Source organism: Erpetoichthys calabaricus, chromosome 3 (assembly GCF_900747795.2).
Source record: "Erpetoichthys calabaricus chromosome 3, fErpCal1.3, whole genome shotgun sequence".
Classification (NCBI taxonomy): domain Eukaryota; kingdom Metazoa; phylum Chordata; class Cladistia; order Polypteriformes; family Polypteridae; genus Erpetoichthys; species Erpetoichthys calabaricus.
The window spans coordinates 289,707,625-289,995,982 of NC_041396.2; the positions used below are offsets into that span (position 1 = coordinate 289,707,625).

The 288,358-nt window shown below is 41.7% G+C and overlaps 3 protein-coding genes and 1 long non-coding RNA gene across 6 annotated transcripts in view; 1 reads left to right on the top strand and 3 right to left on the bottom strand.

Annotated features, from left to right (window-relative positions):
* The window catches only part of LOC114649077 (uncharacterized), a 19,910-nt gene extending 1,556 nt beyond the window's left edge, over positions 1-18,354 (bottom strand). Inside the window, exons 1-2 of one of the 2 annotated variants that reach the window (XR_007934368.1) lie at positions 18,215-18,354; positions 6,171-6,211 (exon numbers count right to left, since the gene is read on the bottom strand). This is a non-coding gene — a long non-coding RNA (uncharacterized LOC114649077). Of the gene's footprint in view, positions 1-6,170; positions 6,212-17,455; positions 17,481-18,214 lie in introns of those variants that run through there. The other variant, XR_007934369.1, reaches the window with a different exon arrangement.
* Positions 18,355-28,689: 10,335 nt separating this feature from the next.
* Positions 28,690-100,557, bottom strand: LOC114649574 (anti-Muellerian hormone type-2 receptor-like). Its single transcript, XM_051924358.1, has 9 exons — positions 100,258-100,557; positions 95,321-95,512; positions 82,684-82,814; positions 77,405-77,626; positions 77,168-77,282; positions 62,187-62,344; positions 53,313-53,472; positions 51,837-51,970; positions 28,690-29,288 (listed from the first exon to the last, which is right to left on the bottom strand). Exons 1-9 carry the CDS (start codon positions 100,265-100,267, stop codon positions 29,040-29,042), a joined length of 1,371 nt encoding a protein of 456 aa, XP_051780318.1. The 5' UTR covers positions 100,268-100,557; the 3' UTR covers positions 28,690-29,039.
* Positions 100,558-106,996: 6,439 nt separating this feature from the next.
* Positions 106,997-155,533, top strand: LOC114647625 (cell division cycle-associated protein 7-like). Its single transcript, XM_051924362.1, has 9 exons — positions 106,997-107,087; positions 113,579-113,704; positions 127,028-127,273; positions 131,685-131,765; positions 140,392-140,556; positions 153,905-154,048; positions 154,157-154,306; positions 154,395-154,531; positions 155,264-155,533. Exons 1-9 carry the CDS (start codon positions 107,067-107,069, stop codon positions 155,307-155,309), a joined length of 1,116 nt encoding a protein of 371 aa, XP_051780322.1. The 5' UTR covers positions 106,997-107,066; the 3' UTR covers positions 155,310-155,533.
* Positions 155,534-168,074: 12,541 nt separating this feature from the next.
* Positions 168,075-212,447, bottom strand: sp1 (sp1 transcription factor). Of its 2 annotated transcripts, none has more exons than XM_028798501.2 (6): positions 212,276-212,447; positions 211,570-211,649; positions 209,941-211,327; positions 183,601-183,757; positions 179,571-179,767; positions 168,075-170,727 (listed from the first exon to the last, which is right to left on the bottom strand). In XM_028798501.2, exons 1-6 carry the CDS (start codon positions 212,280-212,282, stop codon positions 170,408-170,410), a joined length of 2,148 nt encoding a protein of 715 aa, XP_028654334.1. In that variant the 5' UTR covers positions 212,283-212,447; the 3' UTR covers positions 168,075-170,407. The 2 variants fall into 2 exon arrangements, with proteins under 2 accessions (XP_028654334.1, XP_028654335.1); XM_028798502.2 differs by having other exon boundaries at positions 183,601-183,754; positions 212,276-212,446.
* Positions 212,448-288,358: the final 75,911 nt, after the last annotated feature.

The following is a 288,358-nucleotide window of genomic DNA, read 5'->3' on the forward strand; positions in this document are numbered from 1 at the left end:
AATCAAAAATGACACCAAGATTTTTTACAGTAGAGGCAGGTCTGATGAGATCACTGCCAAGATGGACTGGGAAGGAGCTCATTTTATTAAGTTGCATTTTAGTCCCAATTTGCAGGAGTTCAGTTTTATTGCAATTTAATTTTAAAGAGTTCTGCTCCATCCAGGTTTTAATTTCACTAAGGCAGGTTGTGAGCTGAGAAAGCTCTGATGGTTTGAGAGGACTATGCCTCTAGGAAAGAAACTATTGAGGTGTCCATTTTAGTTTCAGTTCCAATTGATGTGAAGCGTTTACCAAAGGGGATGTGTGGAACAAGTGATGAGCTGGGTGAAATGAGCCCATGGTAATCCTTATGACATGGTTAGTGACATGAGATGTATATAGGTCTGCAGCAGATGGTAAGAGCACAGCCTATTATTTTCTCAGCAGACCTCACAACACGCTGAAATTTACTTTTTGGAGTGTGCTGTTGCGGACCAAAACCAGACAACAATGGAGAATGTGATTACACTTTCAAAGATGGCTTTGTAAAACTGAACTAGGATTGGCTGGGATATATTTAATTTCTTTAGTTGGCATAAGAAGTACAATCGCTGCTGTGCCTTTTTAGTGATGGAAGTGGTGGTAATATCCCAGCTGAGTGTGTTAGTCATAGGATTTCACCATATTAACTGCAGAATCATTCATTTCTAGTGGGAGACGTACTGTAACTGCTATTTGTGAAAGTCACTAACATGGAGGACTAGGTTGCTGGAAGCACATCAAGGCATAAAATGAGACACTTCTTTACTATAAGCGGTTACGTTGCCATTAGTAATTAGACCAACAATGGTGTTATCAGCGAACTGAATGAATTTTATTGAATGATCATTGGACCTACAGTCATTGGGATACAGGCAATAAAGTAGATACACAGCCTTGGGGTGGGGCACCTGTGCTAATATAGAGAGTCTGAGAGGTGGGAGCCCACCCGAATGTATTGTTTCCAGTTTCTCAGAATATTTTAAATCCATTTACAGATGGAAGGATTCAGTTCAGTCTGTAGACATGTAGCTAATAACAGTTCAGGGGCAATAGTGCTAAAAGCATGAACTGAAGTCTGCAAACAGTATTCAGAAATGAGTTCCTTTACAGTCCAGATGCTCCAGCATAAAGTGAAGGCCCATGTTGATGGCATCGCAAACTGATCTATTTGTTCGATATGCAAACTGAACAGGGTGAAGATCAGTAGCAGTAACAGACTCCAGAAGGTTTAGAACAAGCCGTTCAAATATTTTCATTATTTATATTTTCATTTTCCCCCTTGGAAAGACAACTCATGTTCAAATAACGTAGCGTTTTCACGCATGGATGTGTGTGTGCATGCATGAGAGAGAGCGCGAGAGAGGCAGAGACAGATTTGATGTCATTCAAGTGGTTACTGGAGTATAAAATAAACACTTTCACAAAGATATAATGAAACAAGTGCTTTTATTCAAGAATAAAACTGAATAATAATAAAAAAAAAAAATAGTTCCAGTGACAACAAGATACCAAGCGGAAATGATTCACCTGAATGTGTGTGCCTGCTTTTATCCCTTCAGCACTAACTTTTACAAGTAACAAATTTACAAAGACTATTACAGACTTAAATCAAATGTATGTTATTATGTAATAATAATAATAATAATAATAATAATAATATTAACAATAGCTCACTACCCAAAGCATAAATGCAGGGAGGACCTGGAAATCGAACCAAGAAACTTCTTCACTGCAAAGTAGCAACTCTACCTCTGCACCACCTGAGCGAATCTGTGAGACATGCACGTTTTTTCACTGTGAAACACGCAAATGCACACACGCATTCAAATGTCTACCTATATAAAATTCCCTACAACTCATTGCCAGATAAAAAAATCCACACAGACTTGAGCAGTCAGAACTTTGCTGTATGGAGACTGAATAGAGGATGGGGTGAACACATTGTGTGTGCTGCTAATTGACACATTTGCCAAAAAAAAAAAAAAAGCACTTTGCAGGGTGGAACTGGTGCGGTGATAAGGAGCTATGAGGAAAAGTAATGTGCTCCAGGACAGGAAAAATTTTGCTGGTTTCAACGATTCTAGTGACCATGCTAGAAGTGTCAAAATTAAAACAAGCGAGTTGGAGTTGAATGTAGCAGAGGCATAATTATGAGGATATTATAGCAATAACAGAAACCTGGCTAAATAAAAATGACGGGGATGAGTAGAACATAGAGAGATACACATTTTTTAAGAATAACAGACAGAACAGAAAAGGAGATGGTGTTGCTGTTTGTGTCAGACAGAATTTAAAAGCAAGTCTTCTTCTGTGGCATGATAAGCCCGATCTTAGTGAGGACATCTGGAAAGCATTAGGGAAATAGGACTTGTTTTAGAATTGTGTTATAGACCATCCAATGCAGACAATTTCAATGCACATCTTTTTAGTAATATTAAAAAGGAAAGTTTACAGGGGGATATTCTAGTTATGGGGGACTTTACACAACCCACATGACCATCATCATCAAGTTCTTCCATGTGAACTCTGAATACCATGAGGACTGATGGAGGTCATTTATGTTAGGTAGAATTCCTAGAGGGGGCTGGGTGGTCTCATGGCCTCAGAACCCCTGCAGATTTTATTTTTTTCTCCAGCCATCTGGAGGTTTTTTTTTTGTTTTTTTCTGTCCTCACTGGCCATCGGCCCTTACTTTAATTCAATGTTGATTAGTATTGCCTAATTTTATTTTTTATACATTTTGTCTTTTTTCCTCTTTCTTCATCTTGTAAAGCACTCTGAGCTACATCATTTGTAGGAAAATGTGCTATAGAAATAATATTTGGATACAACAACAACATTTAACTGGTATAACCTTGCAAAAATTGGAATACAAGAGCAGCAGTTTTAGAAGTAATCAGTGACTGTTTTTTTAACACAGTATTTTAAAAGCACCAATGTGGGGTGAAGCCTGTCTAGATTTAGTGTTTTTGTAATCATCAGAAAAGAATGGAGGGTGAAGAGGTGATAGAACCACTAGGGTCAAGTGACCATAATATAGTTCTCAGTGTTTTTGAATAGTGCAGATGCAAAGATTAAAACTGTTAAGTTTAAGTTTAGTAAGGCACATATTTAGGAGATGTGGTGCAGGACAGATACATACCTAAATTTAGAATTACTAGGTAATCTGAAACTTCACAGCAGGTTATAAAAAAAAAAAAAAAAAAAAAAAAAAAAGTTGAAAAAGAAACTGCAAAGGAAAAAAACAGACTAATAAGGCTTATAAGACTAATAACTACAATGTCAATCGTTGGGTGTATGAGAACATGAGGGTAACCATAAAGAAGGATATTAGGGAGGCTAAAAGGCAGTTGGAGAGGAATATAGCAGATAAGTCAAAAGATGACCCAAAGAGATTCTTTTAGTATTTTAGTAGTAAAAGAACAGTCAAGGAGGAGGTCAAGTGCGTCAGGTATAGTAAAGTGGAATTCAAAAATACAATGAAATAGCAGATGCTTTAAACTCACATTTTTCTGAGATCTTCACATATGAGGAAGTGGATAACTTCCCAGTGGTAACAGGGATTACTAAGGATGGTACTGAGTGATTTGGAAATTGCAGAGGGAGAAGAGCTGCTCAGATTAAATAGGCTGAAATATAACAAATGTTCAGGACCAGATAATATTTACCCTTGAGTTCTTAAGGAGATTAGCGAGTACATATCTAAATCCCTCACACATATTTTTAGGAAGTTACTGAGCACTGGGAATATTCCAAAGGACTGAAAAATAGAAATATTATCCTGCTATATAAAAGGGGTGACTGGGCAGATCCAAGCAACTACAGGCCAGTAAAGCAAGCGTGCATCACAGGTAAATTAAAGGAAGGAATTATCAAGGAAAAGGTTGACCAATACCTGGCAAGAACAGGATTTTTACTGAACAGTCAGCATGAGTTCAGAAGAGGGAGGCCGTGTTTTAACCAACATGCTAGAATTCTACGAGGAGGCAACAAAAGGATATGGTCAAAGTGGACTTTCAGAAAGCATTTAAGGTGCCACATGAAAAGTTGGGCACCTTTCCCATGCTCAAGGCATTTCACAACATCTCAGAAAGAACAGCAGGGTATACATAACATTGGATACAAATATTTTCTGCATAGAACACTAAAACAGATAAATACAGGATATACAAAGCATTAAATAGAATAAAAGCTAATAAAGCAGAGTAAAATACTAAATTCAATACTAAAAAGAAAAGCCTGAACAAATAATTTGTGATATGACACACATACAAATTATCCTGAACATCTGGACAGAGAGGTAAACTGAAAGAATGGTAGAATGTTAAGTTAAGTTAAAAGCCTTACTGAACAGATGAGTTTTAAGTTGTTTTTTAAAAGAATGAATTGAGTCAGTTGATCTCATTAATTTTGGAAGTTTATTCCAAAGTCTGGGTGCTATGGAGCTGAAGCTGGAGCTGTGTCACCTACAGAGTGCACGTTAGTGTGGATCACAACAAGACTACCAGAATAACAGGACCTTAGCAGGCGAAAGGAGCATAGTGATGGAGAAGGTCACTGATGTAGTCGGTGCAAGGCGATTTAAAGCATTGTACGTTATTAATAGAATTTTATAGTCGGTCCTGTAAGACACAGGGAGCCAGTGAAGGTGCAGCAGGATGGGCGTTATGTTGGTGGTTCGTGTAAGGACTCTTGCAGCAGAGATTTGAATCAACTGAAGCTGAGATATATGATTAGAAGGGGCACCTGCCAGTAGGGAATTACAATAATGGATACAGGATGTAATAAAAGCATGGACAAGTTTATTAGCATTAGAAAAGGCAAGGAAAGAGCAAATATGAAATATGTTATGGGGGTGGAGGTAAGAAAGTTTCTTAATGTGGTTTATGTGGTCAGAATAAGAAAGGGAGAAATCAAAAATGACACCAAGATAACGTGAATTAGACGAAGGTCTGATGAGATCATCGTCAAGAGTGACTGAGAAGGAGCTCATTTTCTTAAGTAGTACTTTAGTGCCTATTCGAAGGACTTTTCAGTTTTGTTGCAATTTATTTTAAAAAGAGTTCTGCTCCATTCAGGTTTTAATTTTACTGAGGAAAGTTGTGCGAAAACTGGCTCAGACACAACAAGCAGAGGGTGATGGTATGAGGAACCCCTGTCTGAATTTTGCTAAGGCCATTATTTATTAAAATTAAATATTTATATACAGTATTTTTGATAGATAGATGTGAAAGGCATTATATACAATAGATAGATTCTATGATTTGGATAGGAATATAAATAACATGCTCATTAAGTTTGCAGATAATTGAGAATCTGTTGAATCATTACAGGGGGACTTGGACAGCATACAGGCTTGGGAAGAATTCTGGAAGATGATTTAAGGAAATTTAAGTAAATTTCAAGTATTACATGTAGGAAGTAAAAATGTGAGTTCTAAAAATCGAAAGTACACCTTATGACAAGAATTTAGGAGTCGTAGTGGACACTACATTATCAACTTTCATAAAGTTTTCAGAAGCTACTAAGAAGGCTAACAGAATGCCAGGTTATATAGCGCCTTGCTGTGTGGAGTACAAGTCACAGGAGGTTCTGCTTAACCTTTATAACACACTGGTAAGGCCTCCTCTGGAGTTCTGTGCACAGTTTTGGTCTCCAGGCTACAAAAAGGACATAGCAGCACTAAAAAAGGTCCACAGAAGAGCGACTAGGCTGGGGTTACAGGAGATGAATTATGAGGAAAAATAGAAAGAGCTGAGCCTTTACAGTTTAAGCTAAAGAAGATTAAGAGGAGGCCTGACTGAAGTTTATAAAAACATAAAGAGTATTAGTCCAGCAGATTGAGACTGGGACTGAGACACAGCTGGAGACTTGTTAAGGGTAACTTTCACACAAACATTAGGGAGTTTTTCTTTACACAGAGAACAATAGACACTTGGAATAAGAGACCAAGTAGCGGGGTAGACAGTAAGACTTTAGGGTCTTTTAACACTAGACTTGACGTTTTAAGAATTAAGTCAATAAGACTGGTGAGCTTTGTTGGCCTGAATGGCCTGTTCTCATCAAAAGATTGTTCTAATATTCTAATTAAAAAACAAACCGTGAAAAGAGTAAAAAAAAAAAAAAAAAAACAACACATACTACTCACCTTGATTTGGATTCCACATTTTGATTATTCAGGCGGTGTAACTAAAAAAAAAAAAAAAGTGAGATAAAAGACCAGTAAGTTTTTGTGAATAAAAGAAATTTGGAGATGAAAAATGTGTCAGTGAGCTATGTTAGATCATTCAGTAACTGTTCTACTTTTCCTTGAGTTTGCAGAAGGTTCCATAGCCATATGAAAACATCCTGTGTGGTCCCAGTGCCAAAGAAAGGGCATTCCAGTCACCCCAAGGACTTACTGGGTCTTAATTTATACATCGTGAAGACTTTTGAGATGCTGGTCCTGAAACAGCTTCTACCCCTGGTATCAGAACATAGCAAAATGACACCTTTAATTGGCTAAATGAATAAATTACAATATGCAAGCTTTCAAGGCAACTGAGGCCCCTTCTTCAGGCAGGTTATCTATACATATTAATAAAAGGCAAAGCCCTCACTGGCTCACTGACTGACTGACTGACTGACTCATCACTAATTCTCGAACTTCCCGTGTAGGTGGAAGGCTGAAATTTGGCAGGCTCATTCCTTACAGCTTACTTACAAAAGTTAGGCAGGTTTCATTTAGAAATTCTACGCATAATGGTCATAACTGGAACATGTTTTTTGTCCATATACTCTAATGGAGGAGGCAGAGTCACGTATCACGTCATCACGCCTCCTACGTAATCATGTGAACTAAAAACAAGGAAGAGATTTACAGCACGAGTCAAACGCGGGAACAAAGGTAAATGACGTTGTTCACTGTCTTTTAATACTGTGTAAGCATACATATTAACACATGTGCAATTAAACGTGTGCATTTATAGGGTGATTTCTCAGGCTTAAAAACTCGCCTTTTACTAAAAAGGTAAATACAAAACTATTTTCAATCATTCTATGATCTGCTTCTCACAACTGAAGGCACCGTGGCTGATGTTACGTCACTTGATGGCCAACCATAAGCGTTACCTGGTAGGTAATCAGCCACTCACTTCACTCCTTACGGGAATCGAACCTCTGAGGTTTTCTTTTGTTCTTAATTAAAATTTAAAAGCAATACTTCACCGCTGCTAAGCCCCTCTAGCGCTGACGTCCGAGGTTCGATTACCGTAAGCAAGTGCAGTGAGTGTGTACGCCTGATGAGCCAAGAATAAGGGGGAAAGACGTGTCGCGTACTCTTTGCATTATTTGACAGTAAACTATTTTCAACCATTCTATGATCTGCTTCTCACAACTGAAGGCACCCGTGGCTGATGTTACCTCACTTGCTGGCCAACCATAAGCGTTACCTGGTAGGTAACCAGCCACTCACTTCACTCCCTTACGGGAATCGAACCTCGGACGTCAGCGCTACAGGCAAAGCCCCTAAAATTGCGCCACGGCGTGTGGTTCGTTTATTTGACAACATGTAGATCGGGGTAATTACATTCCGCGCTACGGCGTGTGGTTCGTTTATTTGACAACATGTAGATCGGGGTAATTACATTCACGGCATTCGTAGTCTGATTCACAATCTGATTGTATGGGTGGTTACCTACCAGGTAACGCTTATAGTTGGCCACCAAGTCAGGTCGAAGTGATCACTCGAGTGAAGGCAGCTTCACAAAAAAACAGATCCTTAACAAACTGTTATTAGTATATTTTCCCTCAATTTAAAAAGGCTTTCTTTTCTTCTTAATAAAAATTTAAAAGCGGTACTTCGCCGGTGCGAAGCGCGTGGATTTGACCGACTGACACATACAGACATATTCATGAGTGCAGGTACTTCAGAAAGAAAGCACTGTGTAAACCTAAGGTTGCCATTCATTTGAGGCAAGATTGCTTTTCTTCTGTACAACTATACGTTGCATTCTCAAGAGTGTATTTGCACGGCTTCGGATATATATATATATGTATGTATGTCTATATATAAATATGTAAGTTTATAAGTACTGCCTTACTTCTCTTTAAGAAAGGAAGATGTAATGATACTTGATTTAAACGATTCCATGTCTTCCTGGGTTTGCTTAGCTTATTGTCAATACCTTTACACCTTTTTTTAAGACTTATTGACTGAAACGGGCTTTCACGAAAAAAGTTAGGGCTTTGCTACAGGATACACCCTCCACAAGTTAAGCAAGTAAAAATAAAAGTGTATATTTCTGTTTTATTTAAACCTTTTAAGTTCATATGCATAGCCCCATTTGGCTGTTTAATTTTTTTTTTCTTTCTTCAGTAATATTTAATCTCCTTAAAGAAAAAGAACATATCCATTTTACTTTTTTTGTATCTCTTTAGTAATATTTTAGTGTAAAAGGATAACCAGTATTTAAACCTTTTATGTTACTTTATAAATTTATTTTACACAATGTTGAAAAATTAATAAGAAGGTTACATATTTTGGCAGCTGCTGCTTTAATTTTCAATGAAATGAAAAACGCTCTCCAAGAGAAAACGTCAATGAAGAAGAAACAGTTTGCACTATCTAAAAAGGAGAAACCCTCATTTATAAAAGTTTGCTGCAGATGACTTAACTGAAAATAAATGAATAGTTCCTATGTGTATAATACATATTTATCTATTTTACTTATGCCTTTATTCCAGCAACTTGCAACATCTGAGGTACAATTTGTTACATTACTTTTGTTTTTTGCAGCACAGGCAGGTGAAGTGACTTCCTCAGGGTCACACAGTGGTGTCAGTACCAGGATTTGAACTGACAAGCTCCGGGTTTACTGAAATATTACTGAAGAAAGAAAAAAAACGAAATCGGGCAAATAGGGCTATGCATACAGATGTCCATCCATCCATTATCCAACCCGCTATATCCTAAATACAGGAGCCAATAAGTAGATATATATATATATATATATATATATATATATATATATATATATACACATACAGTAATCCCTCACTTATCGCGGGAGATAGGTTCCAAGGCCGACCGCGATAACTGAATTTCCGCGAAGTAGGGACACTATATTTATTTAATTATTTAACGTGTATTTGGACGTTTTTAAACCCTCCCTGTATTGTTTACAACCCACCATTTACTCTATTAAAAACAGGAACAACTGCTAAGCAATATGAAATCGGTAGATAAGTTTACACTTACTGTATAGCGAAGTACACGTAGCAGCTTTTAAGCGGTCATGACGTCGTCGACCTTGTTGCAAAGATTCCTAAAGCAGATTCCATCCAGACTACTGCCTTATCACGTCCACTTGCAACTCGTTTTGCACCCTGGTTAAAGGACACTGCGGCTGTAGATCTTATATGCTTTTCCTCCTTTTTAAATAAAGAGAATCGATGTCCTGCAGCGGTGTAGCTGCTCCCTTCCTTCAACATATCCAAAACGTTTACCTTTTCTGCAATCATTTGCATCTTCTGTTGGTGCTTGGACACGGCCCCTGAAGCATTAGCACGTTAATGATGAATGAGTGAGATGAGACTTCCTGGTTAATGCAACACTCGTCGCTGAGCCAATCAGCAGCACACAGGAACTTAACTGCGTGCTCTGATTGGGTAGCTTCTCAGCAATCCGCCAATAGCATCTCTTGTATGAAATCAACTGGGCAAACCAAGTGAGGAAGCAAGTAAACAGACCCATTGTCCACAGAAACCCGCGAAGCAGCGAAAAATCCGCGTTATGTATTTAGATATGCTTACATATAAAATCCGCGAAGTCGTGAATCCGCGAAAAGTGAACCGCGAAGTAGCGAGGGATTACTGTATATATACACACATATATATGTGAATGTATGTATGTATATATGTATGTCTATACAGTGATTCCTCGCTATATCGCGCTTCGCCTTTTTTAAATATTTAGCATATTTAAATATATATCGCAGATTTTTTGCTGGTTCACGGATTTCTGCGGACAATAGGTCTTTTAATTTCTGGTACATGCTTCCTCAGTTGGTTTGCCCAGTTGATTTCATACAAGGGACGCTATTGGCAGATGGCTGAGAAGCTACCCAACTTACTTTTCTCTATCTCTCTCTTGCGCTGACTATCTGTGATCCTGACGTAGGGGGTGTGAGCAGGGGGGCTGTTCGCACACCTAGACTATACGGACGCTCGTCTAAAAATGCTGAAAGATTATCTTCACGTTGCTACCTTCTGTGTGCAGCTTTTAAGTATGCTGCACGGTTCGCATACTTAAAAGCTCAAAGGGCACGTATTGATTTTTGACATTGTTTCTCTCTCTCTCTCTCCCTGCTCCTGACGGAGGAGGTGTGAGCTGCCGCCTTCAACAGCTTTGTACCGGCAGTGCTTCGCATACTTAAGAGCCAAACAGCCCTATTGATTTGTTTGCTTTCCTCTCTGTTTCCTTTGAAGAGGAAGATATGTTTGCATTCTTTTAATTGTGAGACAGAACTGTCATCTCTGTCTTGTCATGGAGCACAGTTTAAACTTTTGAAAAAGAGACAAATGTTTGTTTGCAGTGTTTGAATAACGTTCCTGTCTCTCTACAACCTCCTGTGTTTCTGCGCAAATCTGTGACCCAAGCATGACAATATAAAAATAACCATATAAACATATGGTTTCTACTTCGCATATTTTCTTATTTCGCAGGTGGCTCTGGAACGCAACCCCCGCGATGGAGGAGGGATTACTGTATTTATATCTATATGTATGTAGATATGTAAATTTGTATATGTATATATATATATGTATATGTAGATATGTGTATATGTAGATATGTGTATATATAGTTACATAACCTCTTTAACACACTACTTCTCCGCTGCGAAGCACGGGTATTTTGCTATATATATATATATATATATATATATATATATATATATATATATATACACACACATACACAGTGGAACCTCTAGATACGAGTTTAATTCGTTCCAGCACTGAGCTTGTATAGCGAATTTCTCGTATCTAGAACAAACTTCCCCATTGAAAATAATGGAAATCCAGTTAATCCGTTCCGCACCCCAAATATATTAACATAAAAATCAATTTTCCTAACAAATAACACTGATAAATTATATATACTGTAGTCTACCTTTAATAAATAACACTGGTAAATAATATAACTGATTATTAAATGAATCAAAACAGGTGTCCAAAGTGCAGTAGAGCATTCAATAAATCTTTAAATAAATAAAACAGTTGTGAAGTGGAGGTTTAAAATACACAAGAATAACAATCCTTTAACACGTGGTTAAAACGTCAAAAGGATGCAGTCTTTAAAAAACAGATGACAATCCCCGGTGCTTCTTCTCTGTTAGCGTCTCACCTGCGGGCTCTGCAACAGGCGAGACACTCTTAATGCAAGCTGACCTTCTCTACACCGTCCTGCTTCAGCTGTTTGGCTCGCCTGTTCAGCTCACTGTTCAGCTACACGCGAGCCTGCACTCGCTCGCTCGCTCTCCCGCACCGACTTCCTGCCTGCCTGCCTGCTCTCTCTCTCTCTCTCTTTTATTTTACTTCTTCTCCCCCTTAACCGGCTCGCGCTTCTCTATATATGCGGGGAGGACATGGCAGCTGCAGCCCATCAGCCACAGGAACAATCATGGATGTGGGCAGTCTCCCACCTGTGCACTTAAGTGAGAAACGCAGACACGGCAGATCGCGGCTCACAACTGCTACCACGCCCCCTCGCTAAGCCGCGAGCTATACCCACAGCCTGGCTCGTGGCTCGTTACGCAAGCCAATGCTCGCATTTAGATCTGAATTTTTCGCTCATACTTTCCTCGTATTTTGAATTTCTCGTATACAGAGGTGATCGTATCTCGAGGTTCCACTGTATGTATGTATGTATATATATATATATATATATATATATATATATATGACAGCAACACTCATAACAATGACAACACAATTATATATATATATATATATATATATAAGATGTGTGTGTGTGTGTGTGTATGTATATGTGTGTGTTTATGTATGTGTATATATATATATATGTATATATATGTGGATGTGTTGTGGAGGATTGCCGGCTTTCCAGTCCGGCCCTCAACCCCAGGCCGCTAGGAGGAGCCCTCCGGACAGCATGATGGTGCCCCGACTTCCAGCAGGGCCTCATGGACTCTGTAGTTTATACACACAGCCCTGCTGGATACCTTGGGGGCCACCGGGAGTCGCTGTAGCGGGGCTAGTGGGCTCTTGTGTGCCCTATAACCCGGGAGTACGTTACAGTCACGTGACTGGAGGAAGCGACGTGCTCCCGGGATGAAGAAGAGGACTGTTTGCCCTGACCCGGAAGGAAAACGGACTTGTGGGTTTGGCCAGGAACCATTTCCGGGTCAGGGTGTATAAAAGGACTATGGGAAGCCCAGAACACTGAGCTGAGCTAGGAGGTAGGGTGGCGACGTGTCTGGGCGAGGAGGATTGTTGGTTTATAGAGAATTGTAGTTATATGAGTAGTGTGGTGTGTGGAGTGCTTTGTGCACAGTGTAATAATAAAAAGAAGATTTATTATACTTTCACCTGGTCATCAGAGTGGTACCTGAAGGTTCAAGAGGTGGGCAAAAGCCGTAACTGCTACACTGGCGTAGTCGGCAGGATACTCTGGCCGTCTGGTGGCAGAGGATCTGCATTTCCTGTAAAATTCGTTGTGGCAGAGAACCCAGGGAAGGTCCCTCTAGTAACCGCGGAGGTGAAAACTCCACCCGCGAAGAAGAGCATTGCAATCGGGAGCCGTGAGACACAGCCAGCCGCAATGGGGAAAAAATCTGGCAAAAAGAAGGCAAACACCGACTGGGTGAAGACCGCGACCGACGCCGAGCTGACCTGGACTTACCTGACTGGGTGTGAGGAGGACCGGGAGCCGATAAAGGCTGAGCAAGCTCGAAGGGCACAACAGCAAGAAGGCTGTCAGCAATCGGCCGCACCGAAAGCCCTAATTGGACTAGGGACACCGCGGACAAATCTGGAGGTATGCGCCAGGGCAACGCCCGAAGGGCAGGGGATGTATCATTCCTATTTTGCAGAGGCCTGCCTCCGGAAAGTAACCGGTGAATCGGATGCCTGCCTCGTGCCGTGGCAAGATGGCCGCGATACCCAGAAGGCAAGTCGGGCTGGAAGTAGGCTGGAAGCAGTCAACCCATTCGTGGGATGTGCCCACATGACCTCACGCGACGGCAACCAGGAAGAAGGTCAGGTTAGAGCCATCGGTGAGGTAAATAATTCCCCAACGCGTCTGCGCTCCCTGAAGTGGAAGGGGGCGGCGAGCGAAGCAGCGCCAACTCTAAATAAAGGTAAAGAGGGGCGGGATGTGACTGAAGGATCTGCCATTAAAGCAAAAAAGGCAGACCTCAGTCGGCTTGTTGCAGCCACCCGTCCCTCAGAAGACTCCAAGTCCGCGAAGCCCAGCAGAGCACGTGCCAGGAGCGGACGTGCTCATTGGTTCCCGGTCGGCAGGTGATCATAACAAGGAAGTAACCTTGCCTCCAGCCAAGACAAATAACTTTATAAACTTGGGGGAGCTTGAGAAGTGTCTCGCGCCCCTTTACACTTTCTTCCAGGGGATCGAGGACCTGAGGAGACGTTTGGAGGAGCTGGGAGCCACAGCCGAAGCGCCGCTGAGGAGACTGCATGAATACCTGCGGCGATTAGGCCAAGAAGCCCTGGCCTCGATTGATTCGACGGTGCAGGTGAGTGAAATCTGCGCCGTATATAATAAGGGGACACAGTGTGATCCGGCACCGCGTTTAAAAAGTAGCGGCTGCCAAAGCACTGTGAACCCGACACTGGAGTGTGGTACCATGATTGATTGGCCGGGGTAGGAAGCGATCGTTCGGGGGCATGCATGTGACGTGGCCCGCCAGAGCGAGTCACCACTCCAGACCCCGACCAATAAAGTAAGCGGGTTGTTGTTGGTTACTGGAGGGGCGGAGGAAGTGCCAATCGAACCGGGGCGGCTGGATAGTGCTGTTACCCGGAGCGATGTGGTACTAATGACGCCGCCTCCAATAATACATAGGACAACGGGCGTGCAAACAGCAAAGAGGCTCTCTCTTTTCCATAGAGAGCCTCACGCTGTGCACAAGCCCCAGAGAAAGCAGGAGACCCCCAAGATAAAACGCGGGTCTCCTGACATGTTAAAGAAACGTGCTGAGAGCAGCAAAGCGGCCGTAATTCACTCCTTGGCGGAGGAAAGGGCAGAGCTAACCCTGACTTAATTCCCAAGGTGTTTTAGGTCCAGAGAAGAGAGGCGACCAGGAGGACGGCGGTGGTGTTACAACTGCCGTCAACCGGGCCACCTATGGCGAAGTTGTCCCCGGAGGACAGGGGAGCGGTGGGATAACAGATACACTGTTCCCCCAAGGTTCGCTGGGGGGCCTCGACATCGTCGCCAAGGTCCGGACGACGCATCCTCTTGGAGGAGAATGTCCCTCGCGGGGATCAACGCTCCGCCCCAGTTGGCTTCGCTGAGAGGGGGGAACTGTGGAGGATTGCCGGCTTTCCAGTCCGGCCCTCAACCCCAGGCCGCTAGGAGGAGCCCTCCGGACAGCATGATGGTGCCCCGACTTCCAGCAGGGCCTCATGGACTCTGTAGTTTATACACACAGCCCTGCTGGGTACCTTGGGGGCCACCGGGAGTCGCTGTAGGGGGGCTAGTGGGCTCTTGCGTGCCCTATAACCCGGGAGTGCGTCACAGTCACGTGACTGGAGGAAGCGACGTGCTCCCGGGATGAAGAAGAGGACTGTTTGCCCTGACCCGGAAGGAAAACGGACTTGTGGGTTTGGCCAGGAACCATTTCCGGGTCAGGGTGTATAAAAGGACTATGGGAAGCCCAGAACACTGAGCTGAGCTGGGAGGTAGGGTGGCGACGTGTCTGGGCGAGGAGGATTGTTGGTTTATAGAGAATTGTAGTTATATGAGTAGTGTGGTGTGTGGAGTGCTTTGTGCACAGTGTAATAATAAAAAGAAGATTTATTATACTTTCACCTGGTCATCAGAGTGGTACCTGAGGGTTCAAGAGGTGGACAAAAGCCTTAACTGCTACAGTGTATATGTATGTATGTATATATATATATATATATATATATATACTATATATATATATATATATATGTAGATATGTGTATATGTAGATATGTGTATATGTAGATATGTGTATATGTAGATATGTGTATATGTAGATACAGTGATCCCTCGCTATATCGCGCTTCGCCTTTCGCAGCTTCACTCTATCGCGGATTTTATATGTAAGCATATTTAAATATATATCGCGGATTTTTTGGTGGTTCGCGGATTTCTGAGGACAATGGGTCTTTTAATTTCTGGTACATGCTTCCTCAGTTGGTTTGCCCAGTTGATTTCATACAAGGGACACTATTGGCAGATGGCTGAGAAGCTACCCAACTTACTTTTCTTTCTCTCTCTCTTGCGCTGACTATCTGTGATCCTGACGTAGGGGGGTGTGAGCAGGGGGGCTGTTCGCACACCTAGACGATACGGACGCTCATCTAAAAATGCTGAAAGATTATCTTCACGTTGCTACCTTCTGTGTGCAGCTTTTAAGTATGCTGCACGGTGCTTCACATCCTTAAAAGCTCAAAGGGCACGTATTGATTTTTGACTTTGTTTTTCTCTCTCTCTGCTCCTGACGGAGGGGGTGTGAGCTGCCGACTTCAACAGCTTTGTACAGGCGGTGCTTCGCATACTTAAGCCAAACAGCCCTATTGATTTGTTTGCTTTACTCTCTGTTTCCTTTGAAGAGGAAGATATGTTTGCATTCTTTTAATTGTGAGACAGAACTGTCATCTCTGTCTTGTCATGGAGCACAGTTTAAACTTTTGAAAAAGAGACAAATGTTTGTTTGCAGTGTTTGAATAACGTTCCTGTCTCTCTACAACCTCCTGTGTTTCTGCGCAAATCTGTGACCCAAGCATGACAATATAAAAATAACCATATAAACATATGGTTTCTACTTCGCGGATTTTCTTATTTTGCGGGTGGCTCTGGAACGCAACCCCCGCGATGGAGGAGGGATTACTGTATGTATATATATATGTATATGTATATATATGTTTATGTGTGTTGTGTGTGTGTGTGTATATATATATATATAAGACAGCAACACTCATAACAATGACAACACAATTACATTGACAATCATGTTACGTTAATTTTTAAAATGTTTCCTTTTTTTTTCATAACCTCTTTAACACACTACTTCTCCGCTGCGAAGCACGGGTATTTTGCTAGTATTATATAATAACCATACCGAAGAAGGGGCTTCAATCGCCTTGAAAGCTGAAATAAAGGGCAGCTAATGTAATAAACAAACCAGCCTCCGTCAATGAAACAATCGCAGGAAAAACCATTAGCCAATGTGGCCCACAAGGACTAGAAACTGGAGTAATTGTTGATAAATTTCCTTTTGACACTAGTGATGTTAAACAAGTTGAAAAACATTTAACCAAGTCAACAAGAATTGTTCATGCTGGGCCTTTTTTCCCCATTTGTATTCATAGATAGATATCTGTCATGGAATTATACTGAAAATTGCTCATATATGGATCAGAACCCTATTTACCCATTTAATCTCACAAGATTATTTTTCTGGAACTGGAATAAATAATTCAGTTGCTGATAAGAATGCTCATGCAATGAGGTTATTTCAGGATATTAAATCTGAATACAACTGACACATAATCCTAACTGGTCTAAAACAGTTTGGCAGGAGATCTTTAAGAATTTTAACTTAAAGCTATACTTAAGTCTCTTCCTCCCCCATCTAAAGTGGGCATATGCCAATGACATGTCCTCCTGCTCTCCACAACATGAGATTCTCAATCCAGTATGAGTCAAACAGAGGCCAGAGCTTATCCTGGTCTGAGCGCTGAAACAGCCCTGAACACGGAACCAGTCCACTCACACACCAACTTGTTAGTTAATTTTAATTTAGCTAACTTGAATTTCTTTGGGATGCTTGGGATGCTTGGGAGGAACCCCCCCCCCTCCCCCTCCCCCTACAGACACTGGGTATCCACACCAGTATTACCTCCTAGATTAGTTTCTGCCTTTACCTTCTTTCTGCTATTATAAACTCCAGCTCCTCATAACTTGTCCAAAAAAAAAAAAAATTAGTTTAAAAATGTAACATTGAACATATGATTTGAAGGTCACTGCTGTCACATGCTTAAAGAGCTCAGCATGATTTCCTGACATTTGCGTTGCCACACCTTTGATTTGCATGCAGATTTGAAAAATCGGCTTCTGCAAAACAAACACATGTACACATCTGCCACCTTTGGCCAGATTAACACTTGGGTGTCAGCTCGGCCTTAACACTCGTGCTACGCCTTCAGATAACGGACCTTGCGTTGTAACCAGGCAGCCCTTACCTGCTAATCAATGAAAAGAGACTGCAATCAATTCAATCTGAAAAGCGAGCACTCAAGTGATAACTTTGCATGCAACTACCTTGGTTCTTGTTCACTGGTCACAAGAACAGGGTAAAGGCAAGATGATGACACAATGTTTTGTTTTATTCCCTTATATTGTGTGGCCAATTCGCATTATCTACCTTAAGAACTTAACCCGCGTACGTCACGTAAAGTATTTGTTACATGAGTGCACTGTGCTTGTACTGATTGACATGTTTTGCTTTATCTAAAAATCCACTTATTAAATAATAAGAAGAGCCTCTCAATTTTTCATCACAGGAAACCACAAGGGGACACACCTTGCTTGTCTTGTTTGTACCGATCATATCTGGCAAAAGCACGCGCATACCAGCCCCCTCCCCTGCCTTGGCTGTATAACCATCCATTTTCGAAACGACTTAAAGAACTGTTTTTTTCCCATAATTTTGAACGAGTGCTTACCTCCCATGATCTTCTAAATCATTTTAAAAGACTTCCGTTACAGAAACTACACTAATAGCATAGTAAAAAGTATATAACATGTTCGCTTCTTAACTGGGTCACTAAGTCCCGTGCTCACAGACCCAACATTCTAAAGCCTACATTATTCCTCACGCAAACTAAAAAATCAGTTTATTTTCCTTTTGGAATTCATTAGTTAATTATAATCCGTGACATAAATAAATAACCTAAAGCTAAAACAAAACTCACCTACTGCAGGGAATCCTAGGAGGTGAACACAGCACAAACAAAGTCGCATACAACTCACTGCAAACCACTATTTCCCTGTTGGATAATAGCCCGCCTTCCTTGTATCTATTGGACAGCTATCCAGTAAAATTTTGTCTTATTGGTTAGTATTCTATAAATCGACCCACGCTTCATGGACGTCACGTTCCCACTGAACCGGAAGCCTGGAGGAGAAACGGTTTTCCAGAAGGATAGAAGTGGGTGTGTCACAATGACGCAGTGGGCGTGCCTTTATGTTGTGAGCGTTACGTGACCAACGTCCTTGATGGTAGCGCATTGCATTCACCCTCTTCAGAGTGGAGTCTGCAACAGTAAACAAGACATGACGAACACAGATGTACCTTTTAAAGTATGGAACGTTATTCGTGCCAAAATGAAATGCAAACGTTAACTTCATTGCGGTGCATTTCATTTTGGCACGTTTTTATTGGGTCATAATTGAAGGTGTGCCAACGAGACGATCGATTGCTTTTCATTGCGGCGCACAATTTTCATGTCAGTTTAAAATGCAATACAGTACAACAATTTTGGATGATCCACTGTGGCAACCCCTAACGGGAGCAGCCGAAAGAAGAAGAAGACGATTGGTTTTTAATTCATTCCCATACATTGCATGTCATAACTAAAACCAAACTGCATTGCAATGTAGTTGACACTTTGGATCGGAGGGTGTGTTCCAACTACAGAGAGATCACACTCCTCAGCCTCCCTGGAAAAGTCTATTCGGGGGTCCTGGAGAGGAGGGTTCGTCAGGAGGAACAGTGTGGTTTTCGTCCTGGAAGCGGAACAGTGGACCAGCTCTACACCCTTAGCAGGGTCCTGGAGGGTGCATGGGAGTTTGCCCAACCAGTCTACATGTGTTTTGTGGACTTGGAAAAGGCATTCGACCGTGTCCCTCGAGGAATCCTGTGGGGGATACTCCGAGAGTATGGGGTACCAGACCCCCTGATAAGGGCTGTTCGGTCCCTGTACGATCGGTGCCAGAGCTTGGTCCGCATTGCCAGCAGTAAGTCGAACCCGTTTCCAGTGAGAGTTGGACTCCGCCAGGGCTGCCCTTTGTCAACGATTCTGTTCATAACTTTTATGGACAGAATTTCTAGGCGCAGCCAGGGCGTTGAGGGGGTCCGGTTTGGTGGGCTCAGGATTGGGTCATTGCTTTTCGCAGATGATGTTGTCCTGTTTGCTTCATCAGGCCGTGATCTTCAGCTCTCTCTGGATCGGTTCGCAGCCGATTGTGAAGCGGCTGGGATGGGAATCAGCACCTCCAAATCCGAGACCATGGTCCTCAGCCGGAAAAGGGTGGAGTGCCCTCTCAGGGTTGGTAGCGAGATCCTGCCCTAAGTGGAGGAGTTCAAGTATCTCGGGGTCTTGTTCACGAGTGAGGGAAGAATGGAGCGTGAGATCGACAGGCGGTTTGGTGCGGCGTCTGCAGTGATGTGGGCTCTGCATCGGTCTGTTGTGGTGAAAAAGGAGCTGAACCATAAGGCAAAGCTCTCAATTTACCAGTCGATCTATGTTCCTATCCTCACCTATGGTCATGAGCTATGGGTAGTAACCGAAAGAACGAGATTGCGAATACAAGCGGCTGAAATGAGTTTCCTCCGCAGGGTTTCTGGGCTTTCCCTTAAAGATAGGGTGAGAAGCTCAGTCATCCGGGAGGGGCTCAGAGTAGAGCCACTGCTCCTCCGCATCGAGAGGAGTCAGATTAGGTGGCTCGGGCATCTAATCAGGATGCCTCCTGGATGCCTCCCTGGTGAGGTGTTCCGGGCACGTCTAACTGAGAGGAGGCCCCGGGGAAGACCCAGGACACGCTGGAGTGACTATGTCTCTCGGCTGGCCTGGGAACACCTTGGGATTCTCCCGGAAGAGCTAGAAGAAGTGGCCGGGGAGAGGGAAGTCTGGGGATCTCTGCTCAAGCTGCTGCCCCCGCGACCCGACCTTGGATAAGCGGAAGAGGATGGATGGATGGACTTTGGATTGCATAGTAAAGCAGTTGAAATTCAAAATAGGTGTGAGTATTAAGTGTGCATTTGTAGAATTCAACAAGAAGCAATACGACATCTCTTTTGGCATTGTCAGTACACTAAAGAGCTATTGCAAACGCATTGAATTTCACATAGTGGCTACTCCCAGTGAATTGTATTTTGGTTCTAGACCATACATTTACTATGCCAAAACTGGGTGCAATCAGCCTAAGAAGAAATAGCAAGGTGGTCACCAGTGGCAATGAGACTTTGACTCCATGCTCAAAGTGGCACAGCCAAGCTCTTAAATAGGCCTGAGGTAGCAGTACCAGAAGGCCCTACCCTACTTGGCTCAACATAAAGAGGAACAAGAAAATCCCAATCTAGATTAACACAAAAAAGATAAAAGGAGAATTACAGAAAAGGTTAACCAAAAAGAGCTAGAAACAGTTAAATACAAAAAGAAGTAAGCAAAAATATTTTCATTATCAACAGTCAGTCATTGCCCAACCCACTATATCCTAACACAGGGTCACGGGGGTCTGCTGGAGCCAATCACAGCCAACACAGGGCGCAAGGCAGGATACAATCCCACTGCCAGCCCACTGCAGGGCACACACACACACACCAAGCACACACACTAGGGACAATTTAAGATTGCCAATGCAGCTAACCTGCATGTCTTTGGTCTGTGGGAGGAAACTGGAGCACCCGGAGGAAACCCACATAGACACAGGGAGAACATGCAAACTCCATGCAAGGAGGATGTGGGAAGCGAACCCAGGTCTCCTTACTGTGAGTCAGCAGCACTATAAATAAACAAAACAATTCACACCAAACTAAACTTAAGGCTAGAGCCCTTACAAAACCATGAGAATAAGTGTAAAAGCAGAGAAAACACAAAATAAGAAACTAAAAAAATACTTTGAATAAAAACAAGTAAAACAAGTCCTAGCCATATCTCTGCAGCCCTTTCTAAGTTGCAGCACACAAAGTGTCGCTTTTCACGGCCCCCTAGTGGCAAGCATACCCTGCTGAATTTGCTCTGCTTCTAGTGGAAAGTTAAAAAAATGTTGCTAAACTGTAACTAGTATTGAGTGATTATAATGGTTGGCAGTGGTCTTTTAAGTGTCCCTGAGGACCAGGGAAGCATCGTCCAAGTATGCTAGATGGATTATTGTGGCCAAAAATGTGACCTGAGCTGGAAAGCAGTAGTGCTAACCACTGTGCCACATTGCCTGCCTCAGACACAATTAATAGAATTAAACATCAGAACAGTTACATTTCTTGCAGTGGCACACAGGAGGCATGAATTCACTGAGGTTTGCCTACCGACAGACATAACAGCTACTCACCTCTCTTGTACCGAAAAGACCAGCTTGGTTTTTTAGCTCCCTCACTGCCACTACTACCATATAAAAGCAACATCAAAGCTTGTGGACTCATGCCTTTCCTGTTTGTATCAACTGCACAGGACTCTTTTAAAGGGTTTTAATGGACAACATGCATGGGCTGCTATCCCTGCTGTGACAGGTAACAATCCATTGCCTGGCCGAGACACCTGGGGAAGGAAAAAGCAGGAAGAAAGGAAGGGTGTTACCTGCCAAACAACTACTTATGCTGGTGGCCCTGCTGGGACAGGTTCAGGCTCCTTACCTGGCCAGAAGGCTTGTATATTGGTAGAATCAAGGAAGTTAACCTGCTCAGAATATTTGCTCCCTCGACATGCTAGATGGCAGCATCGCTGGGTTAGGATTCCCACACAGACACCTATAGGGCATGCTGAGACCTGTAGTCCTGTGAGGCAGCCCTGTTGTGAGCTTCCAGGATTAGTAATGTCTATTTTCAGGGACTTCCATTTGACTCCTGGGTCAAAGATAAAAGAAGCTACTTGATGTCATCCATATGAGTTGGAGTCAGGTGTGGAGAAAGGACACAGCTTGTCTAGGAGGAGTGGGAAAGAAAGAAAGAAAGAAAGAAAGAAAGAAAGAAAGAAAGAAAGAAAGAAAGAAAGAATTAGAATTGTGTTTATTAGGAAGTCTTTGTAAGGTATTATAATTATAATACACTTGACATTTGCATCTAGGACCTGTGACTGTGTGGTTGCGTCTGGGTTTTGGGGTGCTGTAATGCCTCCTATTGGTGACAAAGGGAAGGCTCACATATTATACACAAGTCACACAGAAATCCGTACAAAAGAAGTTAAGATATGAATAGGCCAAAACATTTGCAGTTTCCTTCTGCATGTGCATTTTCTTTTTAAATGTATTGCAAGTTTACTGCTAATTTTTTGCCCACTACTAGGAATAGTGTTATACACTGTGTGGCAGGCACATGGGGGTATGGCTGTATTGTCCACCTCTGATTGCTACATCTTTATGATTTCTGGACTCGCAAAGTATCATGGGGCACTGTTAAAAAAAGTTTATCTAAGTCGGCTACATGGCAAATGTTTAGGAAAATATTTGGTGAGCAAGGTCACTGGTGAACATAGCATATCTGATGTGAAAAATGCTATGGCAAATTTCACTAACCAACACCAATTGTGTCTCTGTGTTTTAGATTAACTCCTTTTAAAACAGCAGTCTCAATCCACTAGACTAATTCTCTTTATAATTTTAAACACTTCAATCATGTCTCCTCTTAATCTTCTTTTGCTTAAACTGAGAAGGCTCAGCTCCTTTAAACTTTCCTCATGACACATCCCCTGTAGCCCTGAATCAGCCCAGTTGCACTTTTCCAGCACTGCTATGTGCTATTTGTAGCCTTGACAACAAAACTGCACATAGAACTCCAGATGAGGCCTCACCAGTGTGTTATAAAGCTTGAGCAGAACCTCCTGTGACTTGTACTCCACATATCAAGGAGCTATATAACCTGACATTCTGTTAGTTTTCTTAATGGCTTCTGAACACTGTCTGGCCGTTGATAGTGGTGAGTCCACTACGACTCCCAACTCCTTCTCATGAGGTGTACTTTTGATCTTCAGAACTCCCATTGTGAATTCAAACCTCACATTTTTACTTCCTATGTGCAATATTTTACATTTACTGACATTATAATTCATCTGCCACAAATCTGTCCAAGCTTATGCTGTCCAAGTCCCTTTGTGATGATTTCACATTGTCTGCCAATCCACCTATTTTGGTATCATCTACAAACTTAGCCAGCTTGTTACTTATCTTCTTATTCATATAATTTATAAATATTAAAAATACCAGCAGCCTAGAACTGTCCCCCTGCTGAACACCAGTCTTCACATCAGACAATTCTGATGAGGTTCCTCGCACCATCACCCTCTGCTTCATGTGTCTAAGCCAATTCTTCACCCATCTACACCCCACACCCTGAACTCCCACTTCTTTTAGTTTGATGCCCAACCTCTCATGTGGCACCTTATCAAATGCTTTCTAAAAGTCCACATAAATAATATCATATACTCCACTTTAATTCTTAATAATAATAATTTTTTGCCTTTATATAGCGCTTTTCTCACTACTCAAAGCGCTTAGCAATTGCAGGTTAAGGGCCTTGCTTAAGGGCCCAACAGAGCAGAGTCCCTTTTGGCATTTACGAGATTTGAACTGGCAACCTTCCGATTGCCAGTGCAGATCCCTAGCCTCAGAGCCACCACTCCGCCCACTTTGATCGTCTCCTTTTGTTTCCTCCTCATAGAATTCCAGCATGTTAGTAAAACACAACCTCCCTCTTCTGAACCCATGCTGACTGTTCAGAATCACTCCTGTCCTTGCCAGGTGTTGCTCAATCTTATCCTTAATAATTCCTTCCATTAATTTTCCTGTGATGCATGTTAAGCTTACTGGCATGTAGTTGCTTGGATCTGCCCTGTCACCCTTTTTATATAATGGGATAATATTTGCCATTTTCCAGTCCTTCGGAATTTCCCCAGTGCGCAGTGACTTCCTAAAAATATGCATTAAGGGTTTATAGTTTTACTCACAAATCTCCTTAAGAACTCGAGGGTAAATATTTGATCCTGGAGATTTGTTTGATTTCAGCCTATTTAATCTGAGCAGCTCTTCTCCCCCTATAATTTCCAAATAACTCAGTACCTCCTTAGTAGTCCTCCTTTTACCTCTGGGAGGTTATCTACTTCCTGACATGTGAAGGCCTCAGACAAAATGCAACTTTAGAGCATCTGTCCTTTGATTCACTTTGTACTTATTAGTCTTATACATGTTATTCATCTGCTTTTTCCCTTTTTTCAACTCTTTATTAACACACTGAGATTTTTAAAAAATTTCCTACTAATTCCAAATTTAGGTATGTATCTGTCCAACATTACATGTAAAACATTTTTAAACCTGTTCCACTGCTACTACTACTGTCTCTACACTTTTCTACTATGGGCATGGCAGCGCACATGGTCGCAGCGGCTCACGGCTCTCCTTTTCAGTGCTCTTTTTTATTGTTTTTGTACTTTTTTCTTGCTTATTTGTGCACGATCAGTTCGGCGAACATCCGCTACACTCGTCAGAACCTTATAGACATCGGTGTGCAGTGCCAGACGTCAGTTTCGAGTGATTTTCATCACACACACAACATCCCAGACAACATAGCGAGACCAGCGGGCTCTCCATGGATTGTTGTCGGGTCTGGGAGACGGCGCAGACGGAGAAGGGAAAGGAAGCAGAAGTGGGGCCGCAGATCCGGCGTTATGCTAAGGCTAAAGAAACAACCGCACAAGCCACCTCTACCGAGCCTGTATCTTACCAATGCCAGATCCCTGGTGCATAAAACGGATGACTTGGAATTACAACTCACTGGAAATTGCTATGTTCGTGACTGCTGTGTTTTGATTATAACTGAAACCTGGCTTCACCCGGGGATACCTGATGCTTGCATGCAGCTAGCAGGTCGCACTCTGCTCCGTTGGGACAGGACAAAGGAATCCGGTAAGAGCAGGGGAGGGGGACTCTGTATTTACGTGAATGAGAATTGGTGCAACAACGGGACAATTATAGACAAACACTGTTCCCCTGACCTCGAGTACATGTCTGTAAGATGCCGGCCTTTTTTTCTACCGAGAGAGCTAACAGTAGTGATCGTCATGGCTGTGTACGTTCCACCTGACACCAATGTAAACACGGCACTCTCTCTCCTGCTGAATACTATTAACGAACAGCAGCGAGCCCACCCTGACGGTGCTCATATAATTGCAGGAGACTTTAACAAGGCCAACTTGAAGACTGTACTCCCAAAATTTTATCAACATGTTAAGTGTTCTACTAGAGGGGAGAACACTCTGGACCATGTTTACTCCAACATCAAGCACGTGTACAGAGCCATACCCCTCCCCGAACTCAGACAGTCCGACCATCTTTCTCTCCTGCTCTCTCCAGCCTACACCCCCCTCAGACGCAGTGCCAGGCCCACCATGAAGACTGTTACAACCTGGCCTGAAAATGCACTCTCCAAATTACAGGACTGCTTCGAACAGACGGACTGGGACATATTTGAACACCAAGAGCTGGAAACCTTCACAGGAACGGTACTGGATTATATCAGGTTCTGCATCGGGAATGTGACTGTGGACAAAAACATTTGGGTTTTCCCAAACCAGAAACCCTGGATGACCAGCCAGGTCCATACATTCCTCAGAGACCGTGACGCTGCCTTCAGCTCAGGTGACAGAGCTCTGTACAGGGCTGCCCGAGCCGCTCTGAAAAGAGGAATTAAAAAAGCCAAGACGGACCATAAAAGGAGCATAGAGTCCCACCTGTCCAGCCACGATACATGGGAGGTGTGGCAGGGAATACAAAACATCACAAACTACAGAGGCTGTGATGCAACAACAGGAGATCTGAGTGCATCGCTAACAGAGGAGCTAAACTGCTTCTTTGCTCGCTTTGAATCATCGCAACAGCAGCACTCACCTGCTCCAGCCCTGCCCCCACCCTCACCAGGTTCCTGCACTACTCCACTCACTGTAAAGGAGCACAATGTCAGACGGGTGCTCCTGGCAGTGAACCCCAAGAAGGCTGCTGGCCTAGATGGAGTGCCTGGTAGGGTGCTCAGAGCTTGTGCCCACCAGCTCACCTTTATCTTTACCAAAATCTTCAACCTCTCCCTAGCCCAGGCAGTCATTCCATCCTGCCTTAAATCAGCCACAATTATTCCAGTGCCGAAGAAGTCTCCCATCACCAGCCTAAATGATTATTGCCCTGTGGCCCTTACTCCGGTAATCATGAAGTGCTTCGAGAGACTGGTTCTCCAGCACATCAAGGACTTTCTCTCCCAAAACTTTGATCCCTACCAATTTGCATATCGCACAAACCGATCCAAAGAAGACGCCATTGCTGTAGCTCTCCACTCTGTGCTGAGCCATCTGGAGCAGCAGCAGAGCTATGTCCGGATGCTGTTTGTAGATTACAGCTCAGCTTTTAATACAATCATTCCTGACATTCTCATCACCAAACTAGTCACTCTTGGCCTCCCCCCTCTCACATGTGTCTGGATAAGAGACTTTCTTACCAACCGGCTCCAGACTGTGAGACTCGGCCCCCACCACTCCTCCACTCGCACACTAAACACCGGTACCCCACAAGGCTGTGTGCTGAGCCCCCCACGACTGCAGTCCGGCCCACAACAACCACCTCATCGTCAAGTTTGCTGATGACACCACAGTGGTCAGACTCATCTCAAAGGGAGACGAGGCAGCTTACAGAGAGGAGGTCCTGTAGTTGGCAGTCTGGTGTTCGAAGAATAATCTGGCTCTGAACACCAGAAAAACCAAGGAGATCATTGTCGACTTCAGGAGGCACAGCAACGACCTAGCCCCTCTCTACATCAACGGCGAGTGTGTGGAGAGGGTCCATACCTTCCGGTTTCTTGGTGTCCTTATCTCTGCTGACATCTCCTGGACAAACAACATCACAGCAGTCATCAAGAAGGCTCAGCAGCGGTTACACTTCCTGAGGGTCCTCAGAAAGCACAACTTGGACTTCAACCTGCTACTGACCTTCTACCGCTCGTCCATCGAGAGCCTGCTGACATACTGTATCACAGTATGGTATGGCAGCTGCATCATGGCAGACAGGGAGAGACTTCAGCGAGTAATAAAGGCAGCACAGAAGATCATCGGCTGCCCTCTCCCCTCCTTGATGGATATTTACATCTCCCGCTGCCTCAGCAGAGCAAAAAACATCATTAAGGACAGCTCCCTCCCTGGCTCTGATCTGTTTGACCTGCTGCCCTCAGGGAGGCGCAACAGGTGCATCACAACAAGGACAGACAGACTCAAAAACAGTTTTTTCCCCAAAAGCCATAACCATTCTAAATTCACACATGCACTGACTACACAGTCTAACCCCCCCAACCCCTGGACTTCCTTCTATCCATCAACTGTGCAATATCCAATATCTAAATGGTACTGATAATAACTGTGTAATATCTGCATACTGTACAATATCATTACTCTCAGGTCCAATATCTACTACTAACTGCACATGATCATCATTATTGTGCAATATTTAAATTATGTGCAATAACCCAATAGTGCAATAGTTATTTATTCTTTCCAGTATTTAAATAATGTGCAATAACTCGATTTAGTTATTATTCTTTCCATTTGTATAAAGCGTCACAGAACTTTTTTTCTTTTTTTGCAACTTTTTGCACCATTTGTTTATTTGTTTACTTACTTGTTGTGTTCTACATATATGTCTGCACTGAAGGAGCTGCTTTTAATCTCATTGTACATGTGTATAGTGACAATAAAAGGCATTCTATTCTATTCTATTCTTAACAGTTTATCTCAGTCTATCCTCCTTAGACTTTACCACAGTTTAACAGTTTTGGTCTTTGTATCGGAATTCTTCCAAAACAATGGAAACTGTATTATATTATGGTCACTTGACCCGAGTGGTTCAATCACCTCTACACCCTTAATTCTATCCTGATTATTACAAAAAACTAAATCTAGACAGGCTTCACCCCGTGTTGGTGCTTTAACAGACTGTCTTAAAAAATGGTCACTTATTACTTCCAAAATCTCCTGCTCTTGTGCTCCATTATTTGCAAGGTTATCCCAGTTAATATTTAGGTAGTTAAAGTCCCCGATGACTGTAATATCCCCTTGTAAGCTTGAGAAGTGCATTGAAATTACTGTGTGTATTGGGCGATCTATAACACAATGCTAAAACAAGAACTCTTTCCCTATTTCTTTCCATGCAAAGCCAGACGTCCTCACTAAGATGGGGCTCATCGTCCAACTGAAGAATACTTGCATTTAAATTCTGTTTAACACAAAGAGTGTCATGAAATAAAAGTAAAACATGACATAAAAGGTCCTAGCCTTGTTGTGTTGCAGTATCACAATCTCATTTCCATTCCGTCATACATATTACATTAAAAGCACTCCATAGATCTAGCTTAGTGCACAGAGTACATCCTGTGACGTGAATGAGTAAAATTGATTATTGTTCAGCATAGCACTGGAGAAAGGTGACGTGTTGCATGTTCGTTGGATGAACAAGAAAGAAATAACAAATGGCAGATGAAGGTATTTATTAAGAAATGACTACAGTTCAAGACACAAATAGGGTCTAACTATGACTACAGTGAAAATGAAAACCGACAGCAATTGTAGCTCTGAAAAAGAGGAACTGACAAGTTCCTGCTGTGTGCTAATGTGAGATCCACAATGACCTCTACTGTCATTCAGGTTCTTTCCTTTGGTGGACCCAGATGACATTTAAAACAAAATCCATTGTCTTTCTCTGATGCCACTCAATCTAGATTCCCCGGTGTCCTCTGTTATCACACTTGCTGGTGTTCTGTTGCCACTCAAGGTGAGTTTCTTAACAGGCTGAGTAATGGAGTTCTGTTGAGGTGCTGCTATGCCCCCAGGTGTTGCTTCTCTCGTGTTGACCTGCAGCACCAGCCTGTCTGGGAGCCTTCACAATGGTCAGCCTTATGCATATGCCTGAAGGTTTTGGATAGTTAGCTGTCAGTGCTCTCAATCTGTCCTCTACACAGTGGGCGGTCAGCCTAGCCTCGGGGTCGTGATCCCAGCAATCCTCTAGGACCTCCTTCAAGCTGGAAAATCCCTTAAATGGACAAGCAAATTACATGATCATCAGTTATCAGTTTTGTTTCAGCATCACCAGAATAATCCACCGATCTAGCTAGCGTATGCAGATAGCGATGATGAAAATCAAAATCTTCAGTTTATATAAAATCTTTCACAACAATCCCCTGGCTAAAGTAAAATAACATCAAAACAGAGATATAATTCAAATAAGAGGTTTGCATATTCATTATAAATCACAAACTGAAATCTCTCCTTCCTATGAGTATTCAACCCCTTTGATATGGCCCTCCATATTGTGCTCAGGTGCCTCCTGTTTGCTTTAATTCTCCTTGAGATGTTTCTAGAACATAATTGGAGTCCACCTGTGACAAACTGGACTGACTGGACATCATTTGGTGAGATACATGTCTACCTGTGTGCAGAAGGTCCACAATTCACACTACATGTAAGGACAAAAACCAAGCCATGAAGTCCAAGAAACTCTCAGTGAAGTTCCACTTTCAAATTGTGGGGAGGCACAGATCGGTATAAGGGTAGAAAAACATTTCTAAAGCTTTAAGTATTCCCAAGAGCACAGTGGCCTCAAGTGTTGGGATATTCAAGAAGTTTGGAACCACCAGGACTTTTCTTAGAGTAAGCAGTCAAGAACGGCCTTGCTCAGGAAGATGACCGAGAACCCAGTGGTTACTCCAACATAGCCTTCTGCTGAGATGGGAAAACCTGTCTGAAGTGTGACAGCAGCACTCCATCAATCAGGCGTTTATGGTACAGAGGTTAACTCTCGCAACGGCATTTAAATGATTCTTGGAGCACAAGGTAAAAAGATACTCTGGACTGCAGAACACTTTGGACAGAACCGCAAGCACCGTGTCGGGTGTCATCAGGCACTGCTTATCACCTGCCTAATACCATCCCTATGGTGAAGGATGGTGGTGGAGGCATCATGCTGTGGAGACAGGGACAGGGAGACTGGTTTGAATTGTGGGAATGGTGAATGCAGCCCAATAAAGAGAGTTCTTTAAAGAAAACCTGCCCCAGAACTGACACTTACTCAGGCTAGTGTGATGGTTCACCTTTCTTCACCACAATGACAGGAAACCAATGCTGGAGTGGCTTCACGACAAGTTGGACTGTCCAAGAGTGGCCCAGACTTAAATCCCATAGAACATGTATGGACAAACCTGAAGATGGCAGTTTACAGATGCTTCCCATCCAGTCTAACGGAGCTAGAGAGGATCTGATAGGTAAATGGGATAAACCGCCCCACTGTAGAGACTTATCATGAAGACTCAAAGCTGGAACTACTGGCAAAGGGGGCTTCTGCAAAGTACTAAATTAAGGGGCGAAATACTTCTATGAATGAGAGATTTCGCTTTTTGAGTTTTAATAAATTTACAAACTTTTCTGAAAAGATGTTTGTCATTTTGGTTTATTATATGTAGACTGTCGCAAATATATTCATTATAAACATGCAACAAAATAAAGTGTGCAGAAAGTGAAGGGGTCTGGATACCTTCTGAATCCACTGTTTGTAACAAATTGAACAAGACAGCAACTCTGTCTAAAGTGATTCTTGTTACTTCTCTGTTGGCGATGGATTACAAAAATGCACCCGACTTAGAGCTCCAGGAATTTGGAGTTAGAAGAGAAATTTGGTATTTTCAAGTGAAAATAGTTTCTTCACAGTCATGTCCTCCATAATATTTTGGACAAACACATTTTTCCTTGATGTACCCTTCCGCTCCACAGTTTCAAATTACAAATCGAACCATTCAGACATCGTGATTCATGTGCACATGGCCGACTTTCATTTAAGGGGATTTGCACACATTTCTGTCCCACCATGTAGAAATGACAAAACGTTTTATACACAGTCCCCCCCATTTCAAGGCACCATAATGTTTGGACACAGCAATGGCAGGTCTATTAAAGCCATCATATTTAGCACTTGGTTGCGTATCATTTACACGCAATGACTGCTTGAAGTCTGTGATTTATCGACATCAGCAGGTGCTGAGGGTCTTCTCTAGTGATGCTCTGCCAAGTCTCTAATGCAGCTGTCTTAAGCTCCTGCTTGTTTTGGGGGGCTTGTCCTCTTTAGTTTTCTCTTCATCATATGGAAGGCCTCCTCAGCTAGATTTAAATAAGGTGACTGGCTTGGCAATTCAAGAATTTTCCTTTTTTTTAGTTTTGATAAACTCCTGTGTAGCCACAGCACTGTGCTTGGTCTCATTACCTTGTTGGAGGATGACGTGCCGTCCAGTGAGTTAGGAGGCATTTACTGGCACTTGAGCAGATCAGATGTTACTACACACCTCCGAATTCACTGTGCCACTGCTGTCAGCAGTTCCATCATCAATGAAATGAAGTGTACCGGGACCTGTGGTAGCCATACATGCCCAAGCCATAACATCCCCCCACCACCATGTTTAACAGATGAGGTGGTCTGCTTTGGATTTTGGGCACCTCCTTTTGGTCTCTACACTTTGCTCTTTGCCATCATTCTGATCAGGGTTGTCTTTATCTCATCTGTCCACAAGGCCTTTTCCCAGAATTCTGTGGGCTCTTAAGTCGTTTTTCTCAAACTGTAATCTGGCCATCCTGTTTTTGAGGTGTACATCTTACAGTGTGGCCTCTGTATTTCTGCTCATTAAGTCTTCTGCAGATAGTCGTTTCTGACCCGTCCACATCTGCCCCCTGAAGACTGTTTCTGATCTGTCACTCAGGCATTGGGGGCTTTTTCTTGACCATAGAGAGGATTCTTCTATTATAAGCAGTGGTGGTCTTCCTTGGCCCACCAGTCCTTTTGTGATTACTGAGCTCACCAGTATGTTCTTTCTTCTTCATGATATTCCAGACAGTTGATTTTGCTCATCCTAAGGTTTGTCTCCAATGCTTTTATTCTTGTTTCTCAGCCTCATAATGGCTTCTTTGACTTTCATTGGCACAACTCTTGTCCTCATGTTGAACAATGGCGACTACAGACTCCAAAGGGTAGAAACAAGCTGAGGTATCTGATGAAGCAATGAAACCCAACTGAAGATCACAAATTCCTGTGACGCCAAATGTCCCAAACATTATGGTGCCTTGAAATGTGGGGACCATGTACAAAAAGTGTTGTCATTTCTACAAGCTGTGACAGAACTATATGCAAATCCCCTTAAATGAAAAGTCTGCAATGTGCACTTGAATCATGATCTCTGAATTGTCCATCCATCCATCCATTTTCCAACCCGCTGAATCCGAACACAGGGTCACGGGGGTCTGCTGGAGCCAATCCCAGCCAACACAGGTCACAAGGCAGGAACCAATCCTGGGCAGGGTGCCAACCCACCGCAGGACACACACAAACACACCCACACACCAAGCACACACTAGGGCCAATTTAGAATCGCCAATCCACCTAACCAGCATGTCTTTGGACTGTGGGAGGAAACCGGAGCGCCCAGAGGAAACCCACGCAGACACGGGGAGAACATGCAAACTCCACGCAGGGAGGACCTGGGAAGTGAACCCGGGTCCCCAGGTCTTCCAACTGCGAGGCAGCAGCGCTACCCACTGCGCCACCGTGCCGCCTCTCTGAATTGTTTGATTTTTAATTTTAAACTGTGGAGCTGAGGGGGAAATCGAGGAAAAATGGGTCTCTGTCACAAACATTATGGAGGGCGCTAATTTTCAAATGAAATGTTCTAAAGTGAAACATCCATCCATCCATTATCCAACCCACTATATCCTAACTACAGGGTCACGGGGGTCTGCTGGAGCCAATCCCAGCCAACACAGGGCACAAGGCAGGAACAAACCCCGGGCAGGGTGCCAGCCCACCGCAGGGCGCACACACACACACACACACACCAAGCACACACTAGGGACAATTTAGGATCGGCAATGCACCTAACCTGCATGTCTTTGGACTGTGGGAGGAAACATGCAAACTTCACGCAGGGAGGATCCGGGAAGCAAACTCAGGTCTCCTTACTGTCAGGCAGCAGCGCTTAAAGTGAAACATTTTTTATAAGATTTAAAAACTACCTAGCATGTTCTTGTACTGTAGAATGTTGGTGAAGGGTATTGGTGTCCAACATGAGAACACTGCTCTCCGATGGAGCTGCTTGTCCGTGACTGAGCTTACTGTGCAGTTGTGCATGCTGCCAGTTACAGTCATTGACACACAGGAATGAAAGCACAAAATGGCCGATAATGGTAACAAAGTCCGTAGTATGCAGTGCCATTCCTCACTGTTAGTGATGGCTGCATTGCACTCATCTGCGTCAAAGGTTGTTCTCTTAATTTATATGTAAAAAAGGAAGTTGCCAGATTGAAATTTCAGAGGTTTCATGTGCTCATTCATATCTGGGGAATTGCCATTCATGGTGACCTCTACATTCAGTATTCTACTATATGAAACTCATAGGCTCTTTAGAAAGTTCACAAACACCTTTGTCCATGATGGTAAGTTTATGCCTTCTGGATCCGTGTGTCCATGGAAGAAAGCAGGTTTTAGAGTTCCAGACATTCCTTTTGCAAAAAAATGAAGCAATGCAATAAGATGCTTGAATGTCCTTAAAGAAATAAACTTTACATTTCCAGATTAAAAAGTGGGTGCTCTTTGTCACCAGTGCTTGAGTAAGGTGCTCAAGATCAGTGACATCATATAGAGGTCGAACCGAACTGATGAACTAAGACAGAAACAGCTGTGTGGAGGAAAAAAAAACTGGGCACGGACCACCAGACTAAAAAGGGGGAGGCGAGGCAGATGTGGCGGATTAAGCTACAAATCTTACACCATGGCAAAAGTGAGCAAAGAAACAAAACATAAGGTGGTCATCTTGCATCACTGAGGTCTCTCCCAAGACAGACAGATGCTTCCAGATGTGCTACCCAAGCTCTTCTGCAGAAGCACAAAGACATGAGCAATGGAGTGCTACCCTGTCTAGGCACAGGTCAGAATGTGCTGCACCCGCAGCCTTCAATTGGTTAAGCAGAGTTTGAGAATGTCTAGACAGACCTACAGCGCCTTCAGGAAGTATTCAGACCCCTTCAGTCTTTTCACATTGCATTATGTAACAGCCTTACCAAACAACACTCAGTACCACAAAATAACAAAGCAAAAAAAGGATCTCAGGAATTGTTGTAAATGTATCTATGTATATAAAACAGAATGTCTGTCTGTCTGTTTCCAATGTAATCCTTTCACAGAAATGGACCAAATTTTGCATAGTTGTTCTGTAGGACCATACAGACAAGACAGAACACTTTGGAACCCAAAATTGTGAACCTGGGGGTCCCAGAGTTCTGTTTTGTTTTTTTTTTTTTCTCCTGTGTGCTACAGTTTACACACCAGTGCCACCTGCTGGCTCAGAGCGAGTATTACATTCCTACACCCATTTAACCGAACTGAACCAAATTTTGCATAGTTGTTCTCTAGGACCATACAGACAAGATACACTATTTTGAAACCCAAAAGTTTGAACAGAAATTTACACTATATGCAGATGATATGGTACTATAGTGATCCCTCGCTATATCGCGCTTCGCCTTTCGCGGCTTCACTCCATCGCGGATTTTATATGTAAGCATATTTAAATATATATCGCAGATTTTTCGCTGCTTCGCGGGTTTCTGCGGACAATGGGTCTTTTAATTTCTGGTACATGCTTCCTCAGTTGGTTTGCCCAGTTGATTTCATACAAGGGACGCTATTGGCAGATGGCTGAGAAGCTACCCAACTTACTTTCTCTCTCTCTCTCTCTCTCTCTCGCGCTGACGTAGGGGGTGTGAGCAGGGGGGCTGTTCGCACACCTAGACGATAGGGACGTTGCTACCTTCTGTGTGCAGCTGCTTCCTGAAGGACATGCTGCACGGTGCTTCGCATACTTAAAAGCTCAAAGGGCACGTATTGATTTTTGTTTGAAAAACAAACTCTGTCTCTCTCTCTCTCTCTCTGCTCCTGACGGAGGGGGTGTGAGCTGCCGCCTTCAACAGCTTTGTGCCGCGGTACTTTGCATACTTAAAAGCAAACAGCCCTATTGATTTGTTTCCTTTCCTCTGTCTTTCTGACATGCTCTGCTCCTGACGCGCACTCCTTTGAAGAGGAAAATATGTTTGCATTTTTTTAATTGTGAGACGGAGCTGTCATCTCTGTCTTGTCATGGAGCACAGTTTAAACTTTTGAAAAAGAGACAAATGTTTGTTTGCAGTGTTTGAATAAAGTTCCTGTCTCACTACAACCTCCTGTGTTTCTGCGCAAATCTGTGACCCAAGCATGACAATATAAAAATAACCATATAAACATATGGTTTCTACTTCGCGGATTTTCTTATTTCGCGGGTGGCTCTGGAACGCAACCCCCACGATGGAGGAGGGATTACTGTATATATATATATCAGATCCACAAAATACTGTGCTTGCAGTCCTAAGAGAACTAACAGAATTTCAAAAGAATTATTTTGAATAAAAGTGTGCTCTTTCCAGTGAACTCTCCAGCACACAATATTAGATTGGACACCTTCCCTTTTATCATCACAGATCAGTTTAAATACCTAGGGGTACACATCACAAGTAAATATAAAGCTCTTTATCAACAAAATGTTGCTGTCTGCGTGGAAAAAATTAAGCAAGACTTGCACAGATGGTCTACCATTCATCTCACTTTAGCTGGAGGAATTAACATTGTCAAGACGAATATCCATCCCAAGCTGCTTCTTCTATTTCAAGGCATTCCAATATACATCAATAAATCATTTTTAAAGAAGTTAGATTCAACCATAACCTCATTTATTTGGAATTCCAAACATCCACGTATCCAAAGGGCGACCCTACAAAGACCTAAGTCAGAAGGTGGCATGGCTGTACCTAACTTTCAATTTTATTGCTGGGTAGCAAATATACAAGCTATAAAAACCTGCACACAAATAGATGAACATACACAGGCTTGGTCTGCAATAGAAATAAAATCCTGCAGTACTTCTTTATATTCCTTGCTTTGTACACCAATAAGTACAAGTCATCGCCAATATACTAACAACCTACTTGTGCTTCACTCACTCAGAATATGGAACCAATGTAGGAAGTACTTGAAGATAGAGAAGCTTTTATCTGTGGCACCTCTGCACGATAACCACCTTTTTCCACCCTCTCAAACGTACGCAGTTTTTAATGATTGGAAACCATTCAGAATTAAATCACTTAGAGATCTGTATATAGACAATTGTTCAAATCCTATGAACAATTACACTCCAAATTTAACTTTCCAGCAACACATTTCTTTTACTACCATCTGTTAAACAGAACCTGACCAATTTTCCTCACCTCCCACATACCTCTACTCCGGAAAAAATATTGATCAGTCTTAAGTATCAGAAAGCATTTCTACAATATGTAAAAAGATCCCAGAGTACAGTGAGAAAAGGATCTCTCACTCAACATCTCAAGGAGTGGAAGGCAGCAATGCACAGAATCCACTCGAGCTCCATATGTGCAAAGCATACAATTATTCAACTTAAAATTATATATCGTGCACATTTGTCTTGTTTAAAATTGTCCAAAATGTTTCCAGGGCAAGAACGTTACAATCAAGTTCCAGCCTCACTGGGTCACATGTTTTGGGCCTGCACCAAATTAACATTATTTTGGACCAAAATTTTTAAATGCCTTTCAGACAGCCTTGGTGTCACAATCCCTTCTAATCCACTAACAGCTGTGATTGGTGGGCTCACAGAGGGGCTTAAAGTGGAGAAAGACAAACAAACTGTGATTGCCTTTACTACAGTATTGGCATGTAGACTTATCATGCTTAACTGGGAGAATCCTAACTCTCCTATTCTAAGTCAGCGGGTAACTGATGTTATATATTATTTGAAATTGGAAAAAAACAAATTCTCACTTTGAGGATCTGTGCAGAACTTCTTCTAAACCTGGCAAGATCTAACTGAATAACATTTTAGAATAATTATTTAAATTGAGGAAGCATATTCTCTTCTCTTTTTTGTAATTCTATTTATTTATTTTTCCCACTATTAAAGTTTTATTCAGTTGGCTTAGCTCTCTCTCTCTCAGGGATGGGGGTTGATTTGTTTTGAACCTAATTTTGTAAAACTTGACTTGCTTGTACGGAATGTTTGATTTTAATAAATTCAATAAAATGTAATAAAAAAAGAAACCCAAAAGTTTAACCCAGAATACTTTGAAACCCTAAATTGTGAACCTGGGGGTGCCAGTGTTATATTTGTTATTTTTCTCCTATGTGCTACAGTTTGCACACCACTGCCATCTGCTTGCTTAGAGTAAGTAATACAATCGTAGACCCATTTAACCAAACTAGATGAAATTTTGCATAATTGCTCTCTAGGACAATACAGTCAAGATAAAGTACTTCAGAAACCAAAATTTTGACCCAGTGGGTCCCAGTTTTGTTTCTTGTTTTTTTTTTTCCTAATCCCTGTTTGCTACAGTTTGTACACCAGTGCCACCTGATGGCTTAGACAAGTATTACAGGGGTGGGCAAAGTCTTTCCAAAGGGTTGTAGTTTCAACCCAATGGCCTAATAAGAGGCACTTATTGATCAAGTAACACTTCTGCTTTATTTTAATTGTCTCACTTGTTAAGATTTTGAACTCATATTGCTTGTTTAAGTCTTAAACAGCTGTACTCTCAGTTTTTAATTGCTCCTTATTAGCAGTACGACACAAATAATAAAGGAAAACAGCAGTTTTCCATTTAGCTTGTTACCATTTACACCTGTGTGTATTTATCGTGCACTATTTTGTTTTATTAAATAGAATATAGTTAAATAATTCATTAAATAGAAGAAAAGTGAAGATAAAAAATGTGAAGGACTGAGAATCACTCCTCCATTTCATCCATCCATCCATTGTCTCCCGCTTATCCGAGGTCGGGTCGCGGGGGCAGCAGCTTGAGGAGAGATGCCCTGACTTCCCTCTCCCCGGCCACTTCTTCTAGCTCTTCCGGGAGAATCCCAAGGCGTTCCCAGGCCAGCCAAGAGACATAGTCCCTCCAACGTGTCCTGGGTCTTCCCCGGGGCCTCCTCCCGGTTAGACGTGCCCGGAACACCTCTCCAGGTAGGCGTCCAGGAGGCATCCTGATCAGATGCCCGAGCCACCTCATCTGACTCCTCTCGATGTGGAGGAGCAGCGGCTCTACTCTGAGCCCCTCCCGGATGACTGAGCTTCTCACCCTATCTTTAAGGGACAGCCCAGACACCCTGCAGAGGAAACTCATTTCAGCCGCTTGTATTCGCGATCTCGTTCTTTCGGTCACTACCCATAGCTCATGACCATAGGTGAGGGTAGGAACATAGATCGACTGGTAAATTGAGAGCTTCGCCTTGCGGCTCAGCTCCTTTTTCACCACGACAGACCGATGCAACGCCCGCATTACTGCGGATGCCGCACCGATCCGCCTGTCGATCTCACGCTCCATTCTTCCCTCACTCGTGAACAAGACCCCGAGATACTTGAACTCCTCCACTTGGGGCAGGATCTCGCTACCAACCCTGAGAGGACACTCCACCCTTTTCCAGCTGAGGACCATGGTCTCGGATTTGGAGGTACCGATTCTCATCCCAGCTGCTTCACACTCGGCTGCGAACCGATCCAGAGAGAGCTGAAGATCACGGCCTGATGAAGCAAACAGGACAACATCATCTGCAAAAAGCAGTGACCCAATCCTGAGCCCAACAAACCGGACTCCCTCAACGCCTTGGCTGCGCCTAGAAATTCTGTCCATAAAAGTTATGAACAGAATCGGTGACAAAGGGCAGCCCTGGCGGAGTCCAACTCTCACTGGAAACGGGTTCAACTTACTGCCGGCAATGCGGACCAGGCTCTGGCAACGATCGTACAGGGACTGAACAGCCCTTATCAAGGGGGCCGGTACCCCATACTCTCGGAGTACCCCCCACAGGATTCCCCGAGGGACCCGGTCGAATGCCTTTTCCAAGTCCACAAAACACATGTAGACTGGTTGGGCAAACTCCCATGCACCCTCCAGGACCCTGCTAAGGGTATAGAGCTGGTCCACTGTTCTGCGACCAGGACGAAAACCACATTGTTCCTCCTGAATCTGAGGCTCGACTATCCAACGGACCCTCCTCTCCAGGACCCCTGAATAGACTTTTCCAGGGAGGCTGAGGAGTGTGATCCCTCTGTAGTTGGAACACACCCTCCGATCCCCCTTCTTAAAGAGAGGGACCACCACCCCGGTCTGCCAATCCAGAGGCACTGTCCCTGATGTCCATGTGATGTTGCAGAGGCGTGTCAACCAAGACAGTCCTACAACATCCAGAGCCTTGAGGAACTCCGGGCGTATCTCATCCACCCCCGGGGCCCTGCCACCAAGGAGTTTTTTGACCACCTCGGTGACCTCAGTCCCAGAGATGGGGGAGCCCACCTCCGAGTCCCCAGGCTCTGCTTCCTCATTGGGAGGCATGTTAATGGGATTAAGGAGGTCTTCAAAGTACTCCCCCCACTGAGTCCCGAGTCGAGGTCAGCAGGGCACCATCCCCACCATATACAGTGTTGACACTGCACTGCTTCCCCTTCCTGAGACGCCGGATGGTGGACCAGAATCTCCTTGAAGCTGTCCGAAAGTCATTCTCCATGGCCTCCCCGAACTCCTCCCACGCCCGAGTTTTTGCCTCAGCAACCACCAAAGCCGCATTACGCTTGGCCTGCCAGTACCTATCAGCTGCCTCCAGGGTCCCACAGGACAAAAGGGACCGGTAGGACTCCTTCTTCAGCTTGACGGCATCCTTCACCGGCGGTGTCCACCAACGGGTTCGGGGATTGCCGCCACGACAGGCACCGACCACCTTACGGCCACAGCTCCGGTCAGCTGCCTCAACAATAGAGGCACGGAACATGGCCCATTCGGACTCAATGTCCCCCACCTCCCTCGGGATGTGGTCGAAGTTCTGCCGGAGGTGGGAGTTGAAGCTACTTCTGACAGGGGGCTCTGCCAGACGTTCCCAGCAGACCCTCACAACACGTTTGGGCCTACCACGCCTGACCGGCATCCTCCCCCACCATCGAAGCCAACTCACCACCAGGTGGTGATCAGTTGACAGCTCCGCCCCTCTCTTCACCCGAGTGTCCAAGACATGTGGCCGCAAGTCCGACGACACGACCACAAAGTCGATCATCGCACTGAGGCCTAGGGTGTCCTGGTGCCAAGTGCACATATGAACACCCCTATGCTTGAACATGGTGTTCGTTATGGACAATCCGTGACGAGCACAGAAGTCCAATAACAAAACACCACTCGGGTTCAGATCGGGGGGGCCATTCCTCCCAATCACGCCCTTCCAGGTCTCACTGTCATTGCCCACGTGAGCATTGAAGTCTCCCAGCAGAACGAGGGAGTCCCCAGAAGGTATGCCCTCTAGCACTCCCTCCAGGGACTCCAAAAAGGGTGGGTACTCCGAACTGCTGTTCGGTGCATACGCACAAACAACAGTTAGGACCCGTCCCCCTACCCGAAGGCTAAGGGAGGCTACCCTCTCGTCCACCGGGGTAAACCCCAATGTACAGGCTCCAAGTCAGGGGGCAATACGTATACCCACACCCTCCTCCATTTTAGACTTTAAATTATTTGGATAATATCCTTAGAAAGGAAAAACAAAATCTAGGATAACAGAATGACCTGACATGGCAGAGTTAAAGCACTGACAAGCCATGAAATTGAATTATTGGCCAGGATTGTTTTCTAATTAAGCAACTGGGTTAGAACAAAAACCTGCAGCCACTGACTGACTTTGCCCACCCCTGAAGTATTACAGTCCTATACCCATTTAACCGAAGTGGACCAAATTTTGCATAGTTGTTCTCTAGGACCATATAGATAAGATAAACTACTTTGGATTCCAGAATTGTGACCTGGTGTGTCCCAGTTTTCTTTACTTTTTTTCCTGGGTGCCACACCTTTCACACCAGTGCCACCTGCTGACTAACAGCAAGTATTACAATCCCATACCCATTTAACCAAACTGGACCAAGTTTTGAATAGTTTCTCTCGAGGACCACGCAGATTAGACAGACTACTTTAGAAACCAAATTTATGACCCTGGAGGTCCCAGCTTCAAAAGACTTAACTGGGCAACACCACACTTTTCTTCTATCTACTGTAATATAAAAAGGCATACCATGAGCATTTGCAGGGGGGTATTGGGTGAAGTTTGATCGAGAGTGGAAATGCAAGGCAACGTAAAGGAGAACCAAAGAGTTTTTGTTTAACTCCTGCTTCGTCGGCTTTTCTTCATAGTTCAAGCACTACAAACTGTTCAGCTTGAACTAAGAAGACGAGTCGGACAGGACAGCTTTCATGGTTACAACCTAGCAAGGAGTGATCGCAATTCTGATATCCGAACAGAACCAAAATGAAAACATTTTTGACTGATGAGAGCAGAGACATTAATAGAGACAAGTGTGGACAACAGATAGGACAGCGAGCAATAACAATAGGGTCACCATTTAAAAAAATACATAAACCTTTGCTTTCATTCCTTAACCTATTCTATAAAGGGCGGAGTGGTGGCTCTGAGGCTAAGGATCTGAGTTGATATCCCGAAGGTTGCCGGTTCGAATCCCCGTCACTGCCAAAAGAGATCCTACTCTGCTGGGCCCTTGAGCAAGACCCTTAACCTTCAATTGCTCCAGGGGCGCTGTACAATAGCTGACCCTGCGCTCTGACCTCAAGGGGTATGCGAAAACTAACAAATTCTTAATACGAGAAATTGTATAAGGCGAAATAAAGAACAAAAAAAAATGTACTCATGGAATGCTGGGTATGGCTAGAAATTAATAAAAGAAATATCACATTGATAAAGTATTCAGACCCTTTGCTTTGATGCTTAACATTTGGCTCTGTTGATCACCGTTGAGATGTTCCTACACCTGTGGTCGATTCAGGATTAGGAAAGGCACACACTTGTCCATAGAAGGCCTAGCAGGCACGCATAAACCAGGCCAGAGTTTAGAGACAGGGCTTTGTTGAGGCACTGATATGGGAAAGGTGACAAAATAAGGGATTGTGTTCAAAAAATGCTTTAGTTGCCTCACATTTTTATGCAATCGTTTTGTTCACCCCACTGAATTAAAGCTGAAAGTCTGCAATTCAACAGCATCAGAGTTGTTTCATTTAAAATTCATTGTGGTAATGTACAGACCCAAAATTAGAAAAAAGTGGTCTCTGTCCAAATATTTATGGACCTAACTGTATGTCTGAAGCATGGAAAGTTCCCAAGAGTAGAGTGGCCTCCGTAATTTCTAAATGGAAGAAATTTGGAGCAACCACGTTTCCCAGTCAAACTTAACAATCGTAGAGAAGGTTCTTGGTAAGAGAAATGTCCAAAAACAACAACAACAACTTATTTCTTGAGTAGCCCAAAATCACACAAGGAATGCTTCGATGGGCTTTAATAGGCCATGTTTTTTTGACAAGAAAAAGCTAAAAAAAAAAACAAAAAAACAAAATAGGAAATGCAATTCTGAGAGAGAGAGAGAGCACGTGTGGAAGGGACATTGACCCGATGACTGTATTGTTGGTTTTTATTCTCATTTTAAGTCTTGATTTTAAATGCATGACTTGTCATTGTTTTAATGGATTATTGATTGATGAAGAGAGCACTGCACTACTTATTTGGACACTTTGATCAGTTTTTGGATTTTAAATGGAAGCCCTATGACTTTATGCACCTGCCCCTTGTCTGGGTGTATGTGTCCTCCTCTGCATGGCTCCTCTCTATGACATTATTGACAGTTGCAGGTTCAAGGGACTCCCAAATGGCAAGTGGGTGCATGGAGCCGAACCGCACCGTCACATGCAGTAGCCAGAATCTTAACTAGAAAAGGAAAATCTGAGCATATCTCACCAGTTTTAGTGTCATTACATTGGTTACTTGTGTCCTTTAGAATAGATTTTAAAATACTGCTAATGGTATATAAAGCTCTGAATACTCTTCTGAGCTCCCTCGTATATTTTAGATGGCCTGTTCACTTACATCCTCAGTCATGACCTCAGCTCATCTAACACTGGTTTGCTTATTATACTGAGAGCTAAGCATAAAAGATGTCATGAGGTGGCCTTTTGCTGTTATGCACCAAAAATTTGGAATACTTTACTGACAGAGATACACCAGGCTAATACTATGGATCAATTTAAAAACCTATTAAAAACCCACTTTTTCAATTTGGCCTTCTACTTTTGAATACACAATGGGCAGTTGGAAAATCGAGAGTACACCTTAAGAGAAGGATTTAGGAGTCGTAGTGGACTCTAAGCTATCGACTTCCCGACAGTGTTGAGAAGCCATTAAGAAGGCTAACAGAATGTCAGGTTATATAGCCTTGATGTGTGGAGTACAAGTTACAGGAGGTTCTGCTCAAGCTTTATAACACACTGGTGAGGCCTCATCTGGAGTCCTGTTTTGGTCTCCATGCTACAAAAAGGACAGAACAGCACTAGAAAAGGTCCAGAGAAGAGCGACGAGGCTGATTGAGGGCTACAGGGGATGAGTTATGAGGAAAGATTAAAAGAGCTGAGCCTTTACAGTTTAAGAAAAAGAAGATTAAGAGGAGACCTGACTGAAGTGTTTAAAATTATGAAGGGAATTAGTCCAGTGGATCGAGACGGGGACTTTAAAATGAGTTCATCAAGAACACGGGGACACAGTTGGAAACTTGTGAAGAGGAAATTTCACACAAACATTAGGAAGTTTTTCTTTACACAAAGAACCACAGACACATGGAATAAGCAACCAAGTAGTGTGGTAGACAGTAGGACTTTAAGGACTTTCAAAACTCGAATTGAACAAGAATTTTTTAGAAGAATTAAGTGAATAAGACTGGCGAGCTTTGTTGGGCTGAATGGCCTGTTCTTGTCCAGATTGTTCTATTGCTTTAATAGTCTACTTCTAATAGATTATATATGCATTGCAACGTAATGTACTTTAAAGATGTCCATCCATCCATCCTCTTGCGCTTATCCGAGATCAGGTAGCGGGGGCAGCAGCTTGAGCAGAGATGCCCAGACTTCCCTCTCCCCGGCCACTTCTTCTAGCTCTTCCGGGGGAATCCCAAGGCGCTCCCAGGCCAGCCGGGAGACATAGTCCCTCCAGCGTGTCCTGGGTCTTCCCCGGGGCCTCCTCCCGGTTAGACGTGCCCGGAACACCTCACCAGGGAGGCGCCCAGGAGGCATCCTGATCAGATGCCCGAGCCACCTCATCTAACTCCTCTCGATGCGGAGGAGCAGTGGCTCTACTCTGAGCTCCTCCAGGATGACTGAGCTTCTCACCCTATCTTTAAGGGAAAGCCCAGACACCCTGCGGAGGAAACTAATTTCAGCCGCTTGTATTCACGATCTTGTGAGTGTAGAAACATAGATCAACCGGTAAATTGAGAGCTTTGCCTAATGGCTCAGCTCCTTTTTCAACACAACAGACCGATGCAGAGCCCACATCACTGCGGACCACCTGTCAACCTCCCACTCCATTCTTCCATCACTCATGAACAAGATCCCGAGATACTTGAACTCCTCCACCTGGGGCAGGATCTCACTCCCATCCCTGACAGGGCACTCCACCCTTTTCCGGCTGAGGACCATGGTCTCGGATTTGGAGGTGCTGATTTACATCCCAGCCGCTTCACACTCGGCTGCGAACTGACTGAGAGAGAGCTGAAAATCATGGCCTGAAGAAGCAAACAGGACAACATCATCTGCAAAAAGCAGTGACCTAATCCTGAGCCCACCAAACCGGACCACCTCAATGCCCTGGCTGCGCCTAGAAATTCTGTCCATAAAAGTTATGAACAGAATCAGTGACAAAGGGCAGCCCTGGCAGAGTCCAACTCTCACCGGAAACAGGTTCAACTTACTGCCAGCAATGCGGACCAAGCTCTGACACTGGTTGTACAGGGACCGAACAGCCCTTATCAGGGGGTACCACTCTCGGAGCACCCCCCACAGGATTCCCCGAGGGACACGATCGAACGCCTTTTCCAAGTCCACAAAACACATGTAAACTGGTTGGGCAAACTCCCATGCACCATCCAAGACCCTGCCAAGGGTGTAGAGCTGGTCCACTGTTCCACGACTAAGATGAAAACCACACTGTTCCTTCTGAATCTGAGGTTCGACTATCTGACTGGCCCACCTCTCCAGGAACCCCCTCTCCTCCTCAAGCCGCCACCTTATTGTGGTGGAGGGGTTTGCGTGTTCCAGTGATTCTAGGAGCTCTGTTGTCGAGGGCTTTATGCCCCTGGTAGGGTCACCCAAGGCAAACTGGTCCTAGGTGAGGGACGAGACAAAGAGTGGTTCAGAAAACCTACTATGAAGAAAAAAACTTTGGACAGCGTTTTCCCTCGTCTGGACGCGGGTCACCGAGGCCCCCCTCCGGAGCCAGGCCTGGAGGTGGGGTTCGTTGGCGAGCACCTGGTGGCCGGGCCTGCACCCATGGGGCTCGGCCGGGCACAGCCCGAACAGGCAACGTGGGTCCCCCTTCCCATGGCCTCACCACCTGTAGGAGGGGCCAAGGAGGTTAGGTGCAGTGTGAGTTGGGTGGTGGCCAAAGACGGGGACCTTGGCGGTCTGATCCTCAGCTAAAAAGCTGGCTCTTGGGATGTGGAATGTCACTTTAAAGATGTGCCATCATTATTAATCCCTACTGTTTTCTTTTCTTTTCCGGTTTCTCTGTGGTGGCATTTTATGCCACCATCACTTGATTATAGTACTGTGGAGCTGCTTGTGATGATAGGGATATACTTGACGCTACGTGACTCATATACTTTCAGATGCGGTAATGCAGTACAGTAATCCCTCCTCCATCGCGGGGGTTGCGTTCCAGAGCCACCCGCGAAATAAGAAAATCCGCAAAGTAGAAACCATATGTTTATATGGTTATTTTTATATTGTCACGCTTGGGTCACAGATTTGCGCAGAAACACAGGAGGTTGTAGAGAGACAGGAACGTTATTCAAACACTGCAAACAAACATTTGTCTCTTTTTCAAAAGTTTAAACTGTGCTCCATGACAACACAGAGATGACAGTTCCGTCTCACAATTAAAAGAATGCAAACATATCTTCCTCTTCAAAGGAGTGCGGGTCAGGAGCAGATAATGTCAGAGAGATAGAGAAAAGCAAACAAATCAATAGGGCTGTTTGGCTTTTAAGTATGCAAAGCACCACCGCACAAAGCTGTTGAAGGCGGCAGCTCACACCCCCTCCGTCAGGAGCAGGGAGAGAGAGAGAGATAGAGAGAGAGAGAGAGAGAGATAGAGACAGAGTTTGTTTTTCAATCAAAAATCAATACGTGCCCTTCGAGCTTTTAAGTATGCGAAGCACCATGCAGCATGTCGCTTCAGGAAGCAGCTGCACAGAAGGTAGCAACGTGAAGATAATCTTTTAGCATTGTTAGACGAGCGTCCGTATCGTCTAGGTGTGCGAACAGCCCCCCTGCTCAATCCCCCTACGTCAGGATCAGAGAAAGTCAGCGGAAGAAAGAGAGAAAAGTAAGCTGGGTAGCTTCTCAGCCATCTGCCAATAGCGTCCCTTGTATGAAATCAACTGGGCAAACCAACTGAGGAAGCATGTACCAGAAATTAAAAGACCCATTGTCCGCAGAAATCCGCGAACCAGCAAAAAATCCACGATATATATTTAAATATGCTTACATATAAAATCCGCGATGGAGTGAAGCCGCGAAAGGCGAAGCACGATATAGCGAGGGATTACTGTATGCCAACTACAGTATACTTGTTTGCATACTTTATGTAATTCTGGAGGATTCCACCAGGTGGCAGTGCAAGAAAACATCACGGTGAGAAAACAATGTCCGGTTTTGCTGCCTTGTGAGTTGAGGGAAGAAAGATGTTGAAGATGAAAATTCTTTGCATTCTGATGCTGTTGTGAAGGTGCAGAAAAAGACAGCAACAGAGTGACAGAAGATGGTGTGTGAGGCCTTTAAATGTATTGAGTCATTACGATGGGGAATATGTGATGCTTGTATTGTCTGTGCAAGAAATGGATGAAGAACAGCACTACTAATACTTTTGTATGTGAGCATACAAGTTTGATGATTTGCTTCTCCGCATTGAACCATTCATCAAACATCGAAGCACACACATTGATCCTGTTGGACCTCAAAGCCTGCGGTCACACTGTGTTATTTTTCAATGGCCGAATCCTCACTTCTTTAATCAGACATTTTTTCAGCTTTACGGGTATATAATGTCTCAAAATTGCTTCCATCTCATCTTGCATTTCCACATCCAATTTCAAAGAGATGGAGATCTGGTGTCAGCTGTCTTGACAGGCATGTCTGTCACTATGGAGAGGAGTCATGTCACATTGTAATGATGCCGATAATTTCTAACCTGCTCTGTCAGTTCTTCCTTGAAGCGTTCAGCTATGTTGATAGTAACCAACGATGCTGATGTCACGTAGCAACACTTTTACGCACACCACCAAAATTTTTGCTGGTCCTGCAACTCGTGCATGCATCGTGTTAATTTCTGACAACGTGTCAAAAGAGCGCTGGGAGCACATGGCAGCCATGATGCATGCACGTGAGCATTCTGAGTGTCAAGTAAATCCAAGCCCTGACAGTCTATGCGACTGCATTGAATTGTCTAAAATGAAGATTAAAAAAATAAGAAGACTAACTTTAGGACCTTTATAGTAGGTAGAATGCCCATCTGGGGCTGGGTGGTTCTTTTGGCCTTGAACCCGTGTAGATTTAGATATTTTTCTCTGGAGTTTTTGCTTTTGTTTGTTTTTTCTGTCCTCCCTGGTCATCTGACCATAGGATTGGACTTATCTTAATGGACTTAATAAAATTATCTTCAAATTGGGATTCTACTACTTGTTTATCTGTGTTATGTAAGCACATATTGATTCTTTATATATTATTTATTTAGTTACATATAACTACCTGTTTCTAACTGGCGGTTTTGTTTTTCATTTCAATTCTTCTTTCGTACTGTGTGAAGCACTTTGAGCGACACTCCTTGTATGAAAATGTGCTATAGAAATAAACTAGGGGGCTCCGCCCCCTGCTCGCTTCGCTCGCCAACCCCTGGTGTTGGGAAATTACAAAGAGCGTGATGTATGAATGAGATATAGCATAGTGTGAAGGTGTAGATAGGAAGCAACAATAAAGTATTTGGCACAGTGTAAAGGTTTATTTGAAAATTTCTTTGTAAACAACATTAGTAGTAAAGATGGTGTCTTGTCCTTGAATGAGTTTTCCTTGGCATGGAGCATTTATGACCTTAACTTTAACGTCAGATGAACGTCGAAGTTGTGAGAAGGCCACATAAAGTTGTCCATGTACAAAAACGGGCTCAGATAGGTAGATGGCAACCTTGTGCATGGTTTGTCCTTGTGATTTGTTGATGGTCATGGCAAAGGCAGGTTTAATGGGGAATTGTTTCCGTTGAAGTGTAAAAGGTAATTCCAGGTAAGAACTTGTAAGGTCAATTCTAGGAATGAGAACAGTATTGTTAGCATGTGATCCTGTAAGAACTGTTGCTTGAATAACATTGTGTGTTATGGTGTAGATGACTAAACGTGTACCATTGCATAAACCCTGTTTAGTGTTAAGGTTTCTTAATAGCATGATTATTGTTCCGTTTTTAAGGCTAAGACTGTGTTGTGGTAATCCGGCTGGGTTAATAGTGTTCAAATATGCTAAGGGGAAATGAAGATGGTCATTGTCGTCATCAGAGTCAACTTTGTCAGAGCTTAGAAAGAGGTGTGACTCTCCAGGAAGTAATGAAATAACCTGGTTATTAATGTGATCAACAGTAATATTTTTTGGACATAATATACTTCGTTGTGTTAAAAGGGGCATTTGGTCTAATGAGACCACTGTTCCAAATATCTCCGTAAGTAAGTCGTCGCAGATGAAGGGTTGAGGAATTGTAATAATATCTGGGTGAAGTCCATCTGTATTGGTGAGTGTACAATGTTCTAGTTGTAATAACCAATTGTTATATTCGGGATCTGGAAATCGCATGTTTTGTACCAAGTGTATCTTACAAAGCAATGCCAATTGTTCGCGTAACATTTTTTGTTCCGCGGTTTTAGAAGCGCGTTCTTGGCGCCGACGTGAATGTTTTTTTTTGATGCAGGTTCGTGTTTGTGGTCCCGTTACTCGAGCCGTCTAGTTTTGTACCCGTGATCGTGAATTGATGACTTGTTTGATCTTTATCGTTAGGAATATGGATAAGTAATAAGTAGGATCAAACTTACTGTTAATATGCGGACTGTTCGTTTCTTCGTATTATCACCAATCAGGTCTCGCGCCTGTATATGTATTGTAGTTCGGTCTCGTGTTGTTTATATGACGTCGTCGCGTATTTTAAGGTGGACTGAATAATAGCTGAGCACATGGCATGTGGAGCAATAGGTAAGCACTGTCTAAAATCTACTCCTAATAAAAGTACCTTTCCTCCAAAGGGAATATTATTATTCATCAACGCAATGCCAATTGTCCGCGTATTTTAAGGTGGACTGAACAATAGCTGAGCGCATTGTAAGTGGAATAATAGTTAAGCACTGTCTAAAATCTCCTCCTAATAAAAGTACCTTTCCCGCAAAGGGAATATTATTATTCATCACCGTTTGTAGAAGTTTATCAATGGTGTTGAGTAAGTGACTGGATGCCATTGTACATTCATCTATATTTAACAGTGTGGCAAGACGGATGTCACGTGCATTGTTACTGTGCATTGTCATAGTGGATACCGATGTTTCTGTGACTGGGACCGGTATTTGGAATAAGGAGTGACATGTGTTTTTGGAGCCGAGACATTTTTTCTTCCGCGGTTTCAGAAGCGATTTGTAGGTGCCAACGTGATTTGTGCATATTTGCGTTCTTGATTTGTTTCAGGGTGCACTGTTCCAATGCGATGTAATATTTGTCCACATACGCGAAAGCAGTATGGGTCATTGCCTTTTGGTGACCTGATATTTACTCCGGTAGATGCAAAATCAAATGAACTATTGTAGGATCTAATGCAGTTCATAAAGTTTTTACTTTCAGGTACTTCGTTAGTTAGAAGCTTCTGTAGATATGCAAGATATGAATGTAAAGGAGGCAGTGTAATTTGACTTTTTTGACAACAACGTGTAAATTCATTACTTGAATTGTCATTTGTTTCTTCAGGGAAGTTAAGTGAATGACAATGATTGCAAATGACATTCATTAATCCCAATGAATTTTCATGAAAAGTGGACTTATTATTGAACGCGCTGTCAGCTAACTGGCACAATCATTAGTGTGGTCGTGGGTCTGAATCGTCCTTTTTGTGTACGTTTCGCGTGCTATGTCCGTAGTCTGTCCCGTTTCGTGTCCAATGGGCTTTGTGTGGCGCTCGCGGCTTGTTTTTTTTTGTGTGCTGGGGGCTTGTTGCCTGAGTTTTTATTTCTGTTAGTGGAGGGGGTGTTTGTGTGTCGTAGGGCTGAATCATCCTTTTTGTGTGCAAACCGTTTCGTGTGCTATGTGTGCCTGCGTGTGACTCCTTTGTTTTTGGTGTCCTAGGGGCGTGTGGCCTCATTTCTTATTTCAGTTACTGGAGGGGGGCTTTGGGTGTTGTGGGTCTCAATCCTCTTCTTTGTGTGTGTCCCGTTTCGTGTGCAATGGCTTCGTGCGTTTACGTTGCATTCCATCCGGCCAGTTTCCGTTGCTTACGGGGTGGGACGGGGTTGTGGGGCGCCTGTACAGTACGTCTTTTGTGGCCACGGCCCATGGCCGGATGTCCCTGCGTCCATCCGGTTTAGCATTCTCAGTTAGTAATATGGATGTTGTTGTTGTTGATGATAATGAAGCCAAGATTGGAAACTTTGGCCTTATTTTTAAGTGGCATGTCTGGAGGAAAACCAGGCACTGCTTACCAGCTGTGCAATACCCTTCCAATGGAGGAGGCCAGTGGTGACAACATCAGGGAGACAAGTCAGAGTTAAGTTAAACCTGAATGGACCAAAGTACAGAGATGTCCTTAATAAAGACCTGCTCCAGAGCACTCTGGGCCTCAGACTGGGCTGAAGGTTCAATGACCCTGAGCACAAAGCAAAGAAAACACAGGGGAGGCTGAGGGACAACTCTGGGAATGTCCTTGAGTGACCCGGCCAGGGCCCGGACTCAAACCTGATCAAAAATCTCTGGAGAGACCTGACGATAGCCATCCACTGATGGTTTCTATCCAACCTGATCGCTTGAGAAGATCTGTAGAGAAGAATGGTCGAAAATCCCCAATTCCAGGTGTGAAGCTTGTCGCGTCAAACCCAAGAAGGCCCCAGACTAGAATCACTGCCTCAGAACTGAGTAATGGTTCTGAACACTTGTGTCAATAGTTCTTTTTTTTTTTTTAAATAAATTTATCAAAATTTCTAAAATTTTATTTTTTATTTGTCATTTTGGGGGTATTGAGAGTTGCTTGATGTGAGAAAAAGGGGTTTATTAGGTGTTCCCAGACCATCCAGAACCCACCGCACCCCCCAACATATTTTGAACCGTTTCAAGCTTCCTGTGCTGATTTAAAATTTACCAGGAATGTCTCCTTCCAGACCACCGGCACAACAGGCCTCTCTCGGTCCAACACCAGTGAAATGAGCTCATCAAGGGAAGGGTTGGCGCCCAACTCTTTCTCGTACGCCATTCTGTATTCTGGCACCAAGCCATCTGAAAGAGAATCAATATGTGACTGAGATGTTACATAAAGAGAGAATGGCTATGTGAGATTTAATAACAATAAAGTCCTACCTTCAATACAATTCAATTCAGCAGCAAGCTGGGCATAGTAAAGTAGATTTTCAGTTTCTATCCACGGTATGGAGACCCCAACATTAAAGGAGCTGGCATGTGCCAAATATGAAGGGCTGGCAACATTAAGAAGTGGAGGAATGGCCAGGTGTAAGATATCAACCCCTAAGTGTGTCTCCTGCCATGGTGTCACATCTGGAACACCTCCTGCAGGAGGCACCTAGTTTTAGTGAACCACTTAAAGGTGCTTTAAGTGTTGAAATCATTACTGCTAAAATGTACTCTGATAGCTATGTTTCATTTTTGTGTGCACTTTCAGTTTTGGACACCTGCCAGTCTTGGTGTTACTTCTGACAGAACAGAAATTACCAATCCATTACAAATCCATCCTTATTTAGTATTCTTTATATCTGACTTCCTTGTAGGGTGAATTTTGAGCCCTCAGCTGAACTTTTGAGTTCCTGCTTCCTACTCACACATAGGCAAGAATGTAAATGCCCCCAAAAAAACAGAATTCATCAGAATGCCAGGAGACTTCCTGGTTGAACCCATCATAATTTCAAACATACATACACATGCACAGTATGGCCAAGGATTTGTGGGCACTTGACCATTACAAGTATATGGGCTTGTTGGGCATCCCATTCCAAAAGCATGGGCATGAATTTGAAGTTGGCCTCCATTCTTTTGTGAAGCCCTTCCACAAGATTTTGGAGTGTTTCCATGGGAATTTGTGCCCATTCAGTCAAAAAGAAGCAATTTGAATTTTAGGCAATTCCTTTGTGCCACCCTTTGAGCTTTTCCTTTGTAATATTAAGTATTCGGTGAAATAATCCTTGATTTATACAGTTTTTCTAGCTTCGTTTTTTAATTCAAGCCAAGGGTTTATGGTCATCCCTCCTCTTGTTGGGCGTTTGTTAAATTTTTGTGATATTTATAGATGTTGCCAGCCCCCCATATTTGGGCCTACTCTGGTTGAAGCCAGCCTGTAGTCTTTGTAGCCTAGCTGGACATATTACTGAAGATCCTGGCTTGCCTGAAGGGCAGCTTTTGGAGGTCTCACCCCATTTTGTGTATGTGGAAGATTCCATGACATAACAGATTCAAAAAAGTAAATCTAAGGAGACAGACCATTATCTAAAGTGTTCCTGACAGAACAAGGGAGAACGGAATGCAATATTTAATCACATTTTTCAAATGTACATTATTAAATAAAATAGATTACGTATAAAAGAAAAGACAGTTCAAGTGATCCTCCTACCTGAGTAAAGGTCAGTGCATCTCGTACTGATTTCCCAGAGTAGTAGAGCCAGAGAGTAGACGTCTGCCTGCTTCAGTGAAGACGAAGGATCCTGAAAGTTCAGCGTTCCATCCAGGATCTCCGGAGACATGTACCGTGGTGTTCCTACCTGTGTACACACCTGAAAATGGATATTTAGTATTACATAAAAAACTGCCAACTTCCATGCCCTCCTTCAACTCTAAAATAACAATAGCTACATTTTTCCTTTCTGGTGTCCTTCCCCAAAGTCATTGTGAACTTCATCATTTTCCTTTTTAAAGCTTTTTTCGAGATGTGTCCACAAGTCGCAGCAGACTGCGAATGGCACAACCTCTGTAAAGCTCTAAAGTCGCCCTATCATATTCATCTAGAAAACGTAATAAAGAGCACAGGCTCTCTGATTTCACGTGGTAACCTCAGGTTTTGCTCTACCCTCTGCCTGCACCATTTCTTATGCTCTGCTGTGTCGCCCTTCGGAAGCTTTCCCTGCTCTAAAGATTCTGCATCAGTCTGCTTCTGGACTGTTTGTCTTTGTCTTTGTCCATTTTCATGTTCTCTTGTTTCAATTAAAACTGTGGAAGAATAATTTTAGGATTACATAGCTTTCTTTTTAAAGAATTAGCATAAAGGGTTAATAAATGTCAGAAACCTTTGCAGGCCTATCAGGAAACCAGATAACGGTCAAGTGAACAACAAAATGTACTGAAAGATGACTAAGAAATCAGAAGATGTCCTGTAAAGAACCACAATGGACAATTGTTATATGCACAAAAAATTTCAAGGGTGGTGGTTCAACTCAAAAGGTATAAGAAGAATGAGAATATAATACTATCTATCTATATATATAATTCACTAAGCCAGAAGACAAGTAGCCGACCATGGAAAGCACGCTGGAAGGGGCGTGGATTCACTAAACCGCCGACAAGTAAGACGCCAATGGCGCACGCAGGAAGGAGCCACGCCCACCAACTCTTAGACCATTGGATACGACGAAAGAATCACAGAGCCACGCCCACCAACTCGGATGTGACGCCAAGGGAAACATGCCGTCATTTCTGTTTGTCTGTGCCACAGTACACTTGCAGCTCTGAGCCACGTTGACTTTTCATTAGTCAACCTCAGTGGAACCTTGGTTCACACAGAGGCAGCGCCAGAGAGACAGAGGGGCGCACACACACACACACACACACACACAGAGAGGCAACGCCAGAGAGAGACAGAGGCACACACAGGCAGCGCAAGAGAGAGCCGCGCAATCCTTTAAAACTGAAGTTAAAACACAATGAAGGAAGCAGTCTTTAAAAACCAATAAGCCCTGTGACTCTTTTTCATTAGCGTCTCACCTGCTTCAGGCCCTGCAACAGTCGAGATGCTTTCTCAGCAGCTGACCTTCTCTGTGCCTGACTCCACTACTGTCAGTCGCCTGATTAAAAATGGCCTTTTGAAGGGGAGCTATGGACCCGCTGTACCACAGGAACACATTGCCTTCGAGCCTGCTCTCGCTCACTGTAACGTACTGGCTTGCTCTCTCTCTCTCTCTCTCCTCACTCGCTCACACACTACACAGGGGAGAAATGCCCAAAGCAGAGAGACAGAGGGGGTGGGGGCTTGCGTGCTGCTGAGAGACAGAGGGGGAGGGGGCTCCCGTGCTGCTGAGAGAGAGAGGGGGGGGGGGCTGGGGAGGCTTGCGTGCTGCTGAGAGAGGGGGGGGTGGGGAGGCTCACGTGCTGCTGAGAGAGAGAGAGAGAGAGAGAGAGGGGGCTCGAGTGCTGCTGAGAGTGAGAGAGTGAGAGAGAGAGGGGGGGCTGGGGAGGCTCCCGTGCTGCTGAGAGAGAGAGGGGGGGGGGGCTGGGGAGGCTCACGTGCTGCTGAGAGAGAGAGGGGGGGGGGTGCTGGGGAGGCTCACGTGCTGCTGAGAGAGAGAGCCTGCGCATGCACTGCACATGCCATGCAGCTGAGCAGGGAGCCTGGGTGTTTATGTCAGTGTTATTCAATGTTTTTACTATTACACTGTGCATTCTATGGTGTAATAATTAACTATATTTGTGCTTAAAAATCTTTAAAAAAATATATTTACATACAGTTTGTATGGTCTGGAATGGATTAATTGTATTTACATGCAATCCTATGGGGGAAATTGCTTCGGTTCATGACCAAATCGGTTTACGACCAGAGGTTTGGAACGAATTATGGTTGTGAACTGAGGTTCCACGGTATATTGAGTCTAGAAAACATGATCAGCAAGTCTTTGATAGGCTGCAACAAAATGATGAAAGAACGGGCACATTTTTTTCTCACAAGCTGGGTGGGTGGGTGTTAGTTAGTTAATTAGTTACTCGAAGGATTTCAAGATTTAATATGCACAAGCGGTAACACTGCAAAAGCAGCCCAAACCAGAAAAGACTGCTGGCAAAAAGTGGCTGACAAATTAAACGTGTGTGCATTGTACTTACTGAAAGCAGCGTTACGGATTTTGCAAATGTTCATTTTTTCCCTCTGCTTAAAAAACATTAAAAAAGCGGCGTGATTATGTGGCGTATACTACGCCGCGGGTTGGTATGCAGCGTGTAAAACAGTTTGTCGCGGATAATTTGCCTTTTACTTTAACACGAAGACAATTTCCTGTTAGATTTGCCTTTGCGATGACAATTGATAAGGCACAGGGCCAAACTTTCAAAAAGATGTGCATGTATCTGCCAAAACCAGTTTTCAGTCATGGACAGTTGTATGTTGCTCTCTCCAGAGAGCCTTCTTTTCATTCACTTACTGGTATGCCTGCAGGAACACGTGCAGCGAGCGAGAGAGAGCGAGCGACACACACACGCATACAGGCGCGGGAGAGAGAGAGCGCTGGATGCATAATAATAATAATACTTCATTACATTGATATACCAGTGTTTTCAGTATTCAAAGCGCTATCCACACAGGGAGAAACCGGGAAGCGAACCCAAAATCTTCCACAGTCTCCTTACTGCAAAACAGCAGCACTACCATTGCGCTACAAGGCAGTTAAAGAATGCACCGGCCTCGATTTGTTTTCACTTCTGTTTACAGCGATCGGATCGTAGCATGCATTGTTGCAATGTTACTTTTCTTGGTGGCTTATTACATTACGGATGTTTCACATGTTAATTTTTTTCCCTGTGCTTAAAAGACATTAAAAAAGTCTCTCAACTGTGACTCCGGAACAACTCAGTACGCAAGCTATATTAAGCGTCAACAACGAAGACTCGCTACACCTTAATGAACAAGTGCTGAAACTTATCCCTACCGACGAAGTAACTTTCACCAGCGTGGCCTCCATCATCATAGACAATCCCGCTTTCAGTCACGGACAATTGTATGTTGCTCTCTCCAGAGGTCCATCTTTTCATTCACTCACAGTGGTATCCACAAACCCGCCCCATTTGGACAACTGTGTCGTTCAGCAAGTGTTCACCCATCAATGCATAATTATGTGGCGTATGTTACGCCGCGGGTTGGCTAGTATGCATATAATACAATGCTTGCATTGATTGATACTGTATTTAAATTCTCTCTCTCTCATATATATATATATATATATATATATATATATATATATATATATATATATATATATAAATATAAATATAATATACTGTATATACTGTATATACTGGCCGATTACCCAGTGGCTTCAGTCACTGAGTGCAAGGGAAAAAAAATAAAATGTAGTCTATAAGTTATTAAACAGTAAAACATTAACATTTTAAGAAGTAAAGATACATTGAGCACTACTGGAGTGGTTTCGAGTAAACTACATTTTAAAGGCGGTATAACACAACAGGTAAGTAGTACTAACAGCAGCTAAAATGTATTTGGATCATCTCTTGGTAGTAGATCCCTTTTGAAAGGTGCTGTACGACCGCTGTGGTATAGAAATTACATTTTCTATGTGAACGTCCAAATTTCTGCCTGTGGTAATGTGCCTTACTGGCATTACCAGCAATTAAAGAAAATTAGTTTTGTGTCCTCTGCACTGTTAAGAGAGAAAGGCTTTGGTTTGGGATAAAAGGAAAAAAGGTATAAAGAAAGGAAATTTGCCTTTTTCTTTTATATAGTGTAGAGAGACGTCTTCGCTGACGATATGAGCGCCTTTTGGGGAGCGTCGCGGCGGGTCTCGTGTAGACTGGAGAGACAGCCCTGCCATTAACCGGTTGGAATGGCACTGTCGGTCCTCCACTCCTGTGCATGAACCTGTGACCTCATAACCCTATATGTGCAAAAGAAATTGCGAAGCACCTTAATATTAGTTTGCCGCGGTCTAGAAAAGGGATCCCGTGCTTGCAGTTGTCTGGGCTATAGCTCAGGAGAAGGAGGAAAAAAATGAAAAGTGCTTACTTTCACTTAAGGCAGAAGCGCAGTCACCGTCTCAAAGGCCGGCACAGCTACATGCGTGCGCCGGCTGATCGACTTTTATAGTATTTTTACAGGGCAGGAGACGCCACTTTTTGCAGACACATTCACGTCATCGCGTGCCTACGGAGGGATGACGTGGAACAGGTTAATTGGTCAGCGCGAGGGCACCAAATACAAAAAGGAATTACAGCGCCTGACAACCTTGCACTATGTGCCTGTGATTCAAACGAAAAATAATTCTGATAAATGTGGACGCTGCCCTTCCGTGCTTAACGGGCAGAAGGTCCAAACAATTCCCAAGTCCAACACTTTACATGACGAAGTCTATACACCTTCTTAGATGTAAACTCTTCATCTTCTTAAAACAATTGATTACAAAAGCAACCTTGAATGTTGCGGGGTTTTAGTGACCAGAACTCACCTTAAGGGACAGTAAATAGTTGTGCTGGGCAGTTTACAAACAAAGTCCTGCTTCGATGGCGCCGATTACACTCATTCGCAAAGATTTCCACTCTCCCAGGAGCCAACAGGGGACTTGAAGTGTCACAAACAGTGCGAGAAGAGAGGACGCTGCCCAAAACTGCGAAGCTCTCGACCCGGCAGAGCAGCCAGACATTCAGTGCCTCCCAGCGTCCACTTTGTTCTCAACGTAATTTCCATATTGTGTGGTCATACGTCATTTCCATTTCAAACGCGAAAAGAATTTTATATATATATATATATATATATATATATATATATATATATATATATAAAATCCAACGTCTGTCTGTCAGTACTGTCTGTCTGCTTTTCACGAGAAAATTATTTAATGGATTTAGATCAGGTTTTGTTCTATAATTTGCTCGAACATTCCAGTTGATTTTGTGACTTCTCTCATTTCGGTATGTACCAAAGTTCGCTTGCAGTACCGATTTATTTGTGGGAATACGAGAGACACTCACACACCAGCCTCGGAGCATATCTTACATCCGCTTAGCTAGCGAACAAGAGAACTACTTAACAGACTTAGATCGGGTTTTTTTTTCTATAATTTCTTCGAATATTCCGATTGATTTTGCGACTTTTCTCATTGCGCTATGTATCATAGTTCGCTTGCGGTATCGATTTATTTGCGTGAATCCAAGAGACACGCAGTGGGCTGAGGGGAGGGGGACAGGGCCCTCCTCACTCTCATACCAGCCTCAGGGAGTTCCTTACCTCCACTTAGCTAGCGAACAAGAGAACTACTTAACGGATTTAGATCAGGTTTTTTTCTGTAATTTGCTTGAACATTCCGGTTGATTTTGCAACTTCTCTCATCTCGCTAAGAATCATAGTTCGCTTGCAGGAGTGATTATATTTGTGCTAATCTGAGACTGAGGCTGTGGGCCGAGTAGAGGGGGAAGTGTGACGTCAGGAGTGAGGAGCCGGGCAGGACCTTTCTCAATATCCTGTTTCACTACTACGCGGGCGAAGCCGTGGGGGGCGACTAGTAATTTATAAAATAAGTCTCTAATCTTTGCTTTCTCTGATCATTCTGACCAGGCTATAACAGACTTCTTTTGAAGAATGCTCTTTCTAAGGCATTTTGCTAAGGGGTAATTAAAAGATACCATGAACAGCTTTTCTCCTGCCTGATAACTGATTTGTCCTGTCAGACGATGTTTCTTTCTTAAACAAGATGTTAAATTTCTACCCCAAAACTCCACTGATGGTGCTTCTTCTATTTCAATGTAGAGCACAAATTCCAAAATTGGACACTAGTATTGGCTCAGCCTTTCAGAGAAGCCCCCTTTCAAACCTGACCCAGTTTGCACGCAAAGAGTGGACAGGTGAAGAAGTCTCACGGACAGCTCCAGGAATCTGTTGTTTGCAATAATTGTCTCTTAAGGTTATGCGACAAAATATTAGATTAAGGGTCCCATCATCGGTGTCCATGCCATTATTCATTTGCGTTATTATTATAAATATTCTTCTGAATCAAAACTCTAAAGCAAAGTCTGTTTTTTGTTAAATATGGAATAAACAATAATGGGGGACCAATTACTTTTGTCAGTTTTAAGAGACAATTGTAGGTTCTTCTTTTTCTATGGAGGGGTACCAACAAATTTCAATGCCTCATTTACTTCCTCCCTCCTTATTCTTGGTACTCGCCCTTCATTTGAGACTCCATCCCCAAATACGACCCTTGCATTTCCTTCGTTCATTCTTTAAGTACACGTAATGATGCTAAATTATCAGTGTTATATCTAAACTGGGACTCACCATTACATAAATACTAAAGAAAAAGGTGTCATCACTGTTTTTGACAAAATTAATAAATATTTAAAATGCCCCAAGTTTCAAACCTTTTAACTTATTATTTTTCAACAACTGAAAATCTATTTTCACATTGTCACTCAGCCTCACTATAGAGTAATATTTCAGAAAAAAAATTAAATAAAAGAAAAATAAATAATTCTATTATAAAATGTGACAATATATAAATAAAAACATGGTGTGTCATGAAATGTGTTTTTTATTGCTTATTTCTTTAATTATGTATTTAATTATTTCAGCATTTATTTATTACAGTGACACTTCATTGCCACATGAAATCTATCTATCTAATATATACAGTAGATATATATATATATATAAAATCCAATGTCTGTCTGTCTGTCCACTTTTCATGACAGAACTACTTAACGGATTTAGATCTTTTTGTTTTCTATAATTTGCTTGAACATTCTGGTTGACTTTGCAACTTCGCTCATTACGTTAAGTATCATATTTCGCTTGCGGTACCGATTTATTTGTGCGAATCCGAGAGAGGCTGCGGGCCAAGGGGAGGGGAAGTGTAATTTCAGGAGTAGGGAGCCCGGCAGGGCCTTCCTCACTCACGCACCAGCCTCCGTTTGAGTCACTCTACCTGTCACCACATGTTGGAGTGTACCTTTCCTCCGCTTAGCTAGCGATACCCGTTTGTTTATTGAGTTTTAAAGTTTGCCCTGTTTCACTACTACACGGGGCGTATACAATGAAATGAAAACTCTGATTTTTCAGCCGTCGAATGTCCTGACTCTGCAGGAACACAGAAAACTAATTTCTTGAGTTTAATGGGGAGATACATGCAAAAGGTAAAACCTAACAAAACTAAAATAAAACAAAGCAACCAAAATCCAGACCAGAGACAAAAATCACAGTCATAATTGAGGAAAAAAAAACCAGGCAAGACACGAATGTAAACCACAAAAACAATGCAATAAAGGTTTAGGAGGATTTATCTGCAGACTGGATAACCCTTAGTGCAACCATTGACCTTTGATCCCGTCTTCTGATGAACTTGAGGTTATGACCCCAGAGACCACACCCCCTAGAAATGCAGGACACAACCCTAGCAACGGTACACAAAAATGGTTTCCATTCAAGGAAAAGACTATAAGATCCCAAAATGTAGGCCCTGATCAGCCCTAGCGAGTGCTGCGTTTTAATTGGTTGGGTGGCGAAGACGTAAACAGTTATAACTTTGCATCTACCGGTGAGCCACCGGATTTCTGTTGCAAGCAAAACAGACAAATTTGTGACTATCCACATCAAACAGAAGTGCAAGAAAAAGTCGTCCTGAATTCATGCGCAAAGGGTTGGGACCATGTAATGATTACAGCGTGTCACCGCACCCACCACACGGCAAACCACCTGGATTGACATCCAAGTGCAGCCATGCAACGGGTGACACCTCAGCAACACACTAGAACAGTGTGAGGTTTATTATGGTGGCTGGAGTGCCAATCCTGCCAACAACCCCCAGGTTCTCCCTGTAAGTTGGAGGACCCGCTTGCAGAGCTGGGTGCAGATTAACGTCATACCCAGGACAGAGCAATTGCAGGTTAAGGGTCTTGCTCAAGGGCTCAATGGAGTTGAGTCACGTCTGGCGTGTATGGGGTTAGAACCGGCAACCTTCCGATTGCTGGCACAAATCCCCAGCCTCAGGGCCACCACTCCACCCTTTGTGAAGCTGCCCCTTTAATTCAAGAAACTCTGAATTCATCGACAGGAGTCTATGTCTGGAGTGTAGTGTCTCCATAGTACTTTATGGCTGTGGATTTATGTGTACACTACTGACAGTTCACCAATCAAAATGCAGGACTCACTAGAGCCCACCTTGTCAGCTTCGACAGGTTAGAGTGACAGGTTTTATTTCAAGTCATATTTCATGTTGCATGTGGTGTCCCTAATGAAGACTGAAGAAATAGTTCAATAAATACATAAAAGAAATAAGCAACAAAAATATATTTATGGCACATTAAAATATTTAGCCTGATGTGTCATTGTATTTTTTTGTTTATCTATTGTCATATTTCACAATATATTCATTTATTTGCGTATTTATCTACATTTCTCTGAAATATTCCTCCAAACCCTGCAGCCCGCTGACTTTGATGACCGACTCCTGCAGCCCAATTCACCATCAGCCCGACCTCCCAACCCTCAAACCGATGCTCCCGTCACCTCGTGCAGGTTTGTCACATTCAGTCCGTCCTTGGCTGCAGCACGAGGGTAGAGTATGGCTGCCGACTCAAAATCGGAGAGGGCGCAGGTTCGGTCAGCCTTGACCACCACATTTGTGCTGCTCAGATCCCGGTGGGCTATGGCCGGCTTGTACAAACCTGCAAGAGAAAAAACACAAAAATCACCAGTGGGCTTGCAGAGTGAGAGGGTCGTTGGCATTATAGAAAATAAACAGTAGTTGATTAAATAATCAAATGACAGAACCCCTGCTTTTGTCCATCCCATTATGTAATGGGCTAGAAATTGGTGTTTTAAAGAAAAGAACATATGTGTGTTGCTTTTAGAGAGAAACAAAACATGTTAATAATAAAAGGAAACGCCGACAGATGAAGGGACAATAGACACCCTTTGTTTGTGACTGGGATAAATGAAAAGGCAAGCTTTCTAAGTAATCCTGTTACAGGTTATTGTTGGTAGCTATCTACAGGACAAACGTAGACATTTACTTGTCTCACAAAAGACTCACCTGCTTTGAAGATCAGACTGCTTTGATTGGTATCTCATCATCATGCTGTACAGTATTGTGATAACAGAACTGCCTGCATCCTACAAAAATGTTTGTATTTACTTCTTTGAAAATTACCAAGTTCTGGTGACATTGGTCTCTAATCAGCATACAGTGCATCCGGAAAGTATTCACAGCGCATCACTTTTTCCACATTTTTTTATGTTACAGCCTTATTCCAAAATGGATTAAATTCATTTTTTCCCTCAGAATTCTACACACAACACCCCATAATGACAACGTGAAAAAAGTTTACTTGAGGTTTTTGCAAATTTATTAAAAATAAAAAAAACTGAGAAATCCCATGTACATAAGTATTCACAGCCTTTGCTCAATACCTTGTCGATGCACCTTTGGCCGCAATTACAGCCTCACGTCTTGTTGAATATGATGCCACAAGCTTGGCACACCTATCCTTGGCCAGTTTCGCCCATTCCTCTTTGTAGCTCCTCTCAAGCTCCATCAGGTTGGATGGGAAGCGTCGGTGCACAGCTATTTTAAGATCTCTCCAGAGATGTTCAATCGGATTCAAGTCTGGGCTCTGGCTGGGCCACTCAAGGACATTCACAGAGTTGTCCTGAAGCCACTCCTTTGATATCTTGGCTGTGTGCTTAGGGTCGTTGCCCTGCTGAAAGATGAACCGTCACCCCAGTCTGAGGTCAAGAGTGCTCTGGAGCAGGTTTTCATTCAGGATGTCTCTGTACATTGCTGCAGTCATCTTTCCCTTTATCCTGACTAGTCTCCCAGTTCCTGCTCCTGAAAAACATCCCCACAGCATGATGCTGCCACTACCATGCTTCACTGTAGGGATGGTATTGGCCTGGTGATGAGCGGTGCCTGGTTTCCTCCAAACGTGACGCCTGTCATTCACACCAAAGAGTTCAATCTTTGTCTCATTAGACCAGAGAATTTTCTTTCTCATGGTCTGAGAGTCTTTCAGGTGCCTTTTGGCAAACTCCAGGCGGGCTGCCATGTGCCTTTTACTAAGGAGTGGCTTCCGTCTGGCCACTCTACCATACAGGCCTGATTGGTGGATTGCTGCAGAGATGGTTGTCCTTCTGGAAGGTTCTCCTCTCTCCACAGAGGACCTCTGGAGCTCTGACAGTGACCATCGGGTTCTTGGTCACCTCCATGACTAAGGCCCTTCTCCCCCGATCGCTCAGTTTAGATGGCCGGCCAGCTCTAGGAAGAGTCCTGGTGGTTTCGAACTTCTTCCACTTACGGATGATGGAGGCCACTGTGCTCATTGGGACCTTCAAAGCAGCAGAAATTTTTCTGTAACCTTCCCCAGATTTGTGCCTCGAGACAATCCTGTCTCGGAGGTGTACAGACAATTCCTTTGACTTCATGCTTGGTTTGTGCTCTGACATGAACTGTCAGCTGTGGGACCTTATATAGACAGGTGTGTGCCTTTCTAAATCATGTCCAATCAACTGAATTGACCACAGGTGGACTCCAATGAAGCTGCAGAAACATCTCAAGGATGATCAGGGGAAACAGGATGCACCTGAGCTCAATTTTGAGCTTCATGGCAAAGGCTGTGAGTACTTATGTACATGTGATTTCTCAATTTTTTTATTTTTAATAAATTTGCAAAAATCTCAAGTAAACTTTTTTCGCATTGTCATTATGGGGTGTTGGGTGTAGAATTCTGAGGAAAAAAATGAATTTAATCCATTTTGGAATAAGGCTGTAACATAACAAAATGTGGAAAAAGTGATGCGCTGTGAATACTTTCCGGATGCACTGTATGTACATCTTGATAGTAAGCAACAATAACATTGTTTAATCAAAGAAAATTGGTGTGTTCGATTGTTTATCCAATCGTTATGTTGATATTGGAGCAGTTATATATCTCTGAGTAAATGAGAATAAAAAACAGAAGGTATGGTGAGAGATTCCAGACTGATGCCTGCTTATTTTATGCTTTTGACAGCATATTGCTTAGGCTACACGCTGTAGCAAAAGTGGACTGTACCTGGCCCAGGTTCCCCCAGGCCTGAGGCAGACAACAGTTACAATGTTACTCTTCCAATTAAGATATTTAGATTTTCTTTTTCAGTTCACTGTAATCCAGAATTTGGCTTTTCTTCAAAAGAAAACATAAAAAGGAATTGCAGAGAACCCGTACGTTTCGAGTTAACTGGCGACTCTAAAATGTCCTCGTGTGTAATTCGGTGCTCAGTGACTGACGCATCGCCACTCCAATATTGGAATCCCTGCAATTGTGATTGATGTTCTTTATTTTTTATTTATTTTTTTTACAACATTCTGAGGCGTTTTTAGCTCTCCGAGGATAAACAAGGTAATTAAACTGTTCATTTCGTTCTGGTTCGTTCCTGACGCAGTCGGAATTTTTTTCAGTATTGACTGGTGGCGCCGTTTTCTGAGTTTCGCGTCGGTCGTTGCCGGGACAACCTCTCAGAACAGAGTACGCACTCTTGTGACGTCATGGCGCGACCCGCGGCACCACAAATCAGTATCTCCGCTTGACAGCCAATTGAATTGCAGGCTTTTGTCACTTGGTTTACTTGACTTGAGTCAGATAACCCTCCCCCAGTCCTGATCTTAACCATAGTGTAACCAGGCGTTATCACTGACGTATAATATAAAGCGACAACCTCCTCAATGGCGTGGACCTCTGGAGGTGCGCAGTCTGCAGCTGGAGTGTATTGCAATTTTTCTCAGAGATCAGAGAGATCCAAAAAGCTGTATAATTTTTATCCTCTTTTTCTGAATTGTCTGGTCAGACGCTTAATATAAATAAATGCAAGTTATTTGCGCTTAAAAATTGTGAAACACAAACTATTTGTGAGATTCCCGTGAAATACACTATAATGTATCTGGGTGAGAAAATATGTAAAAATCAAAAAAGAACGGGCCATTCTAAATTTCCGTCCAATTTAAAAAAAAATGAGAAAAGGTTTAATACTTGGTTAATACTTGATTCTTCAATGAATGGACAAATTCCATTGTCTAAATCAGAAGGTTTATCGAGGTTGGTATGCACGTCACGCGCTTTGAGTGAACCTTTGTCTGTGATCAAAGCCATAGACACCAAATTATTTAATTTTATATGGAAAAACAAGCCTCACTATTTAAAGAAAGAGATAATATGTGGACCCAAAAATAAGGGTGGTTTAAATATTCTTAATCGTAAAACCTCTATTTTATTTTAAATTAAATGCTTACAACATTTTCTCAATAATAAAATACAAATTTCAGGTAGGGGGATTGGAATTTCTTCTTAAATTAAACTTTGAAAACGGTAAAATTCCCCTAAAACTGTCCAATTTTCATAAACAGGTTCTTTCAGTTTGAATACTAAGTTATAAACATAACTATTCGCCTCATAGATATACCGTGTGGAATAATAACGATATAAAATTCCAAAATAAATCTATTTTTTAAAAAACGTTTTTGAAAATAATATTTTAGTTGTGAAGCAGATAATTAACAAAGAAGGGAAACTGTTGAGCTATGAAGAATTTATTAAGTACAGTGTTACAATCTCTCGTTATGAACTTGGTATTATAAGAAAAGTTACTCCCCAAAAGGTTATTCAGATTTCACCCCATCCCTTCTTTTACATGGAATTGATATTAGAACTCCCAAATGTAATAATAAACATATTAGGAACATTATTTGCCAGTCCTACTCCTACTGTAGTTCTGAGATGGAATGCTGTGTTAGAAAGTATTGATTGGAATGAAATATGATTATTACCTAACAAATATTAAATCACAAATAAGGCGAAAGAGGTTTCTTTTAAAGCGACACATACTGTATGATTTACCCTGTTAAAGTTTGTATTGCACACAGATTTAAGATTGAAACCTATGACAAAGGTATATTTTGTGAGAAAGATCCAGAAACATTATCTTCTCTTTTCTGGGAATGTCAATACTCTAAAACAGGGGTGTCCAACTCTGGTCCTGGTGGGCCGCAGTGGCTGCAGGTTTTCATTCTAACCATCTTTTTAATCAGTGAGCCGTTTTTTCTGCCGATTAACTTGTTTTCCCTTCGTTTTAATTGACGCGACTCAGACCCTTAAATATTCTGGACAGAATTACAAAACTTGCTCAATTCCTCTATTGATCTGGTATTAAACTTAAATGACAGTGATATACAGGGTGGTCCATAAAATTGTGGCCCGCCTCCATGTCTATCCCATGACGCTGCAAAGAGTGTATGTGAACGTGCTGAAACGGGCAGAGCGATGCAGCGACGCACAAAGAGATCACTTTCAGCATCTTCTGTAAATGCGAGGACCAAATGTGACCATTTTTCTCTTCAACACGTAATTCAGTCGTCTCGGTGGAGGCGGGCCACTTTTTCGTGGACCAATATATTTAAAAAGGAATTATGTTAATCTCAAGATAAAATATCTGGTATATCTGTTAATAATTCTTGGACGATATCATATTCATAAAATGAAAGGAAAACCACATTGGAACATTTGTAAGATTGAACTTAATTATTACCTCCAATCAACAAATGGCTGCAAGAACACCAAAGCTTTGGGAACACAGGATATTGTGAAGGCACGGAAATGTAAAGCTGACATAACTGTATAATGTGCCTCTGTATAAATGTTTTTACTTTTTTTAAAGGGTGGCGCAGTGGTATCACTGCTGCCTCGCAATTAGGAGACCTGGGTTCGCTTGTCGAGTCCCGTGCAAGAACTTCCATTTATGAATGGAAATTACTTCATTAGTTTCTTTTTCCCCACTTCAATTTCGTTGTTCCTTTGTAAAAGTGACAATGACAATAAAGATCTATCTATCTATCTATCTATCTATCTATCTATCTATCTATCTATCTATCTATCTATCTATCTATCTATCTATCTATTTATCTGTTTAGTTCTGCCTCAAGGTATCGAATACTGTAGTAGAGAATGATAACGAGAAAATGTCGCCGCCTGCTGGGAAGTAAACGAACGAACGTTTGCAGTACTGTACTGTACTCGAAATAATTCAAAGCGGTATTCAGATCAGGAGAATTCAGGCTGGTGTGGCCGTGAAGAAGCGGTGTGGCTCTTTACAACGACACCAGTTGGCCTACAAACAAGCTGACCAATAAACAGACACATGCAAAACACGGGTTAAAAACGACAAATGTAATATGATTAATATTAAAAAATACATATTTTGTGGGAATTTCTGCCAAGTGCTAAAGTTTCAGTTTCACCGTCTGTCGCAAAGAGAAATCCAACGCATATTATTAGGATATTCATATATGCACATATACACAGTATCTAATATAGTGACCATCTTACCTTATATCTATCTTGTATACCACATTTCCTGCCTAAGTCATATACAGTGCCTTTTATATCAGTCTGTTCAAAATAGTGCATATAATATCCATCCACATACTTATTGTATAGTGCCTTACACATTTATCGGTTTATTTTATAAAGCACTTTCCTATCTAACCGTAGCATCTTTCATATCTTCTATATTATATAGTTCATTTACTATCTACAAGTCTGTTGTATAATGACTTTCAAATTCAATTCAGTTTGTTTTTGTATAGCGCTTTTCATTGAGCGCAGCTGCAGAGTGCTGTGACAGGTTCTCAGGTAAAATACTTTTAATTTGCACAATTTCCATATCTGTCTATCTATCAGTTATATAGTGCCTTTCATATCTATCTATCAGTTATATACTGCCTTTCATATCTATCAGTTATATAGTGCCTTTCATATCTATGTATCAGTTATATAGTGCCTTTCACATTTATCTACATATCTATTTAATATAGTGTCATTCCTATTTATATACAGTCGAGTTATAACGTATTCAGACCCCTCCACTTTCTGCACTTTTCTTGTGTTGTAGATTTATTATTAAATGGATAAAGTTGCAATGTTTTTCCCATCAATCTACATGCAATGACCCATAATGACAAAGTGAAAACATGTTTATGGAAAGGTTTACAAATTTACTAAAAAACAAAAACTGAAATCACAGAAGTATTCAGACCCTTAATTCAATAGTTTGTAGAAACTCCCTTATCAGCTGTGATTCTTCTTGGGATCAGTCTCTACAAACTTTCAAAACCTGGATTTGGGTATCCCCACGCCCAAGCCCGAACCCCCATTCTTCCTGGCAGATCCTCCCAAGCTCCACTATATTGGATAGGAAGCACCTCTAAGCTGCCATCTTCGGGTCTCTCCATAATTTGTTTGGCTGGGTATCTCAAGGACCCTCACAGACTTGTTCTAAAGCCACTCCATTGTTTTCTTAGTTGTATGCTTCAGGTTGTTGTCGTGTTGAAAGGTCACCCCAGTCTGAGGCGACGTGCACTCTGGATCAGGTTTATTTTAAGGACCTCCCTGTGTTTGGCTGCATTCATCGTTCTCTCAGTTCTGGCCAGTCTTCCTGTCCCTTCCACTGAGAAGCACCCCATGGTATGATGCCACCACCACCATGCTTCACCCCCAGAATGGTATATTAGGCAAGCAATGAGCAGTGCCTGGTCTTCACCACATATAGTGCTTGGAGTTCTGCCCAAAGAGTTCCGTTTGTGTCTCATCAAACCAGAGCATCTTGTTTCTCGTGGTCTCACAGTCCTTTAAAAATAAATCAGCCAACTCCAAATGGACTGTCATATGCACCTGATTGACAGACTGCAGCTGAGATGAGACCACCTGTCGGAAGGACATATCTCTTGTTAGAGTGACTACTGGGTTCTTAGACACTGCCCTGACTAGAGTCCTTCTTGTCCGGTTACTCCATTTAGTCAGATGGCCACCTCTTTGAAGAGTCCTGGTAGTTCCAGACCTTTCCCCATTTCCCGAGTTACAGAGGCCAATGTGCTCAATGGGGGAAAAAATTCAAAGCTTTAGAAATGGCTTCATCCCCTTTCTCTCATCTCTGCCTTGCCACAATTTAATGATGGAGGTCCAAAGATAGTCCCTTGGACTTCATTGCTTGCTTTTTGTCCTGACATGCAGTATGAATTGTGGACCTTCTGGTCCACATGTGCCTTTCTAAATGGTGTCCAGTCAGTTTAGTTTGCCACAGGCTGACATCAATCAAGTTCTAGAAACATCTCAAGGAGAATGAACTCTTTTAGGGCAATTTTTTTTTCACTTTTGTTCTAGGGCTGAATATTTTCCCAAAACAATTTCGGTACTTGTGTACTAAATGGACGACAAGGGCGGCAGGCGCCCCGGTTGCTTAGTTTTTGGAGTTTAAATTATTAGACTGACCTACCCCAACCACAAATACTAACCTTAAAGTTAGTTGCCTATAGATCCCTAATGTTAATGTCCCCTTTGGGTGCCTAATCTTAAAAAAAAAATCTGAATTGCATCACGATAACAGAAAAGGGTACTAGCCATTGTGGCAGGTGGCCGGGTGTGGTCATCAGCCGCCTGCCTATTTAAGGGGCCACATCCCTTCAATCAAGGCTAGAGTCGGGTGAGGAGGTGGACGAGGTCGGAGAGGAGGCGGCAAGGAGAGGCCTGAAGTGTGTGAGAAAAGAGAGAGAGACGGCTGGGGAAGAAGCCGGGACTAAGAGAGGTGGCTAAGTGAAGCCTGGACTTTGGGAGATTGTGGGGGTTTGGTGGCTGTGCACTTAGAGACTGTAAATAATATAGTGTAAATAAACGTGTGGTGATGGCTGTAAATGTGTCTGCCCGTCTGTGTTCGGGCCGTACTATTTCACAGTGGCGTAGTCGGCAGGATGCTCCACCTGGGTCAAGGTGGGGACCTGTATTAGTAAAAATGTCTGTGAAAGGCCCGGCACAACAGGGGAGCTCACCCACGTGCCGCAGGGGCGGCGTGCACCCAACCCCGCAGATACAGAGTGTGTTGCGGACCATTAGCGGTCCGCCGATGGACTATGTGTTTCAGGGGCGGCTCAAGGACGCGGCGGCAGCAAGAGGAGCTGCTGAGAAGGAAGGGCTGCCGCTACGACAGCCGCAGCAGCCACGGAGGTGCCCGGAGTCTCGTCTCCGTGTGAGGAAGGAGGACGAGATGCAGTGGCGTAGCGTAGTGGGGGCGGCAGGGGCGGCCCACCCCGGGCGGCACTTTTAGGGGGTGGTAAAATTTCACAATAAATAATATCTTGTAAAAATTTGAACCATACCTAAATAAGGGGATGGTGGAATTTTCCTCCGCCCCGGGCAGCTGACACCCACGCTACGCTACTGACGAGATGGCCGCCGACCGGAAGTCCCTCCTTGCGAAAGGCACGGGGTTGAATAGCGTGTCCTGTGTGCCCGCCAGTGATTGGATGGAGGCGGGACCAGGGAATGTCCATCCCGTGCCAGCCAGAAACCGGAATGGGCCGGAGGAAAGGGCCCATAAAAAGCAGTCGGCAAGTGGCGCTGCTTGTCAGATAAGCACACCGACGACTGACTTTCTCTCCCTGGCAGCGATTCTGCAGCAGTTGGAGAGATGCCTTCTGCTTGTCGGATTGCCGCCACCTGAGCGATGTGCCCTCCGGGCGGAGATGCAGGGGTCAGAGGGGACAGCCGTCGCGCCAGAACAAGTGCCGCTGGCGAGAGAGGAACGGCACGGCGCTGGAACTTCTGACCGGAGGAGCACAGCGGGGACGGTGAGTAGGACCGCCCCCGTAAAGCTGCGGACGCTGGCGGGGCAGGGTCTGTCCTTTTACTATAGGCAGACCCGAACTGCCGTGGCGTCCCAAAGTAAGAGGAGGAGTTGGAGGAAGAAAGCTGACTCCTCTGATATGGGAGGGCGTTTTGCTGGGTGCACACGTCCCACGAAGGGCCACCCTCTGCCGAGGCAGAGGGAAAACCCGCAGGCTGGGAGGCGAAACGTGAGTGTGCTCCAGTTGGCGGTCCCATGGCGGCGACCACGGAAATCTCGGATGAGGAGGTCGAAAAAGAGAGAATCAGGGTGCCGGACGGAGCAGAGAGTGTTGGCCCAAGCACGGAGGAAGTGCGCCGAGGCGCCGCATCAGGGCAACGTCTCCGCCCCTTGTTTTTCCTTTTATTTTATAGGTCCGGGCCCTAGGCTGGGAAGTATCGACCTGCCGTCGAGGAAAATCTGGCAGGTGGCTGGGTGTGGTCATCAGCCGCCTGCCTATTTAAGGGGCCTCCTCCCTTCAATCAAGGCTGGAGTCGGGTGAGGAGGTGGATGATGTCGGAGAGGAGGCGGCGAGGAGAGGCCTGAAGTGTGTGAGAAAAGAGAGCGAGAGAGAGAGAGACGGCTGGGGAAGAAGCCGGGACGAAGAGAGGTGGCTAAGTGAAGCCTGGACTTTGGGAGACTGTGAGGGTTTGGTGGCGGTGCACTTAGAGACTGTAAATAATATAGTGTAAATAAACGTGTGGTGATGGCTGTAAATATGTCTGTCTGTCTGTGTCCGGGCCGTACTATTTCACACCATCCATGCCATCTGTTTAGTACACAAGTACCACAATTTCTGAAAAGCACACAAACCAATGGTTTCACCCATAAATCAACATTAAAAAAAAAGTATTTATGACAAAGGTCGCTCTATTTTATGTTCCATGAGCCCCTACAGCAGTGGTCTCCAACTCCAGTCATGGAGAGCTACTATGGCTGCAGGTTTTCATTCTAACCCTTTTCTTAATTAGTGACCAGATTTTGCTGCTAATTAACTTTTTGCCTTAATTTTAATTGGATTCACAATTTAAGGATTAGGCCCCTTAATTCTTTTTCCTTAATTAGCAACCAACCAATATTAAGACACAAAATGAACCAACACATAAACAACAACCTGCATCCATCACACAATAACTGAAAATAAAGAAAGGTGAAGGCCTCAGTAATGCTGATCTGCTCAGGTCCACAAAACATTCTGACTGTGCTCTTAAAAAAAGGAAATCAACAGTTTTGGAAATGACTGCCATGGCAGAATGAGCGCCATGGAATTAAATAACGGGTTTAATTAGCAACGAGAATTGGCTTCAAAAGCAAAAAGTGAATGAAGTGAAGTTGGTTGGAGTTTGAGGCCCCAACTTAGTTGGTCGTCTGTTAGCTTATTTCACATCAAATTTATGTTTAAGTGCCATTTAAGGAAAAAAGAATCAATTCAGCAGTCAGAATCTCAAGGAAAGTCAATTAAAATAAAGGGAAATGGTTAATTAGCAGCAAAAAGTGGTCACTAATTAAGAAAAGAGTTAGAATGAAAACTTGCAGCCAGAGTAGCTCTCCAGGAATGGAGTTGGAGACCCCTGCCCTACAGTACGTACATTCACATACTTATTACATACCTGTTTGTCTCACCACTCCTAAGCTGAAAGGCACTTTCTGGAAAACAAACAAAAAACAGCTTGAAATAGTCCAGTGGCTGCTAATCCATAGTGTCCACTCGCACGCCGTGTTGTTTGATGAAGTCCAGTTCACGGATCCCATGGATCTCTGTCTGGGTGGCGCAGTGGGTAGCGCTGCTGCCTCGCAGTAAGGAGACCTGGGTTCGCTTCCTGGGTTCTCCCTGCGTGGAGTTTGCATGTTCTCCCCGTGTCTGCGTGGGTTTCCTCCCACAGTTCAAAGACATGCAGGTTAGGTGCACTGGCGGTTCTAAATCGACCCTAGCGTGTGTGTGTGTGCACCCTGCCCGGGTTTGTTTCCTGCCTTGCGCGCTGTGTTGGCTGGGATTGGCTCCAGGTGACCCTGTAGTTAGGATATAGCGGGTTGGATAATGGATGGATGGAGCTCTGTCTGTGTAGTCCTCCCAGGGCGAACGTAGGCGCATCAGCTACATGAGCGTCTTCAGTACCTCAATCAGCTGGGGAGTGATCATCTGAGGCAGGTACCTGTCTTTTGTTTCCGGTTCCCAGATCGTCTGCATCAAAATCAAAGCTTGCTAAGTGTCTGTGTAGTCCTCCAAGGTGAACGCTGCTGCAGGCGCGTCAGCTGCACGATCAGCTGGGGACTGATCAGCTGATGCAGGTACCCGACGTTCATTTTCAATCTCCAGATTTCTTGCCTCAGTCGAGCTCGTTCGTTTTGGAGCCGTGCCCGCTTTGCCCGCGACATTTCAGACGCGCGTTGTAGGCGCCAGCGTTCATTGATTTTATCCAGGCGGCCTCGTGTTTGTATATCCGTCAGTCGAGCTCGTTCGTTTTGAACCCGTGCCTGCTATGCATCCTCAGTTTCAGATGCGCGTTGTAGGCGTCTGCGTTCATTGATCTTATCCAGGTGGGCTCGTGTTTGTATCATTGAGCTGTATTGTGTTTGAATTTGGTGTAAAGTGTTCAGCGGTTTGTACAATCCCAAGCAGCACATTATTCCTAACTTCACTCTGCAGTAGTGCCACTCACAATATGGCGGTGATGCCTTCACTCCGCAGTAGTGCCACTCACAATATGGCGGTGACGCCTACGCCTTCACTCCGCAGTAGTGCCACTCACAATATGGCAGTGACACTTGTGCCTTCCGTACTATGTCGGGTTTCACTAAGCTGTGTAGGCGCCTTTGCCTTTCGTACTTTCCCGCGCCTTCCGTACCATCTTTGTGGACCTGTGGGGCCTCCGTAGCCTCTTCCGTTTGGGCTGCAGCGCAGAATCCTCTTTTTGGTGTGGCTGTGTTGGTAGTCATTAGCTATGGGCGCGTTGTTGCTTCATTTCTCATTCACGTCAGTTGAACTCTTTCGTTTTTGGGCCGTGACTCCTTCGTGCGCGGTGGATACGACTTCGCTTGCGGTTTATGAGACGTGCGCTGTACGCGCCTGCGCAGTACGTCTCATGGTCCCATCGCCGTGTACCTGCGTCCATGCCATCCGGTTTACCATTCTCGGTTAGTAATATATATATACTTGTCTCGGGTGAACAATGGGAAAGGGCGCCAAACTGAGGAAAAATGAAAATTAATAAATTGCAAAATAAAAGAAAAAAAAGTGAAATGTTGCAATGTTCATCAGATACCTTAAGCAAACTGACGATTTGCATCGGGCGCGCTCTCTTGATACACTCGCTTCCTTGTATGATATAAGGAGTAATAAATATTTTAATATCACAACTTAGATAGAAATATGAAAAACTATATGGGATTTCGTCGGATTTCGAATTCTTAACAGGTGAAAAAATTAAGTCGATGGATACAGAAAATTTTAAAAAGCAGCTTGTGATTTATCCCTTAAATATCCAAACGATATAAATTCTGTAGATTTCTTATTAGAAATTCAGTTTCAAAAATCAGGCAATGGCGTTAATTCCAGACCTTAAAGCAGCTACGAGTTTAGATGTTTTAAAAACGATTCATGAATATAGTTTAGTTCAGTCCTATTCAAATTTAGAAGTTGCATTGAGAATATTCCTAACACTACTTAAAATAATAGATTTTTGCTTGCAAAGACTGAGAGGAAGAGCGTTCCACATTTTAGTGTGATACTCCCTAAAATTTGGAATGCTCTTCCTCTCAGCCTTCACGAGCAAAAATCTATTATTCATTTCAAACTCCTGTTAAAAACACATCTTTTCAATGAGTATTACTCATTTTCTAGTATGTGATTTCTACTGTCTTGTTAATGTGTTTATTGAATTGTAAAGTGTCCTTGAGTGTATGAAAGGCGCTACATGAATAAAACATTATATTATTATTATTATTATTATTATTGTTGTTGTTGTTGTTACTGTAGCTTCTGGTGAAAGAAGCTTTAGTAAACTAAAAATGATCAAAACAAAACATATCACTTGCTCAGGAAAAATGTAAAATATGGCAATTTTAATTCATTTAACAAATTAATTTTGATAAAATAATATGAATTTGCTTCACCAAAGTAAAAAAAGTAAACATTTAAAAAAAGATTTTATATTGGGCATTTATTTAATTATTTATTCATTGTAATTCTATTACATTTTGTCTAAAGTATTATTGATATTATTTTGTCTGTATTATTAAATTTAATTACTTAAAAATTTGTAATATTCTTATTCATCTCATGTGTAATACTTTTGTTTTTCTTTTATTAAGGTTGGTGTGATTTTATTTTTAATATGTGCAAATTTAAGATCCTATTGCTATTGCACTATTACTGCGTTCTATGATTTTTTTTTATTTAACAATTAATACATTTATTTTGTTCTCAAAATCATTTATGTATTTTTATTATTATTTTTACCACACGTATACAGTATTAACTTCACCTGTTTGTTGTCTGGTACAAATCTTGAAATCGATATTTAACCCACTTATTATTGTCCAAATGACTTGAAATTTTGCACACTTACTCACTTCCGTTGACAATACATGAATCAATAATCAGTTTCACTAATTGATCAATTAATCCATGTTAAGAAATTAAATTTTCATATGAAGAATAGTTCAAGATTTCACCAATAGATGGCGCTAGTAACGGATAGAAATATTAAATGAAGTGTTAAAATATTGATTACAAAATTATACTAAAACAAACCCAAGACTAAAAAGTTGAAAGTAATATGTATATATATATAATACTTTTTAAAAAACACACTTATATTAAGTTAAATAGTGTACACTCCTAAAATAAAAGCGTGGGCGATTTTCATCAATCAACATTCAAAAAGCGCCCATGCTTTTATTTTTTTGTGAGTGATGTATGAGAGACTTATTTTTTACTTTTTAGTACACTTTTTAACTTAATATAAGCGTGGTTTTCATAAAGCATTTTTTATATATATATTTTACTTATTAGTAATAAAAAACTATATAGATAGGGGCGCCAATGTATCCTCCTGCCTCCGGTGAGCCCGGTTCTGCTGTTTACTCCACACTACTCACGCACCCGCAGCGATTCAATGGCAAGTCAATGAGTCTCACAGTCCTCCTAGCAAAGAGGGTCGCCTATAATGTAACTGCGAGTTTTATCGACATTTGCAGGTTTTTTTTTTTTTTCGCCCCCTGCCCTCAACCTGTTGAGTCGCCAAAAGTCGAGATCCACCCTAAAAGAGTGAAAGCAAACAGGAGCCACCTGAGTACAATTTAGAGGGCCAAAAGGGTCTGAATACTTCTAGGAATGAGAGATTTCAGTTTTTGATTTTTAATACATTTGCAGACCTTTCTGAAAACATGCATTCACTTTGTCATTATGGGGTACTGAGTGTAATTTAATGAACAGTCTACGATTCTGTTGTATAGCGCCTTTACTATTTATCTACCGTACAGCACCTTTCACCTTTGTCTATTTATTTGCTGTTCCGTCACGTTAGTCTGCCATGTTGTGCCACCCCACACTCTATTGTTGCTGACTGTTCTGCACCAGCGGGATGCACACCACCCGCTTTTCTTTTTACTGTAAGGTGTGGTGACAACGAATTAAGCTGAATTGAATGAGGTGTCTCGCACAACCCTCCTCTCTGGTTGAAAGGAGCCCAGCATTTTGATAATCACTAGACCAGTGGGACTTTCCTAACAGGGTCACCATTTTCAGTGCCACATTCAAAGCTCAAATCCCACTAAACTTCCCCCTCGTGCTTCGTTGTCCTCACCGTCTCGGTGGATCTCCGTGTGAAGGAAGGCCAGGCCTTGGCAAAGTGACAGGAGCATTTTCACTGTGTCAGCCCAATTGTTGCAGTTCTGTGACAGGAAGGACTTCATGGAGCCCTAAAAGCAGAAGATGGAATAAAAAACAGAAATCAGATGTGAAACCAGACAAAAATCCTGGTGGCAAGGCCCACTAAATAAGGCACTCGTCAGTTTGGTCTCACGTTGCCTCATTTGCTCACATTTTCCTCAAACTGCAGGGCCAGCAGCAGCTCTCCACTGTCCTGTCTCTGCGCCATCCCGAGGAACTTTGCCACATTGCTGTGTTCCCAAAGCAGCAGTTTGTAAACTTCTGTCTCATTGTTGTAGGGGCGCCAGGCACTTGATGGGTAAATCTTCAGCACCACAGCTGTGCTGTCCAGGGAGCCCTTCCACAAGGTGGCAAAGCGCCCATTGTTGATGACCTGCAATTCAACACGTGGGTATTACAGAGGGTCCTGGTCTTATTTATAAGCCCCACAATTCTAATCCCATGCCAAGGAATTTCCTCACATCGAAATGTAATGGGAACTTGACCATAAGAAAGCCATCTGTTAACTGTACCAATTTAAACACTAATACAAGTTAAATATGTGTCAGCTGGCATTGTCCAGAGTATTTTCTAATGGAGTAAAGGGGGCCTCAAATCCTCCTGTGACTGGCTGCAGCCATTGACCGTCTTCTAATGTGCTTTATAGCTTGTACTGAATTTTGGAGAGAGTTTATGGGCTCAAATAGATGCAGTTACCCACCGAAACCAGGGGTTGGCACTGCCCTCTAACTCTCTTTTTCTTCTCTCTTGGCAGAGCAACTGAAGAATCCACACAATAACATCACTTCTGGCACCATCCCTTGTTGCGGATGGCCAGGGCCCAAGCCTGGCCAGGATGGCCCTTCGATACTTGGTCCGGGGGAACAGCCATGGACTACACACTACTTCCCCCGGAACGAGTCGGGGAGAGGAGGACAACACTTGCTGGGAGGAGTGGTGGTGAAGAGAGTAGTGTGCCTTTTGTTTTGGTTTGGTTTGTGCTTGTGGGACTGTGCTGGGGCTGAGGGGCACGGGGAAGACGTGTCCCCCAGCTGAAGAAAAATACATTTTTGTTTTATTTTTATGCATGCCTCCCTGTCTCTTTGTGCACCTATATAGCGCCTTTTCACACCCTCAAGGTCCCACCTCCTCATGATGTCACACCTTCAAGATCTCACCTCGTCATGATGTCACTTCCGTTCCCAGCATGCCTTTCACCCTTGACATTACTTCCTTCAAATCTACTACATATACACTGCCTCCATTTCCTCTTTTGTCAGTTCCGATTTGACTTCTGATTGTGAAGACTTCATTTCCATTGCTTGGGCTACAGTATACGGGGGGATTCCCCCAGAACTTTTACGGTGTTTGCGTCCTTATTTCACAACTGTTAATACTCTACTGTTGTGTTGTATTTCTGGGGTGGCCATGAAAGACTGGCCTACCGAGCTCTGTGTAGATGGTTACTTGTGTTCTGTTTTGTGTGTTGTGTTTACCTCATTTTTTTGGCAGCCATTGTACACCCAACCTACCTGGAAGGGGGTCTCTTGCTCTCTCTGAATTGCCCTTCCTAAGACTGCTTCCATTCCCCCCTCACCCCCAAGGTTTTTTTTTTTTGGAGTTACTTCTTGTCTTCTTAGGGAGTCAAGGCTGGGGGTCTGTCAAAAAGCAGGACCTGTTAAACCCCATTGAGGCGTTCCAAGTCTGACTTTGGACTATACAAGAAATAAATTGTTATTGATGTTGTTGTAATTTGATTACGGGCCATTAGTTGGGCAGACTATGAGAGCCACGTCCTGCTCTTTTTAATACATTCGGTGCCCTCCATAATGTGTGTGGACAAAGACACATTCCTCCTCGATTTCCCCCTCTGCTCCACAGTTTAAAATAACAAATGAAACAATTCAGACATCGTGATTAAAGTGCACTTGGTAGACTTTCATTCAAGGGGATTTGCATACATTTTGGTCACAGCTTGTAGAAATGACAACACTTGTTCTAAACAGTCCCCCCCATTTCAGGGCACCATAATGTTTGGGACACTTGGCGTCACAGGTGCTTGTGATTCCTCAGGTGGTTTCATTGCTTCATCAGATACCTCAGCTTGCTTCTACCCTTCGGAGTTTGTAGTCACCATTGTTCAACATGAGGACAAGAGCTCTGCCAATGAAAGTCAAGGAAGCCATTTTGAGGCTGAAAAACAAGAATAAAACCATTGGAGACAAACATCTCTTTTATTACTGACTCAGGTGACGCAGCAGTCCTTCTCCTCCTTGAACTGTCTGCTGCCTTTGACGCTATTGACCATGAGATATTGCTGAAGCAGCTTGAACATCTTGTTGGGCTTAAAGGGGCTGCTCTTAACTGGTTCAGGTCATATCTAACTGGTAGACACTTTTCAGTGACTCTTAATTCCTCTTTTTCATCTACTACTCCTCTTAAATGTGGTATTCCTCACGGATCCATTTTGGGTCCTATTTTATTCTCTATATACCTTCACCCTATTGGAGCGATTTTTAGGAAATTTAACATTTCTTTTCACTGCTATGCTGATGATGCTCAGGTTTATATTCCTGTCTGCAACTCTGCAACAATTCAACTCCACAACTGTCTGTCTGAACTAAGATTCTGGCTAATAATTTTCTTGATCTGAATCAAAATAAAACGGAGGTGCTTATAGTGGGTCCATCAGCTAAAGCCCAAATTGGTCTTGGACTTCTCGGCTCTTTCTCTGTCTGTTGCAAACCTCAAGTCCGCAATCTTGGTGTTACCTTTGATAGTAACCTCTCTTTTGAGAAACAAGTAAATTCTGTAGTCAAGAGTCGTTTTTTCCAACTTCGTCTATTAGGTAAGATCAAGCCTTTTTTATCTTCTAGGGATCTTGAGAAAGATACTCATGTTTTTATCTTTTCTCGCCTTGATTACTGCAACTCGATGTATTCTGGAATTAACAAATCTCTGATGCACAGGTTACAGTTGGTCCAAAATGCTGCCGCTCGCTTTCTGGTTGGGGCAAAAAAGTATGACTCTGTTTCTCCAATATTAGCTTCTTTACACTGGCTGCTTGTCAGTTTTCGAATTGATTTTAAAATCTTGCTGCTAGTTTTTAAATCTTTACATGGGCTTGCTCCTACCTATTTATCTGAACTGTGTGTTTTACATCAGCCATCCAGAGTGCTTAGATCTTCTGGTCGGCTGTCTCTGGTTGTCCGTCGTACCAACTGTAAAACTAAGGGGGACAGGGCCTTTGCAGCTGCTGCTCCTCGCCTGTGGAACTCTTTACCTCATCATATAAAGGAGTCGTCTACAGTTGAACTGTTCAAAACAAGATTAAAGACTCATTTCTATTCACTTGCATTCTGTGACCTTCAGTAATACTAATGGTTTCCTCTTTGTGACTCTATAACATTACTTCTATTTATTATGTATCTTATTTTATGTTCATATATTTTATGTCTATTTATGTTTTATGTTAATTGTTTTGTTTTTCTTTTATTCTATTATTGTAAAGCACTTTGGCCACAGCATTACTATATTGTTTTAATTGTGCTATATAAATAAATTGACATTGACATTGACAAACCTTAGGATGAGCGAAATCAACTGTCTGGAATATCATGAAGAAGCAAGAACACACTGGTGAGCTCAGTAATCACAAAGGGACTGGTAGGCCAAGGAAGACCTCCACTGCTGATGACAGAAGAATCCTCACTACGGTCAAGAAAAAGCCCCCAACGCCTGTGTGACAGATCAGACAAAGTCTTCAGGGGGCCTACGTGTGTTTGTATTATAGACGACTATCAGCAGAAGACTTTGTGAACAGAAACTAGAGGCCACACTGCAAGATCCAGCCATCTATCCATTTTCTATCCCGCAGAATCCAAACACAGGGTCACGGGGGTCTGCTGGATCCAATCCCAGCCAACACAGGGCACAAGGCAGGAACCAATCCCGGGCAGGGTGCCAACCCACCGCAGACACTGCAAGATGTAAACCACAAATACAAGATGACCAGATTGCAGTTTGTGACAAAGGACTTCAAAGTGCCTTTAGAATTCTGGGAAAAGGCCTTATGGGTGGATGAGACAGAGATGAACCTGATCAGAGTGATGGCAAAGAGCAAAGTGTGGAGACCAAAGGGAGTTGCCCAAAATCCAAAGCAGGACACCTCATTTGTTAAACATGGTGGTGGGGGTGTTATGGATAGGGTATGTATGTCCTGGCACACTTCTCTTCATAGATGACGAAACTGCTGACAGCAGTGGCACAATGAATTCTTAGGTGTGCAGAAACATCTGATCTGCTCAGGTGCCAGTCAATGTTTCCAACCACACTGCTGATGCAACACAGGAGTTTATCAAAACTGAAAATGGAAGATTCTTGAACGGCCAAACCAGTCTCCTAACTTCAATCCAAAGGAGCAGGCTTTCCATATTCAAGCCCCTGAAACAAGCAGGAGCTGAAGGCTGCATTAGAGGTTTGGCAGAGCATCACCAGAGAAGATCCTCAGCACCTGCTGATATCGATAAATCACTGACTTCAAGCAGTCATTGCATGTAAAGGATATGCTTTAATAGACCTGCCATTGCGGTGTCCAAACATTATGATGGCCTGAAATGGGCGTAGTGTGTAGATAAAGTGTTGTGTAACCAAAATGTCTACAGATCCCCTTCAATGAAAATCTGCCATGTGTACTTTAATCATGCCTGAGGTGTTTGATATGTAATTTCAAACTGTGGAGCAGAAGGGTAAATCAAGAAAAAAACATGTCTTTGTCCCAAACATTATGGAGGGCACTGTATAAATCAGAGGTGGGCAATGTCAGTCCTGGAGGGCCACACAGGTTTTCATTCCATCCCAATTGCTTAATCAGAAACAAATCCTTGCCAGTCTCAGACCTTATTTAATTGTATGGCTTGTTAGTCTGCAATGTAAGGTTCTTATGCCGTAGATGTTTTCCTTTCCAAGGATATCATCCAAATGATTTGAAGCCTAAAACGGATCATTTTCAGTCTGTCATATTTTCTGCTATGCGTTTTATTAAATCAAATAGTGCATGATGAACACACACAGATGTAAATGGAAACAAGCTAGATGGAGAACTGCTGGTTGCTTTGTCATTTACTGTACATCTTACTGCTAATAAGGCGCCTTTAAAACTGAATGCAGCTGTTTAAGACTGACATTAGCAATTAAGGGTGGGGATGCTTAACAAACAAGACCACTAAAATGAAGCATCAAAATGTCACTTAAGCAATAAGGGCTTCATCAGCAATAATTGACTTCTCATTTTTGGAAGAAAAACCTGCAGCCACTACGGCTCTCCAGGACCGACATTGCCCACCCCTGTTACAAATGAAAGAACAAATGGAGCATTAGGAAGTGGAGAAAAGGTTTAAGAAATAGCAGGGCTGCCCTTAAGATCCTTGCCCCAGAACTCTGCCCTGTTACCTGATCCAGCTCCAGGCTGCTGAGGTCCAGGTGGTGTCTGTCCAGGGCTTCATCCTGCGATAATCCAGACAGCTGCATTGTGTCCACTTTTACCTGCTGAAGAGCTGGGAGCATCTGGGATGAGGATTCATCTAAAAAGATGGCAGAAATAAAATCACAACAGAAGGAATGGATCAATGGTAGAACATACTGTACAATACGCTCCGAGTATGTCATGAGCTGTTTTGGGAGGATAGAAATCAACATTTTGGAACGTTTAATTAAAAACAGCAAGCTGTTGCTGGCCTCGGTTTGAAGTTTTAAATTTTGATCAGACATAAAAATGACAATAACCATAAATGAATGCTTTGATACTCCTAAATGTAATTTGCAACTAGAAATGTATTGTCTAATCCCATCTGTGCATCCTTCCTTTACCAGCAATCTATGACCTAATTACATCTGAGTATCCTTCTGTGGCCAGAGGTTTGAAGTGTGCCACTCTGATCTATGAAGTTTTTTATATTTTATGTTATTATATAACTGCGGTGGGCTGGCATCCTGCCCGGGGTTTGTTTCCTGCCTTGCACCCTGTGTTGTCTGGGACTGGCTCCAGACCCCCGTAACCCTGTAGTTAGGATAAAGCGGGTTGGATAATGGATAGATGGATGTTATTAAACAATTGAAAAACTGTTGTTATTGTACTTTGAAATACAGACAACTATTGAACGTGGTATTAGCAACATGTCCACAGATAGAAGTTGGACAGCACTGTGTGATCGACTGATTTTATGAGACAAAAATAGACAGAAATGTTAATAAACAGTATGATACTACAGCTTTCACTTCTGTGGATGTGCAGTGCAGCCATCATGGATTTTGAGATAAAAATTAATGAGACACTCCCAACTTTTTGAGTAGGAAATCCAACACTTGGGAACTCTTAAATTCTGACATTGCAGGTCACATGGAATGCAGCATTACTCTGTCATATTCCCAGTAGGGCGACTCCCAGTTCACGACTTCCTTGATGTATTCCCATCGGGTTCTCACTACTACACTTTGTCAAAAGGCAGTCAAGGGGATTAACTAATGGAAAAGAGTTAAGTCAGAGGGTGACAAAGTGCACTAATATCTCTTCTCCCACCTCTGTAGATAACAGAAAGGAAAGAATGCCTAAAAACTAACCAGGTTCCACTTCTGCCTCCGGACCATGCCCTCCAACTGACCTCACTTCCGCCTAGTCCCCTAGGACCCTCCTCTTCCTGCCCCCTGCAAATAAAGCCAACCACTTGCCCTCCCACAGTCAGTCGCAATCTGGACTCAGTCTTTGTAGATTACTCTCTTGCCCGATTCTTGTTAAGAAGAGCCTATCCATATTACTAACCGAGAATGGAAGGCACGGACTCAGGTACACGGCGATGGGACCAGGAGACATAGTGTGCAGGCGCCTACAGCGCGCGTCTCATAAACCGCAAGCGCAGTCTAATCCACCGCAAATGAAGGAGTCACGGCTTAAAAACGAAAGAGCTCAACTAACGTAAATAAGACATGAAGCAACAACGTGCCCATAGCTAACGACTAACGACACAGCCACACAGAAAAGAGGATTCTGCACTGCACCCCAGAGTCAAACGGAAGACACTAAGGAGACCGCAAAGGTCCACAAAGGTAGTACGGAAGGCGCGAGAAAGTACGAAAGGCACATGCGCCTACAACGCGCTTCTGAACTAAACATCCTCACTACACAGCATGGTCCGGGTAATAAGAATAAACGAACTCTCCGTATTAGACGTACGGCATCCTCACACGTCCAAACCATATAGCATATGTGGATCACATTACAGTTATGCATTATTAACAGTACAACCACAGAAAACGCTCCGTATTAACAGTAAGTGCAATTATCCATATTACTAACGGTAGACAACGGATAACTAATGGAGTCACGGTCACGGCTCCAAAACGATCCAGCTCAATTAACGGAGCTACAACAACAAGCCCGCATGGATACGTAGGCACTTACAACGCGCGTCTGAAACCGCGGAAGCAAAACTGTCTCGGCTCCAAAACCAAACAGCTCGACTAACGGAGCTACAAAAGCGAGCCCGCATGGACAAATACAGTGAACATGGACGCCTACAACGCGCATCTGAAACTGCGGAAAAAAGCAGGCACGGGTTCAAAATGAAATACCACAACTGACGGAGGTACAAAAACGAGCCCGCCTAGATAAAATCAATGAACGCAGGCGCCTACAATGCGCGTCTGCAAAGCAGGAGTTATGGACTGCATTAGATCCTACAATAGTTTGCTTTTGCATCTACCGAGGTAAATATCTGGCCACCAGCTGGCAATGGCCCATACTGCTTTCACGTATGTGGACAAATATTACATCGGATTGGAACAGTGCACCCTGAGCCAAATCACGAACGCAAATATGCACAGATCTACAGTACATGTTAGATCAAGAGGACGCAATCTATCAACGAATGAACCTCTGACGGAGCTACAAAAACGAGCCCGCATGGATACGTAGGCGCCTACAACGCGCGTCTGAAACCGTGGAAGCAAAACTGTCTCGGCTCCAAAACCAAACAGCTCGACTAACGGAGCTACAAAAGCGAGCCAGCATGGACAAATACAATGAACATGGATGGCTACAACGCGCATCTGAAACTGCGGAAGCAAAGCAGGCACAGGTTCAAAACGAAAGACCACAACTGACGAAATACAACAACTGACGGAGATACAAAAACGAGCCTGCCTAGATAAAGATACTCCATACCAAGGAGAACTTATTCAAGGACAACACACCATCTTTACTACAAATGTTGTGTATAAAGAAATATTCCAATATATCTTTCTAATGTGCCATGCTATGGGTTCTTTACTTTCTTTGTTCATCATCTACACCTTTACACTCCAATATATCTCATACATACATCAATGTATTTCGGGTTACCCAACACCAGGGGTTGGCGAGCGAAGCGAGCAGGGGGAGGAGCCCCCCTAGTTGTTAATAAACGGGATGGAATCCCAAACGTTTCGTTTTTGTATCTTTGTGCTTTTTCCACAAATTCCATCGCTCTCGTGCTCTCGCAGCTCAAAGTTTGTTAAAATCCCCCAAGCTCATTAAAAGAATCTTAATTTCTTTCCTTCCTTTTGTGGGCCACACTTATCTTTTGTCTCAATCGCACCCGTCTTACTTTCTTACATATTGGATCTCTCCAACCACTGACCTTTCACAATTTGATCTCTCCAAAAACTAAACCCCTTCCCTGCACCTGCTACTGCACATAAATCCTTTTTCTTCCTCCCTTGCTGCTCCTCCTGGCCCCAGTTGTATTACATTTATTAACTGATCACCCATTCCCACCCCACGGTGATTAATTCGTAAAGTTCCTATATGAAAATAACAGACTACATAACAGCCAAGCTGGGTTTATGAGAGGATCTTGAAAAATCAATCTTTTAGATTTTTTTGAACAGGCAACGTCAATATTTGACAAAAACGAAGCATATGACATGATGTACTTGATATGGTCATCCCACACCAAAGATTGATTCCGAAACTAACAGCTATAGGCATTAGAGGTGACCTACAAAACTAGATCTTTAGTTTGTTAACTGATAGGAAACAAAAAGTACAGATAAGAGAAGAACAGAGTTACGTCAAAAGTGGGGTCCCTCAGGGGTCTGTCCATTACTGATTTATACTAATGCTATGGATTTAGATCCATTTGCTAAAGTTGTGAAATTTGCAGATAATGCTAAAACTGTAAGATTGGCAGACACTGAGGATGCAACAAAAAATTAAGAATGACTTGGACAATCTTCAGATTTGGGCAGACAGTTGGATACACTTGGACACTTGGAAAAGGTTCAGAGAAGAGCGACTAGGCTGATTCTAGGGCTACAGGGGTTGAATTATCAGGAAAGATTAACTCTTTCAGGGCGGATGTCAACTTTTGTCAACATTCAGAGGCAGAGGACAGTACTCAGCTGTGAGCTTTGACAAAACTCACCATTACGTTTTAGTTGGACTCTTTTTGTCAGAAGGAATGTTCTCTTTATTGCCTTGACCTCGATTCCCTGCGCGTGAAAAGAGTAGCAAAGAGCAAACAGCCTCTGTAACGACATCGACCAAAGTGTAATACTACGCTCTACTTATGATGCAAGTGATCCAGAGATGGATAATGAAAGGGGTCCCAGCATGAAGCTGATCGGTCCCCAGCTCATTGTGGTGCTGAACACCTTCATGTAGCTAATGCACCTTCAGGACAGCCGCTTACAATGACAGATTGCGTCTCACTGCGACTGCCACCATCGCCCACCATCCACGTAAAGACAGCAAGGCAGCCAGCCCACTGTGCATCCCTGCTGGCCATCGAGAGACACAGGCGTCTCATGCAGCAGCAGACATTTTATTCTGATTTATGTGTGACACCCTTGCTTTGCATGCTTTTCAGAAAACTTCAGAAAAAATATTCAGCCCTCAAAGGGTTAAAAGAGCTGAGCCTTTACAGTTTAAGCAAAAGAAAACGAAGAGGAGACCTGACTGAAGTGTTTAAAATTATGAAGGGAATTAGTACAGTGGGTCGAGACGGTGACTTTAAAATGAGTTCATCAAGAACACGGGGGCACAGTTGAAAACTTGTTAAGGGTAAATTTTGTACAAACATTAGGATGTTTTTCTTTACACAAAAAACGATAGACACTTGGAATAAGTGACCAAGTAGTGTGATAGACAGTAAGACCTTAGGGACTTTCAAGACTCGACTTGATGTTTTTTTGGAAGAAATAAGAGGATAGGACTGGCGAGCTTTGTTGGACTAAATGGCCTGTTCTCGTCTAGAGTGTTCTAATGTTCTAACAATGTTGCTTAATGTACAAATGTGCAAAGTGGTACAACTGAAAAAAAAGAACATCAACTATAAATACAACATGGGAGACACTGTACTGCAACCTCTGAAAAGGAATTAGGGCTTTACATTGCCCCAACATTTTCACCATCTAAGCAAAGCACAGAAGCAATTAGAAAAGAAAAGAAAATGTTAGGTTATATCATAAAAACAGTTGAATATTAAGCAAGGATTGCTATGCTCACACTATAGAATGCACTAGTGAGGCCGCATATGGAGTGTTGTGTGCAGTTCTTGTCACCAGGCTGCAAAAAAAAAAAAAAAAGCTGTGCAAATCCTGATAGATTCACACCCGTTCTGCACAGCACCAAAAGGGCCACCATACTCTACTTGTCCACAGTGATAAATCAAAGGGTATTCATCAGGAACTGCACTGTGGATGAATGGAGTGCAGTGGCCCATCAGTGCTGCAAAAAAAGGGCAGGGATCCATTGGCGTAGTCGTCAGGATTTGCACTGTATAGGGGTAAAGTGTAGTGGCCCATCAGTGCTGCACAAAAAAGGGTGGGGATCCATTGGCGTAGTCGTCAGGATTTGCACTGTAGGCGGGTTGAGTATAGTGGCCCATCAGTCCTGCACAAAAAGGGATGGGGATCCATTGGCGTAGTCGTCAGGATTTGCACTGTATAGGGGTAAAGTGTAGTGGCCCATCAGTGCTGCACAAAAAGGGATGGGGATCCATTGGCGTAGTCGTCAGGATTTGCACTGTATAGGGGTAAAGTGTAGTGGCCCATCAGTGCTGCACAAAAAAGGGTGGGGATCCATTGGCGTAGTCGTCAGGATTTGCACTGTAGGCGGGTTGAGTATAGTGGCCCATCAGTCCTGCACAAAAAGGGATGGGGATCCATTGGCGTAGTCGTCAGGATTTGCACTGTATAGGGGTAAAGTGTAGTGGCCCATCAGTGCTGCACAAAAGGGTGGGGATCCATTGGCGTAGTCGTCAGGATTTGCACTGTAGGCAGGTTGAGTATAGTGGCCCATCAGTGCTGCACAAAAAGGGATGGGGATCCATTGGCGTAGTCGTCAGGATTTGCACTGTATAGGGGTAAAGTGTAGTGGCCCATCAGTGCTGCACAAAAGGGTGGGGATCCATTGGCGTAGTCGTCAGGATTTGCACTGTAGGCAGGTTGAGTATAGTGGCCCATCAGTGCTGCACAAAAAGGGATGGGGATCCATTGGCATAGTCGTCAGGATTTGCACTGTATAGGGGTAAAGTGTAGTGGCCCATCAGTGCTGCACAAAAAAGGGTGGGGATCCATTGGCGTAGTCGTTAGGATTTGCACTGTAGACGGGTTGAGTATAGTGGCCCATCAGTCCTGCACAAAAAGGGATGGGGATCCATTGGCGTAGTCATCAGGATTTGCACTATGGAGGGGTGCAGTGTAATGGCCCATCAGTGCAGCACAAAAAAGAGTGGTGATCCATTGGCGTAATCATCAGGATTTGCACTGTATAGGGGTAGAGTGCAGTGGCCCATCAGTACTGCACAAAAAAGGCGACAGAGCACAGCTGACCTGACCAGTGACTGCTCCACTTGCAGTGTTTACATGCAGAGTGCAGGATCAGTGGGAGTTCTCCTATCGCTTATGGCTTAAAGGACCTCATCATCAGTTCTAAATACAGTAGAAAACACAACTAGAGAAGGGGTCCCAAAACCCTTACCACTGCAACTGAGTTTAGAATTATAGGTGGTTTAAGTTTGGGCCTCTTCTCGTAGGGACTTACGGGTCTCTGTACTTGTTCCCACAAGACCATTTCTGTGCACACTCAGATCTTACTCCCATGAAATAATTATTTGTTCTCACAAGACAGGAGCAGTTTTTATTCTGGACAATTCCTCTCACATCCTCTAAACCACGGGTGTCGAACTCCAGTCCTGGAGGGCCGCAGTGGCTGCAGGTTTTCATTCTAACCATCTTCTTAATTAGTGACCAGTTTTTGCTGCTAATTTACTTATTTTGCCTTAGTTTTAATTAACTTGACTCAGGCCTTTTTCCTTAATTAGTAGCTAAATAATAGACACAAAACAAGCCACCACATGACCAATTCACCTTTGCCACAATATCTGAAAATAAAGAAAGGTGAAGATCTCAGTAAGGCTGATCTCTCAGGTCACCAAAACATTTTGATGATGTTCTTAGAAAAAACAGAAAATCAACAGTTTTGGAAATGTCTGCTGTGGCAGCATGAGAGAAGCAACAAGCCATGGAATTAAATAACGGGTTTAAATAAAAGCAAGAAACGGCTTCTCATTAAGAAAGTGATTCAAGTGAAACTGGTTGGAGTTTGAAGCCTCAATTTAGCTTAACATCTGTTGGCTTGTTTCATGTCTCATTTCTGTTTGGCTGTCATTTAATGAAGAAAGAAATCAATTCAGAGCACTGAATCCTTAAAAACAGGGCTATTAAAATGAAGGGAAAAGAAGTTATTTAGTATTGAAACTGGGTCACTGATTAGGAAAAGGGTTAGAATAAAAACCTGCAGCTGCTGCGGCCCTCCAGGCCTGGAGTTCGACACCCCTGCTCTAAACACTCAATATGCTGGTATTAATTGCTGGTAGAAGATGATTAAGCTTGACATATTTTGATTTGGACACAAGAGGGGTGTAACCATAAGCTTTTCAAAAGCAGTGGATAAATCATATGACACAACACATCCAGCTAATGCCATTTTATCATCCATCCATTTTCCAACCCGCTGAATCCAAACACAGGGTCACGGGAGTCTGCTGGAGCCAATCCCAGCCAACACAGGGCACAAGGCAGGAACCAATCCTGGGCAGGGTGCCAACCCACCGCAGGACACACACAAACACACCCACACACCAAGCACACACTAGGGCCAATTTAGAATCGCCAATCCACCTAACCTGCATGTCTTTGGACTGTGGGAGGAAACCGGAGCGCCCGGAGGAAACCCACGCAGACACGGAGAGAACATGCAAACTCCACGCAGGGAGGACCCGGGAAGTGAACCCAGATCTCCTAACTGCGAGGCAGCAGCGCTACCCACTGCACCACTGTGCCGCGTCTTTGAAATCAGATGGGAGACAATGAATATCCCCTTGTGATATAATTATTCAGTTTCTGCTGTCTGAACATCTCAGCCAAGCTGTCCTATCCTGTACATTTTGGAGGTCAATGTTTAAGAAGCAGGATTTCATAAATAATAATAATAATAATAGGTTACATTTATTGAGCGCCTTTCACAAACCCAAGGTCACTTTACATACAGAGTAAAAAAAAAAAATTACACAGATGACAAAAGTTCGTAGAAGAGGAAAGTTTTCAGCTGCGATTTAAAAGTGCAGAAACAGGATCAAACTCGGAGAGACTGAGGAAGAGAGTTCCAGAATTGAGGTGCTATAGCACTGAATTACCTGGAGAGTCTGGGGTGTGGGAAGGTAAGGAGAGGACCTGAGAGAGCGAGAAAGAGTGTAAGGAGCTGAGTGAGGTAGAGGGGGGTGAGGTTATGGAGGGCTTTGAAGGTGAGAAGCAGAATCTTGAATTTACTCCTTGATTGGTAACCAGTGAAGCTGGGAGAGAACAGGAGAGATGTGAGCAAAATGCTTTCTGTGGAGTTCTGAATATAATGTAGCTTCTGTATAGATTTTGCAGGAATTACAGTAATCAATACGAGACATTATGAAACAATGAACCAGAGTTTGAGCATCAGACAAGGACAGAAATGGACGGAGGCGGGCAATGTTACGGAGATGATAGAATGAAATTTTGGAAAGAGACCTCATGTGTAGCTCAAAGTTAAGTGATGAATCAAACAAAACACCAAGATTTCTGACAACAGGAGCAGGTGTGACAAGCGGACCATCAACAGAAACAGAGAAATTGGAAGCCTTAGAAAGTTGGGATTTTGGACCTACCAGTAACACTTCAGTTTTACTGGCATTAAGTTTGAGAAAGTTTTTTTCCATTCATAGCTTAAGATCAGTGAATCATTCCGTGAGTGTGCTGGGAGGTGAATCTGTAGGGGAGTCTGTACTAAGATATAGCTGTATATCGTCTGCATAACATCTGCAAATAATCTGACCCAAAGGAAGAATATAAAGTAGAAAAAGTAATGGCCAAAGGACTAAACCCTGAGGGACACCACGCGACACAGGTGAGGTGGAGGATTTCTATCGGCCAAGTGTGACAAACTGTTAGAAAGATATGATGTGAGCCATTGGAGGGCTAAGCCAGAGATGCCTGCAGCAGAGAGACGTGACAGGAGGATTTCATAGTTAACAGTGTCAAATGCTGCACTTAAGTCAAGAAGAAGGAGAATATTAAGGTAACCGCAATCTGCGGACCGGAGAAGATCATTGACTACACAGAGAAGAGCTGTCTCAGTGCTGTGCTGTGTACGAAAGCCAGACTGAAAAGGCTCATAGAGTGTATTGTCTAGAAGAAAAGCATGGAGTTGTGTAGCAACCACGCGTTCCATCACCTTAGCCAAAAAAGGGAGATTAAAGATAGGCCTGTAACTGGAGAGAAAGGAAGGATCCAGGTCAGGTTTTTTAAGGATTGGGGTAACTGCAGCAGTTTTGAGGGCAGTAGGGACAGAACCTGAAATGAAACATGCATTTACCAATGAGGCAATAAGAATCCTAATTATGGATGAGCATGTCTTAAGCACTGCGGTGGGTTGGCACCCTGCCCGGGATTGGTTCCTGCCTTGTGCTCTGTGTTGGCTGGGATTGGCTCCAGCAGACCCCCGTGACCCTGTGTTCGGATTCAGCGGGTTGGAAAATGGATGGATGGATGGATGTCTTAAGCAGAGAAGTGGGGGTAGGATCAAGAAGACAGGAGGAGGCATTAGACTTATTAATAAGTTCAGAGATGGCAAGAGAGTCAACAGATGAGAAACAAGCGAGGCTTGATGATGGAGATGGCAGATCAGAATGAGTGAGTGACTGCGGTGTGGAGAGGAAACTGTGATAGATTTGATCAATTTTGGTATTAAAGAAATGTAAGAAAGCCTGACACTGTTCAGTTGTGTTGGGGCCTGCCAGAGGAGGGGGTTGGAGGAGTTTATTAACAGTTCTAAAAAGAGTTCTAGGCCTAGACTTAGCACCATTTATGATGGAGGAATAATAGTTGGAGCGAGCAGTGTTAAGGGCATCCCTATATTTAAGTAGGTGCTCAGTGTAAAGCTGTGAATGAACTACGAGGCCCGTGTTCTTATAAAGCCCTTCAAGACGCCGGCTAGTGGCTTTCATAGTTCTGAGCTCACCGGTGTACCAGGGACAAGAGTGGGAGGCTGGAACATACCCAGTCCTTAAGGGAGCAAAGTTATCTAACAGTTGGGAAACACAGCTGTTATAAAGGGAAACCATGTTTTCAGGAGAGGGAACACTATGCAATTCAGAAAGAGACGAAGACAGAAGGGAAGCAGCAAACAAATCAGAATTAACAGACCTAATGTTGCAATAGGAGACAGACTTTTTCTTAACAGATTTAGTGATAACAATGCTAAAGTTACATTCAATAATCTTATGATCAGAAATACCAGAGACTGAACCTGAGACAGAGACATTAGTCAAGCCATTTGAACAAAGCAAGTCAAGAATATGACCCTGAGTATGAGTGGGGAAATCCACATGCTGTGTTAAGTCAAAACAATCCAAAGTTGAGATGAATTCAGCTGTAAGAGAGCAGTTGATATCAACATGAATATTAAAATCACCAAGTAAAATTACAGCAGGGCAAAGAGATGAGATGACAGTGAGAAGTTCATTAAATTCAGACAGAAAGTTCACCACAGATTTGGGAGGGCGATAAACTAACAACAGCAGTACAGGAGGGGAGGAAACCATTTTAACAGCAATACAGAGTAATATGAAAAAGTTTGGGAACCCCTCTTAATTCTTTGGATTTTTGTTTATCATTGGCTGAGCTTTCAAAGTAGCAACTTCCTTTTCATATATGACATGCCTTATGGAAACAGTAGTATTTCAGTAGTGACATTAAGTTTATTGGATTAACAGAAAATATGCAATATGCATCATAACAAAATTAGACAATTGCATAAATTTGCGGACCCCAACAGAGATATGACATCAAAACTTAGTTGAGCCTCCTTTTGCAAATATAACAGCCTCTAGATGCTGTCCTCCTATAGCCTCTGATGAGTATCTGGATTCTGGATGGAGGTATTTTTGACCATTCTTCCATACAAAATCTCTCCAGTTCAGTTAAATTTGATGGATGCCGAGCATAGACAGCCTACTTCAAATCATCCCATAGATTTTCGATGATATTCAAGTCAGGGGACTGTGATGGCCATTCCAGAACATTGTATTTCTCCCTCTGCATGAATGCCTTTGTAGATTTCCAAATGTGTTTTGGGTCATTGTCTTGTTGGAATATCCAATCCCTGCATAACTTCAGTTTTGTGACTGATGCTTGAAGATTATCCTGAAGAATGTGTTGATATTGGGTTGAATTCATCCGACCCTCGACTTTAACAAAGGCCCCAGTCCCTGAACTAGCCACACAGCCCCACAGCATGATGGAACCTCCACCAAATTTGACAGTAGGTAGCAGGTGTTCTTCTTCCGCCATGCAAAGAGCTTTTTGTTATGACCAAATAACTCAACTTTGTCTCATCAGTCCAAAGCACTTTGTTCCAAAATTAATCTGGCTTGTCTAAATGAGCATTGGCATACAACAAGCGACTCTGTTTGTGGTGTGAGTGCAGAAAGGGCTTCTTTCTCATCACCCAGCCATACAGATGTTCTTTGTACAGATACACCATCAGCAGCAAGATGTTCTTGCAGGTCTTTGGAGGTGATCTGTGGGTTGTCTGTAACCATTCTCACAATCCTGCTCATATGCCGCTCCTGTATTTTTCTTGGCCTGCCAGACCTGCTGGGTTTAACAGCAACTGTGCCTGTGGCCTTCCATTTCCTGATTCCATTCCTTACAGTTGATTCCATTCCTTACAGTTGAAACTGACAGTTTAAACCTCTGAGGTAGCTTTTTGTAGCCTTCTCCTAAACCATGAGACTGAACAATCTTTGTTTTCAGATCTTTTGAGAGTTGCTTTGAGGATCCCATGCTGTCACTCTTCAGAGGAGAGTCAAAGGGAAGGCAGCACAACTTGCAATTGACCACCTTAAATCCCTTTATATCTCATGATTGGACACACCTGTCTATGAAGTTCAAGGCTTAACAAGCTCATCCAACCAATTTTGTGTTGCCAGTAATCAGCATTGAGCAGTGACAGGCATTCAAATCAGCAAAATGACAAGGGGACCCAAATTTTTGCACAGCCAGTTTTTCACATTTGATTTAATTTCATACAACTAAATACTGCGTCACTAAAAATCTTTGTTCGGGAAAACACCCCAGTACTCAGATGTTCCTAGGAAATGAAAGACATACTACTGTTATCTTTTTTGTTGAAAGGAGAGTCAATTATTATGCAGGCTGAGAGGGGTTCCCAGACTTTTTCATATGATTGTATTCAAAAGATGTGACTTCAAAAAAGGAGAGTTCCTTCATTGTCAATGTAGATCTATAAACCACAGCCAGGCCACCCCCATAGCTAATGGACCTTCCACCTTCTCTAGATAAGTGGCAGACAGCACTGCCCCAGGCGCACAGCGGCCACTGTGTCTCTCTTTTTTATCTGGTCATCTCAGCCACTAGATGGCCATCACTGCTCCTAACTTCACAAGCAAAATGATCAAACCTTAAGTGGACAAACAGGCCCCCCCACTTCCCCAATTACCTGCACTGGTAGTTCCTCCTGCAAGGACAAAATCTAAGAGGCACCGGAAGGGTCCAAAACAGAAAGGTGAAGGAGTGTTTCGCTTAACATGCAGCGTCCACAGAATTAGGGCAATCACAAGGATCATCAGCAGACACAGCAAACCTATGAGCACCTTCAGCCCATCTGTAACCTGCAACTCACTGGCGGAATCTGAAAAAAAGGTAAGAAGATGTAAGTTTAGGTAGAGATGAGGGTTTTAAAAAGCTGCAATGCTACGACCAAATGCTGACATGTACAGAATAATAAGAAAGAGCAGCAAAATCTGTTACTGAGATCTGAAATGGAATCAACTGCAGGTCAGTGTGGAGCTTTGTGAAAATGTGGAATCTACAGTGGATTCTGAAAATATTCAGACCCCTTCACTTTTTACATATTTTGTTATGTTGCAGCCTTTTGTTAAAATCATTTTAATTTCTTTTTCCCCACATGAAGAAACATGCAGTATGACAAATCAAACCTTTTAGAAATGTATGCAAATATATTGGAAATAAAAACTGAACTATTCCATTGAGGTTCGCTTCCTGGGTCCTCCCTTGCGTGAAGTTTGCATGTTCTCCCCGTGTCTGCGTTGGTTTCCTCTGGGTCCTCCGTTTTCCTCCCACAGTCCAAAGTCATGCAGGTTAGGTGCATTGTGTGTGCTTGGTGTGTGGGTGTGTGTGTATGTGGATGTGTGTGTGTGCCCTGCGGTGGCCTGGCGCCATGCCCAGGGCTTGTTCCTGCCTTGCTCCCTGTGTTGGCCTCTGATTGGCTCCAGCAGACCCATGTGACCCTGTGTTAGGATATAGCTGGTTGGACAATGACCGACTGACTGACTGACTATTCCATTGACACAAACAATTTAGACCCTTACCTTGGCATGTGAAATCTGCCTCAGTGCTACATCCATTTCTACTGATCATCACTGAGATGGTCCTATTTTATTTTCTACATATCATCATCCTATAGGAGCTATTTTCAGGAAATGTAAAATATTTTTTTTCACTGCTATGCCGATGATACACAGGTTTATATTTCTGTTTTGTAACTCTGCAATTAATCGACTGCACAATTGTCTTTATGTACTAAAGATTCTAGATGGTAGACAATTCTCTAAATCTCAATCAAAGTAAAACGGAATTTATTATCTATCTATCTATCTATCTATCTATCTATCTATCTATCTATCTATCTATCTATCTATCTATCTATCTATCTATCTATCTATCTATCTATCTATCTATCTATCTATCTATCTATCTGAATTTGCAAAAAAAGAACCTAAAGGACTCTCAGACTGTGAGAAACAACATTCTGTGGTTTGATGTAATCCACATCAGCATCAGAGGTGTGACCAGAACATCATGTGTGGGTGGGCATTTGGCTTGTCTGGGGGGGCAAAAAATATCCATCCATCCATCCCCATTTTTGTAGGGGAGTCAATTAATAATAACAACATAGTTTTATATAACATATAAAAGCAAAAATTGTGGCATAAATCATAACCTATTGTTCAATAAAATGAACAGAGGCAATGGAACTTGTATTATTATTTTTTGTGAACAAACATAGAACTACATCTACAAGGTAAATATCAATAAATATCAATAAAGTCAAATGTATACAACATATGAGAGCAAGAACAGAAACGTGGCTTATTGTAGTCATGGGAGGCCATAGGACATCAGTGTTTAACCTGGATATTATCTACAGGACCAGTCTGCGGTTACTCTTGGCAAATTCTGAAATAAATTCATTCATGTTTAGATTTTCTGTGATGTTTTTCTCATGTGCCAGAATGACTAAATTTCTCTTCCTTGAATGCAGCATTGTTCGGCGGAGTGGAGTGAGAATGCGGTTCAAAGTAGAGAAAGAGCTTTCTCATGCAGCTGAAGACACACCAATGAGTGCTGTGATGCAGACATGGCTCTGACGTGCGGGATACTAGACACTAGTGATGGGTCGTTCTTGAACGATTCGTTCATTTTGAACGAATCTTTAATGTGACTCGGGAAGAACGAGTCGTCTCGTGGGAGTGATTCGTTCAGTCGCGCATGCGCATTTGTGCAACTTTCTATAGTTTTTTTTGAGTCTTTGGGTTTTTCGAGTCGTTCGTTCATCACGTGACAGCCCCATAAGCTTAACCAACTCAGTCTGAGCCGGAAAGAGAATTGATTAGTTCATCTCTCGAGTCTTCGGTTTGAGTCGTTCGTTCATCACGTGACAGTCCCATAAACTTAACCTAAGCAGTCTGAGCCGGAAAGAGAATTGATTAGTTCATTCCTCGAGTCTTTCGAGTCGTTCGTTCTTTTGTCACGTGACCACTTACCGGCTCAGTAGTAGCGAATCATAGACTAAAGAACCAGGTAAACAATTAATTAATATTTTCTGTTACTTATACCATTATAGTTTTGTCTTGTTTGTAGTGTGATCAACATTTGTGTAAGCAGTAGATGTGTTAGGGAGCTAACAGGTAACATTTTAATTATATTTTGCTAAAATGAACGAAATTAATGAAATGACTCGAAAAAAGATTCGTTCATTTTGCTGAACGAGACTCAAAGGTCCGAGTCGGTAAAATGATCCGAACTTCCCATCACTAATTGGAAAAAAGCTCTTAAAAAAGACGGTGGCGGCTTCCACAAACACGTGTCTACTAGACACGTGTTTGTGGAAGCCGCCACCGTCTTTTTTAAGAGCTTTTTTCCAATTAGTGTAGCCGTGTTTGGTGAATATGTCCTCGCGGTCTGAATTGGAAACACTAAATTTGTAGCAGGCAAAGAAAAAGCTGGCATCACGGACAACAGAATATTCAAGCCATGGTCGAGACTGATACCAGCTTGCACTAAAACATCTGAGTGTCTTTCCGAATGCGCGCTTGGGATAATTAAAATGGGCTGGGATGTGCTATCCATATTTAAGTCAGGCAGACCGGACTGTATATTTTGTTGAAGGCAGAGGTTTGGAGTACCCGACACGGGCGCAGAGCTGGAGGATTGTGTAGGCTTATCTACATCTTTTGGGGTTTCAGTTCCCGATGTGGGTGCGCTGTGCTCCGTGTTGGTAGCAGTGGTGCCTGGCTCAACCGTGGAGCCAGCAGCTTGCAGAGGGTCAGAGGTTGAAGATGTCTGCTTTTTAATAAGTCACCTATGCATAGCCTTTGGTGTTACCAACCAGAAAATAAAAGAAGAATGGAACGTATACGCTGTTTTAATTAAAGAATGCGGTCAACAGTTCAAAACGTGCTGCAAAATGTGCGGTGAAGTGAACTGTGAGCAGCACGGTGCCTGTCTAGTGGAGGAGACACTGACGGATACGCCCCAAATTCAAACGGGCCGAACGGAAAGCAACTCAGTTTTGAAAATCAAATGTTATTCTTCTCCAGGGTTTTCATTGGACAGACAGAGCATTTCACAGGGGGGGCACGGCTTGTCTCTGGGGGGGCAGTGCCCACCCCAGCCCAAAGTGGTCACGCCTCTGATCAGCATCATGTCTGGAGTAAAGCAGGACCTGCCTCTGCGTTGCCATTCCAATGGTGAAGCATGGTGGTGGCAGCTTCATGCTGTTGGGTTGTTTTTCAATGTCAGGGTCTGCGAAACTAGTCATGTTTGAGGAAAAGCTGAACAGAGCAGAGTACAGAGATGTCCTTACAGTAATGAAGACCTGCTACAGAGCACTCGGGACCTCAGACTGGGCTGAAGGTTTAATGACCCTGAGCACAAATCAAAGACAATACACTAGTGGCTTCAGGACAACTCTGTGAATGTCCTTGAGTGGCCCAGCAAGAGCCTGGGCTTGAACCCAGTTGAACATTTCTGGAAAGACCTGACAATAGCCAACCACTGATGGTCTCCATTCAACCGGACGGAACTTGAGAGAATTTGCAGAGAAGAATGTCAGAAAATCCCCAAATCCAGGGGTGTGAAGCTTTTCTTGTCAAACCCAAGAAGACTTCAGGCTGGAATTTCTGCCAATGGTGCTTCAATTCAATTGAATGAAATCAATGGGATATCTCAGGTTTTTTTTTTAAGTTTTAATAAATTAGCAAACATTCCAAAAATCCTGTTTTCATTTTGTCATCCTGGGGTCCTGAGCATTACTCGATGAAGGAAAAAACGAATGTGAACAATTTCAGCAGAAGAGTGCAACATAACAAAATATGAAAAAAGTACAGATGTCTGAAGACTCTCTGAACGCACTGTAAGGCGCTATATGTAAAATGTTGAAAGTTGCCTGCCAATAACGATTAACAAATGTGATTCAGGATTTCATGGGAGACGCTACATGAGATGAAATATAATTGGGGATCTGATTTAAATAAAGGTCTAATAAACTGAATGGAGGGCCTGTAGTTTAGAAATTCACATACTCCAGCAGCAGCATACTGATATATAAAACCAATATTAAATTAAAGATTGATAACAATGTTGGTAAAAACAGACAATAACTTTGAATAATGTTAACATTTTAATGGGTGGAATTGAAGAGTCACATAGTTTGGGGGAGGAACGATCTCCTCAGTCTGTCAGTGTTTAGAAGTGTTTAGCAGGGTAGCAGGGTTTGGCTTGCTGGTGGTGGAGGAGGAGGAGGAAGGGGAGGAGATGCTGTGTGTTTTAAAGAAGGAGAAGAGCTGTGGAAAAATGTTCAAGGTCTCTAAGTGATGAGCAGCCGGGGGAGGTCACCCGCAGGTGGAGAATACAGATAAAGAGGAAAACGAAAATGTTTTTAATGAAGTCTCACTCTCACATCTGCTCATAAAAATGAGGCTCCTAACACGTCATTGGCACAACTATGAAGGCAGGTGCAGGGAACTTAATGAACAGAAAAACATCCCAACACGAGATTAACTGACTTTTACTTTATGAAATGTCTGGGGAAAAAAAAAATTAAAAAGGAAACGAAAAGATGAATAACCTCACCTGTCATCATCTTGGAAATGTTTGAGTTGCACAGATCTGAGTTGCAATAACAAATTGTGTAGTTGAGGGGTTTCAGACGGGTGAAGACGCATTGCGGCTCCCAACAGAAGTTATCAACTTCAGTGCAGGCTGGAGACAAAGTGAGAAATGGGCATCAGATCCACAGGTACCCATCATGGCTGGCGCAGCTCTGTCTGTCTCTGTAGTTTTGTATTTTGTATAATGCCTTTCATTTCTTTCTATTTATCACAGTGGTTCTCAACCTTTACTTCTCCTGGATCCCCCCAGCGTTCTACAAGAACACGTCAAGCCACCCTACACAGCTCATGATTTTAACCCTCTTGCTCTTTGGCTGTGGGTGCTCGTTTCTGAGCTCACATTTATTGTGGGACACCTTCAAGGCTCTTGAACACTAAACACTAAGAGTCGAGAGAGGGATGCTGTTTCTAACACCTTCCTCCATCCATCCACAGTTCTGAGGGGCAAATCTTGTGTCCTGCAACACTCCCCCTCCAAACCCAGAAGTTTCACCCCTTCCAGAGAACCCACTATACAGTATATACTGTTGTCACGTGTGACATTTGGGAGGCAGCTTAAGGGCTCAGTTGATGGTAATTACCCGTTGAACCAGAGGCTGGCGCTGTGTGCTAATGTCTTCTTTTTTTCTCTTTCTGCAGACCGGAAGATTGACGGCTCTACCATCCCTTCCGATGTCTGGCCTATCCTGGACCTGCCCCTTCCTGCTGGAAGCTCATAAGACTGGAAGTTTGGCCATCTTAGGGGCATCACTTTGGTGTTTTTTTTTTTGGGAAAGTCTGTTGTTTCTTGTTGTTTTTGGCTATATACGGGCACAGCTTGCCCAACCCATTTTTATTTGTACTTCCTCTTTCTTAAAGTGGTGTAGTCGGTAGGATCATGCCGGAAGAGAAAGAAGAGCAGGACCTCTTTTGTAACTGATGAGGGTACTGCAATCCTTAAAAATCCAGGCAGGAAGGGGCAGGTCCAGGAGACCGGGGCATTGAAAGTGACGTCAGAGATGGTAGGGCCGTCAATCGTCCAGTCTGCAGAGGGAGAAAAACAAAAGGCATTAGCACACAGCGCCAACCCTTGGTTCGGCAGGTAATTACCATCAACTGAGCCCATAAGCTGTCTCCCATTTGCACATGTGGGACAATATATAGCAGCCATCCACTTTGGTACCTGTGACTGAGGGAGTTGGAGCTCCCACTCGGCCGCATTAGGAGTCCTACCTTAAACCACAGCTCCATGACCTGGCAGGTACAACAACTCTCCATGCTGTCCTTCTCTCTGTCCATACAATTTACAAAAGCAAGTTTGCTACTAACGCTGCCATACCCACTGTGTTTTTTTGAATGCATAATGGAAAATTTGAAAATGCCCATTTCAAAAACTGTCTGTATATTTTATTAAATAAGCTATTTTTACAAGATTTTTAAATCATAACGTAAAATGATTACCAGTAATTATCAAAACACAGAATTTATCATGGCAGATATTTTTGATGACAAGAAAAGCTCCTCATCACTCACGCAGCTTAAGTATTACTTTTTAAATTAATTAAATTAAATAAATTAATTATGTATTTTTAAAATTAAAAAAATCAAAAGTCATTTTTATATTGCAGAATTAATTGCTGCAGTGGAGTGTTTCCATCAGTGACAGTCACATTTAATTATTTTCAATCAACTTTTGGCTGCCATTGAAATTTACTGGGGCCTCCTAGTGGGCTGTGACCCCCACCCCCAGGTTGAGAACCACTGATATTTTCTGTACTAAATAGTACTTACAGTATCGTATCTACTTATCAACACATTTACATCTATCTATCTATCTATCTATCTATCTATCTATCATATAGTGCCTTTCATATCTATCTATCTATCTATCATATAGTGCCTTTCATATCTATCTATCTATCTATCTATCTATCTATCTATCTATCTATCTATCAATCATATAGTGCCTTTCATATCTATCTATCATATAGTGCCTTTCATATCTATCTATCTATTATATAGTGCCTTTCATATCTATCTATCTATTATATAGTGCCTTTCATATCTATCTATCTATCATATAGTGCCTTTCATATCTATCTATCATATAGTGCCTTTCATATCTATCTATCTATCTATCTATCTATCTATCTATCTATCATATAGTGCCTTTCATATCTATCTATCTATCTTTTTTTCCCCTTCCGAGATGATACCTTGCATAACAGGTATGACATGGCCATCCAGCAGTTGAAATGCCCCATAGCAGCACTTTGTCCTCAGGCAGTGCTGGACAGAGCCAATGACATTTCCATTCTGAAGTGTTGAGAGCTCTGCTGGAGGTTCCAAATAGGCACACCTTCTACCTGCTATAAAAAAAAAAAAATGTCAAGCATAATCAGAGTCGGGCGGCACGGTGGCGCAGTGGTAGCACTGCTGCCTCGCAGTAAGGAGACCCAGGTTCGCTTCCCGGGTCCTCTCTGCATGGAGTTTGCATATTCTCTCCGTGTCTGCGTGGGTTTCCTCCGGGTACTCCGGTTTCCTCCCACAGTCCAAAGACATGCTGGTTATGGCCATTTGCAATCTTAAAATTGTCGTGGGTGTGTCTGCACTGTGGTGGGCTGGCGTCCTGCCCGGGGTTTGTTCCTGCCTTGCTCCCTGTGCTGGCTGGGATTGGCTCCAGCAGACCCCCGCAACCCTGTGTTAGGATATAGCGAGTTGGAAAATGACTGACTTACTGATAATCAGAGTCCAAAGAAACACACAATAGATAGACATTAATGTCCTGCTTTACTCCAGACATAATACTAATGAGGATTTATCAAATCAGAGAATGTTGTTACTCACAGTCTTTTAAGTTCCTTTTTGCAAATTCCGATAGATAGATAGATAGATAGATAGATAGATAGATAGATAGATAGATAGATAGATAGATAGATAGATAGATAGATAGATAGATAGATATGAAAGCGGCGCACTGGCAAAAGGGCTAGCGACATATCCAGGGATTCACTTGAACTAGTCCGAGACTCGCCCTGATGTACTCAGGCAGGTTTGATTGAGTCTTTACAGTAACCGCTGTCTATGTGTGTGTGTGTGAGAGAGAGAGAGAGAGAGAGAGAGAGAGAGAGAGAGAGAGAGAGAGAGAGAGATCAGCTAATGAGTGCACACGCGAGAATACACGGGAGGGGGCATTTAATTCAGACTATGATTATAATGAGAGAGCGCCGTTAACGCAAGTAAACCCGAGGGGGACAACGTCGATGAACTATGATGATACTGAGTGGACACCGTTACGCGCTGGGCGCCGTTTATTACAATAAAAGTGCGCATGCTCCGTACGCATGGGACGCGCGCTTCATTAAAGTCCGCTGTATGTACACTAAAGGGCGCCGTTTGTCCTATTAAAGGGGCGCGTGCTCCGGACACCGAGGGGCAACCACATGTAGTCGAAGTCTAATAATAGCGACTATCCGTTATGGACAACGAGGAGCGACGTACTCGTCCACCCCACCTATAGGACACCAAATTGGCTTCGAGCGGCACTGACTCCATCTAAGCAAACTTCATTGTATACTGTGTAGCGTCATTGTACGTCAAACCAAATCAAGTACACTTATTTAGACACATTTTAAAATTCAGAGCTAAGAAGTACTTGACATGGAAAAACAAGATAGTTATTATGTGTTAATTATATCTATATAAAGCTTTTTTCACTACTTAAAGCATTTTATATAAACAGAAGGTAACTGTTCAATCGCCACAAATGTGCAGTTGGTTGATGCGACGCTGCTTAAGTTGTTTCTGCATTTTAAGGCAAACAGTCGTAGACGGAAGCTAAACCTGCTGCTCTCCACCTGGTGGATTCACATCCTTCAAGATACATGCAATTAAGTCGCGAGGAACAGTCGGTTTTACACCTCTTACCGCCCGTGGAGGTTGCGTGAAGTGCCGGGACTGCATAACGTGAGTACAAAAAGAAGCCTCGGTACTCCAAACGACAACACCGACAAATGTGGACCGGGGCCGCTTCAAGGTCTGGAGCGCATTGACCTGCTTAGGGTCACAGTGTGGATCGAAAGCAACCTTGAAGTTTCCATGCAAGCTCCTCTAACCTCTGCTTTGTTCAATTTATTTGGTTTAGCAGGCGCCGCGATAGTAGCGAACACTTTAACCTCCACTTTGCTGCTTTTATTACACTTACAAATCTCTTTAGTTTCATATCATATATACATACGCAATATAAAGTATTGCTTTACCTTCATTTAAAAGAGCCGACTGCATCTCGTCCCCAGCTGGCCAGACAATCGTGCCGCTGGATTGCCGGAGGAGAGAGGCTCCCACGCTGCGCGCCCTTTGAGAAACCACAGCACAGAAGATAAGGCTGGAGCCCCGTCAACGGTAACAAGAAGGGCTATAATGATGTTTTCGACTTTTATTTTTAAACTGCCAAAAGGAAGGTCGTGAGATGAAACACTGAAACATTCCAGAAGTAGACGTGTTTGCTTTTAGAGGACGCTATTGCTCTGGGGCGATTTCGCCCTGGCGCTTTGGTATTGAGCTCATTTATAATCCGACCCGCTACTGTAAAGAAAGCTGTGCTTAGCAGGAGATGTGTGCTGTGAACAGCGCTACTTATTTCAATCAAAAAGCTAGCTGATCGCTTTGTAGATCTTTATAAAGTCATATGAAAAAGTTTCGGAACCCCTCTTAATTCTTTGGATTTTTGTTTATCATTGGCTGTAGCAACTTCCTTTTAATATATGGCATGCCTTATGGAAACAGTAGCATTTCAGCAGTGACATTAAGTTTATTAGATTAACAGAAAATATGCAATACGCATCATAACAAAATTGGACAGGTGCATAAATCTGGGCACCCCAACAGAGATATGACATCAATACTTAGTTGAGCCTCCTTTTACAAATATAACAGCCTCTAGACGCTGTCCTCCTATAGCCTCTGACGAGTGTCTGGATTCAGGATGAAGGTATTTATGACCATTCTTCCATACACAATCTCTCCAGTTCAGTTCAATTTGATGGCTGCCGAGCATGGACAGCCTGCTTCAAATCATCCCATAGATTTTCAATGATATTCAAGTCAGGGGACTGTGACGGCCATTCCAGAACATTGTACTTCTCCCTCTGCATGAATGCCTTTGTAGATTTCGAACTGTGTTTTGGGTCATTGCCTTGTTGGAATATCCAACCCCTGCATAACTTCAACTTTGTGACTGATGCTTGAACATTATCCTGAAGAATTTGTTGATATTAGGTTGAATTCATCTGACCCTCAACTTTAACAAGGGCCCCAGTCCCTGAACTAGCCACACAGCCCCACAGCATGATGGAACCTCCACCAAATTTGCAAAGCGCTGTTTGTTCTGACCAAATAACTCAATTTTTGTCTTATCAGTCCAAAGCACTTTGTTCCAAAATGAATCTGGCTTGTCTAAATGAGCATTTGCATACAACAAGCAACTGTTTGTGGTGTGAGTACAGAAAGGGCTTCTTACTCATCACCCTGCCATACAGATGTTCTTTGTGCAAATTGCGCTGAATTGTAGAACGATGTACAGATACACCATCTGCAGCAAGATGTTCTTGCAGGTCTTTGGAGGTGATCTGTCTGTTGTCTGTAACCATTCTCACAATCCTGCTCATATGCCACTCCTGTATTTTTCCTGGCCTGCCAGACCTGCTGGGTTTAACAGCAACTGTGCCTGTGGCCTTCCATTTCCTGATTCCATTCCTTACAGTTGAAACTGACAGTTTAAACCTCTGAGATAGCTTTTTGTAGCCTTCCCCTAAACCAGGAGACTGAACAATCTTTGTTTTCAGATCTTTTGAGAGTTGCTTTGAGGATCCCATGCTGTCACTCTTCAGAGGAGAGTCAAAGGGAAGCACAACTTGCAATTGACCACCTTAAATACCTTTATATCTCATGATTGGACACACCTGTCTATGAAGGTCAAGGCTTAACGAGCTAATGCAACCAATTTGGTGTTGTAAGTAATCAGCATTGAGCAGTGACAGGCATTCAAATCAGCAAAAATTTTTGTTACTTATCTATCTATCTATCTATCTATCTATCTATCTATCTATCTATCTATCTATCTATCTATCTATCATAAAAATGTCTTCAACACCTACGTATCCCTCTATCCTTATATCTGTCTTTTTCTTATAATGGTATAGCTAGACTGATCTGAAAAGCACAATAATGTAAAATATGATATGTTAAATATACGTTTTAAGCGCTGTTTATAGATAGAATTACAGAGACATATAAAAAGTAATATATAGGCTAGGTAAATGTGAAAGGCACTATATAAAAGGTAGGTCTATAGATAAATGTGAAAGGCACTTTAATATAAATACAAAATCGATGTGAAAGGCACTATATAATAAGTATAAAGATGCGAAAGACACTATATAATAGACAGTTAGTTGTGAAAGGCGCTATAATATACATTGATTATTAAAATTGATTAAAAGATGCGAAAAGAAAGAAAGAAAGAAAGAAAGAAAGAAAGAAAGGTATGCGACTCTGCTTTGGCAGGTTACCCAGGTGGACCTGTAGGGGTGTATGATGTCCCCATCCCTTTGTGAGGGACTTGCTTTTTCATTTCGGTTCCCAATCTACTCATCCTCTGGGCCTAGCAGTCTGCCCCACTGGGTGTTGAGTTTCGATGGCGGCCGCGTGACCACAGCGCGCGTGTCTCTTTAAATTCCACGATTGACCGGCGGCTGCAGGTGTGCTGGTGGGTTTTGCTCAGCAGTGGACGGAATGGCTGATCTTTCGAAAGAGGTACTGGGATTTTGCTTTATTTGTGAATTTTCATATTTACGACTGACCGAGTCGAGTACGTTATACATAAATATACAGGGGAAATGTTAATTTAGCAACATGTTTGCTTGGTTATCTTAAAGAGAGGCACTTTGCCTCGAACGTTTTATATTCAACAATTATTTAACTCTCGGGACGAAGCAGAGATTTCTAAAGTGAAGTCGAGCTGTGCTCCCGCAAGACCCCTACACCAGCAAAAAGCGGCCAATGCTTTTTATTTATTTATTTTTTCAGCTCCTCTGGCGTTGCATAGGTGTTCTTTATCGCGTAATATATCCAGATTTGCTGAATAAATTTACATTTCAGATTCTATATAGCATTCCAATTGACAAGATCTGCAAGTCTTTATACCCCCATCCCCTTTTTTTCTTAAATTTATTACTTTTTTTAAATCTCCAAGCTTTGCTCAGACTAAGTTTAGTTATGTTCTCATATTGAGCAGTTAAACTTTACTTGTCTGCTCCTGTTCTTCATTCTAGCTGTGGTTGTACAATTAGCTGATGCGCAGATATTGTTTTTCATTTATGTTAGTTCAATTCTACTTTGTTTTTGATTTATTTGAACAAATTTGCATCCTTCTTTATAACCGTTCTGTATTTAGTGAGTGGTGTTATCTGTTCTTGCATTGAGAGTTCGTATTGCTGTGCGAGAACAAAGTCGTTTGTATTGTTGTTTTGTAATTCTGAGGTGGCCATCTAGCTCTGTGAAGAGGGTTACGTGTGTTCTGTTTTGTGTGCTGTTGCATTTATCCCATTTTATGACACCCATTACTGCCTGTAAAAGGGTCTCGCTCTGAATTGCTTTACTCAACATTTCTTCAACTGTTTTCCCCACAAGTGTGGTGTGTTTTTCGTTCCTTGTGTGATTTTGAGCAATACAGGAAAAAACAATAATTTAACACCCGTTTAATGAAGTGGCAACTGCCAAAAATTCGTTTGGAGACTGCAGGTGAAATGCACCATGGGATAAATCGCATGAACCGGGGAGTATGAAAGAATCGCCTCAGTAAAGTGAATGGAAATGCCAACCGCTATCTCTCAGGGTTTGTTGTTAACACGTCACTCGGGAACCTGTCTCTCTCTCTCTCTCTCTCTCACTCTCTCATATAATTAGCCGTCCTCCACGACTTCACCGGAGTAGTAGTAAAACAGGACAAACTTTAAAAATCAATAAACAAAAAGGTATCGGTAGCTGAGCGGAGGCAAATTATGCTCCAAAACACCGAGGTAGACCAACTCAGGGGTAGGCAACGTCGGTCCTGGAGTGCCACAGTATGTGCAGGTTTTTGTTCCAACCCAGTTCCTTAACGAGAACTCAATTATTGCTGATGAAGCACATATTGCTTAAGTGACATTTTAATGCTTCATTTTAATGGTCTCGCTTGTTAAGGTTCTCCAACCTTAATTGCTTATTTCAATCTTAAACTGCTGCATTCAGTATTTTAATTGCTCCTTATTAGCAATAAGATGTAAAAGACAAAGCAGCCAGCAGTTCTCCAGCTAGCTTTTTTCCAATTACATCTGTGTGTGTTCATCATGCACGGTTTGATTTAATAAAACACTTAATAGAAAAATGTGACAGACTGAAAATGATCTGTTTTAGGCTTCAAATCATTTGGATGATATCCTTGGAAAGGAAAAAAATCTACGATATAAAAGCCTTACATTGCATAGACTAACAAGCCATAAAATTAAATAAGGTCTGAGATTGGCAATGATTGGTTTCTAATTAAGCAATTGGGTTGAATGAAAACCTGTAGCCACTGCGGCTCACCAGGACCGACATTGCCTACCCCTGTTTTACATCTTATTGCTAATAAGGAGCAATTAAAACACTGAATGCAGCAGTTTAAGATTGAAATAAGCAATTAAGGTTGGAGAACCTTAACAAGCGAGACCACTAAAATGAAACATTAAAATGTCACTTAAGCAATATGTGCTTCCTCAGCAATAATTGAGTTCTCGTTAAGGAACTGGGTTGGAACAAAAACCTGCACATACTGTGGCACTCCAGGACCGACGTTGCCTACCCCTGGCAACTAACCACTCCTGACGTCACGCTTTCCCCTCCCCTTGGCCCGCAGCCCCTGTCTTGTATTAGCATGAATATATCGCTCCTACAAGCCAACTATGATTCTTAGCGCGATGAGAGAAGTTGCAAAATCAACCGGAATGTTAAAGCAATTTCTAGGGGGAAAAAAACCCCAAACGGATCTAAACCCGTTAAGTAGTTCTCTCCTTCGCTTGCTAAGCGGAGGTAAGGAACACCCTGAGGATGAAGCGTGAGTGAGGAGGGCCCGCTGCGTGCGTGTTTCTCTGACTGAGCAAATAAATCCGCACCTCAAGTGAATTTTGATATACAGTACAGCGCAATGATCAAGCAAATTTATAGAAAGAAAAAAACGATTCTAAGTCCGCTAAGTACTTCCCTTGTGAAAAGCGGACAGACAAAGATTTTGGTGTATATTTATGTCTGTATGTGTATATAATCATATAGATCTAATTATGCAATTATTGCATTAAAAGTTGCATAGTTAAATCTGGAGATAGATATATATACAGTACTGTGCAAAAGTTTTAGGCAGGTGTGAAAGAATGCTTTCAAAAATGGAAGTGTTAATCGTTTATTTTCATCAATCAACAACATGCAGTGAATGAACAAAAGAGAAATCTAAATCAAATCAATATTTGGTGTGACCACCCTTTGCCTTCAAAACAGCATCAGTTCTTCTAGGTACACTTGCACACAGTTTTTGAAGGAACTCGGCTGGTAGGTTGTTCCAAACATCTTGGAGAACTAACCACAGATCTTCTGTGGATGTAGGCTTCCTCACATCCTTCTGTCTCTTCATGTAATCCCAGACACACTCGATGATGTTGAGATCAGGGCTCTGTGGGGGCCATACCATCACTTCCAGGACTTCTTGTTCTTCTTTACGCTGAAGATAGTTCTTAATGACTTTGGCTGTATGTTTGGGGTCGTTGTCCTGCTGCAGAATAAATTTGGGGCCAATCATACGCCTCCCTGATGGTATTGCATGAGGGATAAGTATCTGCCTGTATTTCTCAGCATTGAGAACACCATTAATCCTGACCAAATCTCCAACTCCATTTGCAGAAATGCAGTCCCAAACGTTCAAGGAACCTCCACCATGCTTCACTGTTGCCTGCAGACACTCATTATTGTACCGCTCTCCAGCCCTTCGACGAACAAACTGCCTTCTGCTACTGCCAAATATTTCAAATTTTGACTCATCAGTCCAGAGCACCTGCTGCCATTTTTCTGCACCCCAGTTCCTATGTTTTCGTGCATACTTGAGTCGCTTGGCCTTGTTTCCACGTCAGATGTATGGCTTTTTGGCTGCAACTCTTCCATGAAGACCACTTCTGGCCAGACTTCTCTGGACAGTAGATGGGTGTACCTGGGTCCCACTGGTTTCTGCCAGTTCTGAGCTGATGGCACTGCTGGACATCTTTCAGTTTCGAAGGGTAATAAGCTTGATGTGTCTTTCATCTGCTGCACTAAGTTTCCTTGGCCGACCACTGCATCTACGATCCTCAACGTTGCCCGTTTCTTTGTGCTTCTTCAAAAGAGCTTGAACAGCACATCTTGAAACCCCAGTCTGCTTTGAAATCTTTGTCTAGGAGAGACCTTGCTTTTGCAGTAGAACTAACTTGTGTCTTGTTGCTGTGCTCAATCGTGCCATGACATGAAACTGTCTTCCACAATCTCACCTTGGTAGCAGACTTTGGCTGTTCCTCACCCAGTTTGAAGCCTCCTACACAGCTGTTTCTGTTTCAGTTAATGACTGTGTTTCAGCCTACGTGTGACATTGATGATCATTAGCACCTGTTTGGTAGAATTGGTTGATCAGACGCCTGACTAGAATCCTACAAAATCCCTGACTTTGTGCAAGTGGACCTATAAGAATTGATGCTGGTTTGAAGGCAAAAGGTAGTAACACCAAATATTGATTTGATTTAGATTTTTCTTTTGTTCGCTCATTTTGCATTTTGTAAATTGATAACAATAAACAATCATTATTTATATTTCTGAAAGCATTCTTTGTTTACAGCATTTTTTTCACACCTGCCTAAAACTTTTGCACAGTACTGTGTGTGTAGTATGTTATATATACTCTATGACAGATGACTTTAAGCCATATTGTTTCTGATGGGATGTGACAGGGAGTCACTAAAGGATTACGTGTTTTAAGGTGATTGAGGCTTATAAAGGAACTCGGCGTGACACGTGAAATAAGTTTTTGTTGCGTGTATTGTTTTTGCCTTTCAAGAGTAAATTTCGAATATGAAATCTAAGCAAGGCTTTTATATATGGAGCCCTCATCCTGCTATTGTGGTAACTTTCAAGCAGTGCATGGTTTTAGCAATCCGTGCCTTGGAGCCTTTCTTTATTCGTTTATTTTGTGTGGGTGTGCACGTGCGCGCGCATATGTGTGTGTGCGCTATTTGGACAAAGTATTACACAAACAGGGACTTTAATGGGAGACTTTAGCTATGGAGAGCTAGCACAACTAGAGAACCTTAAATTCTGTTATTCCCGTCTTTATCGTTTTTTTACAATGTGTGCCCTAACAGGTGAAATGACTCATTTTTGACCCCAGTAGCTGAATCTTGTATCTCGTCTGAGTGCTGGTAATATTGCAGGCTTCGTTGCCACATCACAGATCTTAACAGTTTTTCTGGCTGGGCTGACATCTGTGTGAAGTTTCTCGTGTTCTCCCTGTGTTGGCATCTACAACCAAAAATACATGTTAGGTATATTGGTGGTGTAGTTAAGACTTCAAATCCTGAGATAGTGTTGGTAGCAAAATTTGGACCTACAATGTGACAGGGAGCAAATCACTTAGTAGCACTGGCTCCCATCAGCCCAGATAGTATACACCACTGGGCAGACTCGGAGGATGCAGGGGTTACCTAGAAAATGCATTACCTGGAAAGACATTCAAAAAAATGTGCAAGAGTGGCACGTCATTCAGGCTTGGTTCCTGCCTTTCTCCCGGTGACACTGAGAAGAGCTCCATTAAAATATTTGAAGCTGCTCTCTTATGCTATATGGTGTTTTTTAATGTACACTCTGGCCACTTTATTAGGTACACCTGGTCAACTGCTTGTTAATGCAAATATCTAATTGGCCAATCACAAGACTGCAACTCAATGCATTTCGGTCTGTAGACGTCAAGACGACCTGCTGAAGTTCAAACTGAGCATCAGAATGGGGAAGAAGAGAGGAGATAGAAGTGACTTTGAATGTGCCAGACAGGATGGTCTGAGTATTTCAGAAACTTCTGATCTACAGGGATTTCCATGCACAACATCTCTAGGGTATACAGACAGAAAAAAAAAAAGGGAAAATACCCAGCGAGTGGCGGTTCTCTGGGCGAAAATGCCTTGTTGATGTCAGAGGAGAATGGCTAGACTGGTTCGAGCTGGTAGAAAGGCAACAGTAACTCAAATAAGCACTCATTACAACTGAGGTGTGCAGAAGAGCATGTAGAACTTTGAAGCATATAGGCTACAGCAGCAGGAGACCACACAAGGTGCCACTCCTGTCAACTAAGAACAGACAACTGAGACTACAATTCACACAGGCTCACCAAAATTGGACAACAGAAGATTGGAGAAACGTTGCCTGGTCTACTGAGTCTCAATCTCTGCTGCCACATTCAGATATTAGGGTCAGAATTTGGCGTCAACAACAGGAAAGCAGGGATCCATCCTGCCTTGTATCAACAGTTCAGGCTGGTGATGGTGTAATGGTGTGGAGGATATTTTCCTGGCACACTTTTTGGCCCCCTTGGTACCAAATGAGCTTCGTTTAAATGTCCCAGTCTGAGTATTGTTGCCGACCATGTCCATCCCTTTATGACCAGTGTCCCCATCTATAGGATGACGTAACACGTCCCAAAGCTCAGATCGTCTCAAACTGGTTTCTTGAACGTGATAATGAGTTCACGAGACTCAAATGGTCTCTGCAGTCCCCAGATCTCAATCCAACACCTTTAGGATATGGTGGAGTGGGAGATTCACATCATGGATGTGCAGCTGACAAATCTGCCGCAACTGAGTGATGCTGGCATGTCCATATGGACCACAATCCATGAGGAATGCTTCCAGCACCTTGTTGAATCTATGCACTGAACAATTACAGCAGTTCTGAAGGTAAAAGGGGGTCCAACCTGCTACTAGCAAGATGTACCTAATAAAGTGGCCAGTGAGCGTATATTAAGGTTAACCAATTGTTGTTATATCATAACTGTAAATGTGTGAATATATTTTAATATTTTCTGAAGTGTGCTAAACAAAAATGAAATGAATATTCCAACAGTATATGAGATAAAGAGAATCTACACGAGGAAGGTTGTACTGTCCAGACAGATCATCATGGTGGTCCTTGCTTTAGCTGACCCTGGTTTGTTTTGGCCCTGACAGGTGGGGGATCATGGAATGCTCGCACTATCCAGACAGTTGGCCGATCTCTTCAACGATGACTCCTTTGAGGAGAATGATCGAACCTTTTATGGCTTTTCTGATGGGGAGCTGCAGTCTTTAGAGGAGGTAAGTCTGGTTGGTAGCAGAGAGGGGTTCATCAGCAGACCTGAGTGGGCAAGAAGAACCAGTACAGGACCTCACAAGTAGCATCACATGTATTGGCCCTGACCCACTGACTACTCTGTAAGCAAACATCAAGGGTTTAAACGTAACACCTGCTTCTACAGGGAGACAATGTAGTGATCTGAAAAGAGGAGTGATGTGTATAAACCTCATTTGGTTGAACACCAGATGTGCCACTACACTACATTTTGAATAATCTTGGTGACACATCACTAGTCTAGACTTGACAAGACTAAATCCTGGACCAGGAATTGTGCTGCATACTTGGTCAGATTCATTCTATTCAGCATCCGCAAGTTCAGACAGCATCCACAAGTTCAGACTGTATCCACAAGATGGAGAGACCCTTGCAGTATGGTCCAAGAAGGACAGCTAGCCATTGATCACCTCCCCAAGGTGGAGGAGATGGGACAAGGTGGATGAATTAGCAAATTAGCTGGGGTAACAAGAAGGTCACATCTTTGCCAGGTTGAGCTGGAGATGGCGCTCCTTCATCCAGGTTGCCATATCGGTGAGATATGCAGCGATTTCTAGCTGATACCATGTGGTCCTCTGAAGGGCTGGCTCAGCTGTGCATCACAGACATAGCATTTGTATGAGAAACCATAGGACTAGATGATAAGACCTAGTGAGGAGGTCTGTAGAGAGAAGAGGAAATGGTCCAGCAGAAATTCTTGGGACACCCTTGTGCTTACCTGGTACACCCTTGATATCTCTCCTCATCAGGACACATGGTACAATCTGCTCAAGAGGTAGGACTCGAACCATCTTGGGGGAAGTCCCAGCCAAGGTATTAGAGGGTTGCAAGGAATACCTGGAGGTTGACTGGGTCAAAAGTGGAGGAGAGAATCAAATGGGATGAGCACAGATGATCTGTTGGTAGCTCTAGCCAGTCATAATGTATCAATAACAATAAATAGAGCCATCATGGTGGAATGACCCCTCTTGAAGGCTGATTAATTAGGATAAAGTGTTGGGATGTCCATCAGTAGTTTACACTCACTCTTTTACTTCTACAAATATTTTTAATCATAACGCATTCAGCCAGAGAAGTTGCACAACTGCTTTCTTGAAATGGTAGGCCAGTCTTTTATGTAGTGCCTTTCACAGAGCACTCGGACTTCTTATTGCACCTTTTCATAAAGTTCAACTAAAAATGGAGTAGACAGATTCGGCCAACTGTGATAGGCTGGCCTCATTCGTCCAAAGTTGGTTCCCATCTTGTACCCGTTATAGTCCAGCCAGAGTTATTGCCCTGGCCTAAGTTTTTTTTGGGAGTTTTTGATTTTTTATTAAGTTTACATGTTTCATTATTTGTTTGTTTTCTTTTGTGTAAAAATGTTTTTCTTTTTAATTTATGTAATTTGTAAATTTTGTGTTTCCATGTGTTGTGCTTTGTCCCGCCTCTTGGGGTACCGCCCTGACATTACCACTCCTGAGACTCCCCCCTGGCTATTTTAACCCAGAAATAAAGAGAGCTGAGGAGTGGGGTCATTGTGAGTCTCGTTTTTCTTGTCACAGTTTGCTTTAAGAAATTTCCTTTTGAGGCTGATTCATAAAAGTGCTGCCTGCATGGGACAGCAGGTGTGGATGTTATAGTGGAGTCGGCAGGACTGAGTCTTGAAAAGTGAATTGTGTCACAAATTATATTTATCATTACTGTTCTTAAAGATGATAAAGCAAAGGTACATTGATAGCCCCCTGGTGCACATTAATAGCCCCCTCGTGCCCCCCCCCCCTCCATTTTCCATTACTTATCTGGGACCAGGTTGCAGAGGCAACAATCTTAGCAGTGAGGCCTACGCATCCCCTTCCCCAGCCACACTTGCTAACTCATACTGTCGGATCCCAAGGAATTCCCAGGCCATCTGGTAGATATAATTCTCCCAGTGACCCCTGGGTCTTCCCCGGGGTCTCCTCCCTGCTGGTTGTGCCTGTAAAATTTCCACAAGGGAGTCATCAAGGAGGCTTCCATATCAGATGCCCGAAAACGCCTCAGTTGGCTCCTCTTGATGCAGAGGGTCAGCGGCTCTATTCTGAGCCTCTTCCAGATGTCTACACTTCTCACCCTGTTTGTTGGAAAGAGCCCGGCCACCCTGCGGAGAAAGATCATTTCAGCCTCTTGTACCTGTGATTTCAATGTTTTCAGTCCTTACCCAAAGGTCATGACCATAGGTGAGGGCAGAACGTAGATCAACTGGTAAATCGAGATCTTGGCCTTCTGACTCCGCTCCTCCTTCATTACTACAGATCAGCATAGTCAACACCAAACTTCACTCGCTGCCCCAATTTGTGTGTTGATCCCTCCATCCCTTTTCTCATCACTTCTTAAACAAGACCCTGAGGTACTTCAACTCCTCCACTTATGGCAGTAACTCGCCTCCCACTTGGAGAGGATAGTCCACCTTTTTCCTACCAAGAACAATGGCCTCAGACTTGGAGGTGGTGATCCTTATTCATGCTGCTTTAACACAGGCCATGATGGTTTGCAATGGAGTGAGGAGTTCACAGACTGATGAAGTCAACAAGATCACACTGTCTGCAGAAAAGCAGTAATTCAATTCTAAGGCCAATAAACTGGACTTGGACCCTGGCCCAGTTGGGCTTTGATATCATGTCAGTGAAAATCACAAATGGGAGGAGACCAAGCATAACCCTGACAGAATCCAACACCCATGATAATGTTGAGAATGAGGACACAACTCTCACTGTGATTATACAGCGAATGAATAGCCCTTATTAGGGGTCCCAGAACCCTGTTCTCTCTTGGCACCCTCCATGGAACACCTCAAGGAACACGGTCATACACCTTTCCTCAAGTCCACAAAACAGGTGTAGACCGGTTGGGTGTTCCTCCATGCCCTTTTCAGGATCCTCATGAGAGTGAAGAGCTGCTCCATGGCCTGGATGGAGTCCACAGTGCTCCTCCTGATCTGGGGTTCCACACCTGGGTGAAGTCTCCTTTCTAGTACCCTGGCATAAGCTTTTCCACGGAGGCTGAGGAGTGTGATTTCCCTGATAGTTGGTGCACACCCTCTTGTTCCCCTTTTTAAAAATGGGGACCACCACCCTGGTCTGCAACTCGAGGTGTCAGCTCACGATGACCACACAACATTAAAAAGGCATGACGGCCAACAATGTCCAGAGCCTCCACCATTTCTGAGTGGATCTCCTCCACTCCCAGGGGCTGTGCTACTGTAGATTTTCTTAAATAACTACCTCGGTGACCTCCCCTCAGGGAAATAGGCATTGATCCTCCATCAGCTTCTGGCTATGCTTCCTCCACAGAGGACATGTCCATCAGGTTCAAGAACTCATCAAGGTGTTCCTTCCACTGCCAGACTACATCCTAAGTCCAGGCTGCCCTGCCTTACCCTTCTGGGTCGCTTGATGGTTTGCTATGACCTCTTTCAGCCCAATCAACCGTAGCTTTCCATGGCCTCTCTCTGAACTACTCCCACACCCAAGGTTTTTGCTTCCCTGTCTGCCAAGGCCACAGACCCTTTCAGTATCCCACTGCTGTGTCGGTTGTCTCAAAATGTTGATACACACGCAGAATAAGGCAAAAACAAAAAAACTTTCTTGTTTAAGCTTTTTTCTTAAGCTTCATTTGTTTTCTATACTTAAAGCAGAGTTATTTCACTACGCTTTCCTTAATACATTCAGTACGTTCAATACAACAGGGCCCAGTATGAAAGTGTGTGCCCTCCATTCCTTACCTACAGGAAGGCAGGTCACTAACTGAGACTAATCTGTAGTCAGAGAGACGAGAAATAGTTAGAATATTCCATTTCAGTTTAGTTTTCTATAGTAGAACCTCCCATAGACTATGCACTAATATATAAACGTAACTAAGAAAATACTTCGCTCAACTCCACTTAAATAACTAAGAAGTGGCTCTCGCATTCAGCCCCTAATTGTTTATGCTAAGGAAAAAATTAATTACTATTAGTAAGAGTCTCAACTTATTCAAGATTTACTGTATGAAAACTTAAATGTAAAAGCATAAACACAATGTAAGCATGCAAAATTTAAGATTAATCATTTCAATGAAATGCTGTTTCTTGGAGCAGGCACCGTTTGCTTATTCCCAGATCTGTCCACTGCTGGTTTTCTTTGCAGATTTGCTGCAAACTATAAAGAGCAACACGTGAACCTTCCTCGGCAAGCGAGTCATTCATTTGATCAGGTCTTTTCGGCTACTCCTATTCTGGGTCTTGAATCCAGCGCTTACTTCTGATGAAGCCTTCTATGGCCGATTTAGTTTGATGCCTAGTCTGCTGCATTTAGTGCTGATGTGACGTATCTCCATTGTGAGGGCTCCCTTATCACTGTCTCTTGGCAACAAAGGTTTCATAGCAAGCACTTTCATTTGTAATGTACCTTAACACAGTGGTGCCGTGGGTCCAAAAAGTGACTCGTGCAAGGGACTTTGCAGTTCATGTTCTAGCATCTTCTCGATTTTTGACTGCTACCACAGCTGCTGTTAGTTCTAACCATTGGTACAGTGACAGGTTTCAGTGGTGTCACTCTTGACTTCCTGTTAAAGATGAACAATGTCTCTTATGTCCTTTGTTAGGACATTTAAGGTCAAAATTGAATTTTTTTTTTTTTTTTTTTAATACACCACTCAATACTTTCAGGGCGGCGCAGTGGGTAGCGCTGCTGCCTCGCAGTAAGGAGACCCAGGTTCGCTTCCCGGGTCCTCCCTCCATGGAGTCTGCGTGGGTTTCCTCCAGGTGCTAAAGTTTCCTCCCACAGTCCAAAGACATGCAGGTTAGGTGGATTGGCGATCCTAAATTGGCCCTAGTGTGTGGGTGGGCAGATTCAGTTCTGGAGGGCCGCAGTGGTTTCAGTTTTTTGTTCCAACCCAGTTGCTTAATTAAAAACCAATTTAATTTTCCTTGTCAATTATTTAATTACATGGCTTGCTAATACTTTAACTCTGCCATGTCCGGTCATTCTCGTATCCTAGATTTTTTTTTTTTTTTTCCTTTCTAATGATATCATCCAAATGATTTGAAATCTAAAACAGATGAGTAATTCTCAGTGCTTCCCTTTCTTTCTCTTCACTTTCTTTCCAAGTATTTATTTAAACCAAATAGTGCATGATAAATACACACAGGTGTAAATGAAAACAAGCTAAATGGAGAAATGCTGGTCTCTTTTGTCATTTGCATGTTGTTGCTAATTAGGAGTAATTAAAAACCAAGAGTACAGCTGTTTAAGACTAAAATAAGCAATAACGGTTCAAAATCTTAATGAGCGAGACCACTAAAGTGAAGCATAAGTGTTACTTGAGCAATAAGTGTGTCTAATCAAGCAATTGGGTTGGAGCAAAAACCTGCAGCCACTGCAGCCCTCCAGGACTGAATCTGCCCACCCCTGCCCTAGTGTGTGCTTGGTGTGTGTGTGTCCTGCGGTGGGTTGGCACCCTGCCCGGGATTGGTTCCTGCCTTGCGCCCTGTGTTGGCTGGGATTGGCTCCAGCAGACCCCCGTGACCCTGTGTTCGGATTCAGCGGGTTGGAAAATGATGGATGGACTCAATACTTTCATTTTGTATTGAATGAGTATGAATTGTGGAATTGCAACGGTAAATTTAGAACACATGGCGGATGCAGAGCAAATGCGCGCTCTCTTGCCGCTATAAATGTAACGTTTCTTATCCAAATATGTACCTTTACCTATGCGTGTGTAAAGAATGCTGATGAGATATGAAACATATACCAGTAGTCAATGTGCATGCTGGCTGCCAATTGATTAGGGAATAAGTTACTTCTTCTGGGGTTCGTATATTTGTAAATGTCACTCTAATTAAGGAGTCCGTGCCTCACCAGCCATGAACCTCACCGCACGTCACTCAGGCCCGGTCTTGGGTATTATGGGGCCCTAGGCGAAAGGGGGGTCCAGGGGCCCCCTGAGGGGGGTGGAGCCCCCCTGGAAGCTCTGCGAAATGCGTGAAAATTAGATCAAGGAGACGATCCGGGGCCCCCCCCGGACGCCGGGGCCCTAGGCGGTCGCATACTTCGCCTATGCCTAAGGCCGGGCCTGCGTCACTGGTCGGTACCCATTTCTTTATTCATATGCAAAATGTCGGGGTGTGACCGAGAACATATTTGACATTTCATTTTTTCTATGCAGTCTTTACCAAGATGTCCTTTGTTTAAGACACTTAAAGCATAAACCATTATATTTCAAAAAGTCAATCCTGTATTTATGTTTTAGTCTCTGGAACTTACTGCATTCAACAAGAGCGTGTCTTTTATTGCAGAATTAAAACCGGGCTTACCGAGTGCACAGCGAGCCATTTCTGCCCTTTTGACCGAGGTGTCTTGAGATCCCCTTTCAGCAGCAGCTGTAAAGTCTGTATCAAAACTGTTTCTTCTCCTGTCACTTTTCAGGGGAGATTTCCCTTTGTCAGTCTTTTTCCTTCTTGAAAACAGGGGTTTGATGGACTCTGCCGTACACGCGATGCAAGGCTATTAAAGCCTCTTGTTCCACAAAGTCAGCTAGATCAGCGAGTCGTGTGGCTCTCTTCTTTACATTCGATCTCCCAAGCTGTCTATTTCCACTGTACTTGCACCTCGGAGGGGAGCTTTTGAGAATACAGTACAAAGGTTTGAGCTGATGTCAAATTCATGCCTGTTCTTCATGCAGGACATAATGTCCACACATTTAAGAGAGAGTGCGTTAACCCAGCAGACCTCCTCCATCGTCCGATTTTATTTGCGGCCACATTCTGACTTTCTCCAGGATTGCATCGGTTATCCGTAGCTGGTTTCCATAAAAGCTCTCGAGCTCCTTCCTGGCCTTTATGTAGCCTTCTGCCGGTGGCAGGTGTGCACAGGCTTTAACAATTTAATGGGGCAAGCCTTTGGTAAATTGTACTACACTGTAAAAAATGTTTTGTTGGATCAACCTAAATAAATTACTTCACAAGGTAACAAGCAATTTAATTGATTTTCTTTCAAATTTTAAAAAGTATTTGAGTAAACTTAATTCATTGGAGTTTGTTTTAACCTTTTCAAAATCTTGAATAAAAGCAAAAAATGTATTTAGCTCAAACCAAATTTCTTTAAAAACTCAAATTAACTGTGGTGGGCTGGCACCTTGCCTGGGGTTTGTTTCCTGCCTTGCGCCCTGTGTTGGCTGGGATTGGCTCCAGCAGACTACAGTCCCTGTAGTTAGGATATAGTGGGTTGGATAATGGATGGATGAACTCAAATTAAAATTTTGTCCATTATTGTATTCACTGTAATGCCAACTTAAATTATATATATATATATATATATAATATATATTCACAAGCTCGATGCAGTCATATAAAGGTTTGGGGCAGCCACCCCGTATAATTTGGTTTCCTGGCTGCAAAGTTGCTTTTCAAACTAATACAGCACTTATGTGCACAAAACCGAGTCCAAACAGAACTGAGGGAAAAGGTGGAGGCTTTTCAAAGGGGGAGACAGGAAGTGAAGTCAAAGGGGTCAGGCTCATGTAGGTCTTCTGCCATTGGTGTGAGCCCGGATGTGACATCACAGGGGTTGGAGCCGGCAATGTCTCCAAAGCGATTTTTTGCTTTAAACTAAATAGAAGAAGTTACATTAAGTGACAGCAAGGTTTTTCAATTTGAAGTAAAGCAAAAAATTGTTAGGTGAACAAACATATTAATATAGTTCATTACAACTACTAAAATTACCTTAAATCAAAAAGAGCCCTTTTTCTCTTTTTAGAGTGTAAGAAATCTAATTTATCTCCGGGGTTCTCACGCACTGCGTAGTAAAATGCTCTAATAAATCTCACATACTCTGTTGGGCCACCATTAAACACTGAGACCTTACACGTGCTTTATTTTGCTGTTGGTAATGTTGTTGGCGTGGTTCATATTTTCTTTTATTAGTATTCAAATAACGGATACCAGGACCATTCGGCTCTTCATTCCTCTTGTCTGAGTTTTCAGGAACATTAGAAGGATTTGAACGACTCGGTAATATTGTTTTGTTTAGGAGCATCGTACGGATTTGGTTGACTTGGAATGTGACTGTGTCCTTTATGAGCGCCCAATTTTTCATGGGATTCTGTGATGGCTGCCTCTAAAGCCTGCTGATCTCTTTTCGTTTTTCGCTGCGCTTCTTCGAACTGTAAAGCCTGCTGTCCTTTTAGAGCTTCAGAACTGGCAAGAAATACTCGATGCTCTGCGTCCTGCGCCCCGAGGACACTAACGGAGGTAACTGCTGAGCTTGCCCGACTTTTAGTTTTTACAGAAACTTGGCACTCGCTGTCTGCAGGAGGGATCCCGTCAGTGAATCTGCACTCATTGAAGTGATTTAAAGTTTTTTGGTTTGCAATATCGGAGGGTGGCTTGAAGAGATTTTTATTTTGACGTGTATCCCAAACCCAGCCAATTGTCTCTCCAAGAAACGCATTTAAAGTCTTCAGTTTAGCATCGAAACCTTTACTTAGCTTCTTTCGTTCGTCTTCATCACTTTGCAAAGAAAATAATTAATCCTTTAACTTTATATATTTTTCTGTCAATACCACAATTTCTCTTTCAATAGCTGTGCTATTTTTTTCACAATTAGATTCATCCCACTTTACGTCATTTATGTACTTCATCAAGTTGGATAACTGTCCGTATTTTTCGTCCATAGCTCTTTGTTGCATTGTTAATTGGTATATATTTTCGTCTATTTCCGGCTGATGATAAATACTTTATTGTAGACTTTTTAGAACAAACATGCATCCAGATATCACCTGAGCTGCGCTGGTACTGCGAGCTTTCTGCTGTTGTCCTGGAGACGCGCGCACGCTCGCTCACTCTCTGTTGCGTCACAGAGGACCGAATAACCAATCAAGCTTCTGTATGCAAATACGCATACGCATTTCACTCGTGCACCAGGAAAGGCACCCTTTGAGGTATTTTAAATTCCTCTCTCAGCTTTGACAGCCATACAAAAGAGCAAATTCAGTCTTTTCAAAGGCTTAACTCCGATCGGTTAAATGTGCCAAAGCATGCAAATATTAAGATACCTGATGAGTCTTCCAAATCGTCGCGAACCGACGTTGAGCTTAAACGGGCAGTTTCAAACTTCAAAGCGTAGCTGCCTCTTTTCCAGGATCTTGAAATCCAGCATCTACTGAGTTGGTAAGGCACCATCGGCATGAGCCAAACGTGTACAAAAGAAATTTCTTGGTCCAATAAAGTTCGTTTTTTGAAAAAGGTTTAGTGAAAATTCAAAGCAAACAGTTCACACAAGAATACCGTTGATACACACGCAGGATTAAATGCAAAAAAGGAAATAAGATGTTTCTTCTTTAAACTTCACTTTTTGTTGTTAGGCTTCAGTTATCTTCTATACTTAAGGATGCTATTTCTCCGTGCTTTACTTAACCACTCAGTGCGTTCTAGCCGTACAGTGCTGCACGTTCAGTGCAACTGGTCACGGTTTAAAACTGTGTGCCGTCCATGCCTGATTTACTGCAAGGCGGATCGCTAATTTTGACTAATCTGTAGTCCGAGGGGCTAGGAACAGTTAGAATATTCCATTTCAGTTTAGCTTGCAGGGGGGCTATAGTAGAACCTTACATTGACTATGCACTAATAGACAAACATTTTAAACATAACTAAGAAAATTATTTCTATCCGCTTAACCTAAAAAACTAACGAATGGCTCTTACACTTGCGTTTTTTTTAAAAGAGTTTTCTAGGTAAGAATGTAAAAGCAATGCTTTCATATGGTAGCACGTTTTGACTCTTTGATCTCCTGGATTGCTGTTGTGCGTTTCTTTTTCTCATTCCTGCATTGTGTATCCTGGACTTTGTCTTGCATGCCTGTGAGCCATCGTGTTTGTCTACTGCGCTGTTTATTCAGAACTGCTTCTTGCTTATGTGCGAGTTTCAGCTGCTTGTCTTATTCTCTTCATTCTTTGTTACTTAACCATTACACTGCAATGCCTGAAGGAGGAAGAAGGTGATTAAGGCTTTGGACATCAAACTCTGAGGTTATGGGTTCAAATCCGGCTACTGACACCAGTGTGTGACCCCCGTGCTCCAATTGGAAAGCCAAAAAACATGGAACCAAGTGTACAATTGGATAAAAGCATCAGTCAAATAAGACGATGTAAATGCTAAACGTCAAGCAAATTGCAGAAGTCATTGCTGCTCACTTCTTCTTTCTGCCATTATGGTGGTTATTACTTTTGTAATCACTTTGCATTAATAAACCCAGCAGCACAGGTCACTTTGCTGAGGTTCAGATCACCTCCTAACCCCTGTGCTCCCCCCCCCCCCCCCCTTTAGATGGTGGGCACAAAGGCAGGTTAATTGACTTGCTTAATCTCGGCCTAGTAAAGGGTTGCCCATATTTTTGTGCCTTTTGAACCTCAATATCTCCAAAATGCAACCTGATATCGATGTGATTTTACTTCAGAAGAATAAGAAATGATTGCATAGCAAAACGGTGCCAATGTCGGGTGTGTGTTTGGACCACAATGATTATCGAATTTTCAACACAATTAAATATAAGAATAAGATTTTAATGTCTGCCGATCACAAACTCTTTAACGGCTGAATGACAAAGGGTCCTATTCAGTATTTTGTACAGCACAAATTAATAAGTGCGCACCTGACCGATTTGTGTCGAGGGGCCTGATTAAGAAGCCCCTTGAAGCGTCGGTCATGAGGGGAGCTGACACTTCGCCATTCAGGATGGGCCAGGCCAACGTGTGTGCCACTTGTACCCTCATTTGTCTCAGTACATGACGACTGGCGTGTTCTTCACGTTCTACAACCTTTCAGTATTATTAATGAATTATTAACAGTTGTTCTTGCAATTCTAGGAAGTATTGTTTGCTGCAGAATTCTTTCTCTGAATCTTGCACTTGACAGTAACATTTTGCAAGGGCTTAATAAGCAAAGAAAACCCAAGATGTTAAATAAAATTTACAAAATACACTTCTTCTGCCATAACGAGACGTCCCCAAGCGTCAGAACTGCTTTGTATTTATTTTGCGCATGTATTGTACATATTATCACTCTTCTGGGCCAATCTGGATAAAAATGTTAAGTTGTTAAACAAAAATGAGGCCTAAAGCCTGCAAAGATTAAATGTAAGGTAACTACATTGTTATGCCAAAATATAATGCCATTGTAAGAAATTATATTTTATATGTACGCGGGATGTTCAAAAAGTTTCAGCATTTTTTTTTTTTAAACACTATTTATTAAAAATTTTGAAAACAAATGACACCACTTTTCTATATAGTCTCCTTCTTTTGCAATGCATTTTTTCCAGTGTTGTACCAACTTTTTAATGCCATCTTCTGTTTTCATGAATCCGTTCCAATGTTCTTTCTTAATTCCTCGTGGCTGTAGCTGGACATCCGCAGCGTTCTGCAATCGTCACACTAGTACGGCCATTTTTGAACGTTTCAATCCACTCATAAACGACTAACTTTATCCCCACACTGAGCACACATGTGGAGATGAATTGGTGCACCCGGCACACCACCTGCCCACAAAAAAAGCGTATGACAGAACGCTGTTCCTCTTTGGTGGAATCGCAGCCATCTTCACCACAGGGTGACAGCTCTTATAGTGAACTGCAACGGCCGCCGGCTTGCCAGACGGAGCTAGTCACGTGACACTGTGAGACACGCCCAATGACGACGACTCCCGCCTTCACCGTTTCCAACGAAAATATAAAAGTGCGGAAACATTTTGATGTCCCTTGTGGATTACTTTCATTTAATTACAGTCCCCCCCCCCCCCCCCCCCCACAATGCAATAGCTCATTTATAGATCTTTTATATATTTCTGTATTTTTTAGTGGTGGTGGTGCAGTGTTAACGCTGCTGCCTCGCAGTAAGGAGACCTGGGTCCTCCCTGCGTGGAGTTTGCATGTTCTCCCTGTGTCTGCGTGGGTTTCCTCCGGGTGCAGGGACATTCTTGGGCATATGCGAACTACGCATCTGCGTAGAGCCCCGACCGATAATTTTTTTTTTTTTTTTTTTTTTTGTCAGGCTGTGGGCCTGGAGCCCCTGTTGTGCCCCTGGCACTGCAGCCATCTGTGCCAGTCCCAGGAAATTCAGTTCAGTACATCTCTTAATCTTATTAACAATGGTAATTTTATTATCCAAATTGCAATCTTCACCTACTGTAAATCCCTAATAATATTGTCACGCCGTCGTAACTTTGCCAAATGCACTATAGCAAACGTTAATTTTAGAGATTCATTCCAGATTCATGATTTTATGGGGATCTCTCTGAATGAAATCTCCCTATATTCCCGGCCTTTACCAGATGCAGTACAAAATCAATATTTTACCACTCTGCATGCACACAAGCCTACTGCTCATCTAAGGCCTTTTCCGGACGTTTTATTAGAACACCTTCCTGAGCTCTGGGGATGCTCCGCCTGCCTGGACCGACCCCCTCTCACCCCCCCCACCACCACCCCCCCCCTTCCATCCGACGCCTGCACATTTCTGAACCGTGTAGGGCCCCCCAAACTGCTAAGAATGGCCCTGCCGGGTGCTCCAGTTTCCTCCCACAGTCCAAAGACTTGCAGGTTAGGTGCATTGCCAATCCTAAATTGTCCCTAGTGTGTGCTTGGTGTGTGTGTGTGTGTGCCCTGTTGTGGGCTGGCACCCTGCCCGGGATTTGTTCCTGCCTTGTGCCCTGTGTTGGCTGGGATTGGCTCCAGCAGACCCCAGTGACCCTGTGTTAGGATATAGCGGGTTGGACGATGACTGACTGACTGACTGACTGTATTTTGAATGTAATTATTTCTTTCATAATGAGCCGTTCTCACTCCTTCATTTTTCTTCCCCCTTTTCCAAAAGAGAATTCCTGCTGAACACACACAGAGGTGTAGGTGAGCCCAGGTTAGGTGGGGCCCTACTGGTTTCTTTGTCATTTTCTTCTCCTTGTTTTTTGGAAGCTGGTTAACCAAACAGCAAACAATTAAAAAAAAAAAAAATTGGATGAAGAAAGCACTTGGGATTTGGGAATTTCAACTAAAATGAAGCACAAAAATGGTCCTTGACCCATAGCCGCTTCAGGTTTTAATTAACAAAGTGGACCAGAACAACATAATCTGTTGCCCTCCCATGAATGACCTTCCAAACTCGGGCCTGGATGGCTTTGTAGATAGATAGATACTTTTATTAATCCCAAGGGTAAATTCACAATTGTACTCCACTAGCTGCCAACTGCACCCTCTTCTGCTGGATGTTATGCTAATTTTTTTTTTTTTTTTGGTCTCCAGATTAAGGATTCAGACATTTCCTCCTCATCCTCTTCATCAGAAACCTACGATGAAAGGCCACCACAACGTTTCACTCTGAAGGTGGTGCTACGTCGGCGAGCATCCAGCACAAGCAGTGATGAGGAGGAGATTTCCAAAGCTGACGAAGAGCTGCCCAACCAGAACACCAATTCTGGGTCGGAATCGGAGAAAGATGGCAACTTCCTTGAGAAAAGAGAACAGAATATTAAAAATAACCGTGCAATGGTAAGTCACCCAGGTTGTAGCATTGTGTGGTGTTGTGGTTAAGGCTTTGGACTTCAAACTTTACGTTTGTGGGTTCAAATCCCACTACTGACACCACTGTGTGATCTTGAGCAAGTCAGCTGAACTGCCTGTGCTCCGATTGGGGGGAAAAAACAAAAAGATATGGAACCAATCTTCTATATAAACGTCTATGCGTGGAAGTATGTGTGTCTGCCTATCTGTCCGGCCTGGAAGTGCGAGGCTAAAGCATGAAACTCTAAGAGCCGGCAAGGCGATCCCAAGTTAACGAGTCGGAAGAAGAAAGAAGTACGAGGCTACAGCATGAAGCTGAAAGAAAGCGACTCTGTCGCTAAAGTGAGACCACCAAGGAAAGAAAACTTGCTTGGCCGCTAATACACAAATGAAGCGAGCACCTTGGCAAAATGAAACCTCCGAGGAAAGAGAAAGTTGCTTAGCCGCTGATAGACAAGAGAGGCGAGCACGTCCGTAAAACGAAAGCGCTGACTCTGCATTTCAGTAGTTTCTAGTAGCCTGGGCTTTTTACCACACACTTACACAATTTATGATATAACTAGCTGTGTAAGTCCCCTTGGAGAAGGGAGTCGGCCAAATAAATAAACGTAAAATGGGTCCATAATGTAACTTGGGTAGCAGGAATGTGGCTACTTTGTGGTTGAACAAAGGCAATGGTGGGGAAAGGTGGTCTTGTGCCAAGAAGTCTGTCAAAGAGTTGCAGGGGAGCTGGCAATACAGCAAAATGTTAACTCCTGTCTGTCATGGCATGTGAAGGTCCATCCATCTTGCCAACACCAGTGAGGTTGTTGCTTTGGAGGAGACAAACCAGCAGCCTTTTCAGGCACTTGATGTATCTTCTGGTGTGATGGTAGCCATCAATGTAATTAAACCCAACCTGGTATGGCACCATATGCTGTCATTAAGGGGATATGTCGGATTCACAGCATATTCATCTGTGGAGTCACGTGTACAACTTGATGATATTTTTTTTGGTGAAAAGGATGGATGAGCTTGTTGGGCTTAAATGGCCTGTTCATGTCGCAGTCTTCTTTAAAATGTCCTAAATGTACAGAGCACAGTGCAATTCTTTTATATTAGCTGTGAGTTTTCTTAATGACGGGTTACGTTCCGACAGAAGGGGCACCGATGTGTTAGGCATATAAGTAGGTGACTCGAGAACTGGGGAGACGGGTTTAGAACTTCACATGAAGTGATGAACAGTCGAGGAATAACACAAATGCATAATAACTTAATTTCTAGCCCAAAGTAGTTTAGAATGCCAAAGTAAAATAAGTAATAGACTGTTGGTCAAAAGTTTGGGGTCACCAAGAATTTTTTTTTTTTTTTTTTTTATATCAAGATACCATTCAAATAAGTAAAAATATAGTCGGGACATTACTAGTGTTCTTATAATTGCAATAATCTGGATGAGAACTGGCCATTCAGCCCAGCAAAGCTCACCAGTCATATCCACTACCATTTTGAAATATCTGAACAATATCCATCCATCCATTTTCCAACCTGCTGAATCCGAACACAGGGTCACGGGGGTCTGCTGGAGACAATCCCAGCCAACACAGGGCACAAGGCAGGAACTAATCCTGGGCAGGGTGCCAACCCACCGCAGGGGGGGACACAAACACACCCACACACCAAGCACACACTAGGGCCAAGTTAGAATCGTCAATCCACCTAACCTTCATGTCTTTGGACTGTGGGAGGAAACCCACGCAGACACGGGGAGAACATGCAAACTCCACGCAAGGAGTACCCAGGAAGCGAACCTGGATCTCCTAACTGCGAGGCAGCAGCGCTACCCACTGTGCCACCGTGCTACCCCACTGAACAATATACATTTGTTTATTTTTATTTAGATATCCAATGATTGATTTGCTTTATTCTTCATCCTGTGAGTCTATCTTTCTTTTTATGTTCCTTTTGCTGTATGCATGTGGATTTCCCCCATGAGAGTTTAGATTAGATAAAGTCCTGCTGCCTTCCACACTACTTGGTCACTTATTCCATGTTCTATGTGAAGACAAATGTCCTAATGTTTGTGTAAAGTTTACCCTTCACATGTTTCCAACTGTGTCCCCGTGTTCTTGATGAACTCATTTAAAGTCACCATCTTGATCCACTGCACTAAATCCCTTCATAATTTTAAACACTTCAGTCAGATCTCCTCTTCATCATCTTCTTTTGCTTAAACCGTAAAGGCTCAGCTCTTTTAATCTTTCCTCATAACTCATCCCCTGTAGCCCTTAATCAGCCTAGTTGCTCTTCTCTGGACCTTTTCTAGTGCTGTTATGTCCTTTTTGTAGCACTGGAGACCAAAACTTCACCCAGGACTCCAGATGAGGCCTCACCAGTGTGTTATAAAGCTGGAGCAGAACCTCCTGTGACTTGTACTCCACACATCAAGGCGCTATATAACCTGACATTCTGTTAGCCTTCTTCATGGCTTCTGACCACTGTCTGGTAGTTGATCGTGTCAAGTCCAGGCAGTATGTTGCAGTGGTTAAGACTTTAGACATCAAACCCTGAGGTTGTGGGTTCAAATCTCACTACTGACACCACTGTGTGTCCCTGAACAAATCACTTGACCTTTCTGTGCTCCAATTGGAAAACCAAAAGTAACCAATTGTATCATAAATTTTGTAAGGCATCTTGAATAAAGGCGTTAAGTAAAATCGTAAATGTCCACTACGACTCCTAAATTCTCTCTCATGAGGTGGACTTTCAATTTTCAGACCGCCCATTGCGTATTCAAACCTCACATTTTTACTTCCTTTGTGTAGAATTTTACATATACTGACATTAAATTTAATCTATCGAAGACTTCTCGAGAAGAGCGACTAGGCTGATTGAGGGCTACAGGGGATGAGTTATGAGGAACGATGATAAGAGCTGAGCCTTTACAGTTTAAGCAAAAGAAGATTAAGAGGAGACCTGAGTGAAGTGTTTAAAATTATGAAGGGAGTTAGTCCAGTGGATCAAGACGGTGACTTTAAAATGAGTTCATCAAGAACACAGAAACATAGTTGGAAACAAAGTGAAGTTTAGGAGGTTTTTCTTTACACAGAGAACCACAGACACTTGGAATAAGTGACCAAGTGGTGTGACAGACAGTAGGACTTCAGAGACCTTCAAAACGTGATGTGTGTTGTAGTCAGGTAACCCATATTGGCAGGTTTTGTTGGGCTGAATGTTTGCTGGAGAGTCCATTCAAAATGTCATTCACCCGCTGCAGGGCCATCTTAACAGCATTATAGGCCTCACACCCGGGCAAAGCAGTGCACTGGGGTCCCTACCTACACAACCTATCAGCAAGTCACAACATACATAGATTAGTGTGGGGGCCCCCCCGGGCAACTGCCCAGCATGCCCATGTGTTAAGACTGCCCTGACCTGCTGTCCTGCCCCAGAAGGAAAAAGCAGAGAATTAATATTTAGCTTAAGGTCTAAGAGATGAAAGAGAATGCAAGGTCAAAAACAGAGTGGTGATTATGATGCCACCCCTTTGTCATGTGATTGGCAGTGAGCATAGTGACATTAAACAATTAGGCTGTGGATGTGCAACAACTGCCCAAATGATGGTGCCTGTGAGAATCGAGTAAAATAGTAATAACATTATAAACATCTATCTATTATCTAACCCGCTATATCCTAACTACAGGGTCATGGGGGTCTGCTGGAGTCCATCCCAGCCAACACCGGGCGCAAGGCAGGAAACAAACCCCGGGCAGGATGCCAGCCCACCGCAGGGCACACACCCAATACACACTAGGGACAATTTAGAATTGCCAATGCACCTAACATGCATGTCTTTGGACTGTGGGGGGGAAACCAGAGTACCCGGAGGAAACCCACACAGACACGGGGAGAACATGCAAACTCCACGCAAGGAGGACCCGGGAAGCGAACCCAGGTCTCCTAACTGCGAGGCATCAGCGCTACCACTGCGCCGCCCCATTATGAACATGATGATTAAAAATTAGTAATTATGAAACCAAAGAAAACCGTTCCAATTGTGAAACTCTTTCCAGTTGTACACAAATGCATACATTTTATATAGTGCCTTTCACAGACCTCCATGAAAGCTGGCTGGTACAGAGCACACTGGAATACTTGCACTCCTACCCCATTGGTGGTTACTGCATTGAAGAGAAACGGCACCCAAGGGAAAGATCGGCACAGTCTACTGAGGTTGGCGCTGCTGGTGCCCCCTGGCTGGCAGAGTTGCTCCTTTTGAGAACCCCCTTTTGTGGTAACTTGAAAGTCCAGATTGCAACCTCCCTAGAGAATGAGGGGATACGGCAAGATGGCCTCTAATTGCATGCAAAGTCTAACTCTCTCTGTCTCTCACATCTTTTTATATTTCTCTCTCTTAATACAGCTGGCCCAGCTTATGGCCGACCTGAAGATGATGCCAGAGCTCATGCGTTCAGCTACTCCTTCCATGAATCGGCCTGCCACTGTAAGAACTTGAATGGTTGTGTGGGCAGGGGGTTGTTTGGGTTGGGGTTTTCTGAAATCTTTTCTAAATTGGTAGATTTAGGAATGGAGGAGCCTGGGTCTAAAAATTGCAGTGGTGGGTGGGTTACAGGTGTTAGTTCTGGTAAGAGGTTTGTGGGTTTTGAATGTGACAATTGAGGAGATGCTGCTGTGATTTAGTGGGGAAGTGCATCCTGGGCTTTAATGACCTCTTGGGCAATGGCCAGTGTGTCCGTCTGCAGAGAGCGTGTTGACCTCATCGAGAGGTTTACTTACTGGGGCGGTGACATTCATGTCTCTGGTGACACTTCTTATGAAGGGAGGGGGTCATGAGGACATTGGTAAGAGGTGTGTGGAGCTCCTGATATCTTCTAACAAAGGATGAAGGTCCAAGTCTTTAGAGTCCTGGTTCTTCCTGTTTTGCTTTATGATTGTGAGACATGGACGCTATCCAGTGACCTGAGATGAAGACTGGACTCCTTCAGTGCTGTGTCTCTTCAGAGAATCCTTGGGTCCCGCTGGTTTGACTTTGTGTTGCTCATGGAGTCCCTAATGAGGCACATTACCTGCATTGTTTGGGAGTGTTGCATTTAACACCACTATGGCTATGTGGCGCGATTCCCCGAGGGTGACCCGACTAGCAGGATTCTCATTGTTGAGGACCTGAATGGCTGGACTAGGCCAAAGGGATGCTCACGTAACACCTGGCTGCAGCAGATAGATTGTGTGTCTGCCTCTGGGGGGTTGCCAACTGGTGCTCTGTGGTGGGAGTGGCAACACGCTGTACCAGTGTATGCTCCTCAACCTGACCTGACCTGGCATCCAGCACAGCCGTTCCAGAGATTTAAATGTCCTGCTGGCTTGTAGCAAAGGGAGCCTTTCAAGTAACTAGGACGGAAAAGGTTAAGTTGGAGATGAGGTCCATTACGTTTAATCCTGGGGTTTTTCCCCTGGCTTAAACACAATTGGTTCAATAAGTTTTCAGACCCCATCGCCTTCTGCACACTTTATTGCCGTTTTTTGCCCGTCAGTCTATACTCAAAAACCCCTGTTGACAAAGTGAAGACATGTTTTTCAAATAGGTTTGCAAGTTTGATAAAAGCCAAAACTGAAATCTCGCATCGACAGAGGTATTCACACCTTTGTAGAAGCTCCTTTTACCAGCAATTACAGCTTTTAAGTCTTCTTGGATAAGTCTCTACAAGCTTTGCACACTTGGATTTAGGCAGTTTATCCCTTTCTTCCTAGGAGATTGTCTTGAGCTCATCTCCTGAGCTCATTTGAACTAGATTGAAGGTGCCAGTAACTGCCATCTTCAGATATCGCAGATGTTTCATGGGGTTTAAGTCTGGGCTGTGGCTGGGCCACTCAAGGACACTCAGACTTGGCTTGAAGCCACTCCAGTGTTGTCTTGGCTGTTTCCTGTCAGGTGTGTGTTGTGCTGAAAGGCGAACTTTTGACCCAAGTCTGAGTTGGCACTCTGAAGCAGTGCCGCCCACACCCTCACCCCCGGACCTTTCAGGATAAAACTGCATTTATCCACCATGGCCTTGACGCTGCCACCACCATGCGTTACTGAAGGAATGGTATTATGCAGGTGATAAGCAGGGCCTGGTCTTTGGGCAGAACTCCAAGTACTGTCTGGCAACGAGTTCGACTTTTTGTCTCATCTTTCTCTTCATGCTGTCCGAGTCCTTTAAACTGTTGTATGCCTTCTACTTAAGGTTGGCTCCCACCTAGCTACTCATCCATCCTTCCATCCATTGTCTCCCGCTTATCCGAGGTCGGGTCGTGGGGGCAGCAGCTTGAGCAGAGATGCCCAGACTTCCCTCTCCCCGGCCACTTCTTCTAGCTCTTCCGGGAGAATCCCAAGGCGTTCCCAGGCCAGTCGAGAGACATAGTCCCTCCAACGTGTCCTGGGTCTTCCCCGGGGCCTCCTCCCGGTTAGACGTGCCCGGAACACCTCACCAGGGAGGCGTCCAGGAGTCTTCCTGATCAGATGCCCGAGCCACCTCATCTGACTCCTCTCGATGCGGAGGAGCAGCAGCTCTACTCTGAGACCCTCCCGGATGACTGAGCTTCTCACCCTATCTTTAAGGGAGAGCCCAGACACCCTGCGGAGTAAACTCATTTCAGCCGCTTGTATTCGCGATCTCGTTCTTTCGGTCACTACCCATAGCTCATGACCATAGGTGAGGGTAGGAACATAGATCGACTGGTAAATTGAGAGCTTCGCCTTGCGGCTCAGCTCCTTTTTCACCACGACAGACCGATGCAGCGCCTGCATTACTGCGGATGCTGCACCGCTACTCTACCATACATTCCTAATTGATGAAGTGCTACTGAGGCAGTCAATCCTTCTGACAGATTCTTCCATCTCCGCACAGGATTTCTGAAGCTCTTGTCACCTTTTGGATTTTTGGTCACCTCCCTGACCCAAGGCCCTTCTTGCTTCATTACTTAGTTTATCCAGATGACCAATGCTAGGACCTGAACCTGTTGGTTCCAAACTTCTTCCATTTCATAATTATTGTGGTCCCTGTACTCCACTCAAAGCTTTACAAATGGGTTTTATCCACTTTGTCCTGATCTGCGCCTCACCACAAGTTGATCACGGAGGTCTCCAGCCAGGTCCTTGGACTTCATGGCTTGGCTTTTGTCCTGACATGTACTGTGAATTGTGACCTTTTTATTACACACTTGTGCCTTTCTGAATGATGTCCAGTTAATTCAGTTTGCCATTGGTGGGCTCCAATGAAGTTCTAGAAACCTCCCCAGGAGAACTAAAGCAAACTGGAGGCACCCAAGCAGAAGTGGGAGGGCCACAGCAAAAGGTCTGAATACTTCTAGGAATGGAGATTTCAGTTTTTGATTTTTACTAAATACTAGCTGATTACCCAGTGGCTTCGCTCACTGAGTGCAAGGGAAAAAAATAAAATGTTGTCTATAAGTTATTAAACAGTAAAACATTAACATTTAAGAAGTAAAGATACATTGAGCACTACTGGAGTGGTTTGGGGTAAACTACATTTTAAAGGCGCTATAACACAACAGGTAAGTAGTACTAACAGCAGCTAAAATGTATTTGGATCATTTCTTGGTAGCAGATCCCTTTTGAAAGGCGCTACACGACCGCTGTGGTATAGAAATTACATTTTCTATGTGATCGTCCAAATTTCTGCCTGACAACCTTGCACTATGTGCCTGTGATTTACTTGTTAAAATAATTGATCACAAAAGCAACCTTGAATGTTGTGGGGTTTTAGTGACCTGAACTCACCTTAAGGGACAGTAAGTAGTTGTGCAGGGCAATTTACAAACAGAGTCCTACTTCCATGGCGCCGATTACACTCATTCGCAAAGATTTCCACTCTCCCAAGATCCAACGGGGGACTTGAAGTGTCACAAACAGTGCGAGAAGAGAGGACGCTGCCTGAAACTGTGAAGCTCTCGACCCGGCGGAGCAGCCCGACATTCCGTGCCTCCCAGCGTCCACTTTGTTCTCACGACCCCTCGCCGCTGAACGCGGTCTCATCTTCACATTGTTTACAGCTTGGCGGATTTAAAAAGTAGAAAGACACAAAACTGTTTTCCTTATCTCTTCTATCAAGTACTACCAACTAAAAAAAAAAAAGTTGCAATGTGGTAGTTTCCGCGACAGTCACGTGGACGAATAAATAAAACTTGTCTGTCAGAACGTGCCTGGCGGCAGACGGCTCGGCGCTGTAGTCCAGAGAGGAGGGAGAGGGCGACGCGGGACGCACTTCTATAGGATAGATCGGCGTGTTTGTGTTTTACTTAAAATAACTCGCACATATAATAACAATTCGTAAAGACGATATAAAAATGGCGTCCACAAATGAAGAGATTAGTTCCTGTATGATAATATGTTGTGTGGTCATACGTAATTTCCATATCGCGTGGTCATACGTAATTTCCGTTTCATACGTAATTTCCATATTGCGTGGTCATACGTAATTTCTGTTTCATATGTAATTTCCATATCGCGTGGTCATACGGAATTTCCATTTCATACGTAATTTCCATATCGCGTGGTCATACGGAATTTCCATTTCATACGTAATTTCCGTATTGCGTGGTCATACGTAATTTCCATATCGCGTGGTCATACGTAATTTCCATTTCATACGTAATTTCCATATCTCGTGGTCATACGCAATTTCCATTTCATACGTAATTTCCATATCGCGTGGTCATACGTAATTTCTGTTTCATACGTAATTTCCATATTGCGTGGTCATACGTAATTTCCATATCGCGTGGTCATACGTAATTTCCATTTCATACGTAATTTCCATATCGCGTGGTCATACGTAATTTCTGTTTCATACGTAATTTCCATATCGCGTGGTCATACGTAATTTCCATATCGCGTGGTCATACGTAATTTCCATTTCATACGTAATTTCCATATCGCGTGGTCATACGTAATTTCTGTTTCATACGTAATTTCCATATCGCGTGGTCATACGTAATTTAAATATCGCGTGGTCATACGTAATTTCCGTTTCAAATGCGAAAAGAATTTTATATATATACTGTAGATGCAAACTTTTTCACTTTGTCATTATGGGTCATTGAGTTTAGAATGATTTGCATAAAATGGCAAATTTAGCCATTTAAAATTAAATGTTCAAAAACAGTGTGCAAAAAGTGAGTACTATTTCTCAGTCCACTGAATATTGCATTTTTCATTTTGTAATTTGTACTGTTTTTTGTTCAAATGTTTTATATACATACTTTTTACTTTGACTGTATGTGAACCCCTAGGAATTATTTATATTTATGTCTAATTCCCATATAAAACATGGCATCTTCATGTCAGTCACAGTAATGAACAAACACAGTCTCCTATAACTAAAGATACAGATTTTCAGAGAATTTTTGACCATATTGAATAAATCATTCAAACTGTGAAACTGAAGGTTGGAAAAAGTAAGTGAACCCTAAGCTAAGGACTTTTTAAAAAGCTCATTGTAGTCTGAATTTAGCAGACCTGGAGTCCTTATAATGAAACGAGTTCAGAGGTGTGCCATAGAATGACTTTGATTGATAACAAAACACTATAAAGTTTGAGTTTGAGCTTTTGACAAGAAGCATATCCAGATGGGAATCATGCCTCGCACAAAAGAGCTGTCTGAAGAGCTACGATCGAGAATTGTTAATCTACATAAGGCTGGAAAGGGTTACAAAGTCATCGCAAAGATTTTTTGATATGCATCAGTCTAGTTAGGCAAGTTGTCTATAAATGGAGACAATTTGGTATTGTGGCTACGCTGCCTAGAAGTGGGCGCCCTTCCAAGATGACCCCAAGAGCACAACACAAAGTCAGCAATGAGGTAAAGAAGAACCCTAGAGTGACAGCAAAGGACTTGGAAAAAGTCATTAGAACTGGCTAACATCTCTGTTCATGAGTCAAGTATACGCAAAACATTGAACAAGAAAGGAGACCATGGCAGGATACCAAGAAGGAAGCCACTGCTATCAAGAAAGAACACTGCTGAATGCCTGATGTTTGTGAAAGAGCACTTGGACACTCCACAACGGTACTGGGGAAAATATTTTGTGGAATGATGAAACCAAAATTGAACTATGTGGGAGGAACAAGCAGAATTTCATTTGGTGTGAAAAGGGCACTGCATATCAACATCAAAACATCATCCCTACAGTAAAGTATGGTGGAGGGAACGTCATGATTTGGGCCTGCTTTGCTGCATCAGGGCCTGGACAGCTTGCCATCATTGAAGGGGAAAATGAATTCACAAGTTTATCAACAAATTCTCCAGGATAATGTGAGGGTGTCTGTCCATCAATTTAAGTTCAGAAGAGGCTGGGTGATGCAACAGGACCATGACCCCAAACATCTCAGCAAATCCACAGTACAATGGCTTCAGAAGAACAAGCTGCGCCTTTTGGAGTGGCCCAGTCAGAGCCCAGATCTGAATCCTATTTTGATGCTGTGGAATGACTTGAAGAGAGCCATACACAGAAGACAACCAAAGAATATGGAAGAGTTAAGGCAGTTCTGCAGGGAAGAATGGGCTCCAATTTCCCCCCCAGATGATGTGCAGGTCTGATCTGCAGTTACAGGAAGCGCCTGGTTGAGGTCATTGCTGCCAAAGGAGGGTCAACCAGTTATTAAATCCCAAGGTTCACTTACTTTTTCCACTACCACTGTGAACGTTGAATGCGTTTGTCAAATAAAGACATGAAAGAGTAGAATTTTTTTGTGTGCCATTGGCTTAAGCTCATTGTGTGTATCAGTACCTGTGACTTGGATGAAGATCAGATTCCTTTTTATGACCAATTCATACAGTAAACCAAGATCATTCCAAGGGGTTCACATACTTTTTACTTTTGACTGTAAATGCCAATTTCATTAATAGTTAATATTAATTGTGTTTTATGGGTGGAGCGCTAGGAGGCAGGGCCACTATGACATCACTACTGAGGCACCGCCCTCACCCTTTATGTTCAGGCGGAGGAGTCCGGCCCCTCAGAATGTCATTGTAGTGTTTGTGCACTCAAGATATATATATATATATTTTTATTTTGTAAGTGCTGTTCAGATTTTCTGTTTTTGAGATATTCTTGTCTCTGTTTTGCTTTGGGTTGCCATTTTAGGTATATTCATTTTGTCTAACATCCTCCCCTTTTGCCTTTTTTGTGTGTGTTTCGATTTATTAAGTTCATTTTTAAGAACCTTGTTTTTGTCTTTTAGCAGGGAGTTGATGCTTCTCTTCCTTGAAATATACAGGGTGAGCCAAAATGAAGTATCACATTTCTCAAGGTCATTGTGCCAGGTAGAGGCAGCTGAGTGGGTTGGGGTGGGGGGGTGGGGGTCCTTTGATAAGCGATCCCTTGTAGGTTTCAGTCTGCAACATGCCTTGGTCCGGTGCGCACTTCGCTTTAGCTGTCGAAGCGTTCTTCAAAAACAGCAAATCCATCGTCACTACGCAACAGGCCTTCCGAACGCACTTCAGCATTCCTCCGAACGGTGACGTCCCAAATTAGAAAACAGTTCTTCAGTAAGTGTCTAAATTTAGACAGACGGGTGCAACATTGAACAGAAAATCTCCAGGCCGTCCTCGGAGTGTACGAACACCTGAAAACCTCCAAGCTGTAAGGGCATCAATTTTGCAGTCTCCTAGACGTTCAGCGCGCAGACCTGCTTCTGCCTTAGGCATTTCTAACAAGACTTTGAGGAGGATTTTGCATGAGGACCTTTTAATTTCCATTGATACAAAATAATGGCAGTGCAGGAAGTCGCTGAGAGAGACTGGAAGGGCCGTAGAGAGTTGTGCGCACCAACATTCTGCAAACCATTCATCGAGATGCCATCGTCATGTGACATCAGCGACGAGACCCATTTCCATTTGAATGGTTGTGTTAATAAGCAGAACTTTCTCTACTGGGCTGAAACCAACCCTCGTGAACTTCATCAGAGACTCCCTGCACAGTGAACGTGTTAGTTTGGTGCACCGCTGCAGAATTTGGCACTGTAGGCCCTTACTTTTTTGAGGAGGGGAGAGCAACGGTCACCATCACTTCAGAACGTTACATTGAAATGCTAGAGAACTGCAAGAAATGGATGTGGTGGAGACCTGGTTTCAACAGGATGGAGCAACAGCTCATACGGCACAGAGATCCACGCAAGTTTTGTGGGGAAGCTGATCTCCCTGAGCGGTGATGTCGGGTGGCCTTCATGTTCGCCTCATCTCGCTCTGCGTGATATCTTCATGTGGGGCTTATCTCAAGTTGAAGGCATACACACACTGACCTCAATACCTTGAAGCCCTCAAGGATGCTATTCGCCACGAAATCGCCACTTTTCCCCTTGAAATGGCAGATCAAGTCATGTGAGCGTTCAGAAATCGTCTCGAAGAGTGTATCGCTAATGATAGCCACCACCTCGAAGACATCATTTTTAAAACCCAGTGAAAACAGTATCTTGTATACCCTTTCTTGTGTCATAAAATAAATTCCATTATCTTGTAGCGTTTTTGTAGAATAAAAGTTTTTTTTTTTTTTTGGCTCACCCTGTATTTTGAGTGTCTTTAAAATGTTAAAAACCTGAGTCTGTTTTCAAGCCTGTACGGACTTTGAAGTATGCCATTTAAGTATGGAGTCTGGCTGCCTGGGGTGAGGCCTGTTTCTGAGGAAGATGACATCCTAGTCTTGGTTTTTACTTATTTTGAGGCCTGTTCACCCCACTTTTGCCATTATGTGGGATCACAACAAAGTTATAATAGCAAGACGTCAAACCTGCAGTTTAAAAGGTTTTATAGTGGAAAGGCTGAAAGATTAGAGCCGATGCCAGAAGACAGAGACCACCTTTTTGTCCTTTCACTATCCACACTGTTAATAAAGGGAAATAAATCAAATTATTGTACATGAAGTACTGGCGAATAAGAAATGGCTCTGATTCTGAAATGGGACCCCGGCAAATGCTAGACGAATTTGTCCTACATATGATGTGGAGGAGCTCTGTGGGGTTAAACATTATCAAATTATTTGTGGGACAAATGGACAGGCTGTTCTCCGTAATGATTAGATTCTGTTTAAGCCGCATCTCATTCCTTCCACAGAAGGTGAGAGGTAAGCCACAAGCATCTTTCATAGAGCATGAAGGCCCGCGGCGAAATCCAGAGCGCTCGTCCCGCCTACACACCCGCTCCATGGGAAGTGTAGAATGTGACCTTATGGAGGAGACGCGAGATCTGCAGCAGAGCCTGGAGGATGAGCTTCTCGAGGTGAGTGTGAGGAGTCTTGAAACATTGCTATCATTATGATGGTGACGTTACGATGACGCCTTTTTTGAATCATTAGCATGGCTGTGTCCTTGCTGGTGTGCACGACACCATTTTACTGGCCACTTAATCACTGATGTGTGTGTGTGTGACTTTGTGTAATGAATACACAGAATGGCATAATTATCCAAGTATTAGATCCCTTCCCATTTATTGCACACGTATCAAAGAGAGGCATTTTCAAGAAGGTCTTTGAGCTTGGACCTTTCGGTGTGTTTCCTCATTGTGTTTCTGTTTTGGATTTTGATGGCAGATTTGTCCACAATTTCTGGTTTTTGAATCCATGCCTATACCCGACTATGGACTAGCTTGTTCATGCCTTTGTTCTGTCACCCTGGTCACATTCTTCTCACATTGGGCAGGAATAAAAGAAGGAAGATGTGAGCCGCTTGAAATTTCAGCCTCCACACCCCCATCTATCAATCTGTTAAATTTCCAAAGATCATAATATCCATAACTGCGTCTTCTCCAAGGCTCTCAAAAATGAGCAGCTACTCCGTTGGCAAGGCAGGATCCAGCAGGAGTCCAATGTGTAACAAAAGAAATTTCTCGGTTCAATAAGGTTTGTTTTTTAAAAACGTTTTAGTGAAGACTCAAAGCAAAACAGTTCATACAAAAACAGAGAAATTATTACACAAAAAGGAAAATAGGTTTCTTCTACAAACTTTGTTTAACAAGAACAAACTTCAGTTACCTTCTATACTTAAAGGTTGTGCTATTTCTCTCTGGCAGACTTCCATAGGCTTCACTTAATACATACATTCATTCATCCATCCATCCATTATCCAACCCACTATATCCTAACTACAGGGTCACGGGGGGGGGGGGGGGGGGGGGGGGGTGTGTGTCTACTGGAGCCAATCCCAGCCAACACAAGGCGCAAGGCAGGAAACACACGCATGCACGCACTCACACCCACACACTAAGCACACACTAGGGACAATTTAGAATCGCCATTGCACCTAACCTGCATGTCTTTTACAATGGGAGTAAACCGGAGCACCCGGAGGAAACCCACGCGGACACGGAGAGAACATGCAAACTCCACACAGGAAGGACCTGGGAGGCGAACCCGGGTCCCCGAATTGTGCGACAGCAGCGCTACCCATTGCGCTGCCCTTAATACATTCAGTACATTCTATATGTACAGCGCGGCACATTCAATATGGTCAGTACAACACATTATGGGATACGGTTTGAAAACTGTGTGCCCTCCATGCCTTCCCAACTGCAAGGCAGATAACTGAGACAAATCTGTAGTCTGAGGGACAAGAAATAATTAGAGTAATTCATTTCAATTTCGCTAGTGTGGGATAGGGCGGCACGGTGGCGCAGTGGGTAGCGCTGCTGCCTCGCAGTTGGGAGATCTGGGGACCTGGGTTCGCTTCCCGGGTCCGCCCTGCGTGGAGTTTGCATGTTCTCCCCGTGTCTGCGTGGGTTTCCTCCGGGCGCTCCGGTTTCCTCCCACAGTCCAAAGACATGCAGGTTAGGTGGATTGGCGATTCTAAATTGGCCCTAGTGTGTGCTTGGTGTGTGGGTGTGTTTGTGGGTGTGTCCTGCGGTGGGTTGGCACCCTGCCCAGGATTGGTTCCTGCCTTGTGCCCTGTGTTGGCTGGGATTGGCTCCAGCAGACCCCCGTGACCCTGTGTTCGGATTCAGCGGGTTGGAAAATGGATGGATGGATAGTGTGGGATATAATAGAATCTTCCATAGAATATGCACTAATATATAGGCAAACATTTTAACTTCTTCTTTCGGCTGCCACAGTGGATCATCTTCTTCCATATCTTCCTGTCCTCTCCATCTTGTTCTGTCACACCCATCACCTGCATGTCCTCTCTCACCACATCCATACACCTTCTCTTAGCTCTTCATCTGTTCCCCCTATCTGGCAGCTCTATCCTTGGCACCCTTCTCTCATTATACTCAGCATCTCTCCTCTGCACATGTCCAAACCAACGCAATCTCGCCTCTCTGACTTTGTCTCCCAACCATCCAACTTGAGCCGACCCTCCTAATGTCCTCATTTCTAATCCTGTCCATCCTCATCACACCCAGTGCAAATCTTAGCATCTTTAACTCTGCCACCTCCAGCTCTGTCTCTTGCTTTCTGGTCAGTGCCACCGTCTCCAACCCATATAACATAGCTGGTCTCACTACCGTCCTGTAGACCTTCCCTTTCACTCTTGCTGATATCCGTCTGTCACAAATTACTCCTGACACTCTTCTCCACCCATTCCACCCTGCCTGCACCCTCTTCTTCACCTCTCTTACACAATCCCTATTACTCTGTACTGTTAATCCCAAGTATTTAAACTCCTCCACCTTCGCCAGCTCTACTCCCCTCTTCCTTACCATTCCACTGACCTCCCTCTCATTCACACGCATGTATTCTGTCTTACTAGACAGAATCGCTTCGTTGTGGACAGAGTCGCTTCGCTCGCTAACCCCTGGCGTTGGGACATGACAAAGAGTGAGATGTATGAATTAGATATAGAATAGTGTGCAGCTTTGGATGATGCGCATAGAAATAACAAATAGAGTGTTTGGCATAGAGTAATGTTTTATTGGAATATTTCTTTGTATACAACATTAGTAGTAAAGATGGTGTCGTCCTTGAATGAGTCTTCCTTGGCATGGATCATTTATAATTTTAACTCTAACGTCAGATGAACGTCGAACACGTGAGAAGGCAACATAAAGTTGTCCATGTCCAAAAACGGGTTCAGAGAGGTAGATGCCAACCTTGTCCATGGTTTGTCCTTGTGATTTGTTGATGGTCATGGCAAATGCAGGTTTAATGGGGAAGTGTCGCCGTTTCAATGTAAAAGGTAAATCCAGGTCAGAACTCGTAAGGTCAATTCTAGGAATGAGAACAGTATTGTTAGCATGTGATCCTGTAAGAACTGTTGCTTGAATAACATTGCGTGTCATGGTGTTGACGACTAACCGTGTGCCATTGCATAAACCGTGTTTTGTGTTAAGGTTTCTTAATAGCATGATTATTGTTCCGTTTTTAAGGGCAAGGTTGTGTTGTGGTAATCCGGCTGGGTTAATAGTGTTCAAATATTCTAAGGGGAAATTTATATGTTCAATGTCGTCATCAGAGTCAACTTTGTCTGAGCTTAGAAAGATCTGTGTCTCTCCAGGAAGTAATGAAATGACTTGGTTATTAATGTGATTAACATTAATATTTTTTGGACATAATATAGTGCGTTGTGTTAAAAGGGGTATTTGGTCTAATGTGATTGCTGTTCCAAATATCTCTTTTACTAAGTCGTCTGAGATAAAGGATTGTGGAATTGAAATAATATCTGGGTGAAGTCCATCTGTATTTGTGAGTGTACCATTTCCCAGTTGTATTAGCCAACTGTTATATTCTGGATCTGGACATCGCATGTTTTGTACCAACTGTATTGTTTTAAAGCAATGCCAATTGTCTGCGTATTTTAAGGTGGAGAATGTAGGTGTGTTGTTTTTATCAGGACGTAAATGTAGAACAATATCTCTGTGAAATGGAGGCTCACCATCTTTACTTTGAAAGACAATTGCCACTTCATTAACGACGGGCAGATTGTATCGTCTCGGATCTTGTTCTTTGTCCTTTATCAAGACCAAAGCAATTGTAGTTGCCGCTATACCTTCTGCATTTGCTTTTGTATTTGCCTCCTTTTCAACCTCGTGTAGCATTTTTATAGACTTAGCTAACGGGTGATTGTTTATGACATGAGTGACGTTTCTCATTATAAGCTCTGTGCATTGTTTGTTTTCAGGAAGGTTCATGCGTTGATAGATTGCCTCATCTGGATCTAGGATGTAGATTTGTGCATATTTGCGTTGTTGATTTGTTTCAGGGTGCACTGTTCCAATGCGATGCAATATTTGTCCACATATGCGAAAGCAGTATGGGCCATTGCCTTTTGGTGGCCTGATATGTACTCCGGTAGATGCAAAAGCAAATGAACTATTGTAGGATCTAATGCAGTTCATAAAGTTTTTACTTTCAGGCACATCGTTAGTTAGAAGCTTCTTTAGATATTCAGGATATGAATGTAAAGGAGGCAGTCTAATCTGACCTTTTTGACAACAACGTGTAAATTCATTATTTGTATTGCCAGTTGTTTCTTCTGTGAAGTTAAGTGAATGACAATGATTGCAAATGACATTCATCAATCCCAATCAATTTTCCTCAATAGTGGATTCCTTATTGAAGGCGTTTTCAGCCATTTGGCGTAAGCGTTTAACAGGTGTGTGGCGTTGATGTCCGCGACGGGCATGTTTTGCTTTTTGCGTTTGATTGCCTTTTTGTTGCATGTCCATTATTTGTGATGCGCTATTTTTTTCTTTTTTTTTATTCGCCTCCGCTTTGCGCAAAGTCCGTTTCAGTCTACGCCGTGCATTGTTTGTATCGAGCCTTGTCCGTTTTTGTATGTCGGTCATTTGAGCTTTGTGCTTTTCGCGTCTTGCTTTTTTTTTTTTCTGTCAGTTCATTTGCGCGTTGCACACGTCTCCGTTCATTTATTCTGTCTCTTCGCTCCCTTTTTTGAATGTCTGATACGCGAGCTCTTTTGGTTTGAAATCGTGCTTCTTTCGATGCAGCACTTTGACACGCGCGCTGAATGCGTCTACGTTCATTGTGTCTGTCCATTTGGGCACGTCTCTGTAACGGTGTCACTTGTGCTTTGCGTTTTTTGATCCGAGACATTTTTTCTCCCGGTGTTTCAGAAGCGCGTTTTATGCTCCGCCGTCTATTTTCTTGTTTCTTTCGTGTTCGTGTGTTTGTTCCTGTTATCCTTTCCGAATCGTTTTGTACCCGTGACCGTGTATTCATGACTTGTTTCTTTCTCAGCATGCGAAATATGGATAAGTAATAAGGAGGATCGCACTCACTGTTAATATGTATCCTTTTCTGCAGTTGAACGGTTAATAGTGCTTTATTGTAAGGAGATCCACCTATGCTGACACCTATGCTGCCTAGTGTGAAGGTGTCGACGTTCACTTTAGAATATGTGGCTTTGGGTGTCACTTGTTATGGATGTGTGGGGGGGATTGTTGTTGCGCGAGCGTCTTCTTTCTTTTTGTGTTCCTGTGTCTTGTTTGAATCCCCCTCTTTGTGTGTGTCCCGTCCCTTGCTTGTAGGGTCTGTGGGGTGGTTTTGTGGTTTTTTTTTTTTTGTCTTCCATGGGCTTGTTGAATCCCCCTCTTGGTGTGTGTCCCGTCCCGTGCCTGTAGGGTGGGTGGGGGGGGGGGTGTGTGTGTGTGTGTGTGTGTGGTCGTGCCTTGCTGTTGTGCGCTCGTCTGTTCTTTTTTTTTGGGGGTGTTTAGTTTCGTGTGCAATGCGTTTCGTGCTTTGCCCGCGTTTGACTACTTTTTTATGTGCCTTTTCCTTTTTTCGGTGCTTGTTGCGCCTCATTTTTGTTACTCCTTTTTGTATGTGCTCACTCCTTTTTTCTGTGGTCTTGTCCGCCTCTCGCGGCCCCTCATCCGCCTTTGTCGCCCTCTTTTGTCCGCCTTTCTCTGACTCTCGTGGACTCTTTTTGCGCCTGCGCCTCTCGCGGACCCTCATCCGCCTCTCTCGCCCTCTTTTGTCCGCCTTTCTCGGCTCCTCAGCCGACTCTCGCGGACTCTTTTTGCGCCTGCGCAGTACGTCTTTTTGCAGCTACGGCCCATGGCCGGATGTCCCTGCATCCATCATCCGGTTTAGCATTCTCGGTTAGTAATATGGATTCCTACTGACCTTCATTCCTCTCCTCTCTAGAGCAGATCTCCACCTCTCCAGGGTTTCCTCAACCTCCTCCCTACTATCTCTACAGATCACAATGTCATCAGCAAACATCATAGTCCACGGGGACTCCTGTCTAATCTCGTCTGTCAACTAAGAAAATACTTCTATCAATTTAACATAACCTCAATAAATAAATAAAAAAAGCCTCTTACAATATCTATGATAATTTTTCATCCAGCTCCTAAAAGAATTTCTCATTAACTATGGAATATGGGGTTTTGATATTTCCGGAGAACCTGAATTGAATGTATGTCTTCATTAACATGTTCCAAATCCGTTTACATTTCATCGCAATGAACATAGCCATTTTAGGTTATCATTGTTATCATTGGCATGTGGTGATTTGTGATGTCATCCAGACAATAGGTTAAAGGTTACACTTGGCAGTTCCAGGGTATTTGAGCTTGATGGATTCCTCGAAGACTGTGACTGAAAATACACCTTTTTTTATATGGTGTTATTGGCATTGAAGAAAGTTCGCTTTGACTTCAGCCTGTCCCTTGACTACACGTCTCCTGGTCACTTGTCATTATTTTTTCAAAACACATTTTAACTCTTTTAGGGCGGATTCTTTTTCTTCCTTTTCTCCCAAGGATGAATATTTTTCCAAACAACTCCACTAAAAAGCACACAAAGCGATGGTTTCACACGTAAATCAACGTAATAACGACATTGTAGGTGTATCCGCTACACGAACGCCTTCAGCATCACGATCAGCTGGGTTGAGGTCAGCTGATGCCAGTACCTCACTTTCTTTTTTTGATCTTGATCTCCAGATCACTTGCAGCAGAATCAGAGTCTGAGAAGTCAGAGTCCAAATCAGTAATAACACGCAGAGGAACACTCGCCGAGTATTTTGCTTTGCGCATCTGCTTCACTCTCTTGCCAGATGGCAATGCTTTTTCTGCCATCGTTTTCTTGTCATTTCTCACCCGAGCACAGGGGATCTCGGTCAAACCAACAAAGCTAACTTTCCTTCTAGCAAAGAGAGTCAAACTAAAATGTAATGCCGAATTCTGTGACTGTTTATAGCTGATTACGACCCTTTACCCCTGGTGACATCTGCACTCAAACCTTTGTGTAACAAAAGTCGAGATCCGCCCTAAAAGAGTTAATATACAGTACTGTGCAAAAGTTTTACGCAGGTGTGAAAGAATGCTGTAAACAAAGCATGCTTTCAGAAATATAAATAATTATCAATTTACAAAATGCAAAGTGAGCGAATAAAAGTAAAATCTAAATCAAATCAATATGTGGTGTTCCTACCTTTTGCCTTCAAACCAGCATCAATTCTTATAGGTCCACTTGCACAAAGTCAGGGATTTTGTAGGATTCTAGTCAGGTGTCTGATCAACCAATTCTACCAAACAGGTGCTAATGATCATCAATGTCACACGTAGGTTGAAACACAGTCATTAACTGAAACAGAAACAGCTGTGTAGGAGGCTTCAAACTGGGTGAGGAACAGCCAAACTCTGCTACCAAGGTGAGGTTGTGGAAGACAGTTTCATGTCATGGCAAAATTGAGCACAGCAACAAGACACAGGGTAGTTCTACTGCATCAGCAAGGTCTCTCCCAGACAAAGATTTCAAAGCAGACTGGGGTTTCAAGATGTGCTGTTGAAGCTCTTTTGAAGAAGCACAAAGAAACGGGCAACGTTGAGGATCGTAGACGCAGTGGTCGGCCAAGGAAACTTAGTGCAGCAGATGAAAGACACATCAAGCTTATTACCCTTCGAAATTGGAAGATGTCCAGCAGTGCCATCAGCTCAGAACTGGCAGAAACCAGTGGGACCCAGGTACACCCATCTACTGTCCGGAGAAGTCTGGCCAGAAGTGGTCTTCATGGAAGAGTTGTAGCCAAAAAGCCATACCTCCGATGTGGAAACAAGGCCAAGCGACTCAAGTATGCACGAAAACATAGGAACTGGGGTGCAGAAAAATGGCAGCAGGTGCTCTGGACTGATGAGTCAAAATTTGAAATATTTGGCAGTAGCAGAAGGCAGTTTGTTTGTCGAAGGGCTGGAAAGCGGTACAATAATGAGTGTCTGCAGGCAACAGTGAAGCATGGTGGAGGTTCCTTGAACATTTGGGGCTGCATTTCTGCAAATGGAGTTGGAGATTTGGTCAGGATTAATGGTGTTCTCAATGCTGAGAAATACAGGCAGATACTTATCTATCATGCAATACCTTCAGGGAGGCGTATGATTGGCCCCAAATTTATTCTGCAGCAGGACAACAACCCCAAACATACAGCCAAAGTCATTAAGAACTATCTTAAGCGTAAAGAAGAACAAGAAGTCCTGGAAGTGATGGTATGGCCCCCACAGAGCCCTGATCTCAACATCATCAAGTGTATCTGGGATTACATGAAGAGACAGAAGGATGTGAGGAAGCCTACATCCACAGAAGATCTGTGGTTAGTTCTCCAAGATGTTTGGAACAACCTACCAGCCGAGTTCCTTCAAAAACTGTGTGCAAGTGTACCTAGAAGAATTGATGCTGTTTTGAAGGCAAAGGGTGGTCACACCAAATATTGATTTGATTTAGATTTCTCTTTTGTTCATTCACTGCATTTTGTTGATTGATGAAAATAAACGATTAACACTTCCATTTCTGAAAGCATTCTTTGTTTACAGCATTTTTTCACACCTGCCTAAAACTTTTGCACAGTACTGTATCTAACAAGTCAGTATAACAAATATCCCGAATTTTATTTTATTTTTAACAATTATTCTGAAATGGTTTTATTAAAGGTATACACTCAATTCCAGGTATATTTCTTCAAGGAGTTCAATGGGAACATTTTTATGTTGTTGCAGAAGGTCCCTGTAAAGCCCTGAAATTTTATTTGGTATCATTTTATCTCACCATTTTGTTTGGTCATGAATGCCATTTTATTCACTTCCACATTGGTGGTGGTTGCCATAGGAAGGCTTTCCCGAACAATCCAGTGATCACATAATTTTCTGAGACTGGATAAACGTTTTGTGCATACTTTGGTTGCAAATCTAGATTTAAAATATTTCTCCATTTTTATTTCTGGCTTAAAGACATAAAGATTTTTGGTTAGCGTTCAGGCTTCTTTGACAGCGAGATTAGACTTTTTTTGGTTATGCTTTACGCTGCTTGTTAGAAAAAATGTATCCCCCATAGGTTCTCTCTCCTTTAACACAGTACAAAATGGATATGAAAGGCACTATATACATGCTAGATACAGTGCCTTGCAAAAATATTTAGTCCTCCCCATTCTCTGAATTTTAACTCAAACATACATTTCCTTTAATTTGTCAAAAGTGTATTTCTAAGACTGCTGCTTGCGTTGGTATTGAACTCCTTTATGTACCAAAGCTTAGCCGTCCTAAATGACACATCTGCCTGTCATTTGGATCTCACTTGAGTTATTGGTTTCTGGTGGCAAGCGATTCATGAAAATATTTATATTGTGTAATATAAGAGAGAGAAAAATATGAATCAACATACATTTATTCATTAATCCCCTGCGTTTTTTTTTTTTTTTTTTTTAAACGGTCTGTGTTCCTAACTAACAAATCACTTGGCCACCAGTTCAGAAATGGTGTACTGAAAGGTGTTGCCATTTCTTCCATGCTGTATTCCTCCTGAGTGTTGTGGAGATGTCTCTGCAGATGTCCTCCAGATCTGATATGAGATCTGTGTGTTTTTCTATAGCACTTGTGCTCTGCTGTGAAGTTCCTGCTGCAATGAGACATTTGTTATGAATACCATCGAGCCTCTGACTAGGCTTTTTATATGTTCTTGTGACTGTTGGATTCATTTGGTTATTGGGAACAGCTGGATGTATAATTAATGACAAGTATCAACTCTTTCGTATTATCTATACAAATGGGAAATGAGTTATAGAGGGACCATTATGCTTCAGGTACAATTCTACTAATGTGTAGCTCTTGTCGTCGTCACTTTCCAAATGGGGATTTACAGGCCTTTTACAAGGTTTATGACGGTGGTGACACTCATTTCGATATAATGTAGCTCAACGATTGCAGTTTTGATTTAAAAAAAAAAAAAAAAAGTTTATACAAGGATGCCCGTATTCCTTCCCTTTTTAAAGTGAGAAGAATGTGAAATAATTGACAGATGGCGAAATGTTAATTTCTGGTGGGCCACTGTTTAACTGGCATTGAGATGGCCAGCTGAGCAAATCAAGAAGATATATGAGGCTGAAACAAGACTAGTTGTGTTTCATCAACATCATCATCATCAACAATTTATTTCTTGAACAGCCCATAATCACACAAGGAATGCCTCAATGGGCTTTAATAGGCAAAACTTTATGACAGCTCCCCAGCCTCAAGTCCCTAAGAAGACAAGGAAAAAAAAATTAAAAAGAAATGGAAGAAATCTTGGGAAGGACAATTCAGAGAAAGAGAGACCCCCTTCCAACTTTAAACTTGGGGTTGATCTTGTTCTGCTGTTTGCTGGGATAGCACTTAGTATGGTACTAGCGGTGGATCAAGATCAGACCACATGGACCCGAGGGTCATCTCCTCTTAGTATTGTACTATCTCGGGTGACTCAAGTGACTTTATGGACGTTTTTGAGATTGTTAGTGGTTGTTCAGCCTTGGTCACCATAGGCTTCTCTTCTATCAGAAACGTTATTGTGATTTCTCCACGAAAATGTGAGACAAAAAATTTTACTCTGCCATCGCTACGAATGACATGGGTTAAGAAACATTGTATTTATAAATATTTGCATAGAGCATTCCTTGTAAAGGGTGGCGCATGAAAAACCAAACCATCTCCGACCAGCTGGCTCGAGCTATTATACAGGCGGGTGCCGTCGTGACATGTCACACTTGTCACGAGTCAGTTTCTCAAATTCACAACGTCTTCACAGAGGAACAAACTGTCAGCAAAGGTTTGGGGCCACCAAGATCACCGGACTTATGACCTTGCGACTTTTACCTGTGGGGCAATCTGGATTATTAACATACACTTTTCCCTTCAAAGACATTAGAGGAACTGAAGGACAATATTCAGAGTGAAATTGGAAAAATCGAAGCGACTGAGCTGCGTCACGTCTATGACAATATGGCGCAGCATGCAGAAAGTGTATTGACACACAAGGAAATCATTTCCAGTACCCCCTCTAACCAGTTAGTGCAGATTTTTGTATTGCATATCTTTCGTTTCGTCTACGGGCCAAAAAATGTACGTCGCCATTGGAGTCAGAGATGGTTCAGTTTTTCATGCGCCACCCTGTAGATTTGCCTTTCTTTTACAGTCTGAAAGCCTAATCTTATTCACATGTTTCAATTTTATTTTATATTTTCTGCTGCCATCTTCTGTAATTGTACACTGATTATGTTTGTGTTGTCACTTAAGAATTCATAACTGTCTGTCTATCCCGTATTGTTCTTTATTAGCTGACCTATCCAAGTTGCTCCTGGAAGTTTAAACCAGGGGTCCTCAATCACGGTCCTGGAGGACCGCAGTAGCTACAGGTTTTCATTCCAGCCAGTGTGCTAATTAGAACTCAGTCCTTGCTGATAATTATAGTTGGTTTTTAACTCTATGCCTTTTTAGTGCTTAAAATACAAGTTTTAGTTCCTTTGCAGATCAGAAGTCCTCAATTACAGTCCTGGAGGTCTGCTATGGCTGCAGGTTTTCACTTTAACCAATTTCTTAATTAGAACCCTTTTCTTTACTACTAAAGCAGTAAAGGCCACAGGTTCAACACGCCCTCGACCCTCTGCAGTTTGCATATCAGGAGAAGGTGGGAGCGGAGGATGCCATCATCTATATGCTACATCGATCCCTCTCCCACTTGGACAGAGGCAGTGGTGCTGTAAGAATTACGTTTCTAGACTTCTCTAGCGCCTTCAACACAATCCAACCTCTGCTCCTCAGGGACAAGCTGACAGAGAGGGGAGTAGATTCATACCTGGTGGCATGGATCGTGGACTATCTTAAAGACAGACCTCAGTATGTGTGTCTTGGGAACTGCACGTCTGACATTGTGGTCAGCAACACATGAGCGCCACAGGGGACTGTACTTTTTCCGGTCCTGTTCAGCCTATATACATCGGACTTCCAATACAACTCGGAGTCCTGCCACGTGCAAAAGTTCGCTGATGACACTGCTATCATGGGCTGCATCAGGACTGGGCAGGAGGAGGAGTATAGGGACCTCATCAAGGACTTTGTTAAATGGTGCGACTCAAACTACCTACACCTAAACACCAGCAAAACCAAGGAGCTGGTGGTGGATTTTAGGAGGCCCAGACCCCTCATGGACCCCGTGATCATCAGAGGTGACTGTGTGCAGATGGTGCAGACCTATAAATACCTGGGAGTGCAGCTGGATGATAAATTAGACTGGACTGCCAATACTGATGCTCTGTGCAAGAGAGGACAGAGCCGACTATACTTCCTTAGAAGGCTGGCGTCCTTCAACATCTGCAATAAGATGCTGCAGATGTTCTATCAGACTGTTGTGGCGAGCGCCCTCTTCTATGCGGTGGTGTGCTGGGGAGGCAGCATTAAGAAGTAAGACGCCTCACGCCTGGACAAACTGGTGAGGAAGGCAGCCTCTATTGTTGGCATGGAGCTAGACAGTTTGACATCTGTGGCAGAGCGACGGGCACTCAGCAGACTCCTATCAATTATGGAGAATCCACTGCATCCACTAAACAGAATCATCTCCAGACAGAAGAGCAGCTTCAGCGACAGACTGCTGTCACTGTCCTGCTCCACTGACAGATTGAGGAGATCGTTCCTCCCCCACACTGAGACTGCTGGAGTATGTGAATTTCCCTTTGGGATTAATATAGTATTTATCTATCTATCTACCTAACTACCTACCTACATTTTTTGGACTTATTTTAGTTCTCTTGCCTGTTACCATTCAGAACCCTTAATAGCCTATTTTAGATTTTAACAGCTGCATTTAAGTTTGAATTGTTGCCTGTTTCCCTAATCAGACATTTAGTTAATAGTGAGATGCAGATAACCAATAAACCAGCAGCTCTCCAGGTAACGTGCTTACCGTGAAGTATCTGTGATGATAAATGTTTAGAAATGAATGAGAGGGGATTTGGAAGGACCATTAAGTTTTAAATCTGCTCTGGTCCACAAAACACTTGGATAATGTTCTCACAGAAGGAAACTCTACCGTGCAATTTTAAATTGCTCTTGGATGAATGCAAGCATTAACAAGCTAAATAGTTCAATACCAAGTTTCCTTATCAGCGTGGACGGTCTTCTAATTGGGAAACTAGCTGGAATAAAAACCTGCAGCCACTGCGTCCCTCCAGGACCATGATTGAGAACCCCTGGTTTAAACTTTAGTTCAATACTACATTTCTCGGTTCTTATACATACTGTCGTGATGTTTGTATTCTCCATTCCAGCAGAAACTAATCCTTAATTCCGTCTGTCTAAGCTGTAAATCACCTTGGATAAAGATCTCAACCAAATAAGAAGTAATTATTTTTTTGTTTTTGTTCCAAAACCACTGACACAGGTCAGAGAAGCTCCAAAACGTCGCCATCAACCGCGTCCCAGCATGGCAAGCCCCCATGTGGTACGGCCGGTTGAAGAAATCACAGAGCTGGAATTGGATCATGTGGCGTCCTCGGTGGCCGATAAGGTCTACAACAGCGTTAGTGTGAGTGTGCAATGGCTCCTTTTGGAATGATTAGGTCAACATCTCAGTTAGCTATGGCTTACTAGGAAATGACTATATCACTAAACCACTCCATTTTTCCTTTCCAAGGGATCCACATGTCATCAGTGCCGACAGAAGACTACTGACACAAAAACCAACTGCCGGAATCCTGACTGCCGTGGGGTACAGGGTCAGTTCTGTGGGCCTTGTCTGCGTAACCGGTATGGGGAGGAGGTGAAGGACGCTTTACTCGACCCAGTGAGTAGGGGTGGGGTGAACTGCTACGATGAACCAGCCAAATGTAGACCCTTGGGTGAGGGACTGAAACGGACATCTTATCTTGCAGGAGTGGTACTGCCCACCGTGCCGAGGGATTTGCAACTGCAGCTTCTGCCGGCAGCGGAACGGGCGCTGTCCCACTGGCATCTTGTATCCTTTGGCACGGTATCATGGCTTTAAGGATGTGCACTCATATTTGAAAAGGTTGGTGTTGTGTTTTTTACTTTCCAAATTGTGGGGGTTCTTGGACGGCTTGTTGTATCCAGCAGCCATGCCAAGTGCACTTAAGAACAGGCCATCCACCTGAAGCTATGCATGTTCAGGCCCAGCCAGTACTTGGGTTGGAGACCATTTAGGGACAGCTTGGGTTGGTGCTGGAAGAGGTGTTGATGGGGCCATCATGGGGCACTTACCCTGTGGTCTGAATGTGGAACCCAATGCCCCAGTGCAGTGACAGGGACGCTATGCTGTAAAAAAATGGCACTGCCCTTCGGATGAGACATAAAACCGAGATCCTGACTCTCTATGGTAATAAAATTTCCTGGGTATCCTTTGTAAAGAATAGGGTGTATCCCGATGTCCTGGCTAAATTACTCACCACGGCCTAATCATTCTGGCCCTCTAATCATCCCCAGTCTCTGATTGGCTGTCTCTCACTGTCTCGCCACTTCAACACCTAACAGCTAATGAATGGTGAGCAGACTGGCACAAAATGGCTGCTGTCACATCATCCAGGTGGGTACTACACATTAGTGGTGGTTGAAGTGGCTCCCCACTCGCTGTGAAAAACACTTTGAGTGGTGAGTAAAGCGGTATATAAATGGAAAGAATGAAATATTATTAAAGAGTCACAAGTCAGATGGTTGACCATCTTGAAGTAATTTCAGTGGTTGGCGTGACCTGGAATGACTGTCTCACTACTCTTCTTCCTTCTAGCCTTCAAAAGAAAGTTAAAAGTGAGATGGAAAACGACGGAGCGTAAGGCAGTCTGGAGGAGTAACGACCGGGAGATGCACTGCGACAGCACCCACGATGCACATGTCATGGGTTTCAGTTTGAATTTACTGACCTGACCACGACTTGAGGAAAATTTAAATAATTTTCGATGTTAAAAAGCACTGATAACTCTTCTCCCCCCCCCCCACATTTTTTAACATATTAGGATATTTATCTAAATAAAGATACTTCTTTTCTAACTTGGATAAATCCCTTATTTATATTGGCTTATACAATCATTGCCGTTAAAAGCTTTTACTTGCATGTCCTACGCAATATGCAAAGTGTTGTCATTTTTTCGTGCCATAATTAGTGAATATAAAAGTCTTATCTCGTAACGGTGGTCTTTCTTACCTGAATCACTGGCGATCACTTGAAAGAATGACAGCCCACTTCAGTCCTTTATTGTGAATCTTCAAATGGCTAAAGAGGCCAATTCCGGAACCACATACTATCTCTCAGCAAGGGCACGGGTACGGTTGTAGGAGGACCTTTTTGGTGGGCGCTTTTTCCTTTCTTTGCTGCTGCTTGACTCTGGTTGCCTGTCCAGAGGTCCTCTTCATGGAGTGTAGCGCCTTCACGTAAATGATTCCTCTGTGCGATTCAGTTTTCAGTAAGGTCTTCCCAATTAGTGCATTTTATGTCAACTTTTTTTTGGAGACTGACCATCATATTATCTTTCTGTCATACTAAGTCAGTGACCTGAAATATGTTAGGAAAACCAAATGGTTGTGTAGCCAAAAAAAAAAAAAAAATTGTGAGTGACCGCCCCTCAACTTTCTCGTATACTCCGACATAGTGATGAGTCATTCATATAGGTAATACCGAAAAAAAAGGTCAAATTATTATTTAGCTTATTTTTAAGGGTTCTATGTTGGCATAATATTTTAAAATGTAAATGAAGCAATTTTCAAATGGCGTCAATTTGCTGTGCCTATGCACTGTAGTAGGATCTACTACAGTAAACACCTGGGGCCTCATGCATGGCCGTGAGTAGAATTCACACTAAAACATGGCATATGGACTAAAGCGGAAATGTGCATACGCACAAATAAATCCAGGTGCATAAATCTGTGCGTATGCCGACTTCCATGTTCTTCCGCTCCATAAATCCCGATCAGCGTGAAAAGTAACATACGTGTATGCGCCTGCCACCCCACCCATACTCTTCCCAGAATTACACCTCTTTGAATATGCAAATCAATATAAATAGCCCTAAACCTCGACGTTCTGTGAAAAGGCAATGGCAGAAGTACAGGGGGAAATTAGAAGAAATTCAATGAATATCAAGTGGAGGCAAGGAAAAACATACTATTTGTTGGTTTAAACCGTGGTATAAACCAGGGGTAGGCAACGTCGGTCCTGGAGTGCCGCAGTATGTGCAGGTTTTTGTTCCAACCCAGTTCCTTAACGAGAACTCAATTATTGCTGATGAAGCACATATTGCTTAAGAGACATTTTAATGCTTCATTTTAGTGGTCTTGCTTGTTAAGGTTCTCCAACCTTAATTGCTTATTTCAATCTTAAACTGCTGCATTCAGTGTTTTAATTGCTCCTTATTAGCAATAAGATGTAAAAGACAAAGCAGCCAGCAGTTCTCCAGCTAGCTTTTTTCCAATTACATCTGTGTGTGTTCATCATGCACGGTTTGATTTAATAAAACACTTAATAGAAAAATGTGACAGACTGAAAATGATCTGTTTTAGGCTTCAAATCATTTGGATGATATCCTTGGAAAGGAAAAAAATCTACGATATAAAAGCCTTACATTGCACAGACTAACAAGCCATAAAATTAAATAAGGTCTGAGATTGGCAATGATTGGTTTCTAATTAAGCAATTGGGTTGGAATGAAAACCTGTAGCCACTGCGGCTCACCAGGACCGACATTGCCTACCCCTGTTTTACATCTTATTGCTAATAAGGAGCAATTAAAACACTGAATGCAGCAGTTTAAGATTGAAATAAGCAATTAAGGTTGGAGAACCTTAACAAGCGAGACCACTAAAATGAAGCATTAAAATGTCACTTAAGCAATATGTGCTTCATCAGCAATAATTGAGTTCTCGTTAAGGAACTGGGTTGGAACAAAAACCTGCACATACTGCGGCTCACCAGGACCGACGTTGCCTACCCCTGGTATAAACAACAAAAGGAAGTTGATAGAGTAACATAGTGTGTCGGAGAAACTCGAAAGCTCAAGTTCACAAAGTCGCACAGTGCCCGAAATAAAAAATACATATACATACATATCAAAGTTATAGCCCACCGTCTGGATGTCATATGAAAGTTTATTTGGGTACAGAGAAAAAAAATAGGCATACAGTGAGGGGGGAAAAAAGCACGAAAAGTCAACTTTAATCTTGAAATTTCCACTTTAGTCACATAGTTCTTGTCTTTTTAAAGTAAAGTTTTAAACTTCATCGTAAAATCATTTAATTTGCTAGTTTCTCAAATCCCATCATAACTAAAATAGCACGTTAAATGCTTTGTATTGTTTGTGTTTTTCTGTGTGATCTGTGTGTGAGTCACTACGTGCTTCTTAAACGGGCTTTCTCTTCCTCTGACAGGGCACAGAATCCATTACATTTGGAATATTACAGCACTCTGAATAATTTAAATATTGAGATGTATATTTGATATCATTTTCATGATGATAGGAATTAAAGCATGTTATTAAACACAGGAACACGGGGCGCAGTGATAGTAATGAGCTGGCATCCTGTCCAGTGATTGTTCCTGCCTCCCGCAAGATGCTTGCTGCGCCGTGCATGACCTTCGATGAAATAATTTATTGCAGCGGTACTGTCTTTCAAACGAACTAACTCCCAATTCCTGTCCTCCTTTTCTTTCTCCAAGTAACTAATTGCCACACGATCAGCTCTGTAATAGATATCAACCCATCTGTAAGCTTAGAATGGTGATTCTTCAAAACTTTAATGGAACATTAAACATGTACTATGAAGATATTTCAATTATTCCATCCATCTATTCATCCGGGGTTGCGCCAGCCCCAGCAAGCATACAGCAGCGCGAGGCAGGAACAATCCCTGAACGTGGTGCCAGCTCATCGCTAGTGCTGTCCACCATGTCCTCACATGTTTAATTATTAACAATATAGATTATTTATACAGATAAAATTTTAACATCATTTAATGTAAAAAACATACTTTGCTGCATTTCATCTTAAAACTGATATCAAGATCTCCTAGATGATGGCTCTTGGAAATCCTATATCGACTTAGAAGCCAGTCGTCATCATATGTAAATACGAGCTTTATAAAATGGCTCAGGTTGTGCAATATTATAACTATCGAAAGTTTACAGTGAGATGATTGTACTTATACTGTTTGTACTGCTTGAACATTATCCTGAAGAATTTGTTGATATTGGGTTGAATACATCTGACTCTTGACTTTAACAAGGGCCCCAGTCCCTGAACTAGCCACACAGCCCCACAGCATGATGGAACCTCCACCAAATTTGACAGTAGGTAGCAGGTGTTTTTCTTGAAATGCGGTGTTCTTTTTCCGCCATGCAAAGCGCTTTTTGTTATGACCAAATAACTCAATTTTTGTCTCATCAGTCCAAAGCACTTTGTTCCAAAATGAATCTGGCTTGTCTAAATGAGCATTGGCATACAACAAGCGACTCTGTTTATGGCGTGAGTGCAGAAAGGGCTTCTTTCTCATCACCCTGCCATACAGATGTTCTTTGTGCAAATTGCGCTGAATTGTAGAACGATGTACAGATACACCATCTGCAGCAAGATGTTTTTGCAGGTCTTTGGAGGTGATCTGTGGGTTGTCTGTAACCATTCTCACAATCCTGCGCATATGCCGCTCCTGTATTTTTCTTGGCCTGGCAGACCTGCTGGGTTTAACAGCAACTGTGCCTGTGGCCTTCCATTTCCTGATTCCATTCCTTACAGTTGAAACTGACAGTTTAAACTTCTGAGATGGCTTTTTGTAGCCTTCCCCTAAACCATGAGACTGAACAATCTTTGTTTTCAGATCTTTTGACAGTTGCTTTGAGGATCCCATGCTGTCCCTCTTCAGAGGAGAAGGGAAGCACAACTTGTAATTGACCACCTTAAATCCCTTTATATCTCATGATTGGACACACCTGTCTATGAAGGTCAAGGTGTAACGAGCTCCTCCAACCAATTTGGTGTTGCGAGTAATCAGCATTGAGCAGTGACAGGCATTCAAATCAGCACAATGACAAGGGGACCCACATTTGTGCACAGCCAGTTTTTCACATTTGATTTAATTTCATACAACTAAATATTGCTGCACTACAAATCTTTGTTCGGTAAACACCCCAGTACTCAGATGTTCCTAGGAAATGAAAGACATACCACTGTTATCTTTTTTTGTTGAAAGTAGAGTCAATTATTATGCAGGCTGAGAGGGGTTCCCAAACTTTTTTTCATATGACTGTATATGGTACTTCACTACTGTTACATGCAGATTATTCTCTCACAACCCACTGTAGTTGCTCTCTTAAAACGTAACCAAATTACAGTATGGTTATCATATTCACCACTTTTGAGCCTTAATATGTTTATTACGTCAACACACATTATAATAACGGGTCAGTGATGCGCATAGTAATTCATGCGAGTCGACATTTAGCTGATCAGGCTGCATCTCCCTACGTGATCAAGAATATCATTTCCCAGTTTATGCATCGGTCAATACGTGAATATTTACTCCGTCAACTTTTCTTTTATGAATCCTGACTTGGGCATGCACAAAAAAATGTATAAATCTGACCTCGGGACAGGAACATTTAACCTTCTTAGCGTTACATTTTTTTTTTTTTCTTAAAAAACATGTAAAAGGTGTTGCAGTTTTTGGGTTGAAAAATGACATTTTTATTAAATCTCATCTTTCTACTGTAAAATGTGCAAAAGGCATACTGTATGTGTAGAATGTATAATGCTGCGATGAACAATATGAACAGCAGTGCAAGTGATACAAGCATAACTTTAGGATTCCCACAATCCCTTTCGGTTTCACTGTCTGAAGACCGATTCACTTCGTTATCACTACTGATAAGAGGCGTTTCTTATGAGACACCATTATGAGGCTTGGAGATGACACACCTATACCGTTTCCCGACTAACGTTCAACACTAACACTGTTGCCACTTTTACAGCTTGAGTAATCCTCTAGTGTTGCGTAAGATGCGTCTATATCATTGCCAGAGTGAGACTACCGCTCTTAGCACTGTTTTTACAGCCTGACTGACACTAGGGTCTAAGACTAAGGAGGTTAAAAGGAGCAGGCAAAAAATATTTATTATAAAAAAAAAAAAATCTTGGAAGGAGACAAGACGTGATTGTCTCAGAGACACTCTCACATCTCATGAGACGAGACGAGAAGCGATGTAACCAAGCCCGGAGCTGGAAAGCCCTGCAAGACCAGAGCTTATGCAATGAGATTTGGAAAAGTCCTGTGTGGTTATGTCAGACACATTTCCTGTAGACAGAAAGAAATATTCACTTACGGGAAGTTATATGTTTGGTTGTCACGATGTAATTCCAAACTTGGAATCAAAATTCAATGCGATATTGACGTAAAAGTGAAAAGAGATCGAATATATGGACATGGGTGATATGACAGAAGTGCGCCACCCGAAAGGGAGATCACACAGTACGGCTGCAGCTGATCGAGCAAACAGGAGGTACAATGGGAAAGTTTTTTTTTTATCATGTCAAATAGTGGGGAGTCGGAGGAGCAACCATGTCTCCTTGGGGTGCGTTCAGCCCCCCTCTTTACAACACGAGCGGCAGAGACGCGAAGTGGTTGGCGCATAGCGAAGGTCGGTTTTCTGGTAAGTGAAGGCCCCTAGTTAGTCAGAAAAATCCAAAATCGTGACTACTCCATTGAAACAGATGTCCCCTTTATCCTTCCAGAAAGGATTTGTCAATGCATGGATGGTGTCCTCCATTGAAGAAGTCTGTCTGATAGAATGGAGCATCACACTCTCTTTTGTGTCTCTCCCATCCTTGGACAGGTCATTGCTTTTTATTCCAAAGGACCCATATGAGATTCCCAACCCAGATAATTAGCTAGCCACTGTGGTGATGGACAGCTTGACCTAAAAGTTTTGATCACAGACATTTATCTGGTCAAGGACATTTAACTCCAGTTCCATTTGAAAAAGACATGTATGTGAGTTTCTGACTGTCAGCTCATTCTAAGATTAAATATACAGTGTAATTCACATTATAGATAAGAATAAAAATGTGCATAAAAAAAAGAAAAATACATCGGATTAAACTGTGGTGCACAGCAGTGCTTGGTGTAAGATGGTCACAGTGTGCTTATTTATAGGTCATCACGGTTTGAGCAGAAATTATGTAAACGAAGCAGACTGCTACTCGCTTTTACTAAAGTGCCTGTAGATCTAAAATGGTGACTGTCCATGCCATAACAATTGATAAGTACAGTATAAATGATATCTCCTAGTGGCAATACGTAAGATGTAACAATGGTACCATATAGATGACCATCATGAGGACAAGTAGTTTCCAAGCAGCTGTTGTTTCACATCACTAAAGCATTAAAACACTCAGAATGAGAACAGGCCATCCAGCCCAAGAAAGCTTGCCAGTCCCATCTACTTAATTCTACCAAAATAACATCAAGTTGAATTTTGAAAGTCCCTAAAGTCCTCCTGTTGACCACACTACATGGTCACTTATTCCAAGTGCTATTGTTCTTTGTGTAAAGAATAACTTCCTAACATTTGTTTGAAATTTATCCTTCACAAGTTTCCAGCTGTGTCCCCGTGTTCTTGATGGACTCATTTTAAAGTCACCGTCTTGATCCACTGGACTAGTTCCCTTCATAATTTTAAACACTTCAATTATATCACCTTCTGTTCTTCTTTTACTTAAACTGAAAAGGCTCAGCTATTTTAATCATTCTTCCTAATTCATAACACATCCATTGGTAAATTGAGACTCGCTGATCTTCACTTTGCTGAAAATGCTGTGATCTTTGTGGTGTCAATGGAGGCTCTGATCGGGGCTCTTGGGAGTCTGAGTGTCCTGATAAAAACCAACATCCAGGCCTTTAATCACCTCTTGGGCACAAACATCAGCAGTGTGTATGTCTGCAGAGAGAGTGTCGACCTCTTCGAGAAGTTTACTTACTGCACAGGTGACTCTTCTTATGAAGTCAATAGACCGTTTGAGAGAGAATGGAGTGTCATGAGGTCACCGCAAAGGGTTGTATGACACTCCCAATATTTTTGCAAATGGACGAAGGTCCAAGTCTTCAGAGTCCTGGTGCCACCTGTCTTGCTATATAGTTGTGAGACATGGACGCTATCAAGCGACTTGAGATGAAGTCTGGACGACTCCTGTTGTGTGTCTCTTGGGGGAATCCTTGGGTACCGCTGGTTTTACTTTGTGTCAAATGAGTAGTTGCTCACGGAGTCGCAAATGAGACAAATCAGTTAAGGCACTATGGCTATGTGGTGCGATTACGCAAGGGTGATCCGGATCTTCATTGGTGAGGACCCAAGTTGCTGGAACAGGCCAAGGGGACGCCATTCTGGAGGGCGGGACTGGACTGCATGTCTGCCTGTGAGGGATGCCAACTGGGATCCCGAACGACTTCATCATGTGGTAGGTGCGGTTACACGTTGTACCATTGCATACACCCCAACCTGACCTGACCAGATAACTCATCCCCTGTAGTCCTGGAATCAGCCTAGATACTCTTCTCTGGACCTGCTATAGCACTGCTGTGTCCTTTTAGTAGCTTGGAGACCAAAACTACACGCAGGACTCCGGATGAGGCCTCACCAGTGTGTTATAAAGCTTGAGCAGAACCTCCTGTGACTTGTACTCCACACATCAAGGTGCTATATAGCCTGACATTCTGTTAGCCTTTAAATGACTTCTGAACACCATCTGGCAGTTGATCATGTTGTGTCTAAGCAATGTGGTGTAGTGTTTAAGGCTGTGGACTTCAAACCCTGAGGCTGTGGGTTGAAATCCCACAAATGACACTGTGTGACCATAAGCATGTCAATTGACCTGCCCATGCTGCAATTGTAAAACCCAAAAGAAACGTAATCAATTTTATCATACATGTTGCAAGTCGTCTTGGATAAAGGCGTCTGTCAAGTAAGTAAATGCATATGTATTCTGGCAAGTTAGTGAAACACAACCTCTCTTGTCTAAACCAGTGCTGACAAGCCATCAGACGGCAAGGTAGCACAGTGGCCAGTGGTGTCATCTCATGGTTCCAATCCTGCACCTGGTAGTGGTCCGTATGCAATCTGCGCAATTCCCGTACGGTAATCCCTCCCCTCACCCTGAACGTATGGACGGGTATCCTGCCTCACACCCAATGCTGCTCTATCAACCCCCCCCCTCCCGATCCTGAACATGACAGTTGTATTAGTAATGGATGGATGGGGAAGATAAAAAAAAAAAAAAACACCTACGTGGAATGATATGAAACAGTTGGAAAGAGGGGAAACAAAAGACTGTGTATTATGAACACCTAAATAAACAAGAAAGCTGTAAGGCAACAAAGAGGTGTATACACATACTCGCACACCTGCTTGTTAGTGCAAATATCTAATCAGCCAATCACAAGGCAGCAACACAATGCATTTCAGCCTGTAGATATTGTCAAGAGGACCCTGCTGACATTCACACATCAGAATGGGGAAGAAAGATGACTTTGAATGTGGTGCCAGACGGGCTGCGCGATGTATTTTGGAAACTGGTGACCTACTGGGATTCTCATGCAAAACCATCTCTAGGTTTTATAGAAAATGGTCTGAAAAAGGGAAAATATCCAGTGAGTGGTAGTTCTCTGGCTGAAAATGCCTTGTTGATGGCAGAGGAGAATAGCCAGACTGGTTGGAGCTGATAGAAAGGCAACAGTAACTCAAACAAGCCATCGTTACAACCAAGGTATGCAGAGGAGCATCTCTGAATGCACAGCACATCCAGCCTTGAAGCAGGTAGGCTACAGCAGCAGGAGACCACACTGGGTGCCACTCCTGTCAGCTAAGAACAGGCAACTAAGGCTAGAATTCTCACAGGCTCACCAAAATTGGGCAATAGGAGATTGGATAAACATTGCCTGCTCTGTCGAGTCTCGATTTCTGCTGCAACATTCGGATGGTAGGGTGAGAATGGATCCATCCTGCTTTGCATCAACGGACCAGACTGCTGCTGGTGATGTAATGGTGTGGGGGATATTTTCTTGGCACACTTTGGCTCCCTTAGTACCAACTGAGCATCATTTAAATGTCACAGCCTACCTAAGTGGTGTTGCTGACCACGTCCATCCCTTTATGAATGCAGAGTGCCCATCTTCTGATGGCTCCTTCCAGCAGGATAATGTGCCATGTCACAAAGCCCAGATCATCTCAAATTAGATTCTTGAACAGGACAATGAGTTCACTGTAGTCAAATGGCCTAAACTGTCACTAGATCTCAATACAACACCTTTGGGATATGTTGGAACAGGAGATGCACATCATGGACCTGCAGCAACTGCGTGATGCTGTCATGTCCATATGGACCACAATCCCTAAGGAATGTTTCCAACACCTTGTTGAATCTATGTCATGAAGAAGTATGGCAGTTCTGAAGGTAAAAGGAAGTCCAACCCGATACTAGCAAGGTGTACCTACTAAAGTGGCTGGCGAGTGCATATGAATGGCCGTAGGGAGTCAAGGCTGGGGGGGGGGGGGGGCTGTCAAGAATCAGGGCATGTTAAAGTCTACTGCGGCACTCCTTATGTGATTTTGGGCTAAACAATAATAAATTATTGTCATTTCTACATGTATGCAAATCCTCTTAAATTAAAGTCTGCAATTGTGCACTTTAATCACATCTGAATGGTTTGATTTGTAATTTTAAACTGTGGCCCACAAGGATTCAAGGGGAAAAAAAAAAAAAAAAAAAGTGCCTTTGTCCCAAACATAATGGATGGCATCGTATGGTTCTTTCATCGTGGCAGCTGGGCAGAGTTCAAGGCACATACACATATAGAGTTACAAGAGGATTAAATTTTTTTTATAAAGGTGAAATGCATACAAATGTGCACGTCTGGGTTTATGAATCAGATTTACTTTTTGTGTTCTACTGATTTCCAAGTTTTTTTTGGCATATGCCTATTTCAGCAATCTAATATCCAAAAAAGTTTTATAAACAAGACATCATCAACTGAGAATCTAATATGGGGCTGGATTTAAATAAAAAGGCTGTTCACGTACAATCTCCATGCAACCTGACAGAGCTTGAGCAGCTTTTGAAATAAAAATGGCAGAGTGGAGAACTGCAAAGCTGAAAAAGAGAGAGAGAGACCTGTGCATACAGACTCAAAGCTGGCATGGCTACTAAATACGGACTCAAAGGGAGAATAATACTTGTGATCACTGCTTTTGTTCTGCATGTGTAATTAATTTAGATCATTTTGTTGAACTCTGTTTTGATATTAAAGAATCATTTTCTAATAATCACTATAAAAACCAAAATGAATCCACTGTGATTGAATGTTGTATGACTATATAATGTGCAAATACTTATAGGTACTGCCCATTCCAAATTAATATTCTAGTGCAAAGATCAGTGATGAGTGCAGACATGGAATAAGTGAAGGATGATTCATCTGACCCTAATTCCCCACCAACTGATCAAGGACCATATGGCACACACATCAACTGCTGGCTACTGCCCAGGGTTCAGACAGCATCAAGTGAATCTGCACTGGGGTGGTCAGGGCACTGCTAATCACTATACCAAAAATTAAGAGTTATAACAACATCCTAAGGGAAGTATCTTTTTTTGAATATCACTGCCTCAATTCCCAGAGCATAAGGATGTTCTCCATACGTCACAGCCTCCTCAACCACCATATTGTACTCCTATAAGGAGGGTGAGCCGACAAAGCACAGTGTTTTTATGTCTTTATCAACACAGCTGGAAGCATATTTCTCAAGAAAGGGTGGGACTAAATCCCATTTACTGAAATAGATAACACATTTTTACTTAAGGCACCTTTCAAGGTCACCTCAGAGAGTAAAACTGACCATTAGCAAAATCCACAATAATAAAACAACAGTAAAGTTTAAATCAACTATTAAGCAAAAAATCACTAGCGAAACCAGCATGAACTGAGCAATAATGGACAAGTACGCAGCAGATGTCATGTAGAACAGCAGGCTAACACAGCAAAGGGCGGAGTGGTGGCTCTAAGGCTAAGGTTGTATCCCGAAGGTTGCCGTTTCGAATCCCCGTCACGGCCAAAAGAGATCCTACTCTGCTGGGCCCTTAAGCAAGACCCTTAACCTGTAACTGCTCCTGGGGCGCTGTACAATGGCTGACCCTGTGCTCTGACCCAAGGGGTATGCGAAAACTAACAAATTCCTAATATAAGAAATTGTATAAGGCGAAATAAAAAAAGAACAAAAGAGAAAGAACAAAGGCCTGCCAGTATAAATGGGTTTTTAAAGCAGTTTTAAAGTTTGCCATGGAGTCCATATTTTAGATTTGGGAGGGTAAAGTGTTCCAGAGTTTGGGTGCAGCAACAAAAAAGGCCAGAGCACCCATAATACATTAAGTATAACAGTTGGGACAGTTAGTAACCTTACAAATGACGATCACCCGGAAAGAGCAGGAGTATAAGGCTGGAGGTCACTGATATTTCTGGGGCCGTGTTATCTAAAGCTTTAAACCTGAGAAGAATTTTGAAGTTGATCTGATAAGCCACAGGGAGCAAATGAAGCGAGGAATAAAGTGGTCTGCTATCTTGCGGTGTGTGTGACAATCCTGGTGACAAGAGTTTTGAATGACCTGTAATCTTTGAAGGAATTTATTCAGGATGACAGAAAGAATGCTATTGCAGTAGTCAATGTGAGAAGCAACTAAGGCATGGACTAACTCTTCAGTGCTACATTGTGTTAAGATTAGATTACATTTGATAAAGTTTATTAATCCTATGGGGAAATTCAGATGCATACAGCAGAACATAAAAAAAAAAAAAAAAAAAAATTACAGACTCACAGGACAAATAATAACAGCCAATTGATCAATTAAATAAAACAGGATGAATTTTGGTAATATTCTAAATGTTTTATAAGGCAGTATGGGTAAAATTTATGTGGGCCAAAACAAAGTGCTGTCCAGGATTACATGGACTCTCTTTACCGAAGTGGTAAAGTCATCAGACGTGAGGGTGAAATGGTTGTACTTAAGCTCTACATCGGTATTTACTATGATTAATAATTCAAATTTACTGCTGTGGAGCTTAAGGAAATTGATTGTCATAATTGATTCACACATAATAAAAATAACTGTATAAAACTTCATCACACTGGTGCTTTCAACTTTTGACACTATTTGTTATTTTATTTAAAAAATGAATACTTGCTGCAGAGAAACTGAAACCACAACTGTTGCAGTAGGAGGATTGATTTATTGTAAAAATATATATATATATAGTAGGTTATAAAAGTCTTCCCACACCCATATTACACAGAGACATAGGGTAAGTATGAGATGTATTCAGGATATTTACAGGCTCAATCTAACGGTATATTTCAATAGCACCAATATCAAATGGCAAACCCCATTAATAAAAGCCGCCCTAACACAACAATGTAGCTTGAAACAACAAAGACAACAATAAAGGGGGATCTGTAGGTGGCCAACACATTCTACTGCAATTTATCAAATTTACATTCTCGAACATTGAAAAATCAGTTTTCTTAATGCTTTGGCATTTCTGAGGATTTCATTAAGTGCTAGGGGATTGTGTGTAAAATGTGCTATGCAGAAGAGAGTGAACTCATGGGTTACGCATAATTCTACATCTCTGACATTCCCCAGTTTATTCATCAAGAAACTTTAGAAAAGCCTCAGAGAGCTTCCTATCCACACCAAGAGGAGTGCACCACTCTTCTAAATAAAGGCTGCAGCTGCAAGCGGGGGATTTCATAAAAAGCAAAAGTAAAACAAACTTCAGCTTAATTTAAGTAATTTGGCAATTAAATACATAGCTTTCAAGGATGTGCAGATTATTCTTTTATTAAGAACATTTTTACTGGAGTTTTTTTTTTTTTTTTGAAAATGTATTTTTCTATAGCATGGTGATGAAACAGTTATAGTGGACTGCATTAATAATCCCTTTTAAAAGTAAAACAAAGAAAGAACAAAAACACTTTAGATGCATGAAATTTCATGATAAACCCCAGCTCACTCCTCCATTACCCCTGTTTTCCCCTTTCCAAAGTCTCCAAATATAAATCCACCTAAGATTACTTGCCATAATGGTGGCGACATCCACAGCAGCAAAAGACAACAAAAGTCCAGGATCCATTTGCTTTTCAGCGAACCATCAGGATTTCTTAAGAGAGGTAAAGACAAATAGAAGATCCTAGCTGGAGAAACAATTGAAACTGTAAAACACTGACACTTAATTCTCCTCTCTAAATTTTGTTTAGAAAATAGATTAACTCGCTGGTTTTTCTCACTAGACACATGCCTTTACATTGTAAGCAGGTTTATTATGAAAAATTGCTTATTTCTAAAGACCAAAAGTGGATTCATAATTGCATAATCAGCAGAATCGATTGTGAAAATATATAATTTAAAAAATACACAAATGAAGTTTATTTCATTTCAGTTACAAATATCAAAAGCAAATAAAAACATTGAATAAATAATCTGGATACTGCATGATAATAGATTTTCACCTCAACCCAATTCCCTCCAGAGTAACTTTGCTTTTCTTTTCATTTTGTCACATCCCAGCCTGTAGAACCTAGATTGTAGTTTCTACTTTTACATTTTAAGTGCATTCAGCCACAAAATCCTTCACAGCTGTCTGCTCAAAAAGGACACCAAGAGAGATGTCTGCCACCGGTGCTGTGTTTCGGTCTCGTTGTCACTTCTGCTACCAATATCATGCCTGACTTGCATCAATCTGCAAAAACAGCAGACAGACATTTATGATGGGAAGTACTCCCAGTTTCTTTTCCCAGCCAATTTTCCTGGAGACCAGTTACATTCAGCAACTGAGAAGGCTGGCTTTCATTAGTCATTAAACTATCCTCCCACATCCTTCCACCCGCTGCTTCTAGCAAATCTCCCACCTTTCACAGCTGTTTCTCAAGGCCCTTAACTGATAACAAGGAGGGTATGGAGGGCTCAGAATATAGCAGGCACAGTCCAAAACTAATGTTCCAACCTCCGTCATTCAAATTTTTATATATTATCTGTCATGATCTGAATGAAAAAAAGATTATGTATTTGTAAAATGGAACACAGCTGAAAAATGTGCTGTCATTTTTCCACATTATCTTCTGAGGTGGGCAAAACCAGCTGTAATGAGAAAACAAACACATACAAAAGATCATGTTGGCACCCTATCCCCTTTCCCAATCCCACCTTCTATATCCTAAAGCAAAAAAACACAACAACAAAGTTTAAGAATATATATGTATATAAAAATACAGAATAAAGCAATCTATGGTGAGCATACAGTGTGTCACCCTATTTTATAAATTTGACTACAAAATGTTTTTGCATTGACATATAGTTTATCAAGGCATGATGGCTTTTAAGCGTACCTAGATTAATAGTTTAAAAAAAAAAAAAAAAATTGGAAAATTGCCCAAAGCATGTTTTTTCCTATTAGGGTTAAGCATCCAGTCTTTGCCCTTTTTTTCCTTTTTGAGCACTTTAAAGATAGTTTGAAGGAAGCGAGAATGTGGTTTTAGGGTTCACATCAGCACCTTAGCCTCTTATCAAATGCAATGTCCAACAAGAAAAAAGCCAACAGCTCCTTTGTTCCATCTTTGAACAAAGAAAAAAATAAATGTTCCTGTGTAGTGTAGCAATGGAAACAAAACAAATTTCTGGTTAAGGAGAAAATGCATTTGTCTGGCTGGAAGAATGGGAAGACAACAAAAAGGTGACCTAAAAGGCCAGGTCTGTGTGTCACCACTGCCTACTGGCATCAGCAGTTTTCAAAATTAGTTTTTTTTTTTTTTTTTTTTTTTTTTTTTTTTTTAAGGTCTCAACACTTTACAAGCTCAGTACCCATTGCCACTCATGTTGATGGATTGAAGGTCAGTCACTTGCATGACGTTGATTCCACTGCTGGCAAGACGAGCAATGCCCTCATGTGAGAGAGTCTCCATGGTGAGGAGAGGATGCTGGTCAGTTCCCACAACTCCATCTGGGGTGGAAGATGGGTCCACAGAGATTGAGAGGGAACCACTGTTGCCAGCACCGGACGATCCTGTGCCATTTCCGTTTCCTTTCCTATTTCGGTGGGTCTTGATGTGCTTTGATAAATGGTCACTCCTCATGAAGCGCTTTGGACATTCTGTGCAGCTGAATTTTTTTTCACCTAGCAATGGGAACGATAAAAGAAAAAGATGTCAGTAGTTGTTTAAAATATAAAACAAAACCACATGGGAATGGTAGAGACACTTGTTTGATCAGCATCGGTATACAAAAGGCAGTACTGGGTTCACGATGGTCTGTATACCTAATTTATTCAATTTCTTCATATTTTTCTTCTTTTGGTTACTTACATTTAATTTTTACATAAGTACTACTAAAAGAGATAATAACCAAACAGTAAAAAATAAAATAAAACATTATACATAGTTATTGTCTGTTTTTCACCTGCATTATTATCATTCTTTAATTTAATATTATTTATTGTATCAGTATGCTGCTGCTAAAGAATGTGAATTTCCCATTGGGATTAATAAAGTATCTATCTAAAATATGAAGGTGGCATTTCACTGGATAATGAAAGGATAGTGTTGAGTGCCAGACTCACTTTAAACCACTTGTTTCCACAGAAAATTCCAATGTAAAACTTATGGACTGGGAGATTTCAATTACAATTTCCCTTAACTAAAGTACTGCTAATGGGCGAGGGTATTCAGCATTTATAGTGCCTGTCACTGAGTGAGCCCAGCACTCTATAGGACTGAATCAATTCTAAAGCATTTTCAGGTAAAAGGATGAGGTAACCTTAAAACAGGGCTGAAAAAGGCTAACGGTTAGTGTAGAAGCCTGCTGTAAAAGATATAAAGAGAGGAGGAGAACAAGATGTGAGAGCATTACGTTTAAAATTAGGGAAGCCCTCCATCTTATAGAAAAAGAGAAGTACAGTTCAAACACAAAGTCTGTGAACTTTTAGAAATTACCTGGATCTCGGCTTTAACTATTCAAAAAATGTGGCCTGATCATCAAGTGCCAAAAACAAACACACAAAATCTGCTTAAACTAATAACACTGAAACAATTTGTGCTGCATTTCATAATAGGACAAGAGCAAAATGGTTTTTCATAAAGGAATTTGAAACAGTTCATGCTATTAATGGAAGTAAATAAAACAGTGATTAACAGCTAGCTCAGCTGGCAAAAATGCCAATTAGACTTTCACTTGGACATGCAACCTTTCTAGAGACGTAATGTCTTGGGTGCTGAAGTACAAGCACAAATGCCTTCATTTCACACATACAACAAAGCATACTAAATAATACAAACACAATAATCATGTGCTATAAAAATACTATAACGGAGGGTTTTGACAATCATATTTACAAAGTTGCAGATGTACTGAAATATTAAGTATTGATTTTAACATTTTAAAATTACTTCAATACCCATTTTTCATTGTATCATTTCTACAGCCTACGTACGAATGCACATCCAGCTAGCTTACCCTGGCTTAATTTGCAGCCTCGGTTCCAGACACTCACAGGTATTAACAAGACAGCAATTTCAGCAGCGTTGGAGCCTTCATTAGCACTCTTAACTGACAAAGAGGCAGTCATAGCAAGGTCTGGAAATACTTCTGCGTTATGGCAAATGGGTATGGAAAACCCACAAGATACATTCAAGCAAGACAATACAAAAAATCTGAAAGCTATCTATTTCTAAATTATGAAAACATCAATCAGTACAAGCCTGTAAACTGTTGCGTTTGAGGTAGGGATATCATGTTATTTTTTTTCTACAGGTTAAAACTTTTTTTGTAGCCAGTTAAATGTTTTAACGCATCAAAACAGGGGTTTCCAATTATTTTTACCTGTGCGCCACTTTTATTTTACCCTCTTCTTTCAGGAGCAACACTTTTTAGCACTAGAGCTCTGTTACCCTCTTGATTTTTAAATCTTCATCATGGAGTCTGCTGCTCAAGTGTAGTGTAATTACAATACGTTGTTTTATTACATGAGATTTAAAAATTATACTTCACCACATTTACTATATAAATCATAAATAGTGGCACTACTCCTCCATGTACTCATGTTCATATACTTCTATCTCTGCATCAGAGCCTGTATTTACTATGTCAGGGCTCATTTACAGCTCAAAAAGAGAATTCCATTGCCTTATGGAAAAGCACATGACATGTTTCTACCTTCCAATTTTTTTTTTTTTTTTTTTTTTTGCAAAAAAGAAATTGTAGTTTATACAAAAATGCAATGTGCACGGTTTACATTTATGCAAAGTCTTTAAGTGTGTTATTGTTACTTTTCTGAACAAGCATTTACAAAACACCACATTAATGTTCTTTTATACTTGATTTTAATATCTTTATGTATACTGTTTACTAAAGATTGCAAAACTTATTCAATTAACATTTAAAGACATTTATAGAATTTCATTGTACTACCTCAGTAACAGTATTTGTTTTCATCAATGTAAAATGTGCTATAGTAAACTGCCAGTGGGTGAGTTGTGAACCCACGTTCTCTGGGTCAGAGAGGAGTGCTTTGCGGTATGAGCAAAATGGAGATCTCCACCCATCAGCCACACAGAGTCCGTCTCTGACCACTATAAGTGGTGCACATTCCTGGTGACGTCATTGAATCTTTACATAGTGTCACCAGTACATGAGGCATGGGAAGAATTGGATCAGGTCAGAATGTAACTCTTCGATTTTTGATTCTCTGACACCTGCCCAAAGCCAACTATAACAGCATCTACTTTTGTGGAAACCACAGCTTGGAGCATGCTATAGATTTTATGCATACTGATTAACTAAAAGGGTTTAGAGGGGGTAAAAATAGGTGGCTAAGTGGACTGGATGAATCAACAATGTGTTAGAGAGAGCTACTGGTCACCACACAAAATTTTCTACACAAATGTATTTGGCCAATACCAATGCAGTGGTCAGCTATACAGCTGGGAGGTGGCTCTTGAGCAACACATCCTATTAAAGGCGATTGTTATTATCATCTCTTAAGTCTCACTTTATACCAGTAATAAATGTCCACAAAAAATACCGTAGTTTAAGAGCAGACTATTAATCAGCACCTGAAAACTCAAATGTTGACTGGGAGAATCCAAGAGCCATGGAATAAGAATATTATCCAGAGAGTAGATAAAAACCCCCAGGTTATATCAAAGAACACAAAGTAATAATAAAAATAATAATACATTTTATTAATATAGCACCTTTCCATTGCTCAAAGCGCTTATTTAAATACAGTTAGGTCCATAAATATTTGGACAGAGACAACTTTCTTCTCATTTTGGTTCTGTACATTACCACAAAGAATTTTAAATGAAACAACTCCGATGCAGTTGAAGTGCAGACTTTCAGCTTTAATTCAGTGGGGTGAACAAAACAACTAAAGCATTTTTTTAATACAATCCCTTCATTTCAGCTGAAAGTCTGCACTTGAACTGCATCAGAGTTGTTTCATTTAAAATTCATTGTGGTAATGTACAGAACCAAAATTAGAAAAAAGTTGTCTGTCCAAATATTTATGGACCTAACTGTAGCAGGGTATATTGGGTACAAATATTTCCCTACAGGGCACCAAACAGATAAATGTAAAAGATACAAAGCGTTAAATAGAATAAAAGACAATAAATCAGAGTAAAAGAAAAGCCTGAACAAATAACATCATTTGTGATATAACACACACACACAAGTTATCCTGAGCATCTGGACACAGATAAACTGAAAGAAGGGGCAGAATGTTACGGTTAAATTAAAAAGAGGAGTTTAAGTTAATTTTTAAAGGAATGAATTGATTTAGCTGATCTCATTAATTTTGGGAGCTCATTTCAAAGTCGGTGCTTTACAACTGAAGGCCCCGTCACCCATAGAGTGCAGGTTAGTGTGGGGCACAACAAATTTGCCAGAATCATAGGACCTTATGGAGTGGGAGGGGAACAGGGGCATAGTGATGGAGAAGGTCACTGATGTAGTCCGGTGCCAGGCCAATTTAAGCTTTGAAGGTTACTAATAGAATTTTATATTTGATCCTGTAAGACACAGGAACCCAGTGAAGGTGAAGCAGGATGGGCGTTGTGTGCTCGCTGTTGTTGGTTCGTATAAGGACACTTGCAGCAAAGTTTTGAATCAACTGGTGCTATGATACAACATTAGAAGAGGCACCTGCCAGTAATGAGTTACAATAATTGATGAGGGATGTGATAAAAGCATGAACAAGTTTCTCAGTATTACAAAAGGAGACAAATGAGCGAACATGGGATATGTAACGGAGGTTAAAGTAAAGTTTCTTAATGTGGTTTATGGGGGTGGAATAAGAAAGGGAGGAATCAAAGATAACACCAAGATTCCTTGCATTAGAAGAACTTCTGATGAAAATCACTGTCAAGATTGGCAGAAAAGGAGCTCATTTTCTTAAGTTGTACTTTAGTGCCAATTTGTAGGAGTTCAGTTTTGTAGCAATTTAACTCTTTTAGGGCGGATGTCGACTTTTGTCGACAGGAGGGGTTGAAGGCGAATGTCGACAAAAGTCGACATCCAGGGATAAAGGGCGACAATCAGCTGTTAATGGCGACAAATCTCACTGTCACGTCACAGGCATTCCCTCTGTGCTTGGAGGAATGCTAGACTCGTTGACTCGGCAAATAAACATTGCGTGTGCGTGAGTTGCGAAATGTAAACAAAGGCAAGATGGCACCGACCTGTGAAAAGGCAGCGAAGCAAGTGCAGAAAAGAAAACACTTGGCAGACGTTGTTTTGCGCATTACCGCGGAGTCGGACTCTTGATTTTTCAGAATCGGACTTTATTGGCAGTGATCAGGAGATCGAGCAAGAGAGTTAGAAGCAGGCATCAGCTGATCAGACACCAGCCGATGCCGCGCGAGCGGATCTGCTGCCAGTTGAGTGCCTTCGCGCAGCCGATGCATCTACGGCAAGGTTCGCGTGGGATAAATACACATACATTGATCTGTTGAGAGCCGATATGGCTACCGGAGTTTACAAGACGGCATGGCTTGCTTTTGGACACGACAGATCACCAGCTGCTGTACTTCAGGCTGCTCTCTCCTGATGCTGCTTTTCAGCTACTGTCAGACGAGACAAACAGGTAGGCAGAGATTTTTTTTGAATCGCGGGCTGCGTTTGCATCGCATTCTCGTTATTCAAAGTGGAAACCCACAACGAAAGACGAGATGAAGCGCGCTGTGGCATTACAAATAGAGATGGGACAGAACTGGTGATATAACTTCAGGGAGCATTGGTCCAAACGTGTTTTGTCCCCTGGTGGCTTAGGTACGTGCTGCTGCAAAGTTTTATTCACTTCTGTAATAAACAGAAGCAAATCCCATGGGGTGAGCCAGGCTATAATGCCATACATAAAGTTTCATAAAGTTTCAGAAGATGAAAAGAGGCGACAATACGGTTTTCATGCAGGCAGAAAACTTGGTGGCAGTGGCATGGCACGATGGCAAATGGGTGACTTGTCTCTCTACAGTACACACTAACAATATATGTTAGAAAATGCAGCAACAGACAATTGAAAAATAGGCATCAAAACAACACATAGAATTCAGGCTCATACAACATGCAAGACAGTAACATTTGTCAAAAGTAAATATTTTTTGTTGATTTGATATGTTAAACAATTGCTTTGTGTTCTTTTTTAAAAAATGTTAGTTTTTGGAAAAATATTCAGCCCTGGGAGAAAAGAAACAAAAAAAAAATTAGCCCTAAAAGAGTTAAAGAGTTCTGCTCCATGCAGGTTTTAATTTTACTGAGGCAAGTTGTGAGCTGAGAAAACTCTGATTAAGTTTCACTTTTATCACTGATTTAGTTGAGTATTGTCTGCATAAAAACAATAACCCAGTCCAAAGCTACAAATAATATGGCCAAGGAGAAACATACAGATGCTGAAGAGCAGAGGGCAGAGGACTAAGCCTGAGGAACTCCTTGTGTGACTGGCACTGAGCTGGATCTGCTGTTGCCAAGACTAACAAACTCTTGCCTATCGGTTAGATAGGACTTAAACTACTGGAGGGCAGTGCCAGAGATACCCAGAATATTCTACATTCTGGAAAGTAGAATTTCATTTCTAACAGTGTTAAAAGCTGCACCAAGATCTAACAAAATGAATATGCTGGTTTGTCCAGAGTCTGCTGTCATAAGCAAATCATTAGTTACCCAAAGCAGTGCAGTTTCACAGCTCTGTTGTGCCCTGAAACCAGACTGAAAGGGTTCCATCAATTTATTAGAGGTTAAGTAATTGGCTATTTGGGACGCTACAACACGCTCAAGAACTTTTGACAGAAAAAGTCAACATCAAGACCAAACTTTAATGTTGGGGTTACAGAAGTGATTTTAAAAGTGACTGGAACAAAGCCAGTGTCAAGGGATGTATTTATTATTGTGTAACAGTCTGGATTATTGTACAAAGGCAGGATTTAATAAGTGTGGTGGGGATGGGGTCCAATACACGATTAGTTAGCCTCATCTTAAAAGCAGGTAATTAACAAATGCAGATGCAACTGGTGAGAATTTAGAAAAGGAGCTGGAAGGAGTGGACGACAAAGATTTAAACAGACTGATGGATTTATGTTAGTTGAATTATTTAGATCTTTAATTTTATTATTACAGAAAAAGGAGGAATTTTTCATGAACTATTAGTGGAAATTGGACCAGATGCAGGTTGAAGTAGTTTATTATCGACAGTAAACAAAACCCATGGGTTATCATGGCCATTTTCTATTATTCTGCCATAATGTGTTCTTTGCTGCTGTTAGTGCATCCCTGTAAGTCCTTTGGTGGTCAGAGAAAACCTGGATATGCAATGAGGCCAGTCATATGCAACATTCTCTCAAGGCATCGGCCAGCTGCTTTCATAAACAGTAATTCTGAATTGTACCACAGAGATCAACACTTAAAAGAAACCTTATGTTTTAAAAGAGCTGTTTTATCTAGCACTGAATGAATGGCTGAGCTTTAATAGTTAACAAGTCTATCTAGTGTTGATGGAATAGGGGAAGACAGAAAAAGTTCAGAAATGGATCCAGAACGGATAGAGGGACAGATGTTAAGGTTTTTGAAAGAAATTGGACGTTTACAGGTAAGAGTAGGGAAAGGTAATGAGACAGTGAAAAGTACTGCTTTATGATCAGGGAGTCCCAAATCACTGCTGTAGGTGTTGCCAACAAATAAGCCAGATGTACAGATCAGGTCCTATATATGACCACCAGAGTGAGTAGGAAAATAAACAACCAAGTCAAAACAGTCCAGTAAGGACAGGAATTCTTTCCTCAGTTTGGAGTGTCAATATGGGTGTTGAAGAAACCAAGAAGAATGACACTCCGGGAAAGCGGGGTTAAAAGTGGGTTAGGTTAAAAGTGGCTTAAAAGTTCAGTCAGATCAGTTAAGAAAGACGCATTGTATTCTGGGGGATGAGCAAGAAGTAAGACAGGACCAGATTTTGTAATTAGTTTAAGAGCCAGACACTCAAAGACAATGGGCAGTCAGTTGGGATTCTTTTAAAGTTTAAATGTGATCTTGTAGTACCAGGGTGTTGTACCGTGTTAGCCATTATGCATGTAGTTAAAAGTCAAGCAAAATGACACCTTTTATTGGCCAACTAAAAAGATTACAATATGCAAGCTTTCGAGGCAACTCATGCCTGAAGAAGGGGCCTGAGTTGCCTCGAAAGCTTGCATATTGTAATCTTTTTAGTTAGCCAATAAAAGGCGTCATTTTGCTTGACTTTTCACTACTGTGATCTTGAAAATACTGTGACTCCTCCTTGTCTTGAGCCACGAGCCTCTGAGGAGTAAACATATCTGGGTGGTACTGCTTCTGTGAGAGACGTAAATTTGTTCAGTTTCTGCCAGGTTTCTGTTAAGCATATTATATCAAAGTTGGAATCTGTAATGCATTCTGATATCACCAATGCTTTACAATTGAGGGATCTTGAGTTAAACAATACAATATCTACAGATCCAAATCCATAGCCAAAGGTTATTTTAGCATATTGAGAATATGGCACACTGAAACTCTTATTTCCAAAGCCATGAGTAGGATGGTATATTCCTGAACAGGTACTGCCGGTGTACTTTTCATTTGCAACCAGGTGGTGGGGACAACCTGCTAGCCAGACCACTTTCTCTGAATAAACTGTTTAAAGTGAAGGAGTTTGTCACAAGAGTATTTTAGCATAGTTTAAAGTAGAGAAACAGCACAGCACAATGGAGGTGGTGAGACAGGCGGGATGGGGTGGCGCAGATGAGTGATGACAGAAAAGGAAAAAAAAAAAAAAAAAACACACACAGGAGAGGCATAGTAGGAGATATTACAAGATGCACATGAAAGGTAGCTACAAAAATTCAGGGGATCCAACATACAACCACATACATATAATGCTGGGTACTATAGGCATAATCGTCCCAGAGCTGCGAGCCAGGTGGCTGCAAACAATAGATCATTTCTCAGTCATTCCTAGTCGAAGGACATATAGAAGTAATCAACAGCAATCTAGCACATGCATTATAATGAAGGAGACAGAACATCCTCCAAGGTGCCTAGGGAGAAAAAGGTTTGTAGATCAGGCTAATCTGCTAAATCTTTATACTGAAAACAGCTTAAGGATTCAAACTAGGAAGCTGTAATTCTATAAACAGTGGCTGAATTTCAAACTAACAATATGCAAAGCACTGTAGTCAGAAATACTGAAAGCTGACAAATTGCGCCCATTAATCAAGAGTAAAATTTATTAGCTTACAACACAATTAGCATCAACTATAAAATTAACTATAGAAATATAGCGGTCTACAAAATTAATTGTTTAAATAGCATTTTATGCAAAACAACTTTTTTGTCTTATAAGGAAATTTAATACCCTATTTTTAAATGGCTACAGTACATTAAACACAAAAGACACAAGATGTAGGATAAATTGTAGTAATTGACTTTCACAACATGGGCATCCCATGGCTATTTCCTTACCTGTGTGTGTGCGCTTATGCCTCTGCAGTTCATCTGAGCGGGTGAAGCGCTTTCCACAGAGTTGCCAGGAGCATACAAAGGGTCGCTCTCCTGTATGCCACCGAAGGTGAGCACGTAAGTGTGATGTCTTTCCGTACACCTTCTGACATCCTGGGATGTGACATATGTGCTGCTTTTTCTTGCCTGGATCACTACTCCTGAAACAAAATAAGCAGTTATAACACCAAGCTAGTATTTTGCTTTTAATTAATTGTGTCACTCTGTTAACAAAGATTGGATGAGTGACACACACTGGTTATTAACTGGTAGGAATTATACAGACAGCAACAGGATCCTGACATGTTTTAAATTCAGTAGCTCTAAGTATTAGTTTTACTAAATGAGCATATCATTTAGGCTTTATCACTGACACTAGTCTACCTAAAACCTGCTTTGCACAATTAATGGCATCCTGGGAAAACTTGAGTAACAAGGATTATAAAATTTTCACCTTTTAGAGAATTACCTTAATCTCATACAGAAAAAAATAAGAGAAATACAACCATTAAATTGAAGTAAATGTATTCTGAGAAAAAAAAATCCCTCATCAATAAGTAATTTTTAACAAAACCACGTGTCACAATTATTGGCACACACAGAAATTCTTATGAACAAAATGTAACTGAAGCATTTTTTTCATTTTTTAGGTTGGCCAGAGTTTGTTATGAACTTTCAAGCTGTAATCCAAGACTTCCTGTTTCACTGAGGTATAAATATGAGGAGGCATAGAGGCCAAATTCCCCTATTCATTCATCAACATGGGAAAGATAACAGAACACACAATTCAGATGAGAGAAGTATGCTGACCCTTATAAAAACAAATGCCCATATTTACAGTTAGGGCAATTATTAAAAAAGTTCAAATCAACTAGAACTGTTACCAACTTGTCTGAAAAAGAACCCATGTTTATTTTGGCCCCCAAGCACAGAAAGCAGGATGGTAAGAGAAGTGGTTAGAAAGAAAGAAAAAAAATCACTGTTGGAGAAATAAAGAAAGTAGCAGCATCTTAGGGTCACTAAGTCTCCAAAATCTACCATCATCACCACCATGTCAGCAGATTTAGAAGGCATGCCACAAAAAAAGCCTTTTCTGTCAAATTTAATCACAAACGTAAGTGCCTGGAGCTTGCTAAACGCTACTGGAACTTTGTTCTATTGTCAGACAAAATGAAAATTGAGCTTTTTGGCAACAAACACTCCAGGTGTATTTGGCATAAAAAGAAAGAATGGCTATAGCAACAAAAGAGCGTGATCCCCTCTATCAAGTATATTTGAGGTTCTGTGATTTTGTGAGGCTGTTTTTCCTACAAAGGCCCAGAGAATCTTTTTAAGAGTATATGGCATCATGGACTCCTTGAAATACTTTTTTTGAGATTTTCTATTTACACCTGACAGCCTCAGACAAAAAAAAAAAAAAAAAAGAGTCACAGGTAGATGTTCCAGTAGGACAATGATCCAAGACATATGCCCAAATCAATACAAAAATGGTTAAAGAAACAAAAAATCTAAATCCTGCCATGGTCCTTTCATGGATCCACTGAAAACCTGTGAGATGAGCTGAAGTGAAGCGAGCACAATAGAGGACTTAGCACTCCGGATGATATGGAGAGATCATGTAAAGAGAAATGGTCTCAGATTCCCTCGATTATATACTACAAACTTAAAGGATGTTATAGGAGAAGACTTATTGGTGTTTAATGGGCAGAGTGGTGGCTCTGAGGCTAGGGATCTGCACTGGCAATCGGAAGGTTGCCGGTTTGAATCTCGTAAATGCCAATAGGGACTCTGCTCTGTTGGGCCCTTGAGCAAGGCCCTTAACCTGCAATTGCTGAGCGCTTCGAGTTGTGAGAAAAACGCTATATAAATGCAAAGAATTATTAATTGGCAAAGGGAGGATGTACAAAGTATTAAATGCAGGGTACCGATAATTGTGACGTGTGGTTTTGATAAAAAAAAAAAAAAAAAAAGATATTTTGCTCCTCAAAATAAATATACCTTAGTTAAAGATTAGGTTTTTCCTGTTTTTTCAGTGTGAGATTTTAATCCTTTTACTCCTCTTTCTCTCTGGACAGCAGAATGTCATCTTTGACAGTGTCAAAAGCTACAGTGAGGTCTAACAGAATTAATATGCTGGTTTGTCAGAAATATGCGTCCATAAGCAAATTATTGGTTACCTGAAACAAAGCAGTTTCACAGCTAGGCTGCGCTCTGAATCCAGTCTGAAAGGGTTTAATCAATGTATTAGAAGATAAGGAAAGGGGAAGTTGGGAGGTCACAAAACACTCAAGAACATTTGGCCAAAAGTTGTTAGCATCAAGACCAGACTTTTTTTTTTTTTTTTTTAAATAAACACTGGGGTTAGACAGGGCAAGCCTAATTATTAAGCCCCTTAAACATGGAATGATTTACCTGCTTGTGAAACAGATACCCCAATAGCTTCAACATTCAAATCCAAGTTTAGCCTAGAATAATTTTAGGGCTGCTGATTACCCGTTTACACTACAACCTTGTTAAAAAAAAGAAAAGGCTTACAATCATTATGATCCATTACTAAGCCTCGCTATTCTGTCCCCCCCCCCCCAAACTCTAAATCCTGCTGTAGTACTTGTGCCGCTAATACACCTGCCCATATGATGCGGCATGAGAAATATCGAGCCATAACACCCAAAGTGTGGTGGAGTGATATATTTCAAATACAGCGATACAAAATGTGTCTATTTGTAGAATTAGCATTTAACTTGTTATAATGTCTAAAAAGCAAGGAAAACTGACAAACCATGTTATTCTCTACCACCAAAACTTTAGGAATGCTGGTTTTATGACTGAATTGCTGACCACCTGTGACAGAGAGGGCTAGCTTTACTGCTTAATGACTTGTATTTCCTTTCTTGGTTGTTTGTTTGAAGTATGCTGACAGGAAACAATTACTTGAGATAGGAAGAGGGAGGCTGTGTCTAAGGTGTGTTGGTCAGGAGCTACGCAGGGACAATTAAAGAGAGGCAGGCAAAGGCATGCTTTCGCTGCCATGTTGCATCCTGATGAACTTAAACCAGGTGATGACCTCAAGAAAGCAGGCTGTCTTGGCCTGTGCAGATAAGCTGACCAGGAAGAATCAAACGCAACCATAAGCTATTGCGCCACACAAAATTACATATCTACTGTACAATTATCAGGTTGTACAGTCTTGATTTACAAAACTACTTTCTACTGGCTTGTATGGCACTATTTATAATAAAATGTATTACCTATAATACACTGTGGTGGTAAGTGTATAGGAATAAAGACATTTTAAGGTCTACACAATAAAGAGGTCACCATGGTACCATACATAACAAAAACACAACGTTTAACAAATGTAATCTTATATTGCCAGAAACATACAGTACTTACAATATTGTAGAATGCAATAGACAGGGAAGATGGTTTGCTGTCCAAGGTCACCACAACTGTGACTATTTTAACCAACTGTTGGACCCAGGTATAATTTCTCTAGGAATGCATTTCACTGAAGTTAGTTTTCTTCTTTTCCACTGTTAACTATTGTGTGTGAGGTACATTAAAAAATTTTACATTGTCATGGTTTGTTTGCTTATCTCAAACTGAAATTGCTCAGTTTTGCCCTGTGCTAATCTACGTCTTCATGCATGTTAAGTATTTCTGTTGTTGCAGAGCTCAGTTAAACTCTTTTTTGATGAAGAATGCTGTACAAAATCAATTTTAAAATAAGTCTGTCATCGAGCTACATAATCTAAGAAAAAAATGACCAAGTTACTATTAAGTTAATATGTGATACATAAATGGGTGACTTTGCCAACAGGAGAAGAAAAAAAAAAAAAAAGTGGAGGGGAGGGTTTAAGAAGGAAATGTTTAACTACATGTCACAAACATTAGCAACTTTCTCTATAATAATTGCCCTGTAGATCCAAGCATGCCATTTTTAATATATAAAAATACTTTAATAAAGATATGACAGAAAGAATTATTCACATACCTCCCTTCACCATCTTTACAATATGGGCATGTGCAGGCCTCTCTCCGCAGTCTGCGCATTGGAGGCTGCTGTCCAGGGCTTGTCTCACCCGACTCATCTAAAATTGTGCTGTCATCCATGCTGTCTCCCCCAGCACCATGAAGTGTCTGATCACCTGCTTAAAAAAAAAAAAGTAGATGTAGAAGCTCTGTATGGGTAAATATTTACTTACACTGCACTCAACTAGATGCCACTTAAAACGGTATATTGTAGGTATATTAGGTTAGAATAGCAAGAACATGTAAACAAAAACAAACAATACATAAAACAGCAATTTCTCCCTCTAAAGAGGAAACAGATCATATGCTGCTTAAGTTCTTACAAAAGGTACTAACTGAACTGTGACTTGCTTGATTTAAAACAGCACAAATTAAAGTTATGAGAAAAGGTTTGTGATTCCTTTAGAACAGGGACATCAAACTCAAGGATGTATCCAGCCCTTAAGCTCTTTTTAAAAATGGGCATCAATTTTCAAAATATTTTACATATGGCCAGCGATTACTGCTAAATATTGTGCATTTCGAATATAGATTGTATCTGTATATAATTTATATTTACATCTGCCATTAAAATGCATCTCCAATGTCTGCTTCGGTTTATCTGTGCAGCACAGCTTGCTGCTGCTCTAAGCCTGTAGTCAAAGAGGAACCTGGCTGATCATAATGACCCAACATAAAAAAATTAAATAAGCCATCAATAGGCCTGGGTAAAAATACTGACTTTCTGATTATTATTTTTTATTTAAACAATTCAATATAAATTCAAGATCAATCTTGTGAATCTCTATCCTGCTCTATTACTACTGTATAAGAAGAAATGTGCTTTTGTTCGTTTTTGAGGTCTAGTCCAGTAAAAGTCACTAATGCACATGTTGGCGCTTTACTACCTCACACAAAACAGCATTTGCTCCTCAACTGAAATCAGCATATTCAACACTAAAATCAGATGTGTGGACTTACTGTGGATTCAAACTGTGCATCGTTAAAGAAGAACTGGATAAAAGCAAAGCCATATGTTGCAAATCAGAAGTATTGTGGGAACACAATAAATCTGAGAAACCATTTATCCCAACATCACAAGTAGAGTCTAAACAATCTATGCTGGAGATGGCGTTTAGCTCCAAGCTTCAATTTAATTCAACTCCTGCCCAAAAATAACAGAATATATAACAGTTTTTATCAGTAAAGATATGAAACCCTACACCATTGTTGAAAACAAGGACTTTTGACAAATGCTATAGGATTTGGAACTGTGATATACTAGATCAACCAGAAACCAAATGAGTGAAGTAATTGTATCTAGGCATTATGAAGATCTTAAGCAAAGAGTTGCCACATCTCTCAGTTCAGTGGAGAAAGCAGCTGAAACTTGCAACAGCTGGACATTCAGGGCAGCAGATTCCTGTATGACAATCACATGCCACTATATTAAGAACGACTGGGCATCTGTGGTGGTTGTGTTGCAGACAAGAGACCTGCATGCTAGTCACAGTGGGGGCAACCTCACTACCTAGCTGCCAATGTCGTTAGAGGAATGGAAGATAAAAGACAAAGAACTAGCCAGCCACATGCTTAAAGAGAAGCAACGTTTATTGGACTTGCCATCATACAATCTTGTGATTGATGTGGTCACGCAATGGAACAGCATATTGGAGATGCTAAAAAGATGTTTGGAACAACAGCCAGCCTCTAGGCAGCTCTACTATCACTCAAAGTGCACAGCAATGAAAATGACCTCTGCAATCTTATTGTTAAGGTTCTACGGCCAATGAAAGCAGCCATGCTAGTTGTGCTTGAGGAGGGACTTCGTCTTATCTGTCATTGCACCTTTGCAGTCTCAGCTTTTGGAGGAGATACATGTTGGCATCTATGCAACCATTAAAGATCTCAAATGAGCTATTCATAGTGACTTGAAATTGAGGTATGCATTAATTTGGCAAACATATTAAGACTAGTGGAATTAAAAATCTGCTTGAAAGCGTGTCTTAATATATTGAGGTGACATTCTTATTTGTTCTCTTGAGATATACAGAACTTAAAGGACACGCTGTATATAGCTTTAGCTCAAGCTCCTCGTTTTAAAATGCTTCCTTTTTTGTCTGGGGAGGAATGCGAGTACACACTTTGAGACTGATTAACGCAACTGCTACACATAAGCAACTGAAGATGTATGTAAGTTGTAGAATTTTAGAAATACACGAGTCTTCCCGCTGTATCTTTAATTTCAACTAATTCAAGATATCCAATAGGGGAAAGAGTTTGGATAATGGTTTAGTTGAAGGGTACGTACACAAAGATTAACAACACAATAATAGGTACTAAGTAACATATTCATTATTTAAGGAGCAGTATCTGATTACTTTGTAATGGCTTATGTCAAAATTCTCAAGGTGATGTGGAATGTTTTATGAAGCAGATGCCAATGCAATGTATTAAAACAAGGACCTCCATATTATTTGTGTACTCTTAATGTAGCAATACATAAGTCTGTTAAATTAGTATGAATTTTGAAGGAGTGAAGTGCTGAGAACAACTTTTTTGTTACACATCCTGCAAATACGGATGTTAACTGTTCAGTACTAATGAAGTATTGCATCTTGTCATTCTGTGCTTAAGCATATGTTATAAAGTTACTTATGTTCACAGCCTTTAAAAAAAATGTTAGTGATTTATTTATTCTCAACAAAGCAATACCAGGCAAAATATTATCTTAAACTGCATTCAGATGGGGCTATAATGAAGGATATAATGCTTGTGAATTCCTTCCTGATCTCGAGCACAGCATTTTTGTTATCATTTCTTGTCATTTTATCACTTAGCAGCAAGAATCTGGTGGTTTTCCTGGAACTGGAGGGATTAAACCTGCACCTGATCAGGAGGAGGATCTCCTTGGGGTGGCCTATGCACCACAGCCTGCAGTATCATCAAACACGACTATTGCAGACCCTGTTCCACTCTCTGAAAATCCACAGAACTGGTAGCAAATGCATGAGGGGGAGCGTCCCCTTTTGTCCCAATCAATATGTTTGTGTATTTGGGTCCAGCGACCCTGCTGAGAGGATCCCCCCCCCCCCCATACACTGTTGTTGTGCTGTCATGTGTATTATTTTGTTTTGGTAAATAACACTGTAAACGTCAATTCTGTGAACCTATCCAGTGTTCAGCATTCATTTTTTTCAAAAAATCACATTATTGTTCTCTATGCATGGTTAAGTAATCTCTCCAAAAATAAATAAATAAATCAGTGCTTTATAACTGAATCAAGGAAAAAATCTATATTAAATCAGGGCATTGCGGGTCAAAAATCAAATCGGGACATCAGTTCTAATTAATATCCATCCTTAGCCATAAAGAACTACTGTTTGAGAATGGTGCAAAGTACATGACATTCTCATGAAGCAGGTGGTACCTCAACTTCACACATGCCGTGACTGCCACTCCATTACTTTTTAAAGCCTCAAAAAGGTGTCTGGGCTGGCCAACCTTTCATTACTGCCATTAAACTACACCATTTGTTTTTCCACTAACTTGATTCTTGCCATGTTGAAAGAAAATGGATTTGCATTTCCACTCATGTTAAATACAATCTCCATCGATTTCAGACCAACTCCAGATGTGGTCTGTGTGATTGATCACCAATTTGTTTACCCTTTTTTATGTTGTCAAGTGCCTTCTGATCATGATGATTGTTAGTTTTATTATCACTTTGGAAATGTAGTGTTACAGCATAACAGTTCACATTAAAAATACTGAATGGTTAAATATGTGTACAAATCTTTTGTAATGCATAAAAGTAAGATGACTTTCAAGGGGATTAAATACTTTTGCACACCATTTTAATTTTACATGCAAATGATGTAAAAGTGACAGCACACTGGCGCAATGGCAGCACTGCTGCCTCACATTAAGGCCAAGGTTCATGTCCCAGGTCCTCCCTGCATGATGTTTGCATGTTCTCCCAGTGTCTGTGGGTTTCCTCCAGGTGCTCTGGTTTCTTTTCACAGTCTAAAGACATGCAGGTAAGTGGTTTGGCGATGCAGAAATGGCCATCGTGTAAGGCTGGGGTGTGTGTGTGTGTTTGTCCTGCTGAAGACTGGCACCCTGTCCTGTGTTTATTTCTGCCTTGCGCCGTATTCTAGCTGGGATAGGCTCCAGCACCCCGGTCAACCCTGTTCAAGAATAAGTGGGTAAGAAAATGACTGACTGACTAAAATTTGCGTAAACAGTTTATCAGGTTTGTGGTTATGCTGGAGAGTCTCAGCCCACTTTGCAGTAAAAGGATGTGATGGGCAGTCAGCACATAGCCAATTCCTTTGGAAACAATAAATATCTCGAAAAGACTGCTAGGTACCATGGTACAAGAGACACATTGAGCAGTTGATTCACTTTTGCATTTTAAGAACTCCAAGAGGATAGCATTGGATCACGATTCAAACTCATTTCTAGGTATGCCGATTTCTCTCTCCAAAAGTTTACTACTGCCTGTATTGACCGGCAACTTGAAAAAAATGCAATTTAGACTCACAACTACTGCAAAATGACATATTACATTGTGTTCACATTTAAACATAATGCTACACTTAAAGGAAGACTCCACAAAACAATTAGAATAGGGAAAGACTTTCTTTGATTGCTTAGTACAGTAAGTGCTGTATAAACTAGTAAAATTTGGGAAGGGTAAAAAAACAAAAACAAAACACACACGCACACAGTCCCACACATACTGTATATAAACATTCTGGAAAACACAGACAAAAGAAAACCTGCACTTTGACTAGAAAAATGGTAACCTCAAGATGGTCTCATTCAGCAGCATACCTATGATCCCCCAGGGGGCAGTATTAACAAGCTTTAAAAATAAAAACACTAAATAAATGAGCATGCTCGAATGCGTTTCTCAGCAGCGTTATAAGGAACAATATATTTTAAAACTGAAATAAATGCATATATGTGCTATGGTTCAGTAAAAATGTATACTTTTCAAATTGCAACTTCTTTTTTTAGCAATGCTTTATCTAATAGTAAAATCAGAGAAACTGTCTATTTAGGCCCAGTTTACATCCCACCTCCTTAACAAGGACTCGGCCACTATAATTAAACAAGGAAATGTCCAACACAAACAATCAGAAAGGCAGTTCTTTACATGAATGAATGTACGTAATCATTGGTTTGATACTGGCAGAAGTGTGTTTAATAAAAAAAAAAAAAAAAAAGTTTACTTTCAAGGTGAAAGGAGAGAGAGACACATACTTTATTAATCCCCAAGGGGAAATTCACAAATATAAATACTATACAGTAATCCCTCGCTATATCGCGCTTCGCGGCTTCACTCCATCGTAGATTTTATATGTAAGCATATTTAAATATATATCGCGGATTTTTCGCTGCTTCGCGGGTTTCTGAGGACAATGGGTCTTTTAATTTCTGGTACATGCTTCCTCAGTTGGTTTGCCCAGTTGATTTCATACAAGGGACGCTATTAGCAGATGGCTGAGAAGCTACCCAACTTACTTTTCTTTCTCTCTCTCTTGCGCTGACTATCTGTGATCCTGACGTAGGGGGTGTGAGCAGGGGGGCTGTTCGCACACCTAGACGATACAGACGCTCGTCTAAAAATGCTGAAAGATTATCTTCACGTTGCTACCTTCTGTGTGCAGCTTTTAAGTATGCTGCACGGTGCTTCGCATACTTAAAAGCTCAAAGGGCACGTATTGATTTTTTTTATCTGTCTCTCTCTATCTCTCTCTAACTCTCTCTCTGCTCCTGACGGAGGGGGTGTGAGCTGCCGCCTTCAACAGCTTTGTGCCGCGGTGCTTCGCATACTTACAAGTGCTCCTTTGAAGAGGAAGATATGTTTGCATTCTTTTAATTGTGAGAAGAAACTGTCATCTCTGTCTTGTCATGGAGCACAGTTTAAACTTTTGAAAAAGAGACAAATGTTTGTCTGCAGTGTTTGAATAACGTTCCTGTCTCTCTACAACCTCCTGTGTTTCAGTGCAAATCTGTGACCCAAGCATGACAATATAAAAATAACCATATAAACATATGGTTTCTACTTCGCGGATTTTCTTATTTCGCGGGTGGCTCTGGAGCGCAACCCCCGCGATGGAGGAGGGATTACTGTATACTATACTATAACCCTAACTCAACCCGATCCCATAAAATAATGCCCTCAGTTTTGAACACACCTAAAATTTCATAAAGTAAGACAATCTAGGACTGTATCAATTACTTACATAATCATGTATGTACTGACAATAAGCAGAATGTCACAGAATTCTTTATGTTATATCTGAATGCTCAATATCAAAAGATTAAAAAGGAGGTAAATGTGCACTGCTGGTTAAGAGTGAAAAAGATAGGCACCGTTGTTTCGCACAGCTTATTTCTTGGTTAATATTTGTTGTCGCATTTGCCTTAGCACTATTTCTTAGAATAAAATTAAATGTAGAGTTGTCTCACACACACACACACACACACACACACACACACCGTCCAGCACATCACAAGGTAGGTAATTCATCTGGAATGCTAACTTTTTCCAATACAGTGGCAAACACTAATAAGAACCACAACTGAATAATTCAATGTTATATAGTACCATTAATAATAAGGTTTAAAGTGAGCTCAATCTATCAGCCTCTACCTTAAATAAATGACAAGTATGTGTGTGTCCGTCCGGTTGCTATGTCTCTGTTATATGTCATTTGGTATGGGATGTGTAAACGAAGTGCTACTGTTTGTGATATGCTATCTGTTGGAATGAAAAATGTAATGCAGTTTATTACTAGATGCATTAAAAATACATTTCAATAGATGGTTCACTTCAAATACTAATGCTGAATACATCCAACAGGGAGTAATTGTTGGGCAGACAGAGACCCACTTATCCACCCTAGCAGAAAGGGCCAAATGCCTATGTGTGTATGTCTTTCTATCTGTCTGCATAACACATAGTAGGGGAGTTTAAGCATTTTTTTTAAAAAATCAATCAAAAATTATAAATAAAAAAAAAAATTGGATTACTCCATTTTCCCCAACATCATACACTGGCAACTGAAGAGTGGAAACAACTTTCTTACACTTGCTCAGGCCATGTCAACGAGGTTTATAGCAGCAATTCTAATGGCTGATAATTTCGAGTTGTGGGCAATAGAGGAATAAAACTAATGATATATTGATGTACACTTTGAGAAACTAAAGCACGACTAGGCAAGAGTCGCTAAATAAGGCCAATGAGGTAACCACTACTGCTGCATTTTTACTGCAGAACACTTTGACTGCAAAAGTAGAGTTTCACGAGGGCCACCACAAGAGAGCTTCAAAAACATGCAACTGTATCTGAAAAGGTAAAGGCCGCCGTGATAGAATGGGATTGAGTACATGTTATTATACCAGTCCAAATGCATAACCCATGTATCAAATACAAAGCATGATGTCAAATTGATTACTTAGGTTAAACCCAGTCTTAGATGGTAGCATAACTAACTAATCAATAAAGCGGTTTGTGAAACTAACCACATAACCATTTAGAGAAATGAAAGAGTTGAGAGATTATGGTCAGTACATGAAGAACCAATTAGTACTTAAGTAGATTCAATAAGAAAGAAAAGGAAGGTTTTCCTTTCCATCTTGCACCCACTTCTGCTCTGGGTCAAGATAGGAATAAAAATGGCTGCTAAATTATTAAAGTACCAAGTACTCTAAAATGGTTAGAGTGGCTTGAGCGAGCATTTTGCAGAAGAGGCCGATGACAAAGTGGAAGTAGAAATTACTAACAAATTTTTGTTTAAAACTATTTAAATAATTCATCAGTAGAGGGTGCAAATCTTCAAACCTCAAGAGCATTATAATCTTTCCAAAGAATTTAAAACATTTTATTATGCAAGTTGTTGGACAAAATGTACTTGGCAAGAAAATGGGATGCAATGAATTATACTGTGGGAAAGTGAAGGACATTTTTAATTCAATATGGTTTTCACTTTTGTCAAACGAAATGCAGATGACAGGAAAATGAGTTCTCATAATACAACTGCATCATCACAAAGCATTAATAGCCAAGTACATAAAAAAAAAAAAAAAAAAAAAAAAAAAAGGCTGTGGGGAGACTGATGACCATAGAATGTAAAACACATTTTAAAACAGACCTTGATGTATGCTGGGTGCAGACTATAGTCCAACTGTATTTTTATCTCTACAACCACACACATTTCTTCACTTTGTAGTGGGCTACATAAAATGTCAACTGTGCTTATGTTTATAAGTATTACCAGGTCAAACTGGTGTGCCCATCATGCTCACTGGCACTTAAGGTAGCAACAAAGCTCATCCACCCACGTCTATCCTTGGCCAATTTCATCCTGGTTCTCCAGGTCCACAGTGAAATGCTGAGAGTGTCCGATTTTTTTTTTCCATAATTATATGTACATGAAAAACTGTTGTTTTACTGTGCTTGTAACATTTAATTCCAGTTTGCAAAATTAAAAAAACTGCACATCTCAACCAAAAGAGTCATCATCATCGCTCTTTTAGAAATGTCGCTTTCATCCACCAAAAAAAAGAATTGCCCATCACCACTTCTCAAGTGGTTAAGCTCAACAGTAAGATATTTTGGACAGTTCTCCACACGCTTCCATTAGCTGTCTGTTTACTTTCTGAACTCACCAGGGAGATTGTTTTGGTTTACTTTTCAGGAAAAGCCAAGTCTGAACTGGTTTATCGTCTTTAATTTACATTACCGTTAGATGCCGGCCTTCATCCAACTAGTATTTTGTTGGATTGTTGATTGTTCGTTGTTTGTTAATATTTATACTTCATAGTTAAAGCAAGGGAGAATGGCATTCATTTGTGTTCTCTTATTTTCTTCACTGTTCAATATTTGAATTTAATTTGGGAGTGGGGAATTGTGGCAGTGATTAACACTTCATCCATCTATGGCTATCTACACTCACTCATTACATTTACAAAACCTTTATTTTGACTTATCTGCTCCCCCGCCTTACATTAACTGGAGTCGTCTGTGTGGAGAGTTTTTTTTTTTTTTTTTTAAATGTTAAATAGGGTGTGATAAAGCAAAGTCCATACTTCACTCAAGCTTGACTTGAGTTTGCAACTTACCTTTCTCCAATCATATTAAATCCAAATGTAGCTTACAATTTATGTATTGTAATTATGATAGAAGCATTATACCTATAATATAAGAATTTATGATTGGGGTCTATAAGTTTAAACTGATTTTATAATTTATTAAAGCAACTTTAATAAAAATTAAGCTGAATGTGTGATTTTCCATTATGGAAATGCACACCGATTTCCCATTTTTATAGGGAAGACCAAACGCTGCGCTTTGTTCCAAATTAATTTCCTCTTGGGAAGTCAAAAGTGCACCTATGAAGCATTTCTGGACCCTGGCACAAGTATCAAAGATTGCTCCTCATGGTGGTTTTAGTCAATAAAATGATAATTTATTTAGTGATTTCACCTGTGTTTTTTTAAATCCCAGGCAACACCAGGTACCTTTGCTAGTAACTTAAATTGCAACATGCATAGCAACACATATATACCGATCACATTCAATTTTTGAATACATCATCATTAAAAATTTTAAAGAGAGAGAGCATCCTCTGGACTAAGCCAGCCCTCTACATCAGAAGATATACAGAAACACAGAGCGCTCTTAAAAATGGGGCAAGGAGGCTGAACAGAGCAGTAGTGGGGTTTCTCTGCATGCACAAAGTGTTTTGGGAGTGGGCAGCTACCCGAATACTTGGCTAACAAATGACAGACTCAGTTAAAATTACTTCTTGCATAGATCCTTTAGATTTCAGTAAGTATGAACAGGAAATATTATACTCCCGTAAATTTCATAACATAGCTTTGTTCAACAGGTCTTTGGACCAACAGTCAAATATATGCCATGATAATACTGTGGACAACTATCTCGACAATTCAATTTTCATAATGTAACATTCTCAAACCAATTTATTTCAGTGACATTTTGGGGGTGGCTGGAGCCTATACTGGAGTAAAGTACAAATCAGCTCTGGACAGAGCTCTAAATCATAAAAGCCCTCTCATCCACATATCCATACCCATTTAAAATTAATCCAACATCCTGATACAAAACAGAACACACAAACAGAGACTCGCACTGACTCTAAGAGGAAAAAAACCAAACACACACACAGGCTTTAAATATTCACACTTTTATCGAAATGGAACAAAATATAATTTGTGCATGTTTTACAGTGTGCAATGATGTGACCAATGAGATGTGAATTGTAATTGTCTTTTACAAATTAGTAACACCACAAGTTAAACAACGATTCTCTTTTTAATTCAGTGTCCTACACAGTTCTGATTAAGGAACTGATTGACAGATATCATCCATATATTAATTCACTTTGTAACTGGTGTGATCATTTCAGGGCCGTGAGGGAAACCTCAACGCATCCACAAAATATGCAAACAGGTCTGTGAGATATAGCAGGAAACTGCACACTGGCAGCGCCAAACACCACCTATATCAAATAAAATAAATAAAAATCTAGGCTAGCTTCAAACTGGTTATTTGGTTTGCCTACACTGGTGATGAAATAACCTGCTTTATTTACTAAATCCCAAATTATGTTCATTAATTGTTTCAATTAACTGAGACACAAAGCGTATCCTTCTATTTATGCTATTAGTACTGTGTTAATAGAAACACAATCACAGAGAAACTCACTTAAGCAGAATAGGTAAAATGGCATTCTTCACTGCTGAATATGAATATGCAAATGTTTATCATTCATTCGGCTTTTTAAAGTATTTCCAAGAACACTAATAACATTTTCACAGCGGGTAGCAGGGGGATAATCTCCTATAAGTGGGAGTCAAAAAGCGGATAGGAGCGCCAGCCTCCACGTTTTGGAGTGTACCTTGCCTCAGTTCAGCTAGTGATACTTGTTTGTTTATCGATTTTTAAAGTTTGCCCTGTTTCACTACTACATGAGCGGAGCCACGGCGGACAGCTAGTATTAGATAATTATAAACTGGCTTAAATTTAGTAACTGCTGTGTGCTAGAATGCATCTTGCCAAGGGTTGGCATCCAGTCCTCTGCTGGTTCCTAACATGGGCCGACTGCTGGAAGTTTTTTTCCAGTCATAGCATACATTTCTCTTTTCCTAGACACTTGTGTTGTGTATAAATCTAAGCATTATTTATAAATATAAAAAAGGAAAAAACATTCAAATAAGCAAAAACATTACAATTTACTGAATACATACTCTTTAAAAACCAAAAGCATCTTAGATTAGATAAATATTACTAATCCCAAGGGGGAATGAAGATGCATACTGCAGCACAGACACAAAAAACAAGAACACAAACTCAGAACAAATAATGCAATCAATTAATATGCAACAAATGAATAATATGTGCAGAAATATCAAATAAATACAAGTGAACTTAAAAAGTGTTTAGTCTGGGACACTGGGAGGAAGAACTGCATGGCCTGAAAGCAGCGGGTAGAAAAGAGCCCTAGAGGTGCTTCTCAGAACACCGTGAAAAAATGAGCCTCCAAGAGAGCACCTCCTGGATAGGATGGAAGGGATTTTTCTTGATAGCATCCAATCTAGCCACCGGTGATGGAGGAGTCTTTCCTGATAAGTTTTTATACATTTTGAGTCATTTGAATTCCGGTTGCTTCCTCGGGAGACCACAATGTGAAACAACACACTGGCTACTACGGACTGGTAGAACATTTCCAGCAGCTTGCTGCATACATCAAAACACTACACTTAAATGGTTTATCTTGACTATGGAAAATGTATGGTTACAGAATTAAGTGATCACATTAAAAATGTTGAATGGATAATGAAAGTTATGATGACTTTCAAGGTAACTGAATACTTCTGCACACCACTGTACTTTGATGGAAGATCACATGCTCAAGATTTAATAGCCTCATTGCTGAATCTTTAGAATATACTAATGAGGAGTTGTAACACTTTGACAAGTTTCTTCTTCACTTTTGCTACTTTGTGAATAAGTAAACACACTTGTCATTGTCCTATAGAATAAAACCTTCAATTTCCAAAACTGCAGACTGCTTGTATTAAGTTTTAGTTTTGCTCAAACGAACCAAGATGAACTATGAAACATTTAACTAGAAAAGAAAAGAATTTATAGGATGTTTAAAGAAATTTCACTATAGGGGCTATTTACATGAACACATCCTCTATTATACATTCTTCCTGTATTGTACCAGTAATTTCATAACTTTAATGCATTCATTTCATTCAGTTTGTAACTTTCATGGTAGATGAAACAGAAGAGTGCAGAGGCACTTACAGGGTCAAAACCTTTGAGTAGAGTCATCCATCACAAGAACAGCTAGAAATATCAAACGTGTGTGATGTCACACATCCTGGAGCCCCCATGTGGAATTTCAACATAAATAATGGCCCATCTGAAGGACCGAGGAGTGGACCAACACAGGAAGCATCACCAGAGACCAAGACACGTCAGAAAGAGAGTGACCACTTCGTCCGATGTTGCTGAATGTAAACATGTGCATCTCATTGACTGCCAAATTATAAAAGTTGTCCATGACAAAATCCACCCCTGACACTGCTGATTTTCAGCCAGCTTTTTCTTCAACTATCTATATCTAGCCTTTGCTCTCAACTTTCGATTATACTTTCTATTTGTTTAAATATCTTAATAAATAATAAAACATTTTAGTTATATAGTGTCTTTTCCACGCACACTGCTTTCTTATTCATATACTTTGTCTATATGAAAGTAAATATTAAAGCACCTGATGTGGAAATATTTCTACCCATAGGGATGAGAGGTTGTACCACAAAAGGAGAAAATGTGTTGTAGAAAGACCCCATTGGTGAGTAAGTACAATATAACCAAATGAATATACAGCCTGTGTGCATCTTGGGAACACTCATAAGCGCATTAGTGCTAGTGACAGCGAGTCTCTTTATGGAGTGCTGAAGGGTGACAGGCATGAGGTATCCCTCTTAGAGACTCACATAGATAGGATCCTACATGAAATATTACAAAGTGACTGGCAGTAAGGTGTCACTCATATGTAGTTGAGAAAATATGAACTCTGTGTGTTTGTTTACTAGGTTGGTCTACCTTTGCATCTTAAGAGTAACATACACACAAGCTTTGCGAGTCTCGCAAATCCCTCAATAATACAATCATATAATGTTTTGACTGATAAAACTGTAACAACGTGTTGGGGGGAAAAATAGTCATGAATAAGACATAGCTTCACCATTATCAACAGCAACATCTTACACTATGACTACTGGTAACTGTGCTTTCTCCGGTCCTGTTCAGCCTATATACATCGGACTTCCAATACAATTTGGGAGTCCTGCCATGTGCAAAAGTTCACCGATGACACTGCTATCGTGGGCTGTATCAGAAGTGGACAGGAGGAGGAGTATAGGAACCTAAATCAAGGACTTTGTTAAATGATGCGACTCAAACCACCTACAACTGAACACCAGCAAAACCAAGGAGCTGGTGGTGGATTTTAGGAGGCCCAGGCCCCTCCTGGACCCTTTGATCATCAGGGGTGACGGTGTGCAGACCTACAAATACCTGGGAGTGCAGATGGATGATAAACTGAACTGGACTGCCAATACTGATGCTCTGTGCAAGAGAGGACAGAGCTGACTATACTTCCTTAGAAGGCTGGCGTCTCAACATCTGCAATAAGATGCTGCAGATGTTCTATCAAACGGTTGTGGTGAGCGCCCTCTTCTACGTGATGGTGTGCTGGGGAGGCAGCATAAAGAACAGGGATGCCTCACGCCTGGACAAACTGGTGAGGAAGGCAGGCTCTATTGTAGGCACGGAACTGGACAGTTTGACATCTGTGGCGGAGCAACAGGCGCTGAGCAGGCTCCTGTTAATCATGGAGAATCCACTGCATCCACTAAATAGTATCATCTCAAGACAGAGGAGCAGCTTCAGTGACAGACTGCTGTGATTGTCCTGCTCCACTGACAGACTGAGGAGATCGTTCCTCCCTCATACCATGCGACTCTTCAATTGCACCGGTGGGAGGGGGTGTTCGGTGGGTGGGTTTGGGGGTAAAACGGTAACATTATATAATGTTATTGACTGTTATACCTGCCTCGCACTATCCAACTTGCACTTTTTAACTTGCACTGTGTTTTTAACACTCTTTAATTAATACTGCTTTTATCCATTGGGATTAATAAAGTATCTATCTATCTATCTATCTATCTATCTATCAGTATGCTGCTGCTGGAGTATGTGAATTTCCCCTTGGGGATTAATAAAGTATCTATCTATCTAACTGCATTTCCTAATACTTCCTACTTGAGCAGCTTTCACAGATTTCATATCTGATCACAGAATTTACAAAAGAACCACTTGTTTTGGTTTAGCATGCTAATAAAAGACAATTCTAAAAATATATAGCTCTATTTCTCTCCTACCTTCACTTTCTACTATAATGCAATGACTCACTTTCACAAAAGCTTGGAATTACAGTACACTTGAGAAAAGAATGATCGAGAATAAATTTTTCGTTTCCTCTCAGGCTGCAACAGAATGCCACATTTGTCAGCTTTTAACTGTATATTTTACATGTACAAACCAAACCTTTAAAATATAAATATACTGTATATATCACAGGGAGCCTTCTCAAGATTGCAGAGCCTGGAGACAGCCTTACATCCACAGCAAACACAATTAAAAGAGGAAAATACAAGACTACAAAACTCAAAATAGGAAAGTCTGACATTTGGCAGTAATTTTCAGTTGTTATTGATGGCAATGGCAATCAAGTGCCATTTGCTTTCCGAGATAATTTTGCTAACATACAGTGGACACAAGTCAGGCACCACACGTTTAAAGTGCCACATGTGTGCCTGTGCATTCTTAAAACATCATGGACAACAAGGCAAGCTTACAAAGTCACTCAAACAGGTACTTGGAGGAAAGATATAGTACTGAATTCAGTGTTGCAGCAACTTGACGATTGGCTACATCAATAAAAAGAAAACTGGTCTATTTTCTGAAACCGTTCAAAGATGTGACTTGCATTGTGCGTGCTCTAACAGACAGCACTGTTTCAACTGATACAAAAGATTACTGGAATTACCCGTCTTTGTGAGAACATGCTTTTCACACAATTTACAGTGCACACTACCCTGCTGTTTGTCGGACTTTAAATAGCCAAAATATCTCTACACTACTGAATTCCTCAGATCCTTCTTTTTAACAATGTTGTCATCAGAGTGCAAGAGAGATTTTGAATGCATTTTATAACGCAAGTTAACTCCATAGTGCACAGATGCTACTATGCTCTGTAGTGTGCATCAACCTAACCTGACATAGCTGTAACTCTATTCCAGCCACATTATTGGATCAGCGTGGTGCTATTCTAATTATTATTGGCTTTTCGTGTTGTTTGTCAAAACATGGATAGAATTAGTTCTATTGATATTCTATCGACCATGTCTAATTTTTCTGTTGAGGAAAGTTATTTTGTGATAATTATCTTTATTTTATCATCCAGCCCTACTTCAAAAACACTCAACTTTCACTTTATTTCATTTAGTGTTCTTTATTTATATGAAACACATTATAGCTAATCCTTAACTGCATTTTTGTGAGGCTCATGTAACAAATAGTGACCTTGTATTTTTCTCCCAAAATGCAAACTGGAAACTTGAGTTCAAAGAAATAGAAAATTGAGACACCACAAGTGTTTCCTCCAAAATTCATACATCACATAAAGCTAAATTTAGAAATACAATTTAATAACTTCTAATATATTCCCAGGTATTTAATAACAACACTGACTTACAGTAAATGATCACTGACAATGGAACAAATGTAAGAGGTATTAAGTAGATGTCCGACATGGAGGCACTCTAAACGATTATCGCTACAATTGATAAAGGAAATGCTGTTCTAAAAGTTCACCACTCTGTACAACTTTATTACCAACAGATATCGAGAGAGAAGAAAAAGTCAGATAATTTTCTTTTTTCTAGAACGTCACTAGATTTCAGTCAAATCGGTTGAAATGTTTTTGAGATTTTTGGGGTATTTAGTTCTTGGGGAGGGGTTGCCTGTAAACACTGAAAATATCAAACTGAATGTGCTATCAGCGCATGCTCCCAACCAGGGATCAGGGTACCATCCTGCCATATTTCAGCTTTTCAACTAAACAGGAAATAGTGTTCTTTTCTCAATTAATGTGTGAGAGAGTCAACTTTACATTATATACATATAAACTGTTTCTGAACTAATTCCAAAAAAAGATGCCCTAAAAAAGAAGTTGAATTTTCCTGCTTTACAAGGTAAAGGATGTAGAATTTTTTAGCAAATGCCATAATTACCCAAGTGACATTCAAGACCTGACTTACTAAATGTCAGACTAGTAAAAACGGAAATGAAGTAGCTGCTCTTCTTTGGCATTTAATATCATTTGGATTTCTTGCCTCGCTTACAATAGTCACTAAAATGTTAAACATTTTGGTTTAATAGCTGGAATTCAAGTCAGAGATCAGATCTGATTTTACCTCAATTTACATCTGTAATATGCAACTTCTTCAGTGAAACAAAATCCATCCATCCATTATCCAACCCGCTATATCCTAACTGCAGGGTCACGGGGGGTCTGCTGGAGCCAATCCCAGCCAACACTGGGCACAAGGCAGGAAACAAACCCCAGGCAGGGCGCCAGCCCACCGTAGGTGAAACAAAATGTTTAAATTTAAAAAAAAAAAAAAAAAAAAAAAAAACACTAAGCAGAGTCAAATAAAGGATAATAACCCAGTTTTCCTGAGAAGACCTTAGGTCAGGCAAAAGAAATGGCTTCACTTAAAAGGGAGGCATTTCCTTTGAGGAAAATGAGTGCTCTGAAAATGTTTCAAAAACTTTGGCAATTTAATGCATGCAAAGAGGATCTTCAAGATGAGACACGGCCATTGGTAGATGACCTTGGAGATTATGAAGCTAAAATAAATGTAGGCATTTAACCTGTTACACATAATGTAATATGAATCCCAAGCAGCTTAAAGGAAACACAACCACTTCTGTATTGTGACAATATAACCACTACATTTTAACATCATTGATTGAACTAAGCAGGAAGGTTACAAAAGTGTCCAGCATATACCACAACTACAGGAAATGCAGACGTCTACATGATTACGGACTAGAAAACTTTGGATCCACCTAGCAAACACCAGTTTGTCAATTTCAGTTTATATAAATGTGCTAACCCTAAAAACGAATGATAGCAATCCAAGTCTACTGAAGAGGACATTTCAGCCAAGCGAAGGTTAAATCAAACCAAGTTCCATTTTGTTCTTGTCACAAAACCTTGGCAAACACTAACTCATAATAAAATAAAAATGACAAAATAGAAGTCTAGAGTAACAAATTTAATACTTTGCAGACTTAAAATGCTAACTAAAAGTACACCAGCTCACAGAATTCAAACTTGCCAAGTAATCGGCAAACATGCTACTTGCTGTGGTTTGCTTTCTACTTCTTAAATAGCTTTTTTTTTTTTTATTTTATAACTCCACAGTCTAAAACCCTAGTATGTTTTTCCTTTGACTATTTTCATAAGCCAGTTTTTGACATAATGACTACAGCAGTGCATATTAAGTTAATGGGAATTGTGACTTTCTTTTTAAATTAAAAAAATGCAACAAGGCTTGTGGTCCTTTTTCAGTAATGCCATGATAATACAATGCTTATGATGCAATGAATTCAATTATTTTTGTGGACACACAACTATCTAGACTTTCTACTCGGTTAACTATGACCTTTTTCAGCTTGACAAGGTAAATCTGAGAGAAGGCTAAAAGTCTGCAAGCACAGCTTCTATCTCATGTGGAGGAGGCTCAAAACATAGGTTCACAAGCTGCTCTCAATCTGTTACAGTGGTGTAAAAACCAGAAATATCTCTACCCATAGAAAGCTAATTTAAACAGTAGAAGAGTTATGACTATTTGACACTTAAATAGATTCACTGAAGCTTCTCATGGGGAACTAACAGCCTAACACTGATGGTATTTTTTTTTAGGTTACAAATGATCTTTAGGTTAGTCATTAGGTCACCAATCTTTCCAGTCCACGGTGAAGCTGCAGTTGGGATTGTAAGTACAAAACCAATTTGTTACAACACATATTTCAGAGAACATGGAATATCCACTGTGCAATTCTAATACAGAATCAAAAAATTGTGTAGAAAAACATTAAAAGCTTTGTTACATGTTAGTCTTTCTTGCAAAATGTTAAAAATACTGTAGTTTAATTACACAAAAATGCAGTGTTACTGTTAGTTATTAATATTCCTCTTATTGCAGTTTCATAGCCTAATGCACCAGTAAATGTATTAAATAAATAAATACAATTAAGCATTTTTTTCACTTAAAGAGTCTTGCTTGTTGAGCCGTGTGTATTTTATGTAAAACTGTATTTTATTTGGAGAACAAGCAAAAGTGATTAGCAGACTTAGAGTTTCATATTGATACAATTTTTGCACAGTCAATATCAAAATGTCTTAGAACCAAAGGGAGATGACATACATAAAGCCTCAAACATATTGTGACAGTTTGTGCTGCACCTGATCTCCAAGGTGCAGCGTAATCCAAAGGGAAAGCACTCTGCTATTTAGCATTCTAATGCAAAAGAAACGGTTTCGGAATGGCAGCTGTCAGTTCAGCAGCCGCCATTGCACGTAAAGCATTTATCACATTACTATGAGTCTTCAAAGCCAGTTCACTGACCTGTTGTTCTTTTTGCTCTTGTCCTGTACAATGCTCCACTTCTGTCTTTACAGTCAAGTCCTCTCAAAGAAGACACCTAGAAGCTCTTTTAAACTCAAGAATTGAAGCAGCTGTAATGTAGACAACTAGTAAGTTGTCCGCTTTGCTGTGCATTTGAATTAAGGCACCATTGCAGAATAAAGGTTGAGGGCTGCTCCTGCAAGTGCCAAATTAAAAGATTTGTTTGTTCAGTCCCCTCCTGCCTGTCTTTTGTGAAACTCAGCAGTCTAGATGCAACAATATGTAGCACTGGATGTGTGAAACTGGCAATTTGTCATTGTTAATTTTGATTTTTTTTGGTATATTACTGTACAATCTTAATTCCTTTCAAATCATTAACACTTCTTTCTCAAATTTTTTTTAATTTTTACTTTCTCATATGCGAAGTATAAGGAAAGTATTGTAATTGTCCAAAAATATGACCGAGATTTTGATGAATCTCAATGTTTTAGACATCCCCCTGAGTCCACAAATATCATTTTTGGAATTATGTCTGTGTGTCTGTAAACACGGTAACTTGAGGATTATTTCAGTTAGGTCAACCAAATTTTGCATACAAGTATTAGGTACAAAATATTGATTTCTATTAACTTTTGAGCTATTGCTGCTAACTGGAAGAGGTACTTTTTTATTCATGCTGCTGCAAAGTCCGATTTATTCAACTTTACTTTTATAATAATTGCTTAATATATTATTAATTTGATGTTGATGGTTATTTAATGTACATAATATAAAAATATAATCGTCTTGCAGTTTACTCATCAAATATTCATTCCCATATCGGAGTATACGAGAAAGTCTAGGGGATACCACTCCTGATTTTTTGAAAAACGCATTCTTAAATCTAAGCTAAGAATATATTTTTTCCAGAAAAAGCATTTCTTAAAATATGTAACAGCACTGATATATAATTTTTACTTTGAAGTGATCTGCATATATACTATAGATTTTCTACTATTTATTTATATAGAACCTATGTAATCATAAGTGCAGGGTGTCTAATATACTCAATAGAAAAAATACATTTAAAAAAATTATGTCACTTCAGAGTACCCATTCCTCCATTTTCCAAACCTGCCAGGTGCCTTACCTAGCAAACAAAGCGCAAGGCAGGAAAATCTCTCACCAGGGCACAAGTTCACCGCAGCATCAACACTCATACTACGACCAAGCCACCTAGCCTGCATTTCTTTGGAATGTGGGAGGAAACCCATGCAGACACAAGGAGAAAACACAAACGCCACACTGGGTGGACCTAGGACATGAACTCTGCGTTGCCCACTTCAGAGCACTGTTAAATAGTTTTAAAATGAAATTTTATTATGTAATTAATAAATATGCAAAATTATGTAAAGAAATTGGTGTTTCAACAATTAATCATTTAAAATGCATTGCACCTGCAGAAAATGAAGGTTTATCATTTATTTGTGAAGAATTTGGTTGCTTTATCAACCCCCATAACTTAACACCTACTCATTAAGGTAACTGGATGAAGGCATTGCCATTACTGTCACTGCTACTTTAGCAGTGAGAGTGGGTTAGACCATTCTGACCATCACATTAATAAAATATATTAAATTATATATTCAAGTAGTGCTTCAACCTAACTAAAACACTGCAACTTTCAGGTTTTTCTTTCTTTTTTTAAAACAATTTTTATGGTATGTTGCAAAAAGTGCTGATTCACTAATACACTAATTTGGGTCCTGCTCACTTAACTACAATCATTTCTAGTAAACAAAAGTATACAGAAATATTAAACATGTTAAACAAAACATAAATACACCTAAACTTGCAAAAATGTAACGACATGCCAGTTGTAGATTTAACTGTATAACTTTGGTAATGTTTAGCTTGTGTAATGTTTGTATTTTCTTAGCTCTCGTGATACAAATCTAAGTTGCCATGTTACAATGAAACCCGAGGGTCAGCGTGAACTCCCCAACCAGGGATACAGCCAGTGAGTTAAAGCAACCTTAACTCTGATATCACTTAGGTTAGTTAACTAAATGTTAGGTATCTAAACGTTATCTCATTCAGCATTTCTTAATCTTTGAGACTGCAGAGCCTTATTATAAAAAAAACAGCCCTGATATGCAGAACTGCTGTCAAAATGTTAAAAGAAAAAACAAATACAAGATATTTCTAAATATACAGTAAGCATATATTCTATATATTCATAAAGATAATACAAACTTTTATATTTCAAGCATAAGTGTAAATGAAAAGTATATGTACTCACCATATGACACAAATCAGCAGTACTTGGTGTAAGATTGGTTAAAGATAGTTTTAATGTGCTATAATTGGCCTATTTTGATCATTTATTTTCATTGCACTGACAGTCCAAAATATTTCACATAAGCATTTCAAAGTTATTTTAAATTGAGGAAATAAGAACCTAAATGCATGCCTACTTAAAAGTCCATATTCACTATGACATTTTACCTAACATTTATCACAAAGTAAATTAATCTACAATTTTAATATATATATATCTGAGACACATTGGTCTATCTACAAATTAACATATGTTGACTATTCTTAACTTGTTCATTAAGATTAAATGGATCCAAAACCCACAATAAACTTTCTTTTGAGTCCCAATTTAACTAATTAAATTTTGTAAATGACCGATTGTAGTACATTTTTGTTGGTTAAAATTGTTACCTTCATTTCTCTTTTCTGTCTCATTCATTTGGTCAGTAAGGTGTTGAATATATCAAAGGAGAGGTTTGTATCCACAGTTTAATAAATACAGGGCTTCAACACTGGACATAACACCAGTAGCCTTGCAAAGCACTTAGGAAATAGTGGCTTCACTTACTGCATATAATAAAGCACGTATGACTCTCTCTCCTCTGCAGCATCCATTTGCCTGGCTTAGCGTTGGATACTCATTTGGATCAGCATTCAGAGAGACAGGAAAACAAGTACCGTGTGTGTTGCACTTACAACCCATGTGGTGACTCAAAATCAGCACAGAAGTGTACAAAACAAACAGAATTAGTCCATTGTTAATTAAAATGTTTATGCCAACAGACAGACGTCACAATGATGACAGTAGGTGCTTTGTGCTTGAATTATATACAAAAGTGACGAAAAACAAACACTTTGCATTTTCTGAAAATATTTTCACATTTATATACAGATTATACTAGTAAAAATAAAGGTGGACCTTGAAACGTCATTACATTTGTAATTTCATGAACACCTTTGAGAAACTGGTCCTGAACTATGAGTCCTCTAGTGGTACAACATCTGGACCCACTGTAGTATTCCAATTGGACGAGGTAATGGATTAAATTATCCATCTGCTCCACAACGCACCTGGACAAAGCTGGCAGCACTGTGAGGATTATGTCTTTTGATTTCTCCAGTGCTTTCAATACTATACAGCTACCTCTGTTAAGGGGTAAACTCGGAGGTGTCTCTGATATGGATGTGAGCAACGATGGAGCACCACAAGGAATGGCCCCGTCTCCTTTTCTCTTTACAACTCTGACCATAAATATAACATCAGGTCATGTCACTTGCAGAAATTCTCAGATGATTCCGCAATTATGGGGTATATTAATAAGAGGGATGAGACACAGTGTAGGAGTCAGGTGGAAAACTTTGTTTCTTGGTGCAGAAAGAATTGTTTTACTGATATTAAGTTGCAGACCAATCACTTTTACTGCTTTTTTCTTAGGAGACTGTGTTCCCTTAATGTGGGTAATGACATCCTTCACATGTTCTACAACTCTAGGATGGTCAGCACAATTTTCTACACTGTGGTGTATTGGGCCAGTAACATAACTTCATAGAGGTCCACTGAATGAAGCAAATTATAAAAAAAAAAAAAAAAAAAAAAAGCAGGCTCAGATATGGCACGCACTCTGGACCTCCTGGAGGTCATAGCGAAGGAGAGAATTAAAACAAATGTATCACTATGAAAAATGCTGCACATCCTCTCTCTGACACACTAACATTGAATACTTTTAGCCAACACATTAACCCGTAGAAGTGTGTCAGGAAATGCTAAGGCTCTTTTATACCAATGGCAATACGCCTTCATAATGCCTCACTGTGACTAACTGCCAAGTCAGAAACCTTTGTTTTTACTTGTTCTTGTGTGTGTGTGTATGTATAATACATACATACATACATACATACATACATACATACATACATACATACATACATAATCCTATATATCTAAAGAGCTTCTGTAAAAAAATAATTTTCTGTCTGGGACAAATAAAGTTTTACCAATCTAGAAGAAAGGACTATCATTCAAAGGGTATTTTTTGCCTCCTAATTTTTGACCACTCTTTTGTAAAAATAAAAGAAACAGCAGATACTAAACTACAAAAAATTGTGTAACCATCCAGCTAATCCTGCACCTTGAAGATGTTGATAATAAAACACACTGAATAAAATGGATGTTAATAAGGGTTGGAATTTGTGCAAGAGCAAAGGAGAGGATGGTGGAGACAGGTTATTAGGTATACTTACCTGAACAGGTCAGGGCACTTGAACATTTTTTTGCTTTATGATTGATCTTTATATAAGAACAAGGGCTTGTATCGATTTAAAAAATGAATTGCATCATTGCATGTTATTAATCGTGATTAAAATGCATCTAACATTAAAACATGTAATCATAAAATAAGAGAATAAATCATGTGATACACACTGAATCACAAAAACAATGAAAAATCAACATAAAGGAATTTTTAAAAAAAATGTAATGACATAGCTTAAACTTAAACAATTAACCGAAATCCAACCTTTTAATAAAATACTACTTGAGAAAAATATAACCTGAATTTGAATGCCTTCCTATAAGGCAATCATAAAATGAGGGCCAATAAGCACCCACAAAAATAATGTGTGTTAATTCTCAAATCGGCATAGTATATAAAACACAGATGTGTCAAAGTAAAACTAAACGAGCAAAACTAGACTTTGAATCCACTGCTAAAATCTGATTTAAATTAAATAAGCATATCTTAAATGGGCATACATTAAAACTTGTGTTAATACTCTGCAAATATCATCCTCAACCACTTGATAATTATACTGTACACAAGTGTTTTTCAACTAGTGCGGTAAGGAAATAGTGTAGTGCCCCTGGGTCCTGACCTGAGAGAAACACATTCCTCAGGTAGTCGAGACCTGGTTGAGGACGTCAGGACTACCTGGAGAAGTAGACATAAAAGCAGCTCCGTGATCACAGTTTTGAAGAGGCAGCACTTAGAGAGCAGTTTAGCAGCCAGGAGACATGTTGGGGGTCCATCTGCCTGCGTGTATGTTCACCAGCAACTCTCGCAGAGCCGAGGTACAGTGGGCATATGAATTACCTCTCACCCTTGGTCTGTGCAATGAGGCAGAGAGAGGATCACCAGTACGAGTGGACAAAATTAACAAAGCAGCTGAAAAATGCATCCAAAATGCTCAATAAGTGCTGTGTCTGGGAATGCCAGTCTCCAATCCGATTTTTTGATGGCGTCCCCAGAGGTCCTGACTGTTTAGCTTTGCACATGTACAGATTTAATGCTTTTTTGGTTGGTAGAATCATGGTACACCCAGTGATTTTTTGGGTTACAAAAAGTGTGCCACCACAGAAAAAAAGTTGTAAAACACTGCTCTGCACCTTTGTTTCTGACACACAAAAAGCAGCTCTAGCCTATAAAATGACACCATGCATTACTTTGGTGGTTATGTTGCATTCTTTGCATAAATTAGAAAAGATATAATAACCTGGAATAATGGGTAGGAATAATCATTATACTTCTATTTGGTAGAATTTTGTCATTATATTAGTAAGCATTGTAATGCTACCTGGCAGAATGGCAAGTTAAATACAGAGGTACTAGGGGCTTATTTCGATTTTAGTGCCACTCAAAGATAACTTATTTTGCACTTATGTGGTATGACATTGATTCAATCTTATTACAGAAATGTGAAATAAAAAAAAAAAAAAAAGCAATTTTTATCATTGTGAATTTTCTCTAGTTTTGCACCAGGACTGCCATAAACCAACCTATCCATCTTGTTTCCTCCCACTCCTCTGCATCTATGTCAGTATGTATAAATCAAGAAAAGCATCAGGTGATTGCCTTGATGTCTGCCCTGGTTGCGACAATATTTTTTAAAAATAGGCTGTTAATGAAAAAAAAGAAAACCAATGCCACGTTTATATTTAAATAAAACTTCTGATTTTGGACTTTGAATACCTAATCTTATCATTAAGATTAATAAAAAAAAGGGTCCTTGAGTCAATAGGTTACTCTTTTACTCTTATTCCATATTAGCTTGCTATGATAAGTATTTGTACCATTATATAAAAAAACACTATGATTAGAGATGAACAGAAACTCATTTGTACAACTGAAGTTAGTCTAGCATCACTCTACTTATACAAACTCTAGCTACATATAGTACATACATACAAACATGCATGGACAAGCCTCACCCAGAACCACTGGTATCAGATTGCAGAATTCCATCTGCCTATTGTCACAACAGATGAAGCTCTTCATGAACTATAAAACTTAACTATGCTCAGTAGCCCCATACAACTAGACAAACTGGATCTTCAGGAACAACTAGTAAACTGAGGCAGTCATTACTTCACTGTAGTCATTATTCCTTACTGAACTTTGTAGCTTAGCAGGCTTCTGTTAAATTAGGACATTGTAATTAAAGTCTTCAAGGACATGTGCATCATTTAGTCTGGCACATTTCTCATTATAAAATTAAAGAAAGGACATCACAGAATTGTCTAATTTTACATTCACCTTCAAATGTAAGAAAATAAATGGCCAATAATTCTACCTACTCATCCATTCGTAAGTAACCATTAAAGGGAAGTGAAGGACCTTGAACTACCACTTTAAACCAAGAAAAACGACCAGGAAAGGGTTACGAGCTAACGGGGGAAACTAGGCAAGATTTGTAGTCTGAAAGGAAATGTAGTTTCACAATGGGGAGGAAACAGACTATGTTGGAATTAAAACATTATGCCAACAATGGATCCATAAGCCATATTACTAACAATGTTACTAAATGTCTAAAGAGCATTGTAATTTGTGCCATGACAAACTGTGATGTTATAAAGAAATAAATGTGACTACATTTTACAAAATGGCTGTGATAATAAAAAAAGAAAGAATATGACATCATACTTAAAAGGATTTGCAAATTAAGCTTTTTTTTTTTTTTTAATATAAACGTTATATAGTCAGTAAAACCACATTAAATACAGTCACGAAACGACATAATACTATGCAAGAAAAAGTAACAACTTGTGTGTATTAACACTTAAACCATATCGAATGGTCACCCACAGTTGCATGCCAGACATTACACAAACAAAAACAAAATGCACAAACATGCACACACCATTCTAAGCCAGGAATATAATTTCTTTCACAACATCAACCCTGCTCACGCACTAAATAACGTAGCTTGTTACCTGCAGTGCTGGCAATGGCAATCGGCACACCTTGCAGTTGATGCATCTGAATGCCAGCGGTTCCCAGGGTATTCAGGTTAATGGTCTGAAGGCCAGGTACAGCAGAGAGTTGTGCTGCATTCACAGCTACTGTTCCAGCTGATGTATGTGCCAACTGAGGGATGGACTGCATTGGTGCCAAAGTGATTGTTGGAGTGCCAGTTGGGTTTTGCACCTGAAGTGTCTGCCAGGTCACCTGGCCGTTAGGACCCATGGTGCGAATGAGGATTGATCCAGTATTAGGAATAGTCTGGATTTGCAAACCATCCTGAGAGATGGTCTGAGCAGCGAAGGCTTGGCCAGCAGGCACTGTTGCACTCTGCAACGCAGAAATAGCTGAAGTCCCTGGAAGAATTTGTGGCTGGATGACAAACTGCTGCTGAGGCTGGGAGTCTCTACTCTCTTGCTGGCTAGGCTGAATCTGCCCACTGTTACCATTTCCTGAATTCTGAAATGCACCTCCTTGCCCACCACTTCCAGAACGCTGTGCTGACTGGGAGCTTGTGATAGGTACACCACCTATACTGAAACTGGGCAAGCTATTACTAGTGGCAGCCTGAGTGGTGGATGCTAAAGTACCAGATGTGGTAAGGAATACCCCACTGGAACTGGAGGTTGGCTGCTGGAGGCTAGTAGTAGTGCCAGACTCTGAACCACTCACTGCCACTGTCTGAGGGGTACTACTGACTGGCAAAAGGGTGATGTTCCCATTTAGAGACACAGGCACATTTGCAAGAAACTGTGTTGGACTCTGGAGCACATTGTTCGCTATGCTTATATTCTGCAAGGGAACGGCTTGCTGGATAAGGTTGGGCATGGTAATAAGGTTGCTCCCTGCAGCTCCGGTGGCAGCAGATCTGTTTGCGGCAGCAATAATATGCTGACCACCTCCTTGAGAAATGAGCTGAAATTGTCCGGAAGCATCTGCCTGCACATTGACTTGTGCAGGAGGGGCAAACTGCAGCTGCTGCCCGTCCACTGTTTGGAACTGGGGGATAACCTGATACTGAATATTGGGCACCACACCAGTGAGACTTGCTAGCACTTGCTGACCCTGAAGCCCAGCGGCTGAAGCAACTACAAATTGCTGACTGTTAGCAAGCTGACGATTTTTACTGGCATCGCCAGCTGCTGAAATGGTGGCAGCAGTGGATGCAGAGGAGCTGGAGACCCCGGAGACAACAGCTGGAATGATCTGCCAGCCGTTTGCAGTCTGAGTGATCTGGGCGGTGGTCAGGTCCAGGTGGTGGTCAACAGAGCCTGGCTGGCCCTCTTGTGGGCTCTCGCTAGGAGATTCAATCCGACTGCAGGTGGCTGCCAGCAAGGCGAGGGGGGACGGCTGCGAGTCCTGAAACAGACACAATGGGAGGGGTTAATTCCGACGGAGGCCACCCTTGTCTCTCAGCAGCAGCCCACAGTGGGCAGTGCAAATCAGCCCAAGAGTGTGGAGCTTAGGCAGGAAGATCAACACCCCGATTTCTTTAGCATGTGCAAAACGCGCTGTCAACAACAGACCCCGACCCACCGGCTAAAGCCATGAGGCAAACCTTGACACACGAGTCATGATGACAGAAAACAAAAGTAAGGCACCTGGCCGGAGCTTGTGCTTCTCTTCGAGAGGTAACTGCTTTCCACCAGATTGGTCATGTCATCTGGGTGTTGGTCCTGATCTACGGAAAAAGAATAGAATTAGAATATGTACAACCTGGCTCAAATATATATTTATCCTTAACACAAGGCCGGCGCTTTTTACCATATGCGCGCGCGGGGAGGAGGGGGTGGGGGGCGCTTTACGGGTTAAAGTCTACTTTTCATTTACTTAAAATATGACGGTTAGCAGGACGAAGCAGGAGAGCACTTACATAAAAATAGATGCGGTCAAATTCTTTTCCCTTTTACATATTTGGCGGCATTCTTGCAAATCGAATACGGCATATTTTTAAAACTCCCACCAACGGAACATTCTACTTCTACGTACGATGCAAACTTTTTTTTAACTTTTCATGACTCTTTACACTGATGCAAACCTACGTGCATTTATTCCATGTTACGAAAAGTTTTGAATTCAACCGAGTGTCACGTACACTGGTTCACACTTTCACATCCAAACAACTTGGAAGTTTGTGTCACACTAACTACTTTGAAGTGGAATAAACGGAGCCATTTTAGACCTTCCGGGTTTTTAGCTAGGGGATCTCAGCTTGAACCTAACCTGCTTTAAAATAATTGCTTAATTTTTGTAATTAATTTGTTGTTTTATTTTCCCCATGTAACTAAAAAAAAAAAGTTTCCTTACCACTCATTTTGGGGGGACGGGAGGAGCTTCGCTGAGCTTCTTGTGGGCCGACATCAACTTGGAGACGTTGCAACCGAACTACAGAACACCAAACCTCAAGACGCGGAGCGACGTGTCTTACCACCAATCAGCACGCAGAAAACGTCGTCAATTGGCCATTACTAAGCCTCTGGAGGTGGGTTTTAGTGCGCGAAGGCGGTAGGATTTTTTCACCGCCTCTTTCTTCGTGGGTTTGGAATGTTAGGCGTGAGCGACAGACTTTGATAGCCAATCAAATAGAGGTATTTTCTAGCGAGCACCCAATCAATAACTTCAGAGGGGGGGTTGGTTTTGGGTGGGGTTAAATCCGGGTAGGTTGTACCGCAACTGTTTGACGAACGCCTTTGGGAGGGAGAAGAATTTATTTTGGCGGAAAAAGGTCGCCATTAAGGAGCATTGGAGGGAAGTTTTGTTTTAAAAAGTAAAAAAATAATAAATGCAGTAAACAACCAAAGCATTTTACTTGTCGCATGAATCCTGACGCGTAATCAGTCACAATCGTGATCTTCTTACGTTCAGAGAAAATCGCTGTTTTTCTTTTTTATTTAAACGTATTCGTTTGTCCGGAAATAAATAGCTTAATTTATGAGAATTATGGTTTTTGGTTATCTTGGTTGCTGTTCAAAAAGTGTTTATATTTTAACTAGTTGTTGTTTTTTGGCCGTATTGCTTGATGTTGCATTAAAGTAGTGGAAATAATTGTGTGATTTTTTTTTCATTCGTACGTATATCTGCTAAACGAATCGTGCAATGTTAAAGTTAAAATACTGTGGCAGTTTTCCTTTGTCATATGTTAAGACTTTTTTGGTATCTCGGTCGCTTTGAAAAAAAAAATCCTTATTTTTGTGTAGCTCCTTGAGATGGCTTTCGATGGAATGCGATACATTTATATTAGTTGTTTAGATAATGTTTCTCAGAGAAGTGTCAGGAGTAAATAGTATAGTTATTTCAATGTTTACTACCGGAATAATAATTATTTTGTTACAAAACTACTTTGGAGGATGCAGAAGGGGTCAGGACAATTAAAGTGAGGCATACTGGTTAAAGCTTTGGACTTAAGACCCAGAGTATGTCAGTTCAGATCCTGCCACTGTGTGACCCAAATCACTTCACCTGCATGTGTTTCAGCTGAAAACACAAAAACCAAAAAAATCTAATAGGAGTCAGTCGAATAAGTGAATAATAATGCGAAGCCAGTGTGGCATAGTGGTTAAGGTGAAATTGTGTGACCCTGAGCAGATCACTTCAACTGTCAGTGGTCCATGTGGAAAAACAAAAGTGTAGCCAATTGTATGTCTAATATTGCAAGTCACCTTGGATAAAGATGTCAGAAAGTAATAACAGTTCACATAACATTTGAAGTGGCAGCATTGTAGTTCACACTGCAATGCCAAAGACCAAAGGCTTATGACTATTGATCCAGTATGTTATTAATTGTCAGTCAGATCTCTTTTATTGGGAACTTTTTTATATTAATTTTATATTGAAGCTTTTTACGGATGGGACAGCAGGTAAAGACATTCCATATTTGTGTGTTTATATTTATATATTTACTTCCTTTTTATTTTATCTTATAAAGCACTTTGAGGTACATTGTTTGTATGAAAATGTGCTGTATAAATAAACGTGAATACAGGTGGGGTCTTACAGGGAAATTTTTTTTTTTTGTTCTTTATTTCGCCTTATACAATTTCTTGTATTAGGAATTTGTTAGTTTTCACATACCCCTTGGGGTCAGAGTGCAGGGTCAGCCATTGTACAGCACTCCTGGAGCAATTACAGGTTAAGGGTCTTTCTTAAGGGCCCAGCAGAGCAGGATCTCTTTTGGCAGTGACGGGAATTCGAACCGGCAACCTTCTGGATACCAGCACAGATCCTTAGCCTCAGAGCCACCACCTCGCCCCTATTAGTAGACAAAGAAGGGATATTTGGGTTATTGGTCAAACATGAGTGAATGTACCCTTTGTCAAACTATACTTGACATCATTTTTATTATTAATTAGAAGCTGTAATCCCATCCATTTAGAATGTAAGAAATTTAACAAACAAGAGGAGACCATTCAGTCCATCAAGCCCATTTGTTTAGCTGATACGGTGATTTTTAATCTTTTTTGAGTCACGGACCCCCTTTCCCCAGAAATACTCACAAACACAACTTTGAATATAATGTACTTTATTTATCCAGATTTGATTATCTCATACATATATGATATACACAAAGTATTATTAAACTTTAAACAAAAAAAAAATCATTCCTTTCTTATGCAAATAGTAATGGCCACTCATTATAATTATGTGCAAATTAAAGCAGATCTACTACTACTACCACTACATCTCTAAATCAACAGTACTGGGTTTTATATTGAATATAAATGTTAATTTTTATCTGACCCTCACAGACCCCTGAAACCCATCCATGGACCCCTGGTTAAGAACCCTTGAGGTAATAGCTAAGCTGCCCCAATCTCTCATCTTGATTCTTCTTAAAAGTGGTCAAGGCTTATGCTTCAACTCCATGTCTCGGTAGTTTGTTCCAGAATCCCACAACTCTTTGAGTAAAGAAGTACTTCCTGATTTAGTTCTAAATGCACTTCTGCTTAATTTCTACTGGTGTCCTCATGTGCTTTACTTGATGCACCATTTAGTTGAAAGAATTTTGCTGGATCTACTTTTATCAATACCTTTGAGAATTTTGAGGACCCCCTTCAGTCTCCTCTGCTTGATGCTAAACAGGTTTAATTCTCCCGCTCTGCCACAGTAGAACATGTTCTTAAAGTCCTAGGACATATCAGGTTGCTGTCCTCTGCACAGCTTCAAGTGCTGCTCTGACTTTCTTGCAGTTTGGTGACAAAACTTGCACAATATACTCCAGATGTGGTCTCACTAGAGTGTTATGTAGTCTGAGCATAACATTCTTTGATTTATATTCAGCAGTTGTGGGTATAACCCAACATTTTGCATTTTATTTGCCTTTTTAATCGCTTCTGCACATTGCTTAGATGATGAAAACATTGTGTCAGCATAAACCCCTAAATCCTTTTCAGAGGTTGCTTCCTGTAGGTAAGTGTCTCTCATCTGGTATTTGTAGTTGACATTCCTTTTGCCTACGTGTAGCACTTTGCACTTTTCTATAATCTTCTTCTTTCGGCTGCTCCCATTAAGGGTTTCCACAGCGGATCATCTTTTTCCATTTCTTCTTGTCCTCTGCATCTTGCTCTGTCACATCCATCACCTGCATGTCGTCTCTCACCACATCCATAAACCTTCTCTTAGGCCTTCCTCTTTTCCTCGTGCCTGGCCGCTCTATTCTTAGCATCATTTTCCCAATATACTCAGCATCTCAATACTGCACATGTCCAAATCAATGCAGTCTCGCCTCTCTGACTTGGCCTCTGAACCGTCCCACCTGAGCCGACCTATTAATGTACTCATCTCTAATCCTGTCCATCTTCGTCACACCCAATGCAAACTACATTTTACAGGTGAAGCTTGTCCAGGTCTTCTTGAAAACTTTTTCAGAGTTTGCTCTTCCTTGAATATTAGTGTCCTCTGCAACAAGTTATAGCATAGTCTATGTCATTAATATAAATCAGAAAAAGTACCAGTCCAAGGACAGACCCCTGAGTGATTCTACTGGTGACCTCACTCCACAGGGAGCATTTTCCTTTTATCTGTCCTTTTTATCTCCAGCCAGTTAACCAACTTGAGATCCATTTCAATTCATAATGGACAATTAATATGACAACCTAAATTGTATAGAGTAGTATCAGTATCAATAATGTCACAGTTAGTCAAAGGCTCTTTATAAGAACAGAGGTTTCCATAATTTTTTTTACTGTTATATCACAGGCTGTTTGTGACTTGCTCAGGGTCATGCAGCAGGTTGGCGAAGAGGCTTTGAGCCAGCAGCCTTGGAGGCTTAAAGTACAGTGCCTTAGTCACCAGGCCTCGCTGTCCCCCCAGTGTAATATGCACATTTGTTTGATGCTGAAAGAAGCTAAGGCAGAATTTACCCCACCACTTTTACATGATCCTATTCTGATATATTTTTTTAAATTGATCTACTATATTAATATTAAATGTCAGTCAGATCTCTTTTGATGTGCACCTTTCTACAGTAATTTTATATTAAGACTTTTTACAGATGGGGCAATAAAGTACATATGTGTTGTGAATACTGGCAGGGTCATACAGAGGAATTAGTTATGAAGGTTTTCAATGCTTGCTGGGATAGGCTCCAGCTGTCTAGTGACCCTGCTCAGGATATAGTGGGTTTCAAAAATGGGTGGATGGTTTACGAAATTCCTTTTCCTTCTAGTACGCCATACCTATATTATATGAGACTTTCTGCAGGAGGTGGTCTATCTCCTTGATGAATAACAAGTATTTTCTGTAATTCAAAAGTTTTTTTGAGATTATTGGCAGTAAACCTGAGACGTTAAATGTGTTTAAAATAAAGCCAGAGTCTTTGCCCAGAAAACTTTTTTTTTCTTGCACCCTTTTAACTTGCCCAATATTTTATAATTCATGGTTTTAATGTAGGTTGATTGACATCTTGTAATTGCCTCAGTGTGACTGTGGTCGTATGTGCCTTGCCACCTGTCCAGAATGGAGTCTGTGTTGTCCTCATTGCTGTTGGGTCAGGTCCAGTTCTCTGTGCGCCAAGCCAAAACTGAAAAACAGATGGATTTCTAAAAAGCATTATATGTCTTTTTTGTGACCTGTGTTGTTTTGGGGTGGCATGGAGGTGTAGTGGTTAGTACAACCACTAGTGGTCATGCGTCCAGTCCTGGGCTCTAATCCTGGGCCTGATCATCGTTTGTGTGTCCTTTACATGGTTTTCCTTTCCACATCTTCAAAAAACTTTTAGGTTAGGTTAATTGGTGATCCAAATTGTCTCTGTGTGGGCATTTACAAGAGTGGGCTCTTCAATTGCATGTCACCCTGTCCAGGACTGCTTAGATAGGTTGCAACCCCCAGGCCAGACATTGTATTGGGATAAGTGGGTTGTGATTGTAATTTTGCGATTTTAGTTTTTGCAAAGTGACTTGTTGATTGTTTATGTTACTAGTGACACTATGTCAAAGGAAGATTGATTTGATTCATCAGTAGATGGCAGGAATAGCGCTGTAGTTTCCATACTCCTCAGGAATCTGGGCTACGTTTCATGCTAAATCACTGTCTGTGTTCAATTTGCACATTCTCCCAATGGCTGCAAGTGCTTTCTTCATGTGCTTTGGTTCGCTCAATGCATAATATTGCTGGGATGGGTTTCATCTTCTGTGACCCCAAAATGGAGAATGCCTCTTAAGTAGATAGATAGATACTATAAATAGATAGATAGATAGATAGATAGATAGATAGATAGATAGATAGATAGATAGATAGATAGATAGATAGATAGATAGATAGATAGATAGATAGATAGATAATTGCTGTTGGTATAAAGGATCTCCAGTGGCATTAAAAAAAAGAAAGTTAAAAATCTGATCAGTTTAATCAGAGGCTTACAAAAAAAGTGCAAATTACATTGGGTAGACATTGAGGCCTAGTAGTTAAAGAACTGTAGTTTACACTTTTATGCTCCAAGGCAGCTGGTTCAAAGCCTGGCCTGTAATCTAATTGCAAAAAAATAAAAAATAATGGAAACCACTGCACTAAAGCTCATTCTTGTAAAGTTTCTTTGCATACTAGTGACAATATTAATACAGCTACTACTATATAAAGTATATATAGTAGCTGTATTAATATTGTCACTAGTATGCAAAGAAACTTTATATAAAGTATATATAGTAGATATATAGTAGCTGTATTAATATTGTCACTAGTATGCAAAGAAACTTTATATAAAGTATATATAGTAGCTGTATTAATATTGTCACTAGTATGCAAAGAAACTTTATATAAAGTATATATAGTAGATATATAGTAGCTGTATTAATATTGTCACTAGTATGCAAAGAAACTTTATATAAAGTATATATAGTAGCTGTATTAATATTGTCACTAGTATGCAAAGAAACTTTACAAGAATGAGCTTTAGTGCAGTGGTTTCCATTATTTTTTATTTTTTTGCAATTAGATTACAGGCCAGGCTTTGAACCAGCTGCCTTGGAGCATAAAAGTGTAAACTACAGTTCTTTAACTACTAGGCCTCAATGTCTACCCAATGTAATTTGCACTTTTTTTGTAAGCCTCTGATTAAACTGATCAGATTTTTATCTTTCTTTTTTTTAATGCCACTGGAGATCCTTTATACCAACAGCAATTATCTATCTATCTATCTATCTATCTATCTATCTATCTATCTATCTATCTATCTATCTATCTATCTCTCTCTCTCTCTCTCTCTCTCTCTCTCTCTCTCTGTCTGATTTTGTATATTGTACCAAATTATGTTACGGTACTCATTGCTCATATCCAATCTGAATTTAAACAGATGAGATCTTTTCCTGAAGGAACTGGCTTGATTATATCATTTTTGTTCATCCTGCGACACATTGAAATAATTGTGGCAGATGAAGCGAAGAGTCAGGCTGTGTCCACACTACTATGTTTTCATTTGAAAATGGACTTTTTAGATGAAAATGATCTCTGTCCACACTAACGTTTTCACATTGTATACCAAAGTATCTCCATCCCCTCTAAAAATGACTAAGAACGCATATGATGTAGCTGTTTGCCTACTCTGGACATGCACATCAGTGGAAAGAGGAAGAAGAAATGTCCTCCTTAAAGGGAAAGTTACACCGCAGCCATTATTGCAAAGTTGAAATGAAGCATTCACACTGTACAAGACAAACTTTAGATGTATAGAAGTAAGCAACACAAAAAACACCATCGAAAGTCCTTCTCTAAAAATATAGTTGTTTTCTGTAAAGAGAGGGCCACAGAATAAGCACAAATATGATTAGAGGCTGCATTTTCAAAAATCTGTGTTTTTGCCTGTTTACGGCACAGTACTGAGGCTGTGTTTTCAGAAGTATACAGCTCTGGACATAATTTTCAAAATTCTTTGCTTTTGGGGGTTGAAAAAGCCAGGGTAGTATGGACGAAAGGCACATTTTTTTTGTGTTTTTAAACAAAAACATACTAATGTGGTCAGGGCTTCAGTTGGGCAGTGAGGAATGCACAGGTTTCCTAATGTTATTCATCAGCATTCAAAAGTTCTCCAGCCAATGGGAGTCACCAAAGCAGCTAACAATACAGTCCCACCAGATTGTGTATCCAAATTCATCTCTGAATGAAGGTCCAGGAAATAACATAAAATGCCATAGCCGTTCTTGCATAGACTCGCCATGTTTACAAAATGAGCACTGCTTCTAAAACTTCTAAAAAAATTCAAGAACATCAGAAGAAAAAAAAACAACATGTGGAGATCCAGGTTTTTGCCTTACCTGCATTAAAAGTCATAACACATGCACAGACCATACACGTTCTACATAAGCTGAATAATAAACTGTCGGGCCACATTCAAGATAGTGTAATGCGAGTACTACAGACATCTCTTTGAGAGCTGGTATTGTAAATGCAGCCTGAGGCTCCTTGTTGAAAATCCACATGAAATGTGGGTGAGCTCTGCATAAACCATGACTAAGTTAAGAATTAAACCCAGGTCCCTGGAGCTGTTTAGGTGCCAGTATCAGCACTCGTTTAGGAATTAACTGTTAATACATCACAGTATATATGTGGAAGTGCCTGAACTCGTGAAAAGTGCTGTACTGTACAAAAATACAACTTTTTGTATTCATCCATCCATCCATTCTCTTCCGCTTATCCGAGGTTAGGTCGCGGGGGCAGCAGCTTGAGCAGTGATGCCCAGACTTCCCTCTCCCCGGCCACTTCATAGTCCCTCCAGCGTGTCCTGGGTCTTCCCCTGGGCCTCCTCCCGGTTAGACGTGCCCGGAACACCTCACCAGGGTGGCATCCAGGAGGCATCCTGATCAGATGCCCGAGCCACCTCATCTGACTCCTCTCGATGCGGAAGAGCAGCGGCTCTACTCTGAGCCCCTCCCGGATGACTGAGCTTCTCACCCTATCTTTAAGAGAAAGCCCAGACACCCTACAGAGGAAACTCATTTCAGCCGCTTGTATTCGCGATCTCGTTCTTTCGGTCACTATCCATAGCTCATGACCACAGGTGAGGGTAGGAACATAGATCGACTGGTAAACTGAGAGCTTCGCCTTGCGGCTCACCTCCTTTTTCACCACGACAGACCGATGCAGAGCCCGCATTACTGCGGATGCCGCACCGATCCGCCTGTCGATCTCACGCTCCATTCTTCCCTCACTCGTGAACAAGATTTTTGTATTCAATTGAATTGAATTCCTTCATTGTGATTCAATGTGAAATTCCTCCACAAAAACAATATTCTCCCCATAAAATGACAAAAATAGCACAAATATTGCATCCTATGAACAATTACACTTCAGATAGAACTTCTCATCAACACAATTCCTCCAATACTTTCAAGCTAGAATCCTTGCTAAACAGAACCTGCCCAATTTTCCTCACCTTGTTCTATTCCAGAAGAATTATTGATCAGTCTTGAAGACTCAGATAGCATCTCTACAATTTATAAAAATACTAAGGGGGCAAGCCCCCCTGGTGCCTTCGGTGGCCAACCCCCAGTTGCGGCCAGTCTGTGTCTCGCGTTGTGAAGACGGGGGCTGAACGCAACCCAAGGAGATGCGGTCGCTCCTCCGAAACTTCCTCTTAAACGGTGACACAATGGTAAACAAATACAGTATAATTTTAGCTCCTCTTTGCTCGATCAGCTGCTGGCTTGCTGCTGCTGCTGCCGTGCTGCATGATCTGCATCTCGCGCAGCGCTTTGAACATTTAAAAGCCTGTACAGCAGCTGTCCTACTCTTTGTTTTTTATTTCTGGCCCAGGATGTGGTTAAATCTCTTGGCACTCTTCGTTAAGTCTCGTCTCACGGGACGTGAGTTCTTGATATTTTTTAGTTTTTAATTTAATAATGGAATAAGAGCCTGAAAATCTAACATCACATTAAAGTTCGATAAATTCTGAAAAGAATGATACCAAACATATATATGTAGGTTTTAAAATAAACCGGATTTAAAATGTGACATAAAAAATGTCACGTAAAATTGTTGCACTTTTAGGCTTAGGATTTTATATATAGAGAGTAGATTTTAAAATCTCTTCCTTTCAAAGACCCCAAAGTACATTGGGGAAAGGATCTGTCTATTGATATTTTAGAAAAGAAGTGGAAGGCAGCCAAGCCCAGAATACACTCGAGCTCCGTATGCGCAAAGCACTTTTATCTCATTTAAAATTGTCCAAAATGTTTCCAGGGCAAGATATAACTTGTGAATGTTGCAGTCAAGCTCCAACCTTACTGGGCCACATGTTCAGGGCGTGCACCAAATTAACATTTTGGACAAAAATCTTTGCATGCTTATCAGACAGCCTTGGCATCACAGTCACTCCTAATTCATTAACAGCTGTGTGTGGTGGACTCCCAGACGTCCTTAAAGTTGAAAAGGACAATAAAACTGTAATTTCGTTTACTACACTACTAGCACGTAGACTTATCTTGCTCATCTGGAAGAATCCCAACCCACCACTCTTAAGTCAGTGGGTAACCAATGTTATATACTATTTGAAATTGGAAAAAAAATCAAAATCTCATTTCTAGGATCTGTTCCAAGCTTTTTTAAAATATGGCAGGATCTATTCAATATTTTAGAATAAGCTTCTATTTCGGAGAAAAGGATACCCTTCTTTTCTTACTCCTATCGAGCAGCTTTGGTTGCTGGCTCCTCTCTCTTTCTCTTGGGTGGGGGTCGAAATTTGCTTTGATTTGTTTAATTTGATGAATCTGTATGTAGTACTAGGGTGTTGTACTGTGTTAGCCATTATGAATGTAGTGGGAAGTCAAGCAAAATGACACCTTTTATTGGCTAACTAAAAAGATTACAATATGCCAGCTTTCGAGGCAACTCAGGCCCCTTCTTCAGGCAAGAGGTAATGTACATTACATCTTAAACATCACATTACATTACATCTTAAATATTACATTACATTACATCTTAAACATCACATTACATTACATCTTAAATATTACATTACATTACATCTTAAACATTACATCTTGCCTGAAGAAGGGGCCTGAGTTGCCTCAAAAGCTGGCATATTGTAATCTTTTTAGTTAGCCAATAAAAAGTGTCATTTTGTTTGACTTCTCACTACTTGACTGTATGGAATGTTATCTGTTTCTAATTAAATTGAATAAAAAATAAGGAAAAAAATAGCACAATTAAACAACAACAACAACAACATTTATTTATATAGCACATTTTCATACAAAAAGTAGCTCAAAGTGCTTTACATAATGGAGAAAAGAAGAATAAAAGACAAATAAGAAATTAAAATAAGACAACCTTAGTTAACATAAAAAGGAGTAAGGTCCGATGGCCAGGGTGGACAGAAAAAAAAAAAAAAAAAACTCCAGAAGGCTGGAGAAAAAAAATAAAATCTGTAGGGGTTCCAGGCCACGAGACCGCCCAGTCCCCTCTGGGCATTCTACCTAACATAAATGAAATAGTCCTCTTTGTAGTTAGGGTTCTCACGGAGTCACTTGATGCTGATGGTTATACAGACTTCTGGCTTTTAATCCATCCATCATTGTTGGAACATCATGGTGCTTTGGGTAGATGGTAGTGGCACAAGCCACCACCAATAGGACACCGGAAAAGGAAACAGAAGAGAGAGTAGGGGTTAGTACAAATTTTGAATGAATAGTTACTTTAATGAATTGGATATACAGAGTGTCAGGATTAAATTACAGTGAAGTTATGAGAAGGCCATGTTAAAGTAATGTGTTTTCAGTAGTTTTTTAAAGTGCTCCACTGTATTAGCCTGGCGAATTCCTACTGGCAGGCTATTCCAGATTTTAGGTGCATAACAGCAGAAGGCCGCCTCACCACTTCTTTTAAGTTTTGCTCTTGGAATTCTAAGGAGACACTCAGTTGAGGATCTGAGGTTGCGATTTGGAATATAAGGTGTCAGACATTCCGATATATAAGACGGGGCGAGATTATTTAAAGCTTTATAAACCATAAGCAGAATTTTAAAGTCAATTCTGAATGACACAGGTAACCAGTGTAGTGACATCAAAACTGGAGAAATGTGTTCGGATTTTCTTTTCCTGGTAAGGATTCTAGCAGCTGCATTCTGCACTAATTGCAAACGATTGATGTCTTTTTTGGGTAGTCCTGAGAGGAGTGCATTACAGTAATCTAGCCGACTAAAGACAAACGCATGAACTAATTTCTCTGCATCTTTCGATGATATAAGAGGTCTAACTTTTGCTATGTTCCTTAGGTGAAAAAGTGCTGTCCTAGTGATCTTATTAATATGCGATTTAAAATTCAGATTACAATCAACGTTTACCCCTAAGCTTTTTACCTCCGATTTGACTTTTAATCCTAATGAATCCAGTTTATTTCTAATAGCCTCATTGTATCCATTATTGCCAATCACCAAGATTTCGGTTTTTTCTTTATAAAGTATACAATAAGAAAAACATAAGTACAATGTACATATAAATAAAGTGTGAAGTGCTCTACTGGGACCACTTAATGGACTGATTGAGTGTGCTTATAGCTCCTGGGGTTGAAACTGTCTCTGAGCCTCGTGGTTTATGTAGGATTGGCTCTGTAGCATTTGCCAAATGGGAGAAGTTCAAATAGACTATAGCGTGGGTGAGTGAAATCCATGAAGATACTGGTAGCTTTCCTGAGGCAGCGTGTCCTGTAGATGTCATCCAGGGCTGGAAGCTGCACCCAGACAATTCTCTCCGCTCTTGACACAAGCCGATGTAGAGCTTTCCAATCAGCAGCAGTGTAGCTGAGATACGACACACAAATACAAAGGGTGAAAATACCTGTGGTGCAGCAGTAGTCAGGTAGTAGGTCAGCAGCACCTGTCGAGGGAGGCCATCTTTTTTCAACATTCTTAAAAAAATTCCTTCTTTAGCAGTGCTATGGTATTAACTGTCCATGAAAGGTCCCTGTTGATATACTGTATATCCTCAGGATCCTAAAGCTTGATACGCACTCCACCCTGTCCTCATTGATGAAAACTGGAACATGATCCTCATCACGTAGTGATGTGGTTGGGGCCTTGGGGAATCTGTAGGCTGATTTTTCATTGCATCTGCAAATGTTATGATGGCATTGCTGGTATATGCAGGTACACAATTGTGAGTGAAGAGGGAGTAGACGATGGGGCTCAGTACACAGCCTTCTTCGCAAGTAGCCAAAAGGATAATTAATATACATATATATATATTTTTTTTTCAGACTTTTTTTTGAGGAGCAGTTTCTAAAGTTGCATCTTTATTCATCTGCCAAGATGTGAAATGTTTAAATATCTATGGCTGCACAAGCCAGCCAAATGTAAGACAGGAAGTGCAACCCACTTTTTTTTTATTTTTTAAGTTTGTTGTTTTGATTCTCAGCACAGCTGCCTCAGTGGGCTCATCTCCTTCCAGTTTGACAGTCTGCCAATCAGACAAACATAGCGTGTGGCTGGCAAGCACACCTGGTGATCAAAAGGAAAATTGAAAATCAAATGATGGCAAGTTGCCTTATTTTGTTCTGTGACAAGATATCTGAAAAAGAAAGCTGTCTGTTTTTATGTAGGACTACAGACATGCCAGGGTGACTGGAGCATGTACCAGCAAGCTTCAATCTCTCTTCTGTCTTTATGATGCTGAGTGGACTGATGAAAACTTGCCATACAGTCAAATTTGGCTATGAACAGTTGTATTTAATGGCATATTTCAGTCCTGCTGGCTGTTCCAAAAAAAGGGGTGCTTGTTGTGATTGCACTGATTTATTTGAACTGAATTCCATGCGTCAGGACCTGGCAGTGGAGTCGTTTTTTGGTACATTAGATATCCCTGTGGAGGCCTGTTAGCCGGGGCTTAGACTGAGTGCTTGTGTTTCTCCTGAGGGCCTTGCCCACCAGAGGCGGGGTATGAAAGTGTGTAAAAGCTTGTGAATGAGTTGGGAGGGTGTGTACAAAGCATTGATTCATGAAAAAGAAGGAAAAAAAAGCTCCCCCCCCATCTCTTCTTCTCTGCTCTGCTGTGGCCCCTCCCCTCATTTTAGATGCTTGTTGACAGGTGGGCGGCATTGAAGGGGGCAGGGAGACTTTGGGGGTGGGGTGTCTTAAGTGCTTGAAAGCACATGCCAGCTCTGATCATGTAAACAGAGGATACCCAACTGAGGTGGAGTTGCTGAGCGGTGGGCTTTTCAGGCCGGCCTACCTTTCGCTCAAAGGCCATGGAGAAGGAGGGAACTATGGGAAAGTGGCAAGCTCTGTACTTCCTCAGAGAGTATTTTCGTTGAATCAGAAGGAAGAAGGCAGAGATGGAAGAGGGTCAAGTTCTTGAGAGTTAGCAGTGGGCACACTTTGGTAAGTTTCATAAGATGAGTTTCAAAGAGGCGCATTAGTCCTCATCAGAATGTCAGGCAAATGAACGCAGATATGTTTTATTAGTGTGATTATTTTAAGGTCAATCCTTTCATTAACTGATCCTGCTTAATCCAGTGTAGCTACTGAAAAGGGGTTCATTAGTTTTCAGAATCTGTATTTTATAATGCATGAGTAGGTGTGTATCTGGCTAACATCATCCTCAACCAGCCCTGGGTGAGGTGCCAGTTATTCACCAAATATACTTGCTTAAATAAAATTTTATCAGTTCAGTTCATCTAGCTTACATGAATTAGAATTTTGAAGGCAATCTTGCACAAATATTGGATAATGTTGAAAATCCAGTTGGATAAAGAACACCCAGTCCACTGAATCTGTGAAACAGCAGAATTAACTACTCTAGAAGGTTGCATTATTTTAGATAATATGTATAACATGCTCAAGCCTGCTTAATCCAATTCAAGGTCATGGGGGACCAGATCCTATCCTGGCAGCAGTGGGTGTATGGCAGGGATTAGAACTAGAAGAGGCACCAGTTCATCACTGGGCCACCTCTTGCACACCCACTTAACATAAACATTTTCAAGGTTGTGGGAAAAAACTTATTGAATCCAAGAGCAAAATGGTCACACTGACAACACCGTTGTGCTGGATTCTGTTACACTGACCACTTTGTAACCATGTAAAAAACTCAAATAGTCAACGCCAAAAAAGACTCCAACTAGAATTAAAATCACACCCTGCCTTTCAAAGTGACGCATAAATGACTGTTGTGCACATAGTGGCAGGGAAAGTGTGTTAAATAATGCCGCCTGCTATCCACACACCTCAAACCCAACCGTATACAGTGGAACCTCGGGTCACGAACGTCTAAGACCACGTACAAATCGGGTTACGACCAAAAAGTTCGCCAAAGTTTTGCATCTGTTCACGACCTCACACTCAGTATACGAACAAGCCAGTTTCCCTTCCGGTTGGTACATGCCGATGATTTCCGCACGTGTTCAGTCTCTCCCTGTGCATTCAATGTGAACTCTTTGTGCTCTATTTCATTTCCCTTCCGGTTCATACGTGCCGGTGATTTACGCACGTGTTCAGTCTCTCCCTTTACCTGTACAGTACATTGTTTTTGGTCAGATGTGCATCGCGCAGTGGGACTTTACCTCAAAACTGTAATCTCCTCTCCACCCAGTTCCTCCTCACTTCCTTCATGCCAGAACTCAACTCATGCAAGGTTAGTTTTTTTGGTTGTTTATGGTTAGTTTTTGTATAAATTATGGATTTTTCAAATGTTCATTTTTTTCCCTGTGCTTAAATCTCATTAAAAAAAAGTGTTTACAGCGATTGGTTGTAAGGCTATTAGCGTGAACTCCTGCTATGTTAGTTTTCTCTGTTCAAGGTTTTCTCAGTGTTATTCAATGTTTTTACATTTAGTTTACTATTACACTGTGCATTCTATATTCAAAAATATTTACATTCAGCGCATACGGTCCGGAATGGATTAATTGTATTTACATACAATCCTATGGGGAGAAATTGCTTCAGGTCACGACCAAATCGGGTTGCGACCAGAGTTTTGGAACGAATTACCGTCGTGACCCGAGGTTCCACAGTATATGCTTACCATGCTTGATACAATGCACTTATACTAACTCACATACAATACGTATTGCTATAAAAGACTTCACAGTACAATACATTCTCTGAAGTGAACATTACCCAAAAAAAAATATAATAGCTGATAAGAATAACTTTAAATCAATGAAACACAAAATAGACATTAAAACAATACTAATGTGTAATATGAAACCCGGTGGTACTGGAAGGACAGCTATTTGTGAGGAAAAGTAAAAATTAAGATTTGTTTACTGCATATATATATAAATATATATATATATATATATATATATATATATATATATATATATATATATATATATATATATATATATATATATGTGATCTACTTCTCGCAACTGAGAGGGCATGGCGGATGTCAGCAGACCGGTAGATCAACCACAGGCGCTACCCCGTAGGTAACCACCCAAATATCAGATTGTGATCAGACTTGTGTAAATAAATGTGTGTGTATATATATCTCCAAAGCGTGCGTTCAACCACCCCCTTCACAACATGAGCGGCAGAGATGCGAAGTGGCTGGCACGTGGTGCACCCTGGGGTAGGGGTGAGGGGGTGGGCTTACGAAATTAGCATGGGGCAAAGCTCCCTAGTGTATATATATATATATATATATATATATATATATATATATATATATATATATATATATATATATATATATAGTCATGTCATATGAAAAAGTTTGGGAACTCCTCTCAGCCTGCATAATAATTTATTCTCCTTTCAACAAAAAAGATAACAGTGGTATGTCTTTCATTTCCTAGGAACATCTAAGTACTGGGGTCTTTTCCGAACAAAGATTTTCAGTGAAGCAGTATTCTGTTGTATGAAATTAAATCAAATGTGAAAAACTAGCTGTGCAAAAATGTGGGTCCCCTTGTAATGTTGCTGATTTGAATGCCTGTCACTGCTCAGTGCTGATTACTAGCAACACCAAATTGGTTGCATTAGCTCGTTACGCCTTGACCTTCATAGACAGGTGTGTCCAATCATGAGATATAAAGGTATTTAAGGTGGTCAATCCCAAGTTGTGCTCCCCTTTGACTCTCCTCTGAAGAGTGACAGCATGGGATCCTCAAAGCAACTCTCCAAAGATCTGAAAACAACGATTGTTCAGTCTCTTGGTTTAGGGGAAGGCTACAAAAAGCTATCTCAGAGGTTTAAACTGTCAGTTTCAACTGTAAGGAATGGAATCAGGATATAGAAGGCCACAGGCACAGTTGCTGTTAAACCCAGCAGGTCTGGCAGGCCAAGAAACATACAGGAGTGGCATATGAGCAGGATTGTGAGAATGGTTACAGACAACCCACAGATCACCTCCAAAGACCTGCAAGAACATCTTGCTGCAGATGGTGTATCTGTACATCGTTCTACAATTCAGCACAATTTGCACAAAGAACATCTGTATGGTAGGGTGATGAGAAGAAGCCCTTTCTGCACTCACGCCACAAACAGAGTCACTTGTTGTATGCAAATGCTCATTTAGACAAGCCAGATTCATTTTGGAACAAAGTGCTTTGGACTGATAAGACAAAAATTGAGTTATTTGGTCATAACAAAAAGCGCTTTGCATGGTGGAAGAAGAACACTGCATTCCAAGAAAAACACCTGCTACCTACTGTCAAATTTGGTGGAGGTTCCATCATGCTGTGGGGCTGTGTGGCTAGTTCAGGGACTGGGGCCCTTGTTAAAGTCGAGGGTCAGATGAATTCAACCCAATATCAACAAATTCTTCAGGATAATGTTCAAGCATCAGTCACAAAGTTGAAGTTACACAGGGGTTGGATATTCCAACAAGACAATGACCCAAAACACAGTTCGAAATCTACAAAGGCATTCGTGCAGAGGGAGAAATACAATGATCTGGAATGGCCGTCACAGTCCCCTGACTTGAATATCATCGAAAATCTATGGGATCATTTGAAGCAGGCTGTCCATGCTTTGCAGCCATCAAATTTAACTGAATTCTAGAGATTTTGTATGGAAGAATGGTCAAAAATACCTCCATCCAGAATCCAGACACTCATCAAAAGCTATAGGAGGTGTCTAGAGGCTGTTTTATTTGGAAAAGGAGGCTGAGCTAAGTATTAATGTAATATCTCTGTTAGGCTGCCCAGATTTATGCACCTGTCTTGTTTTGTTATGATGCATATTGCATATTTTCTGTAAATCTAGTAAACTTAATGTCACTGCTGAAATACTGCTGTTTCCATAAGGCATATCATATATTAAAAGGAAGTTGCTAGTTTGAAAGCTCAGCCAATGATAAACAAAAATACAAAGAATTAAGAGGGGTTCCCAAACTTTTTCATATGACTGAATATATATATATATATATATATATATATATATATATATATATATATATATATATATATATTGTGATATGTGGCCGGCCGTTCATCCCGCCCAATACCCCCAGGCTGCCAGGTGGAGCCCTTTCTGCAGCATGGAGGTGCCCTGAGTGCCAGCAGGGAATTCTGGACATTGCAGTTTTTATCCCCAACCCTGCTGGATGCCGTGGGGGCCACTAGGGGACGCTGCAGGGAGGAACAAGGATTATTTGCCCTACGCCCCGGAAGTATATTCAAGTCACATGGACAGGAGGAATGACGTGCTTCCGGGGTGAAGAAGAAAGGATTTTTATCTGACCCGGAAGTGTTCCAGGTCACATGGACAGAGAGGGCTTTACAAAGGACTGTGAAACACCAGAGCATTGAGCTGAGCTGGGTGGAAGGGTGGCAACGCGATTGGGAGTGGAGGATTGATTGTTTATTGATTATTGTGTTATTATGTGAATATTGTGGAGTGTAGGTGCTTTGTGCACTTTATTATTCTCCAAATAAATAATTATTGGACTTTTACCTGGTGTCTGAAAAGTGGTCAGAGGGTTCAAGGGGTCGAGAGGACCGCAAACTGTCACTATATATATATATATATATATATATATATATACAGTATATATAATATAATAATAATAATAATAATTCATTACATTTATGTAGCGCTTTTCTCAGTATATACTGTATATATATATATATATATATATATATATAGTGACTGACAGCAGGGGTGGACTGTCATCCCAGCCAGGATAAACCATGCACCCTTACCTGCCATGCTGGGTGGCAGAATTTGGTGCAGTGGGCCAATATGCCCATTCAGGAGTTGCAGTCCTGTGGGGCGGTCCTACTTGGTTTTGTGGGTGCCAGCAGAGGGAACAGCAGGGCAGGGCTGTCCCTACTTTCCAGGGTTCCTTAACACCAGAAGTACTCCCGAGCACAGCGATAAAATGGGCCACCTCTGTCCACTTGAGGTGTCGGAGTTGGGTGGAAGAAAGGAAAGGAAAAATAAGAAACAGTGTTGGTTATTGTGAGACTTGTAAAAAGGTATTTTGTCTTAAAAAAAACAGTCATTTTGAATTTGGGACTGTAGTCGGTGTAATTGTGTCTCAGGTTTGGGGGTTTGTGATGCCCCCTAGTGGCGCACACACACACATTTATTTATATATATATATATATATATATATATATATATATATATATATATATATATATATATATATATATATATATATATATACTGTATATAGTAACAAAGGCGCTATATAGGCGCCTGACCTGACACAGATAGACACAGAGGCACATATGAAACAACACAAGACTTTTATTTTCTTCACCCCGGGCACACGTCTTCCCTGTTACCCACAGGCAATACACAGTCCAACAAGCACTATTACAACACACCAACAGTTTTCTCCCTATTACCACCACTCCTCCTCAAGCGTAGTCCTCCTTCTTCCGACTCTGGCCCCTGAGTGGTGGTGGCTGGCCCTTTTATAGCCCACCCGGAAGCGTTCCAGATGCTTGACCACCTGAACCTAATTGCACTTCCGGGTGGGGCTGAAGATTCGTCCAACCGGGCTGCTGACTCCATGCAGCTCCCCCTAGCAGCCATCCAAGCCCCCAACCAGGCTGTGGAGGACACCATCTCCCATGGAGCCATGCGACAGGTTGGGGGATCACCGTCCACCAGGGAGGCTGCCACCAAGCGTCCCGGGGGAGGTATTGAGCTGCCCATGGTTGCTCCCCTGGAACAGATGCAGCAGGGGCATCTCTGCCGGGCATGGGACCTGGATGTCTGCCACAATATATATATATATAGGTCTGATCACAATCTGATATTTTGGTGGCACTGTTTCTGGAGGATGGTATAGAGCTAAAACGGCTGGACAGGAAAAATGCCACACTTGAGACTTAAGCCTGTAATGAGATGACGATATGCTGATTAGTTTTTTTTGCCAAATTGTGCAAGAGAAAGAGGTATTCTAGAGGAACCCTCAAATACTATAATTCTGCAATTAATTATGAGTTCTTCTTGTCAGTTTCTACTTTAATGACCTCTTTTATGATGAAAAAGATCGGCATCAGAGTGGTAAATAATTACTGAAATGTTATAAGAGTTAGAGTAACTTGGATCCTAGGGCGCAAAGCCTACTGATTCTCAAATCCATATTTTTTTCTACGTTTATTTTGTTTTTTCTTTGCTTGTAACTCTTTCTTTGACAGCTTATAAAGCACTGTTTGTTGACCACTAAGTCATGGGCTGCCGCTGGTGAGTCACAAGTTGTTTATAATGGTAGTGGATCACTGGATTGTGATCTCACTCGATCCACCCCTAGATGATCACACATGACTCAACAAGGGTGACCCACGTCTGATGATTGTACTCGATCAAGTGGGTCACTGTTTTCAACCACTTTGAGCTGCAGCCTTTGTATCCAGAAATACATGATGTTATTGTGCATATCACAGGTTATTTCTCATTTTATCAGCTCATAGAGATTAGGGATGGGATTAGAGCATATTGTTCAATACCTGTGAAGCAACATCACAGATGGACATGTCATTGAGAACATTTCATGATAATGTACATGATGGGCTGCACAATTGAATCTTATTTTAATCACATTTACGATTATCTAAATATACTGATCATGGAATGTAATGTTTATTGTGTTCCTTTTACACTTACTTCTTTGGCTGATGCCTTTATCCAAGATAACTTTCAACATCTCTCTCTATATATAAAATCCATTGTCTGTCTGTCTGCTTTTCACGAGAGAACTACTTAACAGATTTAGATCGGGTTTTTTTCTATAATTTGCTTGAATATTACGGTTGATTTTGCGACTGCCCTTTTTGCGCTAAGTATCATGTTTTGCTTGCGGTACCGATTTATTTGTGCGAATCCAAGAGACACGCAGTGGGCTGAGGGGAGGGCCGGGGTCCTCCTCACTCATGTGCCAGCCTCAGGGTGTTCCTTACCTCCACTTAGCTATCGAACGACAGAACTACTTAACGGATTCAAATCGGGTTTTTTTCAATCATTTGTTTCAATATTCCGTTTGATTTTGCCACTTCTCTCATCGCACTAAGAATCATAGTTCGCTCGCAGGAGCAATTTATTTGCGCTAATCCAAGACAGAGGCTGCAGGCCGAGGGGAGGGGGAAGCAGGACGTCTGGAGTGGGGAGCCGGGTGGGGCCCAACTCACTGTCCTGTTTCACTAATACGCGGGTGGAGCCATGGAGGACGGCTAGTTTATGATGCAATTGGTTACATTTCTTTTGGTTTTTCCAATTGGAGGGCAGTCAAGTGACTTGCTGATGGTCACACAGTGTCTTTGATGGATTTTGAACCCACAACCTGAGTGTTTGAAGTCCAAAGCCTTAACCACTACACCACACTGCCTGTCTGTTTTACACTCCGATGCCCTCAGAGTTTCCTGGTTATAGACTGCTTTAAACAGCAAATGAGTGTTGTAATCGAGCACAGACACATTAACTAAATGCAAATACCCTAGCAAATCACAGCCACTGACATCATAGGTTTAACCATGTGCTAAATATTAAACTACATCTTTTATAAAGGAAAAAAAACAGTATATTTCTTTTTGCAGCAGTTTCCAGAAGAACTGAAAAGTATATTTAGTGTTGAACCTAAATCATTTGACAGTTTTAATATCTTTAAGTAACAATGTTAAGAGGATCATCTGCGATTTGGAAATATGTTGTTTTCAAAAGTGCACTGTGTGAACTGTTAATCCTCCGTGCACGATCGTTTATACAACCATTTAAAATTCTACCCCACAATCCAGCATGAAAAGTCTACGAATGCTAAGCAACCAGCACCAAGTCCCAGTTATTTTATGTCCGCAACCCAGATGACCATTAATTATCTGTTTATGCTACAACACATGTCCGTATCCAGCAGGTTATCTAAAGCAGATTCAGAGTAAATAAGCTATCACATTTTATTTATCAAAAGACACGGCTCCAGTTAAAGCTGTGTGTAATGAAGGTTTTAAAAAATACCCAACACCTGGGGTAAGAGAAGTCTTCACCTCTGGTAATTATTCTTCTGAAATTACGTTGACTTTACTTTACTCCATATTGAAGTTGATCTGAGCCAAGTGTTGGCTTAAGCATCCACAACCAATTTGTGGTTAAGCAGACATATGGAAGCATGCCTGAGCATAATGGTTCATTATTTTGTGGAGGGATACATGCTGAAAAGCAGATGCTTGCAATGTAGCTTCTTTAAGTAGGTGCAGTTCTCCTTACAATACTGTCCTCAGAAATGGGGATGCCATCTGTCAAGGACAGTGTCTGGCAGCAGCATATTGCAGAAGAAAAATGAGATTTAGGGGTCATATGGTCATTTTAGGGTAATATAGTTATTGCACATTAAAATATATCATGTGTCTTTGAAGTAGTATAAAAGCGTTAATAAATGTCAGAAACCTGTTCAAGCATATCAGGAAACCAGTTAATGGTCAAGTGTACCGCCAAGAACAAGAACATTCTGGGTGATGGTTCAAGAAGTTGGTTGACTATCGTGTACCCAGTAAGACTTGACACATGTCCCGCACAGATAGGGCTGCCAACTCTCCTTCTCTGGAAATGAGGACATTTAGGTCGAAAAATGAGGACGCCTTTCCCTATGATGCCATGAAGATAGATAGATAGATAGATAGATAGATAGATAGATAGATAGATAGATAGATAGATAGATAGATAGATAGATAGATAGATAGATAGATAGATAGATAGATAGATAGATAGATAGATAGATAGATAGATAGATAGATAGATAGATAGATAGATAGATAGATAGATAGATAGATAGATAGATACTTTATTAATCCCCAAGGGGAAATTCACATACTCCAGAAGCAGCATACTGATAAAAACAATATTAATTAAAGAGTGATAAAAACACAGTGCAAGTTAAAAAGTGCAAGGTGGAGAGTGAGAGGCAGGTATAACAGTCTATAATCTTGTATAATGTTAACGTTTATCCCCCCCGGTGGAATTGAAGAGTCGCATAGTGTGGGGGAGGAACGATCTCCTCAGTCTGTCAGTGGAGCAGGACATTGACAGCAGTCTGTCGCTGAAGCTGCTCTTCCATCTGGAGATGATACTGTTTAGTGGATGCAGTGGATTCTCCATAATTGACAGGTGCCTGCTCAGCACCCGTCGCTCCGCCACAGATGTCAAACTGTCCAGCTCTGTGCCTACAATAGAGCCTGCCTTTACTCACCAGTTTGTACAGGCGTGAGGCGTCCCTCTTCTTTATGCTGCCTCCCCAGCACACCACCGCATAGAAGAGGGTGCTCGCCACAACCGTCTGATAGAACATCTTCAGCATCTTATTGCAGATGTTGAAAGATGCCAACCTTCTAAGGAAGTATAGTCGGCTCTGTTCTCTCTTGCACAGAGCATCAGTATTGGCTGTTCAGTCCAGTTTATCATCCAGCTGCACTCCCAGGTATTTATAGGTCTGCACCCTCTGCACACAGTCACCTCTGATAATCACGGGGTCTATGAGGGGTCTGGGCCTCCAAAAATCCACCACAAGCTCTTTGGTTTTGCTGGTGTTCAGGTGTAGGTGGTTTGAGTCGCACCATTTAACAAAGTCCTTGATTAGGTTCCTATACTCCTCCTCCTGCCCACTCCTGATGCAGCCCACGATAGCAGTGTCGTCAGTGAACTTTTGCACGTGGCAGGACTCCGAGTTGTATTGGAAGTCCGATGTATATAGGCTGAACAGGACCGGAGAAAGTACAGTACCCTGCGGCGCTCCTGTGCTGCTGACCACAATGTCAAACCTGCAGTTCTCGAGACGCACATACTGAGGTGAGGTCTGTCTGTAAGATAGTCCACGATCCATGCCACCAGGTATGAATCTACTCCCATCTCTGTCCGCTTGTCCCTAAGGAGCAGAGGTTGAATGGTGTTGAAGGCGCTAGAGAAGTCCAGAAACATAATTCTTACTGCATCACTGCCTCTGTCCAAGTGGGAGAGGGATCGGTGTAGCATATAGATGATGGCATCCTCTGCTCCCACCTTCTCCTGGTATGCGAACTACAGTGGGTTGAGGGCATGGCGGACCTGTAAACCTTTAATAGTTAACTTATTTATTTACAATTATAAATCCATTTTGGAACAACAGGTGGTAATAACAATATTTTCCATTAAGCTATTACAAAGCAGTACTTACTTGCACTTAAATATGACGGACTGTACCTGGATATATGAAAATTCTTGTTTAACCAAGTTGCTGTAAGAAGAATCAAAAAATAAGTTCTCACATACAAAACGTGAAATTGTTATTTTGATTTTGAATAAATTCACTTAGTTACAGTGAATTAGAATTATAAATAATGATGGAAAGGGAACAACATTTTTAATGAATTGTCTGCTCACCAAGAACATAAAGTTGAATTCAAAAAATGAAGTGAAAAAGCCAAGTTGGACAGACAAAAGCCAAGAACTCAAAAGGTTGTTTCTATTCTTGTCAATATCTGCATTGTTTATTACCGGAACGGAAGTGAACATTCTGGGAAAAAGTATGATAGATAGAATTCTTTATTGTCATTATGCATACACATAACAAATTTTTTTGTTGGTAGGACTCAGCTTCTAGGCAGAATACTTAAAATACACAATACACTATAAATAATAAAATAAACATAATAAGTATAAAAGACAGCAGCAATAAAACATCATCAAGTCCAGACTTTTCCTGAGGTAGTACGCCTGCAGAGACCAGTGATCTGTGTGCGTGGGTCTGCAGGGGAGGAATACGAGTGTGTGTGTTTGATTACGAGGGAAAGTGTGTGTGCATGTCTACAGGGGGGCAGGTTAGGGGTAGATGTATGTGTGTGTATCAGCAGGGGCAGATGGACTTCACAGCTCTGGGGAAAAAGCTGTCTTTCAGTCTGCTGGTACGTGTTTTTATGTTTCTGTACTGCTTTCCCAAAGGCAGTGGTACAAACAGTCCATTTCCCGGGTGGGTGAGATCCGCAGCTATACATTTGGCCCTCTTCTGCACCCTTCCAGCATATACAGAGTCCAGGTCTAGGAGAGGACTTCCCATGATCCCCTGTGCTGTTCTCACCACTCGTGCCAAGTTCTTCCTGTCCTGTGCTATGCAGCTGCCATACCACACTGTCATACTGTGACAGAGAATGCTTTCTGTAGTGGATCTGTAGAAGTTTGTGAGCAGCCGAGAGGAGAATCCAGCACGTCTCATCTTCTTGAGGAAGAAGAGTCTTTGTTGGGCCTTCTTTACCAGGTGAGATGTGTTCAATGACCAGGTCAGATCCAATGTGATGTGGATACCCAAGAACTTGATATCGTCCACACTCATTACAGCCTCCTCATGTATGAATATAGGAGCATATTCTGTTCTTCTGGACCTCCTATAGTCCACAATGACTTCTTTGGTCTTGCTGGTGTTCAAGATGAGGTTGTTGGCTGAGCACCATAGTGCTAGGTGTTGTATCTCCTCTTTGTAGTGAGTCTCATCATTGTCTGATATGAGACCCACCACGGTCGTACCATCTGTAAACTTCACAACCATATTGGTGGCATGGATGGCAAAGCAATCGTGCGTAAATAACGTGAAGAGTGCTGGGCTGAGCACACAACCCTGTGGCGTTCCTGTGCTCAATACCAGTGTGGCTGATGTACGATCTCCAATTCTAACCACCTGAGGCCTGTTGGTGAGAAAGTCCCTGATCCAGAGACACAACAATGTGGACAGACCCAGATTATGAAGCGCACTACTTTCGCAAATGCTGATTGTTGTACGGCTTTCAAATTTTACCAATGATAAGGATAAAGAGATTTTCAAATTTTAGGAGGCAAAATTCTGGACATTTTCAGAATTTTATAAATTCCTCCCAGACAGTCCATGGCGCATAAAAAATGAGGGCATGTTCTGGAAAATAAGGATGGCTGGCAGCCCTACGCACAGAGGAACTCAAGAAGTAGTGAAAAGTATTGTACGGACCAAGAGCAAGTCAAATAAAATTAATTCAAAATAAGTTAATTAGGAGCAAAAATGGGTCACTAATTAAAAAAAGAGTTAGAATAAAAACCTGCAGCCATTCGGGGCCCTACAGGACTGGAGTTGGGGACTCCTGGTGTACAATACACGAGGAGGATCCCCAACTCTTTTTCTACCTTTTCTTGGTGTTTTTATAAGGTCTATAGAAAATTCCTTGGACTTCATAGCTTGCCTTTTTTGTCTTGACATGCAGTGTGAATTGTGGGACTTGTGGTATATGGCCGGCCGTTCTTCCTGGCCAATACCCCCACGCCACTAGATGGAGCCCTCCCAGCAACATGGAGGTACCCCGAATTCTAGCAGGGCATCATGGACCTTGGAGTTTTTCTTCATAGCCCTGCTGGATACCGTGGGGGCCGCCAGGGGACGCTGCAGGGAGGTCCAGGAACTTGTATTTTCCATATAGCCTGGAAGGACTTCCCAATCACGGGAACGGACGCAGTGATATACTTCCGAGCTGAAGAAAAGAAGGGTTTTGATCTGACCCGGAAGTGCTAAGAATCACATGGACTGAGGGATCAGAAGCACTTCCGGGTCATAGACTATAAAAGGACTCTGGGAAATCCCAGCAGTGAGCCGAGTTGGGAGGAAGTGTGACTGAGCTGCTGGGAGTGGAGGATTGATGTTGAATATTGATAATTGAAATTATTGATTGTTTATTGTGTATAGTGGAGGTGGAGGTGCTTGGTGCACTTTATTATTATAATAAATAATTTATTGGACTTTTATCTGGTGTCTGACGCATTGTCTGAGGGTTCAAGGGGATGACAGCGCCCCCTATCTGTCACAGACTTTATATGTGTACTTTTTTTAAACGATATCCAATCAATTCAGTTCACCACAGGTGGACTCCAGTCAAGTTCTCGAGGAGAATTAAAGCAAACAGGAGGCATCCGTACACAATTTGGAGTGCCATAACAAAGGGTCCGAATGCTTATAGGAAAAAGAGATTTCAATTTTTGATTTTTCATACATTTGCAAACCTTTGAAAACATTTTTAATCTGTCATTATGGGTAATTGAATGTAAAACCTGCCTACTTGATGTAGTCCTTACTCTTGTTTATACTGAAGCTATAGGGATTGTAATTGCAGTAGTTTGTTGGGGCTCCACAATAGCAAGGAAGTTTAACAACTCACATTAAAGATTCTTACATCCATCCATCCATCCATCCATCCATTTTCCAACCCACTGAATCCGAACACAGGGTCACGAGGGTCTGCTGGAGCCAATCCCAGCCAACACAGGGCACAAGGAAGGAACCAATCCCGGGCAGGGTGCCAACCCACCGCAGGACATACACAAACACACCCACACACCAAGCACACACTAGGGCCAATTTAGAATCGCCAATCCACCTAACCAGCATGTCTTTGGACTGTGGGAGGAAACCGGAGCGCCCGGAGGAAACCCACGCAGACACGGAGAGAACATGCAAACTCCACGCAGGGAGAACCTGGGAAGCGAACCCAGGTCCCCAGTTCTCCCAACTGCGAGGCAGCAGTGCTACCCACTGCGCCACCGTGCCACCCAGATTCTTACATTGTACCAAATATTTGGAGACTGCTGTGTGATCAATTTCATGAGCTGAAGCAGCAGGCTCTAGACAAAATGTGCCCTTAACAGCACACATAAAGATGTCAGATCATGATGCAAATCCTCTGTTGGAGAACATCTACAAGATCTCATGGAGAAGACCCAGTCTCACCAGTCAGGCCACTTCAGAACTGGATGTTCACAGGATCCTCATTGTTGAGGTCCCGAGCAGCTGGACTAGGTCAAGGGGACACCCATGTAACACCTGGCTGCAGAAGATAGATGGCGATTTCTCTGGGGTAGGACTGGATCACATGTCTGACTGGTGGGTTGCCAATCAGGATCCTAAGCTTTTTTGTCGTGCCATCAAACTAAGTGCCTTGTTTGAGCACTGCATTTTATCAAAAACAAACCATCCTCACCATATGGTAATGCTTTTCTGCAGCAGGCCCTGGTAGGCTTGTGAGGCGGAAAAACAGCAAAATACAAAGAAATCCTGGAAGAAAATCTGAGGTGGTCTGCAAGAAACCTGCACCTGATGAGAAAATTTGTTTTCGAGCAATACAATGACCTCAAGCATAAAGCCAAATGTTAACACCAGAATACCTTCAAAACAACAATGTGAATGTCCTAGAGAGGCCACGTCAGAGTCCATATCTCAATCCAATGGAGAATCTGTGGCTGAACATGAAAACTGCTGTTCACTCAACAATCCTTAAGCAACCTGACAGAGCTTGAGCAGTTTTGCAAAGGAGAATGGAGAATCATGGAAGTGTGGAGATGGGCAAAACTGACAGAGAGACAATGACCTGAGTGCACAGACTCTAGGCTGTCATGGCTGCCATCTACAAAACACTGACTTGAATACTTATGCAATCAGTTATTTTGTGTGCTGCATTCATTAATTTAGAACACTTTGCAAAGATCTGTTTTCATTTTGAGATTAAATCGTGCATAAGATGATATGTGTCTTATTAAAAGGCATATTATCCATTTCATAGAGTAGACTATGGGCATTAAGGGAGGGCCACCAACAATACTTGGTACACTTTCACATTTAAATAAAGTTCAGTTGATGCTAAGTGGCTGAAGTGTGGCACGAAGATGTTCCAGCAGCATGTGCCATTGACATAAGGCAAGATGGACCAATAGATTACTGATGTTTATGCCAAATTCTCATTTGACCACCTGCATTAGAATAGTCTTGACAAGAACAGGCTCTTCCGCCCAACAGAGTTCACCAGTTCTATTCACTCATTTTTTTCCAGCCTTGATGTTAAGGAGTTCATCAGTGTCAAAAAAATAGATCAACCATGATTTAATGTTGTGTAACAATAAAATGTGAAAACTCCCAAGGGGATGAATACTTTTTATAGGCACCCTCGAAGACCTGGTAAGAAGTTGCAGTTCTCTGGAAAATCTGTTCTACCACACTCTTGTTCTTCTTATATCCTTTAAGTTCAGCTATTACGTTTGAAATCAAAGTCATACCAGTGGTACCAAAGGAGTCCAGTCTTCATCTCAGGTCATTGGATAGCGTCCATGTCTCGCAACCATATAGCAAAATAGGGCGCACCAGGACTCTAAAGACTTGGACCTTCGTCCTTTTGCATAGATATTGACAGCGCCACACACAAGTACGGTTTGATGTGGCCGAGTCCAGACTTTGCTCCATTAAGTACGGTTTGATGTGGCCAAGTCCGGTCTTTGCTCCATTAAGTACAGCTTGAAATGGCAGAGTCCACACTTTGCTCCATTAAGTATGGCTTGATGTGGCCGAGTCCAGACTTCGCTCCATTAAGTACGGTTTGACATGGCCAAATCTGGACTTTACTCCTATAAGTACGGTTGACTTGGCCGAGTCCGCACTTCACTCCTTTAAGTACGGTTTGATGTGGCCGAGTCCAGACTTTGCTCCATTAAGTACGGTTTGATGTGGCTGAGTCCAGGCTTCGCTCCATTAAGTACGGTTTGATGTGGCTGAGTCCGGTCTTTGCTCCATTAAGTACAGCTTGAAATGGCCGAGTCCACACTTTGCTCCATTAAGTACGGTTTGATGTGACCGAGTCTGGATTTCGCTCTATTAAGTATGGTTTGATGTGGTCGAGTCCGGACTTTGCTCCATTAAGTACAGCTTGAAATGGTCGAGTTCGGGCTTTGCTCCATTAAGTACAGTTTGACGTGGCCAAATCTGGACTTTACTCCATTAAGTATGGTTTGATGTGGCCGAGTCTGGACTTCGTTCCAGCTCAGCCAGAGCAGGTATCTTGCTCCCTTCCGAGCTTGAGCATAGTTATTACATGCTAACAATTCCAGATGGGTGTCTCCTTGGGTCTGATGTAACAAGCTTCACACACCTCACTTTGGGGATTTTCTGCCATTCTTCTCTGCAGATAATCTCAAGCTCTATCAGGATGTATGGACACCGTCAGTGTACGGCTCTTTATAGGTCTTTCCAGAGATGTTCGATTGGGTTCAAATCCAGGCTCTCACTGGTCAACTCAAGCACATTCCCAGCTCCTGTGTTGTCTTTGTGCTTAGTGTTTTTGTTCTTTTTGAAGCTGAAACTAAGGGGCAGTATGAGGTGCAGAGCACTTGGACCAGGTCTTCATTAAGGATATCTCTGTATTTTGCCCCATTCAGCTTTCTCTCAACCCTTTCTAGTCTCCCAGTTCCTGATGTTGCCACCATCATGCTTCATTGTTGGAATGGTATTGCACAGGTGATGAGCGGTGCCTGGTTTCCCTCAGACATGATGCTAACCTTGGTTTTATCAGACCAGATAATTTTCTTTCTGACAGTCTGAGAGTCCTGTAGGTGTCTTTTTATAAACTTTAAGTGGTCATTCGTGAGTCTTTTACTAAGGACAAGCCTTTCTCTGACCACTCTGCAATAAAGCCTAGATTGTTGGAGTGTTGCAATAAATGGTTGTCCTTCTGGAAGTTTCTCCAGTCTCCACACAAATTGTCTGGAGCTCAGCCAGAGTGACCATCTTGTTCTTGATTACCTGTCCTACTAAGGCCCTTCTCCCCTGATTCCTCAGTTTGGCAAGCTGTAGTAAGAGTCATGATTGTTCCAAACGTTTTTCATTTTAAGAATTATGGAGGCCAAAGTGCTCTTGGGAACCTTCACTACTGCAAAGATTTTTGTAACCTTCCCCAGATCTGATCCTTGGCACAATCCTGTTTGTAATCTCTGCAGGAAATTCCTTCGACTCAACTGTGGGACCTTCTACAGTGCCTTTTCTAATTCTGTCCAATCACCTGAACTGACCACTAGTGGATTCCAGACAAGGAGTAGATCAATAGAAAGGGATGCACCTGAGTCAAATTTTGAGTGTTGTAGTAAAGGGTCTGAATACTGGTGTGAGTGTGATAGTTCCATTTTTTTTTATTTTTAACTAGGTGTCCCCTGCGGCTCCGCCCGTGTAGTAGTGAAACAGGACAAACTTTAAACATCAATAAAAAAAATGTAATAATTTGTATTGAAAAGAATTTATATTGATAGGTTTCGTATCCGAGGGACTCTTGATATGCAATATTTTTGGTTTTGCTATCAGGGGCGAGAATATATCAGTGATCTCTTTGCCAAAAATGTAAAAAGTTGGCAAGGTATCTCTGGCCAAGCGTAAGGTCACGTCAAATGTTGCCACCGTATCTGAACGTGTTCAGCTCTGACGGGAGGGTGTCCCCCACGTGGGGAGAAAAGCATGTGACCGTGATATCTCTGCCCATGAGCAGCCACCCTCTGCGACACACGTAGCTGTGATCTCACTCTCATAAACATCAAATGTTGCTCCTTAACAATCTCTAGATGATAATGTCTGCTGAACAAGCGGAGGCAAGGTATGCTCGAACACATGGTGAGAGGTAGAGCGACTCAAATGGAGGCTGGCACATGAGTGAGGATGGCCCTGCCCAACTCCCTACTCCTGAGGTCCCGTCTCCCCCACCCCTCGACCCACAGCTGCTTTCTTGGATTTGCGCTAATAAACCGGTACCGCAAGCGAACGATGATACTTAGCGCAATGACAGAAGTCGCAAAATCAACCGGAATGTTCAAGCAAATTACAGAAAAAAACCCAATCTAAGTCTGTTAAGTAGTTCTCTCGTGAAAAGTGGACAGACATACAGACAGAAGTTGGATTTTATATACTGTATATAGAGATGAATTAGCAGAGATTTCTAAAATCCTGGATTTACTTTTTTGATTCTGGGGTATTGAGTGTTGCTTGTTGTGGAAAAAATTAATTTAAATGATTTTAGCACAAGGCAGCAACATAACAAAGTGTAATGGGATAAGAACAGGCATCCCATCCGGGGAGGAGCATGGTTTATTACTTGAACGGGAGACCCAAGAGGAATGAAGGCTGGATTGGCTGGCTGTATGAAAAGGGAACAGGATGGACAAGCGGAAGCCGGAACTTGGGAGTGGTTCCAACACCCATACACTAGGTGGCAGTATCATATGAGGAACCAATCAGGACACCTGCAGGGCTGCTAGAGAGGAGGAGTCCAGAAGTGCAGCCCTGTAGAATGTCCTTACTGGGTTCTCATACGAGGACCACTGCCACCTAGTGCATGGAGGATGGAACCACTCCCAAGTTTCGGCTTTCGCTGGCCCATCCATTATTTTATACCAGATGGGCACACAGTTATCTTTTCGTACAGCCGACCAATCCATCTGTGTTTCCTCTTGGGTGTCCCGTCCAGGTGGTAAACAGTGCTCTTCCTTAACCGGGATGCCAGTTCTTATCCCTCAGTGTGTAAAAAGTGGTGGGGCTGAAGACCTATGGAGACACAGAGAGACAAGAAGGACATTTTTTTAACAACATGCTAAACATTTTAGGTTAAAGAAGAGCGAAAGTCCTCCTTTTAATAATCTCACATTAAAAAGCTGGGCACATTTATTGTCAAACTTTTGACAGTTTCTTTGACGGAGATCAGCCCCTTCAGTGTCCGAGGTTTTACAGGTCCTGCCGTCTCTGTATAAAGAAAAAGCTCCCAATGCAGTGAATAGAGAAATCAGTTTTCAGTATTGCACTGTGCATGTGGGTGGGTCTCGAAAAGAGTGGGCTCAATTCATGATTCCAATTCAACTGAGGGACCTCCAATAATCAGAAGTGCAATTTGCAACTCTATGCAGTTTGTTTTTTTCTTACCACACACCTGAGGTTACAAGTAGTGATTAAGTTTTCCAACACTAAATATCATGACATGTTAAGGATACCTTCCATGCCATATTTGATGTTTAAAGAATAAATCATGTACACTGAATACAAATTAGTATTTGAAATGAACAATCAATGAACAAGTACTGAATGGTATAACTCCTGGAGAAATCTGTGACAACGTATTGATTAGGCTAGACCAGGGATCCTCAAGTTCAGTCCTGGGGTACCACAGTGGCTGCCAACCAGTTTTACTAATAAATGGGCCACTCTTACATTGCTTAATTAGTTAAACCATTTTCTCATCTTATCACACCTTCAGAAAAGTTCTTTATTATATTTACATTTAAAAGAAATTTAGAAGTGTGTATTTTTTCCCATAGCTTAACCTTCTTTTTAATTCACCTTTTACTGTGGTGATTGCCCTCTTAATTTTATTCAAGAACTGACAATTAGTGATAAGCAGTACAGACAGGTTCAAAGGGCACGGAATGTTGATGGAAGCGGCCATTTCAGTGCATATATGTGACCTTGAATTGGATTTAAGCCGGTTTGAGACTTGATGGAGCTAAAAAGCTGAGATACGCAAGCCATTTGCTGCCACCTGCTGGTTATATTAGGGACTATCATAGTCCTTTTAACTTCGTATACTTGTACTCCACTAGTCTACATATTGCACGTACTGTATAAATATTATGTCTGTGTGTCTGGATGCGGGTCTGAATTGAAAATAAATAAATATATTGTATACTGTATGCACAGTAAATGTGCAGGTATGTTTATTTAGTTATTAGATTAGACATACTTTATTTGTCCCCAAGGGGAAATAAAATTTTTTAAGAAGCTCAAAAAAAAAAACAATATATACAGCGTGGGCCATAAGTTTCCATACATAGGAAAAATAAACATTTTTCAATGAAAAAACATTTCTGTTTATATAATATACTCTACCTGACTGCCATTGTTTTGAAAACACATACGTGTCCGTCACTGCTGATGAACACATATTAGCACAGCTGGAGTGATGCTTGTAATGGCGTTGGTGATACGTTCCCTAAGATGATTTATGTTTCGTATCTTTTCCTAATAGACCATGGCCTTCAAATGACCCCAAAGATAAAAATCAAGTAGGGTGAGATCTGGGGATCTGGGAGGCCACTCCACAGGACCATGGCGACCAATCCAAGCATCCAGAAATTGCTGATCTAACCATATGTTAAAAACCATATGTATGGAAACTTATGGCCCACCCTGTATATATACTGTATATATATATATATATAGTGGCAGTGTGAGAGAATGACAGCCAGATGTATATTGATTTGGGGCAAAATAAACAAAAATAACGCCCATTGTGGCAGGAAAACTAGCTCTGGCTCTTGGTTTTCAACTAAAGAACTGCAGGCAGTCACGATCAGAGGTTCCTTCAGTCAATGACACCTCCTTCCAGGAATCTGATGGCCTTATTCTCACAGGAGCAGAAGGGGCGTTGCCTGGTACCCTCACCAGATGGTTTCTCAGTGCTACAGGAAGAGAAGGAGAAGATAGTATTAGTGGCAGCACCCTCTCCTGGTCCGGCACGTCATACTTGATAGAGCCCATGAGGAAATCCACATATGCACATGCATGACACGCGCCCCCAGGCTCATCCCATGGGGTGGCAGATCCAACCATAATGTCGTGGGCCCAGAAGAGGGCATCAGCATTGGTGGAGAGAATACCTTTCTGAGTAGGACAATAATCTTGGGTTTAAATCACTCTGAGAGCAGAGCCACTGCAGGGAGAACTCTACTCAAGAGATAGTACTGGAGTTGAGTAACGGCTCTTGATGGTGAGAGCCTCCCCTTTAGACACCACATACCGCAGCTTCCAGACCAGCAGTTTCTGGCTGAGATGCATGATGGGGCGTTTGGCTCCGTTGATGACCTGGCACAGTATGGCACCGAGGCTTGTGTCCAAAGCATCAGGCTTGTGTCCAAAGCATCAGTCTGGAGAATGAAAAGGAGAGAAATACAGGAGGTGACATCAGGACTGTCTTTACCACACTGAATGCAGCCGCAGTAGCGGGGGTCAACATTACCACATTGGGCACCTTCTTCCTAGTGAGTTGGGCTAGAGGCACAGAACACTCAGAGGTGCAGGGTAAAAACTGGCAGTACTAGTCTGCAAATCCAAGAAACACCTGGATATATGCCACTTTGTCTTTGGCCAGAGCCAGTTGCAAATGGTGGCAATATTGGTCTACTGTGGTTTGATCCATCCTCTACTCACCACATAGCCCAATTATTTAGCCTCAAAACTGTCAACCTGAAAAAGTATTTCTGTGGATTGATCCATAGGCCAGCATCATGGATGGTACAAAGGACGTTTGAAACATGTAACAGATGGTCTGTCCAGGTGCTGAAATAGATGACTGTGTCATCCAGATAGACAGCACTATAGGCACTATGAGGCCGAAACTGTCGACCAGACAATGCAAAGTCAATGGGGCTCCATGTAGCCCAAAGGGCAAGACGCAGTCCTGCCAGTGGCCACTAGGATACAGAACATGTTTTTTTCTTCTGTAGTGTCCGTCGGGGGGATTTGCCTTTCGTCATGTCCAGGTTGGACAGGTATCGGATGTTCCCGAGATGCTCCACCCTTGGCATGAGATAGGCATCAAACCAAGAGACTTGATTGAGCTGGTGGAAGTTGTTGCAAAAGTTGCAACTTCCATCAGGTTTTGGTACCAGTATGATCGGGCTTGACCATGGGCTGTGACTAGCCTTGATTACCTTAAGGTCCAGAATCTGATCCACCTCTAACATCACTTCTGCTTTTTTGGCATCTGAAAGGCAGAAAGGTCGTTCCAGACCACCTTCCCCGGTTCTGTCACAATATATTGAGCATTCAGTGTGGTTTGACCCTACTTGGGGTCAACAACTCCAGAAATCGCAGAGATGGTGACTCCCAGTTCATTTTCTGTGAGATTGGAGGGTGTCGCCATAATTTAAATGTTAAGCCTCTGTGAGAAGTGACAGCGCTGGAGTGGTCACCGCATCACTGGGGTCATAGTCCACCCAGGGTTTCAGGAGGTTCACGTGATACAAATGCTTCCTCTGACAGTGATTGGGCTGGTAGACAAGGTAATTTATGAATCCTTTATGCTCTTGTACCTTGTACGGTTCCTGTCAATAAGCCAGGAGTTTAGAATGGGATATGGGGATTAATATCATTACTCTGTCCCTTGGGGAAAACTCTCTGAGCTGGGAGCCCCAATCATATAGCCGGGCTTATGCGTGCTGGGCACCCCCGAGATGCCTCCTAGCCAAGGGGTGGAATTGTGTGAAGCGATTGCATAGGCTGGAGACATATTCAAGGATATTCTGATTGGGTGGGGACGCCTTCTCCTCCTCCCAACCCTCTTTAATTAAATTGAGTAACCCTCATGGTTGTAGACCATACCAGAGCTCAAAGGGGGAGAACCTCGTGGAGGCCTGTGGGACCTCGCGGAAGGCAAAACAAAATGAGTGGTAGGAGTTAGTCCCAGCCTCTTCTGTCTATAACATCTTCCTCAGAATCTATTTATGCAGCTGATTAAAACACTCAGACTGTCCATTTGGGGTTGGTAAATGGGAATTCTGAGGTGTTTGATATGGAGTAGTTTGGTGACCTCCCTGAAGGTGCGCATAATAATTGGGGTCCCCCTGGGGATAGCGGCTCATGAAAAGACCCCTACTAGATTCTGTTTGATAGATTTAGAATTAGCCATCTGTAGAGGCATGACATCTGGATATCAGGTGGCATAGTCAACTAGAACAAGGATGTATTTGTGGCCCCATTCTGATGGTTCGAATGGACTAGTAATGTCCATGCCGATACAAATTGATTGTAAATCTTGGGCGCGCACTCTTGCCTGGGTATTTGAGTGACTTGACAATCTGAACAGGACCTGCAAAGGTGGTGTACCTCCTCATGGACACCCGGCCAATAAAACGTGCTGTAATCTGCTCAAGGGTATTTTTTCAGAACTTAGGTGCAACTCCAAAAGGTGAGCATATGCCAACTTGGATATCTCATTCTGATATGATCTGGGGACAAGGAGCTGACTCCCTGATGCTCAGTCACCTGATACAGCAGATCATTGTTCTACACGAAGAGGGCCGATGATGGGATGAATGTTCACTGAGAACATTGCACCGTTCATCATCATTGTTGCACTGCTCTCGCTTGAAGGATGTGGGCAGTGAATGAAACCGAAGTTGTATTGAGGCAATAAGGACACGCAGGTCTGCAAAAGCTGCCCCGAGGTCAAGAGTCGGAGGCAACATCACTGAGTCAGTGTTGTCGCCTTCTCCTGGCGCCAGATCCCCCTTATCATACTGAATGGATGCCCCTTTACCTGCTCTCTTGCATGGTAGAGTCTCTGCTCTGGGTGGGGACCAGTGCTGTCCAGTGCTAGCCTCGTCGATCCAGGCAGGTTTAGCGAATCCACATCAAAGTTTCTGTGGGGCCAATCTTTACCTAGAATTACAGCATATGATGGTTGGGGCAATACCACACACGTTGCCTTCCTAAGTACCCCTTAAGTAACAGCCCAAAATGTACCCATACACCCGTAATATGAAAGCAACTTGATACTTCGTCTGGTGTTGAAAGTTGCTACATAAAAACAGAATGCCAAATAGTAAGACCTCAATGTTATGTATTATTCTAAACATGTATACGTTATTGTTATTTTTGATTTATAAGAGTATTTGTGGTGTTTGTATTTATTTTCTATTGTTACTATGTAATGTCCTTTTAAATGTGCCTCCGGTCCTTGTGGTTTGTGAGTGGAGCTCCAGGGAGGTGGAGCCACTGTGACATCACCATGTCAAATCCCTCCCTCTGGCTATTACAGAAGCTCAGATCAGGATTGGATTTTTCTGGTTTTGCTGACTTTTGTCTTTAGGATTCTGATCACTGGATTTCATATTGGGACTTTTTTGCTGTAGGATTATCTTTAAGGCTACACCTTATACCTTTTTTGTTCTTTTTATCAACTTATTCTATTTTTCAAATTTTTTAAAAGTGAATCCTAATTTATAAAGATTCTTTGTTTGCTCTCCTGTTCTATCCTATCATGTAAAATATATTATGTATTTACATATTGTAAAAGACCAGCCCAGCTACAGACAGACACTAAGGCACAGCGATGTCCAAAAGCACACACTTTTATTTATTTTCTTCAGAGTGCACGCAACACACAAATGCTCACTGTCCTTTTCCTCTCTTTTCTGTCCTTTTCTTCAGCTGCTTCCACTCCTCTCCTTACAAGCTCTGTCTTCTTCTTCCCGACCTCGGCTTCCCCAATAGAGTGAATGATCTTCTGGCAGCACTTCCAGTTGTGGAGGAAGTGCTGTGTAGTCCAGGGCTCCATAATCCTCCTTGTATTGTCCCTCTCCCGGTCCTTCCAGTCGTCCCAGCTGGACAGGGTCTCCAGCCATTCACCACAATATATTTATTTTATGTACATAATTTAATATTTTTGCAAATGTTTTGGATCCAATCATTAATTTTTATTTACTTTGACGATGTGGTCAGTCAGTCCCTAATGGATACCGCCAGACACCTGGCCACCTGACCTCCTGATCGGACTCGCATTTAGAGATTTAAAAAAAAAAATTTTTAGTTAAAGACTGTACTTCTCTTAATCATATATCTATCATATATAAATGTGCATTATTTGTTTTTGTGTATTATTTGGTCATTATTATTCTTCTCTAATGTGTATTTGTTTTGTTTTTTCTTGTAACTATCTCTTTGTGAAGCACTTTGAGCTACTTTCTTTGTATGAAAATGTGCAATAGAAATGAAAGTTGTTTTCATTGTTGTTTAATAAAGGGAGCTACAATGCAATACCTTGAAATGCTTATTTAGTGGAATGATTCTTTACATATAAAGACTGGTAGCATTAATGTAACACTGGCCATTTTGCTGAAATATTATGACTGCTTTTAAAGGTGCATCTGTAATTGACCTGTTGTCTTATCCAGTAGCTAACAGTGACAGCAAAATCATAGCATTATCAAAAACTGTTCCATTAAACATGGAAATGTAATTTAGAACCCTAAAATAATCCAGCTAGTCTGATATGATCACAAAATGTGATGCCATCACAGTATAATAATGGTCTTTAAATACTAACCTTTTACTCCTGTTTATTGTTTCCATGCCAGAGTATGCGCACAACGTAGTGTCACCATCTGCTCAGTCCACAATATCAGAGAGTTTGTCAGTCAAGATGAAGTTTGTTGTTCCCTAGTGTTATTTGTTTCTTCCTTTGTTAATTAAAAAAAAAAAAAAATTTTAATGTTACACTGGACTCCTATATTGAAAGGCCTCTGCAGTCCATGCTATCCATTAACATACCTATATAACAATAGCACCACATCTGCTGTTCACTCTGGCCCTAATGTCCAGGTTATGGTAAGAAGTTTCAGCCTTGGGTAGGAATAATCCACATAAACATGCACGGTCAGAAGGGGTGGGGCTGAACAGAAAGATGCTATAAGAAGGGGCGGAGCCATTGTGAGGAGCCACAAAGAGGGTGTGGGAGAGAGAGAGAGCAACAAACACACACACAAGAGGGACGGGACCTGAGAGAGAGAGATATGCTGCCAGAAGAGATGGAGCCTGACAGAAAGAACAGAACCATCCTGAGAAGAGGAGGTGAGAAAGAGAGAGAGAGACAAAATGCTGTCAGAAGGGGTGGAGACTGAGAGAGAATGGAAATGAGAGAGAGAGAGAGAGAGAGCGTGAGATGAAGTGTGAGAGAGAGAGATGTTGGCAGAAATGGTGATTTCATCCTGAAAAGCCATGTAAAGATAAAGTGAGGGAGAAAAAGAAAGAGAAATGTACTCATACTATCATATGGGGTGAGACTTATTAGAGATACCTTAAGAAGGGGCAGAGCCATTCTGAGTAGCCATGCAAATGCGAAAGGTGTAAGAGAGAGAGAGAGACAACACACACATTCACATGCGCTCTTTGAGAAAGGCAGAGTGTGAGAGAGAAAAACAATGGCAGAAGGCGCAGAGCCATCATGAGAACCTGTGCAGAGAGGAGGTGAGAGAAAGAGACAAACCTACTGTCAGGAGGGGCGGAGCCTGAGAGAGAGAGAGAGAGAGAGAGAGAGAGAGAGAGAGAGAGAGAGAGAGAGAGAGAGAGAGAAAGACTGGCAAAAGGGGAAGAACCAATATGATGAGAAGCGATGCAGAGAGAAGTAATTATGGCAACAAGAGAAAAAGTTACAATAAGCAAGGAGCAAAAGTGAGGAGTGTCAAAACAGTCAGGTAGAGGATGTGGCGGTGGGTGGGGGTTGACATTGTAGTTTCAACACAAGTTTTAGTATAAACCTATTTGGGAGACTTTTACACCTCTTTTAATTAAGTTAGTCTTTAGCAGTGCTTTGAAAACACAGAGTTAAAATCAACACAACAATGTGAGTGTAAGTTTTATTCTGCCATATTTGTGTCACTCAGGGATGAAGTTTTCTTCTTCTTCTTTATTATTATTTTTATTATTATTATTATTTTTTGTTATCAAATGATGAAACTCTCAAAAGAATTCATACTGATCATGTCATTATTCCATATAGCACAAATATTCTCCATAAATCAAAGCAAACAGCGAAACTCTGCAGTTGCCTCCAATGCATTTCAAGACCTCCGCTCCATTGCTTATTGAAGCCCAGGAAGCCCCAGTTTGCAGTGGTTGCTTTACTAGAGTCTGGCACTGCTGAACCCTTTGATACCAATGAGAAATTTGTGAATCAGAGTCGGTGCCTGAGCTGTGTGTTGTGTATTTCAGTTAAAATTGAGCAGTTGCTGCTACTTTGGTTTTACTTTACCGTGTAGTCCATACAATCATTTAGGGGATAACATTTTAAGAAAAAATCCAGGTCTATTTTTGTGATGTTGAAATGTAGATGTTTTTTTCTTCGCTATGAAAATTCTGTAGATAAACTTGGCTGTTAATGGTAAACTGGTGGTTATTGTGGAGTTTGTTTGAGGTAGAATGGGTAATCACACATAAAAATGGACTACGTGTCACAGTGAATTCCCCACACTGTGGCAGTGAGTAGGGTGTGTGCAAGAGCACCGTCTCTCTCGGCCCATGAAACACACACAGTGAAATAGTGACGTGGCCTTTTGTGTAGCATTTCTTTATCAGATTCATACATTATATTGATAAATGTGAAAGGCACTTTATAACAATAATTCTTTACCGTTATATAGCGATTTTCTCGCTACTCAGAGTGCTTTTCATAGTGAGTGGGAGCCACTTCAACTGCCATTAACGTAACGTACACTCACCACACATTAGCTGTTAGGTGGAGAACTGGTGATAGAGATAGCCAATTATAGTCAGGGAATTATTAGGGGGGCAAAATGGATGGGGCCATGGTGGACAATTTTGCCTGGACACCAGGATACACCCTGCTCGTAATGAAGGATGCCAAGGGATGCCAAGAGAGTCGGGACTTCAGTTTTATGTGTCATTCAAAGGACAGTGCCATTTTTACAGCACGGTGCCTTCGCCCAGATAGTTAGCCAGTTATACATGGGGATGATTAGGGGGACAGATTGGACGAGGCTGTGATAGGTAATTTAGCCAGGACAACTGGGTCCACCCTGCTATTTTCAAAAGATGCCCAGGGATCTTTAATGACCACAGGGAGATGGGACTTTGGTTTAACATGCCACCCAAAGGACACCATTTTTAAAACACAGGGTTCCTGTCACTGCACGTGGTTTTACACCACTGAGTGCTTTTTGATGGGTGTGCTCTTATATGATATCTTTTGTAAGTAGGGCGTGTCTTGCAAGAATCTCATGTTCCACGTCCCCGCGAGATGGCCCTGGGACAATCTCTTGGCACCAAGTCTCATGTTTACGGTCCCCATGAGATGCACCGTGGCAAGTCTCTGTCGTCTCGTGGGTCTTTTAAATGTCTTCCGAGAAGATCATGTATCGTCGCCTTGCTTTTGCTTTCCAGGATTTATATATATATATAAAAGAAAATCCTGGAATGGAAAGCAAATGCTACAATACGTGATAATCTCGAAAGACATTTTAAAGACCCGCGAGACCAAGGAGACCATAAACATGAGACGCACAGGCATGGGCCAGAAATAAAAGACAGGTATTGCTTTTACAACGTCATGTGAGACCAGGCAGTGAGCCATCCTTTAAAACAAGTCAACAGACCTCTAAGCTAGCAGTTGTTGGATTGCTTTTGGCAGGCAAGCATCATGTGCTCGGAGCTCTTAAAACAACGATATGCGACAGGCAGAAGAAGCATCTACAAGCAGCAAAAAGACAGCAAATGATCCAATGGCATATCCTTACCATATGTTCAGCCGCAACACCCTTCACAACACGAGCAGTATTATACGTCTGGGAAGAAAGAGATGTAAACACGTGCGGGGCAGGAAGTAAAGAAGCAAGTATTGTTTTTACAAAAGTTTTTAAAGTAAAAGTTAAAATAATGCATATGTAACAATTCACAAGAAAATAACAATCTCTTTAAATTGCAGATTGCCTGCTTAAGGTAAAGTCATCCCTGATGAATGGGGACGTGGGAATGAGGGGTCCTTTCATCAGATTAGCGCTGTTTCAGATGTGGAATGGCAAAATGGGGGAGGCAGCTTGATGAATGAGGTTTCCATGACTTAAAATAAATCCAAATCATATTATGTGATATCATCTAATGTGAAATTCTACTCCGTACTTCTAGAATTTTTATTTTTATACTGTATTAAGGATTTATTCTGTTCTATGTATTGTACTGTATGGCTCAGAATTAAAAGACAATGAGTAAAATGACAAAGTAGAACTTCATAGAGATGTTTACAAACGTTGGCGCTAAACACATGCAGAGCAGGTTAGAGACTATGAAACCAGGGAAATTAGAAAGGCTCGAAAAAAACAAACAAAAAAAAAACATTGGCGCTATACACATGTGGAGAAAGTTAAAGGATATGAAAGTAGGAAAATTAGAAAATATAAAACAAGAAAGTAAAGATCGCAGTAGCGCAAACAAACAAACTGCCTCATTTAACTATGCACCAGTCTAACTTTGGTTTTGCACAATAATTACTACACTATTGCACCTTAACACTTAATTCTACTTTATTCACATAATTGTACTTATTTATTATGTTCTACTATACTGTTATCTTTCTATCTATGACTTTTTGTTAATCTAACTGACATTCTTCTAACTTTGCACAGTTTTTGATAAGCGGATCAGGATGCATTTCACTGCGTGTTGTCCTGTATAACTATGCATGTGACAAATAAAGTGTCTTGAGAATTTCAAAAACGTAGTTTACCGCACATGCATTTATTGGTTACTTTGTTAGTGTATATATATTTATCTGTCTGCTTATTTAAAAACCTAAATTTGCACCAGGAGTCAAAAACGTTCTGTCTAGCCCTTGCACAAAAACCTAGACAAAAGCTGGGGTATCACCTTGGTAACCCCATGTACTTTTGGAACTGTGAGAGGAAAATAGCACGACTTTACAGACAGGAGTCCAATGCAGAACTCTACTTACTTTGTTACTTTGTAAAAAAAAAAACTATTAAATGCTGATGATGTAGATCGTTTTGTCTGTGCTGAAATTCCAAACAGAGAAACCTGTCCTGACCTCATTAAAAAGATTCAGCATATTGGGACTCGCAAGATTACAACTATTGTTTTTACAGAAGTTCTGAAATAAAAGTGAAACTGATGAAAAAGCAACAATTCAAAGAAAAAAAATCTTAAAAGTGTGTATCCGGAAAACCAAACACAGGGGTTGGCGAGCGAAGCGAGCAGGGGGTGAAGCCCCCTAGTATATATATATCCCTCCACTAAAGCAGCAACATGAAAACATCATATATACAATAACAAACCCTCCCTTACCCTTGTAAGGTATAACAAACACAAAACACAAATAACAATGAGTGAATGCTGAAATGAGAATGAACGTGAACCTGAGTCCGGGTATATCACTGTCCTGAATACGAATGACTGATCAAGAAAAAATGGATGCGTTTGAATCTCCCGAATAAATGGAACAATCTCACCGTGTTTCCTCGGTGTATGGTGGATAATGAAGTCCAAACCCAGGGGTTTCTGGCGATGATTGAGCTGTCGTGAATCCAGCGGAATGAGAAACAAACAGGGTACCAGGCACGATGTGAACAATCGCAGGAAATGATGGTCTGTTGTTGTTAAATGAAATATCCGTCTTTCTCCTTCCTCCTCTCCCTTCCTCTTTCCCTCCTGATCGTTTAAATAGTAATGAGCCAGATGTAACTGAATGTGAACAGGTGTCTTCCATCCTGGGGCTGCGGTCTCTCTCCCTCATCCGTCTCCTCTGCACTTATGGGGACAACATTCACTGACGTACACATAACGAACAGTAAATGGGACGATGGAAACAACACGCAGTCAGCACATACATCGAATACACTATTACTATGTAGCCCCACTACAAAACTGTATACTAATCTAGCACGGTAGCAGGTACAACTTTTTAGTTACTCGATATAAGTCATAACCATAAACTTCCTTGATTCCAAAATGTGCCTAAAGCTCAAGCAAAGCAATTAGATAGGAGTGTTGCACTTAGCCCCAAATACAACCTGGATAGGCAGCAGCACTTGTTAGAGGCTCCCCACCCAATGTGCCTACTGCTTAGGTGGAAGGTCTTGCATTACACTGTGAACTGGTCAGGGTTTCCTGCTACAATAGTTGTTGTGAGACTGCCGATATGCACTGGTATTCATGTCTTTATCAAATCTTTATTGTAGCAATTTTGGGCCAAGGGGGTATAGGATAGGAGGGGCTGACACCCTACCCATGGTGGCCTCTGGTCCTATAATCAGTCCTATCCAGCACCTGCCTCTCAACTCAATTCTTCCATTAGTGAATGTTTTACCTGTGACAACAATCTCGTAGGACATACCACGCACAATTAACCTGAAACTATCCTGTGTGTATTATGTGTCTAGAAAATACAAGCATAAGATACAGGAAACACAGTGCACAGTTATTCATAGTCCATTGTCATCCATCTTCATATGAGTTAAATATAAAAAAATCAGGTTAGCTGAAACTGTTAGCACAATGCCGTAAGGAAGTTAACCAACTTACTTTGGTAATTATTAAGTAATTCCCCCACGAAAAATGTTGAGCTGTTGTCCAGTTCTGATGCTTTCATTGTGCAGTGCTCTTTGTTAATACCTTTATCATCTCTAAAATTGATTTTTAAAATCAAAAGGAGAGTGAGAGATGGCAGAAACACCATTCATAACTGGCGAGACCAACATGAAGTAGGTTTACCCATCTCTCCGTCACTTCTGAATTTTGTGAAAAGGGTGCATTACTACTGTTTAGCTTTGACCAGATGTCAGAGGAATCTGTTATTGCTTCCACATCCCCCACCTTAACCTATCATCTATGGGGAAGGAGCAAAAGCTTTAGATTCGTCAAAAATTTTGATTTCCAGTTTTTGGTGGATGTCGACATTTTAGGGTCTCCTGATACCGAAAACATTGATATCTCGATAATGGGCATGTGTGTCTGTGTGTCACAGTTTCTTCAGGACAGTCCAGAGCTAAAACAGCTGGATGGAAAAATGGCAGACTCGAAACTTAACCCTGTTATGAGATGACAGTGTGTCGATTACTTTGAGTCAAATCATGCAAGAGAAAGAGGTGCTCTAGAGGAACCCTCAAATACTATAATTCTGCAATTATGAATTCTTCTCGTAAATTGCTATCGTAATGACCTACTTCATGATCAGAAAGATCAGCATCATAGCGGTAAATAATTATTGAAATGTTAGGGAAGAGTTCGGTCACTTGGTTCCTAGGGTGCTCACGTCTATATTTTTTTTCTCTTTTGTTGTACAGTTATCTCTTTTGTTTCACAGGAGTTAGGGGCACAGGAATCCCCACAAAAGCAAAAACCTACAAATAAGTTTTAGACCCCACTTGTCCTCCTAATAATGTCCTGTTGACCTCATGCCTTACCAATCACATACAGTAAATTATTTAACAAATTCTAGAGAATATGGTGGCACAGTGGGTAGCGCTGCTGCCTCGCAGTTGGGAGACCTGAGGACCTGGGTTCGCTTCTCAGGTCCTCCCTGCGTGGAATTTGCATGTTCTCCCCGTGTCTACGTGGGTTTCCTCCGGGTGCTCCGGTTTCCTCCCACAGTCCAAAGACATGCAGGTTAGGTGGATTGGCAATTCTACATTGGCCCTAGTGTGTGCTTGGTGTGTGGGTGTGTTTGTGTGTCCTGCGGTGGGTTGGCACCCTGCCTGGGATTGGTATATGCCTTGTGCCCTGTGTTGGCTGGGATTGACTCCAGCAGACCCCCGTGACCCTGTGTCTGGATTCAGCAGGGTGGAAAATGGATGGATAGAGAATACAGTACACTTATACAAAAAGAAATGTAAAATAATATGTAAAAATTGCACTGTATATTATATTGTACTACAGCAGTAATATACAGAGTCAGGTGTAAAATATTTCTTAAAATATTATTGACAGTTACTTCCTGGACAGGCAGCATCCATAATAAACAGGAAAGCTGTCATTCCCACAATGCTGTGCATTTGACTTGAAGACCTGCCTCTCCTCCACATTTATCATTTTAAAGGCCTGCCTTTAATTCAAATGCACAGCATTGTGGGAATGACAGCTTTTCTGTTTACCACTTGCAAAATTTGCTAAATAATTTCCATGTAATTATCGATGACAAATCTGCAAATAGGCAGATCCACAAATCATAAAATGCGAAGGGATTACTGTACTTTCTTGTTCTCTGGTGTTATTTGTTTATTTTTTTGCTAATAAAAAATATTTTTATTGTTACACTGGACTCCTGTATTGGTGTTTTGGGTCTGGAGATAGTTCAAGAGGGCCCCTACAATCCACACTACCCATTAATATATCTACATAACGATAGCACCGCATCTGCTGGTCACTCTGGCCCTAATGTACAGATTATGATAAGAAGTTTCAGCCTTGGGTAGCGATAATCCACATAAACATGCACTGTCAGAAGGGGAGGGGCCTAACAGAAAGGCCATAAGAAGAGGTGGAGCCACCCTAAGAAGCAGTGCAGAGTGTGTGTGTGTGTGTGTGTGTGTGTGTGTGTGTGTGTGTGTGTGTGAGTGTGAGTGAGTGAGAGAGAGAGAGAGAGAGAGATACACACTGTCAAAAGAAATTGTGTCTGACAGAGAGATGCCAGGTCGTAGCTACCATGAGGGAGTCAGGCAGAGGGTGTGTGAGAGACAGAAAAAGAGAAAGATACTGAGAAGATTTACAGGGAGAAGGTGTGTGAGACAGAAAAGCTCATGCACACACACAGGGGGCTGACAGAGATACCGTAAGAATGGGCGGAGTCATCATGAGATGCTGCACAGAAGGTGTATGAGGGAAACTCATGCACAGAATGGGCGGGACCAGAAAGTGATGCTGTTGGAAGGGGCGGGGCCATCTTGAGAAGCTGTGCAGAGGGTGTGTGAGAGAGAAAGAAAGAGGGAGAAGCACACACACACAGAATGAGGGGCCATCCTGAGAACCTTTACAGTGAGAAGGTGTGTGAGAGATAAACACACATGGCTATAAGGGGCGGGAACTAACAGAGATGCTGTAAGATGGGGCGGAGTCATCATGAGTAGCTGTGCAGAAGGTGGGTGTATGTGAGAGAATGAAACAGAGAGGCAGATAAAGAGAGAAAGAGAGATGATGAGGCACTTAAAGAGCAGTTACAAGACTGGATCCATTGCTTGAATATGAATCTACAAATGAGTGTCTAGAAAAGACTGTGTCTTGGATCAGCTCTTGGAACTGGGAAAAGTGAATGCAGATGATGTTACCTCTGGTCCCAAGTGTGTGGTATGAAGCAGAGCTTGTGGCATTTATGTACAAGTAATGGACAGAGAAAAGGTCGCTAGTGCTGCATGGAAGGTGCAGTGGAGGGGTGGTAGCAGTGTTAAGAGCACAGACAAGTGGGGAGATTGCCTCTAGTGAACCTGCTGTCAGAGGGCGAGGGAAAGAAAGGCTACCAGAAACAGTAATGGTGCCCACCCAATAAATAAAATTCTGTACAAAAATCACAGCAAAATGAGGAATTTATTTCATACTGTTCAACCAGTAAATGACATCATTAAATATATTAATATCAAAAACTCAAAGCTGATAGCAGAAATACAAATGAATATTCACACTTTTTCAATTTTGGTTCAATAAGCGAAATGGTAAATCATATTGTAGATAAGAAATTTGCATGATTCATGATGATGATGACAACTATACTTGTGTACAAAATGTACAAGTTCACACAGCCTTTAATTTACATCTCACACAAAAAAAAAACAGTCAAAGGGTCAGTTAAAAGGGATTAGGCACCAAGTGTCAAAGTCAAGCTGAAAAGCTCAGTCTGCACCGGCATGCGACTGAGCAAAGGGCCTGCCCAAGCAACCCAAAACCAGGCTGGCAGCACATATGCTACAAGAAAAAGAAACTGCAATCAATACAATCATGGAAAATTACAAAAATTGGAATATGACGGAGTTAAAAGTTGAGTTTGCTTTAAACATTGTAATAACATACAGTATTAAATTACTGAGGCAAGCTCACCACTTGTTTAATTTTTGCACAACAGCACCATCTGCTGGTAGAGAGAGGCGGTGACCCACATCCTTTCCTACTGTTAATGAGGCAAACTGCCTAATTAGGAGCACATATGAGTACTGTACTGTGGTCAATAAGAATCTAATGGTGGGACTCCTGTATCCTTGTATGAAGATAATCTATATTTACTTTTATTGGCTGATGCCATTAATCCAACATTTCTGCTGTAATTGGTTGGATTTCATTTGTTTATAATGTATAATATAGTGTCTTATCTATCTATCTATCTATCTATCTATCTATCTATCTATCTATCTATCTATCTATCTATCTATCTATCTATCTATCTATCTATCTATCTATCTATCTATCTATCTATCTATCTACAGTGCATCCAGAAAGTATTCACAGCGCGTTATATTACAGCCTTATTCCAAAATGGATTAAATTAATTTTTTCCTCAGAATTCTACACACAACACCCCATAATGACAACGTGAAAAAAGTTTACTTGGGATTTTTGCAAATTTATTAGACATAAAAAAACTGAGAAATCACATGCACATAAGTATTCATAGCCTTTGCTCAATACTTTGTCGATGCACCTTTGGCAGCAATTACAGCCTCAAGTCTTGTTGAATATGATGCCACAAGCTTGGCACACCTATCCTTGGCCAATTTCGCCCATTCCTCTTTGCAGCACCTCTCAAGCTCCATCAGGTTGGATGGGAAGCGTCGGTGCACAGCCATTTTAAGATCTCTCCAGAGATGTTCAATCGGATTCAAGTCTGGGCTCTGGCTGGGCCACTCAAGGACATTCACAGAGTTGTCCTGAAGTCACTCCTTTGATATCTTGGCTGTGTGCTTAGGGTCGTTGTCCTGCTGAAAGATGAACCGTCACCCCTGAGGTCACCGTCTGAGGTCAAGAGCGCTCTGGAGCAGGTTTTCATCCAGGATGTCTCTGTACATTGCTGCAGTCATCTTTCCTTTTATCCTGACTAGTCTCCCAGTCCCTGCCGCTGAAAAACATCCCCACAGCATGATGCTGCCACCACCATGCTTCACTGTAGGGATGGTGCCAGGTTTTCCCCAAATGTGACGCCTGGCATTCACACCAAAGAGTTCAATCTTTGTCTCATCAGACCAGAGAATTTTCTTTCTCATGGTCTGAGAGTCCTTCAGGTGCCTTTTTTCAAACTCCCAGGCGGGCTGCCATGTGCCTTTTACTAAGGAGTGGCTTCCGTCTGGCCACTCTACCATACAGGCCTGATTGGTGGATTGCTGCAGAGATGGTTGTCCTTCTGGAAGGTTCTCCTTTCTCCACAGAGGACCTCTGGAGCTCTGACAGAGTGATCATCAGGTTCTTGGTCACCTCCCTGACTAAAGCCCTTCTCCCCCGATCGCTCAGTTTAGATGGACGGCCAGCTCTAGGAAGAGTCCTGGTGGTTTTGAACTTCTTCCACTTATGGATGATGGAGGCCACTGTGCTCATTGGGACATTCAAAGCAGCAGAAATTTTTCTGTAACCTTCCCCAGATTTGTGCCTCGAGACAATCCTGTCTCGGAGGTGTACAGACAATTCCTTTGACTTCATGCTTGGTTTGTGCTCTGACATGAACTGTCAACTGTGGGACCTTATATAGACAGGTGTGTGCCTTTCCAAATCATGTCCAGTCAACTGAATTTACCACAGGTGGACTCCAATTAAGCTGGAGAAACATCTCAAGGATGATCAGGGGAAACAGGATGCACCTGAGCTCAATTTTGAGCTTCATGGCAAAGGCTGTGAATACTTATGTACATGTGCTTTCTCAATTTTTTTATTTTTAATAAATTTGCAAAAATCCTCAAGTAAACTTTTTTCACGTTGTCATTATGGGGTGTTGTGTGTAGAATTCTGAGGGTTAGGGTTAGGGTTATGAATTTAATCCATTTTGGAATAAGGCTGTAACATAACAAGATGTGGAAAAAGTGATGCGGTGTGAATACTTTCTGGATGCACTGTATCTATCTATTATATAGTGCCTTATCTATCTATCTATCTATCTATCTATCTATCTATCTATCTATCTATCTATCTATCTATCTATCTATCTATCTATCTATCTATCTATCTATCTATCTATCTATCTATCTATCTATCTATCTATCTATCTATCTATCTATCTATTGTCATCTCTAACACCCTGAAGGGTCCTGTGTGTCGTTTTCACAGCGGTCAGTGGTCACTCTGTTTCTTCCTGCATCACTAAAGCTCTCACTGACCCTGTCAAGCTCAGTTCTTCAAATTTAGCGACATACTGAGATTGTGGTGCTGTCAGCCCACCTTGTTGTGCCTCTATCTTAGCTGTCGGTCATCCAGAGTCCTCCATGGTGAATGGTAGAGTAAATCAGACTGCAGTGAAGGGAAAAAAGAATTAAATTGTTGGCTGGGTGGAGGAGGCGAGCGGTGAGGATCCATTTTACTAGTCAGAGTGAATTATGGCATCTTTCAGCTTACACTCTTTTGTCCCTCAAGAAAATAAATGGACTTCCTAACAGAATCCAGGTTTTTCGATAAGTTGGCCCGTGCTGCAGGGGGTCCTGGCAGCCCCCTGAGGAAGGCTGTGGCTCCGAGGCTGGGTTTGGGTTACCTTCCATGGGGTTAGGCAATTGGAGGAAATCTCTTTCAACTCGGCGAAGGAATCCATCCAAACCAAGGTGCAATTACACTGAGTGCACCACGACTCTGCAGCAAGCGCCGGCGCGGTGGCGGCCTGCCAACTTTCCAGCGTCCGAGACAACCCTGCGATGAAGCCGAAAAATGATGTCGTGGAAAAGGAAAAAAAAAATGTGCAAGGGATTCCTTCAAAACTGGGTGCATTTCTTTCTTTCTTTTTTTTCCCTTTTCCTCTCTGACTTCATGATCAAAACACGCTGATTTTATTTCCAGTTCCAAAATGAGGGTTACCAACTGGCTCCACGCTTCCAAAAAGCCCTGCCGCTGGTCAGGTTTCAAGCTGTGAGTCCAGATTTTCTGCTTTTATTCAACACATCAAATTGAGGGCAGAGCTCACTTTACAGCGTGTGTTTGAATTTCCTCCCTCTTTTAATCCTAAAAGAATTCCGATTCACAATTCTGGAATTCACTGCAAGGGCTCAGCGAGAGTGTAGGATTCTATCAAACTGGTCTGGCGTGAGTGAGCGTGCCTCGTGATGGATACTTGTATAATGGATACCTTCAAATTCTTGGTGTCTGCCAGGCGAGCCTTCAGCTCTGGTGCCCCTGATCGGGTTTGAAAATTGACAGATGGATGTGAGCTTTGGTGATGCAGTGATTAGCACTGTGGCCTCTCAGTAATGGAGTCCTGATACGAAAATCTGTGCAGAGTTTGCATGTTCTCCCTGTGCTGACAACAGACTCCGGTATTGCAGTACACACCTTGGAGATAGGATAGTTGTGTACTATTCTGTGTAACGTATTTAGTGTAAGTGATATGTATGTGACTGGAATGTGTTTGTTCTCTCGAATGTCCAGGACACATTTCTCTTAAGAGAGACGATAAAGGCTAACCTAACCTAACCTAATCATAGACAGTCGCCCCATTATGGACTCGTTCCTTCCTTGGAACTGGTATTGCCAGGATAGTCTCCAGTGCTGGAGAACCTGATCGGGTTTGAAAATTGACAGATGGATGAGAGCTTTGGTGATGCAGCGTTTAGCACTGTGGCCTCTCAGTAATGGGAGTCCTGAGAAGAAAATCTGCGCAGGGAGAGTTGGCATGTTCTCCCTGTGCACAGGCATAATCAACAACAATGACAACAACATTTATTTCTATAGCACATTTTCAAACAAACAATGGAGTTCAAAGTGCTTTACATGAAGAAGAAAGAGAAAAAACGATAAAATAAAAAAGAATTAAAATAAGGGAACACTAATTAACATAGAATAAAAGTAAGGTCTGATGGGCAGGGAGGACAGAAAAAACAAACAAACAAAAAAAAATCTGCAGGGGTTCCGCAGCCACAAGACCACCCAGCCCCCTCTAGGCATTCTACCTAACATAAATGACCTCAATCAGACTTCATTGTATTCAGGGTTCTCATGGAAGAACTTGATGATGACGGTCATGTGGACTTTTGGACTTTAATCCATCAATGTAGGGACATCACGGTGCCCTGATTGGGTGCTGGGGGCGCAGATCACCACCACAGAAAACCGGAAAAAGAACAGAAGAGAAAGTAGGGGTTAGTACGGATTGTGGAGCCATGATAAAAATGATAATGCAATGCATATACAGAATATCAGGGTTACACTAAAATGAAGCTCTGAGAAAGCCATGTTAAAGTAATGTGTTTTCAGCAGTGTTTTAAAGTGCTTCACTGTATCAGCCTGGTGAATTTCTATTGGTCAGCTATTCCAGATTTTAGGTGCATAACAGCAGAAGGCCGCCACACCACTTCTTTTAAGTTTAGCTCTTGGAATTCTAAGCAGACACTCATTTGAAGATCTAAGGTTACGATTTGGAGTGTAAGGTGTCAGACATTCCGAAATATAAGATGGAGCAGATTATTGAAGGCTTTGTAAACCATCAGCAGTATTTTAAAGTCAATTCTAAATGACACAGGTAACCAGTGTAGTGATATCAGAACTGGGGTGATGTGCTTGGATTTTCATTTCCGAGTTAAGATTCTAGCAGCTCCATTCTGCACTTGTTGCAATTGATTGGTGTCTTTTTTGGGTGGTCCTGAGAGGAGTGCATTACAGTAATTTAGTCGACTGAAAACAAAAGTGTGAACTAATTTCTCAGCATCTTGTAATGTTATAAGAGATCTAACTTTTGCTATATTTCTTAAGTGAAAAAAATGCTGTCCTAGTGATCTGATTAAAATGTAATTTAAAATTCAGGTCAGAGTCAACAGTTACCCCTAAATTCTTTACCTCTGTCCTGACTTTTAATCCTAATGCATCAAGTTTATTTCTAATACCCTCATTATATCCATTATTGCCAATCACTAAAATTTCTGTTTTCTCTTTATTTAGTTTGAGAAAATTACTACTCATCCATTCAGAAACATAAGTAAGACGTTGGGGGTGAGTGAACCAAGAGTGTCGGGGTCGTCAGGCGGTATTGATAAATGCAGTTGTGTGTCATCAGCATAGCTGTGGTAACTCACGTTATACCCCAAGATAATCTGACCTAACGGAAGCATGTAAATCGAAAAGATCAGCGGACCCAGGATAGAGCCTTGTGGAACACCATCTAGAATATCATCTGTCTTTGAAGTATAATTACCACAACTACCCATCCATCCATTATCCAACCCGCTATACCACAACACAGGGCACAAGGCAGGAACAAATCCCAGGACACACACATACACTCCAAGCACACACCAGGGACAATTTAGGATTGGCAATGCACCAAACCTGCATGTCTTTGGATCGTGAGCGGAAACCCATGAAGACACGGGGAGAACATGCAAACTCCACACAGGGAGGACCCGGGAAGAGAATCCAGGTCTCCTTACTGTGAGGCAGCAGCGTCACCATACCCACCTACCACAGCTATCAAAGAATTCTCTACCTGCCAGGTAGGATTCAAATCAATTTAAGACCCTGCCATTGACTAAGGTGATTTCTAAGAATATTGTAATCAATGGTGTCAAATGCAGCACTCAGATCTAAGAGGATGAGAACAGATAAATGGCCTCTGTTTGCATTTACCCACAAGTCATTTGCTACTTTAACGAGTGCAGTTTCTGTACTGTGATTTGTTCAACTCTTACAACATGGTTTCTCTGTCCTGCCAAAGACGGGCAGGTTATACAACGGGGTGACCGTAGCCTGTTTACATTTGCTGACCTGAAATTGACAGATTGGCGCCAGCCCCATCATACATAGGGGTGTCTTCAGAATGGCGTCAGACTCCTTTCACTTTTCCCACAGTTTGTTATGTTACAGTCTTGTGTTAAAATCATTTCATTTCATTATTTTTTTCCCTCACTCTTGATACACCAGAGGTGAAAACAGAATATTTTTGCAAGTTTATTAAAAATATTAAATTGAAAAGATGCTTTTCGTGCAGTATGTAGCTGAAACACCATCTTGACAAAAACAGAAGCACATAAAGTCCCAAAACAATAATCCAGAAACACAGTCAAAAAAAACAGATCAGAAAAGTTCAAAATTCTAATTAATACCAAAGCATAAAAAAAGCACAAGAAGTCACCAAAACTCCCAGAGTGCATTCACAATGAACCACCAGGGGCTGTGGGAGTCCCTCTAGACTTGATAGGGTGGAGGGCCCGCCTCTTGGGGAACCACCCACAAAACACGTGGAACTTCAGCAAGGCGTAGCACACAGCGTACCTCATGCATGAACATAAAACAGCGACCCAAAAATGAACACAAAATACACATACATTTATGACATTAACACATTGACTGCTGGGCCATTTATTACCAGGATGCTGCAGCATTGGACAATTCATATATGATAAAGAAAGAACTCTATAAAAATTCATAATAAATCAAAAGAAATGTACAGGGTGGGGCATAAAGATTTCCCTTATTTTGGAGGACTATAAAAAATGAGCGAAGCTATCTAAAAAAAAAATTGTATACTGTATATTTCTGAAAAGTACATAAAAAACAGTTTTGTTTTAATGGGTTTCAAAAATCCTACCAGACAAATGGCGGCCGTCATTTGTACATTGCTGAAGACGTTCCCAGAAGTTCTCCATCACTCTCTGGGTGAATGGCATCGATTTCCTGTCTGGTCCTTTCCTTCAAATCCTCAAGAGATCGAGGACGATGTTTGAAAAGCTTTTCTTTTAAGTACTCCCAAAGGAAAAAGTCACATGGGCTTAAATCCGGGGGCCGGCACGTCTCCCCTTAAAGAGATCAAATGCCCAGGGAACATTTCACTCAGCACTCCGAGCAAATGTCGTGCAGTGTGAGCTGTGGCCCCGTCCTGTTGAAGCCGCACATGTTCTGTCTGAGGTCTGCCAGGTGATTTTCTTTTCAGTGTGGACCCAGTTGCCCAAAGGTTAGAAATCCTTAGCAAGATTTTTTTCCGATCTGGTACAGATGCATTTCGACTGAGCATGAAGCGTGTACGGAACACTCTCTGCGTCGCTATCACATAATACGCTGGAACAACAAAGCCCCGATGATCACCGGTCCAACTCATGATGGGCATTGAAAACGGTAGAGCCTAACCTACCAGATGAGACCGACCCCACCTCTCTACCCCCACTACAGCCCGCACAGTTCTCCCTTGAAATGTGGGAGATCTTTATGCCGCACCCTGTATTAGACAGCAACAGCAACTCCGTTAAAAATGTAAAGAAACCGTTAATTATTTTGTTTTGACCCTGACTAAAAGTCTCTGTTTGAATGAGAGTCTTTGAAAGATGGCACCTTGCAGAGAAGCTCATGTGCCACGAATATAACAGGTTTCTTTGTGCGGTCCATGCTTGTTGCACATAACACACATATCAGTTGGTGACTGTTTGTGCTCCGTGGGTGGCACAGTGTCCATGTAGTGATCTCCTGACAGTTGTGACAAGTTGGACGCCTTGTGACAAAGAAATGCCTTCGGGGCAACTATCTGCCTATATGTTCCACATCATGTCACCATCTCGATTGCTGTCATTATTCATTTTGCAACAGATCTAGTTGTTTCAAAACATCAGCAGTTTATATACTTTATACACATAATGTAAGTACAGACTGTCTATTGAGAGCACTGCTTTCTGCAAGCTGTTACATCTTAAAAAAAATATATATGGCTACCCACTAGATGGCAGCACTGTAGCAGATAACTGAGATGTGGCAGCAAAGCTCTGCAGCAAGCTGGCTGCATCTGTGGTGCATGGGTACTGAGCTACGAGTTATATCGTACGTCACACCTTGGCCGGTTCAATGAGATTCGACTTAACTTGTACTTCACGTTCAAAGTGTTAAGTGACTGAGGTAATAAAGTAATACAAGGCCCTTGATGGTAGCAGATTGCCATTTCTCTCCCATAGGGCTAGCGGCAGAGGAGGGATACCCCTAGTGGTGAGCAGCACAAAAAGGAGTGACGTGCCGTTAATTTAATGGCAATGAAAAAAATGAAGCATCCTCCATTGTCTATGGGACACTCATCTGGTCGTCCTCCTTGTATGGAGTACTGAGGCGTGATAGGCTGTGCTTAAGTGTATGGATGTGTGCGTCATAAGTGTATGTGTGTGCTAAGCGTAGTTTGCATGAGAATACGCTGATCCATAATGAATCTGATGAACCCAGCTCATCCCATGATAATACAGGTGTGAGGCAGAGTGGCATTTCTTACAGAACTGATGCTTCACAGGACCTCAAAGTCAAATCACCAGATTTCTTATTGGTTGGATCTTGTGTGTTTTGAAAAGAAATGGATGATTAAAAGCGAACACAGGACATGCCCTTATGTCTAAGGACACAGGATACACCATTATGACTAACCGAGGACACAGGACACCCCCTAATGACTAATAAATGACACACCCTATTGACTAAATAAGGATGCGCCCTTATGACTAAATAAGAACAAAGGAAACACCCTTATGACCAGCTAAGGACACAGGACACGCTCTTATGACTAAATAAGGACACAGGACATGCCCTTATGATTAATAAGGACAAAGGACACACCCTTATGACTAAATAAGAACAAAGGAAACACCCTTATAACTGACTAAGGACACAGGACACGTTCTTAAGTCTAAATAAGGACACATGCCCTTATGACTAAATAAGGACACACTCTTATGACTAAGAAGGACACAGGACACACCATTATGACTAAATAAGAACAAAGGACACACCCTTATAATAATAATAATAATAATAATAATAATAATAATAATAATTTTTTGCATTTATATAGCGCTTTTCTCAGTACTCAAAGCACTCAGCAATTGCAGGTTAAGGGCCTTGCTTAAGGGCCCAACACAGCAGAGTCCCTATTGGTATTTATGGGATTCAAACCGACAACCTTCCGATTGTCAGTGCAGATCCCTAACCTCAGAGCCACCACTCCGCCTGCTCCACCACTCCGCCTTATGACTAGCTAAGGACACAGGACACACCACTATGACTAAATAAGAACAAAGGACACACCCTTATGACTAGCTAAGGACACAGGACACACCATTATGACTAAATAACAACAAAGGACATACCCTTATGACTAGCTAAGGACACAGGACACCCTTATGATTAAATAAGAACAAAGGAAACACCCTTGTGACTAACTAAGGACACAGGACACACCCTATTGACTAAATAAGGACACACCCTTATGACTAAGAAGGACACAGGATACATTCTTATGACTAAATAAGGACACACCCAATTGACTAAATAAGGACGCTGGACACGCCCTTATGATTAAATAAGGACAAAGGACACACCCTTATGACTAAATAAGGACAAAGGAAACACCCTTATGACTAGCTAAGGACACAGGACACATCATTATGACTAAATAACAACAAAGGACACACCCTTATGACTAGCTAAGGATACAGGACACCCTTATGATTAAATAAGAACAAAGGAAACACCCTTGTGACTAACTAAGGACACAGGACACACCCTATTGACTAAATAAGGACACACCCTTATGACTAAGAAGGACACAGGATACATTCTTATGACTAAATAAGGACACGCCCTATTGACTAAATAAGGACACAGGACACACCCTTATGATTAAATAAGAACAAAGGAAACACCCTTATGACTAATAAGGACATGCCCTATTGACTAAATAAGGACACACCCTTATGACTGACTAAGGACACAGGACACGTTCTTATGACTAAATAAGGACAAAAGACACACCCTTATGATTAAATAAGAACACAGGATACACCCCTATGACTATGCATGTGTGTGAGTGTGGGTGCATGTATGCGTGTGTGTGTTTGTGTTAAGCTTAGGTTACATGAGAGTACGCTGACCCATAACGAATCACAATGGCATTTCTAACAGAACTAATCTTTCGTAGGATGAATGAAAGGTTAAAACAAGATGGTTAGTGAGCCCAATGACATGAGTGTGAGCTTCAAAATCAGCAGATTTCTTACTGGTTAGATCTTGTGTGTTCTGAAAAATTGTGATGTGAGGTAATGAAATGAGAAATGCTGGTTTACACCGACAAATGAGGTCACTTCATCAAGAGTTACGACATTGAGAAGTCAATCCCATCTAATCTAAGGTAGATATATTTCAGGACACCGGTATTAGGGTTGATATACGAGAATTCCCTGAGAACTGATCTAATTGTAGCTGAAACCCTGCCAACTGTCATCCCACATTCCCAATTTCTATTCTTAACTTCAGTTCTTACATATTGTAACCCTAATCCCCTGCATTAAATGGGACCTTGAAGTTGATCCTGACTTTAACAACAATCCTCTTAATTTTGAAATCCACCTCTGTGACCACAGAGACCCCATACAGAGCCAGACTAGAGACAGCCTTTGTTTGTTTAGGTGTGCCCATGAGGATTACTAAAAAAAATAAATAAAAAGAGCAAACCAAAACTTCCAAAAATAGCTGGCAGGGATGTGCTTTGGGCAGAACCACCTCACTCAGAGTTTACAATGGTTTTCAGGGCTGCAGGAATTGTACAAAAATAACAGCATTTCTAAATTTAGCCGTGTGTGCACTTCCTTCTTACTACACCATGCTTTCAAAACTTTGCAGTGGGCCAAGGGGATGTGGAGAAAGTTATGAGCGCTCACAACATTCCCTTTGACAGAGGCGACTAAGATGGTCCTGTGGTTTGAAGTCATTACAGGGCAGTGTCTCGTTTGCTCTGTCGGACTAAAGTGTGATACCAGGATTTATAGGCAGTGAAGAAAGAAAGAAAGAAAGAAAGAAAGAAAGAAAGAAAGAAAGAAAGAAAGAAAGAAAGAAAGAAAGAAAGAAAGAAAGAAAGAAAGAAAGAAAGAATTTTGAAATCAACTTCATTAATCACAAATCAATAAAACCTTTCAATCAATATATTGTTGAGCCATCCATGAAACGTGGATAAAAAACTGGTCCACGACAAAAATATCCATTAGGAAGCCTTTACTAATTAACTAAACATTATCCAGAATTATTCAGCAATACATTTGCATTGAATTTAATGAAATAGATGCTGCTTAACAAGTCGTTGCTCTAGCTCAGAGTACGGATCATTTTAGCGTGTGTTCATACACCAAGCCCATCAGCAAACAATAATCAAAAATCCTGTGCTTTTACTATGGATTACAGCCAAGATAACTCACCACATGTCAAAGTCAATCTGAACATTGGAGTAGTTAAAACAACAGCCCTGAACTTTTTCTGGTCACTTCAATATCAAAGGTAACAAAGGAGTAATACCACCCAACACGACAAAGACAAGAATAAAAAATCAAATCACATTTCAAATAAGAAAAATAAGGACACTGGACATGCTGTTATGACTAACTAAGGACACAGGACATACCCTTAAGACTAAATAAGGAGGACACACCCCTGTGACTATATAAGACCACAGGACACGCCCTTGTGCTTAATTTAGGACACAGGACACGCCCCTATGACTAAATAAGGACACACCCTTATGACTAAATAAGACCAGAGGACACTCCCTTATGCCTACCTAAGGACAAAGGACACACCCCTATGACTAAATAAGGAGGGCACACCCTTATGAATAAATAAGGACATGCCCAATTGACTAAATAAGAACACAACCTTATGACTAATAAGGACAAAGGACACACCCTTATTACTAACTAAGGGCACTGGACACAAGGGCAGATTGAGACCCCACAAGCTCCTGGCTGACTTAGCTTCTTAACAGAAAGTTGATCATACTTTTAACAATACAGAGCGTGGACACTGTGTTATTTAGTGCAGTGAGGTATTTACCACTTTTGATTTTAGAATGAGACTCGATCGCTTCATTCCCCCCTTAGATAGATAGATAGATAGATAGATAGATAGATAGATAGATAGATAGATAGATAGATAGATAGATAGATAGATAGATAGATAGATAGATAGATAGATAGATAGATAGATAGATAGATACTTTATTAATCCCAAGGGGAAATTCACAAAGGTTAGGTTTCCCCTCTGGCATTGTGCCACATGGATACTTGATTATTTCATTTTTTGGTAGCCAGGACTTCTGTCACAGGACCCATGCTGCACACCCAGAATGCCCTGATGGTAGATCCGTCCCTGAACAGAGCTGAAGCAACTAAGTTATAAGTTAATTATAAAACAGCGGCACCAGTGTACCACATACTGCAAGCAGTGTAATGTGGCATACCTTGCAGGACTCTGCTGTTTAATAGGTATGTGAATTCACATAGTGTAGAGGCTCATGGAACATAAAACACAGGGACATTTGTCATAAATAAATGTTGTTTTTTGTGTGAAACCATTGCTCTTTTGCTTTTCAGAAAACTGGGTTGTTTGGAAAAAATATTGAGTTTAGGCCCAAATTGGGAAAAAAAAAAAAAATTAACCCTGTCATGTACTGAGTTGAAGTTATATGTGTTTAATGTTTTTATTAACTTTGAATTATTATTTTCATGCCTTTGTGTTTCTGTTGATTTCATAGGTAATTTTGCAATAGCATACTCCTTAAAAGTGGGTGGAGCCCTAGGAGGCGGGGCCACCCAATGTCACCATTCCTGGCCCCTCCCTCTGGCTATTTAAGTGAGCTGAGAAGGGTGAGGAGCTGGAGATCATTCATCTATAGTGGATTGTGTAACTATTGTGTTTCATGATGTTGGATTTTTTGTGGGGTTTTTTTTAAATTTTTGGTACTGTTTTAAGGATTTCAGTTTTTGATTTGAGTATTGGTACTTTGTTTGGCCTTTTAGGCAACTCTGTTGTGTCTAATTTTTGTTCTTTTATGCCTTTTCTTCATATTTTAATATTCATGTTATTACATCTTCCATTTATAAAGATTCTGCATCGACCCTTTTAATAGAAGTGGAGGGTTTATGGTTATCCTTCCTCTTGTAGGGCTTTTATTTTATTTTTGAAGTATTTATGGTTATGAGTGCTGGTTCTGAGGCTAGGGATCTGTGCTGGCAATCATAAGGTTGCCAATTCAATTCCTATAAACATCAGAAGTGACTCTACTTCTGTTGGGCTCTTGAGCAAGGCCCTTAACCTGCATTTGCTTTGCCCTGGGTATGACATTAATCTGCATCCAGCAGGTCCTCCAACTTAAAGAGAAAACTTGGGGGCTGGTGGCAGGATTGGCACTCCAGCCACTGTAAAAACATCCTCACACTGTTCCAGTTTGGTACTGAGGTGTCACCTGCTGCACTCGGGATCCAATCCAGGTGGTTTGTTGTATGATGGGTATGGCAATATGCTATCAGCACATGCTCCCAACTTATTCTCTATTATGGTTATTTTGCCAGCTCCTCATTTCTGAGCCTGCTATTGTTGGATCCAGCAGGTTGCCTTAGGAGCCTGGTTAAGGTCAGGTGAGCTTCTGCTGGGCAGACCAGGTAAGTTTCTCACTAGCTCCCTAGTTGTTTTTGGAGGCCACACCCATTTTTGCCTTGGAGGAAACTCCCAATACAACCTTCACAATCACGTGCCACTGCATAGCTTCCTTCCCCTCTGTCTTTGTACCGGATATGATATTCTAGGTCCTCACCACACACTCTCTCCATCTCCTTTATATGCACATACTGTACCTCTCTGTACCCACTTTCTTCTTTATTTAATGACTAGGGGGCAAAGCCCCCTGCTTGCTTCATTTGCCCAACCGTGCGCTTCGAGCCTCTGCCACTTGCGTTGTGAAGGGGGAGGGGCTAAACGCACGCTAAGGAGATGCAGACGGATCAGCTGCTGGCTTGCTGCTGCGGAGCTGCGTGTTCAGCAGCTGTCTTTTTGTCTCACTGCTTTGTCTCGCGGGACATTAAAGTGTCTCTCATGGGAGTTTTTTTTATTATAATAGAGAGATTTCTTGATATTTAAACCCTTGAGCTCCTACATCTTCTCTTACTTTACTCTTGGTATGGCACTCTGCTCCATCATTGCCCTTTCTATATTCCAGTATATGCACATCCCATTTGTAAAAAGGAAGAATTAAAACGGGTTCAACATTTTGCGGTATTAAGCCAGTAAGCCCTATTTAAATAAAAAAAAATGGTACAAAAAAGTGGTACAAAACAAAATATCAGCCACTAACAATCAAAGATTGCTCTTAAGTTGGAAAGGATTCAGTAGCCTCTCTCCATCTATCTCTCTCTCTCTCTCTCTCTCTCTCTCTCTCTCTGCCATATTCTTTTATGCTTATATGCCTCTGAGCCTGGAAAGGGTGGGGCTTAGGAGGCCAGGGGGTGTGGTCAGGCATCTTCTGGGTGCAGTCTTTAGGAACAGCAGAGGGAGAGACTTAGAGATTATAAGGGACACCTGAGTGGTAGTGCTTACCTTATCAGTGCCTTGATGGTGCCCCCTATGGGCATGTGTGTGACTCTTTCTGTTCCCACCTCACATCCTCATCAATGAATTCCTAACTTTTAAAATTTACAGACCTCCCACTTTATGTCCTTGCACTCATATTTATGCACTGTTCAATAGCCCATTTGCTCTTCACCTTTACTCCTTGATATGACATTCTGGGCTCTCACTCTTTGTTTATTTCACACACATATGCCACATTACTCCCATCTCCTCAACACACTTGTATTGTTGGCCTTTATCTTTAGCCTCTCCAATCTTCTATAGTTTTCATATATTTTTCAGGACTTTTACCTCCCTGATCCACTCCTCTGCAGTCTTGCATATTTTACTTTTCTGTACTTACATGGTTAAGATAACATTACAGGCTTCAAATTCCTAATAGACATGTGTCCTTCCTTTACTTCCTAGTGCCATGATAAACAAAAGTATGTTATAGCCCATTGGCTCTCCGACTATACTTCCAGCATGCTATTCTGGGACTGTGACCAAGACTCCACTAGCGATTCTTTTTCTTTCTTTCTTTCTTTCTTTCTTTCTTTCTTTCTTTCTTTCTTTCTTTCTTTCTTTCTTTCTTTCTTTCTTTCTTTCTTTCTTTCTTTCTTTCTTTCTTTCTTTCTTTCTTTCTTTTCTCTATTTAGTAAGCTTCATCTGCTTATACCTTTTATTGTAGTATCAGGTCATATTTCACATATTTTGTGTAATGTGGTCTGATAATAATTAGAACTGAAGAATCCCTCATGAATGAATATCACTGTGTACACCTCCACCTCCCAAACCCCAATATCGCATTCTGCCTTTATTGCCTATTCTACATGCATGCCTGCCACTCTATGCCGCTTTCCCTACTTTATTAATGAATTCCTAGTAACTAGCTGTGCTACCCATCTAAGACAGGTTGAAATCTAAATCATAAACATTAACCTCTGCAGTGTGCCATGCAATACAAACTGTGATATATGCCACTTAGTATGGTATTTATAAAAGTAGTTTTAATGTCTGTGATGCACCATATGTTGGATTGAAAAATGCAATGCATATGTTTCTGTTATATGCAGTTTGGTATGGGATTCGCAAAAGCAATGTTAAAATTTGTGATGTGTCATCTGTTGGAATGACAAATGCAATGCATATGTCTCTGTTATATGCATTTGGTATAGGATTCATAAAATTAGTGTTAATGTCTGTGATGTGCCATCTGTTGGAATAATAAATGCAATGCATATGTCTCTGTAATATGCCATTTGGTATAGGATTCATAAAAGCAGTGTTAATGTCTGTGATGCGCCATCCGTTGGAATGACAAATGCAATGCCTATGTCTCTGTTATATGCCATTTGGTAAGGGAAGCACTTTTTTTTTCAAAGTGCATGCAACGTTTACTTTTTTTTTGTTAGTAGACATTTATTTTAAAATATTTTATAAGGATGTTATAATTTTAGGATTTTAATATTAATATAGAGTCATGATGTGTAGCAATTTAAAATTCAATTTTGAATGAGTTTTGCATTCAGGATATGAAGCAATTTAAATAGACCACACCTTCACATGCAGGCTTATCTCTCCCTAATTACTCCACCAACTCCCCTGCAGCTGAGTGAGCGCGCACACCCACAGAGATCAGGCCAGCCAACTATTAATTTATTAAAAATCGCCCACCATTTTCTGACCTGTTATGCCACACATGCAGGTTAAGTGAATTGGCGTTTCCTAAATTGGCCCTAATGGGTGGTTGAAGGGTGTGTATTTTCTCTGCGATGCACTGGTGCCATGTTCAGGGTTTGTTCCTGTCCTATGTTAGTCAGGATAGGCTCCAGCAGACCACTGCGACCCTGTTGAGGACTAAGCAGGTTAGAAAATATCTGACTGATGAATTAAATAATTACCTTTGAAGAATCTTCATATTTTTACTGAATTTCACTACTGGTGTTTTTTCTTGTAACGATCTTTAGGAAGCACCCCCACACATATCCCCCATAGACCCACCATACTGCAGATGCCTTCCACAGTCCATGTGTCATGTAAGGTATTGTGACTAAGCTGACTTGAAGTATCCCTCATGAATATTCATCACTGAGTACACCCCCAACCTCCAAACCTTAATCTGGCATTCTGGGTCTTTATGGCCTATTCTGTATCCAGTGTCATAGCCGGCAGCTCAATCTGGTTGGGATGTCCCAGGAAGGGAGGAATGGAGAAGGGCAGCCTTTCCAGGATACTGCCTCCCCCAGGACGCTAGATGGCAGCTCCCCTGGACGGTAAATGTACCCCGGTTTCCCACAGGGCACCATGGGACGTGGAGTCCATTTTTGCAGCCCTGTTGGGTGCCGTGGGTACCGCCAGAGGGAGCTCCTGAAGGACCTGGGGACTCTTATTTTTCATACAACCCAGAAGTACTTCGGAGTCACAAGGACAGAAGCCCACAGTACTTCTGGGATATTTGAGGACTGATGATGTGGCATTTGACCCGGAAAAAGAGAAGGAGCACTTCCGGGTCAAGGAATATAAAAAGGACTGTTGGAGACCCAGAAAGGGAGCCGGAGTTGGGAGGTTGGGTGACAAAGCTGCTGGGAGTGGAGGATTATTGTGATTTTTGATTATTGTATTGTTATTGGAGTGTGTGGTGCTTTGTGCACTTTATTTGAAGAAAATATTAAATATTATACTGAGTGCTTTTACACGTGTGTCTTGGTTATCTGTCTGTTGGGTTTCACGGGGCAACAGTAATGTTCCAACTTGCTGCTCCATTTTGGACCTGTCATTTGGCCGCAAGTGTTTAAAAACACCATATATTTATGTTGTTATGTGTACAGGGCGAGCCAAAATGAAGACCCACATTTCTCAAGGTCATAGCGCAAGGTAGAGGCAGCCAAGTGGGTTGTTTGGGTCGGAGGGGTCCTTTGATAGGCTGATCCCTTGTAGTTTTCAGTCATCAACATGCCTTGGTCTGGTGCGAACAGTGCTTTCGCTGTCGAAGCGTTCTTCAAAAACAACGAATCCATCATCACTATGTAACGTACCTTCCGAATGCACTTCAGCATTCCTCCTAACAGTGATGTCCCAAATCAGAAAACAGTTCTTCAGTGGGTAGCTAAATTTAGACAGACGGGTGCAACACTGAATAGAAAATCTCCAGGCCATCCTCGGAGTGTATGAACGCCTGAACACACCCAAGCTGTAAGAGCATCAATTTTGCAGTCTCCTACACGTTCAGCACACTTCTGCCTTAGGCATTTCCAACACGTCTTTGATTTTGCATGAGGCCCTTAATTTCCATCCATACAAAATGATGGCAGTGCAGGAACTCATTGAGAGAGACTGGGAGAGCCGTAGAGAGTTGCGTGCGCGAACATTCAGCAAACCGCTCATCGAGATGCCATCGTCATGTGACGTCAGCGACGAGGTACATTTCCATTTGAATGATTGCTTAAATAAGCAAAACTTTTGCTATTGGGCTGAAACCAACCCTCGTGAACTTCATCAGGGACCCCTGCACAGTGAGCGTGTTACAGTTTGGTACGCCGTTGCAGAATTTGCCCTTACATTTTTGAGGATTGGGGAGCAACGGTCACAATCACTTCAGAACGTTACATTGAAATGCTAGAGAACTTTTTGTGGCCCCAACTGGAAGAAATTGGATGTGGTGGTTGCCTGGTTTCAACAGGATGGAGTGACAGCGCATACAGCGCGAAGATCCATGCACGTTTTGCAGGAGATGTTTCTGGGGAAGCTGATCTCACTGTACGGCGATATCGGGTGGTCTTCACATTCGCCTGATCTCGCTCTGTGTGGGGCTTATCTCAAGTCAAAGATATACATACACTAACCTCAAAACCTGGAAGCCCTCAAGGATGCTATTCGCCACAAAATCGCCAGTATTCCCCTTGAAATGGCCGAACGAGTCATGCGAGTGTTCAGAAATCCTCTCGAAGAGTGAATCGCTAATGATGGCTACCACTTTGAAGACATAATTTTTTAAAAACACTGAAAATAATCTATTTTGTATACCATTTCTTGTGCCGTAACGAAATTTATTTTATCTTGTAGTGTTTTTGTAGAATTAACGTTTGATATGTGGTACTTCTTTTTGGCTCACCCTGTATCTATACTGTATTTACTTTACTTTACTATCCTCACAGGTGGCGCAGTGGTAGTGCTGCTGCTTTGCAGTAAGGAGACTGTGGAAGATTGTGGGTTTGCTTCTCGGTTCCTCCCTGTGTGGATAGCGCTTTGAGTACTGAGAAAAGTGCTATATAAATGTAATGAATTATTATTATTTACTTATTACTTTCTGTAAATCAGCAGTCTGTATTGATCCAGTGAAGTTCTATTGCTCATCCCCATGTTGCTGTGGGGCGCTAAATTGGTGTTGCACCCCAGCACTGTGTGTGTGTGTGTCTGCTCCTCCAGTGAGGGCGACAGACGCGGTGTGAACGCTGAAGGGGTAAGACGTGCTTTCTAAGCTCTCTCTCTCTCTCAGTTCTTTATAATTTTGATTTACTTAGAGTATCTTAACTTTTATTTTTATATGAAAAACATAACCTTACTCTCTGTTGTAGTTTCTTTCATACATGTGCAGTTTACACATTTTACATTTAAAGTCATTACAGCATTTGGAAGGTCCGCACACATGGATTTTGCTTCACGGCGTCTTGGCGTCTGTGGCACGTCGACATCACATAGCCTCAGTTTTCTGTGATTTTAATATAGTGTTAATCTGAATATGATGTATTTTATTTAGATTTTTAAAATTTTGGTGCAAGTAAAAGAGAGAACGAGAGAAATGGATTACATGTCTTTTTTTTTTTTTGCTCATTTAAGGCATTTTGTTATCGTTGTAAATTTTTGAGGGTGGCACGGTGGCGCAGTGGGTAGCGCTGCTGCCTCGCAGTTGGGAGACCTGGGGACCTGGGTTCGCTTCCCGGGTCCTCCCTGCGTGGAGTTTGCATGTTCTCCCCGTGTCTGCGTGGGTTTCCTCCCACAGTCCAAAGACATGCAGGTTAGGTGGATTGGCAATTCTAAATTGGCCCTAGTGTGTGCTTGGTGTTTGTGTGTGTCCTGCAGTGGGTTGGCACCCTGCCCGGGATTGGTTCCTGCCTTGTGCCCTGTGTTGGCTGGAATTGTCTCCAGCAGACCCCCGTGATATTTTATATTAAGTTTAATTGTTTTATCGATTTTTGCTTTGCGCCCTCCCTCACCATAACTTATCATCTATGGGGGACGAGCGAATGCTTTAGATTCATCAAAAATGTAGATGGATCTCGATGTTTTAGGGTCCCCTGATACAGAAAACGTCGATTTTTCGATGATGGGTGTGTGTCACCATTTCTTGAGGACGGTCTGGATGGAGAAATATCAAACTCGAGACTTAAGCCAGTTATGAGATGATGATGTGCTGATTAGTTTTTGAGTCGAATCGTGCAAGAGAAAGAGACGCTCTAGTGGAACCCTCAAATACCGTAAATCTGCCATTCTTGTGTGAATTCTTCTCATTAATTGCTAGCGTAATGACCTATTTTCTGATCACAAAAATCAGAGTGGTAAATAATTACTGAAATGTTATTGAATAGTTCGGGTAACTTGGTTCCTAGGGAACAAAGCCTACTGACACTCACATCCGAATTTTTAATCTGGTAATGTATATTTAATGTGGGGCATCTGTTGGTGAAGAAAGGTTCACGGATCTTGACTTTGCTGACGATGCTGTGATCTTCGCGGAGTCAATGGAGGCTCTGATCAAGGCGTTCGAGACACTGAGTGAAGAGTCTGAGTGTCTGGGCTTGCGAGTGTCCTGATAAAAAACCAAGAGCCAGGCCTTTAATGACCTCTTGGGCACAAACATCAGCAGTGTGTCCGTCTGCGGTGAGAGTGTCAACCTCATCGAGAGGTTTACTTACCTTGGCAGTGACATTCATGTCACTGGTGACTCTTCCTCTGAAGTCAGTAGACGGATTGGGAGAGCATGGGGGGGTCATGAGGTCGCTGGAAAGGGGTGTGTGGCGCTCCCAATATCTATGCAAAAGGACGAAGGTCCTGGTGCTTCCTGTCTTGTTATATGGTTGTGAGACATGGACGCTATCCAGTGACCTGAGACGAAGACTGGACTCCTTTGGTACTGTGTCTATCCGGAAAATCGTTGGGTACCGTTGGTTTGACTTTGTGTCGAATGAGTGGTTGCTCATGGAGTCCCGAATGAGGTACACTACCTGCATTGTGAGGGAGCGTCAGTTACGGCACTACAGCCATGTGGCGCGTTTCCCCGAGGGTGATTCAGCTCGTAAGATCCTCATTGTTGGGGACCCAAGTGGCTGGACCAGACCAAGGGATCGCCCACGTAACACCTGGCTGCGGCAGATAGAGGGTCATTTCCGGAGGACGGGACTGGACTGCATGTCCGCCTGGGGGGTTGCAAACCAGGATCCAGAGTTGTTTCGCCGTGTAGTGGGTGCGGCAACGCACTGTACCAGTTCATGCTTCCCAACTTGACTTGACTTGAATGTATATTAATAGTTACTACGTCTCTTCACTTGTGACAATAAACTTTTGTTACCTGTCCTACTCCACTTGCTGAACAAATGGGCTCTCACCTAATGTTACCCGATTATGTTTACCTCTTTTGTAAGCCACTTTGGATAAAAGCATCTACCAAGAAAATAAATGTAAATGTAAATGGAGATGCACTGTGAGCATGGATGTAAATAAAGAACTGGATCCACCCGACTGCTGTGTGCCTTTTCTTTCAACCCACATGACACACAATGTAGAGGGCAAAAAAGGAAATGGTCGGCTACACATTCATCGGTCACAAAGTGTACAGGTCATGTTGGCTCTGTGGGTCACTAGTATGCATTCTTTAACTGCTGGTACTGAGTAACACAAACCAATCATCGATTTTAATCTTCGAGTCCGTAAAGAGTGGTGTATCTCAACCACTGGGTTGTCCCGCTGATGTCATGGGTTACCATCATTGAATAACGAGTGGGTCACATTGGGTCACCTAAGTCAGTGTTGCTCAACCTCTGGTTCTTGACCTGGGTTGCAGTCAGTGGGTCACAGATTGCCGTCGTTGGTTCACGAGTGGGTCGGCTAAGCGATTGCTAGCACTGCACGATATGTTTTTCCCATTTCTAATTGAGTTTGTTTAGGCCACAACATGCTCGAGAACTGAAAAGGTAAGTGAGAGATGGGCCGAAAATTGTTCTAATTGTTGATGTCGGGACCAGACGTTTGTAATGTTGGAGTTTCATTTGGCTCGTCTCTACTTACTGTATGTCCTCAACTTAACTTTACAGACCTGTGTCCCTTCTTCACTCTGCCTTTATTTTTAAATGTAGATTTCCCTTGGCCATTATCCACTCGGATCCCTCTTTTACTTTTTTTTTTTGTTTATATAAAGTAACTTTGAAGTTCTCATTGACTAGTTTGATCACTTCTGCATCTCCTAGCCTTGGACAAAGAACAATAGTAGGGTGGAGAGCGGAGGAGGTGAGTGCACCAAAACAAAAGAATGGCTTAAAGGCTCAGATGAATGGCCTCCCAACGGCTCGACTCTGCAGGTGCAGTGTGGACAGTTGTAGCCCGGAGCACAAAACACCCAGATATGACACATGAAGGCACCGGTCCCGGGAAGTGCATTCTGGCAGGCCCCTGACGCATGGAGGTCACAGCAAGTCGGCCTCATTGCTCCTTGTGTTGTGTTTCTCTGCCTCTGTGCTTAGCAATGCACTCCCCAGCAATGCGGGCCATCACCAAAATGGCATGAAGAAGGTTAAGGGCCTTAGGGTGATTGTTGTGGCGTAATGTTTCACATGAGGCTGCCATACTATAATCTGAGTATCACATGAAAAATCTGTTATGCCTACTTGAAGAAATGTATTACTTTATTGAATTTTCACAGGTCAAAGGGAGACACAGATGGGGTGTCAGGAGTCGAGGCAATAGGAACGTCTGAACGGGCTTCTTAATAAAACGGGGAAGGGAACACATCTGAAAGGGGGAAGCCAAAGGACAAATTAGGGTCATGGGAATCGGAGGTAAAACTTAGCTGGTGGCCCCTGGGCTTTTAAAAATCATCTGCAATGTGATGTTCGGATAACCAAGATAGCCAAAGAGTAGTCACCTGTCATTTGTAAAACCTCTCTTTCCATTGCACTAAATGTCATTGTCATCCTCTCTTAATACAGTAACTAACCCTGGGTGCCTCCTGGGACCTCCTAGGAGGAGGAGGTGGTGCATATAGGGGATTCAGTGTGTATTCAGACCCTTTTACTTTCTGTATACTTTAATGTGCTGCTGGTTTAATTTTAAATGGATAAATCTGTCATTTTGCCCATCAGTTTACACTCCATAATCCATAATGACAAAGTGACAAAGTAAAAGGGTCTGCAAATTTATTACAAATCAAAAAATGGATATCCTTCATTCATAAAAGTATTCATACCCTTAATTCAGGGCTTTTGCAATTCCACCTTCAGGTCTTCTTGGGTTGGTCTTTACAAGTTCTCTGTGACTCCCTCTGACCTTTGGATATTCAAAGAGTAACACTTTTTTATAGAACATTGGAACAATCTGCACAACAGTGGGCCATTCAACAACAACAACATTTATTTCTGTAGCACATTTTCATGAAAACAATGTAGCTCAAAGTGCTTTATAAGATGACATAAAAAGGAAGTTCATATACAACAAACGAAACAAGATAGGCAATTAATATTATACAGTATGTAACAAGGAAAAAGGTAAAGTCAGATGGCCAGGAGGACAGAAAAAACAAACAAAACAAAAAAACAAAAATCTGCAGGGGTTCCAAGGCCAAAAGACCACCCAGCCCTCACTGGGCATTCTATCTAACATAGATGGACTATATCAGGCCTCATGGTTTATAGGCTTCACATGGAAGAAATTAGACGATGATGGTCATGTGGACATCTGGGACACCTGTCATTCAATCCATACACACAAAGGGGGCAGCGTGTTACCTTGATCAGGTGGTGGTGACGCACCACAGAAGAACCAGAAAGGACAGCAGAGAATAGTAGAGATTAGTAGGGAATTGCAGAATCCAGAAAAAATGATAATTCAATGCCCGTATAGACTAATAGGGATAAAACTAAAACGTAGCTACGAAAAAAGCATTTTAAAATAATGGGTTTTTAGCAGTTTTTCAAGTTCTACAGGATTAGCCTGGCAAATATCCGTTGTATTCCAAATTTTAGGTGCATGACAGCAAAAAGCCACCGTGCCACTTCTTTTCAGGTTGGCTCTCTGAATTCCAAACAGACCTTCATTTGAAAATATGAGGTTATGACTGGGAATGTAAGGTGACAGACATTCCAAAATATAGGATGGGGCGAGATTATTTTAGGCTTTGTAAACCATTAGCAGTATTTTAAAGTCAATTCTAAACAACACGGGTAACCAATGTAACGATGCTAAGACTGGTGTGATGTGCTAAGATATTCTCTTTCTAGTTAAGATTCTAGTGGCTGCATTTTGCACTAACTGTAACCAATTAATGTCTTTTTTAGGTTGTCCTGAGAGGAGTGCATTACAGTAATCTAGTCGACCAAAAACAAAAGCGTAAACTCATTTTTCAGCGTCTTGTAAAGTTATAAAAGGCTTATCTTTAGCTGTATTCCTTAAGTGAAAAAATGCTGTCCTAGTAATCTGATTAATAGGTGATTTAAAATTCAGGTCAGTGTCAATAGTTACCTCTAAATTGTTTACCTCCGACTTGACTTTTAAACCTAAAGAATCAAGTTTATTTCTAATACGCTTACTGTGTCCATTTTTGCCAATCACTAAGATTTCTATTTTCTCCTTATTTTGTTTGAGAAAATTACTGATCATACATTCGTAAACACTGCTAAGACATTGGAGCAGAGAGTCAAGAGTGTCAGGGTCATCAGGTGCTATGAATAAGTAAAGCTGTATGTCATTTGCATAGCTGTGGTAGCTCACCTTGTGTTTTGTGATAATATGACCTAATGGAAGCATGGAGATCAAAAAGAGCAGTGGACCCAGAATAGATCCTTATGGTAGACCATATAAAATATCATGGGTCTGTGAGGTATGTAGACTGGATTCGACTTTCCTCTTACTTGGATGAGATTGAGGCCTTGATGTCCAGGAACTTCCTCAAGCTCAAGAGCACCAAAACTGAAGCTCTTTTAATTGGCACCCCCCCCCCCCCCCCCCTCAACTTCGTTCCTCTGTAAATTGTATTTCCTTTTCTGACCGTACCATTACCCTCTTCCCTTCTGTTTACTAATCTGGGTTTAGACTCCCATCTGTCATTTGATACACATGTCCATCACCTTTGTAAAATTGCATTCCTTCATCTCCGAAACATAGCCAAACTCCGTCTCTACCTCTGATGCTGAAAAGCTGGTTCATGCCTTTGTCCCATCCAGACTGTTTTTACGAATATTTATTTTGGACAAATGTTTTGCCATTTTTTTTGTATTCAGAAAAAAAAAACGTAAAATCAAATAGGCACCGTCTGTGTCTGCCTGCTTGGGCTTAAGCTGCACCCCTCTGCTGACACGAGCACGCGGTGAAGCTCTGCTTTCGTATTTAAGAAAATGCTGTACTTCGTGAGACCACTTTATATTTTCCACCTTTGGACATGCAATATGTGACAGGAATTTTGACTGGCAGCGTAATAAGTTAGTTCACCTACATGCTTGTGTCACACAGTTGGAAAGAGAGTGGTAATTTATATGTTTATTTGCATCTATTTGATTTCTTTTTTGACCGGGAGGATATTAGCATATATGGTTATACGTGTTTGTTGCTGTGTATAACTCAATAAAGTGTATTTAAATTAAAAAAAAAGTCTTCATAATTATTGTATTTTACTCAAGAACACTGTAAAAGCCTAATATAAGGCATGCAAAATTGGAAAAAGTAAACCCGTGGGTCATTTCTTTTCACTCCTTAAAAAATACAATATGAACCGAACATGAATGAGTTCACAATTGAAATGGTGAAGTATGAACATGAATTTATTCATTTTAATCTGTGTGTACTGAACTTTGAGTGAGTTCTTGTGAGGTGGGAACTTGCACAACACTGTTGTCTTCACTGGCGCTTTTCAATGGAGGGTATGGGACCTGGGGCACCACCAGATAATAACAGTTTTAAAAAAATGACGAATATGTGCAAGATGGTTGTCAGGTATGGCGCAGTGGGTGCTGCCTTTCAGTTAGGAGACCCGGGTTCGCTTCCTGGGTTCTCCCTGCGTGGAGTTTGCATGTTCTCCCCGTGTCTGTGTGGGTTTCCTCCGTGTGCTCTGGATTCCTCCCACAGTCCAAAGACATGCAGGTTTGGTGCATTGGCAATTCTAAATTGTCCCTAGTGTGTGCTTAGTGTGTGTGTGTGTGTGTGCCCTGCGGTGGGCTGGCGCCCTGCCCGGGGTTTGTTTCCTGCCTTGCGCCCAGTGTTGGCTGGGATTGGCTCCAGCAGACCCTCGTGACCCTGTAGTTAGGATATAGCGGGTTGGATAATGGATGGATGGATGGATGGATGGTTGTCAGTTATTGATCCGTGTCTTGTGATTACACACACACACACATTGTTAAATAGTTTATACGTGTAATTTTTGAACAATAAAAAACACCAATATTATGAGATTTGGCCATTTTTAAAAAACAGTTATGCACACCTTCTTAGCATTTGTCTTCTCTAATTGCTCCCTCCTAATTGCACCTTTACTCCTCCTTGTGTGTCTCACACTCTCACTTCCTCTTTGGTCACGTCACTAAAGCCAACCTGACCAATGACACAAAGCCAAACTGACCAATCAGATTGCTCAGAGGAACCCGGACACCCAGACTTTGGTGTTTTATCATCAAGTAGAGTAGTCGGTGGGAGCCTAATGATCATCAGTCTCACTGTCCTCGCTTAATAGAGGAATGCGATATACAGAGCAAACTAAAATCTCCCCTTTAGTGTCTGTAGAGCTCTTACCTCCTTCACCCCACCATTAGTCGCCAGGCCTGGCACGCATACTTCATGACACAGTAAAAGAGCCAGCATCTCCACAACAACCTGGTGACCTACCTGTGGCATTAGGACACCCGTTGTCAAGAGGGGCTGACACACCTTGACTGACTTCAGTCACTGTTACCATGGTAACCACATTTTGCACATTCTTTCTTATGAATGACAAATGCAGAATAGATAACAAAGGAGACGACTTCACCCACCCGCTCTGCATCGCTGCTTGTAACACAGTGAGTAGACTCCAGCTCCTGAGTCAGGAGTCCAAATCCTGAGCGCGTTTGCACATCCTCCAGGTGTCTCTGTGAATTTTACATCTGAGTATTCTGGCTTTCCTGCCCCATTACATCTGTGCATTGTGAGAGATCAGACAGATCACGATAAAGAGTTGGGGCTCCACCCTGGTGACCCCATATAACTGAAATGTGAAAAGCAAATTAAAAAAACGTGATAATCACAGAGATATTTACTCAGATGTGAGTTCACAATTGAACTGGTTTCAAGATAGCGGATCTTCCGGTCTTAAGTCCTTCCAGCAGGATGAGGCAGGTCTAGGTGGAGAGACACCTGAAGTGACATCAGTTGTGTAATAGCTGTCAATCTGTCACGGGGAAAAGGGATTAGAACACAGTGCCAACCGCTGGAGCGATGGGGAGTTACAATCACCAGAGCCCTTCAGCTGTCCATAATGTGGACACACGTGTGTGAGGAGAGGTCTGTGGCATGGCGCAGTTTTTAAATTGCTAATCGCATCCTGTGAAGTGCAGGCGCCAGTTAGGTGCGGGTGTGTGCAAGTATGCTTCACTCTGGGGTTGTTAGGGGTTCTTGGCTGATGGAGCATACACATTTAAATCAGTCATGTCCGTCGGATAAAAAGGAGCCTGCACGGCAGTAAAAAAAGAAACGTCAGTCTCTTTGACTCGCCAAGAATAAAAGAAATGTCTTTTTACTTTAAATTGGTGTTTGTCTCCCGTTGTTTTCGACTTCAGCATCCACAATGTCCACTCCATTAATGTGTAAATTACTGTATCTGTGATGTTGAAAATGCATCTCATTAATGTTGGGGCGAGATAGCCTGGCTCAACTCATGATTCATTCATTCTGAGAAATAGTTAGATAGGGAAGAAACTTCCAAAAATGGTATTGTGTATGATGGCTGGCTTCTTGGCAAGATAAGACATTTAATATTACCCCTTTGGCCCAAATTGTAAGTTATCTGTATGATGCAACCATATAACTCGATTACTTAGGTGACAGCGGGTACCCGCTGAAGACATGGCTTCTCAACATCCTCTCCAACCCACTGACTGAATAAGAGTTTGAGAGTGACGTTATAGTGACCTCTACTCTAGGGCTCAGGTGGTGGTAAGATGCCAGTTATAAGTGTCTCGCCAATAATTTCAGCAACTCGCTGCTCAAATAATATGAGCCCCAGAATTCTGCCACCTCCTCCAGGGGTGTTCATACTCAGATGGTGGGCAGCGACTCTCCTTTTCACGTCTACTTTAATATCTGACCACTTCTTATTTATTTTGGACAAGGTGTGACTTTCTGAACTTGAACATTTGAGTGCCTGTGCCACATCAGTTTCCTTTTATTACTTATACCACTGCTTAAGCCACCAAATGGTACATCTTTCCTTGCCTCCACTTCA

Bases quoted from the DNA above. Each gene is read 5' to 3' on its own strand.
- LOC114649574 (XM_051924358.1), bottom strand. The intron at 51,971-53,312 runs GTAGGAGGATCA...ATTCTCTTTCAG, and splicing joins ATGCACTGACCTTTACTCAG to ATGGCTTGGTGCCAGAATAC. The intron at 29,289-51,836 runs GTAAATTTTAAA...TGTCCATTTAAG, and splicing joins TCTGGAAGGAGACATTCCTG to GGATTTTCCAGCTTGAAGGA.
- LOC114647625 (XM_051924362.1), top strand. From the start codon at position 107,067: ATGGCTGATCTTTCGAAAGAG. The intron at 107,088-113,578 runs GTACTGGGATTT...TGGCCCTGACAG, and splicing joins TGGCTGATCTTTCGAAAGAG to GTGGGGGATCATGGAATGCT. The intron at 127,274-131,684 runs GTAAGTCACCCA...CTCTTAATACAG, and splicing joins TTAAAAATAACCGTGCAATG to CTGGCCCAGCTTATGGCCGA.
- sp1 (XM_028798501.2), bottom strand. The intron at 211,328-211,569 runs GTGCCTTACTTT...TGTCTGTTTCAG, and splicing joins GAAGCACAAGCTCCGGCCAG to GACTCGCAGCCGTCCCCCCT. The intron at 183,758-209,940 runs GTAACAAGCTAC...TTTTTTTTTAAG, and splicing joins TGCCATTGCCAGCACTGCAG to CAGGTGATCAGACACTTCAT.